This window comes from Phocoena phocoena, chromosome 8, assembly GCF_963924675.1.
Source record: "Phocoena phocoena chromosome 8, mPhoPho1.1, whole genome shotgun sequence".
NCBI classification, from domain to species: domain Eukaryota; kingdom Metazoa; phylum Chordata; class Mammalia; order Artiodactyla; family Phocoenidae; genus Phocoena; species Phocoena phocoena.
This window is the reverse complement of record NC_089226.1, coordinates 54,863,514-55,151,871: the sequence shown is the minus strand read 5'-3', so window position 1 is coordinate 55,151,871 and position 288,358 is coordinate 54,863,514. Positions and strand designations below refer to the sequence as shown.

The 288,358-nt window shown below is 38.3% G+C and overlaps 4 protein-coding genes and 3 non-coding genes across 11 annotated transcripts; 3 read left to right on the top strand and 4 right to left on the bottom strand.

The window, feature by feature from the left end:
* The first annotated feature begins 33,912 nt into the window (after positions 1 to 33,912).
* On the top strand, positions 33,913 to 45,966 carry AQP11 (aquaporin 11). Of its 2 annotated transcripts, XM_065882162.1 has the most exons (3): positions 33,913 to 34,844; positions 42,198 to 42,314; positions 45,620 to 45,966. In XM_065882162.1, exons 1-3 carry the CDS (start codon positions 34,226 to 34,228, stop codon positions 45,697 to 45,699), a joined length of 816 nt encoding a protein of 271 aa, XP_065738234.1. In that variant the 5' UTR covers positions 33,913 to 34,225; the 3' UTR covers positions 45,700 to 45,966. The 2 variants fall into 2 exon arrangements, with proteins under 2 accessions (XP_065738234.1, XP_065738235.1); XM_065882163.1 differs by lacking the exon at positions 42,198 to 42,314 and having other exon boundaries at positions 34,226 to 34,844; positions 45,620 to 45,705.
* Positions 45,967 to 55,716: 9,750 nt separating this feature from the next.
* Positions 55,717 to 75,452, bottom strand: CLNS1A (chloride nucleotide-sensitive channel 1A). 4 transcript variants are annotated; one of them, XM_065882185.1, is made up of 7 exons: positions 75,246 to 75,452; positions 69,744 to 69,880; positions 65,328 to 65,429; positions 64,565 to 64,672; positions 62,631 to 62,804; positions 58,920 to 59,009; positions 55,717 to 56,487 (listed from the first exon to the last, which is right to left on the bottom strand). In XM_065882185.1, exons 1-6 carry the CDS (start codon positions 75,368 to 75,370, stop codon positions 58,942 to 58,944), a joined length of 714 nt encoding a protein of 237 aa, XP_065738257.1. In that variant the 5' UTR covers positions 75,371 to 75,452; the 3' UTR covers positions 55,717 to 56,487; positions 58,920 to 58,941. The 4 variants fall into 4 exon arrangements, with proteins under 4 accessions (XP_065738257.1, XP_065738259.1, XP_065738258.1 ...); XM_065882187.1 differs by lacking the exons at positions 55,717 to 56,487; positions 62,631 to 62,804 and having other exon boundaries at positions 58,942 to 59,009; positions 75,246 to 75,370; XM_065882186.1 differs by lacking the exons at positions 55,717 to 56,487; positions 65,328 to 65,429 and having other exon boundaries at positions 58,942 to 59,009; positions 75,246 to 75,370.
* Positions 66,672 to 66,798, bottom strand: LOC136127670 (small nucleolar RNA SNORA23). The gene has a single exon (XR_010656130.1). It is a non-coding gene; the product is annotated as a small nucleolar RNA SNORA23 (small nucleolar RNA).
* Positions 75,453 to 89,546: 14,094 nt separating the features above from the next.
* On the bottom strand, positions 89,547 to 254,873 carry RSF1 (remodeling and spacing factor 1). Its single transcript, XM_065881801.1, has 16 exons — positions 254,678 to 254,873; positions 210,210 to 210,301; positions 158,622 to 158,714; positions 157,075 to 157,280; positions 137,045 to 137,199; positions 118,724 to 120,489; positions 116,774 to 116,980; positions 112,293 to 112,397; positions 110,744 to 110,823; positions 105,975 to 106,029; positions 104,683 to 104,792; positions 98,492 to 98,559; positions 96,871 to 97,078; positions 94,984 to 95,204; positions 92,518 to 92,706; positions 89,547 to 90,411 (listed from the first exon to the last, which is right to left on the bottom strand). The coding sequence occupies exons 1-16, from the start codon at positions 254,862 to 254,864 to the stop codon at positions 89,843 to 89,845; spliced, it is 4,311 nt and encodes a 1,436-aa protein (XP_065737873.1). The 5' UTR covers positions 254,865 to 254,873; the 3' UTR covers positions 89,547 to 89,842.
* Positions 92,810 to 92,882, bottom strand: TRNAG-UCC (transfer RNA glycine (anticodon UCC)). The gene has a single exon. It is a non-coding gene; the product is annotated as a tRNA-Gly (tRNA).
* Positions 254,874 to 255,362: 489 nt separating the features above from the next.
* Positions 255,363 to 284,215, top strand: AAMDC (adipogenesis associated Mth938 domain containing). Its single transcript, XM_065881456.1, has 5 exons — positions 255,363 to 255,398; positions 263,256 to 263,322; positions 263,841 to 263,990; positions 282,129 to 282,224; positions 284,044 to 284,215. The coding sequence occupies exons 3-5, from the start codon at positions 263,859 to 263,861 to the stop codon at positions 284,182 to 284,184; spliced, it is 369 nt and encodes a 122-aa protein (XP_065737528.1). The 5' UTR covers positions 255,363 to 255,398; positions 263,256 to 263,322; positions 263,841 to 263,858; the 3' UTR covers positions 284,185 to 284,215.
* On the top strand, positions 257,618 to 257,724 carry LOC136127705 (U6 spliceosomal RNA). The gene has a single exon (XR_010656160.1). It is a non-coding gene; the product is annotated as a U6 spliceosomal RNA (small nuclear RNA).
* Positions 284,216 to 288,358: the final 4,143 nt, after the last annotated feature.

Sequence of the window (288,358 nt, the reverse complement as noted above, 5' to 3'; positions counted from 1 at the left end):
ATCTTTAAGTTTATTACTGGGTATTTTGATTTTATTTTATTACTTTTATTTATTTATTTTTTTTCAGTACGCGGGCCTCTCACTGCCGTGGCCTCTCCCGTTGCGGAGCACAGGCTCCGGACGCACAGGCTCAGCAGCCATGGCTCACGGGCCCAGCTGCTCCGCGGCATGTGGGATCCTCCCAGACTGGGGCACGAACCCACATCCCCTGCATCGGCAGGTGGACTCTCAACCACTGTGCCACCAGGGAAGCCCTGATTTTATTTTTGATTGCCATGATATGGACTCTTTTTTTCCATTATCTTAACTAACTGTTGTTGATACATAAGGAAACTATTAATTTTTAAATATTTCTGTCATAATTGCCAATCTTTCTGAACTCTCCCACTAGTTCTAATAGTTTTTTAAGCAACCTTATAATCTTTAAATAATGATAATTTTGTCTCTTCCTGTCAGATATTTATACCTCCTTCACTTCTTTTTCTCATTATTGCATTGATTAGCACTTCTAGGAAAATTTTAAATAATAGTAATGACACTCAAATTATTAACTTTAATGAAAATGATTCTAATGTTTAACTGCTAAATAGAATACTGGCTGTTGGTTTGAGATCAATATTCATTAACATATTAATTAAGATTTGCTTAAATCAAAAATATATGGTGATATTTATCAAAATATTTTGGCATTCTGTTAAAATGATCATATGATTTTTTCTCCCACATACTGCAGAACAACTAAGCCCATGTGCCGCAACTACTGAGCCTGCACTCTAGAGCCTACGAGCCACAACTACTGAGCCCATGTGCCACAACTACTGAAGCCCACGTGCCTAGAGCCCTTGCTCTGCAACATGAGACGTCACCTCAATGAGAAGCCCGCACACCGCAATGAAGAAAAGCCCACACTCAACACAACGAGAGAAAGCCTGTGCACAGCAACAAAGACCCAATGCAGCCAAAAATAAATATCTAAATAAACTTATTTTAAAAAATATTAAAGTGCTGATTATTTCTGGGGGGGTAGATACAAATTTAGGAAGGTAAAAGTGAAGAAGAAGCTAGTCAACCAATGCAGCCAAAAATAAATAAATAAATAAATTTATTTTTTATAAAAAGATTAAAGTGCTGATTATTTTGGGGGGGATAGATACAAATTTAGGAAGGTAAAAGTGAAGAAGAGGCTAGTCAACCAATGCATGTCCTAAGTGTCCATCGACAGATGAATGGATAAAGAACATGTGGCACATACATACAATGGAATATTACTCGGCCATTAAAAGAAACGAAATTGAGTTATTTGTAGTGAGGTGGATGGACCTAGAGTCTGTCATACAGAGTGAAGTAAGTCAGAAAGACAAAAACAAATACTGTATGCTAACACATATATATAGAATGTAAAAAAAAACAATGGTTCTGACAAACCTAGGGGCAGGACAGGAATAAAGATGCAGATGGACACTTAGGTTGCTTCCATATCCTGGATATTGTAAATAGTGCTGCAATGAACATTGTGGTACATGACTCTGTGAATTATGGTTTTCTCACAGTATATGTCCAGTAGTGGGATTGCTGGGTCCTATGGTAGTTCTATTTTTAGTTTTTTAAGGAAGCTCCATACCGTTCTCCATAGTGGCTGTATCAATTTACATTCCCACCAACAGTGCAAGAGGGTTCCCTTCTCTCCACACCCTCTCCAGCATTTATTGTCTGTAGATTTTTCGATGATGGCCATTCTGACCGGTGTGAGGTGATATCTCATTGTAGTTTTGATTTGCATTTCTCTAATGATTAGTGATGTTGAGCATCCTTTCATGTATTTGTTGGCAATCTGTACATCTTCTTTGGAGAAATGTCTATTTAGGTCTTCTGCCCATTTTTGGATTGGGTTGTGTTTCCTTAATTTCTCTTTCAGATTGTTCATCATTAGTATAGGAATGCAAGAGATTTCCGTGCATTAATTTTGTACACTGCTACTTTACCAAATTCACTGATTAGCTCTAGTAGTTTTCTGGTAGCATCTTTAGGATTCTCTATGTATAGTATCATGTCATCTGCAAACAGTGACAGTTTTACTTCTCTTCTGATTTGGATTCCTTTAATTTCTTTTTCTTCTCTGATTGCTGTGGCTAAAACTTCCAAAACTATGTTGAATAATAATGGTGAGAGTGGGCACCATGTCTTGTTCCTGATCTTAGAGGAAATGGTTTCAGTTTTTCACCATTGAGACTGTTGTTGGCTGTGGGTTTGTCATATATGGCCTTAATTATGTTGAGGTAGGTTCCCTCTGTGCCTACTTTCTGGAGAGTTTTTATCATAAATGGGTGTTGAATTTCATCAAAAGTTTTTCAGCATCTATTGAGATGATCATATGGGTTTTATCCTTTAATTTGTTAATATGGTGTATCACATTGATTGATTTGCATATGTTGAAGAATCCTTGCATTCCTGGGATAAACGCCACTTGATCATGGTTTATGATCCTTTTCATGTGCTGTTGGATTCTGTTTACTCGTATTTTGTTGAGGATTTTTGTATCTCTGTTCATCAGTGATATTGGCCTGTAGTTTTCTTTCTTTGTGACATCTTTGTCTGGTTTTGGTATCAGGGTGATGGTGGCCTTGTAGAATGAGTTTAGGAGTGTTCCTCCTTCTGCTATATTTTGGAAGAGTTTGAGAAAGATGGTTGTTAGTTCTTCTCTAAATGTTTCATGGAATTCGCCTGTGAAGCCATCTGGTCCTGGGCTTTTGTTTGTTGGAAAATTTTCAATCACATTTTCAATTTCAGTGCTTGTAATTGGTCTGTTTATATATTCTATTTCTTCCTGGTTCCTGGTTCAGTCTTGGAAGGTTGTGTTTTTCTAAGAATTTGTCCATTTCTTCCAGGTTGTCCATTTTATTGGCATATAGTTGCTTGTAGTAATCTCTCATGATCCTTTGTATTTCTGCAGTGTCAGTTGCTACTTCTTTTTCATTTCTAATTTGGTTGATTTGAGTTTTCTCCCTGTTTTATTGGATGAGTCTGGCTAATGGTTTATCAATTTTGTTTGCCTTCTCAAAGAACCAGCTTTTAGGGCTTGCCTGGTGGCGCAGTGGTTGAGAGTCTGCCTGTCAATGCAGGGGACATGGGTTAGTGCCCTGGTCCAGGAAGATCCCACATGCTGCAGAGCAGCTAGGTCTGTGAGCCATGGCTGCTGGGCCTGCACGTCTGGAGCCTGTGCTCCACAGCAGGAGATGCCACAACCGTGAGAGGCCTGTGTACCGCCAAAAAAAAAAAAGAACCAGCTTTTAGATTTTTTGATCTTTGCTATTGTTTCCTTCATTTCTTTTTCATTTATTTCTGATCTGATCTTTATGATTTCTTTCCTTCTGCTAACGTTGGGGTTTTTTTGTTCTTCTTTCTCTAAATGCTTTAGGTGTAAGGTTAGGTTGTTTATTTGAGATGTTTCTTCTTTCTTGAGGTAGGACTGTATTGCTATAAACTTCCCTCTTAGAACTGCTTTTGCTGCATCCAATAGGTTTTGGGTCATCGTGTTTTCATTGTCATTTGTTTCTAGGTTTTTGTTTTTTTTTTGCGGTACGCGGGCCTCTCACCACTACGGCTCCTCCCGTTGCGGAGCACAGGCTCCAGACGCGCAGGCCCAGCAGCCATGGTTCATGGGCCCAGCAGCTCCGCAGCACATGGGATTCTCCCGGACCAGGGCACGAACCCATGTCCCCTGCATCGGCAGGCGGACTCTCAACCACTGCGCAACCAGGGAAGCCCTGTTTCTAGGTATTTTTTGAATTCCTCTTTGATTTCTTCAGTGATCACTTGGTTATTTAGTAGTGTATTCTTTAGCCTCCATGTGTTTCTATTTTTTACAGTTTTTTCTCCTGGAATTGATATCTAGTCTCATAGCGTTGTGGTCAGAAAAGATACTTGATACGATTTCAATTTTCTTAAATTTACCAAGGCTTGATTTGTGACCCGATATGATCTATCTGGGAGAATGTTCCATGAGCACTTGAGAAGAAAGTGTATTCTGTTCTTTTGGGATGTAATGCCCATTAATATCAATTAAGTCCATCTTGTTTAACATGTCATTTAAAGCTTGTGTTTCCTTATTTCATTTTGGTTGATCTGTCCATTGGTGAAAGTGGGGTGTTAAAGTCCCCTAGTATGATTGTGTTATTGTCGATTTCCCCTTTTATGGCTGTTAGCATTTGCCTTATGTATTGAGGTGCTCCTATGTTGGATACATAAATATTTACAACTGTTATATCTTCTTCTTGGATTGCTCCCTTGATCATTATGTAGTGTCCTTCTTTGTCTCTTGTAATAGTCTCTATTTTAAAGTCTATTTTGTCTGATATGAGTATTGCTACTCCAGCTTTCTTTTGATTTCCATTTGCATGGAATATCCTTTTCCATCCCCTCGCTTTCAGTCTGTATGTGTCCCTAGGTCTGAAGTAGGTCTCTTGTAGACAGCGTATATATGGGTCTTGTTTTTGTATCCATTCAGCCAGTCTACCTCTTTTGGTTGGAGCATTTAATCCATTTACATTTAAGGTAATTATCAATAATGTATGTCCCTATTACCATTTTCTTAATTGTTTTGGGCTTGTTATTGTAGGTCTTTTCCTTCTCTTGTGTTTCCTGCCTAGAGAAGTTCCTTTAGCATTTGTTTTAAAGCTGGTTTGGTAGTGCTGAATTCTCTTAGCTTTTGCTTCTCTGTAAAGGTTTTAATTTCTGTGTCGAATCTGAATGAGATCCGTGCTGAGTAGAGTAATCTTGGTTGTAGGTTTTTCCCTTCCATCACTTTAAATATATCATGCCACTCCCTTCTGGCTTGCAGATTTTCTGCTGAAAGATCCGCTGTTAATCTTATAGGGATTCTCTTGTATGTTATTTTTTGCTTTTCCCTTGCTGCTTTTAATATTTTTTCTTTGCATTTAATTTTTGATATCTTGATTAATATGTGTCTTGGCATGTTTCTCCTTGGATGTATCCTGTATGGGACTCTCTGTGCTTCCTGGACTTGATTGACTATTTGCTTTCCCATATTAGGGAAGTTTTCAACTATAATCTTTTCAAATATTTTCTCAGACCCTTTCTTTTTCTCTTCTTCTTCTGGGACCCCTATAATTCGAACATTGGTGCGTTTAATGTTGCCCCAGAAGTCTCTGAGACTGTCCTCAATTCTTTTCATTCTTTTTTCTTTATTCTGCTCTGCGGTAGTTATTTCCACTATCTTATCTTCCAGGTCAGTTATCTATTCTTCTGCCTCAGATATTCTGTTGATTCCTTCCAGCGAATTTTTAATTTCATTTATTGTGTTGTTCATCATTGTTTGTTTGCTCTTTCGTCCTTCTAGGTCCTTGTTAAACATTTCTTGTATTTTCTCCATTTATTTCCAAGATTTTGTATCATCTTTACTATCATTACTCTGAGTTCTTTTTCAGGTAGACTGCCTATTTCCTCTTCATTTGTTTGGTTTGGTGGGTTTTTGCCTTGCTCCTTCAACTGCTGTGTGTTTCTCTGTCTTCTCGTTTTGCTTAACTTACTGTGTTTGGTTTTCCTTTTCACAGGCTGCAAGTTCATTGTTCCCGTTGTTTTTGTGTCTGCCCCCAGTGGGTGAGGTTTGTTCAGTGGCTTGTGTAGGCTTCTGTTGGAGGGGACTGGTGCCTGTGTTCTGGTGGGTGGGGCTGGATATTGTCTTTCTGGTGGGCAGAGCCATGTCTGGTGGTGTGTTTTGGGGTGTCTGTGAACTTATTATGATTTTAGGCAGCCTCTCTGCTAATGGGTGGAGTGTGTTCCTGTCTTGCTAGTTGTTTGGCATGTGCTATCCAGCAGTGGAGCTTGCTGACCATTGGGTGGAGCTGGGTCTTAGCGTTAAGACAGAGATCTCTGGGAGAGCTCTTGCCAATTGATATTACGTGGGGCTGGGAGGTCTCTGGTGGACCAGTATCCTGAGCTCGGCTCTCCCACCTCAGAGGCTCAGGCCTGACACCAAGCTAGAGCACCAAAACCCTTTCAGCCATACAGCTCAGAAGAAAATTGAGAAAAAAGAAAGAAAAAAAACTTTTTTAATAATAAGCACAAAAACATATAATAAAAGAAAAAAGAGCAATGAAACCAATAAAGAAATCCACCAATGATAAGAAGTGCTAAAAACTATACTAAGATAAACATAAAAATCAGAAACATGTCAGTTGCAGACAGCAAACCCCAAGTCTACAGTTGCTCCCAAAGTCCACCACCTCAATTTTGGGATGATTTGTTTTCTATTCAGGTATTCCACAGATTCAGGGTACATCAAATTGATTGTGGGGATTTAATCCGCTGCTCCCGAGGCTGCTGGGAGAAATTTCCCTTTCTCTTCTATGTTCGCACAGCTCCTGGGGTTCAGCTTTGGTTTAGGTCCCACCTCTGTGTGTTGGTTGCCCTCAGGCATCTGTTCCCACCCAGACAGGACGGGGTTAAAGCAGTAGCTGATTAGGGGGCTCTTGCTCATTCAGGCCTGGGGGAGGGAGGGGTACAGAAGTTATAATTGGAATGCAGGGTGAGCCTGCAGCAGCAGAGGCCAGCGTGGCATTGCAACAGCCTGAGGCGCACCGTGTGTTCTCCCAAGGAACTTGTCTCTGGATCACGGAACCCTGGCAGTGGCAGGCTGCACAGGCTCCCAGGGGGGTGTGGATAGTGACCTGTGTTTGCACACAGGATTCTTGGTGGCTGCAGCAGCAGCGTTAGCATTTCATGCCCATCTCTGTGGTCCAAGCCGATAGCTGCACTTGTGCCCATCTCTGGAGCTCGTTTAGGCGGTGCTCTGCCTTCTTCTGCAAAGTCTGAGGTCTTCTGCCACCGTTCAGTAGGTGTTCTGTATGAGTTGTTCCACATGTAGATGTATTTTTGACGTATTTGTGGAGAGGAAGGTGATCTCCACGTCTTACTCCTCCGCTATATTGAAGGTCCCCCCTACTTTATTTTCTTGAAAATTGTCTTTGATATTATCATAGCAATTTATCAATTAAAGTAAATATAGTACAGAACTAATTCTAGAGGAAAAACAAACTGATGAATACCCAAATTACTGCTATTGACTTTCATATGCTTTGTCATGTGTCCAAATTTATGATGGAAAAGCATTGACAGGAAATTTGACTTCTATAGAAAATAACAACAAAGAAATCACCCTATGAACTTAAAATTTAGAATACAGCAGAGGGAATTCCCTGGCAGTCCAGTGTTTAGGACTTCGTGTTTTCACTGCCAAGGGTGTGGGTTCAATCCCTGGCCGGGGAACTAAGATCCCACAAGCCATGCAGTGCAGCCAAAAATAAAATAAAATGAAAGTAAAAATACAACAGAGAAAATGAGGGGTTTTGGTTAGAAAGCTTGAAAAGAAGCGTAATTTAAAGCAGTATTCATTCCAGACACAGTACATGAAGAGACCATGACGTCCCTTCAGCTGTCCTAGGGATTTTCATGTGATGACCACAGCATGATGGGGAGGTCTGTAACCAGAGTCCAGCTCCACTGCTTACTGGTTATGTGTCCTTGGTCAACTTATTTAGGCTCTCTAAGTCTTAGCTTCTTTCTTTTTAAAATGGAGATGTAGATAACACACATCATGAGATGGTGGTAAGACTTAAACGATATATGGCAAGTAAAGCAAGCACCTAACACCTTGCCTGGTAGGCAGTCAATGTTCAGTATGTGCTCATTCCCTTATCTCTCCATTCCCTTCCCAGAAATCCGCCATATAAAAGTGGATCTAACAAATAGAACTACCATATGACCCAGCAATCCCACTACTGGGCATATACCCTGAGAAAACCATAATTCAAAAAGAGTCATGTACCAAAATGTTCATTGCGGCTCTATTTACAATAGCCCGGAGATGCAAACAACCTAAGTGTCCATCATCAGATGAATGGATAAAGAAGATGTGGCACATATATACAATGGAATATTACTCAGCCATAAACAATAAACAAAATTGAGCTATTTGTAATGAAGTGGATAGACCTAGAGTCTGTCATACAGAGTGAAGTAAGTCAGAAAGAGAAAAACAAATACCATATGCTAACACATATATATGGAATTTAAGAAATAAAATGTCATGAAGAACCTAGGGGTAAGACAGGAATAAAGACACAGACCTACTAGAGAATGGACTTGAGGATATGGGGAGGGGGAAGGGTAAGCTGTGACAAAGAGAGAGAGAGTCATGGACATATATACACTACCAAACGTAAGGTAGATAGCTAGCGCTAAGCAGCCGCATAGCACAGGGGGATCAGCTCGGTGCTTTGTGACCGCCTGGAGGGGTGGGATAGGGAGGGTGGGAGGGAGGGAGATGCAAGAGGGAAGAGATATGGGAACATATGTATATGAATAACTGATTCACTTTGTTATAAAGCAGAAACTACCACACCATTGTAAAGAAATTATACTCCAATAATGATGTAAAAAAAAAAAATTAAAAAATATTAACAATGCAAAAAAAAAAAAAAGTGGATCTCCCTTTGACTAAGTTAATCATCAGGTCATTAATACAGTAATACCATTTGCCACTTATTGTCTGCTTACTAGGAAACTCAGTGCCTGGCACATGGTAGGCTCCCAGTAAAGATATGCTTAGTGGTTGGATAGTTGGATAAATGGATGGATGGAGGGATGGTTGGCTTAATTTCCATCTTGAGATTCCTAGAGGAAGAGATACTGTGTTTGTTCTATATATTACTAAAGAATACAATTGGGACCAGAAAACACAGTGGCAGTCCGTATTAATTTTTTTTTTTTTTTTTTTTTTTTTTGCGGCACGCGGGCCTCTCACTGCTGTGGCCTCTCCCGCTGTGGAGCACAGGCTCCGGACGCGCAGGCTCAGCGGCCATGGCTCACGGGCCCAGCCACTCCACGGCATGTGGGATCCTCCCGGACCGGGGCACGAACCCACGTCCCCTGCATCGGCAGGCGGACTCTCAACCACTGCGCCACCAGGGAAGCCCCCTATTAATTTTTTGAGCAGAAAAATTGGGCTTGGCTAAGCAACAATCTGGCTATTGGACAGGAGCCCTTGGGAAGAACAGAAGTGAAAAGGAGGCTTCTCTGAGCAAGACACATACTCTCCAGGTCTTTGGACTCTGCTGTAAAGAGTCACCCTCTTCATCCCTGGGTCTGAGAGGACAGCAGTCTGCCAGAGGTGTGTTGCTTCCTTCCTTCCTTCCCTGGTGTTCTGAGGGTCAACAATGCTTAGGTCATAAGGGAGGGGCTGATGGGCAGGATAGCCCAGAGCAGTGGGGCTCCCACTGATCCCACCAACATCCTTGAGTAATGAATCTTGTGTCGAAGGCCTGACTCAGCCACACCAGGCCTCTCACATGCCCAGGCCCAGATGCAGTGCATGTGTTGTTTTCACTTAGTTGCCTTGTAGTGAAAGCTAGAAGGAGGCAGAGTTTCACAAAATCAAGAAAAGCATTCTAACAAAGCTGTCCAAACATTGAAGAGGCTGCCTCAGAAACAGTGGGTTCCTCATCACCAGACCCTGGTCTGGAAGGAATGTTGCTATGGTTGTTGTTATGTTGGAGAGGGAATTCTAGCTTTAGGTTGATGACTGAGATGAGAAAAAGTCCTTCTAGCCTGAGATTTTGATTTCATTTGAGACACTCTATCAAAACTAGGCTTTCTACTGACACCTAGAGGCTTACTTATAAATATTATTACAAATCTGAGCCCGAGGAAAGCTCTATTCCTTCTTAGTTCAAATTTTCAACTCCATTTGGGCCTATAGGCTCTCCCCATCTTCAGATATTCCCAGGGGAGGAGTCTCAGAAAAAACTAAGTATTATGATCTTGCAATAGCACCATATCTTGACACAGCTACAGGACCAGGACAGAAACATAGTCAGAGGAAGGTCCTTGTCCTTCCCAGCCTCAAGGAGAAGGAAACAGGTCATATACATGACAAAATAAGTTACCACGTGAGGTGGACTCACCCAAACAGCTAATGTGGGTGATCAGTGCCATGAAAATTGAGTAAATAAAAAGATGGGGTGGAAGGGCTTTCAGGGAGGGTTTGAAACTAGAGCTGGTTCTAATGGAGAAATAACTCAGGAAGGTAAGGCAGGGTGGGAACAGATGGCAGTGAGTGTAGCTCAAGAGCCTGGGCTTTGGAGTCCAACTGAACTTTGTTAAATTCTTGCTTCTCCAGGACTTCCCTGGTGGTCCAGTGGTTACGACTTCGCCTTCTAATGTAGGGGGTGCAGGTTCGACCCCTGGTCGTGGAGCTAAGATCCCACATACCTCACAGCCAAAACACCAAACATAAAACAGAAGCAATTATGTAACAAATTCCATAAAGACTTTAAAAATGGTCCACATCAAAAAATCTTAAAAAAAAAATTCTTGCTTCTCCTCATTAGCCAGTATTGCAACTAGTCTCTTAGAGTCTCTGACATCAGGTTCCTCCTCTAACAATGGGGATACTCATGCTTTCCCTGAAAGCTTGATGTATGGATTAGAGGTAACACATGTAATTTGGTTTGCTCAGTTTGGGCACATAATAAGCACTCCAATGGCAGCTTGTACTGCTGTGGATTTGACACAGGGATGGACCTGGTATGTTCAGGGAGTATAACATGAGACAATTTGACTGGGACAGAGTGTTTGTGTAGAAGCATAAGAAGTGAGCCTGAGGCACATTATGTGCTAGACAGAACCCAGGACTAGGAGTCAGGAGACCTCAGTTTGAGTTCTTGATCTCATTTCACCAGACAAGTCACTCTCACTTTCTCTGAGCCTCTCTTTCCCATCTGTAAAGTGAGATATTAGTCTAGAGAAGTATTTATCTCCCTAGTTACATATTAGAATCATCTAGAATGCTTATAAAAATTCCAATGACCATGCTGTACCCCAGACCAGCTAAGTCAGAACTTCTGGGGCTGGGACTCCAGACAGCAGACTTTAAAAAAAGAAAAAACAACAGCTTTATTGAAGTATAATTGATATGCCAAAAAAAGTACATATTTAATGTATTCAATTTGATGAGTTTGGACATAGGCACACACCATGATATCACCACCACAATAGAGGTAATAAACATGTCCATGACCTCCAAAAGTTTCCTTGTGTCCCATTATTTTGTGTGTGTGTGGTAAGAATGCTTAACATGCGATCTACCCTCTTAACATTTTTAAATGCGCAACACTGTGCTGTTAACTGTGGGTACTACCTTGCACAATAGGTCACTAGAATTTATTCATCTAGCATAACTGAAACTTTTACTCATTGAACAACTCCTAATTTTCCCCTTCTCCCAGCCCCTGGCAACCACCATTCTATTCACTGCTTCTATGAGTTTGACTATTCTAGATACCTCATATAAGGGGGAATCATACCGTATTTGTCCTTATAACGCTGGTTTATTTCACTTAGAATAATGTCCTCCAGGTTCATCCATGTTGTCATAAATGGTAGGCTTTCCATCTTTTTTAACGCTGAATAATACTCCATTCTATGTATACGCCGCATTTTCATTGTCCATTCACCTGCTGATGAACATTTGGGCTGTTTTCATATCTTAGCTACTGTAAATAATGCTTCAACGAACATGAGAGGGCTAACATCTCCTCAACACCTTGATTTTAATTCTTCTGGATACATATCCAGAAGTGGAATTGCTGGATAATATGGTAGTTTTATTTTTAATTTTTTGAGGAATCTCCAAACTACTTTCCATAGTAACTGAATCATTTAAATTCCCAGCAACAGTGTACAAGGGTTTTGGTTTCTCCACATCCTCACGAACACTAATCTTTTGGGTTTTTGTTTTCTTTTTTTAAGTTTTTGGCCATACCATGTGGCATGTGGAATCTTAGTTCCCCAACCAGGAATCAAACCCACATCCCCTGCATTGGAAGTGCAGAGTCTCAACCACTGGACGGCCAGGGAAGTCCCGTAATCTTTTGTTTGTTTGGTTTTCAATAGCCATCTTAACAGGTGTGAGGTGGTATCTCATTGTGGTTTTGACTTGCATTTCCCTGATGGTTAGTGATGCTGAGCAGCTTTTCATATACCTGGTGGCCATATATATATCTTCTTTGGAGAAATATGTTTTTAAAGTCTTGTCCCATTTTTCAATCAGGTTATTTGTTTTTCTGCTACCAAGTTGTAGGAGTTTCTTGTGCATTTGGGATATTAATCCCTTATCAGATAAATGGCTTGCAAATATTTTCACATTCCATAGATTGCCTTTTCACTCTTGATATTGTTCCCTTTACCTTAAAGAAGTTTTTAAATTTGATGCAGTCCCTACTTTCTCACCCTATGCACAAAAATAATTCAAAATGGATTAAAGACATAAATGTAAGACCTGAAACCATAAAACTTCTAGAAGAAAACATAGGAGGTATGCTCTGTGACATCAGTCTTAGTAATATCTTTTTGGATATGTCTCTTTAGGTAAAGGAAACAAAAAATAAACAAATGTGAATACGTCAAACTGAAAAGCTTTTGCGCAACAAAGGAAACTATAAACAAAACAAAAAGCAGCCTACTGAATGGGAGAAGATATTTGCAAATGATTTATCTGATAAGGGGTTAATATCCAAAATATGCAAACAACTCACACAACTCAATATCTAAGAAACAAACAACCTGCTTAAAAAATGGGCAGAGAACTTGAATAGGAATTTTTCCAAAGAAGACATGAGGATGGCCAACAGGCACATTAAAACATCACAAATCATCAGGGAATTGCAAATCAAAACCACACCTGTCAGAATGGCAATATCTGTTATCAAAAAGACAACAAATAATAAGTGTTGGTGAGGATGTGGAAAAAAGGGAACACTTGTGCACTGTTGATGGGAATGTAACTTGGTACAGCCTCTATGGGAAACATTATGGAGGTTCCTCAAAAAATTAAAAATAGAAGTACCATATTATCCAGCAATTCCACTTCTGGGTGTATATCTGAAGAAAATGAAAACACTAATCTGAAAAGATATATGCTCCCATATGTTCACTGCAGCATTATTTACAATAGCCAAGATATGGAAGCAAACCTAAGTGCCCATCAGTAGATGAACGGATAAAGATACAGTGGAATATTACTCAGCCATAAAAAAGAATGAAATCTTACCATCTGTGACAACATGGATGGACCTAGAGGCTAAGTGAAATAAGTCAGAGAAAGACAAATATTGGACTTCCCTTGTGGTGCAGTGGTTAAGAATCCGCCTGCCAATGCAGTGAACATGGGTTCAATCCCTGGTCCAGGAAGATCTGACATGACGCAGAGCAACTAAGCCCATGTGCCACAACTACTAAGCCTGCCCTCTAGAGCCCATAAGCCACAGCTACTGAGCCTGCGTGCTGCAACTACTGAAGCCCACGCGCCTAGAGCCCATGTTCTGCAACGAGAAGCGACCACAATGAGAAGCCCACGCACCACAACAAAGAGTAGCCCCCGCTCGCTGCAACTAGAGAAAGCCTACGTGCAGCAATGAAGACCCAATGCAGCCAAAAATAATTTTTTAAAAAATTTTCAAAAAAGAAAGACAAATACTCTATGATTTCACTTATATGTGGAATCTAAAAAACTAAACAAACAGAACAAAACAGAAACATACTAATAGATACAGAGGACAAACAGGTGGTTGCCAGAGGGGAGAGGAGAGGGAGAGGAGAGAAATAGGTGAGGGAGATTAAGAGGTACAGCTTCCAGTTACAAAATAAATTAGTCAGAGGTATGAAATGTAAAGCCTGGGGAATATAGTCAATAATTATGTAATATCTTTGAATGGTGACAGATCATAACTAGACTCCTTGGTGATTGTTTTAAAATGGAGAGAGGGAGTTCGCTCGTGGTGCAGTGGTTAAGAATCTGCCTGCCAATGCAGGGGACACGGTTTCAATCCCTGGTCCGCGAAGATCCCACATGTCACAGGGCAACTAAGCCTGTGCACCTCAACTACTGAGTCTGTGCTCTAGAGTCCGTGAGCCACAACTACTGAAGCCCGCATGCCCTAGAGCCCATGTGCTGCAACTACTGAAGCCCACGTGCCTAGAACCCCTGCCCCACAACAAGAGAAGCCACCGCAATAATAAGGTCGCTCACTGCAACGAAGAGTAGCCCTCGTTCGCTGCAACTAAAGAAAGCCTGCACACAGCAACGAAGACCCAACGCAGGCAATAGGTAAGTAAGTAAATAAAGAAATTAATTAATTAATTAAATTGATAGAAATATTGAATCACTATATTGTATGCCAGGAACTAACATAGTGTTGTAGTTCAATTATACTTCAAAAGCAAACAAACTTATAGAAAAAGAGATTAGATTTGTGGTAACCAGAAGTGGCGGTTGGGGAGAGAGGACTTGGATGAAGGTAGTCAAAAGGACCAAACTTCCAGTTATAAGATAAATATGTACCAGGGATATAATGTGCAACATGATAAATATAATTAACACTGCTGTATGTTATGTATGAAAGTTGTTAAGAGAGTAAATCCTAAGAGTTCTCATCACAAAGAAAAAATATTTTTCTCTTTTTCTTTTATTTTGTATCTATATGAGATGATGGATGTTCACTAAACTCACTGTGGTAATCATTTCATGATGTATGTAAATCATATCATTATGCCATACACCTTAAACTTATACAGTGATGTAAGTCCATTATATCTCAATAAAACAGGAAGAAAATAAAAAGAAATTGAAGACAACAAGCAAATGGAAAGATATACTGTGCTCACAGATTGGAAGAATTAATATTGTTAAAATTGCCATACTCCCCCAAACAATCCACAGGTTCAATGCAATCCATATCAAAATACCAATAACATTTTTCACAGAACTAGAACAAATAGTTCTAAAATTTGTATGGAAACAAAAAAGACTATGAATAGCTAAAACAATCTTGAGAAAAAAGAACAAAGCTGGAGGTGTCACACGTCCTGATTTCAAACTATACTACAAAGCTACAGTAATCAAAACAGTATGGTACTGGCACAAAAACACCTAGATCAATGGAACAGAAGAGAGAGCCCAGAAGTAAACCCACACTTATATAGGCAATTGATCTACAACAAAGGAGGCAAGAATATACAATGGGGAAAAGACAGCCTCTTCAATAAATGGTATTCAGAAAACAGCTATCTGCAAAAGAATCAAATTGTGCTACTTTCTCACACCATATACGAAAATAAACTCAAAATGGATTAGAAACCGAAAATGTAAGAGCTGAAGCCATAAAACTCCTAGAAGAAAACAGGCAGCACGATCTTTGATATTGATCTTAGAAATATTTTTTTAGATATGTCTCCTCATGGAAGGGAAATAAGAGAAAAAATTAATAAATAGGACTACATTAAAATCTTTTCACAGCAAAGGAAACTATCAGTAAAACCAAAGGCAGACTACTGAATAGAAGAAGATATTTGCAAATGATACATCTGATAAGTGGTTAATATCCAAAATACACAAATAACTCATATAACTCAACATTAAAAAAAACCAAAAACCTGGGCTTCCCTGGTGGCGCAGTGGTTGAGAGCCCTAGCCCGGGAAGATCCCACATGCCGCGGAGCGGCTGGGCCCATGAGCCATGGCTGCTGAGCCTGCGCGTCCGGAGCCTGTGCTCTGCAACAGGAGAGGCCACAACAGTGAGAGGCCCACGTAACAAAAAAAAAAAAAAACCTGATTTTAAAAATGGGTAGAGGACCTGAACAGACATATTACCAAAGAAGACATACAAATGGCCAACAGGTAAAACGATACTCAACATCACAAATCATCAGGGAAATACAAATCAAAACCACAGTGAGGGACTTCCCTGGTGGTCCAGTGGTAAAGAATCCGCCTTACAATGCAGGGGACACGGGTTCGATCCCTGGTCAGGGAACGAAGATCCCACATGCTGCAGGGCAACTAAGCCCAAGCGCCACAACTACTGAGCTCGCAAGCCTCAACTAGAGAGCCCGCCTGCTGCAAACTACAGAGCCCATGCACCCAGGAGCCTGTGCTCCACAATTAGAGAGAAGCCTGCGTGCTGCAAAGAAGAGCCTGCGCACCACAGTGAAAAGATCCCTCATGCCTCAACAAAGATCCTAAGTGCTACAACTAAGACCCAATACAGCCAAAAATAATTAAAAAGAAAGAAAACACACACAATGAAATATCACCTCACACCTGTCAGAATGGCAATATCTGTTATCAAAGAGACAACAAATAAGTGCTAGTGAGGATGTGAAGAAAAGGGAACCCTGTGCACTGCTGGTGGGAATGTAAACTGGTGTACCCACTATGCAAAACAGTATGGAGGTTCCTCAAAAAATTGAAAATAGAACTATGATAAAATCCAGCAATCCCATTTCTGGGTATTTATCCAAAGAATATGAAAACACTAATTTGAAAAGATATATGTACTCGTATGTTCATTGCTGCACTATTTACAAAAGCCAAGTATGAAAGCAAACTGAGTGCCTGATGATGGATGGATGGATGAATAAAGAAGATGTGGAATATATATACAATGGGATACTACTCAGCCATTAAAAAGAGCAATCTTACCATATGGGACAACTTGGATGGATCTAGAGGGTATTATGCTAAGTGAAATAAGTCAGACAAAGACAAATACTGTATGATTTTATTTGTATGTGGAATCTAAAAACCAAAACAAATGAACAAACATAACAAAACAGAAACAGACTCATAGATACAAAGAAACAGGCAGTTGCCAGAGGGGAGGGAGGTGGGGAGATGTGTGAAAGACGTGAAGGAGATTAAGAGGTACAAACTTCCAGTTACAAAAAGAATGAGTCACAGGGATGAAATGTACAGTGTGGGGAATATGATTGATAATTAGGTGATATCTTTGTATGGTGAGAGATTGTAACTACACTTATTGTGGTGATCATTTTGTAATGTATAGAAATAGCAAATCACTACATGTGTGCCAGGAACTAACATAGCGGTGTAGGTCAATTACACTTCAAAAGCAAACAAACCAACTCTTAGAAAAAGAGATCAGATTTGTGGTTACCAGAGGTGGGGATGTGAGGAGGGGGAACTAGATGAAAGTGGTCAAAAGGTACAAGCTTCCAGTTATAGATAATTACTAGATATGTAATGTACAACACGATTAATATAACGAACACTGCTGTACATTATGTATGAAAGTTGTTAAGAGAGTAAATCCTAAGACTTGTTGTAACCAAGCAGGACCCTATGGAGCCTTGCTGGGGGCCGAGCCCTCCCCCATATCCTCTGCTTTAGCTCCTCTCCGAAGTACCTAGATAACAGTATCTGATGCATGTTTCCTGAGTTGTTTCACAGATGTGAAAACCCCCCACCAAATGGAAGGTGTTAACTACTTGATGACCATGAGCACATAGTCCTCAGGCCTAAGGATTGATAATGTTAACCCCTGTGCCACCACCCTGTTACCTCACCATCACCCAATCAGAATTGTGCAGGAGCTGATCACATACTCTAGGACACCCTTCCCTCATCTTGCCCTTAAAAATGCTTCGCTGAAACCCTTCAGGGAGTTTGGGGGGGTTTTTTGTTTTGTTTTGTTTTCTTTGCGGTACGCGGGCCTCTCACTGCTGTGGCCTCTCCCCCTGCGGAGCACGGGCTCCAGACGCGCAGGCCCAGAGACCACGGCCCACGGGCCCAGCCGCTCCGCAGCACGTGGGATCCTCCCAGACCGGCACGAACCCGCGTCCCCCGCATTGGCAGGCGGACTCCCAACCACTGCGCCACCAGGGAAGCCCGAGTTTGGGGTTTTTTGAGCTCAAGCCACCTGTTCTCCTTGTATTGGCACCTTTACAATAAAGCTGCAGTTTCCTTCACCACAACCCGGTGTCAACAGATTGGAGATTGGCTTTACTGCACATGCGTGAGCAGACCCGAGTTTGGCTCGGTAGCATTCTCAGCATAAGGGAAAAAAACTTTTTTTTCTTTTATTTTGTATTCCTATGAGATGATGGATACTCACTAAATTTATTGTGGCAATCATTTCATGATGTATGGAAGTCAAATCATTATGCTGTACACCTTAAACTTATACAGTGCTATATGTCAATTATATCCCAATAAAACTAGAAGAAAAAAATATTTTTAAAAATTATGTGCTATCATAGATAAATGTATTATAGCTATTAGCTATGATTGTATTAGGGTAATGCTAGTTCTGCAATAGGTAGGTAGCTAGCTAGCTAGCTAGATATTATATAATTGCTACTATTTATTGGCTACCATTTATTTAATGGCTACTATTAAAGTCAGGCACTTTACCAAGAGCTCTTTATGTGGTATTTAATATTCACAATGAACTTAAGAGGTAGGGAATTTAGATGAAGAAATTGCACAATACCGTGTAGCTAAAGGTAGGAGATAGCATTTTAACACAGATCTCTCTGACGTCCCAGTGGAAACTTGACCACTACATTCTACCATGTCGCATAACCCCACACATCATTGGAAATGGTTTCTTTTATCCTGCTCACTTGGAGGCAAATGTCAAGATCCCAATGCCTATCGATGGATGTATTTCTGGGAACTTAGGAACTTTTAGACTATTTCTCGACAAGTATTTCTGGTTAAGATAGGTCAGTTTCTAAATATCATCTATAAGTGATATATTACTTTTTATTCAATATTTTTATACTGATACAGTTGGCCACAGGAGCAGGAGAGGCCCCCAAACCAACGAGTAAAACGCTGACACCTTGTGGCCTTTTTTATAAGGCCAGGTGTGCAGTCCGACACTGAGGATTGATTGCCCAGGACAAAATTCTAACCATGCCGGCCACTTTGCCATCCTTCTGCTGTCTTCCTACCTGTGACATCATTTTGTTTCTCCAAATATAATATTAGGAATGAATCAACAGAGCAACATAAGAAAATAATAAGAACTGAAGACAAAATAATAAAGTTATCCTCTCCTACTATTTACTAGTAGCGTATCACCTTTATCAAGTTACTCAACTTTTCTGGGCTTGAAATTTTCTTATCTGCAAGATGGGGACAATAACACTCATCTTGTAGTACTGCTTTAAAACAAAATTAAAATATAAATGTAAAGATCCTGGCAAATTGTGGCCATGTGACAAATATTAGTTCCTTACTCCCTCCCCCTCTTTCTTAATCCTTCTTCCTTTCCTTGATTTCTAAGCTCTTCCCACTTAAGATATCCTAGTCTTCTGTTTTCTATTCACTTTCCTAAGTATTTTCTCCATTGTTCTTTCTGTTTCTGACTCCACCCTATCCCCACCCCCTCACACACACAGAACAGTGTCCATCAGTTAACCATTACTAGGGTAAGGTCTGGCTCGGTAAGCCTCTCTATATTATCCAGCTAATCATCCCAAAACATCCCCCACTGGATTTCACTGAGCAGTTTTCCCATTACTAACAGCATTTTATGATCCTGAGTCTGGTACCCTCAGATTCTGCTTGTCCCTTACCTCTGACTCTTTCAATCCAACCCTGGGAGACCTGACACACACATCTCAACTCCCTCCTGACCTCACTCAGGCCGCACTCCCTCTCTCATTACTCACTCTGCTCTGCTCACTGGCCTCCTTCCATTTGCTGCTCCATTTGGCTGAAAGGCTGTCCTGGATATTCACATGGTTTAATCCCCCACTTCTATAAATTCTTGCTCAAATATCACCTTATCAGAGACAACTTCCTTGACATTCTGTATAACTATATAAAATAGCACAAACACACAAAACCCCAGTTTCCATCCCCTTTACCCTACTTAGTTTTATAGTACCTCTTACCACCCATAATATGGGTACTGCACTAGAGCAAAGGTAAATGAGTTGGTAGCTCCTTTAAAGCGTTCTTCTGTGGGAGGCCAAGGTTCACTTTGTGGGGCATTGGGTCCTCACTAGTGGATTATTCCTGGAAACATTAATTATTACATATGTTAGCTGATGATAACACATGTAAGATAAAGCTATAGAAACTCACTTTTCATTCTTGCTGCTGCCACTCCTAAGCACTTAGTCTACCTTCCCCTCCATATATCTTGGAATGTCTGCTTCTTCAGACATTCCAAGATATGAATTTATCTTGGCATCTATCATTTAGGGTGGGAATTCTAAACCCAGAATTCATGAAAGGGCTTCAAAGGATCCATGAACAACTTGAAATTATTGCTAAGTTTTGGGGATGTATTTGTTTTCTGGGGCAAGACTGACACGATTCAAGGGGTCTATGACTCCCTCAAAAAGAAAAAGATTAAAAATCATAGTCTTAGAAATGACAGCACAATATTCCCCTAACTTACTATGCATAATATTTAATCATTCTGTAGTATTATCCTCTTTCTCAATAGCCAAACACCAAGAGTAATGGGATAGTATCTACTCATTGCTAGCAGACTGGCTGGCACCTAACTGATTCTCAATAAATACTTATTGAATGAATGAAGACTCCATGGTGGTAAGAGCCTATTAATTAGTCATTCTGTCCATAATCTTCATTGAGCAAGACTTGTTCTGGGGTAGGGGGTGTCTTGATAGATCCAGTTAGATTATTCACCATCTACAGATAAGGGAAGAATTAATCCTACTGAAAAACACAAATCTCACTTTTAACAGGGAAGAGCCAGTCACAATGCACACTGTAAGAGAAGTTGATTGAAGATGAAATAGCTAGTTGAACCTCAGAAAGGGAACAGTGAATGGGAAGTTAGGTGGAGTGAAATTCAGAAAGAGGTAGCTCCCATAACCAGAATGCAAAGAGTTTATAATCCTGGCAAGGATCAGGCTTGTCCAGTTAAATCCAATACTAGAAATTTAGGCATATGTTCAAACCACCCGTCCCATCATTAGAGACAAAAGGAAGTTGAAAAACCAGTTGGTTGAGGTTTATATTTCTAATAGATTAAGTATAATAAAAGGAATTTCTGGTATCTGTGTATTATGTTAGTTTTTAAGCTTTATATAAAAAAATACACTGTTTGACTCAGGTCATTAAGTTGCATTTACTGTGTGTGTGTGTATTTTATAGATTTTTATATTTTGCATTTTATATTGAACAGCTTTTAAAGAGATTTATAGATAGCAATAAGTACCCTTATTTTGTAGACCCCCTGTTTTTCAGGCAACAGCATCCTTCACAGTAAATAAAGGGCTGCAACAACAGCTACAAAACAGTGGTTCTTTGGCTCTGCTTCCATTCATTCTGCAGGAAAGCCAAACTTCCTTATTTTCGCTCAAATTGTTCTGTGAAGCCCCAAGGTCACCTGCAGAGCTCCTGTCTTCACCATTTTTTTCCCAACTTGCTCTAGCTCTTGCTCTCTGCAGAAACTCCACTGTTTCTATTGAGGCTCAAAGGGCCGATGGACCTCTGGTACCTGCCCACATGTGCCTGCCCCAAGGCTATTAAGGTCCTACTTGAGGCCTTTTCTTTCTAAACCGTTGCTGAGGACTTCACCTTCTCTTAACATTGCCAAAACCACCAGCGCCAACTCCAAGCTCTGCTGAAACTTCCTGGTGTTCCAATACCACTTAAAAAAATTAAGAGCAACTTCTATTTTGTGTGTATATTATTATTTTTAATAAACTTTTTACTTAAAACACAGACTTTAAAAAACAAAAAAAGTTACAGAAAAATTACAAATACAGTACAGAGAGTTCCTGTATACCCTATACCCAATTTTCTCTATTATTAACATCTTACATTAATATGGAACATCTGTCATAATTAATGAACCAATATTAATGTTATTATTAGCTAAATCCATATTTTACTCATATTTCATTAATTTTTACCTGATGTCCTTTAGCTGTCCCAGGATCCCTTCCAAAATACATTACATTTAGTCATCATATCTCCTTAGGCTCCTCTTGGCTATGACAGTTTCTCAGACTCCCCTTCTTTTTTACAACCTTGACAGTTTTGAGGAACACTGGTCAAGTATTTTGCAGAATATCCCTCAACTGGAATTTGTCTTATGTTTTTCTCATGATTAGATTGGGGTTATATGTTTTGGGAAGGAAGCCACAGAAGTAGAGTGCCATTCTCATTACCTCGTATCAACGGTACATACTATCAACATGACATCACTGTTGAGGTTAACCTTGATCATCTGGCTGAGGTAGTGTTTGTCAGGTTTCTCCACTGCAAAGTTACTCTTTTCAGTCTTCCCCTCTCCCCCTCTTCCAGGCTAGTCTCTTTGAAAGGAAGTCAATATGCACAACCCACACTTAACCAGTGAGGAGCTATGCCCAGGCTCAGAGTATCTACATAAATTATTTGGAATTCTTCTACACTGGAGATTTTTATATTCCCTTCCATTTATTTATTTATTCAATTATTTATGTATAACAGTATGGCTTTGTGGATAATTAATGTATACTTTGGGTATAATCCAATACTACTTTATTTATTGTATTGCTTAAATGGTTACTTTGGTCAGCTCTTTCAGTTGGCTACCATGTCCCTTTGACATAGCTCCATCTTTTTTTTTAGAACTTTTACTTTCTGGCACTAAAAGGTGTTCTGGCATTACAGATGCTCCTGTATATTCCCTGCCCCAGTCCTTGAATCTGCCATTTCTCCAAGGAGCCCTGGTTCCTTTTATGGGAGAATGGTATTAGAAACCAAGATCTGGCCAGTAGGTGCACTCATTGCTATTGGGGTATTCTTCCTTCTAGGCCCTCCCAGCAGACAACGTAAGGAAATGTATGTGTGTGTGCTAACCCATATATATATACACACATAACTATAAATATTTCTGTATGTAACATCTGTATCTATATTAAGCTACACGAGTTCATACTGATATCTCCAACTGTAATTCATTACCATACGGAGCTTTCTAGCCTCTTCCCCTGGATTATCTGTAAACTCCCGCTCCAACAGTGGGAAACCTGGCTCCCACAATCTGCCATCCATTCACTTGGTTCTGCAGCTCCAGTGAATACAGGTGCTGCATTCAGATTTATTAACTTGTGCCCCATGGGGGTACATAACGTTTTCCACTAGAGTACAGTGCTGATGCATAGTCCCCTCGGCATTTAAGTTTAGACTCCACTCATTTCCAAAGTTACTTGGGTCAGTACCTTTTCTCCCACCCCTGTCAGTGAGACTGTTTCATAGATTGATTGAATGACTTATTTTAAATAAATTTATTGATTTATTTTTGGCTGCGTTGGGTCTTTGTTGCTGTGTGTGAGCTTTCTCTAGTTGTGGCGAGCAGGGGCTACTCTTCGTTGTGGTGCGTGAGCTTCTTATTGCAGTGGCTTCTCTTGTTGCGGAGCATGGGCTCTAGGTACACGGGCTTCACTTGTTGTGGTGCGTGGGCTCAGCAGTTGTGGCTCATGAGCTCTAGAGCTCAGGCTCAGTAGTTGTGGCGCATGGGCTTAGCTGCTCCGCAGCTTGTGGGATCTTCCTGGACCAAGGCTCAAACCCATGTCCCCTGCATTGGCAGGTGGATTCTTAACCACTGCGCCACCAGGGAAGTCTCATGTTTCATAGATTGATAATATAGTTAGATTATTTTGTCCCATCCTTTATTCCATCTTGGGATCCTCCAATCTCCTAAATTATTTAAAAATTTTGCATATATTAAGGTTCTATGGGTATATGCATGGTATCATATATCCATCATTACGGTATTATACAAAATGGTTTCACCACTGTAAAATATCCTCTGTGCTTTACCTATTCAATCCTCCTCCCCAGTGAATCCCTACTGATCTCTGCTAATGTATTTTATGGCTCTATAGTTTTGCCTTATGTAGAATGTTCTATTAATAGAATCATATAGTTTGTAGCCTTTCAGACCTGATTCTTTCATTTAGCAATATACATTCAAGATTCATCCATGTTTTTGCTTAGCTTGATAGCTTATTTCTTTAAAAAATTTATTTGTTTTAATTGTAGTAAAATACACATAACATAAAATTTACCATCTTAACTATTTTTAAGTACACTTAGTGGTATTAAATATATTCATATCGTTGTGCAATTCATCATCCATCTCCAGAACTCTTATTATCTTGCAAAACTAAAACTCTATGCCCATTAAATAATAACTCCCCATTCCTCCTTCCCCAGTCCTTGGCAACCACCATTCTGCTTTCTGTCTCTATGAATTTGACTACTCTAGGTCCCTCATATAAGTAGAATCTTACAGTATTTGTCTTTTTGTGACTAACGTATTCCACTTAACATAACGTCCTCAAGGTTCATCCAATTTGTAGTATATGTCAGAAGTCCCTCCCTTTTTAAGGCTGAATAATATTCCATTGTATGTTTATACCACATTTTGCTTATCCATTCATCTGTCAATGGACATTTTGACAGATGACACAAAAGTGTCAATGGACACTTCTTCTCAGTGAATAGTATTCCACTGAATGGATGTTTCCCTTTAGTTTGAATTTTTTTTTTCAATTGCAGCCCTTTTACCTTATGACAGAAGCATGAATCCATGGAGGCTGAGCTGGAGGCTGATCTAAATGACAGAGACCATGATGCTTTCACCATTTCTTCTCCTTTCTGACAGTGGCTCACATCCTTGAACCAGGCTTGGGGACTCAGCTCTCTCTTAGCATGGCTTCTTTCCTAAGGTACTATAGGAGCTATATAGAAATAGAGTCCTGAAGTCCTGCTCCACCAGTCCTCCAGCAATGCTTGAATCCTAAGGAGATATAGCATAGGCTCCAGCTGGGACCCCTGATGGAGAAAATGGAAGCACAAAGCAGTAGTCATTCCTTAGTGGCTGTTATAGACCAAATTGTGTTCCCTCCCCACAAATTCATATGTTGAAGCCCTAACCCACAGTGTGACTATATTTGGAGATAGGACCTTTACGGAGGTAGTGAAGGTTAAATGAGGTCAAAAGGCTGGACCTCTAATCTGATAGGACTGCTGTCCTTTTAGGAAGAGCAGAAGACGCCAAAGATCTCTCTCTTTCTGTGAGAACACAGAGGAAAGCCACGTGAGGACAGAGTGAGAAGGCCACCGTCTACAAGCCAGGAAGAGAGATCTCACCAGAAACTAAGTCTGGCACCACAGTCTTGGACTTTCAGTTTCCAGAATTGTAAGAAAATAGACATCAGTTGTTTACACTACCCTGTCTATGGTATTTTGTAATGTCAGTCTTAGCGGATTTATACAGTGGCAGAACTGCACCTAGTACTCAACCCGATTCCAATTTCAGAGTTCTTTCCATTCAGAAACATTGTGGGTTTTTTTTCTTTTCTTTTTTGATTTCTATCATTTATTTTTTTTTTAAAAAAGGCATATATGCAGAACCAGTGTTTCTCAGACAGATTGCAGTGACTGTGCTCGTGCTATCTCCTAATCCCTTTCATATCCTCTAGGATGATCAGAGAATCAGTCCATAGGTGTCCTCAGACTATAGATGTCAGTTCCCAACATTGAAGATAGGTTGTACAACATCAACATTAACAAGCCCTGATCTTCTGCTGCCATGATGGACGGAGATGAAAAGATTTCCCTGCTCCCAGTCTCTATTTTACTGAAAATAGGGAAGCTAATTTTATTTTTTAAATCTGAGGCTGTCTCATTTTTTCCTCAGATATCTGTTTTATTTTCACTGAAATTCACAAAAACAAAGTTCTAAAATAATTCCACATCAACAACAAAATTCATATTTATTAATTATTGGAGATTGTCATATTGAATTCTAAGAAGTTACAGAAACATTGCTTTTCTTTTCTTCTATTAGAGAAATATGAAAATAGAGATACTCACCTCTCCCACCCCCATGATACCAGATCACAGGACCTGAGCACTTCAGCTGTTTATAAGTTATCAATACTTTTTTGTTCAAATAAATGTAAAGTTTGATGAACCTTCCCTCCACACAATGGGAAAAGAGCAACTTTACAGTATAGAAACCTGGCAGACAATACCTTCATCAGGAGCTCAAAAGTAATTAACATCAGTAATAGGACAAACTGAAATCATGTCATCTGATAGGATACAATGTGAAGAGCATCCCATCATTTCTGTGGTATTCCTGTCAAAGATACATAACCTGAAACTAACATCTAGGCAACATCAGACAAACCCAAATTCAGAGAGGTGCTACAAAATAACTGACCTGTAATCCTCAAAACTGTCAAGGTCTGCAAGTCAAGGAGGGACTGAGGAACTTTTCCAGACTGAAGGAGATTAATGAGACATAATGAGTAAATGCAATGCATGATTCTGAACTGAATCCTTTTACTATAAAGGACAGTGCTGGGACTATTGGCCAAACTTGAATGGAGTCTGAGGGATAGATGGTAGAAATGTAAACAATGTTAATTTTCTGATTTAGTTGATCTTATTGCGGTTACATAGGAGTATGCTGTTTGAGGAAATAAACATTAAAATATTTAGGTTAATGGGACATCATAATAATATCAGCAACTTGCTTTCAAATGGTTCAGGAAAAAACAGTTCTTTGTATATACTTGCAACTTTTCTGTAAGCTTGATATAGTTACAAAATAGTTTTTTTAATGTAATGACTCAGATCTCTTCCCTAACATTCAGAGTTTTAAAGTTTCTGTCCCTGATAACATCAAGCCGAAGGAATTGCCTTTACAATCTCTTAAACATCCCATCTCCCTCTCTGTTTACAGATGCCACTGTAACGTAATTCTAAATTTTGGTGAGGTTTTCTCCCACCTTCATTTCTCTTTATCTTATGTGAGGCCTCAGTGCAAAATTCATCATTATATAACTTTCATCTGCTTGAACTCCATTTTTATATATTAGCCTTTATTAAGCACTAACTATGTGCTGGCCATGTACTAAGTACTTTTTAGTACTTAACCAGTATAGCATTATCTCATTTAACCTTGATGTCTTGCTACTTCCCTCTTCACACCCCAGCCTAGAGTACCCTGACCACCCTGGGCTTTCTCTCTGGGATTTTACAAACTGCACTGGCTCTGTCTCTCTTTCCTTTCTCTTGACCTTTTAGCTCCTACTTATCCTAAAGGGATCAGCTAGAATGACTCTTTTTCCAAGGAGCCTTCCCTTAAGTCTGAGTAGGAGGCCCTTCCCTGTGCTCCTACAGAGTAATGTCCTCTTTTAACCACAGTAGTTTTACACTATATTTTAGTTTTTCTTCTCTCTTTTGTTCCCTCTTGTAAGGTAGGTAAAATCAAGGACTACATCTTCACTGATATTTCACCAAAGCTAACAGGGTATGTTACACTGAGTAGGTCCTCAAAAAAAAAACATTTATTGAGTGAATAACTGTAAGCAAGGGAGGCTAGATGACTGGTCTCTATTGAGAGTCACCTTGATGAATCCACCATAGTCTAGGGTTATTTCTCAGTGTTGCAGGTCTGAAAACACAAGTGGATCAGTATCCAGAGTTGAGCTCTCTCTTCTCCTAAAGTTAAACTTTATCACACTAACAAAATCCAATAAAGGCCTAAAGGAATCAATAAAAAGGGGCTCTCACTGACCTAACATAGAAATAATAAATAGCATATCAGAAATAATAATGATTAAATGTATTGAAACATATCAAATATATAAAAATCCATGAGTTCATCATGGTAACAAGGTAATTAGTCATAATTAAAGGCTGCTGGGGCACTAACTCATTCTGAATATTAATAAAGGATATCGATTAAATCCTGGATTTCCTTTACAAACTGAATTTTAGAGTGACCAAATTGTTACTAAGGGAAAATTCTTCTTTATAGAAGAAATTCAGCTGATAAAGGAAAAGGAATGAGGGATTCAGAAAATCACCAATTTTCAACCCTTAATAAGTCAATAGAGCTATGAAAATAATGCATACTAAAAAGTGGAAGACTGATGATATATATATATATATATATATATAATATTTTTTTCTTTTTTCTTTTTTTTTGCGGTACGCGGACCTCTCACTGTTGTGGCCTCTCCCGTTGCAGAGCACAGGCTCCGGACGCGCAGGCTCAGTGGCCATGGCTCACGGGCCCAGCCGCTCCGCAGCATATGGGATCTTCCCGGACCGGGGCACGAACCCGCGTCCCCTGCATCGGCAGGCGGACTCTCAACCACTGCGCCACCAGGGAAGCCCTGATGGTATATTTATAAACCACTTGATCAATCTTAGTATTACCAAAAGTAGAACTATACATTATATGCCTTAAGTACACAGTGACACTTATGAAGTATTTTGCCTTAAAAAAAATAGAAAAGAAAGAAACTAAACTTAATTAAACATTTAAATGTAGCTACCAGTTTGAAGGAAATGCAAGGGATAGAGGAAAAAGTTAAATGACACCATGTAGAAGCAGTCAGCCAAATCCAGAATGTGGGACATTTTACAGAACAAATGACTTGGTTTCTCCAATAAATCAACAACATAGACTAAAGAAAACTAAGAGGCGCAATAATTTTTAAAGAATGGATTTTGTTTGGATCTTAAACCAAAAGACATGTTTTTAGTCAATTGGAAAAATGTGAATTTGGACTGGGTATTAAATGATATTTAGAAAGTATCGTTAATTTGTTACATGTGACAGTAACATAGTGTTTACATTTTAAAAAAAATATCTTTATCAATTAGGGATGCAGCCTAAAGTATATATGTGTAAAATGACATTTCAGTCAGGTTTCTAGCAGAAAACAGTAGCAAGCAAATCAGGTAATTTAAAGAGAATTTAATAAAAAGGATCCTTTTCAAAGATGCAGGAAGACTGTAGGGAAACTAGAAGGGATATCCCAGTACCCCTGGACTAGTAATAACAACTGTTAACACCCCTAGGCCTAAGGGTGAGGAAAGGGTGTGGTTATCAGAACCCAGAGACAGAGAAGCCTTGTGACAAGAAGTTGTGACATTTGGTTGAAGGATACACCTGGCTGCTACAAACCCTCAGAAAGGGAGCCAGAAGAATAGTACCTCAAGGTATTAAGCTCCTGGTGATACTATCCATTAGCAGAACCCAACTAGATGCTATTGGGTAAGGAAGTCCTTATGCTATTGGGTAATGCAGTCCTTATCTGCATTCTATACAGATAAGCCTCAAGGGAATCAGAGCAGGGATGAGAGGCAGAGAAAGAGTGGACTGGGAGGGGGACACAAGAGATACCTAGGAAAAATGACAAGATGTACAGAATTTGCTTTAAAATACTCCAGCCTCCTCCCCACCAAAACTGAATAAATGAAACAAAATTGGCAAAGTATCGATAATCATTGAATAGTATATATAGTGAAAACTATATAGGAATTCACTATATATTCCCTCTGTTTTGTATGTTAGAAAATTCTCATAATTAGAAGTTAAAAAAATGATTTAGTCCCTTAAGCATGAACTATCATTTAATTATTTAACGTAAATCATATTCTTTCCTGATAGTTGAAATTCTTGTATCCTCTCTCCAAGGCTTCTTTTTCGTGGTATTAAGAAGCATGGGCCAATGTTCATTGCAGCACTATTCACAATAGCCAGGTCATGGAAGCAACCTAAATGCCCATCGACAGATGAATGGATAAAGAAGATGTGGTATACATATATACAATGGAATATTACTCAGCCATAAAAAGAAACGAAATTAGGTCATTTGTAGAGACATGGATGGACCTAGAAACTGTCATACAGAGTGACGTAAGTCAGAAAGAGAAAAACAAATACCATATGGTAACATATATATGTGGAATCTAGAAAAAATGGTACAGATGAACCGGTTTGCAAGGCAGAAATAGAGACACAGATGTAGAGAACAAACGTATGGACACCAAGGGGGAAGTGGTGGGGTGGTGGTGGTGGTGTGATGAATTGGGAGATTGGGATTGACATGTCTACACTAATATGTATGAAATAGATGACTAATAAGAACCTGCTGTATAAAAAAATTAAATAAAGTTCAGAAAAAAAGAAGCATGGGAAGTCAAATTAGTACATAACATGAAATCAGAGCAAAAGGAAAAAGACAATCTAGAGGGCTTTTTCAAACAAGCCAACTTCTGTAAAAATCTGATCTTATCCATTTTATGTTGATTCAATGAGTCCAAATTTAAAGCATTGGTGATGCCTTAAAATAATTTTAATTTATCTGCACTCTTCTTCTTCCACCATATTAAATGATATCTTCTCTATTTTTTTTTTTTTTTTTTTTGCGGTACGTGGGCCTCTCACTGTTGTGGCCTCTTCCGTTGCGGAGCATAGGCTCCGGACGTGCAGGCTCAGCGGCCACAGCTCACAGGCCCAGCCGCTCCGCGGCATGTGGGATTTTCCCGGACCGGGGCACGAACCCGTGTCCCCTGCATCGGCAGGCGGACTCTCAACCACTGCGCCGCCAGGGAAGCCCTCTTCTCTATTTTTTTTTTTTAAATCCTCTCTTGACCCATGTAAAGCAAGGCTAATAATATCCAATGTTTGGCACAAAGTAGTGCTCAATAAATATGACATATTATTATAAGATTGTGTTATTGAGGCAGACTGTGTCTTATTAATGCCTGTGGCTCAACAAATATTTTTTTTAACTGAAATTAGAATTAACAGGAAGATAGGGAATTCCTTGGCAGTCCAGTGGTTAGGACATGGTGCTTTCACTGATGGGCCCAGATTCAATCCTTGGTTGGGGAACTAAGATCCCAAGCAAGCAGCATGGCACAGCCAAAAAGATAAGGGAGGAAGGGAGGGAGGGAGGGAGGAAAGTAATAAAGGAAGGAAGGAAGGAAACATATTACTGAGATAGAAGCAAAAAGTTCTCACAAAAATTTAACTGATTATATGTGACAGAGCACTAGATAAGTATCTTCCATTTTAGGATCCACTGATTGCTATGGACCTCTTTAAAGTTATAGTTTGGGTTTCCTCTCCACATAGGAAGCAGTGTATATAATAATAAGACATAACTGTTTCATATTATATTTAAATAATTCATGGCAAAGATTATAGAGACAGTCGCATTATAAATTTAGGACTTCATTTCTAAGAATCACCACTCAAAATAACTGATAATTTGTGATGGTTACACAACTCTGTGAATATAATAAAACCACTAAATGGTACACTTTAAAAGGGTGAATTTTATGGTATGTGAATTACATCTCAATAAACATTTGTAATAACTCTTTGCAAAGCACTTCATCTGTATTCTCATTCGATCTTCACAACAAAACCCTAAATTAGTTATTTACCATAATATTATGATGAGGAAACTGAAGCTCAGAGAAGTTTAATGATTTAACAATTTCCTCAAGATCTCACAGTAAGCATAGCGTAAGATGCAAACCCTCATTTTCAAATGCTAAATCCAGTGCTTTCACCAAACCTAGTATTATGTACTTCCTGCCTCACAGAAACAGGATATCTCTGTAATGCACAGAAGCAAAGTGGTTAAAATGGGGCCAACATTGCTGAGGAAGCCAGACTCTTCTAATCTTCCAACCTATGGAAGAGTCGTTCTTCCTCATGAAGACACTGGTCTTAGAACTGGAATTTTGAGATCTGGGTTTGCAAGACGCAGCTCTGTCACCCATACCAACAAACATTTATGTTGAAGGAAATGGGGTGGATTAATTAGTGATTTCTTGTTTCTGAAAACAGAGATTCATGTGATGTGAAATAATCACAAGTAACTAATTGGGTTTTTTTGGCCTTGTTCTTTAATTGCAAGAACTACCAAAATCCTTTTAATGACAATGTATATTATAATGTTATTAAAATTCTAATCGAAGTCCAAAAGGCTAGTTTTCTACATGGCTTGTGCTAGTAAAAGTGAATTATCAGCAGAGCAGTAAACAAAATATATTCACATTAACGAAAACTCACGTGACTTCTAGTAAAGGGGAGCGACAAAAGCGTTACACTCACAGGATTGATTTAAAAGCAACCTCTTTCAACAGCGGTGAGCAAACAATAGTTTTAATTTACTCAATTCTTTCCTGGTCAGGCACCAACACAGGAAAGAAGAAAGGACTTCATCTTTCTACATAGTTTGTGTGTTTTCTGAAAAAATTTATATTTTTTAATTCAGAGAATACCTACTGGCACCACAGAAAACTTGGGAGTTACGAAGAGAACTTTCATTAGTTATTAGACGGCTTCCCTGGTGGCGCAGTGGTTGAGAGTCCGCCTGCCGATGCAGGGGACACGGGTTCGTGCCCCGGTCCGGGAAGATCCCACATGCCGCGGAGCGGTTGGGCACATGAGCCATGGCCGCTGAGCCTGCGCGTCGGGAGCCTGTGCTCCGCAACGGGAGAGGCCACAACAGTGAGAAGCCCGCGTAACCGCAAAAAAAAAAAAAAAAAAAACGCTCTTTCATTAGTTATTAGAGGACAAATTGAGACTGGGAAGGAAAGCTGAGGAGAATTAGCAAGAATGACAGGGACGGAGTAAAGGGACAAAGTAGGTAATTAAATAGTTAATCCCACTAAGGGGACTGTAAGTAAAGAAAAAATATGGGAGACCTCTATAAGTTAATGATCACTCAAGAAAGCAGGTCTGCTTAACCACGAAACCAAGCAGGCTTGCATAGCAACCGAAGCAGGAGACATGACCCAAAACAATAAAACAATGGTGGCATGAGACTCACATCCTGCCCAGTGAACTCAGTAAGTTAATGACCCCTAGGACATACTCTCTGCACACATAAAAAACAATACTTTATGGAAAAGTGACATTTCAAAGTGAAAGACCCTCACTGTACTGAGACCTGAAATAATTTTTCCATAGTGCCATGACAGTCCTGGCTTGACCATGTAGGGACAAGAAAACTCCCCTGCCCAACCTGCAGGAGGAGCTGATGATGGAAGCTTGACGTCTACTGAAGAATGAGGAAGAAGGCGGTTTTCTCCCCCCCTCCCCACTTTTCCTTTGATTATAAAACTGTAGCCCACTAAGTTCTCAGGGCACAGCATCCTCTCGCCTGCCCACTTGTAAGCCTCACAAACATCCTATTCTAATAAATCACTTCTTATCTACCACTTCGCCTCTGGCTGAATTCTTTCCGTGCCGAGACATAAAGGATCCGAGCTCCTTGGAGCCCCCCAGAGATGCCACCTAGTGGTGTCAAGAACACCTTCCAAGCGCTCTATCACTTGAAGCTCGGGCTAATTATTCCTCTCATTTTGGCTCTTCTCTCACTTCTCTCCAGCCCTCAGAAATGTGGACTTGTGTTTCAGCAGAGCCCAGGGGAGGCAGAACTGAGGCTGGAGAGTGCTAAGGAATTTGCACCCCTCTCCCCCAACTAAACCATGACACCCATTCCATTGGCAGAAAATCACGACAGGTGCAAGGTCTGAGGAATCTCAGACATTCCCTCCCAGCTGCACCCACAAAGGGCCGCCCAAGGTGGGCGAGCTGTTGGGAGTGGGGGGCGGTGGCAAGACGTGCTCTTTCAACTTCAGCCTAGCACTTCTTGAACACTTCCTGTCTGCCAGGCTCTGTGCTACTTGCCTTCCATGCTTTTTTAAAACAAATCGATGAGGTGGGTCGTCTGACCCACAACTCTACGAGGTAAACGTCACAGGCAGGTGAAAAAAACTAAGGCTCAAGGAGACCCAGTTGCCTGCCCTTCTTCACACAGGTCAAGCCCTGGTTCGCTCTGAAATCTACTCCCCGCAAACCACCACCCAGCCCCACCCCCGACCTTCGCGCTGCACCTCCGTCACTTCCCGTCTTCTCAGTCGCCCCATAAATTAAAAACGAGGTGGTTGGCCGAGATGAGCTTTAGCGGTCTTTCCAGCTTGCCGGCTTTACAGTTTTAGGAGCGGGGAAGGAAAACCCCTCAAGGTTCCCACGTCAAAGCACCTGTCCAAGCGCAAGGGGCGCGCGCCCTCCCGCTTAGCACCGGGAGAAGCGCGCCCGGCGTCGCCAGGGGTCCGGCGGCCCCAAGCCTAGCCTCTCGCAAAGGCGCGCGGGCCGCCGCGCGCATGCGCAATGGCCTCCGGACGCGCGCCTTCCCTCCACTCCCTGCCCCACCCGCGCCTGCTTCCAGTCCCAGAGGGAAGCGGCGAGGGCGTGTGCTTGTCCGGCTCCTGCTGACCTTTGGCCCCTCAGCCAGTGCCCTCGCAGAGCTGTCCTCGTCGCCCCTCCTCCCCGGCTCTGGTAACAACACCCTAGCTCAGAGCCGGGGAGGGGAGGAGCCTTTCGCGTAGCGCCCCCGGTGCCTCCAGTAAGCCTAGAGTCGGCCCGCCCCGAGGGGCGTGAGGGGGCGGGGCTGAGGACTTAGGACTCCGGCCCATAGACCGCCTCCTGCCGAGCCAGAGCAGGCGTCCCAGTCTGGTGTTGAGAGAGCCATGACGGCGCTGCGGGGGCTCTGGCCCGAGATGCAGGACACCTGTATCTCGCTGGGGCTGATGCTGTCGATCGTGCTGTTCATGGGGCTGGCCCGCGTGGTCACCCGGCAGCAGCTGAACAGGCCCACTGCCCACGCCTTCGTCTTGGAGTTTCTGGCCACGTTCCAGCTCTGCTTCTGCACCCATGAGCTGCAACTGCTGAGCGAGCAGGAACCCCTGCACCCCACCTGGCCGCTGACGCTAACCTACTTCTTCTCGTTGGTGCATGGCCTGACTCTGGTGGGCACCTCAAGCAACCCGTGCGGCGTGATGATGCAGATGATGCTGGGGGGAATGTCCGCTGAGACGGGTGCGATGAGGCTGTTAGCTCAGCTGATTGGTGCCCTGTGCAGCAGATACTGCATGGGCGCCCTGTGGAGCCTGGGACTGACCAAGTATCACGTCAGCGAGAGGAGCTTCGCTTGCAGGAATCCCATCCAAGTGGACTTGCCCAAAGCGGTCATCATAGAGGCCGTCTCCTCCTTTATCTTCCACAGCGCTTTGCTGCACTTCCAGGAGGTCCGAACCAAGCTTCGTATCCACCTGCTGTCAGCACTCATCACCTTTTTGGTCTATGCAGGTTTGTTATTCCCACAAAACACTTGGCATGTCCGGAGCTTCTATGACTTGAGGCTCTAAGTTCTTTGCCAAGATACATTTTAAACCATTATGCCTCTGTGAAGTCAATATTGGTATCTCCGTAATTCTAATCATTTTGCAGCTCATTCTTTACCGATAGGGTCGAAATATTGATCCTCCATTCAGTGTTTTGTTTTTTTTTTAACACCCAGAGAAAGCCACTTCTGTGCTGAAACTGAGATCGTGTGAGATATTGCCAAGGGTTCAAATATCCTACAAAGGGATTGTTGTAATGGTAGAAAGGAAAGATAACATCAGCTACCTCTTGCCAACTTGGTATAGATCCTTTCTGAGACTCTCACTGAAACATGATCCTGGGTGTCAAAAGTTCCTTCCAATTTAAAGCACAAGCTACCTGATTGGTTAGTAGTAAGAGTGGGAAGTAGAAATTCTGTAGTTCTATTTCTTAGTTCTTTTTCTACAAAATTACTTAAAATCATTTATCTCCTTAATAATTCATCTTGAGTTATAAGTGAATTTTTAATGGCCTATCAAGAAAGATGTGTTTTAAAATCAAAACGTGCTTGAAATCAAAGACGCTTTTTAAAAACTAATAATTCTTGAGAATCTGCTGATTTCTCGTAAACCATTTGTTCACCTTGACAGATCTCAGATTTAGTGGATAATCTGAATATTCCAAATGGGACAAGAAAATCCAAAAAACAAAAGTTTGATGATGAAGTGTGTTATTTTAAATGATCACAACAAAATATTTCATTAGGACTATATCTGAATTCTAAGATGTTTTGGAGGCAGGAATCTAATAAAAGGAATTAGTAGTAAGAGTCAGTCTTCTGCCCACTGAAAGGGAAACTATGAGTAGACGCAAACCTCAAGATAAGGAATTTTAAACATATGCTTGACTTCCTAGGTAGAAATGAAAGAATTTCCAATCCATTTCAACTTCTTTAGATCTAGTACCATTTTTTTTGTAGAGGCAGATGGAAATAAATGGTATAGGAGAGAAGGAAGGATTTATGCATATTTGAGGGGTTGGTGAGTAGTTGCTTATTAAAGTTTTAGGTTTGGGCCAAAGCAGAAACATCCCTTGAAAAAAGTTATGCCACAATTTAGCTCTGTACTTATATAATTAGAAGTGGTAAACATTTAAAAGATGTTTTAAGTTAATAAAATGTTATACACAGTTCCTCTTCCCTCTCTTGATTATCTTTAAATTGGTATTCTTCCTATTTTTGTACTTTTAATACATATTTATGATTTCATAATAATACTGTATATATTAGCCAATACCTATTTTATAAGTGACACAGATTTTGAGAGAAGAAAAACAAGATAATAATTGAAGTTATACATAAATATAAGGAGAGTTATTAGAAAGAACCCATAAAATAACAATTTAAGGTGTTCAAAAACACTGCTCTTTTTCTTCCCCTCACACTATTGACATCGACATTGCTGAAATGAAGACACTAATTGGTAGAGGAGGAGGAGAGAGTGAAGGGATCACTACAGCAGTGGTTCTCAACATTCTCTCTGCGTTACAGTCACCTAGGGAGTGTTTTAAACATACCCATATCTGGGTGCCAAGATTAAGATTTAATTGCTGTGGGAAGGGGCCTAGGCAATAGTAGATTTAAAATTTTCCCAGGTGATCCCAATATGAACCACTGCTCCAGTCTAGACTTTGCTGGCCATTTCAGTAGCCACTACTCACATATGGTTATTTAGGTATAAATCAACTAAAATTAAATATTTACTTCTTCAGTTGCTATAGCCACATTTCAAGTACTCAATAGCCATATGTGGCTAGTGGGTACAATATTGGGCAGTGCTGGAGGCTGTTGGCAGGGACAGAACCTAACAATTATTTAGCACTGTTACAGAAATTGATACCCTATTACGATCTTCCTTTTCTGCCAATATAAGGGAGATAAGAATATTCATTGGGCAACATGCCAAGCATGTAGGAAATTTATATGAGTTATCCTAGTTAATCCTTACAGCAACCCACTGATGAATACATTATTCCCATTTTTATGTAAGTGAGGCTCAGAAAAGTGAAATGACCTGTCCAAGGTCACACAGCTAGAATGTGCTGGAACCATGGTTTAAACTGACACTAAAGCTTATACTCATTTCATTATCAGCATTTCTACAGCATATTCCTCAAAAGTAACAAAAATATATACATACAATTGAATATTGTTCAGCCATGAAAAGGAATGAAGTTCTGATACATACTACGATAGGAATGAACCTTGAAAACATTATGCTAAGCAAAATAAGCCAGACACAAAGGGACAAATGTTATATGACTCCACTTATATGAAATATTCAGAATAGGCAAATTCATAGTCAGAAAGTAGAATAGAGGTTACCATGGGCTGGGTAGCAGGGAGGAATAGGGACTTTTTGTTTAATGGGTACAGAGTTTCTGTTTGGGGTGATGGAAAAGTTTTGGAAATAGTGGTGATGATTGAACCTTGTGACTGTAATTAATGCCATGAATATACACTTTTAAATGGTTAAAATGGCATATTTTATGTTATGTATATTTTAGCATAACTTAAAATAATTTAAGTTACAAAAGGATTCTGTTGCCAAGTAAATTTGGCAAACACTGGATTAAACAGATTTTCTAATTTAAGACTTCACAGAGCCTTTACTATGCTACTGTTTATTGTGAAACTCCAACAAGAGAAGCATGTGGAACACAGTTTTTCAAACTTACGGAATCCTTTTGTCTAGGAGTGTGTAGCAGAAGAGAACATACTTTGGGAAGTGCTGCGCGAAGCCGTGTCACTCCCCATTTTTTCTATGGATATAAGTCATAACTTTAGATCAGTTATTCTAAATAGAGTGAACTGTTTGGGGACTAGCTGAGTGTGTGTCTTACCAGGCAGAGGTGAGGCTTTTGTAGGAAGGAGTTAAGAATGGATAGGGAAGGAAAGTCAGGGGAAGCATCTGCTAAATCAGGCATGGTTACAAGTTACTTTGATATGTCTTTCTCTCTTTTTTTTTTTTTAAACTTCTAAGATACTATTAGTACTGGTTTGGCTAAGTTGCATGCTGGGATATTTCTTTAATCACTTGCATTTTGAGGACCCTAATACAGGTCACATCAAAAGAACTGATAATTTAAGATTACAGAACATAACTGTCCAGCAGCATGGCCACAGGCTCCTTGGATGGCCAATGATCAAGCATCTCATTGTGTATTTATTGATTTAGCACCCTGCACTTTGATGTGCAGATGGAGGCCACTGATGTCATTACCACTTATCATGTATTTATTGACTTCCCAAATAAAGTAAAAAAAACTGTGATTTATTAACATATTAAAGCTATAAAACTATTAATGGAAATTTCAAGCAAATCTTCCTTAATTTAGGTTTTGGGAGAATTTGGTTCAATGACCAGGGTAAGAGAGAACTGCATTCATTTTTAAATTAATTACATATTGGGAAAAAAATCTGTTATTTTACATATCCAAATAGGCTGTCTTTATTACTGTACCCTGTTCATTTCCTTTGTAGAATTTTTAAATTATATACTTGTTTTCTGATGTAATGCCTGTCTTCCTCCACCAGACAGTAAGCTTTATGAGTAGAGAGACTAAAATTGTTTTATTCATTATAAGTTATAACTAGGACTTAGCATGGTGTCGCCTGTTACAAATAAATACTCATTATTTTTAGAATGAGTGAATGAATGAATTAGCAAATACTCTATTCATTTAAAAATAGAAAGAAGTAATACATATCTGGGTATTCCATATTTTATGTCTAAGAGCTTTCAAAATAAGCCTAATATATTGTTTGAAGTAACTGCATTTTTACTTCATTTCATTACTCCATTCAGGAGGTTTTTGTATCCTTCTAAGTCACGAAGAATTTGGGTAAGATTATTTGTCAAAGGAGAAGGGAACTAAGTCCTTTACATATGTTTATTTTTAATCAATAACCATATGAAACAGGTGCCAATTTACAAATGAAAAACAGCTTCAAACGAAGGTCCAAAACTTTTTTTTTTATCATGCCAGTATAATATAGTGGTTAAACACACAGCCTTGGAGTTGGACTGTGTCCATAGGAGAGATAATTTAGGTCTCAGTTTCCTCATCTTTAAAATGGAGAATAACACTACCTATCTCTTCAGACTATGATGAAGAATAATGTATTCCAAGTTCTTCCCAAAGTAACTGGCACAAATGTTCTGGTCACTGGAAAGGCCTAGCTTCCATTATAAATTAGTTAATTGACATTCTAGCTTTTACACGAGTCTTACATGATTTTAACTAGTGTCATTCTGTCACAGAGAATTTGATTCCCTTTAGGAGTACTGAGAAACATTAGTGCCTATAATTATCAGATTTGGGACTCAGTCTTTGTGGTAATTTCACCAAGGTCATACTGTCTTCTAAAACTCTTGGCAGTCAGCCAGCTGGATCTCCCTGTTGATACCTCTTCTTCAACATGTTATGGCTTCTCCCCTCCAGACATCAATAAATAGTAACTCATTTTTCAAAGCCATTTTCTGTAAGTTCTGTGCCTGATGGATGATTCTTACTTTTTAAATAATTCACATTTAATTACACAATACATGAATGTGTTATTTTTGTAAAAAATGGAAATATTACCAATGAGACTTTTTATTGCCATCCTTCATGCCTGTCCCCTCTCCTTCCCTGCCTACTCTTCTCACCAGTGTAGTCCTCTGTGTGTGCATATGTGTCCTTCCAAATTCTTATGTGCATTTATTATACGTATAGATAGGACCCTATAGAAACTATTATATGTGTTCATGTTAACATGAAAGGTATCATACTTTACTTTCTGCAGTTTGCTTTTTTTAGTGGTGTGGTTCAATGTTATCTTGGAGATCTATATTAGTAAAGAGATTTCACTTATTTCAGTACTGAGTGGTATTCCAAATTAATAACAAAGTTGTATATTTAGCTACCTTCTTCTGAATGGACATTTAGGTTTTTCCCAGTTCATTGCTACTATAAATAAACAACCTTATGTGTGTCTACTAGTATACAAGTACCAGTAGTTCTCTAGGACAGTGGTTTTCAATGCGACAGTTTTGCCCCCCGCCCCCCCCAGGGGACTTTTGGCAATGTCTGGAGACATTTGTGGTTGTTACAAGGTGGGAGATGGATGTGCAACTGGCATCTAGTGGGTGAAGGCTAGGAATGCTGCTAAAAATCCTACAATGCAAAGGACAACTCCCAACAAAGAATTACCCAGTCTAAAACATCAAAGCCAATGCCACATTTTGGGCCTTTTGTTGACACAATGGATTTCTGAATCAGTTAACTTATCCTTAAAATAACAGTAATTTATTATTTTTCATGACTTTGTGGATTAGATAGGAAATTCCTGAGATCATATAGCTGGACAGTTAGTATGTCTGAAAGAGCCAAGGTGCTTCACTCGTCCAGCAGTTGGTACCAACAGCAATCTAAGATGCCTCAGTTTTCTTCCCTGTGGCCTCTCATCCTCCAGCTCACTTACATGGTCAGGACATTGTTCCAAGAGAGTAAAAAGTGGAAACCGACGATGGCTTTATTGAGACCTGAACCTAGAATTCACTCAGTGTTGCTTCTCACATTCAGAATTCACATAGCATCACTTCTGCTGCATTCTATTTGTCATTGCAAGTTGCAAAGCCAATCCATATCCAAGACAGGAGAATAGACTGTACCTCTGGGTAGGAGGAGCAGCTTCTACCAAGTCACACTGAGCAGAATTGGTGATGTAAGGGTTAGAAGATAAGTGTGAAGTAGTTGGAGTTTTAGAATGGTATAAAACTGACTGACAGTGTTCTCAGACCTAATGGAGATACCAAAGACCTAATGGGAAAACTGACGCAAACTAATTATGAGGGCAATGATTCAGTCTATTTTTATTGATAAATGCCGAAAAAAAATCACAGGTCACTTATATTATCACCGCACATATTACATTATATTTTATTAAAAAGATCTGTGTGAATCCTTATATTTTTATCCATGGTGTCCAGAGCATAAGAACTCAATAATTTTTTGTGGAATTAAGCTGAAATGACCACATGCCAACCAAACAATTCTGTTGGCCCTTGGCAATTGCAGGTTTAACATTCCAAGATTTGACTATTCAAGAGTGGTCCTGAAGGTCCATGATGTGATGTCATTTATAATTGCTGAGGCATAAATATGAATCATGCTGTGAGGCTGGTATGCTAAAAAGGACTCTTAGCCATGGAGTGAACTCAGTTCAGTGTCAACATCTTTACCTCCACACAGCTTCAATGTTTTCAGCCTATCAGGAGTGAAATCTCATTAGTGAAATCTTATGAAAGGGTCTCTTAATTTCCAATTTTACTTCACTGCATTTTATAAAGACAATTAACATGCTATAGTGGCATATGTCCACGTAAAATTTGTGAAGATCTCCGGATCCGTAGCTGTGGCTGAGTCGGAGGCAGACAAGTGTGCCCAAGCTTCCACATGGAACCACCACCAGAAATGTCTCTATCTCAGGGGTACAATTAGAATATGTTTTGAAAAGCTGAGCCACAGTTCAGGTGAGTACCACTGGACAGGCAGTCCAACCTCTTTTGCCTTTCCTTACTTGCTGTGTAGCCAGAACTATAAGCTCCTGGGCCCCATCTCAGAGAGAGACCCTGTGCAGAGCTGGACCATGAATCCTGAAAAGTAGTCAACAGTTAGAATTTGTGCTTATCTTTCACGACTACTCACTTTTTTTTATTTTTAAAAATTTTGTAACCACTTTATTGAGATATAATTCACACACTACTCAGTCACTTCTTCAGGGCTCTGCTGCCAAGTAAAAATGGAGTCAATGATAATGCTGTGGTCCATTTTTTGTTTTCAAAGCAAAGGTACTTCTGCTCAAGAGGATCTTGGGGTATTGTACCCATTTAAAATGTTTAAATGTACTTTCGTCTTATCTTTATTATTATTCACTCATTTAAGTTGATGAATGTTAAGAAGGGCAGCCAAATCTCCTGTTTTATAAAACTGTAGGAACAATAACAGAGCAGGTTAACTTTCAATGTGCATTTTATAATATACTATAGGAAAAGCATTGGATTAAAATTCTTAATGTCCTTTGTCCCCCCACCCCCACTTTTTTGCACCTGGCATATTATAATCTATAATCTATTTTTATCCTCTATGCCAGGTGATTCTGCAAAGGAAGATTACAGAATAAGAATACTTAAATACCTAAAATGAAATAGTTACATTTAGTAATCCCTGTATTTCTAGTTGCAAGAAAATGTAAGATATATGGTTTGGTATCATTCTGTTTAAAATGTATTACAGGAGGAAGTCTAACAGGAGCTGTATTTAATCCAGCTTTGGCACTTTCACTACATTTCAAGTGTTTTGATGAAGCATTCCTTCAATTTTTTATAGTATATTGGCTGGCTCCTTCTTTAGGTAAGCATATTTTTATTTAATATAATTAAAAGATTAGAATATTTTAAATATGATATGGAATGTCACTGTAACATGTCAATTTCCAAAGCCAGAGTAGGGACAGAAAAGAAAAAAGGTAGGAAATGTTATGCCTGAAGTAACATTTTATTTTGTGCAGTATCCTTTAAAACTGTTTTTATCTTCAAAGAAACAAATTACCTAGTTAAGGGTAGTCAGTTTGAGGTCTGATACCCCTTTAAGAAGCCCTCAGATATGAGGGCAAAAAAATGAGGAGTAATTACTTCCTTTAAAAACAATCTTTTTTTTTTGGCTAAAGGAATTTGTTTTTTTCAAGTTTGTGAGCGCCAAATAAAATACTATTTAGTTCATTTGACTCATTTTACAGAAGGGCATCTCATGAAACAATGCAGAACTATAATAAATGTAGTTTTAAAATTTTCCACAAGTTGCATTCCTGTTATCTCTATCTGGATCAGATATGTAAAACTCCTCTTTTCAGGTAGGTCAAATAACATAAAAAAGTTATAAAATAACTGTAATCGTGATATGCATTTCCTTATGTAAGTTATCAGCATTTCTTGATTTTGTTTAGTCATCTGTTTTAAGCCTGACTATAATTCATAACTATAAATGAATATGAGGATAGCTGGCCTTCTGTTAGTTCATCCTTCTTTTTATCCGGTTTGCATTTTGTTTCTTGTTGCTCATTTCTTTAAAAAAAAAAGGGGGTGGGGAGGAGGGTACTTATAGGAGAGAACACAGGCATAACAGGTTTGAATAGCCATCATACTTCACTCCTTCCATTCCTTCCATTCGTTTCATTTAGGAATTTTCCTCACATTTAGTATCTATTATGCTCAGCAATATCTATAGGCCTAAACATGAAGAATATCAGAGAAAACCTGTATTTTAAAATGCTAATAATGGTAGCTTTTTCTCATCTATTGATTACTAGTATTTTCCAGTAAGTTCTTTAAATTTTCTCTGCTCTTAATTTTTAAGAAGTAAAAAAGGTCACTGAAGTTCATGAAGTTAAAAATATCACTAATTGGACTGGTCTACTGAAGTTTTTATATGGAAAAATTCTCTTAATATGTCTTATTTGAAATGAACATATATTATTAACATTATATATTTGTTAATGTGCTCCAACTACAATTTTAACAGTAGGCCCATGATACTAAGGAATTATGTCATTCACTACTTGAAAAAAAACTAAAAAGTAGGCCTTTCCAAAAGAATTTTAAAAGAAAAAAGAAACAGAAGTCATTGCCATTCTCTGTAAAAAGACCATGACTTTTTTTTCATTAAACACATTTTCTAGCCTAAATCACTTGATAACTTTTTCCTGGAAGAACATACTGGAAAAAAGTCTCATGACAGAAAGGAGAAATCACTTCTGCCCCTTTAGCAAATATACAGACCAGACAGTAGTAGGGTAGGGAAAACAGTATATTCTCTTCATGACAGTGTGGGGCAAACAGGAAGAGAACATTACTTGTTGCCGTTACCAAAACATTTTAAAGAACCACTTATCCAAAAAACAATCCAAATATGTAAATGAAAAACAAATATACTTTTATTTCTTTACTTCCTATCCAAGGGATCTTTTAAAAATGGGATTGGGATCAAACTTTTCTGCAATTATGTATGGCCCTAATTAGCCTGTTGAAAATATACATTCAAAGATTCTTCCTTTGTTAACCTAAGGATCTCCTAGCTTTTTCTAAACAGACCCAAATAAAATTTCTGTTCTAGTTTTTCATTTAAAGAGCCATGTTCCTATACTGCTTTCAGAAGTTTGTGAATGAGAAACAATATAGAAATAATTCGATAGATGTGGATAAAAGACGTGACTAAATGACAGTTTTTAGAATACTGAATTCTGGCTTGCCACTGACTTTTGTCATACACTGAAATTACATTCCCATTGGGAAAAGAAATGGCCTCAAATGAAATAAGGTCACTATTAAACTCAAGAAGGATAAGAAAAATAAATTTTATTTTTACAAGAGTCATTCAAAGAGCTAAGTAAGAGATGAGGAGTCAAAGCAAACAAACACTAGGCAGTGCCACAGAGTGCGACAGAGGAGAGTAATTGCGAGATACCTATCTTCTTTCCCTTCTTGACCAAGCAGGGAGCAAACTATTCTTGGAAGACATGGTCCTTGTTCTTTCTTGTTTCTCTTCATAGCAGAGATAATTATAATTCCTTTAATGGGCCCTGCCATCTTCCCCAATTAATGTTAGAAATGTGACTATAAGAATGTATATAGAATTAATTCTCTAGCTTACACATTTCATATAATAAAAATCTGCAAATTCTATTTGCTTCTATGAAACTGCAACTCCATTTTTAGAAAGTTTTAAATGTAATGTCTTATTTTCTAGCTGACTTTATAAAGAAAATGTCAAATTTTGTGGATTTATTAACAGACTGTTTCTGACTTTTAAAAAAATCTAAAGCCTTTGTTTGCAAATCAGATTCATCTTTCAAAAATATGTTAAGCTATCCAAATGCTAGTCAAACCTTAAGGTTTCCTCTTGTTAGCAAACAGGAGTAAACTATCAAATCTGCATGTGACAAAAACACATTCTTAATCTAAGTTTAAACTGATTTAGAGCTTTAAGCCTACATACCTTCAGATAAAAACATTAACCACTGCAGACTTCTCTGTTAGACAGTGATTTGAGTCCTGTGCCTAAATCTCCTCTGTCCCTATTTCCCACTGAAAAATTTTAAATCTTAAAAAATGTTTTTTAAAAAAATCACAGTTTACATATATATACATATATATATATATGCTAGTTTAGATTTATCTGGCATGACCTCAAAAATGAAGATTTGCTAATATGTGATTTTTTTAAAAACATATTTAAGATTTAAAACGTCAACTGAAGTTTTCTTTCAGATACTCTGCTTATTAATACAGCTCTAAAAGCTATTAATCGTTGAGACTAAAATGGAGACACAAGTCCAGAGTTTCTCACTCAGCAAGTCAGTAATGAAGCCAGAACTAGAACTCCAGATCTATTTTATTTATCCTTTGAATTCATTGTTTAGATCCTACTGGTTTTTCCAAGTACATACTGTTTTTAAGGATTCATCGTTGAAGAAAAATAATGTGAGAATATTATATTTTAAAATACCTACATGTTTCATGTAGAACTGATGTAGCTAATTCTCTTAAACATAGCTCTACAAATCTCTAGGTATGTAACTGTATATAATCTTAAATTATAACCACTGAATGATTATTAACTTCCTTAGGGATTGTTTTGTTTTTACTGTACTTTTCTTTCAGGTATATTGCTGATGATTTTGATGTTCAGTTTTTTCCTTCCATGGCTGTATAACAACCACACAATTAATAAAAAGGAGTAACTATTCTAAAAGACTCAGACTAAGTTTCAGGACAGTCAAGATGGATGTGATAAAGATTTTATCACCTAATATTCACACACTGGCTGCACTGGAGTCGTCAATGTTATCTTCCTTTGAAGAAACTGCCTTAGAGTTTTCATCACTGGGACTTAAAAAAAATTACTGTGAAAATGAGGTATCCTGTGTTTTTCAGTTAAGACTTGTTCTTTTAAGCGTGTATTAAATGCTGCTAGAAAAGACTCTTTAAATATAAATCTCAAGTGATAATTGTTAATTTTGATGAAAAAGAAATTGAGTACAGGGTGAGAAGGGAAGGGAAGGTGATGGTAGGACCAAGAAAGAGTACGTGTATCATGTGTCACCTGAATGAACAAGATTTTTAACCAAAGTTCAAACAGTCATGCTTACAAAACTGGAGAGAGGATACTTTTCAGCCACTACCTCACACAGTGATACCATCAGCAGTGTCATCTTTCAATAGGAAAGTTGCTTTTGGAAGTAGATTATATACCTACTCATACTCAAGGGGGTTCCTGAATTTTAAATATATTCTAATCTAAAATATTTTCTCTAAATAGACAATCTCACTAGCTTTAGGCAAACTGTCATTCTTTAGTAGAATAAAGCACTCATACGAGGTGTAAGCTTTTCACATTCTCATCGGACTAAACAGCTACCTTATGAAGTAGGCAGGGCATGTATTTTTAATCTCCAGTTTACAGATAAGGAAACGAAGTCTAGAAGGGGGTTTACTGCTTTGCCCAAGGTCAAATACAGCCAAATACCATCTTTAAACTTCTACTTCAATACAAAAAAATATTCTCCGTCATCATTAAGACTAAAGGAAAATTGAAGATTTTAAAGAAACATTAAATACTTTATAATGTTACAATCTGTTTAGGAATTAACAGCGGTTTTTTTTTAGGCTTAAAGAACCTTCAAGTTTTCCTCTATTAGAAGCTTTCTTTTATTGTATGTCTACTTTTTATTAAAAGTTCAGATGATAAAAGTATGTTTCTCTTCAAAGGAATTCCATTATCAGAGTTAAAACTGAAAGCAAAAAAAAAAGCGGGGTGGGGGGGCGAAATAAGATCTGTTTGAGTAATAATCAATTAAGCAACTGATAAACTGCCAGGTGATCTAAGTGCTGCTTGGTGATCAGCCTGTGATAGTCACTCCCTTTACACCTGCAGACTGAACCAGACTGCTGCAGGCTACCCAACAAGGCAGCCAGTTTGACGGGCATGGACTTTTGACTCTTGAACTTAGGAATACATACCGTAGTATTTTCTATTTTAAAAAGCAGAGTTCATAAAATTGCAACAATGGCTAAATGCAGTCTCTGACTTGTTTTATTTGGCCTGCACAGTATTTAAAACAAAATAACAAGCTAGTTATTTTAAGCTTTTAAACCACACAAAAATCCATAATTCTAGCTTCTCTTGAAAAAAATCAAAAGATCAGTCAATATTAGGCCTGACTTCTGCTATTACAAGCACACAAAATGACTGGTCCCTTTAAAATAGTCCCTTTGCCACTCCCTATGTCTCTTCCAAACATGAAGCTGAATTTCACTTATTATTTCATGGCTGTTTTTCTTATAGGAATTTTTTTTTATTCATGTCTCTTTATCATGAGACTGTGGTTTAAGAAAATTGAGTATTAATTTGTGAAAATGCCCAGCCCTCTAAAATGCACTTGTCAGAATTAGAGGTTGTGACTTCTGATGACACGGCTTCCCCTGCGGTCCTCTCAAATGGTAGCTTAGCTGTTTTCTCTATCACACCCCTTGATACCACTGGGCCTGGAGATGGAACAGGTCCCTTTCTCCTCATCTATTCTCTGCTCCCCCCATTAAAAACATGTAATCAGACCATGCCACCTTCTACCTGGGTACTTCTTATTGCAGTTATCTACTGTACAGTCCCCTCAATTCCCTCTTGATCCTTTAGGAATTTAGTTCCTGTCTCACTCTCACTCTCCACAACACTACTCCAGCTGTATTTGTTGGTGATTTCAATACTTACAAAGACGATCCTTCCAATATCTTGGCCTCCCAGTTCATTGGCTGAACTTGAAAGGCTCTTCAATAATTTTTCCCTTCTCTTCTGCCTCAACTACAACTTTGGTCATACCTTGAGCTTGTCATTACCAATAACTCAAACTCTTCTCTGATCTCAAATACCTCATTCCCCAACCACTAACCCCTCTCTCCAGCTCACTCGCCCTACTATCTCATCTCCAATGATCCTCTGAACCCCCACGGGGAACTTCTGTCCACCGATACCACCACGTTTTCACATCTTTCTCCCCTCTCAATTACTCTCGTCTCCTTCAGCAGCTTAAATTACACTCTTGCATAGAATCTTAACTCCCTTGTTCCTTTATCTCATCATACTCACATGGCTTAACCACAATTTGATTAAATCCAACTGTCTGCTTATTCCATGCCTGCACCCAAACATGAAATAGAAGAAAAACTGGAGATAGCAGTAGGACAGTTCTTTCAAAGACTTTTGCTGTAAGCAAAGAACATGTGGAGGAAATTGGGTCAAGAAAGAATTTCCTTTTTTCAGGTGGGAAAGACATCAGCATGTTTACATGCTGAGGGGAATGATGCAGTAGAGAAAATAATGATGTAGGAAAGGGAGGGGAGATTTCCCAGGTCCATAGTTTTTAATTGGCTAGCAAAGATGGAAGCAAGTGCACAACTGAAGGGGCTGGCCTTAGCTAGAAGCACAGACAGATCATTCATAGTAACAGGAGAAAAGGTAAGAATATATGGGCACAAGAAGAGTTGGTTAAGCAGATGTGATGGTGGGAGTCTGAAGAAGTTCTTCAGTTTTCTTCTTCCCATTTTTTCTTGAAGCATTCTAGTCAGCCCTTCAACTCTACCATTCCACTGAAATTCCTGCCAAGGCCATCAATGACTTCCATGCTGTTAAATCAAGTTCTCATACTTCTTACCTATCAGCAGCATTTGATACAATTTATTGCTTTCTCCTCCTGAATCACTTCACTTCCAGAAAATTACTGCCTTCTCAGTTTATTCTTCCTCCTTTCCCCAAACTAAATGATAGAGTTTCCCAGGGCTCAGTCCTCTGAGCTCTTTTCTACTTATACTTACTCCCTTGGTAATTTTATCCAGTCTTGTGGCTTTATGGCAACTATATCCTAGTAACTGCCAAATTTCTGTCTCCAGCTTGTACAACTGTCCTGAACTCCAGACTCATATCCATCCGTAAATGTAACTCTATACTTGGTTGTCTAACATATAACTCAAGTTAATACATGCAGCTCTAGTTAATTCAAACTGCATAGTTTATCCATTCTATTGATGGTATTTGTACTTACTCACTATTAAATCAATGCATGTGATAAACATTCTTGTGCATGTCTTCTTGTGTACATGTGTTTTTCTAGGGTAGTAGGCTTTCATACTTTTCATTATGGCCTACTAGCATAGTTTGGTCAAGCCTCCATCTACTTACTCCTGTCCAGATTATTCCAATAACTTCCTGTTTCTATTACCAGAGTGATCCTATTAAAACAATCAAATCATGCAACAGCTCTCTATTTCAGACTTAAAGGCATATATTCTTCGATTTAACTATTACAAAACTGTACACAACTGTTGGTGCAAAATATTAATGTGTTGGGAAAAACTGCACATGAACCAGTGTGATTTCTGGGTTATACGGACATCACTGCCCTACTGAGCAATCATTTGTGAGCTAGTTCACATTATTTAAAAACACACTGTAGCAAAACTGTATTAGAATGCTAGGGCTAGAATAACCACACTTCAAAGCATCCTACATAAGGAATAATTCCTAGCTTCTAAAAGCACACAGGATTCCACAACTTCCTGCTTTTAAAAGACACTGTAAACAAAATGAAAAGACAAGTCACAGACTAGGAGACTGGAATCTAGAATATATAAAGGACAGATCAGTAAGAAAATAATAACTTAAAACTGGGCAAAAAATACGGAAAAGTCAAATATACAAAGCAGGAAGGTGTTCAATCTCACTAATAATCAGGAACATGGAAATTACAATCCTGATGAAATTCTACTTCCAAATTCATCAGGTTGGCAGAAATTCAGGAGTCTGGAAATATCAAAAATTGATGCGGATATAGAGAAGCATTATTCCCTAATGGTGGAACTGTAAATAGCTACAATCGTTTTGGAGAACAGTTTAGCAAAATCTAGCAAACTTTAAGATTTACATAAGTGGGGCTTCCCTGGTGGCACAGTGGGTTAAGAATCCGCCTGCCAATGCAGGGGACATGGGTTAGAGCCCTGGTCCAGAAGGACCCCACATGCCACGGAGCAACTAAGCCCGTGCACCATAACTACTGAGCCTGTGAGCCACAACTACTGAGTTCATGTGCCACAACTACTGAAGCCCGCGCGCCTAGAGCCTGTACTCCACAACAAGAGAAGCCACCGCAAAGAGAAGCCTGTGCACCGCAACAAAGAATAGCCTCTGCTTGCCACAAGCAAAGAAAGCCTGCACGCAGCAAGAAAGTACCTAATACAGCCAAAATAAATAAATAATTAAAATTTTAAATCTTAAAAAAAGTAAACAAAGTGCTTAAGTAGGAAAAGCAGCGGAAAGATTCAATTAATAAAAGTTAAAAAAAAACATGCAACCCAATACTATATAGTGTTTATAGCATACATATACATTTAGCAAAAATACAAACACATACATAGTTATGATCAATACCAAATCTGGGATGGTGGTTACTTCTGAAGAGGAGGAAGGGGACTGGGATCTGGGGAATACAAAGGGAGCTTCAACTGTATTTGTACAATTTTATTTCTTAGCTGCATGTGAGTATATGGGTATGTGTTACATTAGTATTTTTTTTTTAACTGAAGTATAGTTGAGTTACAATATTACATTATTTTCAAATGTATAGCATAGTGACTCAGTATTTTTGCGGATTTTACTCCATTATAAGTTATTACAAGATAATGACTATAATTTCCTGTGCTACACAATATTTCCTTGTTGCCCGTTTACTTTTTACATAATAGTTTGCATCTGTTAATCTCATATCCCTAATTTGTCCCTCCCTTACTTCTCCCTCCCCTTTGGTAACCACAAGTTTGTTTTCTATATCTGTGAGTCTGTTTCTGTTTCGCATATACATTCATTTGTATTATTTTTAGATTCCACATATAAGCGATATCATATAGTATGTCTTTTTCTGACTTATTCCACTAAGCATAATATTCTCTAGGTTAATCTTTTTAATATGCCCAAAATATTTCAGAACACAAATTATTTATAAAGTTAGGTAACGATAACCAACTTTTCCTTTACCTGCAGAGTTTTGCATTTAAACAATGAATGATAATTGTAAATTTTTTAATTCTTTGAAACTCCAAACTATGATATATAGCCCAGATCCCTATTCCTCAGATAAAAATTACGACCATGCAGATGTGTTAGTTTTCTAGTACCACCATAACAAAGTACCATAAACTAGGTCGTTTAGAATTACAGAAATTTATTCTCAGTTCTGGAGGTCAGAAGTCCAAGCAAGGTGTCAGCAGAGCCATGATCCCTCTTAAAGGCACTAGGGAAGCATCTGTTCCAGACCTCTCTCCTAGCTTCTGGTAGCCTCAGGCATTCCTCTGCTTGTACATGCATCACTACAACCCCCCATCTTCACATGGCTTTCCCTCTGCCATGTCTGTCTCTGTGTCCAAATTCTCCCTTCTGATAAGGACACCAGTAAATACTATATTAGGGCCCATACTAGTGACTTCAATTTAACTTGATCACCTCCGTAAAGACCCTATGTCCAAATAAAGTCACATTCTGAGATGCTTGAGGTCACGACTTCAACATATCGTTTTGAGGGCACACAATTCAACCCATGAACGCGGAAAAAAAACTCGTCTCCCTCCTACCCCAGTCCCCTACTTCTCCCCCAAACAACTTTCTTATGCATCATGTATATGCACATGATACGTATAATCCCCATTGTAACCTCCAGCCCCTTTTCTTCTATACAAATATCTCTGTGTCTTGTTTTTTAATCTAATGTATCTTGGAGCTTATTCATTATTGGTACATAGTATCTAAACTTTTTTTTTTTAACATCTTTATTGGAGTATAATTTCTTTACAATGGTGTGAGTTTCTGCTTTATAACAAAGTGAATCAGTTATACATATGTTCCCATATCTCTTCCCTCTAACCAATTCTTTTTAAGGGATACAGTTTTCCACTGTACAGAGGTACTGTAAATAATTGACCCAGGCTTAACTATAGACATTGAGGTTGTTTTCAGTCTTTTACAAATAAAGTTGCAATTAATATCCTTGCGCTTATGACTTTTCCTAATGTGCAAATTTACCTTTTAGATAAATTCCTTTAAGTGAAGTCTCTGGGTCTCTCATGTGCATTTTAAGCTTTGACAAATATCAATAGTACGTCCCTCAGTTTCTATAAAAACCTTTCTTAACTTTAATTATATACAACCCCAATTTATAGTTTTTGTTGTTGTTGTTTCTGTTTGTTTGTTTTTTAAGGTTTGGGGATGCAGTAGACAGCTGTAAATTTTGCAAGCCAGCATCCAAGCATCCTTTCTATTTGGGATAATCCACCACTGTGAGAATCTGGGCAGGGGCAGTGCCCTTCCACTACAGAAGCTAAAAGGGCCAGATAGTCCTGTCTTCTGGCAACACACACAGTGCCAACCAGGACCCTGTGGTGACTCAAAGACACAGAAGCAATTCAATCAGTCTAACACCCAGAGGAATCACAACATCTTATGTAAACCAATCCTAGTTCCTAACCTTTCTCTAAGCCTGGTTTATTTCAGCTCTCATGTCCATTTTGTGAGCTACCAGATAGCCTTTTGTTTGCTTTTTTTTTTTTCCTGCTTAAATTAGCCAGATTTGGATATTTACAACCAGAATTTAGGCTGATAATTTTGGTCATACTTTTATGAACATAAATTGCTACACTACTCTCATATTTGCATTACACGCTGTGAAGGCTTAGACTGCTATATTTTGGGGTAATACATATTTGCTTTTCTTCATAATTCTGTCAGCTGTTTACTGCTGCTATTAATATGCCTGAGGCAACCACCCCTTTTCTCCTTTTCTAGCCTGTTACATACCTAGAAACTAGATGAGCAAGTCCATTGGACCTTGTAGAGCAAGGGTAGAGACCTGCAGTGAAGGCCTGAAGGTCCTTCGAGAAAAATGCATAATTTTATCACATCTGTTTTAATTGCTCAGTGGAAGTTTAAGTATCAGGCATCTCAGATGTATTCTAAGAGCTGAGTTAACATTACATTTGTAGCTGCTTCTTTCTGTTATAGAAAGAATTAACTACTATTGGTAATAATTAACATTTATTGCATCATCTTCTAGACAGTTGTTAGTGATTCATACAATCTTCAAAATAATCCAAAAATAAAATCCTAAGAAGAATTCGCCTGTATACACTTTTATTTATTAGCCTTCTCATCCAAGTTATGTATTTCTATTTTATCTTCTTAAAATGGTGCTAAAAACAACAATTCTAAGTTCACTGCTCTCCCCAAAGTTGTCCTGATTTCTCATCTGAAGTTATTAAGTCCCTGACATTAGATATTGATTTTATTTACGTAGATAAGAGCAGACAAAGCGAGACGCTAGTGAAAGTATTTTTCAATTGCAGCTTCTTTGTCAAGGGATGGCAATAATTCTATCAGAATCCTCATAAGAGATTTTCTCAGATTTTAATTACTATCTACTAGCCACAGAAGATGGGTACCAGATGAAGATTCACCCATTCTAGAAATACTTTAAAAATATGATTTGTATGACAATTAACTATATAGTGATTCTATCTGAAATCCTGCAGATAAATAAAATTTTATCTAAAATTTCTCTGAACAATGAGTAATCACACTTGTCTTCTAAAAATAAAGGGCTATATACTATGATCATCTGTGCATAATCCCTCATCTTTAACAATACCGGCAAGATCCCAACAAGATCTCAAAATACACAATCAACATTTAAACAAGCCTATCTGAAAAGTATCAATATCTGACGAAGTGACCTGAGGGAGGCAGAAATCCACTGGGATATTTTAATGAATACATTTTTAAACAATAGAACCTAGATCAGACAACCACTAACCCTAGCTATGGGGCGAGAATGTCTATGTCTTTTCTTAAAATTTCCTCTACACCAAGAAGCAGTTCCAGCAACCCTAAAATTAAGTTCAAATAGAATCAAGAAATGTTGGCTTGCTGATCATTATGAATTTTATTTTTAAAAAGTGTGACCTGATCTTTTCTTCTTTCTCTTATTTTCTCAAAGCTATGGGTACACCTGCCTACTATTACAGAATGTTACAGTTGACTCTTTTAAAGTCATTTAGACTTTGAAAGTCTAGTCCTCTCATTTTACAAAGATGAGGAAGTAGGTCCAGAGAGGTTAAATATCTTGTCTGCCAAGTCAGAACTAGATGCTTGGTCTCCTGCATCTTAGCTGACGGCATTATCCACAATACCAGGCTGACCGCAGCAGTGCCTACAGGAAACACAGTGCACAGAATCTCAACATTTTGTTGATATGTTATCAAAGAGCACCTTATGTTTCACTAAAAGTCATGATTACAAGCATGTAAACATGACTTTTAAAAGGAATTCAAATAGAATTGCTAAGATTAGCCCATAAGAATACCCAGACTGCTTACTGAAGAATGGATAAACGTCTAGCATAGAATTATGAGTGCTGCTGAGATTGGTAGCAGAGAAATTTGGGAACTTCCTGTGCTGTCTATTGAAATTTTAACACTGAAAACCCTGCAGTAAAAAGAAAATGTGCTTCCTTTCAGCTGCTGGTAGATGGTAAGGCTGAATGGTATTTGGGAGCACAGGCTTAAAAATCACAGCTCCCTACCTATGTGACCTCAAGCGTTACTTTACCTCTCCCTGTATAACTCAGTTTCCTCATCTCTAAAGTGGGATCATAAAGGCACCTATACCTCATAAGGTGGTTAAGAATATTATATGCATAATGCATGTAAAGAACCTAGAACAGTACAGACAAGGTCTCAGTAAATTTCAGTTCCCATTTCCAAGCGGCCTTTATCTTTGCTTGTTGTAACAAATTCAGTATTTATGAGAGTCTGGTCAGGAAAAAGAATATTCGTTTTTTTCAGTCTACCATGCAAGATGAGGGAAACCAAGAAAAAGTGCTGAAAAGAACACTGCGCTTAGTGGTGACACACTAGTCACTAATTAGGCAAGTAACTGTGAATAGCTTTCCTAACCTATTTTTAAGGTCATGAAGTCCGAGTATAGGGGCTTCCCTGGTGGCGCAGTGGTTGAGAGTCCACCTGCCGATGCAGGGGACACGGGTTCGTGCCCCAGTCCGGGAAGATCCCACATGCCGCGGAGCGGCTGGGCCCGTGAGCCATGGCCGCTGGGCCTGTGCGTCCGGAGTCTGTGCTCCGCAACGGGAGAGGCCACAACAGTGAGAGGCCTGCGTACCGCAAAAAAAAAAAAAAAAAAAAAAAAGTCCAAGTATAAACCTGTAATTACAAATCAGTCTGATAACTACCCAGGTGTCTGTGAAAACAGAAAATTGAGAGTTGAAAAGTATGCCCTGAGAAATTACTCCTGATTCAAGTGGAAGCAGAAATCCCTTTGAAATGTGTTATGACCTTGTCCTACTAAACATCTGCCTGAAGCTCTAACTATACATTTTCTTATTTATTTCATGTTCATGTTCTCAACAAAAGTCAAACAAAAATAAGACCAACAAGATTCTCAGTTTTTGCCAACACTAATTTTTTAAGAAATGTTTCTCATTAATGGTTTTAGGCAAGAATGAAAATGGGAGGGAAGTCCAAAAGGGAGGGGATATCTGTATGTGTATGTATGGCCGATTCATTCTGTTATGCAGTGGAGGCTAACACAACATTGTAAAGCAACCATACTCCAATAAAAATGAATTTAAAAAAAAAGGATAAGAGCACAATAATATAGAAAACCTAGATTTATTTGTTAAGCTATTACAAAGACAAAACAATTATCTGAAGTACTTTGAGAACTTCACCCCAATTTCACTTGTTCTTTTACAGAAACTGACCTAAGAGGTTGGGAATGAAAGGATATAACCTAAGAGGTTATAAGAGAACAGACTGGTGAAACATGGTGAAAGGAGCAAAGGCTAGGCAAAAGCACTTGTGTTAGTGGTAGTATGGGTGGCTGAGCTGTTTCTGAAGAGGCTCCCTAGAGTTAATTAATCTGGGTTCCCAATTAGTAAAAAGAAAAAGACCTTTAACCCTGTGGAGACTGTGCATAGGCCAGGATTTATCTGAGATCTCTGTTTTTCTTTTTTTAAGGAGTAAGGGTATTCTTAGGCCCTAAGGTGTATATCTTGTATTCAGCCCCTCTCTTTCCCATGCAGTCTACCTACACCTTCAAGTGCCAGTGCATTTCCACCATGTAGTGCTGCTAGGTTATGAGGATGCATATAGTGAAGGCAGGAATTATAAGCCTACAGAGGGTACACCTAGACACAAAGTTTTGGAGTAAATGATAAACTACAAATACCCTCTTGGTTAAGTTAATTCACCTTTGTTAATAAAGGTCATAGTTTCTTGTGCTGGCGACAACTTGTTGTCTCAGTATAATCTGTCTCAAGAAAGAACTGGTTCAGGTAAGTTTTGGAGAAGGAAAAAGACTTTCATCAATACCCACTCCACAGTGGAAGAGGCACCAAGTTCTCTCCTAAGGTTATGAGCAGAATCTGAAAAACAAAAGGTTTACAGTGTTTATAATAATAATAACTAATTTATTAAATGCCTAGTCAAGAGTGCCAGGGACTTAGATATATTATATCTCAGTCTTTGCAACAATCCTGCCAGGTATTTACTATCATCCTCATTTTTTGGAAGAGGTAACTGAGAATTAAAGAAGTTATACGCCTGTCCAAAGGCACACAGCTGGTACGTGGTAGAGTTGTGATTCCACTATTCATGTGCCTTCCCCTCCACCCTATCTCATGCATTGAGAGGTCCTAGCTCCATTATCTTGAAATTTTTAATAGTTGCATACACACTCTAATTATTCCTTGTTCACTCCTCAAAAGCAAATGTTATTTTAAATGATTAAAAATTTACAGACATTGTTTGGAATTGAGGTCAATTATCCAGATGAAGAACTTATATAAACTTTATGAATAAAGTATCTCTCTGCTCCAGCTGTAGCACAAAATGAACGGAAAACAAATCATCAGCTCATTAGAAAGTTTGGGCTATTTTACAGTTATTTCACCATAAAATTGCATTACAAAGAATCCTAAGAATTCTCGCCAGGAAAATGCTGTAACGTCCCATTTGTGTAACCATTAGTGACATACCGAATAAGTTTCTCAATCTTATTAGTAGAGCAGTTGGTGTTCTCTGAATAGTCTGTTTTCAAGAAGAAATACGTTAAAGCCAGATCAAAAAATCTGTTTTCCAGTTTCAATAAAAGTTACTGAAAAAATCCACACGCTATAAAGAATGTAATAAATAAGAATCTGAGAAATAGGGAAGAAGACTTATATTGGTACTAGAAGATTTCCCATGAAGCAGAATAGTGAAATACTGACATCTGGAACTGTGAGATCTGAAAATTAACGTTAACAGAGCTTCAGCAACGTGAACACATAATTTTAGCTAACTGCAGAAGAGACATTGCTGATTTTAGACTATATGGCTACCAATGACAGAAGTAAATGTTGTGGAAATAAATATTTAAAGAAAGAGATATTAAATCACAGAACTCAAGATTATTTTCTAATAGTTCCACTGGCATCTAAGAGGAAGGCAGAGTTCCATTATCACAATTCATGGTTACTATAAGAAGCGATGTTATATTCACAGTGGCAATAATCTGGAAGGTAAATGGAACTTGAAAAACAAGGGATCTTACAACCTAATTGGATGACTGACAATGGTATAAAACTCAAGCCAAAAAGACATAAATCTTGCCACGTTATTACTATATGCTTTAATAAAACAAAGGACCTGGGTATAAGTACTCAAAGAATGGAAAACAGCTAGTATTCAAGAAAATGCTATAAGGTCAGCAGTAGAAGGACGCTGTAAAGGGGATAGTGGAACAACAATTTAACAATGTAAAAATCTTAACAGCTTTTTTTTTTTTTTTTGGCCACGCTGTACAGCTTGTGGGATCTTAGTTCCCGGACCAGGGATCAAACCCAGGCCCTCAGCAGTGAAAACACAGAGTCCCAACTGCTGGACTGCCAGGGTATTCCTGATCTTAAGAGTTTTTAAAGGAAGGACTGCTAATTACTAATCCTAGCTCAGTATGATATAAACTAGCTACATGACCTTCAGCTAGTATTTAACATACAGTTGAGATGCTCAAACTGACAAAGGACAATTTATTTCTCAGAGCAGCATGTAACAAGTAAACAGTCAGGAACAAACTTCAGGCAAAGCTCATGAGAATGTGTCAGAGGAGAGAAAATTGGCAGTGAACTCATGTCCATCAAGAAAAGCAGGAATGAAGCAACTTGGGAAGTGACAGCTTTGGGGCAACTGTACGTGGACTTGATATGGTTTGGCAAATCAGCCTTTAACACTGAAGTGCCCAGGACCTTGGTCCTCCATTATATTCAAAACGAGGGAAACTGATACAAGATTATGATTCAAGGCTTTAAACTCAGATTGGAATGACTTCTACTTCCTCCCTCAAATGAAAAGTAGTGAGTTGCAGCAAATCTCTGCTTTGTGTTTTTTGATGAGTATGTTAAGGTTTCAAACATCACAAGTGGGAAAAGGTGACTGAGCAGAGCAGGACATGACCTCAGGCTCTGCTGTTCCCACCTGAGCCAACCAGGGAGATCTCTGTTTCTGAACAAAGGGTAATGTCCTTCTCCTGATTCACTGAAGATGGGTATGTCTTATTCTTCCACGTACTCTCAATGCCTAGCATAGTGCTTAGCACGTAATAAGTGCTCAATAAATGTTAACCTGAACATCACCATGTTGGCAGATCTTGATTTCTTAGGGAAAAAACCTACACGATTTTAAATAATTTCAAAAATGAATAACTAACATTTTTCCACAACTGCTAATTTTATGGAGTTCTCCTCAATTATGAAAATAAAAATCAATTATTTCACATGATTTTCATGTTCAGTGACAAGGGAGAAAATAAACTACTCACCCTAAAGCAGCATCAATCATTTTCAGTGATCAACATCTGCATCCTCAAACTGTCCAGCAACTGTTGGTGTAGCATCTACCTCCATCCCATCTGAAGAAAAAATTAACCACTGAGCAACAGTCTACTAAGCACTTCAGATAGGTAAAGATTCAGCTCATAGTTAGACCAGAAGGAAGCTAGTGCCCCCTGCTTGTAGGAGTTGCAGTTTCTTTCTCTTTTGAAAATTAAAAGTACCAAGGAACAAACTGAGAAAGAAAAATGCCACCTGTGGATTTAGGCCAAGTTAAAATTAGTCTATATATTTAACATTTACTTCGCAATTCTCAACCTGAACACTGAAAGAACACTAGGTAGGGACTTTCAAATGCAGTAAGCATCCATTGTTCTCTCTTCACAGAACAGTGCTAGGTGTTTACTGTGTGACTTTTTTTTATGATATGAAGTCCTATCTTCATAAGCTTACAACATAATTCAGGAGAGAAGACTAAATAAGTAGAGCGAGGTTCTTACTTATCTCTTTTTCTTACCTCATTGAAAAAAAATGGAGGGGGGAGGACAAGAAAAAAAAAGGCCCTCTGGAAAGAGTTGCCTAAAGCTGCTTTCTCCACTTCCTCACTTCCCACTCACCCCTCAACTCTTTAGCCCACTACAAACTGGCTTCTGCCTGCAGCCCACTGGCACACCACCACCTTGATATCCAGCAGGGCATGCAAAAACAACACTTATCTAAAATTAACTCATGGGCTTCCCTGGTGGCGCAGTGGTTGAGAGTCCGCCTGCCGATACAGGGGACACGGGTTCGTGCCCCGGTCCGGGAAGATCCCACATGCCGCGGAGCGGCTGGGCCCGTGAGCCATGGCCGCTGAGCCTGCGCGTCCGGAGCCTGTGCTCCGCAACGGGAGAGGCCACAACAGTGAGAGGTCCGCGTAACGCAAAAAAAAAAAAAAAAATTAACGCATCATCTTTCCACGTAGAAAATGCTTCTCTCTCCAAAGAGTTTTGCAAAAGGATACCTTTTACCTGCCTAACCCAGAAACCCCTACCATGTCTCTAACTTCTGTTGCTTCTCTCTCTTAAATATCTCTCAAATCTGTTGTCTTTTGACAAGCACTGCCACTCCGTAATTTAGGTCACTATCTCTTATCTAATTTAAATCATAAAGTACTTAACAGGGTTTCTCTTCTTTCCTCTAGTATTTCCCTCTGCAATTAATTTTTTGTTATCATAGCCAGAGTCATCTTCTGAAATATTAATCAAACTAAAATTCTTCAATGGTTTCCCAATGACCTACGCGTAAGTTGAAATTCGTTAACACAGCTTTGAAGTTCCTTTAATATACAGCCCAGTTCACTACTCCACTTTATCTGTTGCTATAATAACTACCCTTCACACTCAGGGTTCCAGACATATGAACTTTCAGTTCCCCAAAGCTAAATGGTCTCTTGGACCTTTGCACATGACTGATCCTTTTACCTGCCTCTCTCCCCAAACTGTATGCAATCCCTCTTCACTTGGTTCATTTTTATTCATCTTTAGATTCTGGCTTAAATGTCACTTACTCCCTGAAGTTTGACTCTCTCCCTGACTATCCAAGCTGAGTGACAGGCCCAGTCTCTGATTCCACACTTCCTCAAGTCTCGCCTATATCTCAATGCTGTATCACAATGTACTATAACTACCTAATTAGTTAATTTATTTTTCTCTCCACTAGATTGTCATTGACAGATATAACCGCATCTCTCTTGAGCACTCCCGTATTCTCTGTACCTGGCACTGTAGCTCAACAAACACCTCTTACATAAATAAACACACAAAGCACTGAAATGCCAGCAGTAGAAATTTCACCATGTATATATCTAAACATCACGTTGTACACCTTGAATATATACAATTTTTATTTTAAAAATAAATTAAAAAAAAGAAAATGCACAGGTTAAATAAACAAATAAATGGCAAAAGAGTGATATGGGTACCCAGGACTTTAGAAGATAGAGAATGGTACAGGCTGAAGAAGTTTTATATATAGGCAAGTCTCCATACGCTAATGAGGCTTAGGAATACAAGTCCAAAAATCTCCCTTTAGCAACAAGTGTTTGTGACCTTAAAATCACTTGCTACAAAGCATCAAATAAGGAATTTTACAATTAAAAACAACAAAGAATCTTCAGTGATGAAAGATTTTTCAATGTCCAAGGGTACTCTTCAGTTAATCATTATAATAAAACAATATCTTGAATTCTTTCAGCTAAGAGTTTGGCAGAGCACTAGAAATCACCTGAGCCGTCTCACCCTAAAGCCTGTGTTAGAGGCTCACCACCTAGGGCTTAAAATGGAGAGGAGACATAAGGAAAAACAGTGTGACCCAAAGCCTAAGTTTTTCCAAATTAAATATCCCAGAACTTCAGGACCCCCAGGTCAGAATGCTATGTGCATGGAGATACTGATCACAACATTATGAGAGAAACTTAAATGTACCAATAAAAGAAAAACTATGGTAACCCTCTTTAAGAACATTCTCCATCACTAAAATTAGAAGTATTAAGATTCTGCAGCAACATAAAATACTGAACTGAATACATATAAGATGTAAGAAATGCTCACAACAGTGCCTGGCATATTGTTTTTGCATATTAGTGCATTTAATCCTCTTACCACTTACTAGCTATTTGCCCTCAATCAAGTTATGTGACCTTTCTGTGCCTCAGTTTCTTCATCTGTAAAATGGGGATCATAACAGCATCTACCAGAGGGTTCTTGGAAGGATTCAATGAGCAAATACATATAATGTGCTTAAATCAGGACCTGGCAAATAAGAGCACTATCTAAACATTTTATTGAGGGTAGTAAGAACAAGACTGGAGACAAGTGGGGCGGAGACACAGCTGTCTCTTCAGAGTCAGAGAGAAGAGTTTGAACTTCATATGGTGAGTATCAGACAATCACTGAGGGGACATCCTTATACAGGAAGGACACAGTGTTCTCAGAAGATTAATATGGCACAGTGAGCTGGAGGAAGGAATGACTGAGGCAAAAAATTTACTATTGTAAATCCAGTGTGAGAAGAAAAGGGGCTAGGTTTGAAGGATAGCAGTAATTATAGCAAAGAGATCTGAAAAGTCATTTAAAGGAAAAATCCATAGAATTCAGTATGGGACTGGATAAGGGAAAAAATGGTAAAGGCTGAGTCAAAAGAAATACATAAAGATTCTAACTGAAATAGGACACTTAGAAAAGGGAACCAGTCTAATAGGTAAAATATTTACAAAGCGGCTTACAAATATGAGACAAATGAAACAGTTAAAGCCACTTGTGTAAGGTTCAAATGTCTGTCACTAAAAGAAATCCCAAGTTTCTTGAATGCTGTCTAGCCCTCTTAACCAACTGACTAGTTTTGCCCATAATCATGCAGGGATTCATTTAAAAAATTAAAATGGCAGCATCAGTGTGTGTCTGCACATACACTTACATAGCAAGCAAACAAAAAGACTGGAAAGATATGCAGCAGGAAAGTAACAGATGTCTCTCAATTAGAATTCTACTTGATTTTTCATTTCTTCTTTGCCTGTGCCCATTAAAAATTTTTTGACTATGAACATAGACTGTCTTTGTAGTTAGGGAAAAAAGTTAAAAAAAAATTTTACATAGAATTCCCATTCTATGTAATTCTACGTTTGTTTCCTACGCTATAAAGAGTTAATTCTGTGTACTCACCTTCATAATCTCTTACTGAATCTTCTGTCCGGACTCCAGCCATGTTATACTGGCTGCTCACAGACTGAGAAAGCATTCCTTCTAATCTCTCCAGTGTGGCTTGGCCTTCTGCTGTTAAATGGGATAATCCTTCTTCATAGGTATAAAATGTAGGGATGTCCCCCTGCCCTTGTTCTAAATAAATAAAAAGCTTTTAAGCTACTAAAAAACAATTAGAAAAAAAAAAGATAATCAATAATGCACTTACTGAAGGTAAGCTAAAATGATAAAAGGCTTCCAGGAAAACACTCAACATTCATTTAACATACATATATCAGCCATCTGTTGAAGACAGAGATACAAAGAAAATGTCTCTACTCTCTAGGATGAGGAGGGATTCCAAGACACAACAAGCCAGTAAACAGCAATTCCCAAAGAATCAAATGTCCAGAGACTAGAAGGAAAAGAGGGTGTTCTTAAAGTTAGAGAGTCTTGTATTATCCCAAGGTGGGAATTTTACACGTAAGTGTTTTTTACTGATTAAAATACATGCTCCTTTTAAAATATCAGAAATTCTGAGGACTTCCATGGTGGTCCAGTGGTTAAGAATCCATCTTGCAATGCAGAGGACGCTGGTTCGATCCCTGGTCGGGGAACTAAGATCCCATATACCGCGGGGTAACTAAGTCCATGCACTGCAACTACTGAGCCTGCACCCCACAACTAGAGAGCCCGCATGCCTCAACTAGAGAGCTCGTGCACTGCAACTAATGAGCCAGTGCACTCTGGAGCCCGTGTGCCACAACAAGAGAGAAGCCCATGCGCCACAACTAAAGAAAAGCCCACACACCACAACGAAGAGCCTGCACACCACAACTAAGACCCAACGCAGCCAAAAATTTATTAATTAATTAATTTTAAAAAAATCAGAAATTCTGGAAAGTACAGGATTAAAAAAATTAAACTGGGACTTCCCTGGTGGCGCAGTGGTTAAGAATCTGCCTGCTAATGCAGGGGACACGGGTTTGAGCCCTGGTCCGGGAAGATCCCACATGCCGCAGAGCAACTAAGCCTGTGTGCCACAACTACTGAGCCTGTGCTCTAGAGCCCAAGAGCCACAACTACCGAGCCCGCATGCCTAGAGCCGGTGCTCCGCAACAGGAGAAGCCACTGCAATAAGCCCGCGCACCCCAATGAAGACTAGCCCCCACTCGCCGCAACTAGAGAAAGCCCACGTGCAGCAACGAAGACCCGATGCAGCCAAAATAAATAAATTTATTTAAAAAAAAATTTTAATTACCCCCAAATCCCAGCAAAGATGAGAATGTATTTAGATATATAAAGGGAAATCCCAGAAATGAGTGTTCTCAGGCCAGGAAGTGGTACATATGAAGGAAAAGGCTTTAGAGAGCCAAACTTGTATACATGAGACCAGTGGGAAAAAGAAAAGAGAACAGCAGGCACTTCAAGTAACAAGACTCTACACCAAGCTAGTGACTGCACTATGCTCTGGGGAGGTAAAGGGAGATATTCTTAGATCAATCAAGTATGGTTGTTGGAAAAAGAAATTACTTTGGCAATGACATGTTAGATGGAATATGTTAAAGATGTAGATGATACAGGTTCCAAGCAATGGAGAGAGAGGGTTTGTTTTCTGAGAGCAACTTCATCAACTTAAAAGACTCTCCTGACTACCCACTATCCTATCATTTTCCTTCCTTCCATTTATCTCTATCCACTTTCTCCCGAGTAATCTCTATTTTTTGTTCTCAAGCCTTGGAAGCCCACGAAATTTTCTAATTTGCCTGAGACATGAATTGTGCCATTCGCTTTTATTAAAAAACCAAGCTAGACGGATACTTGAGGTATAAAGAACTATAATCCCATATCCTATACAAATAGATGCTTAAAATGAAACACATATACAAACACTTTAAAAAATCCACTTCACTAACCATGAGCTTCCACATCATATTCTTCTCCATCGTAATCATCTGAATCTTCATCCTCAGGATCTGGATGCAAAGCCTGGCATTCACACATTGCAGTGAACATGGCCTCCACTGAACAAGTAAATTAAAAATTCCTAATTAATTTTTTTCTGACCAATGTACAATAAAAATTTAATAAAATAACCATCAGGGCAAATAAATTTAATGAGTAGACAAGAGGTATACTAGGGTCACAACATTTACAAAACCTACCATATTCCAAGGAGAATCAATCTTGAAAAGTGCTTGATAGCAATGGACATGCCACAAAATAATAAGAGTTCATTTCGAAACATTATCGACATCCCTTCATGCCTGGCTGGATTTTTCTAAAAGTAAGTGTCAGTGTCCTGGTCAGACCACTGGCCTCAGGGTGAAGCCCCTCAGCTGGCAGGGCTCTTTCCAGCTATCCTGGCATCTTCCACTCTGGAAATGCCATGAGTCCTCCGTCCTCTATCAAGTGAGATTCACAGTCAACAGCATCAAGTCCATAAAAATAACATATTCCTCCACTCACAAAACATACCAGGCAACACGGCATCTACTGTACTATCACTTCATTCACAATCTTTATATTAATAGTTATCTGGTCCTCAATGATATTACAGATGCTAAAATGAAGAAAAAGCAACAGAACAGAGGTAATGAGGGTGAAGGTAAGTGTGTGAGGGGAGGGATGAGGGAATGCTTCGTACTTAAAGGGAAAAGAACTCCACAGAATACTCACAGGCTGATCTGTCACTAGGCACAAACCTAAATTCAGCAATAGGTTCAATATCATCATCACTGTCTTCCTCTTCTTCATCAGCAACAGATTCTTTTGATTCTTCTAGAAAGGGAATAAAAAAATAGCTTTTTAATGATGTTGTTTATTTGTTTTCAAAAATAGAAGCCTAAAAGAATTTCTTAAAGGATGCTTACTGATATATCTAAATCCTGCAATTTTTTACTTCAAATTATAAGAACATTGTTATTTTAGAGCTAAAAAAGACTGGATAGTCTCTCTGGTCTAGTCACACTGTACTCTGAGTCCTAGGGATTCCAAGCCCCAACGTCATGGTGGGGGTGAGGAAACCTGTACAGTCAGGCCTCTATCAAGTAGAGTTCCATTGTCATGTCTGTTTCTTTCACCTTGAAACAAGGGGTTCAGCAGCAGTTTGTAAACCACTGATGTGATTCATCACCAACAATTTACAGATGAGAAAACTAAGGCCCATGAAAGTTAGCTGACCCAAAAGATAAATTAACAAAGTCTGTTGGCAAGAAAAAAATACAAATGTTCAATAAAGAGAACTAGCACATGCTGCTGGTGGAAGTAGAAATTGCTAAAACCATTCCAGACATGCGTTTATCCTACTACCCAGAAATTCCTCATTTAAGTACATATTATGTACACAAGGAGTTTGTATGTGAATGTTTACTGAACTACTATATGTACTATAGAAAACATAAAAAATGTGAATTAAAAAAAGGAAATAGATGTATTGTAACCTGGCCATACTATGTTTGAGAGATAGCAGCTGAAAATGAATAAATGTGATTTATATGTACCAAAATGAAGAGATTTTAAAATATAAGTGAGTGAAAGAGCTCATTGCAGAATATATATAATACCACTTACATTAAAATTTTAAACACAAAAGAGAACCATTATAGTGCTTATGGGTATATACATATTCAGTAAAAATCTAAAAGCATAGACAAGAAGGACACACACCATCTTTAAGGTGAACTCTGGAGACAGAGTTAGGAACGAAATGGGGAGGGATACAAAAAAGATTTCCGTAGTATTAATATAGTCTTATTTCTTTTAGACTAGAGTAATTATGAAAAATGTTAGAATTTACACTGGACATTAAAAAATGGAAATTTTTTATTATTCTGTACTTTTCAATGTTTGAATTACTTCATAATAATAATTTTTTTTAAATGGTCAATAAAACACTTAAAAAGACCCCAAAACCACCAAAACATGTTCAACCAATCATCTTAAAAATGTAACTTTTGGGGCTTCCCTGGTGGCGCAGTGGTTAGGAGTCCGCCTAACGATGCAGGGGACATGGGTTCGTGCCCCAGTCCGGGAAGATCCCACGTGTGTGTGTGTGTGTGTGTGTGTGTGTGTGTGTGTGTGTGTGTATATATATATACACACACACACACACACACACACATAGATATATACACACACACATATATATATATATATATAAAAAACTTTTGTTTAGCATATTACAGTTACCATTTTGAAAAAATGTTAATTCTCCATATAGATGAAGATAAGGTAGAGAGGTATTGAAAGTATAAACTTTCTGGAAAGCAACTTGACAATATATGTTAAGAGCTTTAAAAATATTTACCTTTAATGTAGCAATTCTACTCATAGGAATCAATAATAAGGGGGTATCCACTAAATTTTTTTTACCTTTTATAAGTCATACAAGTTCACTGCAGAATAATGAAAAAATACAGATAAGCAAAAAAGGAAAAAAATTTCAGTGGCCACTGTTAGCAGTTTTAAATAGCAGATTTAATAGGATGTTTTCTGTCCTGTTTCTAATGTTATTAAATTGTCAAATATAATAGAGGTGTCTTCTGTAAAAAGTAAAATACAAAAATATTGGAGAGTTCCAAACAATTCTAAGTAGTTGAATACATTATGGTACTACCAAACTTTTTCAATGCATTTAAAAAACCAGAATAGTATCATACTGTAATTATTATTCTATAACTGAATGGATATCACTTTTCAAATTATAAAAGTAACTCAGACCCAGCAATCCCACTCCTGGGCATATACCCAGAGAAAGCTGTAACACAAAGAGATACATGCACCCCAGTGTTCACTGCAGCACTATTTACAATAGCCAGGACACAGAAGCAACCTAAATGTCTATTGACAGAGGAATGGATAAAGAAGATGTGGTACATATATACAATGGAATATTACTCAGCCATAAAAAGGAACAAAATAGTGCCATTTGCAGAGACATGGATAGACCGAGAGACTGTCATACAGAGTGAAATAAGTCAGAAAGAGAAAAACAAATATCGTATAATATCACTTGTATGTGGAATCTAGAAAAATGGTACAGATGAACTTATTTGCAAAGCAGAAATAGAGACAGATGTAAAGAACAAACTTACAGATACCAAGGGCGGAGGGGGAGTAGGATGAACTGGGAGATTGGGATTGACATATATATACACTACTATATACAAAATAGATAACTAATGAGAACCTACTGTATAGCACAGGGAACTGTACCCAGTGCTCTGTGGTGACCTAAATGGGAAGGAAAACTAAAAAAGAGGGGATATTATGTATACATATAACTGATTCACTTTGCTGTTACAGCAGAAACTAACACAACATTTTAAAGCAACTATACTCCAATAAAAATTTTAAAAAAAAGTAATTCATGCTGGTATAAATATAAGTAAAAGAGTCAAGACGGATTCAAAGGAAAAAGTCCCTACCCTCTAGTCCTCTCCCTAGAAATAACTACTACTAATTAACACCTTCTTTTATCTGCAGGAACCTATCTTAAGGCAGTAAACAGAAATGTAATATAGCATTTTTACAATTAGGAAAAGAAAATACTACCATGACAAACACTCATCATCTCATGCTAGATCATAGTAGTGTGTGCCATACTCTGTCTCCTTAAAACTTTCTAAATTTTCAAAAATGGGAATGTATTTTTAGTCATTTTAAAAATAATCTAATGTTCTCAACAATAAGCTGATGGTCCACTTTAGAGGTTAATGGAGGTAAGCCAAAGAGAAAAAAAAAGTCTGGATCAGGACCAGAGGAACAAACGCTGGGAAAATAGGATCCACACCTGTATAACAATATAAATGTTCATCTTATATCTGAAACCCTATTAAAATCTCAAATTGAAGGAGCAATAGCTCAATAGGCAAATTCATGGGATTGTCTCTTATGTGCTATTTCAAAGAAAAGCAACCCACTATTTTAAAAGAAAAAGTTTACTAAAGATGTGACAATTGTCTTTTCAACCCCTAAGTTCATTTCTACAGAAGATGAACATATTAAACTAACACAATATACTATATAAACTTCTTATTTAGTTATACTTACAAAAGTCAAGCACAAGATTCTATTTCGTGCCTAACCTGTTTCTCATTCAGAATTCTTACAACTTATTGTGGACAGCCTAAAAAAATGGATTTTTAAAATCTTTCTTGCTTCTTCTTTCATCAACTACACTAGATTTTTATGAATCTTTGTATTTTATCCAAGACTTGGGAATCCTGTACCCTAGGGTTTCTCAACCTTGGCACTACTGACATTAGGACTGGTTAATTCTTTGTTGTGGGAGCCTGTCCTATGCACTGTAGGATGCTTAGTACCATTCCTGGCCTCTAACTAGATGCCAGTAGCACTCCTCTCCACCTCTAGTCATGACAATCAAAATGTCATTGCCAAATATGGGGGGAGGGCAACATGTCCACCACTGAGAACCATTTCTGTAACAAAACAAAACAAAACATGTTCTATCCTAAACTCTTAGAAGCAAAGTACACTGATCCAAGCCTCTAAGGGTGCCAAATATAAATGTCTTTACAAAGAGAAAGAATAAACACTTAAACTCAAGAGGAAAAACTAGAAATACAAACGCACAATAGCTAAATAATTCTAAGTGCAAGTATATGGAAACTACAAGGCAGTGCCCATGGGCTTCCCTGGTGGCACAGTGGATAAGAATCTGCCTGCCAACGCAGGGGACATGGGTACGATCCCTGGTCCGGGAAGATCCACATGCCGCGGAACAACTAAGCCCGTGTGCCACAAATACTGGGCCTGCGCACCTAGAGCCCGTGCTCCGCAACAAGAGAAGCCACTGCAATGAGAAGCCCACGCACCACAGCAAAGAGTAGGCCCCGCTAGCCGCAACTAGAGGAAGCCCATGTGCAGCAACAAAGGCCCAACACAGTCAAAAATAAATAAATAAATATTTTTTTAAAAAGGCCAAACTATTTTACTGTGCTGAAATTTTGCTTAAGAAAGCATTATCCAAAATAAGTCAATTGATTATTACATTGATTATGACCAGAGACTGCTTTTTGAAATATAATATACTACCAAAGGAAGCTCAAGGTTAAATAATACCATACATACCTCCAAATTTGGCATTCACCATAACATACAAATGCTCTCGTGGATAGGCATTTAGGTCCCTGGACACCGCATGCAAACTAATGGTGGGGTATTCCAGTGAGAATCCTAATCCAGAGCCATCTAACCAAGACAGGCGGCTGAAAAACATGTTTTAAGTAGATTATTTTCAGAACTTAAATCCTAATTTAATGTCCTAACGTTTATAAAAGTTCAGCTTGGACACTTTTATACATGTGAATAAATTCAAGCATACTGTTTAGAAATATTCCTAAAATAAGAAAACTCAACAGCAGGAACTGAATTTCTTTAAGACCAATTCTGTTATTTTCCTCTATTCAAACAGATTTGAAATGCAGTTTTTCTTAAGTCACAGAAAAGTGACTGTGTGTTTCTATGCCTTTTTATGCTTGTTCGTATTTGGAATGTCTTCAGGCACCTTTTTTGCTTTGGCAAATCCTCTTCATCTGAGTAAGTGTCAGCCTCTCCAAGAGCCCTCCCTACAATTATTCCAGTCCATAATGATCTCTTCTTTTTCTAAACTGTACTTATGCTCAGTAATATACTATTGAGCACCTAACTCCGTGGTAAAGAATCTTATATGTACCCTGACAGAACGTGAGCTACTCGACAAAACTTGTCATATTCCTTTATTTAACATTCTTCAAAACCACTACCATAGTGCTTAGCATGTAAGTATGCAATAAATACCTAGGAATCACTAATTTCTTCACTAATCCTACATTAAATGATATACACATGAAATGGCTGTAATCATACCACAAGCTGGAAAATAATCATCACATTGAAAGGCAGACTTTATGAAGCCTTTCATTTATTCTGCAGCTTTAACAGAAAGCCACAAATAAGCAACATCTAGTCTTCCCTCAAAAGTGGTCTAATGCAAATATTTTATTGGTATAACAAAGGAAATATATCAAGAAAATCTGTACGTTGAGTTTTGAGCAAGGACTGGCTAATTTTTTGGTAATACTTCACCACTTAGCAGGAAAAAAAGTAGGAAAAAGATGCTTAAGAAACCACAAAAAAATGTTAATGCAACATAGTGGTTGCACAGGGCTGGAGGAAAATAGAAAGTGACTGCTAATGGGTGTCAGTTTTTGCAGGGGGAATGAAAATATTCTAAAATTGATTGTGTTGGAAATTCCCTGGTGGTCCTGTGGTTAGGACTCGTCACTTTCACTGCCAGGGCCCGGTTCAACCCCTGGTTGGGGAACTAAGATCCCACAAGCTGCGTGGCGTTGCCAAAAAAAATTAATTAATTAAAAATTAAAAATAAATAAAATTGTGTTGATGACTGCACAACTCTGTAAATAGATTAAAAAACATTTAATTGTATACTTCAAATACATGGATTGCATGCTATATAAATTATCTCAATGAAGCTTTTCTTTTAAAAAGAGGTTAACGCAATAAAACCCCCATATCTTTCTATTTTCTATACAACTCTAACAAGCCTGGTGGTCTTATTTCTAATGAAGCAAAAACAAATACAATAGTAGAACCTAGGACTCCCTTGTGCAGGAACAATGACAGTACAGCAGTTTGAGAGCATCCACATCCGATGTTAGGCAAGGTTGAACTTTATACCTTAGTCCCTAAAGGAAATCAACGTCTAATAGCACAAGTGTGTAACACTTGACCCTCACTTATCAAAAGCAAAGGCAGAATTAGATTGTGGTAAAATTGTACAACTCTGTAAATACACTAAAACATAAGGAACTGTACACTAAAAAAAGGAAAAGCGAAAAAATATGCACTGTCATTTAGAAAGACCTCCATTCGACATGCTTATTAAAAAAAGAGAAAAAGAAAACCTGGGAAGCTTAAAGTGATAAATCTTAAGATGCTTAAAGTGGTAAAAGCTCTACAAATGATTTTCCAGAATGACTCATCCCACTGGGTCCAAAGAAATAGATTTTATTATTGTAATTGGATTGTGTGTGTTCTACGGGCCTTTCCTCCACTGCTTTCCTCTTAATGTGGAGAAGAAATAGTGCTCATGTATCACAGAAATATTGCCAGTCCCTTACTAAAACTGTATTACTTTAAGCAAATAAACTCCTTTTTCTCAGCTCAATAACCCCCTGGCATTAGCACAAGTCAGAAAGGAGTATTCCAAATTTCGGTGTCCAAAATGATTTGAAATACCAAAGCCACAAAACTTTCTTTAGTGACTCAATTAGGAGATGGAAAAACTGAAATACAAGCATAGATTCAGTGCCTATAAATTATGGCTTTCACTTTAAAAAGCACATAATAATTACTCTGTAGTTCCTTACTGCAGGCAGAACACAAATGCTACCTCACCACAGCATTTCCTATGGAACTCTCATAATCTTATACAGGAACATGGATTATGTACTATACAGAAGAAAGTTTCAGTTAAAAGCAACGCTCACTCTGATTACTAAGTTTTCATTTTTATTTATTCTCTTTTCATATATTCTAGAAGAAAATCCCTCAAAACCAAAATATCTAACTATACCTAGTCCCAAAGAAACCACGAGTCACATAAGGGAAAATCAAGAATTAGGAAGCCAGTACTGGTGGCACAGTGGTTGAGAGTCCGCCTGCCGATACAGGGGACACAGGTTCGTGCCCCGGTCCGGGAAGAGCCCACATGCCGCGGAGCGGCTGGGCCCGTGAGCCATGGCCGCTGAGCCTGCGCGTCCGGAGCCTGTGCTCCGCAACGGGAGCAACGGGAGAGGCCACAACAGTGAGAGGCCTGCGTACCGCCAAAAAAAAAAAAAAAAAAAAAAAAGAATTAGGAAGCCAGTAAAGGTGCAGAGGAATATTTTGCTAACCTCCAATGCTTTTGCAGAAGAATATCACTGTACTTTATTCCTGGCATGGGGAGAAAAACAGGACAGAAAGGTAAGAGAGGTCTTGAATTTGGGCTGGCTTAATTATTTGGTTTTAAATTAATTTTGGAATAAGATATAAAAAGAGCATAATTTATAAGTTTAAGATACCTATTTTTAATTTAAATATTTTATTTCACTTGTTTCAAATGATCTATTTTGAATGATTCATGCCTCTGTTCCCTTATTTGGAAAAAAGTCAACTTTCTATGAAAACTAAGCTTTGAAAATAAGCCCAAGAGTTCTAAATCTCTCAATACACATCTGAAAAACTACCTAAAACCAAATCAGACCCTGTTCCTCTTTGCCTAAAATCCTAAAATAGTTTCCCCAAAACCTTTGGGCTATAAGCTAAGCTCATAAACATGACTCCCTCCTTCTCCAGCTTTATTATGTTTCCACTCTTTCTCCCTAGGTCCATCAGATGAAGAACTGCTGAACTGTGTGTGTGCATGTGTGCACACAGATGTATACCCTGGCACACACAATACTGTTTCTCACCATTGCCTCTGAACATCCTGTTTCTTCTAATTAGAATGTTTCCTCCTAGCCCCACCTCATTCCCCTGACTGTTAATCCTCATTTGTCACATCCTCTAGGAAGCCTTCCCAGTTTGTTGAGATCTTGAGTCTATCAAGAATTGGAAATGCTAGGTGGGAAAGAACAAAAAGGGAAAGAGACCAAGGAGGTAACGCTAACAATCAGTAGAGGGATGAACAACAGTGTCCAAGGTACTGGTAATATTCTATTCTTAACCTGGAGGTGTTATGCAGGTGTTAGTTTAATTATAATTCCTTAAACCATATATTTATAATTTATATTCTTTTTGTATGCATATTTTATAAAAATAGTTTCTTAAAGAAAAAGATTTGTTAGTGAAAGGTTGAAATAAGTAAATTTTTTAAACAGATAAGAGCTAAAAAGGAGTTTGTACTTCCTCAGTGTGATAACTGTATTGTGGTTATACAAGAGAATGTTCTTATACTTAGATTTTTGCTCAAGTATTTACATGTGAAGTGATGACGTGTGTGCAACTCTCAAAAAGCTCAGAAAAAAAAGAGAAAGAGGTAAATGTGGCAAAATGTTAACAACTGATGGATCTTTGCAAAGGAGCCATGGGTATTAATTAACAACGCTTGCAACTTTTCTTTAGGTTTGAAAATTTTCCAAATGGAAAGACAAGTATAGGACCTTCCCATAACAGGATTTATATCCTAGAAGAGCGAATACACAGAGAAGCCATAGAGAAAAAGGGGATTGAGTAGGGGCTAGGAACATATCTGTGTTCCACTTTCCACCCTGTAAAAGAAACTGCTCTTCCAAGATCACTGAAAGTCTCCTTGTCAATACCCAATAGGTGCTTTTCAGATATGATTTTATTTGACTGCTCCTCTCACTTTTCTCAAGTCTATTCTTCTATAACCTACCTCTTAGTGTAGATGTGTCCCCAGGGTTCTACCCTTGGTCCTCTTCTCTTCTTGGGTATCTAATCTATCCATCTTTAACACCACTCTCCCAAGAAACATGCTCATATGTGCAACTAATCCACACATATACAGACCAAACTCATTCCCCAAACTTGCTTTCCCTCCCATCCATATTTCCTATCTCAGTGACTGGCCAAAAGCGTAAGCTTTGCTCAGTGACTAGATTTCCTTCTAAACCAAGGGTTCTTTACATCTTTTTGTGCCCTCTGTGGTAGTCAGAATTTTGGGCCCCATGACTCCAATTTCCCCTGGTGTCAAACCTGTGAATGTGTTATGTTACAAGGCAAAAGGGACTTTGTGTATGTAATTCAGGTTACTAATCAGTTGACAATAAAATAGAGAGATTATCCTGGATTATCTGTGTGGGTCCAATATAATCATGTGACCTCTTAGAAGCAGAGAATTTTCTCTGGATGTAGACAAAACTGATGCAGAAGTCAGAGAGATGTGAAGGACAGAAGGATTCAATGTGTCACTGTTGGCCTGAAGATGAATGGAACCGTGTATCATGGAAATGGGAACCTCTATTCTACAATCTCAACATTTAAGACAAGTCTATCTAACTGTGAAAGTACAAAGTGCCCCAGGTACCCAAATAAAAGAGCAATTCCTTCTAGGAATGAAAATGAGAGTCAGGTCCCTCTGGATATAACCCCAACCTGCGTGGCGTTTAAGGTGTTCCTCTCCCCACCCATACCTACAGAAGAAAACCTACACGCCTTAACCAAATTTTAAAAATACTGCACAATCTGCTCTAAACCTACATATCCTGCTCAGGGTAACACCTCCCGCTCCTGTTCATCGAGAAGGCAGGCACACTGATGACTCTAACTCAGGGCCTGGAAACTCAAAACCTTAAAATGAGACCTTGAATAAAGAGCAACACCCCACCAGACCTCCGGTAAACAGGCGGGTAAAAAGCATAATGAATGAGGAGAAAAAAGGCTCCGAACAAACGACACTGGAACAGTCAAATCTTACCCCCAGCAGAGGCACCCCCAAGGGAACGCGGAGCACGCGCTCCCCCGCCCCGCAGCCCCAGAGGTCTTGATGTCGCCCCGCTCCTCCGCACCGCCCGCGCCCTGGGGGAAGGAGGTGCGCAGGAAGCCAGCACTCGGGACCAGAGACCCTACCTCTCAGCGATATAAAGCGTGCCGGTGCCGAAGCTTTTCCCGTTTAGCACGGCCTCAGTATCTGGCTGCTGCTGCCGGAGCCCCTCAGCCGACCCAGGCGGCGGGAAACTTTTGAGAAAGCTCATTGCAACAAGGAGCGCAGAGAAACGAGTCAGCAGCGAACTAAAGAACAGCACTCTAGCCTCGCCGCGTCCCGCCCCGGAAGCGGTAGCAATTACTCAGGAAGAGCAAAGTCTTTGCCCCGGAAATTCCAGCGCCATCTACCATAGAAATGAGACGTTCTAGGACAAACTCTCGGAGGCCTGAGAGGACCGAGTTTGTCACGTGACTCCTTTTCCTCTCTCCCTCCCATTTCTGAGGCTTCAGGCTTGTAATAACGGACTCTTCTCTCTCCGACCTCCTACCTCAGGGTCTTCACAGCAACCCTGTGAGAGAGGAAGCACCACAAATAATAAATTACTTTTTCTGCAGAAGGGGAAACGGGACCGTGAGACAGGGAGTCCTTGCCTGAGGTTGCCTAGGAAGTAGAGAGACCACACTGATTTACAGGTCGGAGGTCTCCTAACTGGGTTCTACCCTTCTCACCTGCGCCCGCCTCATCTAGGCCTGTTCACGTCTCAACAGCCACGCCCCAGACAATAGTCTAGGTCCTAAGGCCGGCCTAGTGCACGAGCCACATATCCCCTGGTCTCAGACGGGCAAACGAGCGCAAAGAGGTAATTAATTCTAGGTGAAGAGCTAGTTATGTCAGTAAGCAGATGGGGCGCTGAAGGGAAAAGAATTAATCCACTAGATTTGGAATTTTTTGCTTTATTTCTTCGTTAGGCGCCGAAGAGCAAAGTAATAAGAGCAATAAAAACTTCTAAAATAATCTTAATAGTAGCTAATGGTAACTGGGTGTTATGTGTCAGGCACTGTTCTAAGCACTTTACCCTTATTATTTCTTCATTTCCTCTTAGTGACAGCGATGTGGCAAAGATGGAGTTGAAAGAAGGCGAACTAGTGGAAAGTATGTACCAGGAATAGATAGATCTGAGATCCTGAGGCTTCCTTACTGACATGCGGACACATGGTGGCTGTCAGCTAGGCCCTCTGTGGGAACTATCAGCTGAAACACATTTACAAAGCCTCTCCCTGTGGCCTGAGCTTCCTCACAGCACAGCAGCTGGGTTTCGAAGTTGAGTATCCCAAGAAATAGACTGATAGAAGCTGCATGGCCTCTTCTCACTTAGCCTTGGAAGTTACAGAGTGTAACCACAGGTAGGATATGCTGGATTTTTCATCTTTTTTTTTTTTTAATGAGCTCTGTAGTACTATATATGACTTGAAATGCTTGCATCCCTGTCTAAACATCTTGACTGCAGGTTTGGGACAGACTTTGAGGCAGAGGCACCCAACCGAACTGTGCCCAGATTAATGACCAACAGAAACTGTGAGATAATAGCTGCTGGGTTTTTGTTTGGTTTGGTTTGGTTTTTTATTGACCGCACCACGTGGCATTTGGAATCTTAGTTCCCTGACCAGGGATCTAACACGAGCCACCTGCAGTGGAAGTACAGCTTCTTAACCACTGGGCCATCAGAGAAGTCCCAAATAGCTGTTGTTTTAAGTTACTGAGTTTTGGGGTAAACACAGCAACAGATAATTAATACACTAACTATAGAGAAGAGAAAGAGAAAGAACCTTGAACAGTATTAGCCACTGTGCTGCTCCTTAAACACTTGACTTGGCAAGCTTATCCATGCCCATTATTTGAATTACCCTGTGTGACTGATTCCCAAATCTATATCTCCATCCCAGAATTGTCTCATGAACTACAGACATTTACACCCTACAGCCTACTAGACGTCTCCACTTGGAAGTTCCACGGGCACCTGTCATTCAACTTATCAAAAACTGAACTTATAAAGTATGGACTTTGGGTGATGATGTGTCAATGTAGGTTCATCAGTTGTAACAAATGTACCACTCTGGTAGAGGATGTAGATAATGGGGGAGGCTATCATGAGTGGGAGGGAGGTATATGGGAATCTCTGTACCATCCCCTCAAACTTGTCGTGAACCTACAACTGCTCTAAAAGAATAAAGTCTTAATGAAAAATGTTGCATTTACGGGAGTTCCCTGGTAGCCTAGTGGTTAGTATTCTGGGCTTTCACTGCTGTGGCCCGGGTTCAATCCCTGGTTGGGTTACTAATATTCTGCAAGCAAAAAAAGAAAAAAGTTGAATTTACAATCTTCTCAATTCTGTTATTTCTTCAATGTCCTGTTTTATGAAAAAATACCACCTTCCATTTAGTTGCTCAGGTTAGAAACCTCGGACTCAGCCTTATTTCCTTCCTCTCTTTCACTCTTCATATCCAGTAATAATAACAATTATTATTATTATTTTAACAAGAAAATAGCAACTAACACTTACGGAGGGCTATGTGCTAGGTACTAACTGTTTTAGGCACTTAGTATGTATCAACTCATTTAATCTTCACAGCAACCCTAGGAAATAAATGCTGTCATTATTCCTATTTTACAAATAAGAAAACAAGTAAGAAGGTTGAAGTAACTTGTCCAAGGTCCATAGCCACCAAGTGGCAGAATATGATTTAGAACCTAAGCTGCTGGGCAGCACAGCGTACACCCTTCAACCACTACATTCTAATGCCTCCAATCAACCAAGTCCTGTCATTTCTTAACTCCTATCTCATGACCTGACCCCTCACTCTTCCTCCAGCCCACTTCAAGCCATGTCACCTCTTAAGTAAACTGTTGTAAGAGCCTCCAGATTGGCCTTCATTCAGTGAACCCAGAGGCCCCATAGTCTTTGGGATAAGAGATACAGGAAGGATTATAATCTTGTGTGGTAAGTGTGGTATTGAAGTCTGCACAGACCCAAGTGCCATGGGATTGCTCTGAATGAGAATCCAGAGAGAACTTCATGGAGACCTGGGACTTGAGAGTGAGGAGTTCAAAGACAGAGAAAGAAAAGAAGGAGTGGAGGTGATTCCACTCAATGGTACAAAAGAGGCATGAGATGCTTGAGAACTGCAAGAATTTGTGTGTGGCACATGCTGGGGCTAGAAAGTAGGCAGGGACAATCTGGGAAGGGCTATGTACAGCAGGCCCTTGGCATTCATAGATAGCCTGCCACAAATTATCCCTCAAATCTGTAACAAGTTCTAAGACAGATGGTGAGGTGATAAATGAGCCCAGGTGACATATCTTAGTGTATAGTATTAACATTTTAACTGTATTAAGTCTTCCAATCCATGACATGGGATGTCTTACCATTTATCTGTGTCTTCTTTAATTACTTTCAGCAACATTTTGTAGTTTTCAGTGTACAAGTCTTTCACTTCTTTGGTTAAGTTTATTCCTAAGTAAAAGATTATTTGTATTTCTATACATTAGCCATGAACGACCTAAAAATAAAATTAAGAAAAACAATTCTATTTATAATACCATCAAAATGAATAAAATACATAGGAATATATTTAACAAAAGAAAACTACAAAACTTTCTTGAAAATTAAGGAAGACCTAAAATAAAAGGAAAGACATCTCATGTTCATTTATTAAAAGATTTACTATTGTTAAGAAACCAATATTCCCTTAAATGATCTGCAGATTAAATGTAAGTCCTATCAAAATTCCAATTGCCTTTTTGACAGAAATTGATACACTGAACCTAAAATTCATATGAAAATTCAAGGTACCTAGAACAGTCAAAATAATCTTAAAAAAAAAAAGCCAAGTTGGAGGACTCACTTCCTGATGTCAAAACTTATTGCAAAGCTACAGTAATCAAAACTGTGTAGTAGTGGCATAAGTGGAATCAAATTGAGAGTCCAGAAGTAAACTCATACATTTTTGGTCAATTAAGTTTTGACAAGGATTCCAAGATAATTCAATGGGGGAAATGACAGTCTTTTCAATAAATGGTGCTGGTACAACTGGATAGCCACATGCAAATAAATGAATTTTGATCTTTACCTCACACCATATACAAAAATAACTCAGAATGAATCAAAGATCTAAACATAAACTTATAAAACTATTACAAATATATAACATAAATCTTTGTAACATTGCATTAGGCAATGGTTTCTGAGGTAAAACATCTAAAGCACAAGCAAAGAAAACACCCAGAAAAAAATTGGATGTCATCAAAATGAAAAACCTTTGTGCATCAAAGGACAACATCAAGAAAGTAAAAATCTAACCTGCAGGGGCTTCCCTGGTGGCGCAGTGGTTGGGAGTCCGCCTGCCTATGCAGGGGACGCGGGTTCGTGCCCCAGTCTGGGAGGATCCCACATGCCACGGAGCGGCTGGGCCCGTGAGCCATGGCCGCTAAGCCTGTGCGTCCGGAGCCTGTGCTCCGCGGTGGGAGAGGCCAAGAGGCCCACGTACCGCAAGAAAAAAAGGGGAAAAAAAAAAAAAAAAAAAACCTGCAGAATCGGAGAAAATATTTGCAAATCATATATTTGGTAGGGGTGTGGTATCCAGAATATATAAAGGACACTCAACAATTTAAAAGACAGGTAACCCAATTTAAAAATGGACAAAGGATTTAAATAGATGTTTCTGAAAAGAAGATTTACAACTGGCCAGTAAGCACACGAAAAGATGTTCAACATCGTTAATCATCAGGGAAATGCATATCGAAACCACACTGAGAAACCACTTGATATCCACTAGGAGAGCTATAACAAAAAAAGACTGACAATAAGTGTTACTGATGTGGAGAAATAGGAACCTTCGTGCATTGCTAGTGGGAATGTAAAAAGATGCAGATGCTGTGTACGAGAGTTTAGCAGTTCCTTAGAACTTGAAACAAAGAGTTACCATATAATCTAGTAATTCCATTCCTAGCTATGTACTTAACAGAATTGAAAACATATGTCCACACAAAAACTTGTACACAAATGTTTATTATTCATAATAGCCCAAGAGTAGAAACAATCCAGTATCTCTCCACTGATGAATGGATATACATGATTTGGTATATCCATAGAATAGAATATTATTCATCCATGAAAAGGAATGAAGTGCTGATTCATGCTAAAATATAGGTGAAATCATGAAAACATGCTAAATAAAAGAAGTTAGACACAAAAGGCCACATATTGTATAATTCCATTTATATCAAATGTCCAGAATAGGCAAATCCTTACAGACAGAAAGTAGATTACTGGTTGCCAGGGACTCGGGGGGGAGGGATGGTGAGTGACTGCTAATGATATGGGGTTATTTTGGGGCGTGACAACAACCTTGTGAATATAGTAAAGACCACTGAATTGTACACTTTAAAATGGTGAACTTTATGGCATGTGAATTATATCTCAATTTTAAAAACTAAGAAGAAAGATTTAAAAATAAAATTGACAAGAACATTTATTTTGGAAACCATTGCATAAGCACATCCAGACTATTAAAAGTGGCTGTGTCATGGAGAGGACAGTCATCCTGAAGGCTGCTTCCTAGCCTTCTCTCCCCTTCCAATGTGCCTTCTCTGGTTGTGGGTCCCTGCCTTTCATCCTTGCCTCTTTGGCACTGTCCTGACTCTGCGTGTAGTACCTCCCAGTAAAATTTCAGCCTTGCCTTCTCAATCAGTCTGAATCTGAAGCCAACTTTCTGATTTTCTAGAATTGAGTCAGCTTGCTTCTCTTTGATGTTGGTAAGCCCTACTTAACCTCAAAATTCATCCTTAAAAAAAAAAAAAGATGCAATTACTGGCATCCCACTAGCAAGCAATAATGCCAAAGAGAAAAGAAAATGGACATTTCAAAAAGAAAAACATGAAACAAGTGCAGGGAAAAGGGAGGACCCTCCCCCATATTGTAAATTTCAGCTTTCTATAACAATTGTTCCTCATGATGGAGTTCAGGTATGTTCTTGAGAAGCCTGCTACGGTCCTAGAGTTTCTCTTCGGAATTTCTGACATTTCAGTGAGAGTTTTCAAATATAGTTTAACATTTCTATAACCTATTTATTTTAAAGACTGGTAGTCAAGTAGGAAACAGATTGGATGGGAGACAGGATGACACTTGTTTTCCATGATAAGGGAGAGTTTTGTATCGAGAAAGTGAATATAGAGGGATGGAGGTCAGAGAGAAATCAATGAGATGGGAAGACCCAGAGCAGGCAAGAGGGAAGGGGCCAGATCAAGGACACAGGCAGAGGGGATGTGGCAAAAACAGAGGTGACATCTGTTCCTTGGAGACTGGAGAGAAGGACAGGTGCTCGAGTGTGGATAAAGTGGCTCTGAAATGGGCAAAGAGGAACAATAAGGAAGCTATCTATACGTGACCTATACCATGAACTAGTAAGTTCCTAGTTGACTTTGCTTTGGGGATGACTTTATGTGTAAAACTAATGTTGCAAATATGAATTCACATTTCCTTAGAGGGTTTTTTTTTTCATTTTAGACTTTTAGGACCTTAAAGAACTTATGTGAAGTGATTGAAGAATCAAAATGACACATAAGCATTCATCTCACCCAACATTTAATTTAGTTTCACTAGAAAGTTTTCATTACTTTTTATAATTCTACCGCTACTAAATGATCACAGTATACTAGACCAATTCTCAGTTTTTAAAAGAAAAGAACTCTTTTACATTCTCTGGTCTCATAACCTGAAAGGGATGTGGGTCGACAGTCATGTTCTGGACCCCACTGTCAGCTCCAGAAAAGAGCTCTCTCAAGGCTGCCACAGCGCTGTCACCCTTAGCCTCCAACACAGCATCTCACTCGTATTTGACCAATTCAGTTTAAGTGAACATTTCAAATAAATCACTAAGAAGCACTGTAGCTGGTCATTTCTTGCCAGCATAGATCAGCTTTCACTCCACTAAGTGAAATTCTGATCCAAAAAGTTCTTTACCTAAATAGTTTATCAATATTTTAAATCAGAATTGCAAATAATGAACTCCACTAGCTTGTTGGGGAAAAAAAATGAGTTCGTTGTGCATCCTACTGTATTCCAAGAGTAAGGAAAATCTATCAAGTCAACATTTGTAGATGAGAATTATACTCAGGATTGGAAGGGCCCCTTAAATGTCTAACCCCTTTTTATTTATTTTTATTTTTTTAACCCATTTTTAAATGTGTTGATCTATTACAGTCCTGCCAAATGGCAGTTCAACCTAAACCCAGACATCCCCTATTGGTGACAGTTCACATCCAAGTTATTAGAGAACTCCGTAAAAAAGAATTTCCATAGAATAAATGGAAAGCTTTTGCCTATGGCTTCTGCCCTCTGGCCTAGTTCTGTGGCTCCCACAGGGCCACACAGAACAAGTCCAAGGCCTCTTTAATGTGTCCGTTCTCCAGAGGCTAAAGATAGAAATCAAGAAAGCTTTCTAATATCTATAATTCACATCCTTGGCAAATAGCCTTAAACATTATTTGGGGGAAATTGATGCACTTGCAAATTTACTTTCTAGATAGTAAGGGAACAATTCATCTATTCCTGAGGTGATAAAAATTTTCAACCTTCATCAACTGTTATTGAAAATTCTTAACTTTCTATGTGCTACAAAGTTTAAAATAAACTAAGTTTGCAAACACATCATGCTAAATACATCAAATTATTTAATTTTTTTATTATCACAATTGACATATATTACGTGAAAGAAATGACAGAAGTATTATAATAAAACATTTTGAAAGAAAATTTACACAATTAGGCCAATAGCCATCAAATAGCTTTGGGCCTATCTTAAAACACCAAGAGTTTTGATCAGACTATAGTGAGACACTGAACATTTCATTAACAAAAATATTGGCATGAGCCACAATGTATTCTGGTTGTCACTAACAAGGAATATTGTATTTAAACAACTGTGCACTGCAATTCTAACACACTAGGTGTTCATACACTGCAGTTAACCCCTGAAGCTTTAAGCTACCAGGAATTCCTATATTTTCTATGCACAAAATTTACTTTGTGCATTATTGGAATCACATTTCCAGTTTTCAAATCTCTTCCCCCCCCCCGATACATGCAGTATGTCATACGTGGCAGAGAGCATGCCAGCTTCTCCTGTTTAACTAATAGCACATTCCTTATTACCTCAAGAGTTTTATGCTAATCTTGGAGTTTCTGCTTTAGCTCTCATCTCCTAGAAACAAAATAAAGCATTCTGAGAACCTATTCCAGGAATAATTTTTTATGCATAGGAAAATAAATCATTTCATATAAGCATGTCTGAAAATCCAAGAGGCATTCTGATTAAACACTCCCTGGATCCTAGCTACTACTTTAAAATTAAAATGAAAATCTAACATAAACCATCTACAAATTCTTATCTGGAATTTGTATTCTTTGCCTGGAAATAAATGATTCCCAGGCTTCATTTCTGAATGGATGAGGAGAGCAAAGAAACTGACATCCTACATTAACTGACAATAGATACAGGTAACTTAGGTAGAAGTTTATGGATTTAATTCTTTACAAGAATACACTTGCGCTACAAAGGTGAGAAATTAGAATGGTAAATTATCATATGGCAAAAAGTAATGGCACTTAAACAAAGGTGTCAATATAACTTATGGTAAAATGTGCCACATAAGGCTGCTAGAATCAGCAGATTTACAAGATTTCAAAATACTTTTTATCAAGTAAGAAGGGAACTGGAATTTGAACCTGATATTCCTTCCTGCCATGCCTCCAGCAGACAAATATTCCTGTGGAATTAAGTCTACTGAATTGAGTCTACAAGAACCAAATCAAACAATTCTAGTTTCTCCTTCTTTTACAGATTGAAAAGAAACCAAGCTCTGTTCCACTCCCAACCCCCCCATCCCAGCACAGGACACATCCTTTCAAGGTGTATACAAAACCTCCTGGCATGTTTGGGCAAGCTATAATTCAGATACCATTATCAAGACTCTACTGTGATACGAGAACAAAACATCAGACCAACATTGAGAACACCCTAGTTAGGCATCACGAAAATCACGCACTTAAAGAATATGCTGCTAACTGCCAAATTTGGGCCATTATAGCTGTTCTTAAATTGAAATTTTACACTAATATAAACTAGATCTGTGTATATATGTCTACATGTGTGTATATGTGTGTGTGTGTAATTTTCATGCAATGATCTTAAAGCTTTGGAGACAGGGTTATTAGCCTAATTTCAAGGCTTGTCCATATAGCAGTACTGATGTGCACCAACTCTGCTAAAGGGCAGGATAATGAAAAAGACCATGGCACAAATTTTTAAACAACTTTAGGTTTAATTACATAATGCACCTGTAGATGTTCTAGCATAAACACAATTGTAAAAATCTACATCCTATTTTAGGGTATTTTTCCACCTCCCCTCCCTTAAAAGCTGTACATTTATAAAAAAATGTGACTCTCAAGCAAAATAAACTTTTTTTTTTTTTTTTTGCAACATACAAAATAAGTTAAATGATTCAGAAGGTCTTGAGCCATTAAGTTTCCCAATGATTGTGTTCTGGGCCATTCCTAAGCATGACATGCAGCTAGCTCCTGGCCTAAGAACAGAACTCAATAAATACATGTCAAACAAAATCCCAAACACTTGAATTAGATTTCTTTAGAAACTGATGAAAGTCAAGAAAATATATAGTTAGGGTTAACAATTCCATTCTTAACTTACATCATCCAGTGGCAAAATGAACAAGGCAGGTCACTCAGTCCCTAGTGCATTTTCTAGCTTGTACCGGTTTGGCAAAAAACACAAATGTAGTTCCTTTAAAAATGTTTTTTCTCATTCAAAATGTCTAAGGAGCTTAATTAATAAATTTCTACTTGTCCAATAATTTGTTATGCCCTCTCATATAACTTATGCATAGGATAGACATCTTAGTTATTAAAATAAAAATCTTTAACTGAAATCACTACAATGTGTCAGAATTGGGTTTGCAGCATTTCCCAGAGCAAGATGGTATAAACATAAAATGAAAAAGAATTGAGCTTACATGACAAAAATGAAAAAATTCACTAATGGAATCATATCCTAATCAATTTCCGAGAGGGTTTATATGAATTTTTAAAAAGTGTCGAGTGTACCATCTAGAGTAGCTATATACCAAGAGCACTACATTTTTGCTTATTAATGACTGCTTGCTTGCTGGAGAATGACAATCTTCAATATATGTTACATAGTTACTTAGCAATTCTTGGCACTCAAAATGTTAATGATAATTTAAGAGTGAAATATTTTGAAAACAAATTATTAAGTATACACATAACAAAAGAACTCAGTTTAAATACATTGATAGCAAAGGGTCTTGTCTTTCAGGACTGGTATAAAAACAATGAAGTAAATCAGCAGTTAGCTTGCCACTTCCAAGGTAGGTTTACAGGTACAAACTGGGAATGGTGGGTAAAATAGGAATGGAATTTATTCTAAGAAAGTTTAATAACAGATATTAAGCAGAGGACTAGGTAGATACAGAAGGTATGCAGTCTTGGCATTCTTGCTTCTTGGGAGAACCAGGATGTTAAAACAAGAAGAGGAACTTCACTATTTTTCTCTAGGCTTTGTGTAATTAAATGATGTTCATAATTTCACATCAGTTACAATTATGTCTTATTTTTTATAGTGTCAAATAATTTCAAAGGTTCACTTTTATTTCTTCTAACATCTAAGATATGTATATACATATTAATTTATATATATATATACACACATACATATATATGTTTATTCCATTTAAAAAAAGATCTGGGTCTTTGAATACTTGTCCTATCACTGTGAGGCAATGCCATGAATCAGGGACCTGTTTGTTCCACTGTGTTGGTGAAGGGCAGTTCACAATTTTTCCTGAATATTAAACTTGTAAATTCATTAGGTTCCTTTCAATTCACAAACATAAGCTAAAAAGGCATTCCTTGTGACAGAGGAAATTCCATCAGTCCCACTTAAAAATAGCTAACATTTCCCCACCTTTTAAACTCTAAATAACAGTAAAACACCTACATTTTTCTTAATATATGTTCTTTGCCCAAATGCATATTATGGGATGGGTTCTATCAACCAAAAAGTAAAAACTGGAGTTTGTAATGTCCTGTTAATTTATTTAAAAATCTTTTTTTCAACAACTTCTTTAGCATTTGAAGTCCTTGATTCTTTGGTAGATCATTTAAAAAAATTATCAGTAGACATGAATTTATTCTAAATGAAACTCCTTTTAATTCTCGGAATCTGCAACCTTGACCAACTGGAAAAAGATGTGCCAAGGAAACCTGACCTCAATAAATCAGGTATATTCTTGAGAACGTCGCTGCCATCATTCTCTAGTAATGTGCCAACAACAGAAAATGTTTACACGAAACACTATTTCATCAGCACAAGTCTACAAAACCAAAACATGTTATTTTCAGTCTCAGTTCTTTTCACATATTTTAATTCAAAGTTTCTGCTTTGTGAAAATTTGTCTAGTTTTCAAACCTTTACAGAAACTGCAAACTAAATATTCTGAGTACTAAACTACATCTCCCCTTAATATATTTGCTATAGACTGTGGAGTTTGATACTGGGAGTCCAATTTGTATTTCCAAAAAGGGGGTTTAAAGTATTAAAGGACTCTATTACATGGCAGCTATTGGGAGCCTAAATCCATGGTTAGTACTCTAATTACAAGGATCCAAAATGTTCTAAACTCTAGATGAATTGCTGCTTTCCTATACTCTGTCCAGTTCCTAATGACTGAATTATGTCTTTGGAAATAGAAAATTCACTTTTTCCTACATTTTGTTCTTTTTTAACTTCTTCAAAGCATGTTCAGAGTTAGTATTTCAGCAACCACAGACTCTTTGAGGGACTGAATCTAAACACCAAGCAGCAGAATTGTTTTTGAACTGTTCAACGTTTAATCAGCCATAACTAACCTACCTGCATGATAGCAATTTGTAACTATCAGGTGCTTAGACTGCACTCTTTGTAGATGAAGCATAGTTAACTGGTTTAATCAGAATGTGAAGGGAATTCAAAGGGAAACACTATCAAGTTCACAAACACTGAATTCAAGTTTGGTAAATAACAGGCAGCAAAAATGGTATCAATGTCAGTGGGACATTTGCTAAATAGAATACTCAGTCCTTACTAAGATAAAAATTACCTTTTGCTCTCTATAGCAGAAGAGTAAAAAGAACTCCTTATTTCACATTAGGCATCCTGTAAAATAAATAATCTACCCATTTAATACTTCTTCTTGAAATTTGCTTAACTGAAGAAAACTAATAGGCTGAAGCAGAAGCTGGTGTGTCCAGAGGTAGAGAGAGGGTACATGGGAGTTTCTGCACCTTAGTGGCTTTACCCGGCGGGACTAAAATGGTCGCGGGAGACTGGGGGCAGGATAGGCCACCTGCTCATTCTAACCACTTACCTTGCATTAATAGGAATCCTTCTATTGCCTGCCTGTTTTAGATAGTTAAAAAGGCCAACATTCTTAACTGACTTTCAAATAAATGAAACAAACCTAGCCAGAAAGCAGGCTTGGTAAGTGAATGTGGCTCCTTACGTAGCCCTACTCACTGTGAATGTAAGCCCTTCCCTCCCTTCTGGTGGAACACTGTCTCAAAATAAAAACCACAACTTGCTTGGAACCACATGCTATTGGTGCATCCTATTTTCAGGCTGCTTTCATTCTTTTATTTTTTATACAGATACATATACACTGCTAGAATCAAAGCAAAAATATCAATGGGTAGGTACTACAGAACTAAAGTGAAACAAAACAAAAAAACCCAAGAACCAACAAGTGAAAAACAACAGCTATAAACTTTCAAGGCCAAAAGATAAGATTTAAGGGCAACACCTGTGGAGAGAGGAAAAGGAGTATAAAGTTTCTAGAGAGGTATTTATAATGCAAGTCTAATGCCAGCTTTTTAATAATAAAAAAGAGAAGTGCTTTACTACACACTGACTAGCACATATAATGCTTAATTTGGAAAGAAAAATTAATGAAGTTCCTTGGGCCAGCAGCAGATATGGTGTGTCCATTGCCGGCAACAGACACAGCACTGGAACAGAAAACCCAATCCCAGGGCAAAAGTATTCACAGAAGTAATGGCTGAAGGTTTCAGAATATGACAGGCAAGGTTTAATCACAAGTGCTACACTTTGTACAATGTTATTTATGGCTCTGCCTGAAATTTTACAGCTGTAACAGAAACTAAGACAAGTTCATATTTTAGTGTCAATTACATGTTAGATAGTTAGTTAGTTACAAACCCCTTTTTCTTGAAACAAAGGGCTTTATCTTTCTTTAAAGTGTTGAGATGTTTGAAAAGGATGTCATACCTATTAAGTACATTGGCGGTTTTCAATTAATTCTGTATTGGTCGTGTGACTATTAATGAATTTTAATAGAAGTCTAATGGCCAAAGGCCAAAACTACATTCAAACCCTGCTAATATATCCAGGCAGATAGGAAATTCCAACACACACACACACACACACACACACACACACACACACACACACACACACACACATATACACACACACACACTAAAACTCAAACTAAAAACCTCCCAAAGGAACTGCTTTGTTTGTAGACTTCAATTTGAAGTAGATACTAAGGGCAAGAATAGACCAGTTAAAATTCACCTGAAAATCCTTTCCCCTTCTACAAATGTGCTAAAATACTGCGGTCAGCTTAGCATCCATCTGTTCATGTATGTTATGTATAGATGTACTTGTTTTAAAATGATATTTCAGATATTTAAATATTAAGTGGCCAGAAGACAAGAGTTACACTATCTGCAAAGTTTACAGTCCCCTCGGTCCTTATGAAAGACCACACTCATTTCACTAATAATTCTCCATGACAGCATATTAAAGGCCACCTCATCACCACTGCATAAAGCTGGTTTAAAAATTTTTTTACTAGCACAATCTGGTTGTCAAAGCTTCATTATACATTTTACTGTACAAATGCTTTTCAGATGGTTTTTTTTTTTAAACAACAAACTCTGCTATAAGAGAAACTTAGGTTAGAGTTTTTTACGATGGTACTTTTTCAGTCTCTTTATTAAGTGTGGTTATCTCCAATAGTAAACAAGCTGATTTCATGAATGCTGTTACTAAATGACTTATGTATGATGTTATCTACAATTCTCAAACTGCAATAATACAGACTTGAACTTTTAAGCAGTTTGTTAATCATCATCTATGCCATGAATGTTTAAATATAATATATATTTAATATGAAAAAGCTAAAGCACAAGTGCTTTCTCCCACCCCTAATTCTGTTTTTGGGCCCTCACAGATTCGGAATGCATTCTTATCCACCCTTTTCACAAAGTCAGGAGAGCTCAGGAAATATAAAGTCAAAAATATACAAATCTTTGTTGTTACAATAAGATTTTTTTCCCATGACTGAAATTACCAAGGACCATGAACTTGGAAAAAGAAAATCAAAAGGAATTTACAGCAATTATTTATCTTCAAAGTTCAAAACTGGTCACTTCACAGAAAGACTTCAAGGTCTGTTGAAATTTTTCTTCTAAAAAGTCATTCTGTAGTGGAGTTTTCTAGGAAAAATAAAACAGCTTTTAATAACTGGCCCGCTGGTGTGAGAGCTACCGTGGAATAAATTAGCACAAAAATGGAAAAAAGTCTTATAACTGTTCACTGTTACAGACATAATCAACAAGGTCAGTCACTCTCAAAAGCTCATCTTCCTCCTCTTCTGGTGCCCCTGCCTCCTGCCCACCACTTGTCCCATTGGGGGCCAGGCTTGCACTGGTTGTGCTGTTGTCCTTGGGGGTCTGAGGCTTCTCAGTTGGCTTGCCAATTAAGTTCTCAATGGCTTTGCCAGGACTCTGTCCATTGGTGGAAGGTAAGTCCACTAAGCTATAGTCCAAAGGGCTCCCCACCTTGCCTACATTTTCAAAGTCCTCTTCCTCATCACTGTCTATCCGATAGGGCTTTTTGGTGCTCTCTTGTTCTGAGGGCAGAACCCTGGGCTGGCTGTCATGGGCAGGCTGATCTGCATCTCCATGAGCATTGTCACAACTCTCCTCTTCGTCTGTCTCGATCCGGTGTAGCCGTTTTCGGGATGGTTTACCTTCCTCTTCCTCCTCATCTGCTTCTGAATACTCATCTGTGCTTCGACCCCGCTTTCGAACTGACCGCTTTGATTCTTTAGCTAGCTCATCATCTTCAGAATTCTTGGATATATAGCTCTCTAGAATAAACAGCACATTTAAGCCATTGGCACAGTTAACCATTAACAGAGCTAAGTAATTCTCCTTTAACAGATTTAAGTAATTCTCCTTTTCCTCCCCATATTCATCCCATGTCCTGCTTTCAGACTTGCTTGTACATAACTACTTCCCTTCAATAACTGGCCTTATTTCTCTCTCCTCTCAGTCCCACAACAATGCCCAATGTGATTCACAGTATACTTTGCCTGTGATTTTAGGAAAGAGCAGAATCCTTAAATTAAATGAAGATAGGCTGGTCACAAACTAAGCAACTCCTTCCCACTAGCCCTCAAATTAGGGAGTCATGTAAACATACTGATAAGGAAAGAAACTAAGCACCCAATTCAGGACATCTGAAATACTGCGCTAACTCTTATTTCATGTTATTCAATGTCCTTGGTGGTCCTTAAACGTCTTCTCTTGTTTATACTTGACTCACCTGGTCTCATCGCTTTGCATACCATCCATATGCCAATGACTCTCACATTTGTTTTAGGCAACCAATCCATAGGTTCCAGACTCATGTATCAAACTGCCTGCTCAACATCTATGCCTGGATTTCTAAACAGGCAGAACCAAGCTCCTAAACTTCTTCCTCAAACCTGCGCCATTCTGGTCTCCACCATCTTAGTTATTGGCAACTCTATTCTTCCAATCGCTCAGTCATCCGTGATTCCTTTCTTTCTCCCATCTAACCCAGTAGTAAATCCTATGGGTCTACTTTCAAAGTATATCCATAATTTGACTGCTTGTCACCCCTTTACTGCTACTGCTCTAGTCTCACCCACCATTATCATCGCCTGGCCTATTTCAATGGCCTCCCAACTAGATTCCTAGATTTCCTCCCTGTCCCCTTCAATGTACTCATAATACAGATACCATAGCAAATTAAAATGTAAGTCAGATCATATCACTCCTCTGCTCAAAATCCTCCAATTATTTCTCATCTCACACAGAATAAATTCCAAAGTCTATACAATGGTTTGCTGTACCATCTAATATGGTATCCACTAAACACATGTGGGTATCAACATTTTTTTCAGGTCTTTACTCAAATGTTGTCTTCTGAGTGAGGCATTCCTTTGGTACCCTATCTGAAATTTCACCTACGCTCCTTTTCTCCTTTACTTTTCTCCATAGCATTTATCTCCACCTAATATATCATATATTCTGCTTATTTATCATGTTTATTGTCTCTCTTCCCCCAACTAAAGTAAGAGTTACATGACAGAGTTATATGTTTTTGGTTATTCTTTTCACTCTTCTATTCCCAGTGCCGAGGGCAGTGACTAGTTCAGTAAGTATTTATTTTTAATAGTTGAATTAATGAATTTATATCTGTCTTTAATGACACATGAAGATAAATATACATTCACCCAGATGTTTACTTCCCTCCTTTAATCTCCCATATCCAAACATTTTTTTCCCATGCTCTCCTGGCTTGGGCTCAAACTTAAATGACAAGGATCTATGAAAGCAAATAATCTTCAAAACAGACCATAAACAATGGAGAATTAAATATATAAAAAAGAAGTGGGGGAAGGTAAGGGTTAGACTCATTTAAAATGAACTTGGGAAGAACTCTGGAATAACTACAAAGACTAAACAGATATCACAAGTTCATATTTTAGATCTTTTCCTGTACTTCTGGTATGGGACACAGCTAAAGCTATTAAGAAATAAAAGTTTACCAACTAAAGCTCACTGTTATGGTGGAGAGAGACAGTAGGCACCCTTGGTTTGGAACTGTTCAGGTATTCAGGACATAGAAGGTTATTTCAAAATGAGGGCCATAAATAATAAGGGAGCAGAAGAAATCTTGTTCAGATCATAATTTTCTGATACTCTTCTAGTTTCAATGAAGAATTTAATTATTACAATGAAGACCTTAAAAGTTAGTATCTTATCAAGTATCAGTTATTTAAACTATAAGTTGACCAGGCATAAAATAATGGGCTTTGTCTCAAAGATATTACGGGTTATATTAAATTTCTAAGAAATGGTACAGAATCATCGTCCTGAGTTCACTTTATAATTTGTACTGCTGCCTTGTCCAAACTTCTGTCAACTGGAGAGCTATTCCTTACCTTCACTCTCTGAGCTGGAAAGCCTACGCTTGTGAACTCGTCTGATTTCTTTACCACGTCGTAAACTCTTCTGGGAACCATCACTTTCTGAATCTTCTTTGTAGTTAATTTGTCTTTTCTGGTTCCTCCTTGACCGCCTTCGACGAGTTTCTACAAAATCATCACTAAAACCATCACTAAAATCACTTTCTGTTAAAAAAAAAAAAAGAGAGAGAGAAAGGAAAAAGAAATCAAGCACATTTTTAAAAAAAAATTTATTTCTGGCCGTGCCATGCAGCACGTGGGATCTTAATTCCCTGCCCAGGGATTGAACCTGGGACTGCTGCATTGGAAGTGCAGAGCCTTAACCACTGGACCAGCAGGGAAGTCCCATCAAGTACAAATTTTAATTCCACTAAATAGAAAAGTAGTTAGCTTAGGTTATAAAAATATAAAGCTATTAGGCAGAGTTCAGTCATAACTTTTAAATGAACAGTAACTTTCATGTCTCTCATTTTCTTCTTAATAATATGAGTACATCTGGGGGGGCTTTAATGCCAAACCTCACAAACGTATCCTATTAGCAGTCAATCCTCAAGATTAAAAAATGTTTTACAGGGAATTCCCTGGCGGTTCAGTGGTTAGGACTCCGCACTCTCACTGCCAAGGGCCTGGGTTCAATCCCTGGTGGCGGAACTGAGATCCTGCGTGCGGCCAAAACAAAACAAAACAAAACAAAACAACCCTTTTTACATAATCCTTATCTCATACAACCTAGAGCTACCCAGTGAGCTGCATGGCTGCCACAACTGCTCTTCTTGGTGGATAGTTACTATTTTGCCTCATGATAATCTGCTGTTTCTATATATATGTAGCTGTATATGGTTATAGTCATAGCTTCACAATGTGCTGCAGAGGTTAAACTTTCTAACCACAAAAAACTGATGAGCCTGTTTCAAATAAGTACAGAACTGGAGTTATATTTTTGCCTTTTTTCCATGCGGAATTAAAATCTGCTAAATACAGCTCATGGGACTACTTTAACTTTCAAAGCACTGCTAAATAGCACTATTCTTGTCATGTCACCTCTGATCAATAAACCAAAGTCACACTATGGCATTGTGTCAGAGCAGTTTTTCAGGAATGCTAACAAATTCCACTGAATCATCATACCTAGCTTTGTTTTCTAATGGATTTCAAATATTTCAAAACAGCTAGCCAGTAGTTTAAAGAGGTCCCCACTGGCCAAATCTAGGGCAAAGTGTATCAAAATAGTGATGGTAACATATCATATCCACCGACTGAAATAAGAATCTGTAAGTCCACACTGATACAAAGAAATAAATATATAGGGGAGAAGAGAAAGCTCTTCCTTACAGAACACCAAGTATTAAATATAAAAGGAAGGAAGGAGTTAGAAAACTCATGAATAAATGCTAAAGCTAGTGGGTGAAACATCTGATAAGGAACAGGATATTTACAGTCTCAGAATATCTTCCTATGAATTATTTATTAATTACAAAGGGAAAATAATAGAGAGACCTGGAGGACATACATTAACTCTGTGATATTCTTGCCAAAAATGTATAACTAGAATCTAATCACAAGGATACAAAAACCCAAATGAGGTATGTTTTACAAAATAACTAGTGTGTATTTTTCAAAAATGCTACAGTCAACAAAGTTTGAGGAATATTACAGATTAAAGGAGACTAAAGAGACATGAATAAATGCAATATGTAATCCTGAACTATATACTTGACCAGGAAAAGATGTTTATATAAAGGACAATATTGGGACACCTGATAAAATTTGAATGTATACTGTTGATTAGATAATAGTATTTTATCAGTAAAATTCCTGATTCTGATATTGTACTGTAGTTATGTAGAACTCCACAAGCCTGGCCCAAGTTGGAGATAACCGTGTCTCCTGTCTGTGGCACTTCCTCAGTAAGACGACAGCTACCTATCTGCCAATCCCATAAAGCACTCCTATCTGTTCTTTTACCTGCTGTGCCTCTCACTATTTATTTAGTTAATAGAGATAAGCATAAGCTATAATAACATCAACCACTGATAATTTATAAAAACAATCATAATCACCGATCATGATCTAAATGTTAGAGATAATTGGTGATCTTTCTCTAATAGCGAGACATCTGAGAAAAATGTTCTCAGATTATTAAGAATGATTCCCAAGAAACACTATGAAGGTAAAGTCTAGGCATGGAAACACTTGGCACCAAAAGGATTCAACACAATCCTAAATGAGTCTGGCATGAAGTTAACATATCCATCTGTATCTATCTTCTCAGATGTGCTTTATGTGAAAGATTTAATTAGTGGTGAATCATAAGAATAGAACTCAAAGTTTCATCAGAAAGCTTATATTACAATTGAATGGAATTTTATTTTAAGAAATCTTAATTCCAGAAGTCATAAGAATTTACTGACTTGGTGAGATGTGGATACAAATTATTTTTACCAGAGTCTCTACTATTCTCCTCAGATTCCTCCTCTTCATCATCATCGGAGTACTTTTTCTTTGGAGTCTTTCTCCGCAAACGCCTGCTTTGCCTCATTGGCCGGGAGGGATGTCGCCTTAGTCTTCGGCTACAGAAATCAGTGTCGCTGTCATCATTAGATGGTGGGTCTTCTTCACTTTCATCTGGGTTCTCATCAGATACTACAAACTCATCTTGAGATCTGTCCAAGAGAAACCAAATGAATTATGATGGTACACTTAAAACCGTGAACCCGTTTTTGAGTTCTGAGTTCAAATTCTAACAAGTCCAGTGAATTATTAAGTAACGTTTAATGTAAAATATCCAGTTAACTGTATCAGTTTCCCTGTTTATAAAATGAAGAGATGTTTTGCCCCCTCTCCTTTTTTTTGAAGGAGTTATGAACATGAATGGATGCTGATTTTTGTACGTAAATTGCTTTGGCCTTTTGGGAAGTCCTCCACATACCTCAAATTCAACATGCCCAAAAGTGACCTCATTATTTCCTAACCTACTCCTCTCTTCTGTTCCCTAGCCTGGTATTTGGTACTGTCACCCATCCAGTAATTCAAAGCAGAAACATGGTATTTATCCTAATTTCTTTCTCCCTTTTCATTTCTCACATCTAATCAATGACTAATTCCTCCCAAGTCTATCTCATAAAGATAATATCTCAAACCTGATACCTCTTCTCAGTTCAGGCTCTCATATCCCATCTAAACTACTACAGCAATTCCCCAAAGTCTCTTTAATCTCTACACTCATTTCCCCTCAGTAAATCCTCCGAACAAATGCCAGGATGAATCTTTCTAAAACATAAACCTCATATTAATCTGGTATTTAAAACCATTCAGTGGGTTTTCATCATCTTCAGGAAAGAGTCCAAATTCTTATGCATGACAAACAAAATACTCCATCATCTGGTTCCTTTTTATGTCTTGGCCACATTTCCAGCAGGGCACTTTCTGCTGCTTCCTCAATTCTTCTTATCCTGACACACCAGCAGTTTCCTAAATATTCTATGACGTTTTATGCCTGGCTGCCCTGGACAGGATTTCTCTGCTTAGAATACTTTCTTTCCTTCACTGCTTCTAATCTCAAATTCATCAATCTGCCCAATTCATTCTTAACATTTCAGATAAAGCTTTATTTCTACTCTGAGGCTTTCCTTGACCTCCCTGGATTGATCTGGCCCTTCTCTGTACCCTGACTTATGTTTTAGTAGCAATCATGCAGAATGACTTTTTTGTGGTTTATATGTTTGTTTCCTCCACTAAACAATGAGAGGAGAAACTCTGTGGTATTCTTTCCATACCTGTTCTGCAGGGAAGCCTTTCCTGATCTTCTATACTGAATTACTTGCCCCAACCCAAACCCCTATGGGTCACCAGAGAATAGTTTCTAAATACTCATACCTGTCCACTTCTCACATTTGACTGGGAACCTCTCATGGTCATGGTGGCAGAAGGTGGCACAGAGGTACACCACAAATGAATGCTAACTGCTGTTCATGAAATTTAAATACAATGTTGAATATTAAACCAACAAGCATAGGGACTTCCCTTCCCTGGTCCAGTGGTTAAGACTTGGCACACCCAATGCAGGGGGCCCAGGTTCGATCCCTAGTTGGGGAACTAAGATCCCACATGCTGCATCGTGTGGGCCACCCCCAAAAAACAAACCCATAAAACTTCGTTTTAATCTAGAAAGAACCAAAATCACCATCGCTGAATTTGTTTAAAGTATCCTGAAAACAGATTGTCTATGTGCATGAAGAACAAAAGCTCCATCAGAGCAGGGCCGAGCTTATCTGGTAGGCCTGTTCAAGCCTGGACGTAGAGAATGGGATCTACTGACAGACCACGCACCCATCACTGATCTTGAATTCATCCTCACTCTCTTCTTCATCCAGGTTGCTGTCACTGTCCAGATCATTTAGTCGCCGGCGTTTCTTCCGGCGAGCAGCAGCTGCCCTCTGGGGTCGTTTATTTTCTTTTCTTTCTTCATCCAAAATAGTAGAGATATCTTTGCCACGGTGGCCAGTGATAGTGGAGATATCTTTTCCTCGGCCAACTCCTGAGTCCAGGGGGAAGGGTGTAGGGCAGGTGAGGGGAAGACAGGGAGGGAGAGAGAAAGACAAGTATATGTTTATTAAAAGCTTCCCTTTAATATCTACAGATTGTCCTTAGCAGATTTTCATTCGATTTCTTTATTTTCTTCCTACAGATATGCAATTTTCTCACAACTTTAGCTGACAGAGCTCTCTTTTGTTTATCCTACTAAATAGAAGTTTACTATGTAGAGAACTTGCTTCTTCAAAAATTTTGGTATGATTCACCCTTTTAAAGTGTATAATTCATAGGTTTTTAGTATAGTCACAAAGTTGTGCAACCATCACCACTAATTCCACAGCATTTTTATCACCCCAAAAAGAAACCTCATACCTATCAGCAGTCACTCAAGAATCTCTTCTTGGGGCTTACCTGGTGGTGCAGTGGTTGAGAATCTGTCTGCTAATGCAGGGGACACGGGTTCGAGCCCTGGTCTGGGAAGATCCCACATGCCACAGAGCAACTAGGTCCGTGAGCCACAACTACGGAGCCTGTGCGTCTGGAGCCTGTGCTCCGCAACAAGAGAGGCCGCAATAGTGAGAGGCCCGCGCACCGCAATGAAGAGTGGCCCCCCTTGCCACAACTAGAGAAAGCCCTCGCACAGAAATGAAGACCCAACACAGCAAAAAGTAAAAAATAAATTAAAAAAAAAAAAAAGAATCTCTTCTTGAAAGCTGTCTTTTGGATGTGGCTGTAGAAAGAGGCCAATCCATTTAAAAATTTTTTTTTTAAACTGTGTTTGCAGGGCAGAGAAAGTGACAATTTAGCAGCAAAGATATACATAAGGCACACATGTCTGGAAAAGCTAGTGACTTCTTCAGTTTTACTACAAACAGCCTACTTATTATTAATCCTTTCTAGAGCTTTCATAATAACACTGGAGCACTGGTGATTTCCTACATAGCTCTTTAATTAAATTATCTTCAAATTCTTCTATTTTAATGTCACCCATTAAAGACTATGAAATTAATAAATTGATTTTTAATTTAAAGCAATCATTTAGATTCTGATTATCCATAATTTTTGTGACTTTGTAGCAGCAGTGATCTAAAAATGGAAAGACAACTGCAAAGTTTTCTGTTTGGAAGCAGAAGAAAATTTTTTAATCTAGGGAAGAACATTTAACCTAGGGAGGAACATTTATGTTTCATATCAGATTACAAAATACTACTACTTTTAACATAATTAGAAGCTCTGAGTCTATACATTGACACCGTGTCCAGAGATTATTTTCAGTCTCAGACAGTTAACATCAGTAGTGATCGTGATACATACTGAGGAGAATAAGAAAATATGCTTGCTCACTGCTTCTAATCAGGGCATTTTAGTTAACATATTTGCCGAGTTAGATGAAAAAGAGAGAATGATAAACACATACCTCCTCCATCAGCCTCTTTAATATCATCTTCTATAGCTTCATCAATTGCTTCATCAAACTCATCAAATCTAAAATACATACAACAATCACATTACAGCCTGTCCTGGCATATGGGTGAGGAAAATTGCCTCTGAAGTGAAAAAGGGCTGAATGTGAAACTGCTCTCTGCTACTTTGGGGCTGTGGGACTTCGATTAGACCACCTCGGTCCTGTTAACCTCAATTTCTTTGGTAAAACAGAGTTTTGTAAATCAGTATCTAATTCTAAGTTGTTTTTCATTTTCAAAGATCACCTACACCAGGCAGCAACAAATATTTTTGTAATGGGCTTTGTAGACTGTACAATCTCTGTCGTAACTACTCAACTCTGCCATTGTAGTGCAAAATCAGCCACAGACAATATAAGTGAATGAAAAGTAGCTGTGTTCCAATATAACTTTATTTATAGACACTGTGATTTGAATTTCATGTAATTTTCAAATAATTTTATCCTTCTGGTTCTTTTTTCAACCATTTATAAATGTAAAAACCACTCCTAGGTCACGTACTATACACAAACTGGCAGTGAGCTGGATTGGCCCACAGGCCAACCCGATTATACAAATCATATGACAAGGTAAACTGAACAAAATTCGTGTTCCAGAAATAATACTAAGTGTGAGAAGTATACAACTGTTGTTATTAAAGATTATATTATTATTATTACTGAAATTCATATACAGATGGTCAGAATTTTAAAACTAGGTAAACATACTTTATCTCACAAGGGCTATTTCCTCCAACTTAAAGCAAAAAACCAAGACTAGATGATTCCTAAGATTTATTCACATACAAAATTCCTTTCACTTTACAACTGAGGTGACCAAAAGAAAAAGTGACTTGAAGATCATGTAAATATGGTAATTACTAGCCACATGTGGCTATTTATATTTAAAATAATTAAACTACAAAATGCTGTTCCTCACTAGCCATATTTCAAGTGCTCAACAGTGACATATGACTACTGATTGCCATACTGGACAGCAAAGTAACAGAACATTTCCATAACCACGGTAAATTGGACAGCATTGGATTAAAGTTACACAGTGATTAACAACAGAGTTAAGACCAATAGCCAGGACTTCCCTGGTGGCGCAGTGGTTAAGAATCCGCCTGCCAACGCAGGGGACACGGGTTTGATCCCTGGTCCAGGAAGACCCCATATGCTGCAAAACAACTAAGCCCGTGTGCCACAACTACTGAGCCTGTGCTCTGGAGCCCGCGAGCCACAACTACTGAGCCCGTGCACCACAACTACTGAAGCCCGCGAGCCTAGAGCCCGTGCTCCGCAACAAGAGAAACCACCGCAATGAGAAGCCCGCACACTGCAACGAAGACCCAACGCAGCCAAAAAGAGAAAAAGAATAAAATCAAAAATCCTTAAAAAAAAAACAATGACTAATAGCCAAATATTTTGCCTTTTGAGTTGAGAAACTCATTACAGCTATAGATTTCCTCTCTAGGAAAATATATACCTACACAAACATAACATTTTACGTATAATTTCAGAGGATTCACAAGTTTCAGGTTAAGAACTCTTCTTCTACATATTTTTACATGCAACAGTTTACTTCCAATTTTTTCATGATTATAAACAATGCTATGAAAAACATTCTTATAGATATAGCTTAGCTTTTCCTTAAGATAAATTCTGAGAAAGTAAAAATCTGTGTATCTATTCATCAGGCTAGAATAACAGATTAAGATACAGCCAGATATAAAGTTAATGGAAAACAGGATTTCTCCGAAGGACAAGATGCAGCTGTAAAGTGCCATAACAATCTGTTTCTTTGAGCCACTACTACTTTCTTACTGAGACACTCTGTTTTCTAAATTCAGAGACCATCAGAATCCTTGGACAAAGGAAATTACAGCAGTAAGAATGAAACACCCACCCCTGCCTAGAGGATCTAAGTCAGTTTTAACACAAATAAGCAGCCTTGATTTACATTCCAGATTCAGAGTTTGGATAAGGGGTTGGACACAACACTCCACACTCTATCTTCATTGTTTTCAAGTAAATAGGACCCTGTGTCTACCATGCCGTACACATATGATACTGACCCTTTCACAGTCCTGCTTTGCTTTGAGCCTTACTCTTCATTTAAATTTCATCTAAACTCTACCATTCCTCAGTATCTTTTCATAACTCTATCTTTTCTTTTGTTTGGTGAGATGCCCCTTGGTTCCACTATGAGATTTTGTTGGATTATAGGTTTGTTCCTGGTATTCTTGCTACAAATAAAATTGTTGGCTTAAAGGCATACAAATTGTTCTTCAAGGGTTGTAGCAATTTAAAATACAACCATGAAGTGAATTTTACCGTTAAGATTTTTTTGCTAATACGGAAAAACAAAATTATTTTGTTCCTTAATTTTAATTTGAATACCCAGTAAAGCCAATATTATTTTCATGTTTACTGGTCATTTTTACTTTTTCATTCGCAAGTACTGGTTTGTGTCCTTTCCCCATTTTATTAGCCAGTATATTCATCTTTCCTTACAGATCTGTAAGAGCTTTTTATGTATTAAAGATTTTAACATCTTTGTCATATGTTGCAGTTATTGCTATCCAAAGTGTATTCCTCACCCCCCCTTTTTTTTGGGCCACGCCGTGGCATGCGGGATCTTAGTTCCCCAACCAGGGATCAAACCAATGCTCCCTGCAGTGGAAGTGCTGAGTCTAAACCACTGGACCACCAGGGAAGTCCCCAAAGTGTATTTCCCCTTTAAGCTTTGCTTATTTTTTCAAGTTTTGAGACAGGAAAACTGACATTTTGTCCTGCTATCATTACAAATATGTGCCCATCCCATCCCCAGTCAGCATCCTCTCAAATAAACAAACACAAATCATGCTGTCTAGTTCTAATCTTCAAAATACATGGAAACTTAATTTTTCTTAAGGAACTGATTTCCTAACAAAAATGGCTTTTTATCCTTGACTTCAGAAATGTTAATGTCTGAAGTATGCAACAGTCTTTGCAGATACCATGTGGAAAAACTATTTCCACTATGAAAAAAACTATATACTCACTGTTATTTTAAAAACTCATAAGCCATTCCTTTTGAATTTTAACTCCTTTACAAAATTTCTTTGCAAGCAAACATTTTCTTTTGTAAGTGCTTTTTGTCTGAGTCTTTCTTAATTTTATATAATCAAATTTCCTTTTCACTATTTTTTCTGTGTTTGGTGTTATACTTAAAAAGTTGCTCCTTACATAAGAATATGTATCTTCCTTACCTCCTTTTGGGAACTAGGCAGGGTATAAATAAATGAATCACACAATACATATTATGATAAAAAACACAGTTTATATTACTGTTATATAATTTTAAGCTGAAGGGATCAGCTGGGTTAGTTCACCATCATAGGTATGTCAACCAAGACCCAGGGAAATGGACCAACCACTCAAAGATACATGGCTAATTAGTGGCGTGGTGAGGGCTATAATCTGAAGTCTTCTGGCCCCCAATCCAATGCTCCTTCCAGTCAACTTTGACATCATCCTCTGTTAGGAGCTATAAGAATCCGATAAACAATTATTAAATGATAGTAGTGATGAAATTTTTTTTTGGGGGGGAGCGTTTCTTTTCTGTGTTGATATATAAGTGCTTTAGATTTTATCCTCACAACAGTCCCATTGCAACCCATGTACAAAGTAAATTCTAGGTGTATTTATTAGAGCTTGAATATGACAAATAAAACTTAAAAAAAATATATTAGGGGCTTCCCTGGTGGCGCAGTGGTTGAGAGTCCGCCTGCCGATGCAGGGGACACGGGTTCGTGCCCTGGTCCGGGAAGATCCCATATGCCGCGGAGCGGCTGGGCCCGTAAAGCCATGGCCACTGAGCCTGCGCATTGGGAGCCTGTGCTCTGCAATGGGAGAGGCCACAGCAGTGAGAGGCCCACATACCGCAAAAAAAAAAAAAGAAAAAGAAAAAGAAAAAATTACTAAGAAGCAGAAGGAAAAAAGAAAAACTGAGAAGAAACATACAAATGCCCAACAAGCACATGAAAAGATGCTCAACATCACCAACCATCAAGGAAATGCAAATCAAAATCATGAGACATCACCTCACATCTGCTAGGATGGCCGCCATGAAAAAAACAAAAGCAGACAAGTGTTGGCAAGGGCGTGGAGAACCCAGAAACTCTGTACACTGCTGGTGGGAATGGAAAATGGTGCAGCTACCATGGAAAACAGCATGGCGGTTCCTCAAAAAAAACAAAAACAGAACTACCATATGATCCAGCAATCCCACTTCTGGGTATATACCCAAGATGAAATGCTAATAAAACAAATTTCTTCTCCCATTGAAAACCACAATTACATCAGGATTGAAAGACAATACAGTTCCCCTATGATGCTTGTTCTGATAATGTAAATTTGTTCCAACATAACTGATATATTAGGAAATAATTCAAGCATACATGTATTTCATACTTGCTTATATATAATTTTCCTTGTGAGAAACACTAGGTAAATGTAGAAAACTGCACCAGCTGTGGAGGAATACACAAAACAAACACGTGCACACACCTTACAAATATTTACCAGCTACCCAAGCTCATCATGTGTGTTATAAGCTAGAGCCATCTGCATCTGGTATTACAACTTTCTGGCTGATTTCAAATAACTCTCCTTCTACCACTACACAACAATTTACAAACTGCAACTCTCCTCACAATCACTTCACAGACAAGCTTCAGGTCTTTTTTCAACATAAAATGTCATATTTATTGTAGTACTTGTTATTTCTTAACCACTTAAGATGTGTCAAATGGTACTCCCATTGTTATCTTTTTTTTTAATGTGTCACTAATGAAGTTTTTGAGTGTGTGACCCTAACTCCATATTTCCCATAATCCCTATAGTTTTTGTGCAATTTTGCACACAATGGCAATTTTTAGGAATGCATTTGTTGTGTTTTAGTAGAATTGACTTTAACACTTGCACTTTCCATTAGTAGGTTTTGACTTCACTAGTTTTAATGATTTTATTAAAAAACAGTACTTTTTCAAAGTTTTTTTTTAAGGAATAAGATGGACACCATTCCCCTAAATATTAAGGATTTTACTCTTACTGATCCTACTGCATTTTATTTTATTTATAACGGTTTATAGAAAAACCCAAACAAACTTTTCGGCCAACCCAAAATAAAGTTTTAACAATAACAACAGAAACTACACAAGGGGAACTCTTTCATGATCACTGACAAAAGTTTATAAACAGGAAACAAGCTTGAAGTTCTATAAAATCAACTCTGTTTTCCATCTCCAGTTATTCAAGTTAAAAGACTGTTTTGGTGTTGTTTAACAATGGTCTAAAATAATTAAAATATCATTTATTTATTATTTGAGTGAGACAGGGTGGTTTCGTGGAAAGAACACTAGACGAACAAACAATTAGGAGATAATGTTTTAGTCTAGGTTTAGCTACTAACAGAGTGACTATGGAAAAATCTCTCTCTGATATTTCTGGTGGCAGATGGTAAACCAGACTATATTTATTGAGTCTCTCAATAGGCACTGATGGAGCACTATGCTAGCTGTAAAGAACAGAGGGATGCATAACACGGACATGGCACTTACCTTCATGTTAACAGTATAGTGTGGGAGAGCAATATTAATCAAAAAATTAAAATCATGATTGTTACAAATATAGAAGTACTTTCAAGAAAAATAACTGGATGCTATGAGGGCATATAATAGAGGGGTTTGATTAAGAGAGGATTGTTAACAAGGTAAAAAACAGGAGGGAAATTCAAGTAAACAGTCTACACAAAGGGACCGAAAGAAGACAGTGTGGCTAACCTGAGAGAGTAAGGGAAAATGTGGATGAGGTGGAGCTGAAAGGCTAAGTGCAGGGCAGGCTGTGCAGTGCCTGTGGGCCTTGTTAAAGGCATCGGTTCTTATCCCCAGAGCTACAGAAATTGGACAAAGTATGTTAAACAGAAGAGGATAACACGAGCAAATTACATTTGGAAGAGATGATGTTGGCTGCTCTAAAATTCTATGATTCTAAAGACGGTAAGTAAGAAATATATATATAATTTCTAATCATCACTGTCATTGTAATGGGAAAAGCATATACTTTGGGGTCAGGTTGTTTCAAAAACATTTTCCACTCCTTCATTCTCACAGATTTCATACCTATAACTTATACATTTCCGTGTTCTTGTTGACCTCCTTTCAAGCAAGTTTGCTTTGGATTTTTTGGAATCTTTTTTCTTTTCTTCATGATCTTCAGAAAAATCTGGCTCCTGATTTAAAAATATGATAATAAGTATATAGGTTATTAATCACAACAGAACAAAGTTCCTTGGAATTAATAGCTTTCTAATGTCCATCTAGGCAGCACATGTGAAAGGTTTAAAAAAAGTGAAATGATTCCCATAAAACTGAATAAACATGGCAACACTACGTACAGAGATTAAAAAGAATATTGGTGATCAAAGGATGAAAACACTTCTGTATTAAACTTATGCTTTTGTGAGTTTATAATTACCTCTTTTAAAACAATCATGATGAAGTCTATCCACCGATAATGAAACTTAACACATATAAATCAAAAGATATGCTGAATAAATGAAATAATGGGTTTAGAAGAAGAAAGGGGCAAGGTGCTCCAGAAAAATAACTAACCAAGACAGGTTATTTCAGTGTGTGATTTAATTAAGCCTGAATGAAAGTGCATATGAAACTAAGAAAATTTCTTCATTTCAAATGAATATCATGTTACATATACTTTCACTCATGAGATAGCTTTCTCAATTATAAATTAGATTAATAACTGCAAAACAATGGTATCCCTTCAAAGAAACTGAACTGTAAGAACACAAATTGAAGTTTCTGATAACCCCCAAAGCAGGGAATTAAAAACCAAATCTCCCTGAACTATTTTTTAGTCACTTCACATAAATAGCACATAAAGAAGCTAAAAACGAATTACCCAATTTACGGTACAAAAAAAAAAAAAATAGAACATAAACTCCGTGGGGTGAGCTTTAAACTTGGTTTGGATGTGATATTACATTTTGGGGCTATCTGCATATACATAATTTTAACCATGAGGGAAATGGGTGATTTCTTTTTTTTTTTTTTGTGGTATGCGGGCCTCTCACTGTTGTAGCCTCTCCCGTTGCGGAGCACAGGCTCCGGACGCGCAGGCTCAGCAGCCATGGCTCACGGGCCCAGCTGCTCCACGGCATGTGGGATCTTCCCGGACCGGGGCATGAACCCGCGTCCCCTGCATCAGCAGGCGGACTCTCAACCACTGCGCCACCAGGGAAGCCCTGGGTGATTTCTTTAAGGTGCTAAATTTTCATTTTTAATAAAATAGGTATACTATATATTTAAAACCACTCATATTACATAAAGTGAGTTAAATTTTAGAACAATTTTGGCAGTCTCCTCTTTAAAAATACTATAAACCAGAAACTTACTTGTGGAGGAATGATGTTTTCAATACTGATACCCACATACACCAAGCGTTCTTTCCTTTAAGTAAAAAACAAAAAAGCACACAAAGTGAGATTTGCTAAAAATAAAATTGTTATGAAAACATTACTAACACAGATAATACTAAAATTATGATTCATGGTAACAGCAGAAGCTAGGTCACAGACATGTTAGTTATTATCCATGAAACTTATAATATTGGTATCTGTGGCAGGCACAAAACTTCCTAAAGGTATGAAAACTTAGCTTTAGAAGTGACTTATGCCAGGTAAAATAAAACCTGTAAGTGAAACAGACAATGAAATCTGATGAAAAGAGTCATGCTTGTGACTCACTGATGAAGTGATTAGATGGAACACCAACTCTGGACAAACTGGATCTTTGTTATGCTGGAAGTTCTCAGTAATATCGTATGTGAATGATTCTAAGACCATCCACTTCTTGTTTGCAGAGAAGAAAACCAGCAATACAGCCATATGTCTCTGCACTCTAGGATGCTTACAACAAAGATATCTTCAGAGCCAGTTAAGACTTCTCCAGAAAATGTGGATTTATGGACACTAATGACATAAAGTTTCATTTCAAAGAAATCTTTGTTGATTTTAATTCAACAAATTTTACACAACGAATTGCTATACAGAACAGAAGCTTTCTCTGGTTCTCCCAAAGTTAATTCAAATACACCAAGAACAGCTGAGCTTTTACATATGTGCCAGTGTATGTTCAACTAAACAGAAATAGTAACCACTCTTCCTCCCTTTATTTGTGATGTCCCATATAGGACATTAATGATCCAGTTGTGTGGGTCCTTTAGTACACAGCCTTTACTGCCCCATAAACCCTGGGTTAACAAGAATTTTATAGTCTTTTTAAGAGATGGGTTATGAAGCTATTAAATAAAACTGGCATGTAAGAAAATAAAGTTATTTTAATCAAAACTTAAAAAAAAATTAGTACAGTTAATGAACTAAAAACTAGCAAAGGAAGAACAGTACTAGCTGAAATTAATAGGAAAGGCTACGTGGATAATTCAAAACTTCAGCTCTCTGTTATTAAATATGTCTGACATGTCCCTCTTTACATTAACCAAGTTTATTGTGGTATCAGTTTCCTCAAAAGCTCTATTTTCACTTGACCATTATTTCTCTTCTCAACTCAATGGAAAAAACACTTAGTCGTGTTCCATGTTAGGTCTTGACTTGTGTCAGGCTTGGAAATCCAAAGGTAAGTGAGACATAGTTCTTGCCCTCACAATTATTTAACAACTAACTGTAGTCCATTACGAGCAGGTATAATGGAAATGAGAAAAAGGAATGGATTTTCTCTGAAGAGCTGAGAAACTGGGGAAGGCTTTAAGTAGGTGGTAACATCTGAGGAAGATCTTGAAGGCAGGTATGATTCTCATCAAGGCATTCTCTTGCTCAGTAATCTCATGGAAAGTCACATCTTCCATTCTATCTCACCACCTAGTTCAATGATCATATTGGGCCCAGACCTTATTATTACCAATAACCACACCCTTTCTAAAATTTCAATTTCAAGGAACCTGTTCTCTGACTTCTACTGACTCACTTTCCAGCTCACTCCCTCTGTTACACTGATTTCAACCATTCCCTGACTCCAGTGGGACCTCTATCCATTGACCCTACCCTTTTTTCACTGTCCGGCACTCCCTTTGTGTCCTTACTTTCCCCCTTACCTGGCTTAGACTCCATGGTCCATCATTACAAATACTCCTTTGCATACACTCTCAAATTCCTTGTCTCTTTCTCTCCTTCCCTCTGTTATATTACCTGGAAAATTCCAACCCTGATTAAATCCAACTCTCTGCTAGCAAAGCACTAGTAACAGTACTTTGGAAGTACATAGCTATTTTGAATTCCCAATAATTTCTGGCACGAAGTCCAGGAAGGGACATTTACATATCAGCTGAATGGACTTCTGAAACATGAGATTTCACAGAGCATCACAGCTCCAGCTCTATAGACAGTTGCTGGCTAGTTACTAATTACTCACTGACACATCCTTCTTTTCCACCATACCGTAGAGCCACATATCATACACCTCATGTTGATTACATTGCCCAGCATAAAGCAGGTGCTCAATAAATGTTCATTAAATGTTGACTAAAAGAACAAACAAGGGGAAAGATGCTCTAGCGCTATGACATAGACAGTAAGCAAGGCTCTAAGTTGTTAGGATGAATGCTAGAGAAATTATTTCACAGATTTGAAACAGGATGAATAAAAATGCTCACTTTTAAAAAGAGATGAAGTCACCTGTATTTACCGTTAATATATTATTTACTTTAGAAACATACATATTTTGCTATTTAGAACTCCTAATATATACATATATTAGGAGTTATAAATAATGAAAGCTTTGTTAATCAGATTTTTGGGGGAATTCACAAACAACAGTAACAGTTAACTTGCCTTGTTAGAATGGTCTCGTATAGGATTTAGTGTGATGTAAAGGCACAATAACAGATGTCCTCTTAAAGGATGACATTTAAGTAAAGAGGATTACCAAGGATAGAAGAGAAAGTAGATGAACTAGTAAATGGGAGACCAATAATATAAACAAATGTGGCACATTTTAACATAAATTTCTAAAACTGAAAGTATTTCTTAACTGCAGCAGCATATTCTAAAGTGTGTGAGGGAAGAGTAAAATATACGTTCACCAATCTTTCCACATAGAAAATGTACAAGCATCACAGGCCTCCAAAGAATAAACGGATATAATGTGAGTATGAGACAAACTCTTAGTGGTTTACATTCTTGGCTTTTAGAGAGAATCTACTTTCTTCCAAGTCCTTAAAGGGTGAGCCTATTAGCCATCTACACTGCTAAGTCAGATCAGCTTCAGAACATGAACTCATTTCTCAGAAGGGCAAGCAGATTGCAGGAAGACCGAGTCTAATTTTTAATTATGATTTAATTTGAAGCATCCTTAGTTAGATCTTTTCCAGTGTCAAAAATTACGACAGGAGCAGTTCGTACATCAAAATAGTCCTAATAACTATATACAGGACTGTCAGTTCCTAAATATAAAGGTATTTAGACAACCAATTAAAAAAAAAGTACTACTTTTATCTCCTAGTGAACTTCAGAGATAAACTTTGCCTTTAAACTAAGCAGCATACATCATGAACCAGAGAGAGCTCAAGGTGAGCAGTAAAGAGGAAAAAGGATCTAGAAGTTGAACTCATTTTTAAGGTTCAACTTGGCACAAAGTGTGTGGACTATGGAATAAGCAGACTGTCTCAACGCAAACTAAAGTTTTGAGGGGAATACTATGTGACAGAAGGTAAAAGTTAAAGTAGCAGCAAATGAAGGAGCCATCAGGAGACACTGCTTAGATTTTTCTCAGATGGGCATCAAGTCCTACTGATTAATCCTCTGAAAATTCTCTTCAACCTCTCTACTGTATTATCATGATGACTGCTCTAGTTCAGGCCTCACTGGCTCTCACAGACTTTATTCCAACAGCCTCAACTCTAATTCCTTCTTCTTACTGTTACCAGGGCATTTTTTCTGAAATAAAATTCTGATTATGCACATCCCTCCTTTGATGGCTCCCCCATGCCTCTAGAGAATAATTCAAATTTCCTAGCCAGTTATGCAAAGCTGTTCATAATTTGGCCTCAGTTTCCTTTATAGCTTCATCCCCCACCACTCTTTTACACTCTCTCTGCTTGTACTGTGCTCTTTGCCTGAAATATCCTTTCTCTGCATGTCCACCTATATAACCCCTAGTTATCTTCCAAGGACTTCCCTGATAACCCCAACTCCTAGGAGAACTAAAGTGCTCCTCCACAATGTTCTAGTATTGCTCTAAATATACCTCGATTTGTCTACTTTACTGAATCACTGGTTCATACATCTGCATCCTCTGGCAGAAGGTGAGCTCCAGGTAAGCAAGAGCTTTGTCTTAATTCATCTTTTCTCTTCAGTTTGGAACACAGCAGGAATGAAGGAATGTTTAGCAATAGACTAATCAACAAAGGTACATATAAATATAAATAAATACAAACTTACTGTCTTGATTTTGAGCCCCCTTTAAAGATTAAGCTCAACTCCAATCTTACCTCCTCCAAGAAGCCTTCTTCAACTGCTTTAGACCACACTGCAGTGGCATATTGAAAAGGGAGGCATTGCTTACAGTCAGTAGGACACATTTCAGCATTTAAATGCTCTTTATTTCACCAGTGTTAATTCTGCCCACCCAAAGAGATGACATGGGTAACTAAACTGTAGACCAGTTCTTACAGTTTTCTTGTACTCCCTACATACTTAGCTACATATACTCCACAATACTTGGGTCAATACTTATTCAGAGTAGGTTCTGATATACATTTTAGATCAGGGATTGGCAAACTTTTCCTGTAAAAGGACAGATAATAAATTAGGTTTGGGTAACAAGGTCCCTGTTGCAACTACTCAACTCCGCTGCTGTAGTGCAAAAGTAGTCACAGGCAACATATAAACAAATGAGCATGGCTATGTTCCAATAAAACTTTATTTATGGACAATGAAATCAGAATATACAATTTTCATGTGCCATGACATATGATTTTTGGTTTTTTTCTAATCATTTAAAAAAGAAACAACCATTCTTAGCCGGGCCATATTTGGCCCACAGGTCAGAGTGTGCCAAACCCTGCTTTAGACAGACACATTAGTCTATACTGGAAGACAATTCTGAGGTCAAATTCCCAAGTAAAACATTAACACACATATCACAATACCTGCGTTCAGCACGCTCCTTCTTCTTTAAGGCAACATCCAAATCCTGCAATTGTTCCTCTAATTTTTCACACAGTAGTTTCTGAAAAAATAAAACAGATGAGTGTCATTTTACACACCTTTCCACAATCATTTGTCTCTTGCCTATTAGCTACAGATACCATGCTATTGAGAGCTGATAAGGGGCCACGTAGCGAACACTGAAATGTTCCTTATATTTAATTAAATAAAGACATGCTGCTTCAGTTCATCCACTGAACTGAAGATGAGCAGGGTATCTTTAAAGTAACACACATGTTAAAGAAACTTATAGCTTTGCTGAGAAACATGTTCAATGCCTATCTTGCTAGCAGTAATCAATGTTTAAAATAGCATTTGGTTCACTGTATATACATGACAGTGATTAAAAATTTTTTTAAATCCTAAGACATTTTTAAGGAAGAAGGTTTATGTACAATAAAAATACAATGGTGGCAATCACTATTTTTTAAAAAAGAGAATGGAAAAAAATTTACAAAACCATGCCACATGGTTACTGGGTCAAAACACAGCTGAAGAATGTAATTGCTAAAGTGATGCTAAGCCAAAAAAATTCCACTTTACTAAGAAATGCAATAAAGGCCATCTTTTTTTTTTTATGGCTGCACTGTGCGGCTTGCGGCATCTTAGTTCCCCAACCAGGGATCGAACCCATGCTCCCTGCAGTGGAAGTGCGGAGTCCTAACCACTGGACTGCCAGGGAAGTCCCAACACCATCATTTTTAAAGTAAAATGAGACTGGGCTTGTGAGAGAAAAGACCTCTTGGATGCAAAAAAAATATCCTGCTCTTCAGTTTTAAAAGGAATCCACCTGAATCGAGATACGAGAGAAACAGAATCCATGTTTCTATTCATAGTAATATTATAATGGTGCATAATTCATAATACCATCTATAAGACTGACAAAAAGAAGGTAGGCAGAAATGAAAGAGAGAATGAAACAAAGGGATAAACAAAAGGAAGAAACTTACTTCTTCCCTTGTATATTATCTTAATTTGGGGGGTTTTTGTGCCTTTAACGAATGTGAGAAAAAAATAAACCAGAGATTATAATTTTACAAAACCCAGAGGTCTTCTAAGAATTGCTTTGGAAAAAAAATAAAGGGAAGAACTAAAAGATACTAATAAAAGGTAGTTGTTTTTTGGGGTTTTTTTTGCGGTACGTGGGCCTCTCACTGTTGTGGCCTCTTCTGTTGCGGAGCACAGGCTCCGGATGCACAGGCTCAGCGGCCATGGCTCACGGGCCCAGCCGCTCTGCGGCATGTGGGATCTTCCCAGACTGGGGCATGAACCCGTGTCCCCTGCATCGGCAGGCAGACTCTCAACCACTGCGCCACCAGGGAAGCCCTAAAAGGTAGTTTTTATCAATAGTCTCTAGTTTCACAGAAATTTAAACAAGAGATGAACAATATCTACAAATTGAAGATTAAAATGTTTAGTGGCTGTCAAGAAATATTAATTTAAACATAAAATCAAAGACTGGAAAAACAAAACTGTGCTGGGTCATCATACATGTTGGCAAGGGGGGCAGAACCATTCTCCATCTGGGATGATCATGAGAGGAGGGCGAAGGCAGGCAGTGTGGTATCCACTGTCACAAGAGTCGCACAGGAGAATCTGAAATAAACCACAGATTAATTGTCAACCTAACTATGACTAATATTCAATGACTCAAGTTAAATAAGGACATTCTATATTTCTTAGCATAAAACTAAGTAATATACTATACTATACTCTTTATCTGCATATAGCATAATAATAAAAAAGCTCTGATAATTAGGATCCTAACACGTCTTTTTTTTTCGGGGGGGGCCTCACTGCACAGCTTGTGGGATGTTAGTTCCCTGACCAGGGATTGAACCTGAGCCCTTGGCAGTGAGAGTGTGGAGTCCTAACCACTGGACCGCCAGGAAACTCCCCTCTAAGATATAATTTTTTTTATTTTATTTTTTTTTCTAATATAATTTTTTTAAAAAAAATTTAGAACCAAAAAAAAAAAATGTTAAGCTAATAAATTAAGTGAAAAATAACAAGTCTTTTCTGAACTAGAGTTAAAATCCTTTTTTTGTACGCCATGAGGAATATAATACATTCTTTATAACAGAGTTTTATAGCTGAAGTACCATAAACTTCCCTACCACACACAGGATTTTTAAAATACAAATAATATCCACTGTAAATAGCATTTCAATTACCTATCTGTAAGAAACATTCATGGCTCCTTTTATCATGTAAATTCAAACATGAGAGGAATGGAACTACACTAAGGACAATTATGTTCAATAAAAAAGCTACGAATAATTAATCTTAAGCTGATTATTTTTTGCTATTCGAGTTTCAGATGACCAGTTCTCTAAAACTTAAAATGGTACACACTCATGAACTTAAAAAAATCATTTATTTTAAAATAATTTTAGATTTATGGAAGAGTTGCCAAGATAGGACACTAACGTTAATATCTTACATAACCATGGTACATTTACCAAAACTTAAGAAATTAACATCAGTATAAAACTATTAACTAAACAACAGACGTTATTCGGACTTCACCAGTTTTTCCACTATTGTCCTTTTTTTGATTCTAGGATCCAACCCAGGATATTACACTGCATTTCATCATCTCTTCTTAATTTCCTCTGATCTGTAACAGTATCTTGGTCTTTCTTTGCTTTCCATGACTTTGACAGTTTTGCAGAGTACTACTCAGATATTATGCAGACTGCCCTCAGTTTGGGTTTGTCTGATGTCTTCTCATGATTAGACTGAAGTTATGGGTTTTGGAGAATACCATAGAGGTGAAATGCCCTGCTCACTACATCATATCTGGGGGTACATGATAGTGTAACAATTTGATAACTTACTGTTCAAATTGTACAATATGACTTATTACTAGTGATATTAACTTTGATCACTTGGTTATAGTAGTGTCTGTTGTTTTTCATCACTGTAAAGTTACTTTTCACTTTCTATACTCTATTCTCATTAAAAGTGATAACTCCAGCCCATACTCACGGGGAAGGGAATTAAGCTCCACTTTCTGAAGAGAGGAGTATCAAAGAATTTGTAGAGATAAGTTAAAATCACCACAGTAATTAATAAATAATTGGGGGGAAGATATGTTGAAGTTATGCTACACCCTGGTTTTCCTTACAGCTTCACCCACTAGTTTTAGGACTCATCAGTGGATCTTGCTGCAATAATTATTACTGGGAATTCCCTGGTGGTCCAGTGGTTAGGACTCTGCGCTTCCACTGCCTGGGACCTGGGTTCGATCCCTGGTCTGGGAACTAAGATCCCACAAGCAAAACAAAACAAAACAATTATTACTGTGGTGTTCTAATGGTGATTTTCTGTTTTCCTCATGCCCTCAACATTTGCTATTTGGAATTCTTCTGTAAAAAAAAAAAAATGTCCCTCCCCCATTACCCCATTTTTTTGTTTATTCAATTATTTATTTTTATCGGAATGAACTAATGAATATTATTTTATTCCTTGGGTTATAATCTAAAACAATTATTTAATTTATTGTTCAAATTGTTCTAGCCATTGATATAGTAGGAGTTTTCAAGTTGGCCCCTGTGTCCTTAGGACTCATTTGCATGCTTTTATTTTTTTTTAAAGCACTTCCTTACTTTCTGGTAATACAGGATACTCTAGGCACATCTTATATTTTCCTTGCCCAAGCCTTAGAATCAGCCATTTTCCCCAGAAACACTGGTTCCTTTATTGGAGAATGGTATTTAGAAATCGAGATCTGGGTGCTGAGTGCTCACTGCTCCTGGGTATCCCTGATTCTAAGTTCTCACAGAGGACAGAGCTAGGAAATACATGTATGTATAGTACCCCATGTATATACATATATCTATATTAAAATAAGTATGAGTTCATACTAATAACTCACCATCTAATCCAGCACCACAGGGTTCATTCTAGCCTTCAGCCTTATTTGTAACGCCTTTAACAGTGAGAAAGCTGGCTCCCATTATCTACACTTTATTTATTTGTATATAGTTTCATTTGTATATAGTTATATATAGTTTCTGAATTGCTAACATGTACCATGGGGAGGGTTTAGAGTGGGGGATGGAATGTGCACACATTTTAAAAGTGGAAAACTCCCTTCTCCATTTGCTACCAATAGCCAGAATTCAATTTAAGTTATATTAACATTATACTTCAGTTATGTGATTGATTGCTTACATAGGCATATGTGGACTAACCTGGGCACCTGATTCTATTTATCACATCATTTCTATGTTAAAACATAATCTAAATTTCAAATAACAAAGTTAAAAATAAACTTTTAGAATTCAGTTTATTTCTAAAATGATGATTGTCTCTATTCTTCAAGAAAGGTAAAAACCCATTAAAATAAATACTACTACGTGAGATTTCCAAGCTTCAGGCAATGATCCACTTATTTTCACTAAAACATCTGAAAAACCCGATCGAGTTCTATACTCATCTATGAATTTATTGCTTTTCTGCTGTAAGCTCAAAGAGAACAAGGACCACATCTAATTCACCATCATTTCCCTACCACTTAACACACAACAGCTGCCTAATATTTTTATTTGAGGATTATCCTTAAATATATAGCATAAGAAATCCACCATATTTGGGATCTTCAGTTTCCAATGTCTTTCTCTTTGGCACAATAACCAGCAATGGGATTTTCAGAGCAGTTATTAAGATAACCAAATAAAAATCCTATGTGTGTTCCAAGAAGGGTACAACTTTCTCCATCTCCTGGATGTCATTTCTGCTCACCTCATTTTACTTTTCACTTCTTCACACCCCTTTGTCATTGACGTCTATTGCTGCCCCAGTCAAAATGCATTCTCTCAGTGTAAAAAAATATTAGGAAATGGTAGGGAAAGAACACAAATATTGGTTTTTACTTGATTTAGGGGCAGAAAAGACCACTATCTCAATCTTCTCTTTGCCCTTCTCCACACGAAAGTCTTTACCTAACTTTTATAGTTTGATGATCATAAAAATGCTTAGAAGGGTCTTCTCAGTGTACTTTTGACAACTGTTCTTCTCAGAGCTAAAGTTATTCTCTGGGTCTAAGTTACATCTTTTACTTGAACCCTCTGCAACTACTGGGATTTGATGAACTTCACTGATTTGGTTTCCAGATACGATTTTCACATGTAGGAAGAAAACAGCTTTACCCCAGCACACAACAGATTATCAGGAACTGTGCTTGGCAACTTTACATAACTTATTTCTGCTCCCATACAACTCAACCTATGTGGAAGTTTCTTTCTTTATGTCTCTTTCTGCTTAATAGGTGGACCTTGCTTTTAAAGTCAAATCTATTCAAAAGAACAGAACGGTTGCATAGAATTGAGCATAACAAGAGTGTTTCCTCAATAGGTTCTTTAGAAAGCACTTATGAACTGCAAAAATACATATATAGGTTAGGAACTGGTTTTCCTGATTTAGGCAGTCTTTGAAGAACTTACTTCCTAAATAAGGAAGTCCCATGTAAATCTGTCACTATTTTTCTGAATATATCTAGTCTATAATTATCCTCTTAAAATTTTTTTTACAACTGTCCACTTTCTAAAGTTTAAAGCCCTACTAGGTTACTACTTGACTTACATGTTTTTACAGAAAGGCAACAGGCCCTTCAGGTCTTACTTATTTAAAGCTGCCACTTCAGAAATATCATTATAAAGTGACTTAAAGGAAAAGAAGAAAACTTTAAAGGAAAAAAACAGAATAGAAATATTTGAATACACTAATTGATCTGTGAGAAGAGATTAGAAGTGCATGCTTAAGTAGAGGAAATATCAATATAAAGCCAGGTAAGAATGAAAGCAAGATCCTAATCCTCCCTAGAGTTGGGTTATTATCTGAGAAACAGAAATAAAGGCTATTTTGCACACACAAAACTGAAATCATGATCAAAGCCAGAAGTTAGGCTGCTTCACACCACAGCATGCCAATCATCTGAATACTGTCCATTTAGATCAGGTACATACTAGTTCAGGATGGTTTGGAAGGCCACATTTTTTGCATGGTTCATCATCATCTGCTAGGATGGCGTCTTCACTTTCCTTTTCTTCCTCCTCTTCCGAAGCTGCAGATGATTTTTCACTGTCAGACCCTTCACTTTCATCATTGCTGGAATATTTCCACCTGCCACGTGTTCGAGAACCAGTCCATCGAACTTTGCCTTTGGGTTTTACCTTGTATAAAATAAAACATTAGGATAATCTGATGTAATAAGAATGTTAAAAAAACACACTTCTGATTACATGTGCATTGTAGAATATTTAGTGAATACACAAAGAAGAAAAGAAAAATTATTGTGGCTTCATCCACAGATATACCTACTATTAAAGTTGGGTATATATTTCCATTAATTTTTTCTACTCTTTGGAAGGGAGAATTATAATGAACATTCTGTCTCATAACTATTTTCCCTAGTTATAAAATAGTCTCCTAACATCATGTGTGTGTGTGTATATATATGTATAAGCCATCACATAGCTATATTTATCTAATCCACTACTAGACAGACATTTAGGTAGTTTTCCATTTTTCACTTTCATAAACAGTGTATCCTTGCAAATACAAACTTTTACACACACTTCTGTGGTTAAGATAAATTCCTCAAAGAGGATTCTGGGTCAAAGATCATGCACTTTTCAAAGGCTCTATAATAGAGCGATGACTATATTGTTACATAAAAAATTTAATTCCCGTATTAGTGATGAATTTAAAAAATTTAATAGGTCAAAAATGCATACAAAAATCCTGACAAACTTAAAAAATATTATTCAGAGAATAACTTTATAATGTTGGGAACTGCTTTTTATTGGCTGGCTTCACAATATTTTAAGTCATATTTCTGTTCACTCCTACACTTTAAGTCCCCACCAAAGACCAAAATAATTCTAACAACAAAAGGGGAAATTTTTTTTAAGTAAAAATTTAAAAATTTAGTATTTCAGGAGACAAAGGATCACTTGCAATTAAGAACAATCTGACCACTTAAATACATCAAAAACAAAAGTAGCACTTTTAATTACAACAAACTCCCATAGACTAGCCAAAGACTTGTACTAGATTTTGCTTAAAATAAGAAGGTCATAGAAAAAAAAAATTCTGGCTCTATGACTAATGATTAAAATGGGGACACAGAGGCACCCTCAAACACTGGCAATGAGAAGGTACATTAACTGGGCCTTTTTTGGAGGGCAATATAGAGAAAGCCATCAGAACTTAAAACACATATGCCCCTTGACCCAGCAATTCCAATTCTAGGGGTCTATTCTAAAGAAATACTCACTCATGTCCAAAAGGATCTTCAATGCAGCACTGCCTGTAATAGTGAAAAATTGGAAACGACCTAAATGTCAATCAAGCAGGGAGTGGTTAAATAAACTGAGGTACACCCACACTATGGAATACTACGTGGCTGCCAATAACCAAAAAGTAGACTATGTCTGCTGATATGTAGAGTTCAGACACACACTGTTAAGTGAAAAGCTCATAGAAAAATAATTTGATTCGATCCATTTTTTAAAAGAATGGGAAGTATTTACGAACATGGACATGAATATATGGAAAAAGGACTGCAAAGAGATGAAGCCCAAACTGTTAATAGTGTTTCTAAGGAATTTTCATTTTTCAATCATACAGGTTAGGTATTACTTGGATAGTTTACAATACAGAGAATATATTTCTATATTGCCTATAATAGAGAAAAAGTTTAAAAGATGACAAGATTATACAGTCTGAAATTTAATGTCTGGAGATAACTACTAAGAAAAAACATCTCAGATATAGGAAGAGAGGCTTTTTTGTGGTGGTTGTTCTTTTAGTTATCTTTGAATGAGCTAATTTAGCCAAAAGCAAACAGCTACAAACACTCAGAGCCAAGTATTTCTAAGAAAAATTAAAACTCAGAGTAGAAGAAATTTTACCTTGGTTACTTTAGAATTTGTATCCTTCTCTGTTTTTTTCAAATTTTCTTTTTTCTCAGTTTTTTGCAAAGCTGCTGACTCTTCTTCCACTTCATCTTCTCCTTCCCCTCTTTTTTTATCAGCTTTCTGATCTCTGATTTCAGCTACTTTTGCTGTGGGTCTAGATATTCTTGGAGACCTCCTTAAAGTACGACCCACATTTGTTTTCTCTTCTTCCTTTTCTGTCTTCTCTTGCTTGGTTTCTGGCTCTAGAATTTTGGGAGGAGAATCTGGCTTCTTCTTCCGACTGGATATCCTAATTGTTAATTTGATACCCTCTTTCTGCCTTTCAGAGGTTATTTCTGTGTTCTCTGAGGCAGTGGTTTCTTCTTCAGGAATCAACTTATATTTAAATTTGCTTTTTTGCATAGAACCCTTTGTCTCAGAAGGATCACCTGTGCCAGAGGTCTGGGCATTGTCCAGATCATCCACTTCTACCTTTGTGGATTCAGCATCCACTTTTAAAATTTCTGCGTCTATTTTCTCCAAAGACTGACCTTCAGTGGAACTGCTATTCTGACACTCTACCACTTCTTTTTCTGAGGCTAGTTTCTCACAGTGGACAGTCACGTTAGACGATGGAGAAGTTTCAGCTGTCTCAGGAAACCCTGCGTTTACTGATTCTACAGTACTCTTTGGAACCTCCTCTGGTATCGGACTCAATCTTTGTGTGTCTTTATCAAGAAAAGTCTTTTTGGACTTCTCTAACTTTTCAAGACATTCTAGGACTGGTAGGCGCTTATCCTTCTTACTTTTGGGAGACCTCTCTTCAATTCTCATGCTACAGGATTCAGCGGTACATAAAGCAGTTTTTAAAGAGAGATCCTTTGCTATTTCAGAAGTCTCAAGAGGAATTTCCATTTCTGGAGGACCAGTTTCCTCTATGTGCCCTTTGTGACTCTGTGTCTCTAAGGCTGATATTGAACTATCTGCATCTTTCCCTAAAGTGACCACTTCTTTCTCAAGATCACCTATTTTCATACTCGTTATGACAGAATTTAAAGACTCTGCTCCATTTCCCTCCATGATGACACTTCTGTCCTTAGAGGGGCTACAGCTATCTTCCTTTGTATCATAAAACTTCATCTCCATCTGTTCTGTCTTAAAATTTGGAGTTACCCTTTCATCACTAACTTCTCCATTTACCAGCTGTTTCCCTTCATGACCAAAAGTAGTGATTGTAGAGATCCTTTTACAAGTCTCTTCCTCTTGTTTTATTTCATCTTTCAAAAACTCTTTTGTTGGAGTAACTGATTTACACAAAGGTCCTTTGATTGGACTGTCAAAATCATCACTCAGTTTAATTTCTCGTTTTTTTAGTGGTATCTTGGCCTGCTGGTCATTTTTAAGTTTCTCGGTTTCTTCAGTAGACTTCTCAGTGATTTCTTGAGAAGATTTAACATTGCCAGCAAAATCTAGCCTCTCAGGCTCTGGCTTCTCCATGCTACCTTTGATATCTCTAGGATCTGCTCTACATTCCTTCACTTCGACTTTTACGGGTTTGACATTTTCCTTGAAGGAATCACTTTCTTCTTTGATAATCTTTTTTTCTTCGCTTTCTGGCAAAGGTTTTTCTAGCTTCACTATGACAGGCAGTTTTACAAGTTCCTTTTCATCTTCTTTTTCTATTTTCACAGTAGCCTCTTCTAGAGCATTGGGTGTGGAACAGTTTTCTGAATCTACTCGCTGCTCTTCACTTTTCATCTTTTCACTTTCCTTCCGTTGCTCTAAAAATCAGAAAACGTTCACATGAATCTAAGCATTCGAGATTATAAAATATATAAGGCAAAACATAAAATATATTTCCATTCGAAGTTTCTCTCTTAAAAGAGGTGGCTTCTGTCACTGGACATCTGACAATAAAAAATAAAATCACACAGTAAAGAAAATTACCAAACTCTGAAGTACAACTTCTAGATATTAAAAAAAACTATTATTTAGAAAAACTCAGGTTTCTGCTTTATACTTTTAGCTTCAATGTTCTCAATGAAATGTAAATATTTATGCATCTCAAATAATTTATTCAAGCTCCAGTGATGGCTCAAAAATATGAAACTAAGAATATATCATAAAACATTTCCAAAAGACCATATTTGTTTTAAAACCTGACAACTGTTCTTCTTTGCAAGTCACTGAGCACTTCATTTAACTTCATTTAACTGAGGTAACATGAGCAAGGCAGTGGGAAAATGTTTTATGTTTTATCAGGTTATAAAAGTAACAATTCTGTACAGAAAATGAAAAACAGAGAAACAAAAAACATGCCCATAATCCAAATACTCAGAGGCAATCACTATTAATATTGTATTTTAGGTTACTTCCTTCTAGTCTTATATATTTTTGAGAACACCGGGATCATGCTGCCCCATTTTTCTCACTGAAACATTAGCATTTTCTTATGATACTAAATGCCTTTACAGAAATTGGACTTAATTATGTAACATCCCTCAATATGGTTATATTACAGTTTACTTTATCAAATGCCATTACTGAACATTTCAGAAGTTAGTATTTTATAAGGAAACTGTGTTTATCTGTCAACTCCTCTTTTTACCTTATCGGCTATATATTTCCAACTTTCATGGAGTATCTAATAGTGCAAATTTAAATATAACAAAAGTATGGGGCTTCCCTGGTGACGCAGTGGTTAAGAATCTGCCTGCCAATTCAGGGGACACAGGTTCGAGCCCTGGTCCGGGAAGATCCTACATGCCATGGAGCAACTAAGCCCGTGCACCACAACTACTGAGCCTGTGCTCTACAGCCCGCGTGCCACAACTACTAAAGCCAGTGCGCCTAGAGCCTGAGCTCCACAACGAGAGAGGCCACTGCAATGAGAAGCCCACACACTGCAATGAAGAGTAGCTCCCGCGCACCACAACTAAAAGAAAGCCCGCGCTCAGCAACGAGGACCCGACGCAGCCAATAATAAAATAAATAAATTTATTAAAAATAAATAAATAAATATAACAAGAGTCATGTTTAGTAACTATCATAAATCTTTGAATGGAATTACAGAGAATGCATATACACTTTAAACTTGTGCTCAGGGAATCTGAGCAGTGTTTTCAGAATTCTTTAACTACTAATTTTACCTAAATTTTCCTCACCCTATCCTTGCAACTGAAAAACCTCACTTCTTAATGAAGTTTTACCAAGATAGGAATTAAAAACTTTTTTATGAACAGATTCTTGCCAAGTTGATACACCAGAGTTTCAACGTTTTCGTGGGAATAAAATGTAATAGACAGAAGTGAGATGAAGTAGGACATATTCTTTAAACTGAGAATTCAACATTTCTTTTAAAAAGTTAAGTACTTTTTTTTTAAGTTAAGTACTTTTATTACAAACCACCATTTCTTTTATGTTCAATCATACTGCAAATAAAAAATTCAAGAACCACTGATAACTACCGAGAACCTGATATTAGAGTATTGTGCCTCCCTCTTTAACTGTCATATACTTATTTAACATATGCATGTCACTAAGAAAATTAAAGACATGGCAGAAATTACATAGTTTGAATGTCTTCCCTTTCCCATTGATTAAGTAGGTTTAGTAAATTCCTATTCATTGAAATTGGTTAATGTATCAGGAAGTCTAATTAAATAAATATCTTGGTTAACAATTAAAATACAGATTACCATCTTTATAAATAACTTTAGCCTAATACAAAGAGTATACTAAACACAATTTCATAGTTTTTCTATATATTTTGGTTCAAAAAGCAACTCAGGGGCTTCCCTGGTGGTGCAGTGGTTGAGAGTCCGCCTGCCGATGCAGGGGACACGGGTTCGTGCCCCGGTCGAGGAAGATCCCACATGCTGCGGAGCAGCTAGGCTCGTGAGCCATGGCCGCTAAGCCTGCGCATCCGGAGCCTGTGCTCCACAATGGGAGAGGCCCGCGTACCGCCAAAAAAAAAAGCAACCCAGGATTCTCACTGTGACATCCACCCAAGCTAAAATGACACATTGCTTTTCAGGTGGTGAATGAATAAGTCCTTTAAACTGATTTTGATTTGAGTAACAACGTGGCAAAATAAAATGAAGAGTAACATTAGTTTCAAGACTCCTAGGTTCAGTAATCCTAATTCAGCTAGTGGTGTATCTTTAGATATGTCACAAACTCTCTGATCCTCATTTCTTCATGTATATATAAATAAAGCAGCTGGACTAAGTGACCTCAACAATTATTCTTCACTGGCTTATATTTCTCTTAACCCCAAAATATTCAATATTTTTTTTGGCTTAGCTCTTATAAGAGAAAAACATAACAACAATTATATCTCTAGCTCCTGTAGATCACATGGATGTATCCCTAAAACCGAAGACACAAAAACCATGACATGAAATGAAATTTTAAGCACAATCATAATTGGTAAAAAGGTCATTCAGTTATACAAGCATTTCTAACAAGTTCTGTCAAAAGGAAACTAACTATAAAGGAAGATGCAAATAAGTTTAAGAGACATGAAATTTGAAGTAACAAGATTCAAGGAAAAATTCACCTCTAAAATCACAATGCAACAGCAACATTGCTTGACAAACTTAAGGTGATTCAAGACAAGTGTTACTTACTGTGGGTTTTTAAAGCATATTTACTCAACAATTATCTATTAATCACCTATTATGGGCTTTCCCACCCATCCCAATCACTATGTAATGAAACACTGAATGTCTATGTAAGTTAACACTGAAGGACATTGCTAGTTACCTATCCAGTATCAATCTCCTCTTCTTTCTTACTACTACAACTCTAATTTTGTTCAAGAAAGTACTTGCCTCTTCAGATACCTTATAGCTAAGGGTCATGTGAACCAATTCTGGCCAATGAGATGCATGAGGAAATCTGGGTGAGACTTACAAAGTTCAGTTGACCTATGCCTTCTGCCTCTTCCCCTGCTTTTTTTTTTTTTTTTTTTTGTGGTACACGGGCCCCTCACTGTTGTGGCCTCTCCCGTTGCGGAGCACAGGCTCTGGACGTGCAGGCTCAGCGGCCATGGCTCACGGGCCTAGCCGCTCCACGGCATGTGGGATCTTCCCAGACCGGGGCACGAACCCGTGTCCCCTGCATCGGCAGGTGGACTCTCAACCACTGCGCCACCAGGGAAGCCCTCCCCTGCTTTTTGTCCAGAGCCTGCACACAATATCTGGAGAGGGAACAATCAAAGCCACATGCTAAGGATGGCAGATTAGGAAGGGTACTTGACGGCTTCATGGAGCTGCTGAACCAGACCTGACCTGCTTACCACATGACTTTTTATTACAAGAAAAAAATTTAACTCACACTTGTCAGAATGGCCATCATCAAAAAGAACACAAACAAATGCTGGTGAGGATGTGAAGAAAAGGGAACCCTCATACACTGCTGGTGGGAAAGTAAACTGGTGCAACCACTGTGCAAAACAGGATGGAGGTTTCTCAAAAAACTAAAAGTAGAAATACCATATGACTCAGCAGTTCCACTCCTGGGTATATATATCTAAAAGAAACAACAACACTAATCTGAAAAGGTACATGCACCCAATGTCCACAGCAGCATTATTTACAATTGCCACGGTATGGAAGTAACGTAATTGTCCATGAACAGATGAATGGATAAAGAAGACGTGGTAGATACATGCAATGGAATACTACTCAGCCATAAAAAAGAATGAAAGCTTGCCATTTGCAGCAACACAGATGGACTTGGAGGGCATTATGCTAAGTGAAATAAGTCAGACAGAGAAAGACAAATACTGTATGATATCACATATATGTGGAATCTAAAAAATAAACATATAGCATTATTGATATATATCAATAAATTTAAAAATCTTTTATTTTATGTTGGAATATAGTTGATTTACAATGTTGTGTTAGATTCAATGTACAGCAAAGTGGTTCAGTAATACATACACATATATCTATTCTTTTCCAGATTTTTTTCCCATTTAGGTTATTTTAGAATATTGAGATCCATGTGCTATACAGTAGATCCCTACTGATTATCTATTTTATATATAGTAGTGTGTATATGTTAATCCCAAACTCCTAATTTATTCCCCTCCCCCACCTTTCCCCTCTGGTAACCAGAAGTTTGTTTGTGAGTCTGTTTCTGTTTTTTAAATAAGTTCATTTGTATCACTTTTTTTTTTTTTTTTGGTGTTACACGGGCCTCTCACTGTCGTGGCCTCTCCCATTGTGGAGCACAGTCTCCAGACGTGCAGGTTCAGTGACCATGGCTCACGGGCCCAGCTGCTCCGTGGCATGTGGAATCTTCCCGGACTGGGGCACGAACCCGTGTCCCCTGCATCGGCAGGTGGATTCTCAACCACTGCGCCACCAGGGAAGCCCTCACTTTTTTTTAGATTCCACATATCAGTGATATCATATGATATTTGATCTTTCACTGTCCAACTTACTTCACTTAGTATGATAATCTTTAGGTCCATCCATGTTGCTGCAAATGGCATTATTTCATTCTTTTTGTGGCTGAATAATATTCCATTATATATATATATATATATATATATATATATATATATATATATATATATATATATCACATCTTCTTTATCCATTCATCTGTTGACGGACATTTAGGTTGCTTCCACGTCCTGGCTATTGTAAATAATGCTGCTATGAACACTGGGGGGCATGTATCTTTTTGAATTACGGTTTTCTCCTAATTTATGCCCAGGAGTGGGACTGCTGGATCATATGGTAGCCCTATTTTTACTTTTTTAAAGGAAACTCCATACTGTTCTCCCTAGTGGCTGTACCAATTCACATCCCCACCAACAGTGCAGAAGGGTTCCCTTCTCTCCACACCCTCTCCAGTATTTACTGTTTGTAGACTTTTTGATGATGGCCATTCTGACTGTGTGCGGTGATACCTCATTGTAGTTTTGTGTTTCTCTAACACTTAGCGGTGTTAACCATCTTTTCATGTGCCTCTTGGCCATCTGTATGTCTTCTTTAGAGAAATGTCCCTTTAGATCTTCTGCCCATTTTCTGATTGGGTTATTTGTTGTTTGTTTTTTTTGATATTGAGCTGCATGAGCTACTTGTATATTTGGAGATTAATCCCTTGTTGGCTGCATCATTTGCAAATATTTTTTCCCATTCTGTGGGTTGTCTTTCCGTATTGTTTATGGTTTCCTTTGCTGTGCAAAATCTTTTAAGTTTAATTAGGTCCCATTTGTTTATTTTTGTTTTTGTTTTGGCCACACCCATGGCATGTGGGACCTTAATTCCCTGACCAGGGATCGAATCCATACCCCCTGCAGTGGAAGCAGAGTCTTAAGCATTAGACTGCCAGGGAAGTCCCTGTTTTTATTTTTGTTACTCTAGGAGGTGGATCCAAAAATATACTGCTGGATTTATGTCAAAGAGTGCTCTGCCTATGTTTTCCTCCAACAGTTATATAGTTTCCGGTCTTACACTTAGGTCTTCAATCCATTTTGAGTTTATTTTTGTGTATGGTGTTACAGAATGTTCTAACTTCATTCTTTTACATGTAGCTGTCCAGCTTTCCCAGCACCACTTGTTGAAGAGACTGTCTTTCTCCATGGTATATTCTTGCCTTCCTTGTGGTAGATTAATTGGCCATAGGTGCGTGGGCTTATTTCTGGGCTTTCTATCCTGTTCCATTGATCTGTATTTCTGTTTTTGTGCCAGTACTATACTGTTTTGCTGACTGCAGCTTTATAGTATAGTCTGAAGTCAGGGAGCCTGATTCCTCCAGCTCCATTTTTCTTTCTCAAGATTGCTTTGGCTATTCGGGTCTTTTGTGTTTCCATACAAATTTAAAAACTTTTTAGTTCTAGTTCTGTTAAAAATGCCATTGGTAATTTGATAGAGATTACACTGAATCTGTAGATTGCCTTGGGTAGTACAGTCATTTTGAGAAAATTGATTCTTTCAATCCAGGAATATGGCATATCTTTCCATCTGTTTTGCATCATCTTCGATTTCTTTCATCAGTGTCTTACCATTTTCAGAGTACAGGTCTTTTGCCTCCTTAGGTAGGTTTATTCCTATGTATTTTATTCTTTTTGATGTGATGGTAAACGGGATTGTTTCCTTAAATTCTCTTTCTGATCTTTCATTGTTAGTGTACAGAAATGCAACAGTTTTATGTGTATTCATTAATGAGCTCTAGTAGTTTTCTGGGCTCAAAATATTGAAATCATCATATGATATTACCAACATGCATTTAATGGACAAATAATAGGAGCTGCCTTCACTAAAACATCAGTACTATCATTTTATTGCATGTTAAAGGGATACGAACTGGTGCCAATCCTTTTGTAACTTATTTAAAAATTGATGACATCAACATGGTTGATATCTGCCAAAAAGGTATCAAGAAGTTGCTTATAATTAAGTATAACAAAATAAAGCCACAGGGCACTTCCCTGGTACTCCAGTGGTTAAGACTCCACGTTCCCAATGCAGGGGGCCTGGGTTCAGTCCCTGGTCAGGGAATTAGATCCCACATGCCACAACTAACGATCCCACATGCCACAACAAAGATCCCACGTGCCTCAACTAAAAGATCCTGCATGCCGCAACTAAAAAAAAAAAGATCCCACATGCTGCAATGAAGACCCCACGTGCCACAACTAAGACCCAGCGCAGCCAAATAAATAAATAAATAAAAATTTAAAAAGTAAAGCCACCCACAGAAAACAAATGAACCACTTAATAAATTATTAGAAGGCAAACAGGAAATAGAACCCTCTCAGCACCCGAAAAGCCACACACAAGCCTTTTCCCAATAGTAATTCCCTCTTTAACAAGTATAACTATTACCTTGACTTTTATATTAATCACTTCCTTATTTTGCTTTATAGTTTAGTTTTACCTTTTATTTTCTCTTTTAGGTCTCTTTAACCTACTATTGTTCCTCCATCCTTTATTTTTTTTGCAATTTATTTGAGTCACCAAATCAAGTAATTTGATGGTGACTCAATTCTATAATTTCTGGATTTTGCTGACTGCATTCCCATATTCCTCTGTCCTTTTTTCCCCTGTAAATCGTCACTTTAATCTATAGTCTGCATCAGATTCAGGTTCAATTTCTGTGGCAAAACTACTTCAGTGGTGGTATGTTCTTTATCAAGAGGCATTAATGTGTGATCATCTCTTTTTGTGATGTTAAGAGATGTTGGGCTTCCCTGGTGGCGCAGTGGTTGAGAGTCCGCCTGCCGATGCAGGGGACACGGGTTCGTGCCCCGGTCTGGGAAGATCCCACATGCCGCGGAGCGGCTGGGCCCGTGAGCCATGGCCGCTGAGCCTGCGCGTCCGGAGCCTGTCCTCCGCAACGGGAGAGGCCACAACAGTGAGAGGCCCGCGTAATGCATAAAAAAAAAAAAAAAAAAAAAAAGAGATGTTAATGCTGAGTATCTAAAACCTTTTCTTATTAGGGATTACAAAATGATATTCCCATCTGTCAATCTTCCATCTGTGATTATAAACCCTATAAAAATAAACTTTACTAATTTATTATTTTGTTATACAGTGGTACAGTTAATACTGGAAAGTCAGGATTAAAGTTAAATTCTTTTTATTTATTTAACAATTTTCAAAATAATAATTTGGTCTCCACTGGCATCCTCCAAAGGTAACCAGTTTTTCTATTAGTATTATGATGAAGTCATGGATTTAAGACATATTCAATGTGTTTTAATCCACTACGGTTATTATCCTTGTGATGCTTAAATTGTCCCATCTTAGACAATGGAAACCTTTTTAAGTTGGCTCTTGAGTCTTTCTGAAATGACTTTGATACAGTCCACACTACTTGGAATGACAGGACGTTTCTTGGCTCATTATGCCCCAGAACTGGAATCAGCCACTTTTCCAAGATGCCTTGGTTTACTTTAATGGGAAACTGTATTTCAAGACCACGATCTGGGTGCTAAAGGATGCTCACTGCTACTGGGTTGGCCATTGTTTTTAAGTCTTTTCAGTGGACAGAGCTAGAAAATAATAAAATTAACCCATGAGTTCATAATGATAGTTGTTTTCCTTAACTTTTCTGTCTTACATCTTATTTCTTTTTCCCACACTGAGAATCTTGGTTTTCAAGGACACCACAGATGATATAATTAGAATATCAGTTACTTTTTCCTCATATTATGCACGTTTCAGAATAACAATGACACCAGCATCACCAAAGTGATTTAATGAAAGGTTCACAAGTTTTTGCATGTACTCTTCCCATTCTTTCTCCGTTTTGTCTTACTATAGCTCCACTGTGAAAACACACAGCCATTAAAGACTACATGTTCTCTATATCTGTCATTTAGATTTAGTTACATGTAACTACCAAGTTAATGCTCACCCAACATTCTTTTTTAAATATTTATTTTGAAATAATTTTAGACATATAGATGTGTTACAAAAATAGTTCAAGTACATCGTCACCCTGTTTCCCCTAAGTTAACAACTTACATACTCACAGCACAATTATCAAAACCAGGAAATTAACATTAGTAAAATACTATTAAACATAAACGGATTTTATTTAAATTTTGCCTTTTCCCCCAACCCCCCACCAGATCCTTTCTGTTTAAGGATCCATGTCTCATTTTGTTCTTGTGTTTCCTTAGTCTCCTCCAATCTGTGACCATTCCTCATTCTTTCCTTGTCTTTTCTGACCTTGACAGTTATTTTGGAGAATACCTCTCAATTTGGTCTTGTTTGATGTTTTCTCAAGATTAGATTAAGATATACATTTTTGATGAAAATTTCACAAAAGAAATGTTGTGCATTATATCAGAGGCTACATGATGATATACATACCTTGACCATTCAGTTACGGTGGTGTTGGCTGCTCTTTCCACTGGAAAGTTAACCATTTCCCCCTTTGTAACAGGTAAATGTCTTGGAGAGATACTTTGAGATTATGCTAATATCCTGTTTCTCCACAAATTTGCACCCACTAATTTTAGTGTCTGTTAGAGATCTTGCCTGCAACAATTACTACTGCAGTATTTCCCTAATGGTAAATTTGTATTATTCTCATTCCTTCTACACTGCAGGGAAATGTAGTCCCTGCAGTGCAAAAGGAATTAATTGACATTCACCTGCAGGGAAGACCTGTCCCTTCACCTCCATTTATTTATTTATTCAATTAGGTACTTATATAAGTAGGAACTTATAAATATTTCTTTTATTCTAAGATTTAAAATCTATCATCATATAAATTTGTTGCTAAAACAGTTCTGCTCTCACCACTGAGAGCTCCTTCCAGTTGGCACCATGTACTACTGAGTGCCTAAATTATTTTTTGAATATGTCCTTAATTTCTGTCATTCTAAGATATTCTAGGCTTATCCTGTATTTTCCCTGCCCATCTCCTGAATCAATCTTGTCTTTAAGGGGCACTAGTTCCTTTTAATGGAAAACAATATTTTGAAATAAAAATCTAGAAGCTAACGGTGCTTATTGCTACTGGGGTATCATTGTTCTTAGATTCCTCTCATGAACAGAGGTAAGAAATACATGTATGTATATTAAACCGTACAAATGAATATATTTATTTCTATATCACCCACCATTGAGGTTTTGTTAGTCTTTTTGGCTATCTGAAGCTCATTCACTTAGAAGATCCCTATAAAAAGACTCATGGGAAATTAGGTCTTCGATAGCACTTTACCTGCAGCCTCTATGTAAAAGTCAGTTTGGCTAGACATAAAATCTCTGGTTCACATTTTTCCTCCTTAAATATGTTATGGCATTTTCTCCTGGCATAAGTCATTGCTTTCAAATATAGTGATGGCAGTCTTATATTCTTTCCCCTATAAGTTACCTGGTCTTTTTGTCAGGATTGCCAAAGTACTTTCTTCAAAGCCCAATAATTTTACTAGAATATGTCTTGATGTTGGTTGTTCTGGGTTGATTTTCCAAGGTACACAGTGTCTCTTAAATATGTAGTCTCATATCCTTTTTTTATTTTAAGAAGTTTTGTTAAGCATAGTCTTTAGCATTTTTGCCTGTTCCCTTGCTTTGGTTTTCTATTTTACGGGCCTCTGTTGGATTTTCATTACGTATCTTCAAATCCTTATCTCTTTCTCTCGAATCTTTATCTCTTTATTCATTTGTTTTTGTTTTTAACTTTTTAAAAAAACACACACCTTTCCATCTGCTATTTATTAAGGGCACTAATTCTTGTGTTTGCTGACTGAGATGTTATTTATAGATTTTTGAAAAATCATAACTCTACCACCTATTAAGTTTTCATATGTTTAGTAAGAATGTCTTTTGGGTAAGCTTTCATTCTCTGCAGTGATGTTATTCTACTTCTTATTCTCTTTTGTTATTATAATTCTGTGGGATTTGACCTGGATCTTTTTAAATTTTTTAGTTGCTCATTTTTATGGCAAGTAGACAGTTTTTCTAATTTCACAGCTATAGAGCTCTGCATTTTTTATATTAAAAATTAAAGTGATTTATTTTATGAGGTCACCTACCTCTAGCCTTCTCTCATACTTTTATTTGCACCTTCTTTTTTGCTTGTTTCCATTGTCCTTATTGTACTTAATTTAGACCCTATTCCCAGCAGATTGCACAAAGCTCTGTGTGGAGTTTAGTCCTGGAAGGGAGCTTTGGCTGGAGAAGTTTGAGAAGTCATAAGGCCTAGAGTACCCGAGTCCCTTTAAGATCTTAATTTCACATACTGTTTATAGTTTTTTATTTTTGCCATGAATATGTTCCTTTTATAGGGGAATCTGTAGAGAGTCAAAAACCATGCCACTGACATTTTCCAAAAATTATGAATGATAACTTAAATTATCACCTTCTGATTCTAGGCACAACAAACTCGATCAGAAAAGAAAACTTCAACAGTTTCTCTAATCATGAAACGTTTCTTTTTCTTTTCTTCTTCTTCCCTTCTCTCCCTTCCTTCCTTCATAGAGTGGAATGAAGAGCTAGTATAATACTAAAAACTAAATAATGATGGTATTAAATCACAAAAATTGTATGAATATCCTGAACATAGATGCCCTGTATACAAAACTATTCTTTAAAGTTCTATCAGGCGGGGCTTCGCTGGTGGCGCAGTGGTTGAGAGTCTGCCTGCTAATGCAGAGGACACAGGTTTGAGCCCTGGTCTGGGAGGATCCCACATGCCGCGGAGCAACTGGGCCCGTGAGCCACAACTACTGAGCCTGCGCTCTAGAGCCTGTGCTCCGCAACAAGAGAGGCCGCGATAGTGAGAGGCCTGCGCACCGTGACGAAGGGTGGCCCCTGCTTGCCACAAATAGAGAAAGCCCTCGCACAGAAACAAAGACCCAACATAGCAAAAATAAATAAATAAATTTATAAACTCCTACCCCCAACATCTTGAAAAAAAAAAAAAGTGTTGTGAATATCATAAACAAATTTATTAAAAAAATAAAATTCTATCAGGCATTTTAAAATTGATAGAATTTTAAAGAATGGTTTTGTATATATAGGGCATCTACATGCAGGATATTCACATAATTTTTGTAACTGAAGGTCATCATTAAGTTTTCAGTACTGTACTAGTAAACTTTGGTTTACTAGTTTGGTTTACAGTAATTTATCCTGTAGCTATTCTCTCCACTCTGTCAATATTACTTCAGGAAGGCAAAGTAAACAATATTAATTATTCTCCTTAAGACTGAATTCAGGGCTTCCCTGGTGGCGCAGTGGTTAAGGATCTGCCTGCCAATGCAGGGGACCCAGGTTCGAGCCCTGGTCCAGGAAGATCCCACATGCTGCGGAGCAACTGAGGCCACGTGCCTAGAGCCCGTGCTCCGTAACAAGACAAGCCACCACAATCAGAAGCCCGTGCACTGCAACAAAGAGTAGCCCCAGCTTGCCACAACTAAAGCAAGCTCACACACAACAAGGAAGACCCAATGCAGCCAAAAATAAATAAATATATTTTTTAAAAAAAAGACTGAATTCAGAAAACCTATTTTGGAATGCAGGCCATAACATCCATTTCTAGATACCAAATGTAGTACAGGAAAGTGCACCAGATTATCCCTTAACTGCTACATTTCCTATTGAACCAATTTCACAAAAAATGAATAAATCAACTCATAAATTGCAATATCAAAAATGTTTCCATTATATCACCAACCAATAAATTGGAGTCTTTGGGAAATATTAATTGATAAGGTAAAGATCCTTCCCTGAATGATATTAAAAGTTTTAATCCCTCCCCCCACCAAAGCTTCTTAGCATCACACCATGACTAGGCCATCTATGTTCCATGGGCTAAGAAAAGCTTTTCTCCTTCTCCTGAGAACTTGACTGTTGGTTAAGTTCTGCTCCTCTTATAAACCAAAAACTGGAATGTCAACTCAATCACTAGGCCACAGAGCTCATGTTATCAATAACATCTTACTGACAAACTAAATCTGGATTGAGAAAAAAAAAAAAAGTAAGGCACTGAGAACAGTGTTAGCACATTGTGATGATATACGTGTCAGCTATTTTATCCACTACAACGCAAGCTTCACAAAAGCAAGGATTTTAGTCTGCCTTATTTACTAAATCCCCATGCCTAAAATCATGTCTGGCACATAGTAGGTGCACAATAAGTATCTGTCGAATGAATAAGAATTATTTTGCTGTTAGAATAAGAGAAACAGAAGAGACACTATCTAAGAGAAAGAAAAAAACCAGAGAACTAAATGTCTTGCTCCTCCCCTCCTTTGCTTTTCCAAGAGATGTCCTGCCCTACAGACTTTCTTTTAATTGTACTGAGAGTCAGAACATCAGCATTCACTGAGAAATATTTTCAGAAACAGCTGTATGAAAGCCTTTGTTGTCCAGTTGGCCCTCTGCATCCTCAGATAGAAAATATTCAGAAAAAAAAATCCAGAAAGTCCCAAAAAGCGAAATTTGAATTTGCCATACACAGGCAACTATTCACATAGCATTTACATTGTATTAGGTATTATAAGTAATCTATGGATGATTTAAATGAAGTACACGGGAGCATGTGCATAGGTGGTATGCAAATACTATTCTATTTTATATAAGGGACTTGAGCCTTCTTGGATTTTGGTATCGGCAGAGGTTCTGGGAGCAATCCCCAGAGAGACCAAGGGATGACCATATTTGTTTTCAAGGTTAGGAGAAGACTGCCTATTTATAACCTTGATACTCAAACTGTGGTCCTCTGACCAGCAGCATCAACTTGGCCTCTGTAAAAATGGTGTATCAGGTAAATCACTAGGTAAACATCATGCATATTAAAATTTGAGAAGTACAGTTCTAGATCACTCTAGTTAAGGGCATAGGCTTTACAAGAATCAGAGTTCAAATCTAGACTCTGACACATTATTATCTATATGACTTGGGCAAGCTTATAACCTTCTAAATTCCTTCATCTGTAAAACTGAAATAATAATAGTAGTACCTCAAAGAGCTGCTAATCCTTTTATTAAGAGGATTAAATAAAAATGCACATGAAGCATTTGGTAGGCTGCAAAAAAGCAGGACAGGCCCAATAAATGTTAGTTGGTGTTATTGTTGAAATTCCCCCCAACATAAGGCCCCCAACAGTGAAATTTTAGAATTAAATACAAGAAAGAGCTTTACTTTATTGATGAAATAGTTTGTTTTTCTTTCTAATTTAAACTATACAACGACCCCCCCCCCTTCAAAATCAGTGTAAAATTTAAGTTCACTTAATAGGAATAATTGCCTCTTAAATTTCTATTGCCTTGACCTCTTTGGTCTTGATTTAAATACATTGGAGAAGAAGCAAACACAGGAATGAATGACCAAATGAATATTAAGTCTAAACTCAGAACTAATCCTTAGGGATGCTACTAAAAAAATCTGGAAAATTCAATAACATTATATAGTAAACTTGAAAATTGCTAAGAAAGTAAATCTTAATGGTTCTCATCACAAGAAAAAGTTTTTTGTAACTTTGTATGGAGACAGATAATTACTAAATTTATTGTGGTGATCATTTCACAAGGCATACAATGTCAAATCATTATGTTGTACCCCTGAAATGAATAATAATGTTATATGTCAATTATACTTCAATTTAAACATCTTAAAATTCAATAGTGGGTTTAGAGTACTTTAAAATTAAGTTTTACTGATGTAGGCTACAAACTGAATTTTAAGATATAGAAAAGAATTTTTCAAATCAGAAATATGGCTTCTGGGCTTCCCTGGTGGCACAGTGGTTGAGAGTCCGCCTGCCGACGCAGAGGACGCGGGTTCGTGCCCCGGTCCGGGAAGATCCCACATGCCGCGGAGCGGCTGGGCCCGTGAGCCATGGCCGCTGAGCCTGCGCGTCCGGAGCCTGTGCTCCGCAACTGGAGAGGCCACAACAGTGAGACGCCCGCGTACCGCAAAAAAAAAAAAAAAAAGAAATATGGCTTCTGAGTAAGACCACCAAAGATATTTGAAATCATATAAACGCTGGTCAAAGGAGGACAGTAAACAGGATTTTTGCTAAAAGCAATGCTTAATATGTACGAACATTATAGCCTACATTAAAAGGCATAATTACTTGTTTTTATACAATGCTTGCAGCTAGGGGATGACTTTATGGTTAATTCCCTCAAAGCAGCGAATAAGGTAAAAACATATTGCTTTCAGATTCTAATCAAAACAGTAAAGGAAAACTAACAGTAGAGGAAGAAAGCATAATAAGGAGAGCAAATTCTCTCCCCTGTCATTAAAAGGTATGTTATCAACAAAAAGTATTAACTAAAATGATGTTAGACAAAATTTCAGTTGGTTTCTCTGCTTCTAGAAAAGTTAGGACTTGGTTCTGTCCTTCTGAAGAGGTTACGATTTGATCTGCTCAGTTAAGCATATTAGGAAACTCAATCAGGAAATCAAGTTTAATAATTATAATTCTTGGAGACTTAAGGATTTGCTAAGGGCAACCCAAAACAAAACAAAGAAAACCAATCCACACCACACATACACAAACAATTAAAGAATTGGCAAAGAACTTGAATAGATATTTTTCCAGAGAAGATATACAAATGGCTAAGTACATGAAAAGGTGTTCAACATCATTATAGTCATTATGAAACGGCAAATCAAAACCACAGATACGGCTTCCCTGGTGATGCAGTGGTTGAGAGTCCGCCTGCCGATGCAGGGGATATGGGTTTGTGCCCCGGTCTGGGAAGATCCCACATGCCGCGGAACGGCTGGGCCCGTAAGCCATGGCCGCTGACCCTGCATGTTCGGAGCCTGTGCTCCGTGAGGAGAGAGGCCACAGCAGTGAGAGGCCCGCGTACCGCAAAAAAAACACCACAGATACCACGTCACATCCATTAGAATGGCTATTATTTTAAAACAAAGAAAAGAAAACAAAGTGACAAGTGATGTGTACCTTGTGAAAAAATTGGAACCCTTATGCATTATTGGTAGGAATGTAAAATGGTGCAGTGGCTGTAGAAAATGGTATGGCAGAGCCTCAAAAAATTAAAAACAGAACTATCATCAGATCCAGTAATTCTACTTCAGGTATATACCCAAAAGAAGTGAAAGCAGATATCTACTTTCATAGCAGCATTATTCTCAACAGAAAAACGGTAGAAGAAACCCAAGCATCCAGTGACAGATGAATACATAAAATGTGGTAGATACACACAATGGAATATTAGCCTTAAAAAGGAAAAATTCTGATACTTGGACAATATGGATGAACACTGAAGACATTAAGCTCAATGAAAATGAGACAGTCACAAATGGACAAATACTACCATGATTTCTCTGAAATAAGGTTCCTAGAGTTAATCAAATTCATAGAGAAAGAAAGTAGAATGATGGATGCCTGGGGCTGAGGGGAGGAGGAAAGGGGAATTAGTGTTTAATGAGTACACAGTTTCAGCTGGGGAAGGTAAGTCTGGAGATGAATGGTGGTGACAATTGCACAACACAAATGAACTTAATGCCATAGAACTGTACACTTAAAAATGGTTAAAATGTTAAAATTTTGTTACGTATATTTTATCACAATAATTTTTAAAAAGTTCACTAATATCTTGTACTCTTAAATTAGTAACAGATATTATGTTTTGATGATATGAACATTTTTTATTTAAATTTTTAAAATGTTCAATATAAAAGACCAAAGTCCTCAATGGTTTTTTGCCGCTGCTTCTTTTTTTTTTTTCCATTAAATAAAAGGAAAATATACCTCCTTTTACAGGAAGGGTTAAAAATTTTCAAATTGAGGGAATTTCAATTTATATAGCTGGGAAGAGGAGTAGAAAAGAGAAGAAATTACAAAACAAAGCAAAACAAAACACACAAAAAAAACCTTGTTTAGGTGTTTCTTCCTCCTTTTTAGTCTCCTCATCCTCTAAGCTGGGACTTTCCCGGGAAGAGTTGTCCTGTTGGCTAGAGTTTTTCAATAGTACAGGATCAATTTGTGCTTTCAGGAGCGCAAGAGTCTCAGCCAACTCGTTTCGATTTCTAAAAAAGTGGAAAAAAAAAAAAAGACAGCATAAAAATCCTTCTTGTTTTCTAAGACCTGTGTTGCCAGGGGTTGGGGGGGAGGGTCGGAGAATTGGGAGCCTGGGGTTAGCAGATGCAAACTACTATATAAAAGATGGATAAACAACAAGGTCCTACTGTATAGCACACGGGACTATATTTAATATCCTGTGATAAACCATAATGGAAAAGAATATGAAAAAGAATATGTATAATGGAGTCACCTTGCTGTACAGCAGAAATTAACACAACACTGCAAATCAACTATACTTCAATAAAATTTAAAAAATCTTTCTTCTGTTCTAAAGAGATTTCAGAATATATCTATTAGAAATTAAAATTGAAAAAAGAAAAACATATTAAGAACATCAAAAAACACTAGTACAGGGCTTCCCTGGTGGCACAGTGGTTCAGAGTCCACCTGCCGATGCAGGGGACACGGGTTCGTGCCCCGGTCCGGGAAGATCCCACATGCTGCGGAGCAGCTAGGCCCGTGAGCCATGGCCGCTGAGCCTGTGCGTCCGGAGCCAGTGTTCTGCAACGGGAGAGGCCACAACAGTGAGAGGCCCGCATACCACACAAAAAAAAGAAAACAAAAAAAAACACTAGTACAGCTAACCCTACTTAACCTTAAATTTTAAAATTAAGTATTAGGAATGAATACATATTAAAATAAACTCTTCCCCAAAGAGGAATCTTAAGACTATTCTATTGATTTGAATGGCAATGCAAATCTCTTTGGTTAAAAAGAACAACAGGAACAAAAATTAAACAAAAAGCTAAGTTGGATAATTTTTTTTAAATACTATGCAATGTCTAGGGAGTACAAAATCAATGGAAAACTTGCTTGAAGAAGAATTTTTTTTAAACTAAATGATTCAAGTTTTTGATTCATATGGGAATAAGAACTCTTTTCCACCTACAGAGAGAATAATATTTGAAACTGCTAAGGAAGTCTACTAACACAGTTCAAAAACCCAAAATTTTAAGTTATGGATGCTGCTTTGTCAATTAGAGTTTACAACTACAGGAAGGGAATTCATTTTGAATAAAAATTACAAGAAAATCCCAAATAAATAAGATACCAATCCACAAATTATCTGTTTTTTCTACCAAATCCGCAGGTGTAGTATGGTCAATTTTAATACAAACAAGAAAACTAATTTAAATATTTTCCTGCTCAGATAAACAGGGTGTAACAGTGAAAATAAAAAGGAAACCCTGGACTAAGAGTTGAGAAACTTAGTTCTAGATCTGCTACTAAGTTAATTAAACAGCACCATGATCTTCCCATCTGTGTCATCAAAGCACTGTGCATGCACCTCTAATTCTATGTAGTTAGTATTAAGATGAAACTACTTGTTTTCTTATCTGTCATGCCACATATGTCCTCTATCCTCTGTTTCCACCTCTGTGCTAGCTGCCTTATGAAGTAGGCTCTAAAAAAATGTTTAATGAATGAATAGAATCCCTGTTCCTAAACTAAATGGCGATGTACCCCTGGACAGGTCATATATCTTCATTAGCCCCGAGTTTCCTTATCTATAAAAGACTAGATTCTCTCAAGTATTATTAAATTGGCTTCCAAAGAAAGTAATAAAATTGCCAGCGATTGACATCTTTCAGAAATTAAAATGACAACCATTTTGTCATTGTGTATGACAATGAACACAGGTTTATACGTATTAAAAATATTGTGCATGGAAATGAATACATGTTTATATATAACTATCACATTAGCATATACAATAAAATGAATAGTTTTAGGATTTTAATTACCTAATAGTAGAAGGTCAGATTAGATGTACTTTCAAGATCATGTCTGGTACTACATCCACTTTACAAAAAAGGAAAATTAAAACCGAGATATGTTAAATAAATTTATTTTTGGCTAAGTTTCTATCTCTCAATTTCAGTAGACCAACCTGATTCTAACCTAAGCCTCTATCCACTTAATGCTATTACTATGATATTTCACTGAGAATTCTATTTGTTATTTTTTGAGGTCATGCTGGGAACTGCATGACCTCAACCCATTTGTTATTTTTTGTGGTCATGCTGGGAACTGAAAAAAATATTGAAGTATTTCACTATACCAATTTTTAAAAGCTGAACATTACAAGAGTGCCAATATTGCTAGAAAATCCATGTCAATTACTTCCACTACTCTAAGCAACAAAAAAATTTAGCAGAAAAATTAATTAAGAACTCCCCTAAAGCCTTTTAACCTGACTACAGTATTAAAATGCAAACCTAAAATAGCCATTATATGAAAACAGAAAACTACCCATCTGGATTTCTCCTGTTTCGCTCTTACAGTTATATTTAGTATGCTAAGTAATTTTTTAAAAACCCTAAATTAGAACTAGAGGGTATTTTAATAAATATACATATATTAAAATTATATCCAAATTTCTTACAGGACCTTTTATTTTTAGTACGATTTTTAAAGGTTACTTTCCATTTACAGTTATTACAAAATATTGGCTATACTCCCCATGTTGTACAATACATTCTTGAGTCTATCTTACACCCAACAGTCTGTACCTCCCCCTCCCACTGGTAAACACTAGTTTGTTCTCTATATCTGTGAGTCTGCCTATATTTTGTTTTATTCACTAGTTTGTTGAATTTTTTAGATTCCACATGTTAGTGATATCATAAAGTATTTGTATTTCTCTGTCTGACTTATTTCACTTAGCGTAATGCCCTCCAAGTTCATCCATGTTACTGCAAATGGCAAAATTTCTTTCAAGACTGAGTAGTATTCCATTGTGTGTATATGTGTATGTGTATATAAATATATGTAAACCACAACAGATTCATGTATGTTAACTTTGTTTCCTGCAACTTTTCCAAATTCACTGCTGAACTCCAGTAGTTTTCTGGTAGCGTCTTTAGGATTTTCTATGTACAGCACCATGTCATCTGCAAACAGTGGCAGTTTAAGGCAGTTTCCTCCTTTCCAACTTGTATTTTTTAATTTCTTTTTCTTCTCTGATTGCTGTGGCTAGGAATTCCAAAATTATGTTGAATAAAAGTGGTGAGAGTGGGGATCTTTGTCTTGTTCCCAATCTTAGAGGAAATACTTACAGCTTTTCACCATAGAGTATGATGTTAGCTGTGCGTATGTCATATACAGCCTTTATTATGTTGAGGTACGTTCCTTCTATGCCCACTTTCTGGAGTGTTTTTATCATAAGTGGACGTTGAATTTTATCAAAAGCTTTCTGCATCTATTGAGATGATTATATGGTTTTCATTCTTCAATTTGTTAATATGGTATATCACGCTGATTTGCAGATATTGAGAAATCCTTGCATCCCTGAGATCAATCCCATTTGATCACAGTGTATGATCCTTTTAACGTTCTGAGTTTTTTTTTTTTTGGCTGCGCCACATGGCATATGAAATCTTATTAGTTCCCTGACCAGGGATCGAACCTGCACCCCCAGCAGTGTAAGTATGGAGTCTTAACCACTGGGCCAGAGAAGTCCCCTTTTAATGTATTACTGGATTTGTTTTGCTAGTATTTGGTTGAGGATTTTTGCATCTTTGTTCATCAGTGATATTGGCCTGTAATTTTCTTTTTTTATGATATCTTTGTCTGGTTTTCATATCAGCGTGATGTTGGCCTCATAGAATGAGTGTGGAAGTGTTCCTTCCTCTGCAATGTTTTGGAATAGTTTCAGATGGACAGGTGTTAACACTTCTCTAAAGGTTTGGTAAAATTCATAACTGACTCACTTTGCTGTACAGCAGAAATTAACACAACACTGTAAATCAACTATACTCCAATAAAAAAATTAATTAAAACCAAAAAACAAAAAGGGGGGGGGAGGATTTGTAGAATTCTCCTGTGAAGCCATCTGGTCCTCTACAGGACCTTTTATTTTTTTTAATAAATTTGTGGGGTTAAAAACATATATTTATTTATTTGGTTGTGTCGGGTCTTAGTTGCAGCAGTCAGGCTCCTTAGTTGTGGCATGTGGACTCTTAGTTGCGGCATGCATGTGGGATCTAATTCCCAGACCAGGGATTGAACCCGGGCCCCCTGCATTGGGAGCATGGAGTCTTAACCACTGTGCCACCAGGGAGGTCCCTACAGGACCTTTTAAAATAGACTGTGGATTCTAACAACAGTTCAGTTGTTTTGCCCTCCCTCTCTCCATTGTTTTCTTTTCTTTAAAACATTTCTTCACTGAAGCATATTAAATCAGATATATTCCTCCAAAATGCCATGTTCTCTTATGATCTCAGGTGTTTACATTTCTGTTCTCTTCAGCCCAAAGTGCATTTCAGACTAACTCCAATCATTATTTCAAAGACAAACACAGAATGGATAAATGTGGTATATCCATACAAGGGGGAATATTATTTAGCCATAAAAAGGAATGGAGTACCGATTCTTACTACATAGATGAACCTTGAAAATATTATGCTATCTGAAAGAAGCCAGACACGAAGGCCACATATTGTATGATTCTATGTATATACAGTGTCTAGAAAGGCAACTTAGGGAAACAGCAAGTAGACTGGCAGCTGCCATGGGCTGGGGAAAGGGAAAATGGTGAGTAAATGCTAATGCACAGGGTATGGGGTTTCTTTGTGGGGTGAGGAAAATGCCCTGGAGTTAGATAGTGGTGATAGCTTCACAACTTTGAGAATATACTAAAAATCACTAAATTGTATTTTTTTAAAGTGATGGTGACTTGGACAAGAATGTAGTTATGAAAGGAATGAAGAACATTTAAACACTGGATCCATTTTGCATAGAGAGCTGACTGGATTTGCTGCAAGAATGGATGGGAAGTGAGAGAAAAAGAAAAGTTAATGATGTGCCTCCCAAGTTTTGGATCCAAGTAAACATGGATGTTCTTAACTGTGATGGGAGAAACATATTGAAGTGGAAAGGCTGGAAGCTCAAGTTATGGGCAGATTGACTGATGTTGACTTAATGGATTCTTAACTATCTGTACCTAAAGTTAATCTAGACTTGAGTGAAGTAGAACATATCATCCTAATTGTATAATATATATATATATGATTGGAATATAAAATTATATATTCCTATCAAATAATGTGGAATATGATTTTTCTTAGTCTAAGGGATGTTCAGAGTTAGAATTAGTGGTAGGGATAAACCGTTCAGAAGCAATTGACCTGACAGCCCAATTCAATTAAAAAAAAACAAAAACAAAAGGGCTTCCCTGGTGGCGCAGTGGTTGAGAGTCCGCCTGCCGATGCAGGGGACACGGGTTCGTGCCCCGGTCCGGGAGGATCCCACGTGCCGCAGAGGGGCTGGGCCCGTGAGCCATGTCCGCTGAGCCTGCGTGTCCGGAGCCTGTGCTCCGCAACGGGACAGGCCACAACAGCGAGAGGCCGCGTACCACAAAAAAAAAAGACAAAACAAAAACACAGCCAAGCATAGGTATCATCTTCTGCCAAGTATGGGTTAGGAATCTGGTTCCTCCATAGCACACTGGAGTGATCTCCATCACAGATCACATTTATGACACTATATTACCATTTACTATTTCCCTGTATCTCCCACAATATGCAGAGCTTAGGAATGGCATCATGTCTTTGTACCTCCAGAGCACAGGACAGTTAATTATACAGCAAGTCTTTAGCAAACACCTGTAATATATGATTCCAAGGTTTACCAATAATTTTCCATCTTTTTCATGCAAGTCCAAATTACTGAGTAGACAAAAAGGAGGATAACTGTGTATGACAGTATTCCTTAAGGGAGCCAAGAAACTGAAGGAAGGTATTAATGAGTGATATCAAAGAAGTTAACATTAGTGAGCGATCACTATGCTCCAGGAATTACTCCAGAAGCATTACATGAATTAATTCATATAATTCCAATACAATCTGATTAAACAGGTACTATTTTTACCCCCATTTTATAAGGCTAGGAAAGTGAGAACATGCAGAAAGGTACAGTAATTTGCTTATGGTCACAGTTAGTACATACTAAAGGCAGAACTGAATTATAGACAGTCTGACTTCAGAGACCATCTTTTTAATCACTGTGCTATATTAGCAGCATGTCTTGACAGATTTTCTAATTATGGGTTCATGAAAACTCGGTATACTATTTAGAAATCAGCTCTTTGAAAATGATTGTCAAACCACTGTCAATACTTAAAATATTTTTGAGGTATAATTGACATCCATTGAAATGAACAGACCTTAGGTGTTCAGTTAATCAGTTTTGACACATGCATACATCTGTGTAATCCACACATCTATCAAGATAAGGAATATTACACATCACCCCAGAAAATTCCCCCCTGCCCTGTCCTCCTACTCAATCCCTCTCCTCCACCAAAAGCAAAAATGAATTACAGTTTTGAACACTGTAACCATAGATCAGTTTAGTTAATTCCAGAACTTAAATGGAATAAAACAGTATGTACTTTTTGGCTTCTCACATATGATAATGCCTTTGAGACAAATCCACAGAGTTGCATGCATTATAGGTCATTTCTTTTTATTGCCTAGTAATAATCCATATATGGGGACCATTATGAACAAAGATGCTATGAACATTATTATACAAGGTTTTTTGTAAACATTTGGTTTCATTTCTCTAAGATAAATACCTAAGAGTGAAATCACTGGGTTATAGGGTAACAGTTTGTTTAACATTCGAACAAATGGCCGAAGTGTAAGTGGTTATACCATTTTACATTCCCACCAGCAAGGTGTTTAAGAGCTCCAGTTGGTCCACATACTTGCTAACATTTGGTACTGTAAGTCATTTTCATTTTAGTCATTCCAGTGGACATAAAATAGTATCTCATTATGGTTTAAATTGGGAATTCTCTGATGAATAATGATATCAAACACTTTTTCATGTGAATATGGGCCATATGTATATATTCTTTACAAAGAAACTGTTCAACAGTCTGCATAAAACTTTATCTTTCTTAGCAGACCTAGTATAAAAGCACTTTCAGCAGTCGCTTTCTGATTTTGAAGAATCACCTAATGAAGTCTGGTCTAAGATGTGCTAAAATTCTCTGATAATTAATAACCAATAACTACCACTTCATGGTATTCATATATTTTGCTCATCTTTTACATTCCTAAAGAAAATTGCTTGACATATCCCCTAGCATAATATCACTTATAGCATGTTATTTCGTCATAGAAAATATTTTTCTGTACTTTATCCTCTTTCATTAAGGACTAAAGTAGTGATGAAATAACTGTAACAAATACTATTTTTTCACAGCAATTATTTTTTGAACATTAGTTGAAATGAGTGGGACACTGGCTAGAGCTCAAACATTTTTGTTTTTGAAACATAATACTTGGTTACGCCATACATAACTGCCGGTTTGATAGGTTAAAATGTTCAATGTCGGTTCAATGAAACTTAACGATTTTTACTATTTTGTAAGTAACTTACTAAATCTAATTGTTCAAACTTAAAATACAATTATATTTCAGTTAACCACTTCCTATCTATCCATCTCATATATATTTATATTATAAATTTTACACACACAGGAATGGAAATTGCAGAAGTATTAAAACTATGATGTTATAGCATTAAATTTTTAAAAAACTTAAGAATTTTTTTTTTTTTTTGCAGTACACGGGCCTCTCACTGTTGTGTCCTCTCCCGTTGTGGAGCACAGGCTCCGGACATGCAGTCTCAGCAGCCATGGCTCACAGGCCCAGCCACTCCGCGGCATGTGGGATCTTCCCGGACCGGGGCACGAACCCGTGTCCCCTGCATCAGCAGGTGGACTCTCAACCACTGTGCCACCAGGGAAGCCCAAGAACTTAATTTTTTAAGAGCAGATTTAGGGTCTAAGCAAAATTGAGAAGGTACAGAGATTTCACATGTATTCCATGCCAATGCACAGCTTCCTCCGTTCTTAAGATTATGTTTATTACAACTGATGAATCTATCCTGACACATAACTACCACCCAGAGTCCATAGTTCACGTTACGGTTACCCTTAGTGTGGTACATTCTACGGGTCTGCACATATATATACCAACACTCATCCATCATTATAATAGTATCAGACAGAGTAGTTTTACTGCCTGAAAATTCTCTGTGCTTCACCGATTCACCCCTCATTCCTCTCTAAACCCTGACAACCACTGTTCTTTTTACTTTCTCCATAGTTTTATGTCTTCCAGAACGTCATATAGTTGAAATCATACAGTTAATTTCAGACTGCCTTCTTTCTTTTATTAATATGATTTAACCTCCGTGTCTGTTCATGGCTTGACAGCTCATTTGTTTTGTTTTAGACAATATACCATCATCTGGATACACCTCAGTTTATCCATTTACCTACTGAAGGATATTCTTAGTTGCTCTCAAGTTTTGCCAAGTTATGAGTAAAGCTGCTACAAACATTCATGTGCAGGTTTTTGTATAGACATAAGTCTTCAACTTCTTTGGGCAAATACCGAGGAAGATGATTGCTGGATCATATGGTAATGTTTAATTTTGTAAGAAGCCAGCAAACTGTCTTCCAAAGTGGCTGTGCCATTTTGCATTCCCATCAGCGATGAATCAAAGTTCCTATTGCTCCATATTCTCACCAGCATTTGGTGTTATCAGTGTTCTTGATTCTGGCCACTGTAATAGGTGTCTAGTAATACCTCACTGTTGTCTTAATTTACATTTCCCTGATGAAATAGGACATGGTGCATCTTTTCCTGTGATGATTTGCCATCTGTCTGATAAGGTCTTTGGCCCATTATAAACCAGGTTGTTTGTTTTCTTACTGTTGGACTTGAAGAGTTTTTTGTATATTTTGAATAACAGTCCTCTATCAGATATGTCTTTTGTAAATTATTGTCTGCCATTCTGTGGCTTATATTTGCATTATGTTGACACTGTCTTTCACAGAGCAGAAATTTTTTAATTTTAATGAAGTCCAGAATATCAATTCTTTCTTTCATGGATTGCACCTTTGGTATTGCATCAAAAAAGTTATCATCAAACCTGAGGTAATCTAGATTGTCTTCTATGTTACCTTCTTGGAGTTTTATAGTTTTGCATTTTACATGTTGGTCTGTGATTCATTTTGAGTTAATTTTTGTAAACGTTGTAAAGCTCTGTGTCTAGATTCAATTTTTTGCATTTGAATGTCCAGTTATGCCAGCACCACTTGTAAAGACTATCTTTTCTCCACTGTATTGCCTTTGCTCCTTTGTCAAATGTAAGTTAACTATATTTATGTGTGTCTATTTCAGTGCTCTTTATTCTGTCCCACTGATCTACTTGTCTATTCTCTTGCCAATACCACACTCTCTTCATTATGATAGTTTTATAGTAAGTCATGGACTCAGGTACTGTCAGTACTTCAACTTTGTTCTTCTACAACACTGTGTATTCTAGGTCTTTTGTCTATAAGTTTTAGAGTCAGTTTGTTGATATCCACAAATAAGTTGCTGGGATTTTGATTGGGATTGCGGTGAAATCTACAGATTAAGTTGGGAAGAGGTAACATCTTGACAATATTAAGTGTTCTTGTCCCTGAACATGTAATAGCTCTCCATTTATTGATTCTTCTTTGATTTCTTTGATTAGAATTTTGTTTTCCTCGTATACACTTTTTCATATTTCGTTAGATTTATACCTAGGTGTTTTAGGGGAGCTAATGTAAAGGTACTATGTTTTTAAATTCAGATTCTACACATTCACTGATGGTATATAAGAAAGTGATTGACATTTGTGTATTAACATTTTATCCTGCAACACTGCTATAATCACGAATTAGTTCCAGGAGATTTTTTGGTCGATTCTTTCAGATTTTCTACATAGAAAATGATGTCATTGGCAAAAAACGATAGTTTTATTTCTCCCTTCTTAATCTGTGTATCTCTTATTTCCTTTTCTTATCTTACTGCATTAATTAGAACTTCCAGTATGATGCTGCAAACGAACGAAGAGAGCAGATACCCTTGCCTTGTTCCTGATCTTAGTGGGAAAAACTTCATTAAATAGATGTTATGTGTAGGTTTTTGTAGCTTTTTTAAAAAATAATTTTAAATTAAATATTCAGCTAACAAATCTATTAGATGCCCCTTAACTTTTGTTGAAAGCCAAGTACTGGAAATCCTCCAATTCTGATTAGGATTTATTCTCTGCCTCCATAGCAAATCAGTTTGTTTGTTTTTTGGGTTTTTTTTGGCCGCGTCACATGGCTCGTGGGATGTTAGTTCCCCATCCAGGGATGGAACCCGGGGCCCCAGCAGTGGAACTGCAGAGTCCTAACCACTGGAACGCCAGGGAATTCCCAATATATATATTTTTTAATCAAGGAAGTTTCCATCTCTTCCTACTTTACTGAGAGTTTTAATCATGAAAGGGTGTTGAATTTTATCAAATGATTTTTATGTATGTATTGACATGATCATGTGATATTTTCTTCTTTAACCTGGTGATGTGTGAAAACTGGTTTTCAAATATTGAACCAGCCTTGTATACCTGGGATAAATCCCACTTGGTCATGGTGTATTATACTTTTTATGCATTGTTGGTTTTAATTTGCTAATATTTTTTGAAAATTTTCATCTTTATGTTCATGAGAGATACTAGTCTATAATTTTCTTTTTTTATATCTTTGTCTGGTTTGCGTATTAAGGTAATGCTGGCCTCACATAATTAGTTAGGAATTATTCTCTCTCCTTCTATCATCTGAAAAAGACTGAAGAAAATCGGTATAATTTCTTCCATAAATGTTTGGTAGAATTCACTACTGAACCCATCTGAGCCTGGTGTTCCATTTTAGAAGGTTAATTACTGATCCAATTTCTTTAATAGAGACTTGTGCATATTACCTATTCTTCTGTTGTGAGATTTAGCACATTGTCCTTTTCAATTAATTGGTCCATTTCATCTAGGTTATCAGATCTGTGGGAATCCAGTTATTCACAGCATCAGCATTCCTTTATTATCCTTTTAATGTCCATGGGATATACAGTGATGTCCTCTTTTTCATTTCTTTTTTTTTTTGCGGTACGCGGGCCCCCCACTGCCGCAGCCTCTCCTGTTGCGGAGCACAGGCCCCGGACGCGCAGGCCCAGAGGCCATGGCCCATGGGGCCAGCCACTCCACGGCACGCGGGATCCTCCCGGACCGGGGCACGAACCCACGTCCCCTGCATCGGCAGGCGGACTCCCAACCACTGCGCCACCAGGGAAGCCCTCTCTTCATAAAGCCTTCACAAAAATGAGAGACCTATATGGATAAAACGGTTCACTACATTTGTCCAAAATAGTACTAGTATGTCAAGTTAAAGCTAACTGAAATACCGTCGTGTCACAGGACACATTGAGAATCTATCAGAACAATGGTATTTCCCCGGAAAATACACATATTAATTACAACTAAGAGCTACTACTTAAAATATAAAGGATTCCAAAGGTGCATGAAGCTCATCTAGAGATGTCAGAGCTGTACTATTCACTACCATATTCCCCATTGCTCAACACAGAGCCAGTTACACAAGTAGGCATGTGATAGAAATCTATTAGTTTAATGAAATAAAGGAACATAAGTGTGACAATCAGGTGTTTAGAATTTGGCTTTAATTACCTGAAATCAGAGTCAAAAACCCAATGTTTTATTAATGACCCCAAATATTACTGCATATTTGTGAAGAGTTGCCTGGCAAATTTGCCCTTTTTTCTTCCTGCTGATAAATATTTCTTTTATAAAGAAACTAAGTTTCAATCTCTGGGAATAGAAGTTGTAAGAAAAGACAATAGTTTAACTGGGAGAAAAGGAACAAATTTTTATCAAGCATGTACTATGGCCCTAGTATGATTTCTCTTATAGTTCTCAGAACAACTTAACAAGGAAGTATTATCATTTTCATTTTAAAGAGGATCAGAGAAATTAAGTAAGCTGCCTACAGATGATAAGCAAAGGAACCCAGATTCAAACAGTTATTAACTATAAAATCAATGCTCTTTCTCTCACATCATGCACTGGGGTATAATCTACTTAAAACAGTGTAAACCAGAAGTTGTTTTAAGCGTGTATGACTGATTAATGATAACCATAATTTTTCTCTGCCATATGTTCTTCATCTACAAAGTAGAAGACAATATGTCTTTAACAACTATGCAAGTTTGATATAGGAATTAGAAGTGGTGGTAAAACATAACGAACAGAACCTCATTTAATGTATGTATTCATAAGGAAAGATGGTGAGTATATTTTATTTCAGGAACATTTTGTTGATATTAATTTAGTAAATTAACTACATGGAAAACCATATTATAATATGAGGAAAGGATGCTTATAAAACAATCCCCCAACAGCTCATTTAATGTTTATCCTTAGGGCATGCAAGTTGAGCCTCCCTGACCCAAACAACTATTATGAATTTCTACGAATTATCTCTTCGAAACATTAATAAATGACCACTGACAAAAAATTGCTAAATCTCAGCAAAAACAAAGATGAGTTACAGTTAAAGGAGTTTTTCATAAGCCAGTGGATATATATCTATTACTTATCCCTACTGTAGTTATAAATCCCGATATTTTCAAACTTAATATAAATTGTGAGAATTAAAAGAATAAATTCTAAATAATTAATTACCAAAAACAGAAAATTGGACACACAAAGATTCTGAATAACAGTCCCAGTCACTTATCAATTTAAAAGAAAGTTTTATTTTAAGGTTTTACATTAAATGTTTCCGTTCAAATATATTTGTCAATACAAATATAAGAAATCAAGGTTTTTCGAAAAAGATTAGGGGAAACGGTCCAAGATGTTGGACCACCAGAGACCTCCTGGCCCCATGTAATATTAATCAGTGAGAGCTCTCCCAGAGATCTCCATCTCAACACTAAGACTGAGCTCCACCCAACGGCCAGCAGGCTCCAGTGCTAGATGCCCCATGCCGAACAACTAACAAGACAGGAATACAACCCCACACATTAACAGAGAGGCTGCCTAAAGTCATGCTAAGTTCACAGACACCCCAAAATACACCAGCAGATATAAGGCTCTTCCCACCAGAGGAACAAGATCCAGCCTCATCTACCAGAACACAGGCACCAGTCCCTGTGCAAGAAAGCCTACACAAGCCACTGAACCAATCTAACCCACTGGGGGCAGACACGAGAAATAAGAGGAACTATGAACCTGCAGCCTGTGATAAGTAGACCCCAAACACAGTAAGTTTAAAAAAAATGAGAGGGCAGAGAAAACATATGCAGCAGATGAAGGAGCAAGGTTAAAAACCCACCAGACCAAAGAAATGAAGAGAAAATAGGCAGTCTACCTGAAAAAGGATTCAGAGTAATGAGTAAAGATGATCCAAAATCTCAGGAAGAGAATGGAGAAAATGCAAGAAACATTTAACAAGGATCTAGAAGAACTAAAGAGAAAACAAACAGTGATAAACAACACAATAAATGAAATTACAAATACTCTAAAGAAATCAACAGCAGAATAACTGAAGCAGAAGAACAGATAAATGACCTGGAAGACAGAATAGTGAAAATAACTACCGCAGAGCAGAATAAAGAAAAAAGAATGAAAAGAATTGAGGACAGTCTCAGAGACTTCTGGGACAATATTAAATGTACTTACATTCAAATGATAGGGGTCCCAGAAGAAGAAGAGAAAAAGAAAGGGTAAGAGAAAATATTTGAAGAGATTATAGTCAAAAACTAGTCAATCAAGTCCAGGAAGGTCCAGGAAGTGCAGAGTCCCATTCAGGATAAACCCTAGGATAAACATGCCAAGAAACACATTAATCAAACTATCAAAAATTTAAAAAAAAAAAAAAATTTAAAGTAGCAAGGGAAAAGCAACAAAAACCTACAAGGGAATTCCCATAAGGTTAACAGCTGATCTTTCAGCAGAAACTCTGCAAGCCAGAAGGGAGTGGCAGGATATATTTAAAGTGATGAAAGGGAAAAACCTACAACCAAGATTAGTCTACACAGCAAGGATCTCATTCAGATTCAACAGAGAAATTAAAACCTTTAGAGACAAGCAAAACTTAAGAGAATTCAGCACCACCAAACTTTACAACAAATGCTAAAGGAACTTTTCTAGACAGGAAACACAAGAGAAGGAAAAGACCTACAAAAACAAACCCAAAACGATTAAAATGGTAATGGAAACATACATATCGATAATTACCTTAAATGTAAATGGATTAAATGCTCCAACCAAAAGACATACAATGGCTGGATGGATACAAAAACAAGACCCGTATATATGCTATCTACAAGAGACCCATTTCAGACCTAGGGACACATACAGACTGAAAGTGAGGGGATAGAAAAAGATATTCCATGCAAACGGAAATCAAAAGAAAGGTGGAGTAGCTATTCTCATATCAGACAAAATAGACTTTAAAATAAAGACTATTAGAAGAGACAAAGAAGGACACTACATATGATCAAGGGATCAATCCAAGAAGATAAAACAACTGTAAATATTTATGCACCCAACATAGGAGCACCTCAATACATAAGGCAAATGCTAACAGCCATAAAAGGGGAAATTGACAGTAACACAATCATAGTAGGGGACTTTAACACCCCACTTTCACCAATGGACAGATCATCCAAAATGAAAATAAATAAGGAAACACAAGCTTTAATATCAGTTAAGTCCGTCTTTATCAGTTAAAGACGGACTTAACTGATATTTATAGGACATTCCATCCAAATACAACAGAATACACTACCTTCTCAAGTGCACACGGATCATTCTCCAAGATAGATCATATCTTGGGTCACAAATTAAGCCTCAGTAAATTTAAGAAAATTGAAATCATATCAAGCATCTTTTTCAACAAATATGTTATGAGACGAGATATCAAATACAGAAAAAAAAAACTGTAAAAAATACAAACACACGGAGGCTAAAGAATACACTACGAAATAACCAAGAGATCACAGAAGAAATACAAGAGGAAATCAAAAACTACATAGAAATAAATGACAATGAAAATACGACAACCCAAAACCTATGGGATGCGGCAAAAGCAGTTCTAAGAGGGAAGTTTATAGCAATACAATGCTACCTCAAGAAACAAGAAACATCTCAAATAAACAACCTAAACTTACACCTAAAGCAATTAGAGAAAGAAGAACAAAAAACTCCCAAAGTTAGCAGAAGAAATCATAAAGGTCAGATCAGAAATAAATAAAAAAGAAATGAAGGAAACAATAGCAAAGATCAATAAAACTAAAACCTACTTCTTTGAGAAGATAAACAAAATTGATAAACCATTAGCCAGACTCATCAAGACAGAAAGGGAGAAGACTCAAATCAACAGAATTAGAAATGAAAATGGAGAAGTAACAACTGACACTGCAGAAATACAAAGCATCATGAGAGGCTACTACAAGCAACACAATGCCAATAAAATGGACAACCTCAAAAAAATGGACAAATGCTTAGAAAAGTACAACCTACCAAGAATGAACCAGGAAGAAATAGAAAATATGAACAGACCAATCACAAGCACTGAAGTTGAAAGTGACTAAAAATCTTCCAACAAACAAAAGCCCAGAACCAGATGGCTTCACAGGCGAATTCTATCAAACATTTAGAGAAGAGCTAATACCTATCCTTCTCAAATACTTCCAAAATACAGCAAAGGGAGGAACATTCCCAAACTCATTCTACGAGGCCACCATCACCCTGATACCAAAACCAGACAAAGATGTCACAAGAAAAGGAAACTACAGGCCAATATCACTGATGAACACAGACGCAGAAATCCTCAACAAAATATTAGCAAACAGAATCCAACAGCACATTAAAAGGATGGAACAAGAAGATCAAGTGGGGTTTATCCCAGGAATGCAAGGATTCTTCAGTATATGCAAATCAATCAATGGGATACACCTTATTAACAAATTGAAGGAGAAAAACCATATAATAATCTCAATAGATGCAGAAAAAGCTTTTGACAAAATTCAACACCCATTTATGATAAAAACTCTCCAGAAAGTACGCATAGAGGGAACCTACCTCAACATAATAAAGACCATATATGACAAACCCACAGCCAACATCGTACTCAATGGTGAAAAACTGAAACCATTTCCTCTAAGATCAGGAACAAGACAAGGTTGTCCACTCTCACCACTACTATTCAACATAGTTTTGGAAGTTTTAGCAATGGCAATCAGAGAAGAAAAAGAAATAAAAGGAATCCAAATCGGAAAAGAAGAAGTAAAGCTGTCACTGTTTGCAGATGACATGATATTAAACATAGAGAATCTTAAAGACTCTACCAGAAAACTACTAGAGCTAATCAATGAATTTGGTAAAGTAGCAGGGTACAAAACTAATGCACAGAAATCTCTTGCATTCCTATACACTAACAATGAAAAATCTGAAAGAGAAATTAAGGCAACGCTCCCATTTACCACTGCAACAAAAAGAATAAAATACCTAGGAATAAATCTACCCAAGAAGACAAAAGACCTGTATGCAGAAAACTTTAAGGCACTGATGAAAGAAACTGAAGACAATACAAACAGATGGAGAGATATACCATGTTCTTGGATTGGAAGAATCAACACTGTGAAAATGACTATACTACCCAAAGCAATGTACAGAATCAATGCAATCCCTATCAAACTACCAATGGCATTTTTCACAGAAGTAGAACAAAAAATCTTAAAATTTGTATGGAGACACAAAAGACCCTGAATAGCCAAAGCAATCTTGAGAAAGAAAAATGGAGTTGGAGGAATCAGACACCCTGACTTCAGACTATACTACAAAGCTACAGTAATCAAGACAGTATGGTACTGGCACAAAAACAGAAATATAGATCAATGGAACAGGATAGAAAGCCCAGAGATAAGCCCACATATATATGGTCACCTTATCTTTGACAAAGGAGGCAAGAATATCCAATGGAGAAGAGACAGCCTCTTCAAAAAGTGGTGCTGGGAAAACTGGACAGCTACATGTAAAAGAATGAAATTAGAACTCTACCTAACACCATACACAAAAATAAACTCAAAATGGATTAAAGACTTAAATGTAAGGCCAGATAGTATAAAACTCTTAGACGAAAACATAGGCAGACCACTCTATGACATAAATCACAGCAAGATCCTTTTTGACCCACGTCCTAAAGTATCGGAAATAAAAACAAAAATAAACAAACGGGACCTAATGAAACTTAAAAGCTTTTGCACAGCAAAGGAAACCATAAACAAGACCAAAAGACAGTCCTCAGAATGGGAGAAAATATTTGCAAACGAAGCAAGTGATAAAGGATTAATCTCCAAAATACACAAGCAGCTCATGCAGCTCAATATCAAAATCAAACAACCTGGGCTTCCCTGGTGGCGCAGTGGTTGAGAGTCCACCTGCCGATGCAGGGGACATGTGTTCGTGCCTCGGTCAGGGAAGATTCCACATGCTGCGGAGCCACTGGGCCCGTGAGCCATGGCCGCTGAGCCTGCGCTCCACAACGGGAGAGGTCACAACAGTGAGAGGCCCGCGTACCCAAAAATCAATCAATCAATCAATCAACCCAATCCAAAAACGGGCAGAAGACCGAAATAGACATTTCTCCAAAGAAGATATATAGACTGCCCACAAACAAATGAAAGTATGCTCAACATCAGGAATCATTAAAGAAATAGAAATCAAAACCACAATGAGGGGCTTCCCTGGGGGCGCAGTGGTTGAGAGTCTGCCTGCCAATGCAGGGGACATGGGTTCGAGCCCTGGTCTGGGAAGATCCCACATGCCACGGAGCAACTAGGCCCGTGAGCCACAACTACTGAGCCTGCACGTCTGGAGCCTGTGCTCTGCAACAGGAGAGGCCGCGATAGTGAGAGGCCTGCACACCGTGATGAAGGGGTGGCCCCACTTGCCGCAACTAGAGAAAGCCCTCGCGCAGAAATGAAGACCCAACACAGCCAAAAATAAATAAATAAATAAAAAGCTGAGCTGACGTCCTTCTTCACTTAAAAAAAAAAAAAAAAACCACAATGAGGTATCACCTCACACTGGTCAGAATGGCCATCATGAAAAAATGTACAAACAATAAATGCTGGAGAGGGTGTGGAGAAAAGAGAACCTTCCTGTGCTGTTGGTGGGAATGTGAATTGATACAGCCACTATGGAGAACTGTATGGCGGTTCCTTAAAAAACTACAAATAGAACTACCATATGACCCAGCAATCCCCCTACTGGGCATATACCCTGAGAAAACCATAATTCAAAAAGAGTCATGTACCACAATGTTCATTTCAGCACTATTTACAATAACAGGACATGGAAGCAACCTAAGTGTCCATCAACAGATGAATGGATAAAGAAGATGTGGCATATATATACGTTGGAATATTACTCAGCCATAAGAAGACACAAAACTGAGTTATTTTTAGTGAGGTGGATGGACCTAGAACCTATCATACAGAGTGAAGTAAGTCAGAAAGAGAAAAACAAATACTATATGCTAACACATATATATGGAATCTTAAAAAAAAAGGTTTCTGAAGAACCCAGGGGCAGGACAGGAATAAAGACACAGACGTAGAGAATGGACTTGAGGACGTGGGGCAGGGAGGGGAAGCTGGGACGAGGTGAGAGAGTAGCACTGACATATATATACTACCAAATGTAAAACAGATAGCTAGTGGGAAGCAGCTGTATAGCACAGGGAGATCAGGTCGGTGCTTTGTGACTACCTAGAAGGGTGGGATTGGGAGGATGGGAGGGAAACGCAAGAGGGAGGGCATATGGGGATATATGTGTACATATAGCTGATTCACTTTGTTATACAGCAGAAACTAACACAACATTGTAAAGCAATTATACTCCAACAAAGATGTAAAAGAAAAAAAGTTAATTAAGAATAGAGGGACTTCCCTGGTGGCACAGTGGTTAAGAATCCACCTGCCAATGCAGGGGACATGGGTTTGATCCCTGGTCTGGGAGGATCCCACATGCCACAGAGCAACTAAGGCTTTGCGCCACAACTACTGAGCCTGTGCTCTAGAGCCCGCGAGCCACAACTACAGAAGCCTGCGCGCCCAGAGCCTGTGCTCTGCAGCAAGAGAAGCCACCGCAATGAGAAGCCCACGTGCTACAACAAAGAGTAGCCCCTGCTAGCCACAACAAGAGAAAGCCTGCGTGCAGCAATTAAGACCCAACACAGCCAAAAATAAATAAGTAAAATAAATAAATAAACGAAAGAAATTAAGAATAGAAAAAAAAAAAGATCAGGGCAAAAAAACTAGAATGTTCCTCAGATTTCTTCAGACCTCAGTAAAGAAATGTATGCACAGGAAAAACTGAAAATATAGTTAAGTGTCAGATGAATTAGCCACATTAATGAGTAATAAACAAATAATGCCTAATAGAAAACTGTATAGCTAAATAAAAATCAAATAATGTTTTTCTGGGAATTTCCTGGCAGTCCAATGGTTAGGACGCTGGGCTTTCATTGCCAAGGGCATGGGCTTGATCCCTGGTCCGGGAACTAAGATCCCGAAGCTGTGCACCACAGCCAAAAAATATATATATATAATGTTTTTCTTACATTTCTTTCCAACGATGAGTTTCTGTGTGCATATTACCTATGCATCATTATTTTTCAGATTCCAGCTTTCCAAAGTACAAGGTATTTGTCCTGATATGGACCACACTGCTAAACATATTTATTTGACAAATAATTGAGCACCTGCTATGGGTATTATGCTGGGCACTAGGCTAGGTCCTGGAAATTCCCAATCCCATAAAGAGAAAAGGATCACCCAGCTTTAGAGATTATATTCCAATAGAGAAGAGATCAAAGTAAGAAACATGCAAATAAACATTAAAAAAATTCCAATAAAAGATACCTGACGATGCATTTCCATGAAGAGCCATCTTGATCATCTTGTTCTTCTATATACATTCTGACATTGTGATCTTGATCCAACTGGTACCAGTACATGAGGCCATCTTTGTCACGGCCAATTGGCTGGAGACGCATGGTATCGGCATCCTCCTCATTGATAATATTCTTGAATTTGAGATTGTCATCAAACTGACACTCACAGAGGTACTGGAAAATAGTCATGACATGGTTTAAAATACCCCATAAATGTTTCTCCATGAAAATAAATGTGATATGTTCAACCAAGGAACAGATTTGGGGATAGGAGAAAGAATACTTTTAGTTTTATCCATCTTTCACTTTCCTCTCTCCCCTTTTGTACACTTATTTTACAGTAACCAACTTTAAAACATAAATTTCTAAGTTAACATTTAATTTTTGTATTACAGAAATTTATAGGTTTAACCCAACCAATGACACAAAAGTGAAGTTATATTTTAAAGCAATGAGTCTGTTTGTACTAAAGTTTCCCAAATTTGTTCATGGTATAAAATTTTCAATCACTCCTTCTCTCTTAAAGCTTTTAGATGAACTTCATTCTTGAAATGGCTATCTGTTTTTGAAAGCTTGAGACATATACAGTTTTTAAGGAAGGCAGTCTTATTGATAACTTACTCTGTGGAATTCTCTTTAAAAAAAAAAAAGACATCACCAAATTGGAAGAACTGATTTTTAATTAAAATTTTTGTGTATGATTAGTGTATAAAGTCAGATTTCTTCCCTGAACCTATATGCCCAGGCAAATAATACATGACGTCCCTATCATAGCCTCTTTGCCTTTGCCTGTGGTGTCTAGGCCCATAGACTCTCTTCTATAAAGGTAGTTTTCCCCTTCATTATGCTGACCACATTGCTAATAATTAGGGCCAACACATTGAAGCAAGCAAGGAGAAAAAGGGGAACTCAAAATTGAAAATAAATCTATACTTTGAGAAGACCTATTTTAATTAAGTAGGTTTGGTTATGTGAGACTTTTATTAAGTACACACTGGCATGCCCCATGTCATCTGGAAAACTAATGATCAAATTACTAATTTAGTAAATCAGTAAAAGATTAACCACAGTTTACCGTATTTGTTAACAATGACTGTGAAGGCTGCAAATAATGCATAAAATTAATGTGGGGTTTACCCATTCTACTATTGTCCCTACAAGCAGAGATCATAAACCTAGATATACTTGTATATTGAAAAATAACCCCAAACAGTAATTTAAAGAACAGTTTTATCACCAAACAATAAACAAGAAAAAGAAAAATCTATTGTCCTTTTCCGCTAATAGTGAAAATGTCTACTTGGGGACTTCCCTGGTGGTCTAGTGGTTAAGACTCGGTGCTTCCACTGCAGGGGGTGCAGGTTCGATCCCTGGTCGGGGAACTAAGATCCCACATGCTGCAGGCGTAAGCCCCCCACCAAAAGTCTACTTTCTAGTTATTTCCCAATTCATCCAGAAGGAGTCAAAAGTGAATTTTTTAATTAAAATAACTGTAACAAATAATAAATTTATTACCTTTAAGAGTGCTAACTTGCATTCAACACTCATTTCAAGATAGCCTTTCTTCTCCATCTCCCATGCCCAGGTGCTGTTAAACTCTTGACATATCTGTCAGAGAAAGTTAAAGTCTTAATACATAAAAGCAATTTAAATTTACATTGGTAGTTTTGTTGTACAATTATGTTAACAGTTTTGTTAATATATAAAGGAAAAAGTTTATACCAAACACAACTGAATCCAATCCCACCCTGAAATGCCTATTACTTAAATATACCAGAAATGTTTATTACTGTCTGATGATTGAATTTAAGGTAAGCAGTGATCCCTGCAGCTTTCTCCTCTGCTCTCAAGAATTTTATATACACTTTTGTGGCACATTTTCCCAAATGCAAGTAATTATCTGATTCCACCTCTCCAAACAGCCTAGAAGTTCCTCGACGGCAAGGACAATAGTTTATTCATCTCTATGCCTACAATAGAAGCAAGCTAAAAAAACCATGCCAAACTGTAGGCACATTTTTATTCAAGTAACTCTCCAACTCAAAATCCTCCTAATTATGGGTAAAGACTCCACTGCTTGGCATTTGAGACCTTCTATAATGTGGCATTAACTTAAATTTCTAGGCTTCTCTTCTCATACAAACATTGCAAGCAAACCAGAGACACTTTAAAAGGATGAGTAAAGAAGATTTGGATAACCATTCCACTTATCAGGCGATGCACCATGGGCTTTATGACCTCTGTGAGCCAGTTTCCTCAGCAATAAAAGGGGAGCAGTAATAATACTGACCTTAAAGGTTGTGAAATAGGTATAAAAAATGATAAAAAGTACCTAGAAACTTCATGCTCTTTTTCCAATCCAAGGAACAAAGAGTATAATGAAGCCCAAGGGAGAAGAACCAATACAAGGCACAAAATTATCTGGGAGCTTGGGCAATTAGCTAGAAACACTGGCAGGAGAAAAACAAACAGGCAAGTGAAACTGCTTTATATAACCACCTCAACCTAGGAATAAGACCAGGCTGGCCCTACTGGGAGGGCTACCCTTTTCCTCTCCTGTACCGGTGTCGTCATTTTTTTTTTTTTACCAAGTTAGGACAGAATGCAGTATGGCAAGGAGCTATATCATGGGGGATCTTCAAAGGCGAAAAGGAAGAATGAGCTCTCCATTCTCTGGAATATCATACTTCCTCTGAATGATAGAACTACATTTTGTAGAGGAAAAAAATTGAGATATACAGAATAAGGGAAATTTCTGGAATATTATACACAGAAGACCTCAAATGATTATATCAAAACCTAAAGGTCAACATGTGAATAGACACTTTGCCAAAGAATATATATAAATGGTCAATAAGCACAGGAAAAGATAGTCAATGTCCTTAGTCATTAGGGAAATGCAAATCAAAACCACAATGAAATACTACTTCATACCTGTTAGGATAGCTGTAATCAAAAAGAAGGATAGGGGCTTCCCTGGTGGCGCAGTGGTTGAAAAACCACCTGCCAATGCAGGGGACATGGGTCCGAGCCTTGGTCCGGGAAGATCCTACACGTTGTGGAGCAACTAAGCCTGTGCACCACAACTACAGAGCTTGCGCTCTAGAGCCCACAAGCTACGACTACTGAGCCCACGCACCACAACTACTGAAGGCTGCGCGCCTGGAGCCCATGCTCTTCAATAAGAGAAGCCACTGCAATGAGACGCCTGCGCACCGCAACGAAGAGTAGCCCCTGCTTGCCGCCAGCTAGAGAAAGCTCACACAGCAACGGAGACCCAATGCAGTCAAAAATAAATAAATTTTTTTAAAAAAGGATAATAGCAAATGATGGGAATGTAAAATGGTGCAGCCGCTTTGTAAAAAAAAAGTTTAACAATTCCTCAAAATGTTAACACTGAGTTACCACATGACTTAGCAATTCCACTCCTCGGTATGTACTCCCAAAAAATGAAAACATATACTGTACAAATGTTCATCACAGTATAATAGCCAAAAGGTGGGAACAACCCAAATTTCCATCAACTGCTGAATGAATAAAATAATACATGGAATATAAATACAATGGGATTTTATGCATCCATGAAAAGGAATGAAGTAGTGATATATTGTACAGCACGGATGAACATCAAAACACGATGCTAGGGCTTCCCTGGTGGCGCAGTGGTTGAGAGTCCGCCTGCCGATGCAGGGGACACGGGTTCATGCCCCAGTCTGGGAAGATCCCACATGCCGCGGAGCGGCTGGGCCCGTGAGCCATGGCTGCTGAGCCTGAGCGTCCGGAGCCTGTGCTTCGCAATGGGAGAGGCCGCAACAGTGAGAGGCCCACGTACCGCAAAAAACAAAACAAAACCCAAAAAACCACGATGCTATGTGAAAGAAACCAGACATAAGAGGTCACAAATTTATGGAAGTTTGTATATGGAATTTCCACAGAAGTCAAATCCATATAGACAAAATTTGTTAGCAGTTGCTAGTGGGTAAGCAGAGGGAGGAACAGACAGTGGTGGCTATGGGCAGATTTCGTTTCAGAGTAACAAAAATGCTCTATAATTATGATAGTGTTCTACAGTTAAGATAGCGCACATCCTTGTGAATATGCTTAAAAACACTGAATTGCATATTTTTAAAGAGTGAATCTCACGGTATGTGAATAATAGCTCAATTTAAAAAAATCAGACAGAGGGACAGCCAACAACACAGAGCCAAGCTTATGATTTGGATGAAGCATTTCTTGAGTGCTCTACTGTATACCATACCCCTAGAAGAAGATGTAGGCTAAAGCTGAGTGTGGGGAAGTTCAGTTTCACCAAAGGGGCTGAGAATGACACAGATCCAAAGCATGGCCAACAGCTCACAGCGTCAGACACCAAATATAGCTGAACAACTGTTGATTATCATTTACTGTGTGAAAGGGGAGGAAAGAGAAAGAGAGGTAGATATAGAGATAATTAAGATATAAGCGTCTGCTTCCTCACTACTTAGCTTCAATTTACTGACCTTCATTTACAATGCTTAGGGTGTAAAACCTCTGTTGTGCTGATATTCAGAGATAAACATGCTATTCATTTTCTGTTTCTTTAAGGGCAATGTAGACATACTACTGTGCCATTTGAGGTACTCCCAGCCCACCAAAGGCACATTAATTAGATTTGCCCAAGTAGCCCTAACCTGTTGTTACCACGAAGTAAATACTGCAAATAAAACCTGCAAATAAAAAAGGTACTCTAAATGACACTTAAATAATTCTTATGCAGGACTATATAATCTCACCAAGAGTCAGCAAACTTTTTCTAAGGGACAAACAGGAAATAATTTAGGCTTTGTGACCATATGGCCTCTTTTTCAACTATTCAACTCTGCTGTTATAGTGCAAAAGCAGTCACAGAAAATACATAAACAAGTAAGCTTCACTGTATTACAATACCACTTTATAAGGAAATTTGAATTTCATATAATTTTCATATGTCAACCATTCTCCCAACCATTTAAATATATAAAACCATTCTTAGTTTTCAAGCCATACATAAACAAGCAGCAGGCCAGATTTGACCCAGGGGCCACAGTCTGCCTAGAGAACCAGAAATTAGCTTTGTTTATCAGAGACTGTCTAGACAGTTATTCTTGGGACCTTAAAGCAAGGGGATCCCTAGTAGATTGGTAATTCACATTAACTCCCCACGTTCCAACTTGATTCTAACCAAGCAGCCTTGTATCAATATATAATTATAATTTGGTTTTGCATGCAATTCCTCTTTAGAGAATGTTCCAATATCCAAAACATTCATATTTATCACCATAAGTTATAATTCCATAATACTGGTTTTAAGTTTGACTCTCTCTAAATGTAGTTAATGAGCGGTCACATCTTGTTGCTACCCCCTGTATGGTGCCTAAGGAACAGTCTTTCTAATACACACACAAAATCAAATGTCCCGGGCCTGCAAGGCTGAATGCCATTCAGCCTGGGAGACCTCTTGGCTGGCTGCCTGCTATCACTCCAAAACTCCCTGTGTCTGTTCTTCTTAACTTCTTCTACACAGAGAAAAACAAGGTTGAGGATGGAAAATAAAGGGGAGGGGGCGTGGGGGGGCATTTAAAAGTTCACATCAGCTCAATATTTATAAGAAAGGTAGTTTCACATGCCTACACAGCAAATACACAGGATTTATCTCAGTGAGATCATTAACATATTAATCTTAGATTCATATACACAATGGAAGTACCAGTAACTCTTCTCTTTTTGGCAGTTCGAAAGATAAGGCATTAAAAAGGAGGAGGGGTACAGAAAAACTGCAAAAACTCTCAGCATGAATACCCAAACACCTGCACTGAGAGAGCAGACCAAACTCTAGCATGGCTTCTATCAGCTTAAGGACACTTCCCTAGCACAACCCTGCTCCTCCCTCACTGCTGTCTAGAAAACTCAAGGTTGCCAAAAGAATTTATTGTTTGTTCTAGCCAATACCTGATCTAGGTCCCTCACCTCCTTTTTTTCTTTTTGGCATGCTGCGCAGCTTGCAGGATCTTAATTCCCCGACCAGGAATCGAACCTGGGCCACCGCAGTGAAAGCGCCAAGTACTAACAACGAGACTGCCAGGCAATTCCCCAATTAATTTTAAAAATAAACTTAAAATTGTAAATCTTTCCTCTGTCCCTCTGAGATGTGTATGTATCTCCTACAAGACAGGGTGTCCTCAAGGACCTGAAAGCCATTCCTTTTGTATGTAATCATCAGACTCTGTGGGAAGGTAGAAGTCTAGTAACTTGCATAGTTAGCAGGCACAAAAGACCTAATAAAGCTAACTTTGACCAACTCTCATACCAGGAGTTTGTGATTTTTGAATTTCCCTAACCCTGCTTGACCCCTTTACTCCCTCATTACCATCTCCCCAACTCCCTCATTCTCCCTTTAAAACACCAGCCACTTCTGGGCAAACTGAAATTAAGCTCAAGCTCCATCTACTACTGTAACGAGTAGGACCCCATCGGGGCCTTCCCAGGACAGCCCTTTCCCCCATATCCTCTGCTTTAGTTCCTCTCTGAAGTACCTAGGTAACAGTATTTGATGCACATTTCCTGAGTTGTGAAAACCCCCCACCAAATGGAAGATGTTAACTACTTGATGACCATGAGCACATAGGCCCAGGCCTCCTGGAGCCTAAGGACTGATAATGTTAACCCCTGTGACTCCACCGTTCCCTCACCACCAGCCAGTCAGAGAATTGTGCATGAGCTGATCACATACCCTGAGAACCCTACCCCCAACCTGGCTTTTAAAAATGCTTTGCTGAAACCCTTCAGGGAGCTCTGGGCTTTTTAGGGCTTGAGCCACCTGTCTACTTGCGTGGCCCTGCAATAAACCTTTCTCTGCTCCAAACTCCGATGTCTCGGTGTGTTTGACCTCACTATGCGTCGGGCACATGAACTTGCATTAACACTACCACCGTAGTTATTGAATAAAATCAGTCATTACAGCCTTTAACTAGTGTCTGCCATTGTTTACCTTTGATGGGGGAGTCCCTGAATATCATTCAGATGAAAACCTTTATTTTAACTGAGAGACATGAAATTTAAAGAGATTCATTTATCCAGCGATTCCACAAATATTTATTGAGTACTTGTTCTATGGCAGGAACTAGTCTAGGACCTGGAATACCAGTGTAAAGAAAACAACCAACCTGCCACCATGGAGCTTATATTCTAGGAGGCAGTCAAATAGGTGAACATAAGAAAATATCAAGTAGAGACAAAGGCTATGTTGAAAATAAAATAGAATACTGTGAAAGAGGAAATTCTGAGTGCTACTCTGCCTTGGGTGCTCAGGGGAGGCCTCATTTTAAAAAGTTGACATTTGACACAAAAAGTTGAGACATGACTGATAAAACAGAAATCAGCCACATGAAGACCTGGCATAGGAATATTCCAGATAGAAGAAACAGCAAGCACAAAGCCTTAAGGTTTGGCATATTATAAAACCACAGAACAAGATCAGTTTAAGTGAAGTAGAATAAGAGGGAGAGCAGCAAAAGATAAAGCTGAAGAGGTAACCAAAGGCCAAATTTATGTAGGCCAGGGTATGAAATTAAAATCTAATTTCAAATGTGATGGATTTTTTACAATTTTTTGTGTGGGGGTAGGGGTAGGGGGGAGAGCATAGCTCATACAGAATATTGTGTTAAATGGTGGAGAGGTTGTGTTGAAAAGGGAACACTCCTACACTGCTGGTGGGAATGTAAACTGGTGCAGCCACTACGGAAAACAGTACGGAGGTTCCTAAAAAACTAAAAAGAGTTGCCATATGATCCAGCAATCCCACTCCTGGGCATATATCCAGAGGAAATTCTAATTCAAAGATACATGCACGCCTAATGTTCACAGGAGCACTATTTACAACAGCCAAGACATGGAAGCAACCTAAACGTCCATCAGATGACAGATGAACAGATAAAGAAGATGTGGCATATATATACAATTAAATACCACTCAGTCATCAAAAAGAATGAAATAATGCCATTTTGCAGCAACATGGACAGACCCAGAGATTATCCTACTAAGTGAAATTAGAAAGAGAAAGACAAATACCATAAGATATATCACTTATATGTGGAATCTAAAATATGACACAAATGAACTTATCTATGAAACAGAAAGAGACTCACAGACATAGAAAACAAACTTATGGTTACCAAAGGGGATAGCGGGAGGGATAAATTAGGAGTCTGGTATTAGCAGATACAAACAACTATATATAAAATAGATAAACAACAAGGTCCTACTGTATAGCATAGGGAACTGTATTCAATACCCTGTAATAAACCATATGGAAAAGAAGATGAAGACCATATATATATATATATATATATATATATATATGAATCTCTTTGCTGTACACCAGAAGCTAATACAACACTGTAAATCAACTATACTTCAATTAAAAAATTTTAAAATATTGTGTTAGTTTCAGGCATATGCCCAGGAATGGGATTGCTGGATCATATGGTAGCTCTATTTTTAGGTTTTTTGTTTGTTTGTTTTTGTTTTTTGCTGTACGCGGGCCTCTCACTGTTGTGGCCTCTCCCGTTGCGGAGCACAGGCTCCAGACGCGCAGGCCCAGCGGCCATGGCTCACGGGCCCAGCCGCTCTGCGGCATGTGGGATCCTCCCGGACCGGGGCACGAACCCGTGTCCCCTGCATCGGTAGGCGGACTCTCAACCACTGCGCCACCAGGGAAGCCCCATATACAGTCTTTACTTAAACCTTTTCAAATCTGAGTCAAGAAGAATTTTTTGGCTGAGCTCTGAGAAGTCATCTTTGTATCCCTAGCTTGTGACAAAGTATGAGACACACAGCAGGTACAAAACAAATATCTGATGAATACATGAAAGACATAGAAAAACAATGTTTTTACCTTAATTTAAAATACTATTATTTTAAGATAACCACCAATAACTTCTATAGGCAACACAACACATCTCAGAGAACATTATAAATTCTTACCAGGATAATAATAATAGCTAACATTTATTGTGTGCTTACCATGTGACAATACTATTCCAATTGCTTTAAAATATTAACTCAGTCAATTCTCACAAGCCTTAGATGGGTGTACTGTTATCCTTAGGAGGTTCTGTGCTTCAGCCAAGAAATAGGAATTAGTATCTCTAGTAATTTATGGTGAAATTAGTAATACATTTAAGACACCAATTAGGTCAGTTATCACCAACCAAGCTATGGAAAAAAGCTAGACTGAGAATTAGAAATCATTCAGCTCCTTTATTATACTCAAATTACACCTCACCAAGTCCCCCTGATCTAATACTTAAATATGTCCGACTATTTTGTATATAATATTCTTTCCAGAGGACTAAATGAAACATTTACTGAGCACATTTAGTATTTGGAGGGCAAAGATAAATTAACAGACAGTCTCTGCTCTAAGAAGTTCAGAATTCAGAGAGCGAGATGGTCATGAAAACAAATAATTATAGAGGCAGAAAGCAGTCAGAGTCATCTACAAACTGAGTAACTGATGTATCTATGAACTACTATGAAAATACAGAGGAGAGAAACCCTTATACAGCCAATGGATGAAGGGCGATCAAAGAAGTTTTATTCAAGTGGTGACATTTATGCTAGGACCTAAAGGATGAATGAGGTTTTACCAGAAAAAGAGGTAAATAAAGAGTATTTCAAGAAAAACAGAACAGATTATGAAAACCAATGGGGATATGAATATTTTGGTATGTTCTGTCAATGTGAAGGCGAATAGAGGAGCTCTTCATGCTGAGCCCTTAGAATCCTAGATCATGAGTGTTGGGGGGTGGGGGTGGGTAGAGACAAGGCCATGAAAGTAGGTCATGGCTCATAAATATGAGGACTCAACAAGCATTTGGAAGTACTGATGAAAAACAGTTCTATTGCACTGCGCAAGACAGACAGGAGTATAGATTCCGAGGTCAAAGAGACCCACTAAAGCCCGTTTTGCAATAATTCACGGGAAAGGTGATGAAGCTGCAGCTAAGCCTGGCAGAGGATACTCAAGAGAAGGAAGATTCAGATTGTTAGTACACGTATCTTACAAAGCAACAACAAGCTTTATGCCTAGTATATTACCAAGCAAATGTTTTACTATTTACAGTAGAACTTTCACAAACATTATTTCATTTGGGGTGGATGTTCTGTAAAACTACAAGATTTTTGAAAGCAAAAACAAAGTCTGATTCATCTTTCTATTTCCTACAGTATCTCCCAAGTTCAGGGCCTTGCTAATAGTGGACACTCAGTATTTACTGTATCAATGTTCTCTGATATAACTACAGAGTCAACTTACTATTACGACGGGCTATCTGGGAACACTGCCTATAAGAATGTATATTAAGAGTTATACAGAATGGGTGTTTCTTTAATTCCTTAAAAATATACAGGAAATAAAAGACTGTCACTTATTTCAAGTTGGAAAGTGTCGAACCACCATGGAGAAGATAACTGTTTTGCCTGTTTGGGGGCTGGAGAGGGTGGGTGGGCGTTACTGTTATACTTACTTCAGTGCTGACTGTATGCAGGTAAATGGACAAGGTCTGTCATCTGTTTAGGGACCTGTTTTGTATTCTCCCAACCCTACACCCATTTTTCTTTGCTTTGCTTTCTTTTTTTTTTGCGGTACGCGGGCGTCTCACTGCTGTGGCCTCTCCCGTTGCGGAGCACAGGCTCCGGACGTGCAGGCTCAGTGGCCACGGCTCACAGGCCCAGCCGCTCCGTGGCATGTGGGATCCTCCCGGACCGGGGCACAAACCTGTGTCCCCTGCAACGGCAGGCACACCCTCAACCACTGCGCCACCAGGGAATCCCCCTCTTTTTTTTTTTTAAGATGTTGGGGGTAGGCGTTTTTATCAATTAATTTATTTATTTTTGGTGTGTTGGGTCTTCGTTTCTGTGCGAGGGCTTTCTCTAGTTGCGGCAAGCAGGGGCCACTCTTCATCGCGGTGCGCGGGCCTCTCAGTATCGGCCTCTCTTGTTGCGGAGCGCAGGCTCAGTAGCTGTGGCTCACGGGCCTAGTTGCTCCGCGGCATGTGGGATCCTCCCAGGCCAGGGCTCGAACCCGTGTCCCCTGCATTAGCAGGCAGATTCTCAACCGCTGCGCCACCAGGGAAGCCCCTCTTTTCTTTTTTGAATATACTTTTTTTGTTTTTAAACCAAGGTTGTAGAATTCCAATTTTTTTTTCAACCTTGGAACCTTAAGTAGAATGCCCTCAAACGGACGGATTTTAGTCCGTAGAGAGTCAGCGTGTGTGTTGCTGCTTATTTAAATACAGTTCAGGTGGGGCCCCAAGAGTGCCAAGGTCCTCCCTCTGCTTTCCAGATGCACTTCTTCTTCTAAAACCAGGAGAGGTGAGCACCTAAGCAGGGAATCGCAGGTTACTTAATTTAGTTCACCGGTGCCTACTCTGAAGTGCTGGGTGTCCGTTCTTGAAGAAACAAACTCACCGGAAGGGCGTGTTTCCTTATTATATACTAATAACTTCTAATATTAATTTGTACCAGAAGTTCCTTGACTGTGACTTATGCCAAGTAATTATGAAGATTTTTTCCCCCCTGAGTATTGCATGAAGGCTACCAAGTTGGAACAGGCAACTCCTGGATGTGAAAGCTTTAATTTATCTACGTCATTCATGTGTTATTTTTGTAGCTATAATCTCTATTTTCTTATTTGATGACCGCTGAAGTGTTCCTAGGCCCTGTCGTAAACCTAAGAGTTGATGTATTGGTGCGAGCAGCTGGAAGTTCAAGATGTTGTTGTGATTCTTTTTTTCTTAATCCCCCTTTCGTACATGTGATATTAAGCAGACGATGAAGCGTCACTCTTGAGGATTTTAACAAGGAAGGAGAAAGAAAGACCCACATTTCTGGGGGAAGTCTTTGCCCCTCTATGTGGAAAAGTGGATTGAGACTGTTCTCAAGTCTGTCTCTTGGTAACTGCACCTGACTTTAGGATCCAAAAAAAATTTTTTTTTGTTTTGCCAAGTTGTGCCTTTCCTTCTGGAATTGTAAGTGAACACAATAATAGTACCTATTTACACTGTAAAGTGGATATTGTTACAGAAAACACACCAGAGGCTTTCTCAGTTGTTAAGCTAACAATGCCTTGTGAATGTATGATCTACGGAGAAACCCCTGTAGTTTTTACCTGCTGATGCCGTCTGTCGGAGAATAAATTTTGGATGGTTCTTTTTTTCACCAAAAAAAAAAAAAAAAAATATATATATATATATATATATATATATATATACAGGAACTATTTCGATGGCAAGATTTCTCTAACAACATGGTTTTGAAAATCAAAGAACACAAAAACCCCAACAACTGACAAGAGCATAGGTATGTATCAGTTAATTAGTTCATTCCACAAAAAGGATAAACAGTCCATTATTAGGACTTTATTGTATGCCAGACACTGTGCTTGACATCAGGATAAGTAAGACACTACATCTCCTGCTAAAGGAACTCTTAGTGGGACAGGCAGCTGGAATCTGTTAACCTACAAATTTGGCACATTTACACATGTCAAAAATTTGAGAAGCTACTCTCAAAAGTAGTCTATTCTGAAGTCTTAGTTAAGGAAAAGGTACCTTGCAAGTATCTGACAAAAATCCAGCAAGAAAAATAAAATCTCTACCATAGCTATTTTGTATCATAGGTAAGAGTAACCATATACCTAAAATAGGCCTAAATGGAAAATGTGATTGGTAAGTACCTCTTTCCAAAAGATCTACTTTATATCAATAATCTAAATAGAAAGGGAAATAAGGCTTTAGTATAAAATAGATTGAGATTCAAATCCAGGCTCTCTCTAACAGCAGTGTGATCTTGTCTAAGTCAATCACCTTTCTGAATTTCAGGATCTTCACCTGTAAAATGGAGGTTTTGTTGCTAATAAAGGAGATGAGATTAGGAAGATCAGATACTCACAGTGCCACAGCTACTTATATAAATGCAAACCTGAAAATGGATCCAGAAAAACACCACAAGAACCAACTGGAACATAGCAGAAAATACACAGAGAATTAAGAGCTGGTAGGAAGTATATTGGTATTCTTCAAACTGTACATAAACATTGTTTCATGACACTTTTGTTTCAGATATATTAAAAAAACATGTCATATTTAAACAAAATTATTGGTGACTGATTTAATTCCCTACTTTTATTTTCTGGGTAATTAACCCTATATTATACTGAATGGCTTGCCTTGTTATACTCTGTATCCAATATGATAGTGAATATATGTTGAAGCTAAGATCACTGCCAGATCTAGAGAAAATTCCCTAAATGCTGCCTTTTTAAATACTGTGAAATATATACGAATTTAGTATACAGAGATATAATGTTTACATATAAATAAACATAAAATTTGCCATTTTAACCATTAAGTGTATAATTCAGTGGCATTTATCAGTCACATTCACAATGCTGTATAACCATTAACACTTTTTATTTCCAAAAGTTTTTTTTTATTATCCAGACAGAAACTTTTTTTTTTTTTTTGGACATGCCATGTGGCTTGTGGGATGCTAGTTCCCCGAACAGGGATTGAACCCCAGCCCTCAGCAGGGGAAGCGCAGGGTCCTAACCACTGGACCTCCAGGGAATTCCTTCCAAACAGAAACTCTTTACACTTTAAGCAATAACTCCCCATTCTGCTCCCACCCTGCAGCACCTGGTAATCTCTAATCTACTTTGTCTCTATGAATTTGCCTATTCTAGATAGTTCTTATAAGTGGAATCATCCAATATTTGTCCTTTTGTGCCTGGCTTCTTTTACTTAGCGTAATGTTTTCGAGGATTGCCCATGTGGTAGCACATATAAGAACTTCATTCCTTTTCAGGGATGAAAAATATTGCATTGTATGAATACACCACATTTTGTTTATCCATTCATCTGTTGATGGACACTTGGGTAGTTTCAACCTTTTGGCTATTATGAATTACGCTACAATAAACACTGGCATACAAGTATCTGTTTGAGTCTCTGTTTTCAATTCTTTTGCGTATGCAGCTAGGAGTAGAACTGATAGGTCCCACGGCAATTCTACGCTTAGCTTTTTGAGGATGTGCCAAACTGTTTTCCACAACAGCTGCACCATTTTGCATTCCCATCAGAGTTTCAATACCTCCACAATCTCACCAATACTTATTTTCCATTTTTAAAAAACAGTCATCCTATTAAGTATAAAGTAATATCTCATTGTGTTTTTGATTTGCATTTCCCCAGTGACTAAAGATGTTGAGCATCTTTTCATGTGCAAACTATTAATCTTTGTATATCTTTAGAGAAATGTCTACTTAAAAATTTTGCTCCTTTTTAAACTTGGGTTGGTCTTTTTGTTGTTGAGTTTTAGGAGTTCCTTATATAGTCTAGATATTAAGTTCTTATCAGTCATACGATTTGCAAATATTTTCTCCCATTTTATACGTTGTCTTTTCACTTTCTTCATAACGTTATTTGATGCACAAAAGTTTTTAATTTTGATAAAGTCCAATTTATCTATTGTTTTTCTGGTTGCTCACATGCTTTTGGTGTCAGATCTAAGACTCTACTGCCAAGGCCAAGGTCATGAAGATTTATCCCTATATTTTATTCTAAGAGGTTTATGGTTCTAGCTCTTTTAATTAGGCTGTTATTCCATTTTGAGTTAATTTTTGCATATGGTATGAGGTAGGGTATCTACTGCATTTTGCAAGTTGTTAAATCTCAAGAAATACATATTTCATACTACAAGCAACAATCAAAAGAAGTTCTAAAAATACTACAATAAATTCTCAATACATCTTATATACTCCATCCTCTCATTTTCAGCTCAGACAAGAATCAAGACACATACACATCGGGCTTCCCTGGTGGCACAGTGGTTGAGAATCTGTCTGCCAATGCAGAGGACATGGGTTCGAGCCCCGCTCTGGGAAAATCCCACATGCTGTGGAGCAGCTAAGCCCGTGCGCCACAACTACTGAGCCTGCGCTCTAGAGCCCACAAGCCACAACTACTGAAGCCCGCGCACCTAGAGTCCATGCTCCGCAACAAGAGAAGCCACCGCAATGAGAAGCCCATGCACTGCAACGAAGAGTAGCCCCCGCTCACCACAACTAGAGAAAGCCCGTGCGCAGCATGAAGACCCAGTGCAGCCAAAAATGAACAAATAAATAAATAAATAAAAGACACATACATATTATCATATTTTTCAATGGGTTCCTAAAGCTTCTTATACATAGGAAATTTTAGGAGATTTTATTTTTACTTCCCAGGTTTATCTGCTTAGTAGCTAAAGCAATGAGATATAACTTTAAATTGGTATTTTTATGTAACTTCTTTCGAAACACACTAATACTACAATTATAGGTATGTTTACTAAATAAACAAATGTGGTTATGAAGGAGCAGTACTCCTGAGTATATAATTGAGAGGTTATGACCAATACAAGTGTGCACACTTGAAAAAAAATCTCTGGAGGGGAAAAGCAGGTTTCTTAAGTCAACTACAAGGGCACTCTTGCCACAGGTCTTCCCAGCCATAATTAAGGCACTGATCCCTTCTGACTGGAAAAGCCTGCAGGTATATTATCAACATAAAACATTCACTGGAGCACCTGAAGTTCACTAGAAAACTAAAGAAAATGCAACCAAACATTTCTAAATCCACAAGTATAAATAATTTGGCCCAAGTTGCTAACAACTTCCAAAGGAATGTCAGCCACAGGAAAAAAAAAGTAAAACTGCCATTGTTTCCCTGATAATTTATTATTAATATTTAAACAACATTTGCTGAGTTCCAACTATTTGACAAGACTATGCTGAAAAGTATTCACATATACTTTCATGAGAAAACAGAGCAAAGAAGTAACTAAACGTATGCACCTAGTAACTAGCAGAGTTCAGGTTTTTCCCCATTAGAAATCCAGTGCTCTTTGTACACCACCGCATGCAATTCATTTATGAGGGTAAATTATGGCTGCTTACACATTACCAGAGTAAATGGTACTCTTTAAGGAACATTTTGCAAAGTTAAAAAGTATGTGAAAATGCTTTCCAATAAATAAAGCATTAAGTATTCATTCTGTGGCAACAAACTTATGTTCAACCCTTGCTTCATCATCTACTATCCATGTGACCTCGGGAGTTATTTATTCTCCATGATCTGGGTTGTACTATGAATTAAATGATAATGTACTTAAAATAGCATAGGATCTAGTATATAGTAAGTTCTCAAATATTAGCTCTTATCATTATTATTAAAATAAAAGCTTTGGAGAATTGAAACCCTCATAAATTGCTGATGGGAATGTAAAATAGTATAGCAACTATGGAAAACAGTTTGGCAGTTCCTCAAAAAAATACCATATGACCCAGTAATTATACTCGTAGGTACATACAGAAATGAAAATACATGGCCACACAAACACTTGTATACCAACATTCATAGCGACATTACTCCTAACAGCCAAAAAGTGAAAAAGTCCAAATGATCATCAATTGATGATGAATAAATAAAATGTGGTATAAACCAAACAACGGAATAGTGTTTGGCAATAAAAAGGAATGGAATACTGATATATACTATAATATGAATAAACCTTGAAATCATTATGCTAAGTGAAAGAAGACACAAAAGGCCACTTATTTTATGATTCCATCTATAAGAAATGTCCATAATAGACAAATCCATAAAGACAGAAAGCAGAATGGGGGCTGCCAGGGGATTTGAGCAGGAAGGGGTTTGAACGGAACAGATTGCTAACGGGTACAGTTTCTTCTTGGGGTGACGGAAACGTTTTGGAATTAGATAGTGGTTATGGTTGTACAACACAGTGACTATAGTAAAACTCAATGAATATACTAAAAATCAATGAATATATTTTAATATGGCAAATTTTATACTGTATTATTTTATGTTGTATGAATTATATTTCAAATAAAATAAAACACAAATTAATATTAACAAGGCAAATAAAAATGAAAGATAACCACCTTAGTTTACTTTTGAAAACAGTATTTATGGCAGTACAGAAATAACTAACCCTTGTCAAAATATATCCAAATTAGCAAATGACAAAAGATGACCCCTATGACTTGCTAACATGACAAGCTTCCTAAGGAGTAAAGGAGTAAAGGCAATGGGCTTTACTGAAACTGTCATTTAGGTTAAAGGCATCTATTGCCCAATTTATTCACTTTCCAAAGAGTTCTAAACCTGTTACTAGAAACCAAAGGACACAGATGATCTCTTATCTTCCCTTTACTTTTGAGGGACAAATGAGGTCATTTTCTGTTAAGTGGTGGATAGACACCCCAGAAGAGACACATTAGGTTATTTTCTACTGAAGGTCATTATCCCTCAAGTATTGAGCACCAGCACATACTCTTTGCTTATTCTAATTAGCATATATTTTTAAATATTTTAACATTTCTTAAAATCAAGAGCCTTTTAAAATCCATGGTAACGTTCAATGTGACAGTATTTCTTTTATCATTGAAAAACTGTCTCTAAATCACTGGTTGTGTGGCATGCACTGAAGAAATCACAAAATTTAAGAAAAATAGCAATAATAAATTACCATCTGTCTCTTAGAAATAATTCTGAGGCTAAAGGAAATCCACTCCTTTAAAGGATAATTTATTAAAAATTAGCTTTCCCATTACTTTTTAGGGCCTCTTTATTGCTGTTTTTGGGCAGGAGGCAGGGCAGCAGGAAAGCAGAGGCACAGATAATGAATTTGTCTGTTTATTGCCATGGTGGTATTCATTATCCATGGCTAAGGTGTCTGAAATTGCTCACATGGTATCTAAAGTCATTAACAACCACAGGAAATAGAGGAGTTTCATGGAGGCATAAGAGTTCACTGGCAGAGAAATTTCTTTGTGACTCACCAAAAGGAATCTGAAGCTCAACAAGGCCAAGGCCTATCCAATGAAGCAAGACGTTAACGCGTCGTCGCAGAACTGCTATTTTAAATTTCTACTCACTGGGTTTCTTTTAGGAGGGTAACTCCACCTTAAAAGTAAAAAGTCACCAGCTAGATTTTCAGGTTCCTTTACATTCTGGATGAAATTGGGAAATATATGTTAGCAAGCTCAGGATATAGCACAACAATGAATGCCGTTCTTGAGGTGAGCTGCTAGACACCTCTCTCTTTGCCTCTCTATCAGTTACAAAGACTTATTGACTCTACCTTCCAAAAAGCTCTCACATAAACACTTTTCTTTCCATACTTACTGCCAAAACCTTAATCCAGGCCTCTTCATTGTTCGGCTGGATTATTACAGTAACTTTCTTTCACGTGAACCCTAGGCCTCCACTCACTGCCTTCTCTCTAGGTACTTTATATTATAGTGAAGCCAAGCTATTAGTAATTTCCTAACAAGCTTCTGCTCATTCTACAGGTCTCAGTTCAACTGTTTTAGGGAGACACAAACAAGACAAGACAAACAGATGCCAATGCTGACGATCTGTGGTGGCAGTGTAGTCTGCTAAATCTAGACTGGGCAGGAAAAGCTTAGATTGGTAACATCTGCTATGAGCCAAGGAACAAGGCCTAGCAGATGTCAGATATTTGCTCTGGATTTAAACAGAATTTTATATTAATTATGTTCCACTGACTTCAAAAGGAAAAGAAAAAGCTCTCCATAATACATATGCACAATGGTACCACTAGGAAAAAGATAAAAGGTCAAGAGGCATGTTAACTGGGAAGGTAAAAATTCCACTAGAAAACTAATGTAACCAACTAATACAACTAAGAAGTATATACAGAGTTAAGCTTATTAGCAGCCAAATGAAAGAAAACTGAAAATGTTTAAGTGATTAATTCATCTAATATTGATGCATAAAAGATGCAAAAAGCATTCAAGATGCTTAGAATTTACAACAAAGACAAATATGAGGGGCAATACTAGCGGTGTTTTAAAGCACTGGATTCACAAAGTCCTGGGTTTCAGTGCTGGTTCTGCCATTTCTAGCAATGAGAGACTGGTCCAGTTATTTAGTTTCTTAAAATCAATTTCCTTGTGCATAAAATGAGGATAATATTTACTTCAAGAGAGAGCTATATAAGGAAAATATTAAACACAGTGCCTGGTACATAGTGAACATGCAATATAAAAAACATACAGTCGGGCTTCCCTGGTGGCGCAGTGGTTGGGAGTCCGCCTGCCGATGCAGGGGACACGGGTTTGTGCCCCGGTCTGGGAAGATCCCACATGCCGCGGAGCGGCTGTGCCCATGAGCCATGGCCACTGAGCCTGCGCGTCCAGAGCCTGTTGCTCCGCAACGGGAGACGCCACAGCGGTGAGAGGCCGGCGTACCGCAAAAAACAAACAAACAAACAAAAACATACAGTAGCTTCTAAAATGGAGTTACACGTAAATCCATGGAGGAACATCTTCCTGAGAGAAGAAAGGTCTCAAGAAGAACGTAATTCTTGAGGTGAAAGCTAAAAGATAAATGTTTGCCAGGAAAGCAAGTTGGTGGGAAGGCATTCTAGGCAGAAGATACATACAGTACACGCAAAAACTCTGAAGAATGAAAAAGATAGTATTTTCTGTGAATGACTCAGAATGTGAGTCAAGTAGCAGCGTACACAGGAGTGAATATCATTAGATGTGGCTAAATCATTAAGAGCTTTGAATGCTAAGACATAGTTTAGATTTTTAAAAGAAAGAGAATCACTAAGTAACTCTGTAAGTGATATAACAGTTACTTTTAAACCTTTGTGTTTAATGACAGAATCATGGCTTGGGCTCACCAAGTTGGTGGTGACGTGAATACACCATGGATTCAGTATGTATAAAAGGATTGAGGAATAACAGAATTTAGCTTTTGATATATGTTGAGTTTGATTTGCTTACATCAAACCAGTTTACTAAGCAGTCAGTTGGATATAAATGTAGACGTTTGTAATCCGGTATAAGGGATATATGTATACATATAGCTGATTCACTTTGTTATACAGCAGACACTAACACAACATTGTAAAGCAATTATACTCCAGTAAAGACGTTAAAAAAAGAAAAGATGTTAAAAAAAGAAGAGCCTGAGCTAGAGCTAGAGCTTTGGGAGTCACCGTCTGTAAAACTTTTTCTAGTAATAAACTCTCAAGGAAATTTACTGCTTAGACTCCATACAAATACATTTGTTCAATAATTCAACATGCTTAGAGCTGGGTAAATTGTGGTCCAAAAGGTAGACATAGTTCCAATCTGCTTACGAACCAGCAGACAACTAATATGAGAGATAATAAAAACAGGCAAAAGCAGTTCTGCAGCAGGTACAGATGCATTCTTTGCTCATCCTTGTCCTTTTTATCTGTCCAACACCAAGTGGCTTTCTGGTATTCTAATTTCATAAACGACAGAACTAAGAGAAATAGGTGGTTAATGTGTTTTCTAGACCAGGTGTCCAACTTTTTCGATAAATGGCCAATAGTAAGAATTTTAGGCTTTGTTGACCATACAGTCCATTAAACAGACCACTGAACTTGGTACTTGAGCATGAAAGCAGCTGTAGATCATCGGTAAACAAACAGATGCAGCTGTGTTCAAATACTACTTTTTCACAAAACCAGGCAGCTAGCTGGATTTGGCTACAGTGCGCCAACTCCTCCTCTAGACTATCAATAGCTTCCTTAACAATGCAGAAAGAATGCCTAAAGAAAAAAATTCCTGATATAGCTTTTGGCCACAATAAAACTTGTACTTTGATTTTTAAATTATATTTTTAGAAAAGCTATAATGTAACATAACTTTTCATAAAAAATGTTTATTGTCAAGTATTTATCAATTATACCCAGTATCCATACTATTATAAGGTTTCACATAAAATGTTCACTCCTGGTGTTTGGAGAAGAAAATAATATACGCAAATAATTATAATGTTCCTTTTTAAAAACAACTTAAGGGGACTTCCCTGGTGGTCCAGTGGGTAAGAATCCACGCTCCCAATGCAGGGGGCCAGGGTTCAATCCCTGGTTGGGGAACTAGATCCTGCATGCATGCCACAACTAAGAAGTCCACATGTTGCAACTAAAAGAAAAGTCCCGCATGCCGCAACAAAGATCCTGCATGCCGCAACTAAGACCCAGCACACCCAAAATAAATAAATATTAAAACAAAAACAAAAAACAACCTAAGGATTTCTTTCTTTTTGCCCATAAAGAGAACTTTATTGTTTTTAAGGCTATAAAGTCAGAAAGATCTGGGTTGGTAACTTGGCTTTGTGTCCTTTGCAAAGTTATTTATAATCATTATTCGTTCATTCATTCAACAAATAATAATTAAGCACCTATGTGTCAAGCACTGTGCTAGGCATACCAAGGGTCAGCAAACTTTTTCTGTAAAGGGCCTGATAGTAAATATTGATATTTAGGCTTTGCTGGCCAAGAGGCTAAATCAAGGATCTTATACAGGCACCTATGTAACAGAGAAAACATTTCCACAATATGTTTTTTTTAATTGTATTTTATTTATTTATACAGCAGGTTCTTATTAGTTATCCATTTTATACATATTACACAATATGTTGTTTTGTTTTTTTAATCTCCAACTTTTTATTGGTTTTGCTCCATACCACTGATGCAGCTATATACTGGTGATTTTTGAATGTCCAGATTAAGAGGGAAAAATGTGTTTGAGGGGTATTCCACCCATGGGCTCCCCACTGTACTCTGAATCTTACCAAAGTCTGCTGGGGAAGCTGCGCATGTCTTTAGTCTTGCTAGGTCACGTCTAGAACCTTAAGGCCTGAGAGCACAGGCTAGAGGATTCAACCCTGCAGGCAGGAGGCCACGAGGAGAAGCAGCTATTCAACGGAAGCAGATTTGCTTCCTGACAGTCAGTGAGGACTCACAGTGTCCTTGGCCATGCCTCGTGCCAGCTCCTGAACTGTTTCTTCTCTGCCTTGATTGAAGTTCCAGCTCGTTTTACAGCCTGGCTGCTACTTCGAACCCTACCCAGGCGTTATGTCATAGCTGGAGTACTGTTCTTGGGAGGAGGTGTGCTTCTCTTAATTCAAGGTACCTTAGCTGGGTGGTTCTGGCTCACGGTTTCTCATGAGGTTGCAGTCAAGCTATTGGCTAGGGCTGCAGTGATCTAAAGACAACTGATACGGAAGTTGCCGCTCACAAGCTCACTCACATCAGGTCAGAGTGCCTCAGTTCCTCATTGGCTGTTGGCAGGCGTCTTCATTCTTTGCCATCACCTGGGACACTCAAAGGGCTGCTTACAACATGGCAGGCAGCTTGCTGAGCCTAGCTTCCAGCTTGCCCGGGTTCCGTGCTGGGCCAGCGAGCTTGGCCTCAGACGCTGCCAAGGTCACGAGCCTTGCGGCCTTCCTCAGCCCAGCCAGGGCTCCTTCAGATGTAAACTCAAGGATGGGCCCACCAAGGCCCGCCGAGGCCCGCCGAGGCCGACTCCGCCCAGGAGCTGCCTCCACAATATTTTTGATGAAATTTCAAATATAATAACCACATGTGAAATGTGATATGCTATGTAGTATATCATATACATTATATGTTATGTGTAATATATAATAATTAAGTACAATTTTTTTGTAATACAGGTGTATTAATGATAAGAAAAGAACTATTTGGGGGACAGATAATAGTTCACTTAATTGGAATTAAAGCAAGTACTCCCTCTTTCAATGAACTGATTTCAAATGTTCTTTGCAAAAAAGTATTCTTGGCTCACAAGCCTTATAAAAATAGGCAGGGGGCCATAATATGAGGACTTTTGATATACAGAGAAGTGAATAAGGCACACAGGGTCTAGCTCTCGTGAATTCTGGTGAGGGACAGAGATTTTTAGAAAGGCAATTACAGCTTCCTAATCTGTAAAATGGGGATATCAATATATGGATCTACTCTGCAGGGTCTGGGTAATAATTTGCATATGCATATAGAAGGTACTTTCTCCTCCCTTTTTTATAAAGGACTGTATTTAAGGGTATTAAAATGTAAAGACTAAAGTGACCTAGACAGCCAACCAACAGATACAAATTTGATTCCCTAGTCATTCGGGAAAGGACATTTCCATGCTGAGCATATCTTGATTTGTCTTCCTGTTTCATTTAAAGCCATCTATTTTTACCTTCAGAATTTAGTAACAAGCTACCATTCCAGTAAATACTTTAAGAGTTTTTGTGGTGTGGTACCTTCTATTAACTAAATTACCTTAATATTAGCTTTTATATATCTTAAAAATTAGGTAAGAATGTAAGCTTCAATAGTACCTTCAATATTATATTATCTTCAATAATAGTTTTCTTCTTGAAGCCAATATGTGAAGATGATAGTTTTGAGTGCATTTCATACATTACTTCATTAAATTCTCACAATTCTGCAAGATAAACTGTTAGTTTCTCCATTTAATAAGACTGCATTTTCCCAGTTTTACAGATCAGTCAGCTTGGGTTCAGACAAGTGACAAAGTTTCCTGACATCAACAGTGCTGAGAAGCCAAGAATGGAGCCCAGATTTTCTAACATCAAAACTCTGTAACTCTTTCCAGCTAACCTATTGGGTTGGCCAAAAAGTTCAGTCAGGTTTTTCCGTAAGATGCTACGGAAAAACCCGAATGAACTTTCTGTCCAACCCAATACCTCATTTAGTACCAAAAAGTAAATTTGTTTCATGTTTGGCATCAGGTTAGATTTGGAGTAAATAATTAAATGCACTAATCTGAGAATTTCATGTTCTATTTCTGGCTTTTACAGGAAAAGAGCACATTTTTGATGAAAATGAAAGATGTAAAAATATTTTTGCAAGGAATTCTTTTAAACTTCCAATCATATGTGAGTTTTCTCATCAAATTATAAATCCTTCATTCATACAATAAATCTGTATTAGTTTTCTACTGCTGCATAATAAAATGCCACAAATTTAACATTTTAAAACAACACCTATTTATTATCTCACAATTTCTATGGGTTAGAAGTCCTGTGTAGTCCGGTTTGATGGGTTCTCTGCTTCGTCTCATGAAGCTGATATCAAGGTGTTAGCAGGGCTGCGCTCCTTCTGGGGGCTCTGGGCAAAAAAACCCACTCAAGCTCATTCAGATTGTTGGCAGAATTCACTTCCTTCTCATGCTTTCCACATAACCCTCCACCTTCAAGCTGGCAGAAGTATGCTGAGTCCTCACACTGCATTTATCTTTGACTTCTGTCTACCTCTTCTGCTTGTAACAGCTCATGTAATTTACATTGGGCCCATTTGAATAATTCAGGAAAATCACCCTATCTTAAGGTCAACTGATTAATAAATATAATTATATCCATGAAGCCCCCTTTGCCAAATAACATATTAAAGAATGTAACATCAAGGAACAAAGGCCATAAGGGTCCAACTTTTGTCTACCATACAACTCATATCAGCTGTTCTAAATGCCTTTCATAAAAAAACCACTGAGTGACCATTTCTCGAAGTATGCTTTCATGTCGAACACTTCCTATCTCGCAACTTTGGTCTATTTATATCTTTCACATTATTTTCCTAAGCATTGCTCTTTAGAAAGAAGGAAAGCAATCAATGATTATTCATTTTTTATGAGTCAGTCTTTACTACAAACACTGAAAAGATGAGAAAATTTTGAGTATATCTGCATACCCACAGATGACTTTATTCCTGATACCACACCACACTTCTGCTTGGCACTTTATGCATTTGTATATCTGTTATTTTCTTCCTTCACTGAACTCCAGACTCAAGAACATCAGTGTCTTATATATCCCCTGTAATACGCTACTGAGTCCCTAACAGAGTAGGCCATCAAAAACTATTTACTGATTAGGTGGGTGAAAATCTACTAGCTTTAGTAGCTGTGGTTTCTTAGCTAACCACATTTATGGTTAGAAGCCACATTTAAATGACTAATTTTAAGGAATCTTCCAGCTTTTCTACTAGATGATTCTGTCTTGTGTACTACTCATGAAATGTTCAGGGGTCAAAGAGAAGAGCCAGCAAAACAAAATAAGAAACCACACAACCAGAGGAAGAAATCAAGAAAAGCTGAGAGAGATTAAAAAAGGTTCAAATGTGGAAGGCTGATAAAGTATTTACTTTAGAAGAACTAAAGAATGTCCACTGGATTTGATAACACAGCAAGGCTCATTTTGACAAGACTTGGTTTTGGTGGCGTGGTGGAGTCAGACCAGATGGGGAAGATTCAGTAGAACTGAAATACTGAATACAGCACATGTGGGCAATTCTTTTTTCTTTTTAAAATCTTTTTTAGATTCTATACATTTTTTAACTGATAGAAGGGCCTTTATTTCGTTTTTATTTATTTACTTTTGGCTGTGTTGGGTCCTTGTTGCTGCACACGGGCTTCCTCTAGCTGTGGCAAGCCGGGGCTAATCTTTGTTGAGGTGTGCGGGCTTCTCACTGTGGTGGCTTCTCTTGTTGTGGAGCACAGTCTCTATCTAGGTGCACAGGCTTCAGTAGTTGTGTCACGCGGGCTTAGTTGCTCCGTGGCATGTGGGATCTTCCTGGACCAAGGCTTGAACCCATGTCCCCGGCACTGGCAGGCAGATTCTTAACCACTGCGCCCCCAGGGAAGTCCCTGTGGGCAATTCTTAAGAAGCTTGACTATAATAATACAATGAAGTTATAAATTCAGGATTACTATTTTTAAACAAAATGTTACTCAAAAGTTTCCAAATGGACATTCTATAAATTTTAACAGAATAGCATTTTATTTCAAAGAAGAGCATGGAAGTAGCTGTTATTATTACAACAATCATGATGGAGTGGAATTTCACATTATGTTAGAAGTTATCCCATTAATAGGGACAAGAGAAAAATTACCACGTGGTTTCTCCTTCTAACATTTTTATTTTGGAGGTAACCACTTACCAAAAACTATGCAATAATGTGAGTAAATGGGATAATTTTTCTTGCCAACAGAGTTTTAACATACATTGAAAATAAAACAAAATCTTTTGTTTACCTGAGAAATTCAAGCAAATTACTGGTGAAACTCTCAATTTGCATTTCCATGAAGTTTACTTTTCCAAGTACTTGCACACCTATGATTACTACATGATGATTCCCAATATTGAGATTTGGGGCATTCTTTTTTCTCAGTATTATTTTATGTTCTACTTGGAAGTGCCGAGTCACAGAAATGTGAAACTTATTTATCTAGCAGAGCTAACTCTTTGATTTCTTTTTTTTAATTGAAGTACAGTAGATTTCCGATGCTATGTTTTAGTTTCTGGTGTAGAGCAAAGGGGTTGAGCTACACACACACATTTTTTAAATTAATTAATTAATTTTTGGCTGCACTGGGTCTTCATTGTTGTGCACTAGTTTTCTCTAGTTGCGTCGAGTGGGGACTACTCTTCTTTGCAGTGTGTGGGCTTCTCACTGTGGTGGCTTCCTTTGTTGCGGAGCACAGGCTCTAGGCGTGTGGGCTTCAGTAGTTGAGGCATGTGGGCTCAGCAGTTGTGGCTCACAGGCTCTAGAATGCAGGCTCAGTAGTTGTGGCGCATGGGCTTAGTTGCTCCACGGCATGTGGGATCTTCTCCGACCAGGGCTCAAACCCATGTTCCCTGCATTGGCAGGCGGGTTCTCAACCACCGTGCCACCAGAGAAGTCCCACATATTCTTTTCTATTATGATTATAGGATACTGAATATAGTTCCCTGTGCTATACAATAGGACCTTGTTGTATATCCAGTAGTATCTGCTAATCCCAAACTCCTAATTTATCACTCCTCCCCCCATCCCCGGTTACCCCCTTTGGTAACCATAAGTTTGTTTCCTGTGTCTGTGAGTTTCTTTCTGTTTCATAGATAAGTTCATTTGTGTCATATTTTAGATTCCACATATAAGTGATACCATACGGTATTTGTCTTTCTCTTTCTGATTTACTTCACTTATCTCTGGGTCCACCCTTGTTGCTTCAAATGGCATCATTTCATTCTTCTTTATGGCTGAGTGCTATTCCATTGTATATATATATGCCACATGTTCTTTATCCATTCCTCTGTTGATGGACATTTAGGTTGCTTCCATGTCTTGGCTATTGTAAATAGTGCTGCTATGAACACTGGGGTGCATATATCTTTTAGAATTAGAGTTTTCTCTGGATATATGCCCAGGAGTAGGATTGATGGCTCATAAGGCAACTCTATTTTTAGTTTTTTTAGAAACCTCAATACTCTTTTCCATAGTAGATGCATCAATTTACATTCCCACCAATGGTGAAGGAGGGCTCCCTTTTCTTCACACCCTCTCCAGCATTTGTTATTTGTAAACTTTTAAAATATGGCTATTCTGGCCAGTGTGAGGTGATACCTCACTACAGTTTTAACTTGAATTTCTCTAATAATTAGCAATGTTGAGTACCTTTTCATGTGCCTGTTGGCCATCTGTATGTCTAGGTTTTGGGGTTTTTAAAAATATTTATTTATTTGGCTGCATCTGGGTTTAGTTGTGGCACACGGGCTCTTCACTGCGGCACGTGGGATTCTCTCTAGTTGTGGCGCACAAGCTCTAGAGCAGACAGGCTCAGCAGTTGGGCTCGCAGGCTTAGTTGCCCCGCAGCATGTGGGATCTTAGCTCCCCAACCAGGGATCAAACCCACATCCCCTGCATTGGAAGGTGCAATCTTAACCACTGGACCACCAGGGAAGTCTCTGTATGTCTTCTTTGGAGAAATGTCTGTTTAGGTTTTCTGCCCACTTTTTCACTGGGTTGCTTGTTTGTTATTGAGTCGTATGAGCTGTTTGTATATTTTGGAAATTAAGCCCGAGTTGGTCATGTCGTTTGCAAGCATTTTCTCCTAGGCCATAGGTTGCTTTTGGTTTTGTCCATAGTTTCTGTTGCTGCACAAAAGCTTATAGGTTTGATTAGGTCCCATTTGTGTATTTTTCTTTTATTTCTATTGCCTTGGGAGACTGACCTTAGAAAACATGGGTACTACTTATGTCAGAGAATGTTTTGTGTATGATCTCTTCCAGTAGTTTTATGATGTCATGTCTTATATTTAAGTCTTTAAGCCATGTTGAGTTTATTTTTGTTTATGGTGTGAGGGTGCGATCTAACTTCACTGATTTAAGTGTGGCTGTCCAGCCTTCTCAACACCACTTACCGAAGAGACTGTCTTTTCTCCATTGTATATTCTTGCCTACTATGTCGAAAATTTATTTACCACAGGTGTGTTGGTTTCTTTCTGGGCTCTCTATTCTGTCCAATGATCCATATGTCTGTTCTTGTACCAATACCACGCTGTTTTGATTGTTGTAGCTTTCTAGTATTGTCTGAAATCTAGGAGAGTTATGCCTCCAGCTTTGTTCTTTTTCCTCAGGATTGCTCTGGCAATTCTGGGTCTTTTATGGTTCTGTGTAAACTTTAGGATTATTTGTTCTAGTTCTGTGAAAAATGTCATGGGTAGTTTGATAGGGATCACATTAAATCTGTACACTGCTTAGGGCAGTATGGCCATTTAAAAAGTAATAATTCATCCAATCTAATAGCATTGGAAATCTTTCCATTTCTTTGAATCATCTTCAATTTCCTTTATCAATTTTTTTTTTTTTTTGCAGTACACGGGCCTCTCACTTTTGTGGCCTCTCCCGTTGCAGAGCACAGGCTCCGGACGCGCAGGCTCAGCAGCCATGGCTCACGGGCTCAGCTGCTCCACGGCATGTGAGATCTTCCTGGACCGGGGCATGAACCCATGTCCCCTGCATCGACAGGCAGACTCTCAACCACTGCGCCACCAGGGATGCCCTTTATCAATGTTTTATACTTCTCAGCATATAAGTCTTTCACGTCCTTGCTAAGGTTTATTCCTAAGTTTTTATTTTTGATGCAATTTTAAAAGGGATTTTCTTTAAACTTTCTCTTTCTGATATTTCATTGTTAGTGTAAAGAAATGCAACAGATTTCTGTATGTCAATCTTGTATCCTGCTACCTTGCTAAATTCGTTAATCAATTCTAGTAATTTTTGTGTGGAGTCTTTAGGATTTCCTATATATACTATCATGTCATCTGCATATAATTACAATTTTACATCTTCTCTTATAATTTGGATACCTTTTATTTCTTTTTCTTGTCTGACTGCTGTGGTTAGGACTTCCAATACTATGTTGAATAGAAGTGGTGAGAGTGAGCATCTGTCTCTTATTCCACATTTAGTGGGAAGGCTTTCAGCTTTTCACCACTGAGCATTATGTTGGCCGTGGGTTTGTCATAAACAGCTTTTCTTTTTAATTAAAAAAAAATTTTTTTTTAATCTATATTTGGCTGCGTTGGGTCTTCGTTGATGCACGCAGACTTTCTCTAGTTGCAGTGAGCAGGGGCTACTCTTCATTTTAGTGCACAGGCTTCTCACTGCAGTGGCTTCTCTTGTTGTGGAGCATGGGCCCTAGGGTGCACAGGCTTTAGTAGTTGTGGTGCACGGGCTCTAGAGCACAGGCTCAGTAGTTGTGGCACATGGGCTTAGCTGCTCCAAGGCATGTGGGATCCTCCCAGACCAGGGATTGAACCATCTCCCCTGCATTGGCAGGCAGACTCTTAACCAGAGTGCCACCAGGGAAGTCCTCAACAGCTTTTAGTATGTTGAGATATGTTCTCTCTCTGCTACTTTGGTAAGAGTTTTTATCATGAATGGATGTTGAATTTTATAAAATGCTTTTTCTGCATCTATTGAGATGATCATGTGGTTTTTGTGTTTTCTTTTTTTAAAAAAAAAAGTTTTTAGTGTACGTATTTATTTCCTGCATCAGGTCTTAATTGCAGCACGCAGGATCTTTCATTGTGGTGAGCAGGCTTCTCTCTAGTTGTGGCTCACGGTATTCAGAGCAAGCAGGCTCATTAGTTGCGGTGCACACTTTCTAGTTGTGACACATGGGCGCCAGAGTACATGTGTTCTGTAGTTGTGGCATGCAGGCTCAGTAGTTGTGGTGCACGGACTTAGTTGCCCCATTGGCATGTGGGATCTTACTTCCACAACAAGGTATCGAACTAGAGTCCCCTGCATTGCAAGATGGATTCTCAACCACTGGACTACAGGAAGTTGTGGTATTTGTCTTTTCTTTTGATGATGTGGTATATCACATTAATTTGCATATATTGAACCAACCTTGTGACCCTTGGATGAATCCAACTTGATCGTGGTGTATGATCTTTTTTTATGTGTTGTTGGATTTGGTTTACTAATATCTTGTTGAGAATTTCTGCATCTACATTCATCAAAGATATTGGCCTGTTTCTTTGCTGGTATTATCTGTCTGGTTTTGGTATCAGGGTGATGGTGGCTTCACAGAATGATTTTAGGTGTTTTCCCTTCTCTTCAATCTTTTGGAAGAGTTTGGGAAGGATCAGTACAAGTTCTTTGTATGTTTGGTAGAATTCCCCAGTGAAGCCATCTGGTCCTGAACTTCTGTTTGCAGGGCTGCTTTTTTTTTTTTTTTTTTTTTTTAACAGATTCTATTTCACTTCTACTGATCAGTCTATTCAAATTGTCTATTTCATGTTAATTCAGTTTTGGTGGGCCATATGTTTCTAGAAACTTGTCTGTTTTTTCTAGGTTGTGCAATTTGCTGGCATATAATTATTCATAGTATTCTCTTACAGTTTTTGTATTTCTGCTGTATCGGTTGTTAATTCTCCTCTTTCACTTCTTATTTTATTTGCTTCCTCTCTCTGTTCGTCTTAGCCTGGCCAGAGGGCTGTCAATTTTGTTTACCTTTTCAAAGAACCAGCTTTTGGCTTAATTGATTTTTCTACTGTTTTTTAAATCTCTATGTTATTTATTTCCTATCTGATCTTTATTGTTTCCTTCTTTCTGCTGACTTTAGGTTTTGTTTGTTCTTCTTTTTCTAATTCTTTTAGGTGGTAGGTGAGGTTGTATATATGAGATTTTTCTTGTTTTTTGAGGAAGGCCTGTATTGCTATTAACTTCCCTCTAAGAACTGCTTTTGCTACATCCCATAGATTTTGTATGGTTGTGTTTTCTTTTCATTATCATCTGTCTCGAGGTATTTTTTAATTTCCTGTTTGATTTCATCGTTGACCCACTGGATTTTAGTAACATGTTGTTTAGTCTCCTCGTAATCATTTTTTTCTCGTTTCTCTTTCTGTGATTGATTTCTAGTTTCATGCCATTGAAAAGATGCTCAAAATAACTTCTATCCTCTTAACACATTATTGACTGGGGGATTTTTGCAGAAACTATCGCTTGTGGCCAGCAATCTGTTATGTAAGTGAATACTGAAATACCACATCTGAGTAGATATCAACAACTTTTTTTGCACTTAATGTATTTATTTGAAACTTTGTATATGTTGTAGTAAAGCATTCTAATATTTTGTTAGAGTGTGACAGGCAGTATAGCAGGCACCTCTGTGCAGGGGAACAGAACATCTACTGCAAATATACCATGTATCACTGTGCTTTCCCCTGGAAGAGCAGGCTTTACACTTCCAGCAAGTAGTTTTTTTTTTAATCCTGTAGGTATTATTTTCTCTAGAATATGGACTTTTAATTTACCTGATAGTCCACAAGGTGGATCTTTGTGGGGGCTCTTTTAGAAACGCTACAAGAAGGACCAGGTGTAGGACTAACACTACATTCACCAGAAAAGTCAGTTACCCATTCTCTAGCAATTGCTAACAAAAATTGCTTGTAAGTCATTTTATTCTGTGCATTAAGGCTGCAATAAATTTTAAACTCATTGAATGAACCACAACTATTCAAAGAGAAACCCACTTTCTTATACCATTTTTGAGTTTTCCAGAGGATACTGAAGTTTTCCAGATATTGATTGGATCAATTAACTCCTTTAATATATTTATTATACTCTAATATACAAGTGGGCTTAGTTATCTGATGGCCAGTCCTCCTGTCTTCCTTTCCTGTAGATGCTGTGGAGGCATCATGAATAGTTGGCACCATGCAGACTAGCCTCTTGTCTTTCCATATGAGAAGACTCACTTCTCCTTCCATAAGAATGTCATTTCTCCCCTCTGTAGATTTTTATATTTCTCCTTTAATTGGTTTGGTAGACCACAATTCTCTCTTACAGTCCCACAAACTCTGGTTTTATTTTTCAACAAAGTTTCAGATGTGGACACACTGTTGTAATAATTGTCTTGGTAAATATGGTGCCATGAACCAAGATAAGGTTGTAGGACCAATAATATTGTTTCTTGCAGTTTCTTTCCTTCACCTGTATAAATCACAAGGTTGCATATATATGTCCAGTTTCACTTTCACTAACCATCATGACCAAAATTCCATATTTTGTAAGTTTGCCAGGATTATATGTTTTGAATCTGAGTTGTCCTATTCACTTACATGTTTTGAATCTGAGTCGTCCTCTGAGTTCATGAGGCAATGAACTCAGATTCACTGCCTCATCAAGTGATAGCTCTTGTTTGGGTATATAGATTGATTCAAATTTTTGGGAAAAATATTCCAAAAGAGGTTTAACTTTTGAAATTCTGCCTGCAGGAAGTGGAGTTTCCAAGTTATCATTCAAGTGAAGAAATGTCATTATTTGTTCGAACCTTCTTCTCATCAAAATCTTTGGGAAGATAGGTGTTTCAAGTAAGGGATCAGTCAACCAATATTCTTTCCAGTGTGACTTTCTTATTTGTCCCATCAAAATTATTAATCCAGGCTTCTCTGGTGGTGCAGTGGTTGAGAGTCCACCTGCCGATGCAGGGGACACGAGTTCGTGCCCTGGTCCGGGAAGATCCCACATGCCGCAGAGCAGCTGGGCCCATGACCGGTGGCCGCTAAGCCTGCACGTCCGGAGCCTGTGCTCCGCAATGGGAGAGGCCACAGCGGTGAGAGGCCCGTGTACCGCAAAAAAAAAAAAAAAAAATTAATCCAAGAAACTTCTTCATGCCACTATTAGTTACATCAGTCCATTTTAAAACCTTATCATACTTTTTATATAATTTTTCATTCTGTTGGTGATACAAGTTTGACTGAGAAGCGACCAACTTGAAAAAGTCGTTACCAAAAATTATTTCTGTTATATCACAAACTTTGCAGGTTATTACATTCAATAGTTACACCTGACACACCTGTAAAGCCTTCTAATTTTCGTGAAATGCTGTCTTCAATCTACTCTTCTGTAGCAGCAAAGGAACGTTCTCTAGCACCGTGAGCTTCGTTTTCACTTTCCTTATCAGAATCAATCACTAAGGCTTTGTCTTTCTGTTGGTCTAATAGTTAGATCGACTACTGAATTGAAGTCGACTATTGATTGACTATTGATCGACTGAATCAGAACTATATTCTGAAGAATTACCATCTTCTGAGACACTAGTATACATGTCACTCAGACAATCACAGAAAGTATTTGCATAAAATTCACTGAAAAATTCTTCTTCACTTAAATTTTGCGATGCATCGTTTTTTGAAAATTTTATGGCAATAAACTTGCGTTTATAATATACACAAGGTTGGACCAAAAACCTAACGGAACAAAATGTTTATGATAATGACAATGATAAGTTGTATAATGAATACTTGATCAATTTTAAGCTCCAACAACTTCACATGGTGATGTTAATTGTACCACTCTGTAGAACGATATTGATACATCTCTGGTCAATAACGTTCAGGTAACAAAAGATGTATTAATACATCTCCAGTCAATCATGTGTTAAAATCCTGAGGCTTGTTTTGTGTCCTAGCTTGTGGTCAATCCTAGGGAATGTTCCATGTGCACTTGAAAAGATTTTTTGGATGTAATGTCCTAAAATTAACAACTAAGTCGAACTATTCTATTGTATCATTTAGGATTTATGTTGCCTTATTGATTTTCTGTCTGGAAGATCTGTCCATCGATGTAAGTGGGGTGTTAAACTCTACTATTATTGTATTCCCACCAATTTCTCCCTGTATGTCTGTATTGATTCACAGGTGCTTGTGTGCCCCCAGAGGTTGTAGAGGCAGAGTCGTGCCTGCCGTGAGCACATCGAGGATGAGGCAGGCCCACCCTCCCTTAAAGGGCTCATGTTACCAATGGGGGCTTCAATGGCAGACCTTGGCTCCTTCCTGTGCAAACCCCCAGCTGTGGCTCAGACCACACTCCATTCCCTTCAGGCTGTTTCTGTACAGCCAACCCCAAGCCTCTCCCTGTGTGTCTGTCCTCTGAAGCCCAAATTTCAGCCCCCAGACCCCATGCACACCGGCAGACATGTGTCTCAAGCTGGGGAGTGCAGCGAGATGCCCAGGATCCTCTGTGCAGGTCTCTCTCCGTTCTGCCTGCCACAAGCTAGCTGCTGCACCCTCCTCTGAGCCTCTGACGCTCCCTTTCTGTCCTGGCTGACCTCCACGCTGGTGAACGGACTTCTTAGGGTGAGGAAACCTTTTCTTTCTCACCGCACCCTCCCAGGGGTGCATGTCCTGTGTCAATGCCCTTTTTTTTCCTTTTGTCCTACCTGTTACATGGTGATCTTTCTTGCCATTTTGGGTTTATGAGATCTTCTGCCAGCCTTCAGTAGGTATTCTGTGAGAATTGTTCCACATAATGATTATTTCTGATGTATTTGTGGGAAGAGGTGGGCTCCACATCCTTCTCTTCCACCATCTTAATCCAGTCCTGAACTCTCTGATTCTTAATTCAACACTTTTAAACTTTAGTCTAGAAATCACAACAACCAGACTCTACAATAATTTACTGAAGCATACCGTACTGAAATCAAAATTTCAATGACCCTCAAGTCAATGGGAATTCCTGACTGTCTGCATCATTTAAGATTCTACGAATCTAAACTACTAAGAAATTAAGAGAGATATAGAATCCCAGGAAAGACAGTTTATAGGGATGAATCTCCATTTCACAAAATAAATAGGCTCCTGAAAAGTTGTACATGAATGCAATAAATTCTTATGTTGAAGGACCTACATAATGTATGAGTAGTTTTCAACCCCACTTCCCTTTTTATTAATCAGCATAATCACTTTCTTCCAACAAAATATTTCATTAGTTTTTATGAACCGAATTGTGTCCCCTCAAAATTAATATGTTGAAGCCCTAACCCACAATGTGTCTGTATATGGAGGTAAGGGCTTTAAGGACATAATTAAAGCTAAAGGAGACCTTAAGAGCAGGGCCACCCTAATCCTACAGGACTGGTGTCTGTGAGACCAGAGATTCCACCTCCCTGAGCACACCCACAGGAAAGGCCATTTGAGGAAACAGCAAGAAGGCCTACTACAAGGTAGGAAGAGAGTGCTTACTAGGAGCCAAATTTGCCAGCACTTCGCTCTTAGACTTCCAGCCGCCAGAACTGTGGATACATTTTAAGCTACCCACTCTGTGGTATTTTGTTATAGTAGCCCTAGTGGACTAACACTCGGGCCCAGAAGCAATTCTGGGGAAACCCTATGGCTTTATGAAAAACAAGCTGAAAACTGCTGTGCTAAAAGGAAGTTCTCAATCTAATTAATGTTTTATGTGCACAGAACACAAAATTCTCGAAGAAAACTAAGATTAAAAGCATATCTATACCTGTTCTGTAATCTCAAAACATGGCCTATTTATACATTAAAACTAATTTTTAAAAGTTAAATCATTGCAACTACAATAAAACTCCAAGTCGACAAATATATCAACGGCTAAGTAGATGAGGGTACTTGATTATCAGTAACAGAGATGTTTGTCATTTTGTCTGTAAAAGCTAATTGCTTAGTGTTGTAAAATAAAACTGCTTAGTGTTGTAAAATAAAACTAACAGACTTTTAGGCAAAATGTACAAAAGTGCTCTACGAGTTAACAGACTATATGTATGTTCACTAATATAATTAAAAGTTGGAATATTTGCCAAAAAACAATGATAAAGTGGGGACAGATTTCACATTTCATGAGAAGTACTATCTAATTCAAGTTAGTAAAAATGTGAAAGGACTAGTAAAACAGAAAAGCATTAATTCTGAGTGGCAGAAATATGGGCATTATATTATCCTTAGTTTTAATCTATGCATTCTACATTTTTTAATATTAAAAATAAAAAGAGGCTGTGGGAAACCTGTTTCTAACCTCATTTCATGGGAATACCACAAGGTCCTCCAAACTGAGGAAATCCAAGAGCAATTTCTGACTCTCAAATGAATACAAGTTAGTACTCAGACCTATGTGAGACATAATTATACGCAGCGTAATGTCTCTCAACCTTAGCTTTTCTAAGCTAGACCTTAGGGCTACCTAAATTAGGAACAATGGGATTCTTTAAGACAAATGTGTTAAAGTTTTGCTGGCATCAAAGAAAGCTAAAAGTATAAAATACCCTTAGGGGGGCAGAGTGAAGATGGTGTACTACGAGGACATGGAATTCACGCCTCCTCACAACCAGGGCACGTACCAGGCACCGGCAGGGAACCATGGACATCTAAGGGGACGGGAGGAACCCCCAGCGACTGGGTAGGACGTGGGGCATAGGGGGAGTGAAGGGGGAGGAGAAGTGGAGGTGGGAGAGGACTGGCGCCCCGAGGGGGTCGCTGGGGGAGGGGAAGGGATCCCACGCACGAAGGGGGAAATTGGGGGACCACTGGGAGGGCAGAGGATAAAAAGGGAGTGTGGCCAGGTTTCCCCTGCCCACTTGGACCCCCAGGAACCTGTTGCGATCCTGGGCCTGATCCTCTGCCCACCTAGGCCCCCTCCAGCAGAGAGGGTCCTGAGAGAGCGGGAGGGAGGGAAGGGGGAGCAAAAGTAAAGGACGGACTTTGGGACCAGCATCCCTGAAGGGTGGCTGGGGGAGGGAAGGAGTTCCTACACCCAGCGGGACCCACCCATGGTTAGGGATCCAGTTGCCACAGGGGAGATCCTGGGGGAGATGGTGGGGAAGGGGCACGAAGGAAGGGTAAGGAATGGGGTCAGTGCTTTCCCATCCACTTAGGCACTGGGGAGCCTGCTGGACTCCCAGGCCTCATCCTCTGACCTCGGAGCCTCCCTCCTGAAACATAGATCCCAAGCCTCGCTCCTACACCCCTACCCAGGGCCCTCCCTCTACACTCGGAGACCGCATCCAACACGCTGGGACTAAACCCCACCCACACACACTCACTCAGGGCCCTAACTCCAAACTCCAGAACCGCACACTCGAGAGGCCTTCCTTTCAACCGGCTGCCTCTCCCCTTCCGCACAGGTCCTAGGCAGAGGCCCTGCCCCACGCTCAAATGTCACGCCACCAACTGCCTAGGTCCTGCCCCAGCCTAAACCACGCCTCTGCCTAAGTTCCACCCCCTGCCTAAACTCCGCCCCCAGAGCCAAAGCTCTTTTCCTTTTAGATTGGGGTTCTGTTTTACCTTGTTGATTCACGGTTGTTGATTCATTTATATTTTTATTTTTCCTAATAAATCTCTTACTTTTGCAATTTTATTTTATTCTTTAGACTTCGTTAGTGATCTCTCCTTTTGGCTTGTTTCCCCACCCACCCACCCTTTCTTTTCTTTTTTCTGTCGTAGTTTTATTTTACCTTGTTGAGACTGTTTCAACCACAGTTTTAGTTTTCCTAATATATTTTTTTATCTTTCTAATTTTATTTTGTTTTTTATTCTTTGATATTGTGCTGCTTTTCTTTCTTCCTTTTTTTTTTTTTTTTTTACCGCACCATGAAGCTTGAAGGATCTTGGTACCCAGTCCAGAGGTCGGGCCCAAACTCCTGTGGTGAGAGCTCCGAATCCAAGCAGCTGCACTAACAGAGAACCTCAGACCCCAGGGAATAGTAATTGGAGTGAGGCCTCCAGGAAGTCCTCATCTCAGCACCAAGAACCAGCTCTATCCAACTGCCTGCAAACTCCAGTGCTGCAAGTCTCAGGCCAAACAACCAATAAGACAGGAATACAGCACAACCCATCAAAAATAAAATAAAATAAAATGACAAAAAAATATGTTGCAGACGAAGCAGCAAGGTAAAAACCTACAAGACCAAATAAATGAAGATGAAACAGGCAACCGACCCCAAAAGAATTCAGAGTAATGATAGTAAAGAGGATCCAAAATCTTGGAAACAGAATGCAGAAAATAAAAGAAACATTTAACAAGGATCTAGAAGAACTAAAGAGCAAACAAACAGTGATGTACCACACAATTACTGAAATTAAAAATACTCTAGAAGAAATCAACAACAGAATAACTGAAGCAGAAGAACAGTAAGTGAGCTGGAAGACAAAATGGTAGAAATAACTGCCAGGGAGCAGAATAAAGAAAAAACAATGAGGATTTGCCTCAAGATGCCGAAGGAGAAGGACGTGTGCTCACTCCCTCTTGTAAGGGCACCAGAATCACAACGAACTGCTGAACAATCATCGACAGGAAGACACTGGAACTCACCAGAAAAGATACCCCACATCCAAAGACAAAGGAGATGCTGCAATGAGACGGGTGAAGGGGCGCAATCACAATAAAATCCAATCCCATAACTGCCGGGTGGGTGACTCACAAACTGGAGAACACTTACACCACAGAAGTCCACCCACTGGAGTGAAGGTTCTGAGCCCCACGTCAGGCTTCCCAACCTGGGGGTCCGGCAACGGGAGGAGGAATTCCTAGAGAATCAGACTTTGAAGGCTACTGGAATTTGATTGCAGGTCTTCGAAAGGACTGGGGGAAAAAGTGACTCCACTCTTGGAGGGCACACACAAACTGGTGTGCACATCAGGACCCAGGGGAAGGAGCAGTGACCCCACAGGAGACTGAACCAGACCTACCTCCTAGTAGTGGAGGGTCTCCTGCAGAGGCGGGGTGTGGCTGTGTCTCACCGAGAGGACAAGGACACTGGCAGCACAAGTTCTGGAAAGTACTCCTTGGCATGAGCCCTCCCAGAGTCCGCGTTTAGCCCCACCAAAGAGCCCAGGTAGGCTCCAGGATCGGGTTGCCTCAGGCCAAACAAACAACAGGGAGGAAACCCAGCCCTACCCATCAGCAGTCAAGCAGATTAAAGTTTTACTGAGCTCTGTCCACCAGAGCAACAAACAGCTCTACCCACCACCAGACCCTCCCATCAGGAAACTTGCACAAGCCTCTTAGATAGCCTCATCCACCAGAGGGCAGACGGCAGAAGCAAGAACTACAATCCTGCAGCCTGTGGAACAAAAATCATGTTCACAGAAAGTTAGAAAAGATGGAAAGGCAGACAGCTATGTACCAGATGAAGGAACAAGATAAAACCCCAGAAAAACAATTAAATGAAGTAGAGATAGGCAACCTTCCAGAAAAAGAATTCAGAATAATGATAGTGAAGTTGATCCAGGACCTCGGAAAAAGAATGGAGGCAAAGATCAAGAAGATGCAAGATATGTTTAACAAAGACCCAGAAGAATTAAAGAACAAACAAACAGAGAGGAACAATACAATAACTGAAATGAAAACTACACTAGACGGAATCAATAGCAGAATAACTGAGACAGAAGAACAGATAAGTGACCTGGAAGACAGAATGGTGGAATTCACTGCTGAGGAACAGAATAAAGAAAAAAGAATGAAAAGAAATGAAGACAGCCTAAGAGACATCTGGGACATTACACGCAACAACATTTGCATTATAGGGGTCCCAGAAGGAGAAGAGAGAAAGGACTCGAGAAAATATTTGAAGAGATTATGGTCGAAAACTTCCTAACATGGGAAAGGAAATAGCCACCCAAGTCCAGGAAGCGCAGAGAAGTCCCATACAGGATAAACACAAGGAGAAACATGCCGAGACACATAGTAATCAAACTGGCAAAAATTAAAGACAAAGAAAAATTATTGAAAGCAGCAAAGAAAAAAAGACAAATAACATACAAGAAAACTCCCATAAGGTTAACCGGTGATTTCTCAGCAGAAACTCTACAAGCCAGAAGGGAGTGGCAGGACATACTTAAAGTGATGAAAGGGAAGAACCTACGGCCAAGAGTACTCTACCCGGCAAGGATCTCATTCAGTTTCGATGGAGAAATCAAAAGCTTTACAGACAAGCAAAAGCTAAGAATTCAGGACCACCAAACCAGGTCTGCAACAAATGCTAAAGGAACTTCTCTAAGTGGGAAACACAAGAAAAGAAAAGGACCTACAAAAAACAAAAAAAACCCACAACAATTAAGAAAATGGTAATAGGAACATACATGTCGGTAATTATCTTAAACGTGAATGGATTAAATGTTCCAACCAAAAGACACAGGCTCGCTGAATCGATACAAAAACAAGACCCATATAAACGCTGTCTACAAGACACCCACTTATGACCTAGGGACACATACAGACTGAAAGTGGGGAATGGAATAAGATACTCCATGCAAATGAAAATCAAAAGAAAGCTGGAGTAGCAATACTCATATCAGATAAAATAGACTTTAAAATAAAGAATGTTACAAGAGACAAGAAAGGACACTACATAATGATCAAGGGATGAATCCAAGACGAAGATATAACAATTACAGATATATATGCACCCAACATAGGAGTATCTCAATACATAAGGCAACTGCTAACAGCTATAAAAGAGGAAATCAAGAGTAACACAATAATAGTGGGGGACTTTAACATGGCACTTACACCAATGGACAGATCATCCAAAATGAAAATAAATAAGGAAACAGAAGCTTTAAATGACACCACAGACCAGATAGATTTTTAATTGATCTTTATAGGACATTCCATCCAAAAACAGCAGATTACACTTTGTTCTCAAGTGCTCACGGAACATTCTCCAGGATAGATCACAAATTGGGTCACAAATCAAGCCTCAGTAAATTTAAGAAAACTGCAATCATATCAAGCATCTTTTCTGACCACTACGCTACAAGATAAGAAATAAATTACAGGGAAGAAAACGTAATAAACACAAACACATACAGGCTAAACAACACATTACTAAATAACCAAAAGATCACTGAAAAAAATCAAAGAGGAAATCAAACAACACCTAGAGCCAAATGACAATGAAAACACGATGATCCAAAACCTACGGGATGAAGCAAAAGCAGTTCTAAGAGGGAAGTTTATAGCTATACAAGCCTACCTCAAGAAACAAGAAAAATCTCAATAAACAATCTAACCTTACACCTAAAGGAACTAGAGAAAGAACAAACAAAACCCAAAGTTAGCAGAAGGAAAGAAATCATAAAGATCAGATCAGAAATAAATAAAAAAGAAATGAAGGAAACGATAGCAAAGGGCAATAAAACTAAAAGATGGTTCTTTGAGAAGATAAACAAAATTGATAAATCATTAGCCACACTCATTAAGAAAAAGAGGGAGAAGACTGAAATCAATAGAATTAGAAATGAAAAAGGTGAAGTAACAACTGACACTGCAGAAATACAAAGGATCATGAGAGACTACTAGAAGCAATTATATGCCAATAACAAGGACAACCTGGAAGAAATGGACAAATTCTTAGAAAAGCACAAGCTTCCAAGACAGAACCAGGAAGAAATAGGACATATAAACAGATAAATCAGAAGCACTGAAATTGAAACTGAGATTCAAATTCTTCCAACAAACAAAAGCCCAGGACCAGATGGCTTCACATGCAAATTCTATCAAACATTTAGAGAAGAGCTAACACGTATACTTCTCAAACTCTTCCAAAATATAGCAGAGGGAGGAACACTCCCAAACTCATTCTATGAGGCCATGATCACCCTGATAATAAAAGCAGAAAAAGATACTCAAAAAAAAGAAAATTACAGACCAATATAACTGATGAATATAGATGCAAAAATCCTCAACAAAATACTAGCAAACAGAATCCATCAACACATTATAAGGATCATACACCACAATCAAGTGGTGTTTTTCCCAGGAAGGCAAGGATTCTTCAGTATATGCAAATCAGTCAATGTGATACACCATATTAACAAATCGAAGGAGAAAAAGCATATGAGCATCTCAATAGATGCAGATAAAGCTTCTCACAAAATTCAACACCCATTTATGATAAAAACCCTCCAGAAAGTGGGCATAGAGGGAATCTACCTCAACATAATAAAGGCCATATATGACAAACCCACAGCAAACATCGTTCTCAATGGTGAAAAACTGAAAGCGTTTCGTCTAAGATCAAGAACAAGACAGGGTGCCCACTCTTACCACTATTAGTCAACACAGTTTTGGAAGTTATAGCCATGGCAATCAGAGAAGAAAAAGAAATAAAAGGAATCCAAATCAGAAAAGAAGAAGTCAAACTGTCACTGTTTGCAGATGACCTGATATTATACATAAAGAATCCTAAAGATGCTACCAGAAAACTACTACAGCTAATCAATGAAGCTGGTAAAGTAGGAGGATACAAAAGTAATGCACAGAAATCTCTTGCATTGCTATACACTAACAATGATAAATCTGAAAGAGAAATTAAGGCAACGCTCTCATGTACCACTGCAACCAAAAGAATAAAATACCTAGGAATAAACCTACCTAAGGAAACAAAAGACTTGTATGCAGAAATCTATAAGACACTGATGAAAGAAATTAAAGACGACACAAGCAGATGGAGAGATATACCATGTTCTTGGATTGGAAGAATCAACATTGTGAAAATGACTATACTACCGAAAGCAATCTACAGAGTCAATGCAATCCTTATCAAACTACCAATGGCATTTTTCACAGAACTAGAAGAAAAAACGGCACAATTTCTGTGGAAACACAAAAGACCCTGAATAGCCAAAGCAGTCTTGAGGGTAAAAAACGGAGCTGGAGGAATCAGACTCCCTGACTTAAGACTATACTAGAAAGCTACAGTAATCAAGACAATATGGTACTGGCACAAACAGAAATATAGATCAATGGAATAGGACAGAAAGCCCAGAGATAAACCCATGCACATATGGTCACCTTATCTTTGATAAAGGAGGCAAGAGTATACAATGCAGAAAAGACAGCCTCTTCCATAAGTGATGCTGGGAAACTGGACAGCTACATGTAAAAGAATGAAATTAGAACACTTCCTAACATCATACACAAAAATAAACTCCAAATGGATTAAGGACCTAAATGTAAGGCCAGACACTATAAAATTCTTAGAGAAAAACATAGGCAGACCACTCTATGACATAAATCACAGCAAGATCCTTTTTGACCCACCTCCTAGAGAAATGGAGATAAAAACAAAAATAAACAAATGGGACCTAATGAAACTTAAAAGCTTTTGTACAGCATAGGAAATCATAAACAAGACAAAAAGACAACCCTCAGAATGGGAGAAAATATTTGCAAACAAAGCAAGTGACAAAGGATTAATCTCCAAAATATACAAGCAGCTAATGCAGCTCAATATCAAAAAAACAAACAACCCAATCCAAAAATGGGCTGAAGAGGTAAACAGACATTTTACCAAAGAAGATATACAGATTGCCAACAAACACATGAAAAGATGCTCAACATTACCAATCATTAGAGAAATGCAAATCAAAACTACAATGAGATATCATATCACACGGGTCAGAATGGCCATCATCAAAAAATCTACAAACAATACATGCTGGAGAGGGTGTAGAGAAAAGGGAACCCTCCTGTACTGTTGGTGGGAATGTAAATTGGTACAGCCACTATGGAGAACAGTATGGAGGTTCCTTAAAAAACTAAAAATAGAACTACCATATGACCCAGCAATCCTACTCCTGGGCATATACCCTGAGAAAACCATAACGCAAAGAGTCATGTACCACAATGTTCACTGCAGCTCTATTTACAGTAACAGGACACGGAAACAGCCTAAGTGTGCATCGAGAGATGAATGGATAAAGATGTGGCACATATATACAATGGAATATTACTCAGCCATAAAAAGACACGAAACTGAGTTATTTGTAGTGAGGTGGATGGATCTAGAGTCTGTCATACAGAGTGAAGTAAGTCAGAAAGAGAAAAACAAATACCGTATGGTAACACATATATATGGAGTCTAAAAAAAATGGTTCTGATGAACCTAGGGGCACGACAGGAATAAAGACACAGACGTAGAGAATGGACCTGAGGACACGTGGAGGGGGAAGGGTAGGCTGGGATGAAGTGAGAGAGTGGCGTGGACATATATACACTACCAAACGTAAAATAGATAGCTAGTGGGAAGCAGCCACATAGCACAGGGAGATCAGCTGGGTGCTTTGCGACCACCTAGAGTAGTGGGAAAGAGAGGGTGGGAGGGAGACGCAAGAGGGAGGGGATATGGGGATATACGTATGCATATAGCTGATTCACTTTGTTATACATCAGAAACTAATGCAACACTGTAAAGCAATTTTACTTCAATAAAGATTCTAAAAAAAAAAGTACTCTTAGAAGAACTAAAATCATAGGCGCTAAAAATTGGTATCTCATAATAGTATCCTTTTAACATGCTTGAGTACCTACAATTAGCAAGGCATAATATTAGATGAAAACACTGAAAAATATGCATACTTCCCTGATTTCAAAGAACTTGCACTTTGATGTGTGTGGGGGGTGTGGAGCGGAAGCAGGGGAACAGGAGAGCAGACAGAGACACACACACAGACATACATACACAAACACACTCATGTGGCTGGCTTCTGCTAGGACAGTGTTCGTTCATTTATCCAATTACTGATTCAACAAATATTGACTGAGCAATCGCTATGTGTTAGGCACTGGTTCAGGTGCTAAGAATATAATAGAGATTGACAAAAATCCTTGCCCTCACTGAGATTTGGTTTTTGTGGAAGAGACAGACTTAAATAATAAACTTGGGATTTTTCGTTCTATGAATGAAATAAAACAAGGTGATAAGATGAGATTGAAGGGCAAGACCTACTTTAGTTATACACAAAAAAGCAAGGAGCAAGAAACAGCATGACCATTCTGGAAACCAAAAGTATTTCTTCATGGCAGAACTACTGTACTGTATGTACTACCACACAGTACATACTGATGTGGTAAAGAGAACAGCAAGAAAAGAATCCAGAGAAAAGAATAGCAAGGCTCATCACATAAAAAACTTTGTTCCCATGTTAAAAAATTTATTTTCCATTCAGAAGACAACAAGGAGTCATAATTAAGGGCGTAAAACAGAAGAGAAAGATCATTCAGATTTTCGCTCTACCATTTTCACTGTGGTAACTGCAATAGATATGGAAACCAATCTGGAGGTTCCCACATTAATCCAGGTGAGAGAAAATGACTGCAAGCAGGGTAGAAACAAAGAGGGTTGAGTATACTGAGTTGAGAGAGATTTAGAAGGCTAAATCAAACAGGGCTTGGTTGATATGAAGTCCAGAGTGACCAGCAGCTCTGAATATATAATAGTACCATTTACCAAGTCAAGGAACAATAAACTCTAGACTATTAAAAAAAACACTATAAAAGTAGCAGATCTATCCAAGTTCTGGTTCTCTTTTACTAACTTGGATACATGGCCAAGAATAAGTATCTCCCTTTGGTTCTTAATATCTTCATCTGTTAAATGAACAGTTCAGAGAGAGCGGCCAAGATTTAGTTTGGGAAATGATAAAGGAATCAAGGATGATACTTATATTTCTGGTTTGAGAAAGTATGTGGTATTGATGCTACTTAACCAAGGGTATCAGTCAGGATAGTAGGGTTATGCTGCAGTAACAAAGGACTCCCAAATCTCAATGAGTTACAGCAATGGCTGGCAAACTCTGGCCCACAGACTGTTTGTTTTTGTAGACAAAGTTTTACTGGAACACAGCCATATTCATTTATTTAGAAATTGTAGTTGTGAAAGAAAATATAAGGACCACAAGCCTAAAATATTTACTATCTTACCCCTTAAGAAATAGTTTGCTGAACACCTAGGTTTATAGCAACAAAGTTTATTTATTCCTGGGCTACACTGTATCTTGATAACAGGTTGGTAGTGGCTCTGCTGCCCATTATCTTCACCCCCAAAATGAGCAGCATTTATCTAGAAAATTATCAGTCATCATAGCAAAGGTAATAAAACACATGAAGAATATACATTGCCCTTAAAGCTTTTTCCAGAAAGTGTAACTATACCACTTTTCCTTCATTTCACCGACCAAAGCCTAATCACATGACCATGCCTGAACTTACCAGCAGGGGGATGTATAGTCCTCCCAAAGGGAAGGGAACCAAATATTGTGCAGTTGTCCCACATAAATCTGGCCACCCTGTTCCATTTTCCTGAGTTTGTGGCCACTAAAGAAGACCTGACATTTTCTAACCTCTTTTACGAATAGGTATAACCATGTGACTGTGTTGTTTCTAATGGAATAACAGAAGTAACATATGCAACTTCTGCTTTGCTTATTAAAAGAAAACTGCATGCCCTGAACTTTCTTTCTTTCTCCTTTCTGAGGCTGAAGTACATTGTACAACACAGGAAAGCAAAATGTCCTAGGGTACAACAGTGAAATAAAAGAAACCTGGGTCTCTGAATAACCTCATGGAACACAACTGTCTCAAGAGTCTAGACCAGTTATTGTTATAACAGAGAGAAATAAACTTATTGCTTTTCTCCCCCGCTTTCTGGCTGCGCTGTAGGGCATGCAGGATCTTAGTTCCCCGACCACGGATCAAACCTGTGCCTCCTGCATTGGGAGCTAAGAGTCTTAACCACTGGACCCCAGGGAAGTCCCAAGCTATTGCTTATTTAAGCAATTATATTTTGGAATCATTTTGTTACAGAAGTTTAGTCTCTACACTGACACAGATTCACTTTATTTTTTGAGTAAAGATGTTCACTATGTTATTGAGTATACTGGCCTTGGAACTAAGAAGATTCAGGATGAAAATATGACTCACTGGCATATGGGGTTTAAAGCCATGGGAATAAATAAGATAATCCAAGGAGAGTATATGAAATGAGACTAGAGGAGGGTCTAAAACAAAACTCTGTAGTACAAAAACCTTCAGGAGCTTAGATAAAAAGAAAGATCTGGCAAAGGAGACTACTAGGGATAGAAAGAAATCCAGGAAAGTACTGTAGGAAAGAAGGCAAAAGAAGAATGTTTGAAGGAAAGAACATGTAGAGAAACTGGGAAGATATGTAATAAATAGTGTCACTTGAATTTAGTAATAAGCGACACTATTCAAACGCTTGAACTGAAAAAGAAATTTTATTGGAATGGAATTATGCAGAGGAGGAAATTTTCAATGGACTAAGGAGTAAATGGGAGGTAAAGAAAGAGACTAGCAAATAAAGAAAATTATTTCAAGAGGTTTGTAAGATAGATAGCTTCTACGTGGCCCATAATGATCTTCACCTCCTGGTATTCATTCCCCTTATGTCATTCCCTCCCTTGTTCCTTCACCCTACCCGCTTTGGTTATGAGCCAAATCTAGTGATTTCATTCTAACAAATAAAATATGGCAAAGGTGATAGTACGTCATTTCCAAGATCTGGCTACAAAAAGACCATGAGTTCCATCTCAGGCACTCTCTCTCACTCACTGGCTCTGTTGCAATATTTTAAGCTGCCTTATGAAAAAGCCATGACAAGGAATCCAATCCTGTCAACAGCTATGTGACTGAGCTTGCAAGTGGATCCTCTTCCAGTTGAGCCTTCAGAGAAAACTGCAAGGCAAGCTGACAGCTTGACTACATACAGCCTAATGACAGACATTGAGCCAGATTCCTAACACAAAAAAATTATGAGATAATAAATGTTTGATGTTCATTGTTTTAAGCTGCTCAGTTTGGGGATAAGTTGTCATGAAAGCAATAAATAACTAATACAAAGGGGAAGAAGAGCAGATGGGTGGCAGCTGAAGGGAAATAAAGAGTTAATGGAGAGTTTATAGTTCTTTACTAAAATAGTAGAGACTTTAGCATATCAAAAAAGGATAAGGGAAAAATACACATTTATACATAAGAGTGTATTTACAGGGCAGTGAAAGTCTTAAAAAACAGGGAAAAAAGGACTGTAAATATACATATGAAGTTAGCAAATCTCTATAAATATCTAAGTAGAAAAATTATTTTTTAATATTGAAGAAGGATATAATATATGTTAAGTAAGGGCAAAAAAAGTCTCAACAAAACTAGAGGGATCAAAATCAAACAAAGTATGTTCTCCTACACAATGGAATGAAATTAGAAATCAAAAACAGGAAAAAATTGGGGAAATTCACAAACATGTGGAAACAACACACTACTAAATAACCAACGGGTCAAAAAAGAAATCACAAGGGAAAAGAGAAAATACTTAGAAATGAATGAAAACAAAAGAGAACATACTAATTTATTAAATGTAACTAAGCAGGGATTAGATGCAATAGCTGAAAATGCCTATATTGAAAAAGAGGAATACCTCAAATTAATAACCTAAACTTCCATGTTAGAAAAGAAGAGTAGGGACTTCCCTGGTGGCACAGTGGTTAAGAATCCACCTGCCAATGCTACAGACACAGGTTACAGCCCTGGTCCGGGAAGATCCCATGCCGCAGAGCAACTAAGCTGGTGCGCCACAACTACTGAGCCAGCACTCTAGAGCCTGCGCTCTAGAGCTCGCACTCTAGAGCCCACAAGCCACAACTACTGAAGCCTACGCGCCTAGAGCCCCATGCTCTGCAACAAGAGAAGCCACCGCAATGAGCAGCCCAACGCACCACAACGAAGAGTAGCCCCTATTCACTGCAACTACAGAAAGCCTGCACGCAGCAACAAAGGCCCAACGTGTCCAAAAATAAATAAATTAAAAAAAAGAAAAACAGAAATTCAATTAAACCAAAAGTTGGTCCTTAAAAAGATAAAATTTTACAAACCTCTAACTAGACTGGCCAGGAAAAAAGAGAACACTAAATCAGTAAAATGAGGAAAGAAAGAAGGAACATTACTACAGACTTTGCAGAAGTAAAAAGAATTATAAGTGAATACTATGAACAACTGTATGCCAATAAATTAGATAAGCTAATAAAATGGACAATTTCCTAGAAAGGCACAAACTACTGAACTTGACACAAGAAGAAATACAAAGCTGAATAAATCAATGACAATTAAAGAGACTGAATAAACAAACAAAAATTTTCAACAAAGAAAAGCCCAAGTGCACCTGGCTTCCCTGCTAAATTCTAATAAATACCTCACAAACACTTGCAAAAAAACAAAAGCAGAGGAAACACTTCTCAATTCAACATAAGAGGCCAGCATTACCGAGATAGCAAAACCAGACAAAGACACCTCAAGAAAAAAAAAAAAAATACGGATATCCCTTATGAACATAGGCACAAAAGTCCTCAAAAATAAATTAACAAACCAAATCTAGCAACAGATAAAAATGATTACGGACCATGACCAAGTGGGATTGGTTACAGGATTGCAAGGTTTCAACATATGAAAATTAATCAATGTAATATACCACATTAATAGAATAAAGGACAAAATTTGTGTGGTTAACTCAATAGATGCAGAAAAAACATCTGACAAAATCCAACAGCTTTCATGATAAAAACACTAAACAAATTAGGAAAAGAAGAGAATTCCCTCAACCTGATAAAGGACATCAATGAAAAACCCTCAAATAACACCATACTAAAAGCTGAAAGGCTGAAAACTTTCCCCCTAGGATCAGGAACATGACAAGGATGTCTGCTCTCACCATTTCTATTCAACCGTGTACCAGAGGTTCCAGCAAAGCAATTATGCAAGAAAAAGAAATAAAGCGTATCCAGATTGAAACGGGGGAAGTAAACCTATCTATGTTTGCAGATGACATAATCTTGTATATAGAAAATCTTAAGAATTCACAAAAAACGCTATTTGAGCTAATAATGAGTTTGGCAAAGTTGCAACATACAAGATCAACATACAATCATTAGTCATATTTCTACACAATAGCAGTGAATGATATGAAAATGAAATTAAGAAAATTCCATTTACAATACCCTCAAAAACAGCAAAATGCTAAGGAATAAATTGAACAAAAGTATAAGACTGGAGTCAGAAAACTGCAAAACATTTTTGAAAGGAATTAAAGACCTACATATTTTGAAAGACATCCTATTTTCATGGATCAGAAAACTTACTACTGTCAAGAAGCCAATACTCCCCAAATTTATCTATAGATTATATACAATCCCTATGCAAATCCTAACTGGCATTTTTGCAGATACTGATAAGCTGATCCTCAAACTCATAAGGAAATGAAAGTGATGCAGAACAGCCAAAACAATTTTGGAAAAGATGAACAATTGCAAAATTTACCACAAAGTTGCAGTAATCAAGACTATATGGTACCAGCATAAATAACAACATGTAAGTCAACAGAATGAAAACTTCAGAAATAAACTCTCACATTTATGGTCAATTGACTTTCTACAAGGATGTCAAGGCAATCCAGTGAGGGAAAGAATGTTTTTTACAAATGGTAATGGAACAAATGGATATCTATGTGCAAAGAATATAGTTGGGCTCCTATCTGAGAGAATATTCAAAAATTAAATGGGTTATAGATCTAAATTTAAGAACTAAAACTACAAACTCTTAAAACAAAATATAGAATTAAATCTTCATGACCTGGCTTGGGCAACGGTTTCTTATATATGACACCAAAGCACTAGCCACATTAGAAAAATATTGGACTTAATCAAAATGAAAACTTCCATGCATCAAAAGATATTACACAGAAACTGAAAAGACAACACACATAATGGGAGAAAATATTTGCAAACCATATATCTGGTAAGGGTCTAGTATGCAGAATATATTAAAAAAAACTTTAAAAACTCAAAAACAAGAAGACAACCAATTAAAAAATGGACAAGGATGTGAAAAGACATTTTTCCAAAGAAGATACACACAAAGTCCAACAAGCCCATGAAAAGAAGGTTCAACATCCTTTAATCATAAGGAAAATGTAAATCAAAACCATAATGAGATAGTACTTCATCCCCACTGGGAGGGCTAAAATCAATCAGTCAATAATAAGTGTAGGTAAGGTGGGATGTGGAAAAGTTGGAACCCTCATAGGTTCCTAGGGAAAAACGTTAGAGCTGTTTTGGAAACAGTCTGGCAGTTCCTCAAAAAGTTAAACAAAGAATTACCATATAACCCAGCAATTCTACCCTAGATATATACTCAAAAAATTGAATCACCTGTCTACCCAAAAATCTGTACACAAATGTTCATAGCAGTACTATTTATAATAGCCAAAAGGTAGAAACAAGGCAAATATCATAAACTGATAAGCAGATAAAATGTAATATTATCCACACAATGGAATATTATTCAAGCATAAAAACGAACAAAGTTCTGGTACATGCTACAACACAGATGAACCTTGAAAACATTTTGCTAAGTGAAAGAAGCCAGACACAAAGGCTACTACAAATTCTGATTCCATTTATATGAAACCTCCATAATAGGCAAATTCATAGACTCAGAAAACAGATCAGTGGTTGCTAAAGGGTATGAGGTTTCTTCTGGGGCGATGAAGATGTTCTGGTTTGGATACTGGTGATGGTTGCACAACCTTGTGAATATACTAAAAACACTGAATTGTACACTTTCAAAGGGCAAATTTTATGTTATGTGAATGTATCTCAATTCAAAAAAATTGAGCTAGAACCTGCAGTTATGACCATAAAACTAAAGGGGTTTATAAAATCATCTTGTCCCAATTATCACATTTTATGAAGAAACTGAGATACAAGGGGGCAAAAGGAGATTATCCGTGGACCCAAATTTTGTTAACAGTAGAGTTGAGATTAGTATACAAGATATTTCTACCTCAGTTCTCAGAACATATACAAAACAAACCAACCCACTTTAATAAACAGATTTACAAACAACTACACCCTTTAAAATGTTATGTTAAAAACTACTGTCCTGAAATTCTAGCACCTCTTTTTAAGGTCCAGACCTAGATTGTTAATAAATATTTTGTTAAAGGCAAAGCAGCAACTTCACTGGTATCCACCCCCTGCCCCACTGGTATGTTTAAAAGGACTTTGAACAGTTAAAACTTTGCTCATTTATTATCCACAGTTTAATATAGTTCAGAGATTTAATTAAATATAAATCAAGGCTTTTAGAAAATCACACAGCATCAAATTTTTGAAATGCTGAGCCAACTTTCCAGGGTTTCAAACTTATGCAAAAATATTGAAATATATCTCATCTCATATTGGGCTTTTCAAAAGTTAAGACACTCCTACCACTTGCTGAGCGTTCAGGTCTATGCCTCCTCTCCCTGAACCTTGGGAGAACTGGGGTTGCTTCAACGAACAGAGTACAGTGAAAGTGACCTTTTCCAAATTCCCAACCCAGAGAGTCACTGAGCTGATTAAAATGATTATTGTTTTATGTCACTTAATTTAGAGTGGTGTGTTACACAGCAAAGATAACTGAAACAGCACATGTGATTTTTTATGATAAGAACAAGCAACTCCTGTTCCCTGATGGTTCCTCTTTTCATAGCACTCTACAATCATATGCACACGCCTGCAAAAGCAGGTATGAAAATACATGTATACATAAACATACATTTTTAAAAAGACGATAAGAAAATTACAGGTTTTCAATCGCCTAAAAATGCAACCTAATATTCTAGTATGTTAGAGTTCAAAATATCACCCCCCACCCCTCACAAAATTGTGTGGATCTCAAAAGTCTGGATGCAATTCCATCCAGACAATTTTCCCTGAATGGTCATGCCCTTAATAGGGTTTATCCTAAAGCAATCATTTTCTGATTACCCAGGTTGTTCTCATTAAGGATAGGTTTGGCCTATTGTTAACTTGGAAGCCTTCCATACTGACCTAAAGGTCTTTGGACATTTTACTTTTTAAGTAAAAGACAAATTTTGGCTCTGTCTACACATACTATGTGATCTCAAAGAAAAATGACAACTTTGTCGGGCCTTATCTATAGCTTAATTGAGTTGATCAGGACAATTTTAAGAAATCATGAAAGAAACTGAGAGAAAACATGGAAAGTCCTGAGCACAGTGTTTGACACAAAAGATAACACCTCTGAAATCTAACTTTGGGACTCTAGACTATTGCTTAGTAGCTGCAAAGAAGAATCACATACTTGTAGTAATCATATAGATTTCTGAGTCATATTTTGCAACTTTTAGGAGACCATTTTAAAAATCAGAGCATATTATGAAACATAACATCGATTTATGCTAGATAGAATATAGAGAAGGTGATTTACAAATATTTACCTTGATCAAATATTTTTCCCATCTATCTGCTGTAACAGATTTGCCAATCTTCCTCATCAACTTCAAATGGAGCTCCACCAATTCTTTAGGTACTTAAAAGGAAGAAAAAATACTGTTAGCCAGCAAAATAAAACATTTGTAAACATTTAGGATCATAAAAAAAGAACTTTCTTCAATGCTGAATACTTTTTCAAAATAGATGTTGATTTAGTTATCTTTTAGAACTCTGAATCAGAAAAGACTAAACTAGGGCAAGAAATAACTGAAAACTACTTTTTTAAACATGAACAAGAATATTCATGTTTTCTTTCAAAACATCAACAATTAAGAGTGAACTCTAATGTAAACTGCAGACTTTTGGGTGATAATAATGTGTCAATGTAGGTTCATCAATTTCAACAAATGTACCATAGTAGTGTGGGATGTGGACAGTGAGAGAGGTTGTACATGTGCGGAGGAAGAGGGTATATGTGAACTCTCTCTACTTCGTGCTCCATTTTTTTTATGAATCTAAAACTGCTCTAAAAAATAAAGTCTATAAAAAATACCATAAAGTAAAATCACTTAACTATACAACTAAAATTTCTACTGTGTTTCTCATACCTCATATTTGGTTTCTTGACTGAGATTGCAGACCAAGACACAGATTCACAGAATCAGAAAGGAATCAACGACTATAAATTCCAAATTGACAGATATCTCAGAAATAGAGTCTAATTGGTTTTCAAGCTGTTGAAGAAAACTACTCTTCTGATCCATCCCTTATCTAATGTGGTAAACTCCTCTATAGCATCCCTATAAATCTCTGCTTGACAAACTACAGGGACAGAAAATTTACTTAACCTTCCAAAATTCTAATTACTAGAAAGTTACCCTTACACAAAGTAAAAAATCTGCCTCCCTACACCTTCCTCCCGTTTCTTGCTCTTATTCTCTAGTTTCAAAGAAAATACTTTCAATTCCTCTTTTATTGGAAACTTCAAATATTTGAACACAGCTGTATCTTCCCTCAAGTTTTCTCTTCCAACTGTAAACAACCAGAGTTCCTCCAAATATCCCCTGGGCATCATCTGATTATATGGTATAACTGTATTAATTAGACCTGAGGGAAATAAAGGACACACACATTTAGCATTTCCCAAATACCAAATACTGCTAGTAACCTAAGAGAAATTACATTTATACTATCTAAAAAGTTTCCCTAATCAAATACATTAGGGAAATATATATTTATTTTTACCACAGAACTTCCCGAAGCCTTAATTGATTAGTCTTATATAAATAGTCTTATATCCCTATCTTGGATATAATCTGCAGCATTCCCTAATATATTTGATCATGGAATCTTTTTCTGTGAAACACACAATACCTTGTAGTATACAAGTGCTCTGAAGTACAGGTTGGGAAGTGATGGACTAATTTTTTTCATTCATTCTTTCAGATTCTTTACGCTCCAGTAAAGCCACTTCTAACTTGAAATGACCCTGAAGCATAAAAACATTTCACTATTCAACAAATTTCTGTGGGTCCACTATTAGTAAGCAAGAAATAGTCTCTACCTTTAATGAGCCTACTTAAGGGAGTCTTCTCTGGGGCGGGGGCGGGGGGGAGGTAAATGGTGGGTGAGCTGGAGGTAAAGGAAAGAAGCAGGGGAGGGATGATTACTGATGAGTAAACAGACAATCAAACTAAGCCAAGACCAGAATACACGGGATTGAGGGTGAAGTGGAGAAAAGGGGGAAAGGACACTGCTTATGAAAGTAACAGCAGATACAAAAGGCTGAAAAACAAAGTGAGCATGGAAGTGGAAGCACTCAGAAAAGGGGTATCATCAAGAATCTTATAAGAACAGGCTACAAAGTTTACATTTTATTAAAAAGTTTAAGCGAGAGTGCTCTATAATTTAGAAAGATCTCAAAAACTGAACTGTGGGAAAACAGATAGCTTTTATTTGCTTATTTGTTTTAGGAGGTGGTGTGCAGGGTAGAGACGATATAAATTCAGGAAAATATCAATCCAGAAAGATGGGAGTAACCTGAAGGCAGAGGTGGTACCAAGAGAAGTGGGGAGATTTGAGATATGTTTAGGAAACAAATAATAAAACTTAGGGACTGGCTGACTGAGCAAAGGGAAAGCATCAAGAAAAACTGAGGCACTGACTTAGGCAACTGAGTAGATGCCAATGACAATACATCAGGAAGAAAAAGACCTGGGCTCAATCCTCAACTCTACTACTTAAGACAAGGAGACCATGATTCTGGTCAAGTTCTTTAAACAATGACTCTCAAATTCCTCGTCTGTAATAAAGGGTTGAACTGGCTATCTTACAGTTTTAAAAACAGGAAACATTATACAGGGCTTCCCCGGTGGCACAGTGGTTAAGAATCCACCTGCCAATGCAGGGCACACGGGTTCGAGCCCTGGTCCGGGAAGATCCCACATGCCGTAGAGCAACTAAGCCCATGCACCACAACTACTGACCCTATGCTCTAGAGCCCACAAGCCACAACTACTGAGCCCACATGCTACAACTACTGAAGCCCGCGTGCCTAGAGCCCCTGCTCCACAACAAGAAAAGCCACCGCAATGAGAACCCTGCACACCACAACGAAGAGTAGCCCCTGCTCGCCACAACTAGAGAAAGCCCGCGCGCAGCAACAAAGACCCAATGCAGCCAAAAATACATAAATTAATAATAATTAAAAAAAGAAAACATTATACAAAGCTAAAATACCTTTATTTTCACTTCTGTCATGACATTTGGGGAACCAAGGTCAGTTTCAATTTCTCCTTTTTCCTTTTCCCCAAACGTAGTAGTCTTAATGATTCTACCTTTCTACATCTCAAACCTGCTCCCTATCTTCCCCAATTTCTCTATATCATTGCACCTTCTCACTTCAGAAAAACAGGTATGGATACTCTCCTGTAACCAAACCAATCTTTAAAAAAAAAAATACTGCTTTCATGTCACTTCCCAGTTCATAAATATCTTTGATGGCTCCTAAATACTTATATAAACTCATCTAGGTTTCTTACCCTAGCCAAAGAGTCCCAATATTCAATTTCAACCTAACTCTCCAATCCTTCCCTCTTACTTCTGCACTGAAATGCTTGATTCAAGTCATTCTGGCCTGTTCACTATCCACTAAGCATACCCAGTCTACAACCTATCTGGGCTTTTATTTGAGCGCTCCAGTTTACTGTTTTCTGCCACTTGAATCATATTCATCTTTTTTGTTTGTTTGTTTTGTTTTGTTTTTTCAGTATGTGGGCCTCTCACTGTTGTGGCCTCTCCCGTTGCTCCGGATGCGCAGGCTCAGCGGCCATGGCTCATGGGCCCAGCCACTCCGCGGCATGTGGGACCTTCCCGGACCGGGGCACGAACCCGTGTCCGCTTCATCGCCAGGCGGACTCTCAACCACTGCGCCACCAGGGAAGCCCCATATTCATCTTTTAATGCTGGGTCAATAAAAGCCCTAAAAGTCTCTGAGATACCTTTCCAATGATTCCAGCAACATCTTTTTCCTTGGAATGCCCACAGTATTCATATTATCTATATCACTCATTTATCAGGTAAAAGCTCTGCACCTGTGTTTTATGCATATCCTCCACATCACAGACAAATGAAATCACAAAAAGTTTTGATGCAATTGGTACTATTTTTAAAAATCCAAGAGGACAAAAGTAAATATATGCAAAAAATGTTTTTCATCCCACTTCGCAAATATAGTCATTCTTGATTTAGGCATGTAGAAGTAGATTTCCTTATTAGAGCATTGGCTGTTACACAGTACTATCCAATAGAAATATAAAATGAGCCACATAATTTCAAATTTTCTATTAGTTCATTCATAAAAGTAAAAAAAAGGTCAAAATTAATTTTAACAATTTATGTTATGTAGCACTATATATCTCAATGTTATTTCAACATACTATCAGCATTTAAAATTTCAGACTTTTACTTGACATTTTACTTATTTTTTAAATTTATAACTCAATTAAAATTATACATCATTGACATATGACAGTATTACTTTCAGATGTACAGCATAATGATTTAATATTTGTATACACTGCAAAATGATCACCACAATAAGTCTAGTTACACCCACCACCATACATAGTTACAAATTGTTTTCCTTATGAGAACTTTTAAGCTCTCCTTGCTTAGGAACTTTCAAATATGCAGTACACTATTACTTTTTTTCTTTTTTTTTTAGTACACTATTATTAACTGTAGTCACCATTCTGTATATTACCTCCCCATGACTTATTTATTTTATAACTGAAAGTTTGTACCTTTTGACCGTCTTCATCCATTGTACACTTTTGGGGTGATACCTAGTATTCAAAACATATCATTTTACCCTTACAGCATATCTCAATTCACCCTAGCCATATTTCAACTGCTCAAGGGCCACATATGGCTACTGGCTACTGTACTGGATCACACAGAGCTAGCACATTTAAAACTAAAATTTAGAACTCACAATTTACTAACAATTTACTTATTTTATTTTTTTTTTTGGTGATACAACTGACATATAACACTATATTTAGTTTCAGGTGTACAACATAATGACTTGATATTTGTAAATACTGCAAAATGATCGCCACAATATGTCTAGTTAACATCCAATTTACTTATTTTTTTTGTTACAAATAGAACTGACAGGCTAATAACCTTATGGACACTTGTAGCTCTTAATATTTTGCCAGTCAATAAGAAGCAGACAAAAATTTCAATAGAAAAGTTAAATTGAAAATATTATAATTCCCATACTTTGCATTCTCTAAACAGTGCAGTCTATATCTGCACTTTTCAAAACAGCAGCCATTAGCTACATGTGACTATTTAGCACTTGATATGTGCTAATAAAACTAAGGAACTAGACTTTTAATTTTACTAATTTTTAATTAACTTAAATAGCCACATGTGGTAAATGGCTAGGGTTTGGGGCAGTGCAGCTATAAAATATCAATCATATTTTTTAAACACATGATCATTTTCTATAACACGCACTGACGATCTATAAATTCACTTATTTATCACCTGGAACATTTCCTAAATAATTTCATTTCAAGAACATTAGGTAATTATTAACTTCCTTCTAAGAATTATCTATTAACCAATTTCATGTCATTCTGAAAAATACAGGTTTTGTCCCAATTGAACCAAGATCTCTACCTTTTCACATGACAGATTTGATATATAACCTTTAACAGACACGTTTCTTTCACAAGGCCTCAAGAAGGTGAAAGGTTCTGAAGCAGAAGAAAAGGTCAGGTGCTGTGTGAATTCATGAAGGGCCTGCCAAAATGATGCAGGTATGAAACAGCAGTAAGTGGTTAGGATCCCAGAATGTATTACTGATCCAATCACCCAAAGATGTTCTATAGTTTTACATTTTTCTAAGCATCTTTCCAACACCAAGCCTTAAGAATGCTGCTGCTTCTGAAATTCTAGTTTTATTATATACAATTCTCTTTTTAATGGTAGAAATTTACAGCTGGTCATAATAACTAAATTACATAATTCCTCTCATTTCTCAATGAAGTCTTTTACTTAAACTTCCTCTATGGTTGTAAGCAGCGATACACTTAGAGTCACAAAACAGTTGATTTTATGTAGGCCACTGATAAAAGAACACTGATTTCAGATACAGGGATTTAAGTATAAGCTTACAAAAAGATTTTACTTACTGCCAGTTTCTACAAACTCTGTTGGGGGAGCACAGTTTTAACCATAATGACACTGGTCCCACAGACCACTTGATCCTTGAAGTAACTATTATGTTTTTATATACCTTATCTGCAAAAAGTTCATTTAATCAATCATCTTAAAGTTTTCAGAAAAGCAAGAAAAAAAAAAGCCTCAAGACTATGAACTAAAACTTTGGTCATTATCTGAAAAGCTACAGTTTATAGATGCGAGATGCCAGGTAAGTGTAATATAAATCACTAAGCTCAGCTTTCCATTATTACCATAATGGAAAAAAAAAATCCAAGAATAGTTGTTATGTAAGCAGGCAAACCAAGGGGTTTCTAATGCTCCATTTAGGTTTTGGGTTTCATTTAGAATCATACTGCTGTTCCCATATAGGTAAAGAAACACACCAAACATGGCTCAGATTATTTCAGAACCAAAGCCGTGGAAACATCTCTGCTACAAAGAAAGTAATCAGTATACTACTATAAACATCAGTATGGCTGGAGGCTCAAATAACCAGCATTCAGTACCTCTTCCTGAAGGAGAAGGTAGATGTTTATGGGGAGGAAAGACCTCTAGGTAAGATGATGTGAGCCACCCTCACATCAGTCAGTCTTTAAAGGGTTACTCTTTCCTTATATGTACTTGAAAAACAGCATCCTGGCAGAGGGAATCCCAGGTACTTGAGGCAATGGCTTCCAATAACATACGCCTCCAACTCTAATCAGATAATTATATTTCCCTTCTCTCTTTTCTCTCTACTCAATTTAATAATCATGGGAGGGGTGGGGGGATGGGTAGGGAAGGAAGGAAAGAGAGACCCAAAACAAATTTTAAAAGAAAGAAATAATGATATCATGGTATTTAAGGAAGAGGAGGGATTTTTTTCCCTCAACATCTTTTCCTCCAATAATTTTAAATCTAGTGAAAGGTTGAAAGACTAGTACACCCTTCACCTAAATGCACCAATTGCTAACATTTTAGGTAAACATTTTTACACAGGATAAAACCATCAGCGAAAGGCTGTCTAATAAAAAAAAGAATGAAAAGCAGCAGCCAACCAAGCCAAGGAAGGGAAGAACATGCCAGGCACAAGGAAATGCCTGTAGAGAAGACCTGAGGCAGATAAAAGCTTCCAGTGTGGCAGGAAAGAGAAAATGGTAAAAGATGCCACTGAAGAAGTAAGCAAAGGTCATATCTTATAAAGCCTTGAGGTCCATGTAAAGAGTTTTGATTATATTTTGAGTGTAATGAGAAATCAAGGGAGGAATTTAGGAAAGTTTCCTGATCTAAGTTTTGAAAAGATCATTCTTTGTCTAGGCTCTGCTTCATAATAACCTAAGCAGCAGAGGACAGATGGAGTTACAGGTGAAACAAAATTACAAAATTTCACTGAATCTAGGTGATGAGCATGTGAAACTGCATTATACAGCTTTCTAATTTTGTATAAGTGGGGAATACAACTAGACTAACTAGGAGGCTAGTGCCATACTTCAGGCAAGAGATAATGATGGCTTGGACTAAGGTGGTAGCAGTGGAGATTTAGAGAAGTACCCTCAAGGAAAACTGCAAAATCTAGGAAATTTCAAAATTTCTAAAGTATTTTCTAACAAGCACCTTCACCAATCTCAATCTGAGAAAGTAACTACTATATATCTGTCTTCTATGTGATTCCTATTGATTTGTTCATTTTTAAAAGCAGAAACCACAACTTTTCGTTTGATTAGTCATGATTTAGAAAGGCAACATATACACATAGACATTTAATAATAAAGTTAAATAAATTTATGTGTACCATGTCTTATTTCTCATACTCTTCATCATTTCAAATGTTCATACTGCACTTAAAAGCCTGCACTTAATATTTCAACTAAGTATTCTTTTTTTTTTTTTTTGCGGTACAGGGGCCTCTTACTGTTGTGGTCTCTCCCGTTGCGGAGCACAGGCTCTGAACGTGCAGGCTCAGCGGCCATGGCTCACGGGCCCAGCTGCTCTGCGGCATGTGGGATCCTCCCAGACCGGGGCACGAACCCGTGTCCCCTGCATGGGCAGGTGGACTCTCAACCACTGCGCCACCAGGGAAGCCCAACTAAGTATTCTTTAAAACTGCATTACATGTATATTATGAAAAGCACTAGAAAGAGTCAAGAGAAAGAGGTGCAAACCTCAATTTTCTCATCCATAAATGGAGTTGTACCAGATGATCTAAAGTCTTCCAGCTCTAATATTCAATGTCCAAGTCTAAGTATTGAGGCAGGTATTTATTTGCCTTAGAATTGCCTTCGACAGAAGTCGAAGTCGTCATAGGATTTAGCATTTTTGAACTGAAAGCACACTCTCTGATAAACTAGAAAACTTAGCAGCTAAGATGTGATGTCAATTGCTCAAGGTCGAAGAGAGCCCAAGCAAGATCCCAGACCTCTGGCCTTCCAATCCAAGGCTCTTCCTAATGTTTCTTAAAGTACCAAATGGATGGAGGAATAGTTCAGAAGACCTGACTTATGAATCAAGCCACCCTTTCGGCATAGCTCAGTATCTGGGTTTTTATCTTTTACCTTGGGTTGTTCCTGCCTATGCACTCTGAGGCATTAACCACTTCTAAAATGTAATCCAGCTTTCTGTAACAACAGAAAGACTACTACTCCTCCTCCCAATCCATTCTTTCTTTTTTCAACAGCTTTATTGAAAAGTAATTTACATACCATACACTTCATCCTTTTAAAGTACACAAATCAATGGGTTTTGGTATGTTTTATGATTAATGTTTAAACTGTGGTAAAATACAAATAACATAAAATTTGTCATCTTAACCATTTTAAGTGTAAAATTCAGTGGCATTAATAACATTCACAAAGTTGTGCAACCATGACTGCTGTTGCTGTTTTCCTATCTGTTTCCATAGTTAAAAGTTTTGAAACAGTCACTTCACTTCCAAATTGCTTTCTGGAAAATTTACAATTATAAAAATAAAGTCCACTACAGTATATATTCTCCGTGGGAGCAATACTGCACCCAAGAGGGCAAAAACTGATCCTTGAGGAGGGCAAAAAATCTCAGATATGGTTTACAGTTCTCAGCAACTTAACCCTACCTGACAAAATCTTACCCCTTAGTATTTAAATTCTCTTGCTAGAGAGAAATTAATTTTAAATTAAAGTTTTCTCTTTAGGAGTGTGATCATGGGAAAAAGAAAAAAAAAAGGTTGAGAAACACTGTGCTTTAGAATTCAAAAGCAAACACTGTTACTCAAAATGTAAAGCACCATCTTTAGACAATGCTCAACCTGCGAAAGAGGCTGTATCCACTGAAACCAAAGCCAAGCTGCAAACTGCCTTGCTACCCCACAAGAACTGATTTTATCCATGATGTTAAACACAATAATGGGAAAAATTATGTTACAATTTTAATATTTAAATAAAGCAGAAAACCAAGCATGCTAGCTAAAAAATTGTTTTAAATTTATCCCCAATACTGATAATTAAGAGAGAGTAAGAACTAAGTATAAAACAGGAAAAGAGAAAGAAAATAAAGGTAGGCTCTTTGACATCATATAGTCTTAACTACCTTTACAGTCTCACTTTGTAATTACCTATCATCTATCTCCTCTTCTTCCTCTCTGCCACCCTTAGATGTAAGCTCCAAGGTAAGGGTCAGATCTATCTGCCTTTTTCATTGTTGTATTCCCTCCACCAAGCACAGTTCCTGGCTCATTCAACTATTTGATGAACTAGAATGGGACAAGAAAATAAAGGAGAAGGAAAGCAACAGGGAGAGATGGAGTGAGGAAATTTTAAAAGTTCTCAGACAGCTAGAAAAAAAGAAAGTTCCTTTAGGTGTGAAAGAAAAATTATCTGAAAAGTATGTAGGAAAGTGATGAGGGAGATGAGATGAAAAAGATGGCAAAAGTGGCTTTAGAATTTCAGTTCACTGTGTGAGCCATCTGGTGACAGCACTAACCCAAAACAACTTATTGGCAGGGTTTTATTTCCCCTTTTCTCTCCCTTTTGAGGAAAGGGATGGAAGATGTGAATGCTCCCATGGACATTTGTATACAGGAGTCAATAATGAAGTCCACAAGTTTAATTAAATAAATACCTATATAGTGATTTCCTAACACCAGGCCTCTATAAAGTGCTAGATTTCTATCCCCATCATGTATGTTCTGTAGTATTTAAAAACTTAAAAGCACACTAAAAGATGCCTTTATGATTCAATACCACGATTTTAGGTGTTAGGAAATCAGTTTGATGTTTCTTTTAAAGACCATTCTGCACATCTATGAACTTAAATTAAAAGAACTATATCTCTTGGGACTTCCCTGGTGGCGTAGTGGTTAAGGATCCGCCTGCCAATGCAGGGGACACAGTTTCAAGCCCTGGTCCGGGAAGATTCCACATACTGCGGAGCAACTAAAGCACGTGTGCCACAACTACTGAGCCCACGAGCCACAACTACTGAGCCTGCGTGCCCTAGAGCCCGTGCTCCACAACGAGAAGCCACCACAATGAGAAGCCCACACACCACAACGAAGAGTAGCCCCTGCTCACTGCAACTAGAGAAGGCCCATGTGCAGCAAGGAAGACCCAATGCAGCCAAAAACAAAATAAATAAGATAAATAAATTGAAAAAAATAACTATTTCTTTATGAAATTTATGTCATCTTTATTCCTTGCTAACAAGTGATCATACTTTTCTTTCAATCAACATTCATTTGACAAGCAGAGATAACAATATAAGTAACATACCATGTCATCTTACAGTTTCCTAAAATCTTGGCAGAAAGCATAACAAATGAATTCACTGTAACTTCTACAGTTATTTCAATAAATGAGAAAATGTACATAAAAACACTTTATAAACCATAAAGCAATAAACAAACCAAAGTTACTGTTATTCACCACCAGATGGTGATCATGTCTTATTTAAAGCAAATGCTGACACCTTATTCAGGGGCCAGTCAACTGACTATTAAAAATTATTAATAAGCAAACAAGGTTGTCTGAATAAAATACTGGTGATTTAAGTATGTTCAATTGAAACATCAGCAAAACAATAAAAAACAGGTTCTGCCTGAAGATTTCTAAAGGAGCTGATCTGTTCTTAATTAACATTTGATACAATTTAAAGAAAAAGACAACAGGGCATGTTTTCTGGCAGTCTTATATGGGTTATTTAACCATTCATACCACCTTGATCCACCCTAACGTGTTATTTTAAAGCAAATTCCAGATATCATGATTTCATCCACAAATATTTCACTGTGTATCTCTAAGGGATAAGGACTCTTTAAAAATAAGCATAATAATATTATTACCACCTAAAAACTAGTAATTCTTTAATGTCACAGAATTTCCAGTCAATTAAACAATTTTAAAACATTTTCAATTAACCAAGAAATAAAACTGTATTTTTTTGTTACCTCTGTAGCAGATGCTGGCAGCACCTCACCTTTATCCCCTCAGCACTTATGATTCCAGTACAGGCCAACCTGCAAGCATGTGCAAGTCTTCACATGAGGGTTTTTTTCTGACTACAGGGCAGGGGAGTTAAGCATTCCTGAGGGCATCCCTAAACCAGTAACTGAAAGAGTTCCTTAACCCCTTTGCTGGGATGAACCTGAGATATAATCTACACTGTCTTTCAGCTCAACAGAGGATTTAGTCCCAGTAGCCTATAAAATAACATACTTGAAAACACATCCCATATTGGCTTTTTTTTCCCCTTTCCAGTATCACTTCCCCTGCCCTTGTCAGTGTTTCCTGGCATCAGTTTCCAAATAAACTATTTGCACTCACATTTCTGTCTCAGGGTCTACTGCCTGGGGAATCCAACGTAAGACAACCTCTTAATTTTGAATGAAAGCTATGGACGTCCTAAGAAAAGGTAAACATAAAAATTTCTGTAAATATGTTCAAAGAATTTGGAGACAATCCAAAAGACATACAAATATCCCAGTTTAAAGAACCCTTTCTCCTACAGGTTCAGAATAGTCAAGATCTTAACGTGTTCCACTGAGATTGTTCAGTTATGTTGAAAAACTAACATCCCCACCGCTTACTCTTCATTGTTGGCAAAGAAGCATCATTATCTCAATCCTCAGTTCTTACGTGCGTAAGAATCTAACTGAAAGTACACCAACTGCAGGCTTACGTGCTACACTTTAAAGAAAAAAAAATGTTCCTAGAAGGAATGGTTTACTAAGACTGGGTCCCTTGAAAAGCCACAAAATGTGATATTTATGAGTATTTTCATTTATATATGACTTTTTTTTAATATATATGACTTTCAATGGATATTTTTTTTAAACTGCTGCTGGCCTCAAACAACGATTCAAGTAAGAGTAAAGGACTTGTGAAGATTTCTTTTGAAAAATCAACTTGGGGTGGGGGGTACTTCCCTGGTGGTCCAGTGGATAAAAATCGGCACTCCCAATGTAGGGGGCCCAGGTTCGATCCCTGGTCAGGGAACTAGATCCCACATGTATGTCGCAACTAAGAGTCTGCATGCTGCAGCTAAGAAGTCCACAGGCTGCAACTAAGAAGCCTGAATACTACAACTAAGAGCCTGCATGCTGCAACTAAACAGGCCACAAGGAAGATCCCACGTGCCACAACTAAGACCTGGTACAGCCTAAATAAATAAATAAATATTAAAAAAAAAAGAAAGAAAGAAACCAAAAGAAAAATCAACTTGGGGCGGTCATACTAATAGTATGATAAAGCCCCCTCTAGCTAACACACACTCCTCCTCTACCCTTCTGAAAAAAGTTCTATGCACTCAGTTTCCATTTTCTCACCTGTCCCATTTGCTCCAAACCCACCACAATCTGACTTCCATTAGTTAAATTAAATGGATGCTTTAGTCTTTGCCTTAATTTGGCAGCATATGACAGCAGTGATCACAACTTCATTTTTGAAACTTGGCCATCCTGTGACACCACTTTTTTGATTTCTCCTCTTATTTCTTTGCTCTGTTTTGGATTCATTTGCAGGCCCACTTCTGCCCTTTCCTTGAAAGCTGGTTCTATTTTAGAACTTCATTTCTTTTGTTCCTAAGATATCTCATCCATCCCTTCACTTCAACTTAAATATGTTGTCTCACTCTACTGGTTATGGATATGTTCAAGTAATAGAAAACCTTACCAGAGTGGCTTCACAAATATAATGGGTTACTTTTTCTCATACAGACTTCTCTAGAAGTTCAGACTAATGAGTTGCTAGTTTTGGTCTAATGGCTCAACAAATCCACCATATTCAACTTCATGGAATACCCAAACATTCCATGCTGTTTCTAGTCTTTGTACCTTAGCATGTGCAGCTCCCTCTATCATCAACCCACCTCTATTCATCCTCAGAGTTGTTTGGTTGTCACTCCTTAGGAAATCATTCTTTTATCCATTCTTTGATTATTCTTTTATCTTATCAGGATTAAGTGCCCCTGCTGGATATTCCAAAATGATTTTGCTTATACATCTCACTGTATCATAAATGCCTGTCTGATCACCTCTATCCCACATTAAATAGGCCTTTATCTTCAGCACCTAGGACAGTGCCTAGTGCATACCATACATTCAATAAGCACTTATTGAATGAATAGATGATGTGGCCTTTAAAAAAATCTATTTTATTAGAGAAATGCTAATCAAAAACTACAATGAGGTACCACCTCACACCAGTCAGAATGGTCATCATTAAAAAGTCTACAAATAATAAATGCTGGAGAGGGTGTGGGGAAAAGGGAACCCTCCTACACTGTTGGTGGGAATGTTAATTGGTATAGCCACTGTGGAAAACAGTACGGAGGTTCTTCAAAAAACTAAAAATAGAGTTAGTATATGATCCAGCAATCCCATTCCTGGGCATATACCCAGGCAAAACTATAATTCAAAAAGGTATATGCACCCCAATGTTCACAGTAGCACTATTTATTGATACAATAACCAAGACGTAGAAACAACCTAACTGTCCATTGACAGATGAATAAAGATGTACTACATATATACAATGGAATACTACTCAGCCGTAAAAAAGAATGAAATAATGCCATTTGCAGCAACATGAGTAGACCTAGAGATTATCATACTAAGTGAAGTAAGTCAGAAAGAAAAAAACAAATACCATATTATAACACTTATATGTGGAATCTAAAATATGACACAAATGAACTTACCTATGAAAGAGAAACAGACTCACTGACATAGAGAACAGACTTGTGGTTGCCAAGCAGAGGGTGGGGGAGGGATGGATTGGGAGTTTGGGATTAGCAGATACAAACTATTATATATGGAATGGATAAACAACAAGGTCCTACTGAACAGCACAGGGGAACTACATTCAATATCCTCTGATAAACCATAAAGAAAAATAACATGGAAAAGAATGTAAAATAAAAATTTTAAGTAATTTATTCACAAACATGAACTCATAACCCAAGCAACTGGTTGATTAGCAAATGAATAAACAATAATATACGTTTCTTGCTCATACTTAAAGAAGTAGACAGAGAAACAGATAAATTTCTAAAACCTTTAACAGAAACATGTAAAATACACTATCCATCTTGGCAATGTGCATTTATACCAAGCAATCAACTATACCCACGCTTATCAATTTACAAATTGCCAACCATAAACTTGCCTTTGTGAATGATTAAGTTTCCTAATGTGACGAGAAGAAACTAAGATAAGCAAAAAACAAACAAAAAAACAACAAAGAAGAAACCAGAAGAGACTATGACTAAACAAATGGTTGCCTTGTGACCCTCTTCCTAGACAGTGACCCCCTTTTAACCTGAGGCAACCACTGATCCACTTTCTGTCACTAAGATCTGTCTTTTCTAGCATTTCACATAAATGGAATCATATAGTATGTACTCATTTTGTCTGGCTTTTTTAGCTCAGCATAATGTTTTTGACATTCACTCACGTTCTGCATATATTAGCAGTCCGCTCCTTTTTTACTATAAATAGTATCCTATTATATGAATATATTTGTTCATCCAATCATCTGATGAACATTCAGGTTATTTCCAGTTTGGGGCTATTACAAGTAAAGCTGCTATGAACATTTGTGTACAAGTCTCTGTGTGGACATACATTTTTATTTCTCTTGGGTAGATAGTAGTGGAATCTGATAGGCTGTATAGTATATGTAGGTTTAACTTAATAAGAAACTCCCAAACATTTCGCCAAAGTGGTTGCACTATTTAATCTTCCCACCATTATTGTATAAGAGTTCCAGCTGATACACATCCTCACTAACATCTGAGGTATAGTGGGTCATTTCAAAAGAATGTATCTTCTGCCATGTTGGGTAGTGTTCTAGAAATGTCAGTAACATCCAGTCTGTTGATAACATTGTTCATGTCCTATATTCTGACTGATTTTCTATCTAGTTGCACTATCAATTACTAGGAGGAGTGCTGAAATTTCCAATTATAACTTTAGATTGTGTGTGTATCTTTCAGTTCTGTCAATTTTTGCTTCACATATTTTAAAGCTGTTACTGGGGGAAAAGACACTGTCAGAATCATCACATCTCCCTGATAAATTAACTCCTGTAGCATTGTTCTGAAGTTTCCATTTTCTGATATTAGTATAGCTATTCCAGCTTTCTTATGATTCGTTTTGCACAGTAGAGCATTTTCTATCCTTTTATTTTTCACCTATAACTGTCTAATTAAAGTGGATTTTTGTAGCATATAGTTGGGTCTTGCTTTTTTTATCCAGTCTGACAATCTCTTTTATTTAACTTTAACTAAAATACCACAGGTGGCTAGTGTACAGCCTGTGAATTAAGAATGGTTTTACATTTTCTAAAGGTTGGGGGTTAAAAAAATAAATAAATAAAAGGAAAAACAGTATTTTGCAACACATGACAATTACATAAAACTCAAATTTTAGTGTCTATATAAAAAAAGTTTTAGTGGAGCACAGCCATACTTATAAATTTATGTAATATCTATGGTTACTTTCATTCATGCTACACTGGCAGAACTGAACAGTTTCAAGAGACACTGTACTGATCACAAAGTCTAAAATATTCTTAATATCTGGCTTTTAAAAGAAACTTGCCAAACCCTGATTAAATCCATTTATATTTAATGCAACTATTGATATAACTGGATTTAAATCTACAATCTTACCATTTATATTCTGTATATTCCACCATTTCTTTGCTCCTTTCTTCCATCTTTTCCTGTTTTCTTTTGGATTAACTGGGCACACTCTAGCATCTCATTTTATATCTACTATTGGCTAACTAGGCATACTTCTTTATTTTAATATTCAGTGGTTGCTCCAGGTTTTACAATATACATCTTTAACTCTATACAGTGTACCATCAATGATATTCTCTCACTTCACAAAAATGTGAACACTTGTTACCCTTACAACACCGTAGTACTTCTATTTCCCTGTCATCCTTAATACTATGGATGTCATACATTTTACTTCTACATATGTTTAAAACTTATCATAAATTATGATTTTTGCTTTAAACAGCCCATTATCTTTTAAGATGTTTAAAATTAGGGAAAATGTATTTTATATTCAAACATATTTATCATTTCTTGCACTCATCATCTCTTTGTCTAGATCCAAGCTTTCATCTGATCCATTTTCCTTCCATCTAAGATGTTTCTTATTGTATATTTCAACTAGCTAGTAATAAATTCTCTGGTTTTATTTCTATGAAACAGTTTCTATTTCACCCTTGTTTTCAAAAGATATTTTCCTGGGGCTTCCCTGGTGGCGCAGTGGTTGCAGGTCTGCCTGCCGATGCAGGGGACGCGGGTTCGTGCCCCGGTCCGGGAGGATCCCACATGCCGCGGAGCGGCTGGGCCCGTGAGCCATGACCGCTGAGCCTGTGCTCCGCAATGGGAGAGGCCACGACAGTGAGAGGCCCGCATACCGCAAAAAATAAATAAATAAATAAACTTTGTAAAAAAAAAAAAAAGATATTTTCCTGAATATATAACTATATATTGACAATTTTTTTTTTTTTTTTTTCTTTTCCCGGTACGCAGGCCTCTCACTGTTGTGGCCTCTCCCGTTGCGGAGCACAGACTCCGGACGCGCAGGCTCAGCGGCCATGGCTCACGGGCCCAGCCGCTCCGCGGCACGTGGGATCTTCCCGGATCGGGGCACGAACCCGTGTCCCTTCCATTGGCAGGCAGACTCTCAACCACTGCGCCACCAGGGAAGCCTGACAATTTTTTTTTTTTTATTCAGTACTTTAAAAATGTTTCATCATCTCTTAGTTTGCAAACTTTCTGACAAGAAATGCTCATTGTTTCTCTGTGCATAATGTCTTTTTCCTTGGCTGCCTTCAAAATACTCTATTTTATCACTGGTTTTTAGGAACTGGTTATATCATGGTATTTTTGTGTGGGTCTGCCCTGCTTTGGGTTTGTTGAGATTACTGGACCTTGTGAGTTCAGAATTTTCATCAAATTTGGAAAATTTTGACCCATTACTTCTTACAATATTTTTGGTTCCATCCTTCTTCTTGGATGTCAAATACACTTTGTTGAGCCAACTTGGTATTGTCCCACAGACCAATGAGCCATTGACTAGTTTCAGTTCTATTTCTCCGCTTCACTTTAAGTTTAAATCTACTGCTGTTTCTTCAAGCTTACTGGTCTGCTCTTCTGCACTGTCCAATCTGCTGTTAAATCTGTTCAGTTAACTTTTTATTTCAGATACCCCTTTTGTTCAGCCCTAGAAGTTCCATTTGGTTCTTGTTTATATCTTCCATTTCTCTAGCCATTACGTTCATATTTTTCTTTAAATACACTTATTAATTATAACAGCTATTTTTAAAATAAATTTATTTATTTATTTTTGGCTGTGCTGGGTCTTTGTTGCTGCACGCGGGCCTCTCACTGCAGTGGCTTCTCTTGTTGTGGAGCATGGGCTCTAGGCACGTGGGCTTCAGTAGTTGTGGCTCGTGGGCTCAGTAGTCATGGCTCGTGAGCTCTAAAGCACAGGCTCAGTAGTTGTGGCACATGGGCTTAGCTGCTCCATGGCTTGTGGGATCTTCCCAGACCAGGGCTCGAGCCTGTGTCCCCTGCATTGGCAGGCAGATTCTTAACCACTGTGCCACCAGGGAAGTCCCTATAATAGTTATTTTTAACATCCCTGTCTGCTAGCTCCATCACCTCTGTCATTTCTAATCTGTTTCTTTGGGTTGATTTTTCTGCTGGTTATAGGTTACCCTGGACGTGCTTCTTGCAATGTCTAGTGATTTCTGCTTAGATGCTGGAAAATATCAAAGTCACACTACTGTTTTTGAGTATTTGCAATCACTCCACAGAGAGCTGGGATTTGTTTTGGCAGGCATTTATTTACAGATCCATTTATCCCTCTGAGGACTTTTCTGTCTTTACTACATGACAAATCCAGTGGGGTCTCCACTGAATGCCTTGGGTGCTCCAAAAGACCCTTCACTCTGGTCAGAATTAAATGTCTCCTGCATAAATTCGGTAAATGTTCTGCTAGTAATTCCCTGGATGTTCACTGCCTAGCCTTATAGCGTTTTACTTTATGCATTCATATCCTAGTATTCAGCAAAGATTCAACGTGGCCCCTATAAACATTTCTGGAGTTCTTTTGTTTGCATAGTTCCTATCTTTTCAGAAACTGGCCGTGCAACTTCTAGCTGCCTAAGTCTCTCCAAAAGCCAATCTGTGTCTCCTCAACTGAGTGAGGCTTGCAGCCTCATTAGGCTCCCTCTCCCTGCGTCTTCAATCCCAAATTTGCTTCCAGAGAGGAAGCCATGGCAGTTGCAGAGCTCATATTCCTATTTCCCCTCTCTCGGGGACCACAGTCCTACTCTGCCCTATCTAATAAGAGACGGTTCATATATTTTGGTCCAGTTTACTATTTGCGACAAGTGGGTAAAGACTCCTTATTGCTCCATCATGGCCAAAGATGAAATTCCTCATTTTTTAAAACAAAATGAAAGATGTATCTGAGCAGATTATACAAATTTAAAGAAGAATGAATTATAAATGAATCTATTTTTCACATGTCAAGTACCTAAAAAGAAACAATAGGGATATGAGATACTGGTTTCTAACATTTCCAAAAAAAGAAAAAGGGAATATTGGATCCTTAAAACTTTAGACGTGTCTCCATTATGAAGAGGCTCACAAATTAATAACTTGCCCAGCTCACGCAAATATCAAGTGGCAAGGCTAAGATTCTAACCCAGCTAACACTAAACACCATGTTTTCACTCTACACCACATTGCGTCCCATTATTTCTCAACACAAATACTACATTTTAAGAAATCTGGTTTGCCAAACTGAATTTATTAAAATCCCTGTGTTTTACTTAGCATAAGTTACTATTAACTATCAGTAATAATATCTGATCAATGTGGGGGAAAGATATTACCACAGGGAGTTGAGAATATTTCATATAAAAGCAATGATCAGACTTCCCTGGTGGCACAGTGGTTAAGAATCCGTCTACCAACGCAGCGGACACAGGTTCGGGTCCTGGTCCAGGAAGATCCCACATGCTGCAGAGCAACTAAGCCTGTGCTCCACAACTACTGAGCCTGCACTCTAGAGCCCACGAACCACAACTACTGAGTCTGCATGCCACAACTACTGAAGCTCGTGCGCCACAGCTACTGAAGCCCGTGCGCCTAGAGCCCATGCTCCGCAACAAAGAGAAGGCACCGCAATGAGAAGCCCGCGCACTGTAACGAAGAGTAGACCCCACTAACTAGAGAAAAGCCTGCGCCGCGCGGCAATGAAGACCCAATGCAGCCATAAATAAGTAAATATATAAATAAGCAATGATACAAATGACTGAATTTAAAAAAATATTATAAAATAATGAAACACTGTATAGCATAGGGAACTCTACTCAATACCCTGTAATGGCCTATAGGGGAAAAGAATGTCAAAACAGAAAAAAAATAGGAGTGGATATATACATAACTGATTCACTTTGCTGTATACTTGAAACTAACACAACATTGTAAACCAACTATACTCCAATAAAAATATTTTTTAAAAAAGAAACAAAAAAAAAAAAAAAAGAAACAAGTAAAGGGCTTCCCTGGTGGTGCAGTGGTTGAGAGTCCACCTGCCGATGCAGGGGACACGGGTTCGTGCCCCGGTCTGGGAAGATCCCACATGCCGCGGAGCGGCTGGGCCCATGAGCCATGGCTGCTGAGCCTGTGCGTCCGGAGCCTGTGCTCTACAATGGGAGAGGCCACAGCAGTGAGAGGCCCGCATACCGCAAAAAAAAAAAAAAAAAAAAAAAAAAAAAAAAAAGAAACAAGTAAAAATAAAACAAAAAATGAAAAAGAAAGAAAAACAGCAATGATACAATGTCATTTTTAGCCTATGTGGCATTTGGACAAACAGATATGTATTTTTTTTAATCTAAAATTGGCATTTAAAAATACCTTAAATGATTTGTGGACCTTTGGTTATGATTCACTCAAGCTAGTAAATCCCTAAGGAACACATATATTTCCTATTTCATAGGTGGACATTATGTTCATTATCCAATGTTGGAGACCCCCTAAAATGTAAATTCCTTTAAAATATTATCCATAAGACCCAGAAAAGGGGTTAACATACAGTAGACACTCAATGCACACTTGGGGAATAAAAGGCCCCCATATTTCCATTCTCAAAATGATGGAGGTACATTACACCAAGAAGGTGGGCTGTCCCTCTTCCACAAATCCCTTAAAATGACAGTAAAAAACAAAGAAAAACAAAGAGATAGAGAGAAAAAAAGTAATAGGCTTGTGGTTCCAATAAATATGAAGTAACAGAAACTGTATTTACCTTATGCCTAAAACAACTAAACAACAGAACAAAATATATGAAACACTGGTACTCGAGACATTACATAAGAGGTGACAAAAGACAATAAACAATGATACATGAAAGATTAGAAACAAAGATGATAAACACTAAACTGCTCCAGTGTATTACTTGGGTAAGGAGGCAAAGAGGGAGGACCCGGTCAAAACCTGGCAATTTCCCTCTGTCAAAGAGGTGAAGCTGGGAGTCAAAAAGGCAAATTAGAGATATGAACTAGCGTTCATCGAGTAGAGTGACAAAGAGGTGAGAGGTGCAGAGACCACTCTGGAAATCCACAAACAGTCCCTTCTGAGTCTTCAACAAAATACTAATCAGTGTATGTATGTGAGGAAACTACCCAAGGTCAAGGAAAGAAGCATTAAAAGGAACAGAGGAAACAATGCCCAACACCCATACAAGTCTTATGAGCAAGTTCTATTCCCCAACAGCCAAAATGGAAAAAGGTCATATTTCAAATAGCATTGGCTGGAACAGAGGTCAGCAAATTACATCCCACAGATCAATCTGCTCCTCCTCCTGTTTTTGTACAGCCCAAGAACTAAGGATGGTTTTTACATTATTAAACAACTGAAAAATAGTCAAATGGTAACATTCTGTGACAACTGAAAACTACATGAAATTCAAATTACAGTGTCCAAGAATAAAGTTCACAATATGCTCATTCATTTAAATACTCTCTATGGCTGCTTCCACACTATAACAGAAGGGATAGGTAGCTGAGAAAGAGACTGAGTAGCCCACAAAGCCTAAGATATTTACTGACTCTTTACAGAAAAATGAGTCTTGTGTCAGTTGGAAGAAAACTAATCCTAGAATAAACACATATCCCATCCCACCTAACAAAGCTTAGAGGGAAGATATTAAATAATCAGTTCCCAAGTAACTGAATCACATCCCAGAGTTTAAGAATACTATAGGTGTACAAAAATATCTGGCATTTAGTGTAGTTAAAATTAACAATGTTGGGGCTTCCCTGGTGGCGCGGTGGTTGTGCGTCCGCCTGCCGATGCAGGGGGCGTGGGTTCGTGCCCCGGTCCGGGAGGATCCCACATGCCGCGGAGCGGCTGGGCCCGTGAGCCATGGCCGCTGAGCCTGCGCGTCCGGAGCCTGTGCTCCGCAATGGGAGAGGCCACAACAGTGAGAGGCCCGCGTACGGCAAAAAAAAAAAAAAAAAAAAAAAAATTAACAATGTCTAGTATCAAATCAAAAATTACCAGACACAAAAAAGAAAGCAGAAAAATTAAGCACATAATGAGAAGGAAAAACCAATTGGATCTGACTCAGAAGTGACCAAATAATAGAATAAAAAGGGACAGGAGAACTTATGATTATAAATTACTATAATACATGTGATTAAAAAGCCAGAGGAAGAACTGAACATGTTAAGTGAAGACATGGATAATATAAAAAAAGACATAAATGAAAATTCCAGAAAGGAAAACTACAGTGTCTGATGTTAAAAATACACCAAATAGCATAGAGGCTAGACTGGCTATCCCTACTACCCACCCTCCCATTAGTGAACTTAAAAACACAGCAATAAAAAACAAACAAAATGATGGTGAAAAAGGACTGAAAAAAGATTCAAAGAGAATCAATAAACTGTGAGGCAATTTCAAGTGGTCAAACACACATAATTGGGAGTCCCAAAAAACAGAAATAAAATTATTTGAGGAAATGATGGTGAAAAAGAAAAATTATGAAAATACATGTAAGTGTTGTGGCATGCAGCTGAACAAGTACTTATAGAGAACTTTATAGAACTAAAAATCATTAGTGTGTGTGTAAAACCAAACAAACAAACAAAACAGAAACAAATTCATAGATACAGAGAACAAATTGGTGGTTACCAGAGAGGAGGGGAATAGTGGGATTAGCAAACAGGCGAATAGGTGAAGAGAATTAAGAAGCACAAACTTCTAGTTATAAAATATATAAGTCATGGGGATGTAAGATTCAGAATATAGAACATAGGCAATATTGTAATAACTTTAAATGGTGACAGGTGGTAACTAGACTTATTGTAGTGATCATCTCATAATGATATAAATATCTAATCACTATGTTGCACACCTGAAACTAAGGTAACATTGTATGTCAATTATACTTCAACTAAAATTTTAAAAAAAGAGCAAACGAAAGAGGCCAGGTTCAAGATGATGATGTAAAAAGATCCTGAATTCACCTTCTCCCATGGAAACAACAAATCCACAACCACATATGGAATAATTCCCTCTGAAAGGGACCTGAAAACTGGATGAAAAGAGTCTCCACAACAAAGGCTAAAAGGACAGCACTGAGATGGGTAGAAGAAACAGAGAAACGGTGACACTAAAGGAAAAACCACACCCCAGCCACAATCCACAACTGGGAAGGATCACAAAGGTATGGTTATTTTCCCTGAAGAGCGAGGGATTTGAGTTCCACATTGGGCATCCCAACTCTTAAATCCTGAATAGAAGAGCTCCCAGGACACCTGGCTTTAAAAACCAACAAGGAATAGGTCCAGGAAAACTACAGTACAGGGAACAAAAAACTTGCTCTTAAGGGGACTGCACACAGACTCAGTCAACTGAAAAACCAGTGCATAAACATGAGCTTGAAAAGTACCTGGACCAGAGGGGAAGGGGACCCACTCACTAATTTTAAAGCATCTACCTGAGAGGGAGGAACCACTTGGGATGCTTCCTAGGGACTGAGACAGTGGCGGGAGCCATTTTGGAGATCTCCATCTAACCTGTTAGTGCCAGTGGGCATGGCCCACCAAGAGCCTCACCCGCCTCTTGTGCCTTCTTCAGGCCTGAAACCCAGCTAGATGAAAACCCCTCCTACCAGCACCCAGCAGCCAGTCCCCACAGCCATTCTCAGGACCAATGCACCAAAGCAGCAGCTGAAACTCTGACTCAATGGGAGGGTGCAAGCAGCCCACATAGGGGTACCCACTGAGTGCTGGGATCTGAAGGCCAGGCAGGACTGCACTTCTGAGCCCTATAAAATATCTCCTACATAAGGCCACTCCTTCAAGACTAGATATATAGAAACAAACAAAGAGAATCAGAGAAGACAGAGGAATTTGTTCCAATCACAAGACCAAATCAAATCTCAGAAAAAGAACTAAACAAAATAAAGATAAGCAATCCACCCAATAAAGAGTTCAAAGTAATACTCACAAAGGTACTCACTGAACTTGGGAGAAGAACGTATGAACAAGTGAGAACTTCAACAAAGAGAAAGAAAATGTAAGAAAGTACCAAACAAACTTTTTGAAAAAACTTATAACTGAACAAAATAAATAAATACCCTAGAGAGGTTCAACAGCAGACAGGATAGGTAGAAGAACGAATCAGCAAGCAAAAAGAAAAATGATGGAATTCACCCAGACAGAGCAGAAAATGAAAAGAAAAGAAAAGAAAAAATTTTTAATGTAAATTGGTGTAGCCACTATGGAAAACAGTATGGATTTCCTCAAAAAATTAAGAATAGAATGCCACATGACCCAGCTATTCTACTCCTGGGTATTTTTCTGAAGAACATGAAAACATGGATAAGGAAAGATATATGCACCCCTATGTCCACTGCAGCATTATTTACAACAGCCAAGATATGGAAACAACCTAAGTGTCCACCAATGGATGAATGGATAAAGAAGACATGGTATGTGTACACACGCACACGCACACACATGCACACGCACACACACACACACACACACACACAAATGGAATACTACTAAGCCATAAAAAAGGAAATATTGCCATTTGTTACAACATGCATGGAACTTGAGGGTATTTCGCTAGGTGAAATAAGTCAGACAGAGAAACACAAATACTGTATGATTTTACTCATATGTGGAATCTAAAATAGGACAAAATAAAATCCAACAAACAAATGCACAGATACAGAGAACAGAACAGTGGTTACCAGAGGGAAAGGTGATTGTGGGGATGGGCAAAATGGGTGAAGAGAGTTAACTGTATGGTGATAGATGGTAAATAGACTTGAGGTGGTGATACTCTGTATTGTACACAAATGTTAAACTACAATGCTGTATACTTGAAAGTTATATAATAAAAAAATGAGAGAAAAAAATAAATCAAAGCCCTATTTTAAAAAAGAGAGAAAGGGTTTACCTGGTGGCACAGTGGTTGGGAATCCGCCTGCCAATGCAGGGGACCCGGGTTCGAGCCCCGGTCCAGGAAGATCCCACATGCCACGGAGCAACTAAGTCCGTGTGTCACAACTACTGAGCCTGCGAGCCACAAGTACTGAAGCCCACACGCCTAGAGCCCATGCTCCTCAACAAGAGAAGCCACGGCAACGAGAAGCCCATGCACCGCAATGAAGAGTAGCCCCCGCTCACCACAACTAGAGAAAGCCCGCACACAGCAACGAAGACCCAATGCAGCCAAAAATAAATAACTTAAAAAAAAAAGACGAAGCAGCAGAAGAAAGGAAATAATAAGCAGCAGAAATCAATGAAACCAAAAGCTGGTTCTTTGAGAAAAATTAAAATAATTGATAAACCTCTTGGGACTTCTCTGGTGGTCCAGTGGTTAATACTCTGAGGTCCCAATGCAGGGGGCCTGGGTTCAATCCCTAGTCAGGGAACTAGATTCCCACATGCCGCAACTAAGATCCTGCATGCCGCAACTAAAGATCCCACATCCTGCAACGAAGATCCCGCATGCCACAACTAAGACCCTGCGTAGCCAAATAAATATTAAAAAATTTAAAACTAAAAAAATAATTGATAAATCTCTATCCAGACTGAGCCAAGAGGGAAAAGGAAACACAAATGGGAAAAGGAAACACAAATTAACAGTATCAGGAATGAGACGCATTACAGACACGAAAAACATAAGAATACTATGAGCAAATGTATGCTGATAAATTTTGTAACTTCAGGAAAATGGAAAAATTCTTTTGAAGAAACAAATTACCAAGGCTCATCCAAACAGAAACAGATAACATGAATAATCCCATATCTAGTAAAGAAACTGAATCTGTAGTTTAAAGCCTTCCCATAAAGAAAACTCCAGACCTAGATGGTTTCATTGGTAAATTAAGCCACAGATTTAAAGAATACCAATTCTATACAAATAGTTCCAGAAAACGGAAAAGGAGGAAATACTTTCCAATTTCTTCCATGAGGCCAGTATTACCCTGATATCAAAATCAGAAAAACACATCAAAAGAAAGAAAATTACAGACTAATACTGCTCATGAACATAGATGTAAAATTTCTTAACACAATTTTAGCAAACATATAAAAAGGGTAATTGATAATGACTATCTTAGTCTGCTCCGACTGCCAAAACAAAATACCATACAGACTGTGTAGTTTAAACAACAGAAATATATTTTCTCACTGGTCTTGAACCTGGAAGTCCAAAGCAAGGGAGCCAGCATGGTCAGGTTCTGGTGAGAGTTCTCTTCCTGAAGACAACCAACTTCTCAATGAATCCTCACATGGCAAAGAGAAAGAGAGGAATCTCTCTTCTTTGTAAGAGGTCACAGTCCTATTAGGGCCCTACTCTTGTGACTACACTTAACCTTAGTTATCTCCTAAGACCCTACCCCAGACACAGTCTCATTGGGGGTTATGGCTTCATCATATAAACTTGGGGGAGACACAATTCAGCCCATACCAATGACTTAAAAATGGGGTTTATCCCCAAAAATGCAAGATTAGTTTAAAAAAGTCCATCAATATAATTCACATGAACAAACTTAAATGAAAAAACATAATCATCTCAGTATATGCAAAAAAAAAAAAAAATTGACAAAATCCAACATCCAGTCCTGATAAAGCAATCTAGAAATAAAAGGGAACTTTCTCGGGCTTCCCTGGTGGCGCAGTGGTTGAGAGTCCGCCTGCTGATGCAGGGGACACGGGTTCGTGCCCCGGTCCGGGAGGATCCCACATGCCGCGGAGCGGCTGGGCCCGTGAGCCATGGCCGCTGGGCCTGCGCGTCTGGAGCCTGTGCTCCGCAGTGGGAGAGGCCACAACAGTGAGAGGCCCGCGTACCGCAAAAAAAAAAAAAAAAAAAAAAGGGAACTTTCTCAACCTGAAGAAGGGCATAGTGAAAAATCTGCTAACATACTTAAGGGGGAAAGACTGAGTGCTTTCCCCCTAAGATCAGGATGAAGGCAAGAATGTCCATATATAACCACCACTTATATTCACAACTCTACATGTAGTTCTGGGAAGAAAAAGTAATCAAAGACATGTGGGGTGGGATAGGGAGGGTAGGAGGGAGACACAAGAGGGAGGAAATATGGGGATATATGTATACGTAGAGCTGATTCACTTTGTTATAAAGCAGAAACTAACACACCATTGTAAAGCAATTATACTCCAATAAAGATGTTAAAATAAATAAATAAAACAAAAACAAACAAAAAATAAAAGGCATGCAGATGGGAAACAAAGAAGACTTTCTTTACAGATAACAGAATCATGTATAAAGAATTTTTAATCTTTAAAAGCTATTAAAAATGAGTGAGTTTAGTAAGGTTGCAGAATACAAGATCAATATACAAAAAACAACTGAATTTTTATATATCAGCAATGAAAAACTAGTAAATAAAAAATTTAAACAATACCATATAGATTATCATAAAAAAACATAAAATGTATAGGGATAAAAGTGATTTAAGATGTGGAAGACGTGTATAGTGAAAACGAAAAACACAGCTAAGAAAAACTAAATAAAACCTAAATAAATGGAGCAATGTAACATATTCATCTATCAGAAGATTCAGTATCTTTTTATTGAAATATAGTTGATATACAAAATTATATAAATTATAAGTATATAATATTATACAGTGATTCACAAATTTTTAAAGGTTATAGTCCATTTATAGTTATTATAAAATATTTGCTATATTCACTGTGTTATACAATATATCCTTATAGTTTATTTTATACTAATAGTTCGTAGCTCTTAATCCCCTACCTCCTCTTCCTCTGGTAGTCTGTTCTCTGTATCTGTGAGAGAAAACTCACTATCTTAAGGTATCAATTTTTCCCAAATTCATCTGTAGATTCAAGATAATCCCAATAAAAATTCCAGGGAAATTTTTTGCAGAAATTGATAAACTTATATTAAAATTCATATAGAAATTCAAAGGACCTAGAATAGTTAAAACACCTTTGAAAATAATAATAAAGGGAGTTCCCTGGTAGTCCAGTGGTTAAGAATCCGCCTTCCAATGCAGGGGATGTGGGTTCGACCCCTGGTGCCACAGGGCAACTAAGCCTGCGCGCCACAACTAGAGAGCCTGTGTGCCACAACTAGAGAGCCTGTGCGCCACACTAGAGAGAACCCTGCACGTCACAACAGAGAGCCTGTGCACCACAACTAAGACCCAACACAGCCAAAACTAAATAAATAAATATTTTAAAAAAAGAATAATAATAAAGGTGAAGGGCTTAAACTACCTGGCTTCAAGACTCATTACAAAGCTAGAGTTGAGTGAAGGATGAGTGACATTGGCCTGCAGACAAATATATTACAGAAATAGAATATGGGGTCCAGAAATAAACCCATACACATATAGTCGTATAACTAAAAAAATTGGGGGACTTCCCTGGCAGTCCAGGGGCTAAGACTCCATGCTTCCACTGCAGGCAGCGTGGGTCCGATCCCTGGTGGGGGAACTAAAATCCTACATGCCATGTGGTGCAGCCAAAGAAAAAAAAAATTTATTGAAATAAACTTTATATAACATAAAATCCATCATTTAGACCATTTTCATGTGTACTATTCAGTTGTTTTAGTATAGTCACAATATTGTGCATCCATCACTACTATCTAATTACAGATCATCTCCATCAATCCAGAAAGAACCTACGTCCCTTCCAAATCTCCCCCCACCTCAACCCAGGCCAATCACAGATCTATTTTCTGTCTCTATGGATTTACCTAATCTGGAAATTTAATGTAAGTGGAATCAAAATCAATGAAACCAGAAGTTGACTGTTTGAAAGGATGAAGAAAATAGATAAACCTTTAGCTTGATTGATGAAGAAAAAGAGAAAGGACTCAAACTATGAAAACAGGAATGAAAGCAGAGATATTACTAATGACTTTACAGAAATAAAAGGATTGTTAAGACAATACTATGAACAACTGAACATCAACATATCACATAAGCTAGATGAAAAAGACAAATTTCTAGAAACAAACTACCAAAACTTACTCAAGAAGAAATACAAAGTCTGAATACCCATAGGGGATTCAAGTAAAGAGATTCAAGTAAAGTAAAAAAAGTTAGTAATCAAACAACTTCCCACACAAAGAAAAGCCCAGAACTCAATAGCTTCACTGGTGAATTTACCAAACATCTACAGAATTACACCAATCCTTCTCAAACTCCTCCAAAACAAAGAAAAGGAGGGAATACTCCCCAACTCATTCTACGACTCCAGTATTATCCTGACACCAAACCAGAGAAAAAAATCACAAGAATTGCAAAGATGAGTATCCTTTATGAATATGGACACAAAAATTCAACAAAATACAAGCAAACTGAATCCAGCAGCATATTAAACAAATTACATATCATAACCAACTGGGATTTATCCCAGAAATGCAAGGGTTTAGGATAGGGGCTAGTCATGCCAGAAAGACCAATCACATGATTAGACAGTTGGGGCTTTGAGTCATGTGATATCAGCCCCACTTCCATGGAGGGGTAAGGGACTGGAAATGGAGTTCAATCACATGGTCAAATCTCCAATTAAAACTCTGCTACACTGAAGCTCAGTGGCACTTCCTGACTGGTGAATACACTGATGTGCCAGGAGGATGATGCACCCTGATTCCACAGGGAGAGGGCATGAATGCTCTATGCTGGGACCCTCCCAGACCTTGCCCTATGTATCTCTTCATTTGGCTGGTTCTTAATTGTATCCTTTAAAATAAAACCAAAATCACAGGTATAGCAGTTTTCTGGGTCCTGTGAGTCAACCTAGCAAATTTTCAAACCTGAAGCAGGTCATGGGAACCAGCAGCTATCATCTGCAATGGGGGCAATCTTGCTGGTGACCATGCCCTTCAACCTGTGATATCTGACCTAGTTCCAGGTGGTTGGTGTCAGAATTGAACTGTATTGCAGTACAGGCATACCTCGTTTTACTATTTCACTTTATTGCACTTTGCAAATATTGCATTTTTAAAAACATCTTTATTGGAGTATAACTGCTTTACAATGGTGTGTTAGTTTCTGCTTTATAACAAAGTGAATCAGTTATACATATACATACGTCCCCATATCTCTTCCCTCTTGCATCTCCCTCCCTCCCACCCTCCCTATCCTACCCCTATAGGTGGTCACAAAGCACCAAGCTGATCTCCCTGTGCTATGTGGCTGCTTCCCACTAGCTATCTATTTTACGTTTGGTAGTGTACATATGTCCATGCCACTGTCTCACTTATATTGCACTTTTCACAAATTGAAAGTTTGTGGCAAACCTTCATGGAGCAAATCTATTGGCGCCATTATTCCAACAGCATTTACTCATTTACTGCCTCTGTGCCACATTTTGGTAATTCTCACAATATTTCAAACTTTTCATTATTATTATATTTGTTATGGTGATCTTTAACCAGTGATCTTTGACGTTACTATTGTAATTGTTTTGAGACAACATGAAAAGCACCCACATAAGAAGGCAAACATAATCGATTATTGAAATAACAAATAGGGATGCAGAATATTACGTAAACTCAGTTGATAAAGCAGCAGCAGGGTTTGAGAAGATTGACGCCAATTTTGAAAGAAGTTCTACTGTGGGTAAAATGCTATCAAACAGCCTTGCATGGTACAGAGAAATCGTTTGTGAAAGAATCAATCGATGTGGCAAACTTCTTTGCCTTATTTTAAGAAATTGCACAGCCACCCCAACCTTCAGCAACCACCACCCTAATCAGTCAGCAGCCATCAAAATTGAGGCAAAACCCTTCACCAGCAAAAAGATTACAACAGGGACTTCCCTGGCAGTCCAGCGGTTAACACACCGTGCTTCCAAAGCAGGGGATGTGGATTCAATCCCTGGTTGGGGAACTAAGATCCCACATGCTGTGCAGTGCAGCCAAAAACAAAAACAAAAACAAAAAGATTACAACTTGCTGAAGGCTCAGATGGTGGTCAGCATTTTTTAGCAATAGAGTATTTTTTAATTAAGGTATGTACACTGTTTTTTTAAAGATATAATGTTATTGCATGCTTAAGGGACTACAATATGGTGTAAACATAATTTTATACTCACTGGGGAACCAAAAAATTCATGTGACTCACTTTATTGCAGTGGTCTGGAACCCAATCTGTATCTCCAAGGTAAGCCTGTATACCAGCTGGTATCAGAATAAAATCCAACCAAAGATTTTTGTGAAGTTTGACATGCCAATTCTAAAATTCAGATGAGAACGTAAAGGGCTAAAAATAACCAACAGCATTTCCAAAAGAATATGGTGCGAGAACTTGCCTTAGCAGATAAAAGGACTTACTTTAAAGCTATAGCAAGTAAAACCACGTGAAGGATACACCAATGTAACAAATAAAGAGCCTAGAAATAGACCCACGTATATGTGGAAACTGGTATACAAGATGTGGCATTACCAATTAGTGAGGGGAGAAAAAAAAATTACATAATACAAAAATAAATTCCAGGAGGTTTAAGACTACAGTTTGAGAAACAAAACTTTTAGAAGAAAATACAGATGAACACCTTATGCCTCAAAATCATAAAGAGAAGGGTTTCTTAAATGAGATATGAAAAGTATAAATGTAAAAATAAATAATTAACAATTATACTACGCTAAAATTTTAAAGTCTGGATCAACAAGATACTATATAAAAACAGTAAAAAAGATAAACAGTACTAACATAAAAATAAATAAAAATATAAATATGACAAAGGATTGACATCTGAAATACATAAAAAATTGCTACAAATCAATGAAAACAACAAAGAAAATGGAGAAATGCTATAAAAAGGCAATTCACGCAAGAGAAAAGTGAATGGCAAAAAAAACATGAAAAAATGTTCAACCTTATCAGAGCAATAAGAAACTAATTCACAACCACACTATCAAATATTTAAGAAGTCTGACAATGCTATGATTTGATTACCTGGATAAATGGGAACCCTCATACACTATTGGCAATGTATAAATTGCTAAAGCTAATTTGGAAATCAATCCAGCTATAGCAAGGCTAAAAGGAAAACAATGGACCTTCTGTATCCCTGGATGCAGAACCTGCAGATATGGACGGCAGACTGCACTAGGCCATTTAAATAAAAGGACTTGAGCATCCTCGGATTTTGGTATACAAGGGGGTCCTGGAAACAATCCCCCATTGATACCAAGGGATGACTGTATACCCTTTAGCCCAGCAATTCTACCTCTAGGCAAAGCTGCCAGAATATTCATTACAACATTACTCTTAATAGCACAAAAACAAACCTAAATATCCACCAATTAAAAAAAAATTATAGTATTTTCATGTAATAGAAAACCATACAGCAGTTAAAGTAAATAACTAAAACAGTAAGGCATTAACATGGATATGTTTCAAAAATACTGTTGAGAGGCAATAAAGGAAGCTGTAGAGGAATGCATATAGTATTATATTGATTATATATAAAATTTTAAAGCCTATAAATCCAGGGCTTCCCTGGTGGCACAGTAGTTAAGAATCCACCTGGCAATGCAGGGAACACGGGTTCAAGCCCTGGTCTGGGAAGATCCCACATGCCGTGGAGCGACTAAGCCCATGCACCACAACTACTGAGCCTGTGCTCTAGAGCCCACGAGCCACAACTACTGAAACCCAGGTGCCACAACTACTGAAGCCTGTGCACCTAGAGCCTGTGCTCCGCAACAAGCCACCACAATGAGAAGCCTGCACACGGCCACAAATAGTTGCCCTCACTTGCCTCAACTAGAGTAAGACCGTGCGCAACAACAAAGACCCAATGCAGCCAAAAACAAACTTATAAAAAAAAAAGTATAAAAAAAGCATATAAATCCATACAATGTATTATTTATATATACATAAATATATACTCTTAGTATAAAACTGTTCATGGGCACAATAAACTCCAAAATTCAGAACAGTGGTTGCCTATGGGAACAGACAAAAGAGAATCAGAACAGGAGTAATACACAGAGGACTGCAAATAAATTTGTAATTTTATCATCTTAAAAAGTAAAAGTAAGGGAATTCCCTGGCTTTCCAGTGGTCAGGACTCCGCACTTTCAAACACACACACACACACACACACACACACACACACACACACACGGTAAAAGCAAAAGCAAGGAAATTGAAAGAAAAAAGCACATCCTAAAAAATCTCAGAACTCTGGGGATTAAGAAAAAAATCATAAAAATCACGAAGAAAAAGAAACGAAAAGCATCAGACTGACAGATTTCTCAACAGCAACAGTGGATCCTAGAAGACAGAAGAGCAGTATCATCAAAGCTCTGGGGGAAATTATTTGTGAATACTAGAATACTGTATTCAATCTAAATGGGCAGTCAGAACAGAGAACAAAATAAATATATTTTCAGACATGCAACAACTCAAAATTCACCTCTTAGAAATCCTGTTTGAAAAAGAATGTACTACAGCAAAAGAATGAATCTAAAAGGAAAAATGTGGGAATCAAAAACAGTGGTGAGTAAAAAAACTAGTAAAACATACAGTTTAATTTAAATAATTGCTGAGAAACATAAATATAAATGAATTACAAAGACTTCCCTGGTGGCACAGTGGTTAAGAATCTGCCTGCCAATGCAGGGGACAAGCCCTGGTTCGGGAAGATCCCCCATGCCGCGGAGCAACTAAGCCCGTGCACCACAGCTACTGAGCCCCAGAGCTACTGAGCCCGCGCGCCTAGAGCCTATGCTCCGCAACAAGAGAAGCCGCTGCAATGTGAAGCCCGCGTGCCACAACTAGAGAAAGCCCACACGCAACAATGAAGATCCAATGCAGCCAAAAAATTAATTAATTTAAAAAAAAAGAATGACAATATGGAACTAAAATCCCAGCTAATTAAAACATGACAGGTTGGGTGTGGGACAGGATCAGGGAGGAAGCCTGTTAAGATTCTTACATTGCTTGAGTTATTAAAGCAACTTACTGAGGACACAGGGAGGGGGAAAGGTTAGAGAGTAGCACTGACATGTACACTACCAAATGTAAAATAGATAGCTAGTAGGAAGCAGCTGCATAGCACAGGGAGATCAGCTCAGTGCTCTGTGACCACCTAGAGGGGTGGGATAGGGAGTGTGGGAGGGAGACGCAAGAGGGAGGGGATATGGGGATATATGTATGCATATAGCTGATTCACTTTGTTATACAGCAGAAACTAACACAACATTGTAAAGCAATTATACTCCAGTTGAGATGTTAAAAAATAAACTAATTAAATAAAATACAAAAAAGGCAACTTACTGTGCTCTAGTATCACCCTCAGAAAAAAAATGGAAAAAATCTCCCAATATTAATTTCCTTGTAGATACAATTATTTACATTATTGATAATTCTAGCTTAAGAAGTATACATAGTAACATTTTGTCTTTCAAAATGATGGAGCTATCCTTTACTAACTAAATGGCATGAGACAAGCCTTAAACTATAACTCAAGGAACAATACAGGTTTGAGTTACTACATGGTGTCTAATAGCATGTGTAACAGTTGGAGAGTCACTCCTAAAAAGGAATTCAACTCAAAATTTCTGTTAAATAATCTTTCAAGATTAATCAAGAATTACTCATCAACTATCAACACACACAAAGGACATACATTTACTTAAGTATTCTCATCTATATAATGGACTCAATCCACACTACATATTTAACATATCTATTTATTTAGAGTGGCATTTCAATTTATTTGAAGTTCCATCTCTTTATTTGTGGGGAGGGGGAAACAGAATGTCTAACAACTAACAAATCTTTACCCAGCAGAACGTAGCAATCTCTAAAATTACAACAAATTTTTTGCAAATGAAAATGACAAATTATCTCAGTTAAAAAAAGCTTTACTGGGCTTCCCTGGTGGCGCAGTCCACCTGCCGATGCAGGGGACACGGGTTCGTGTCTCCGTCCGGGAAGATCCCACATGCCACGGAGCAGCTGGGCCCGTGAGCCACGGCCGCTGAGCCTGCCAGTCCGGAGCCTGTGCTCCACAACGGGAGAGGCCACAACAGTGAGAGGCCTGCGTACCGTAAAAAAAAAAAATAAGAACTTCAAGTTACCCCTGGTGGAGATGATATAAAACAATTCAGAGAAATTGAGCTGAGAATTTTTTTTTTATTTAAAAAGTAACTAGCAGAGAAGTAATAACGACTTTTCCCTGGATGACTTCAGACAGGTAAAAGAAAAAGTGGATTTTAAAACTATACTCTGAGGATTCCTATAAAAAGTAATAAGCTTAGAAGACAGAGGTTAACACGTATGCTTTGGCATGCACTCAAGACCTGGTACAACCAGGGCTTCCCTGGTGGCGCAGTGGTTAGGAATCCATTTGCCAATGCAGGGGACACAGGTTTATGCCGTGGAACAACTAAGCCCATGTGCCACAACTACTGAGCCTGCAAGCCACAACTACTGAAGCCCGCGCGCCTAGAGCCCATGCTCCACAAGAGAAGCCACCACAATGAGAAGCCCGTGCGCCACAACAAAGGGTAGCCCCCGCTTGCCACAACTAGAGTAAGCCCGTGTGCAGCAATGAAGACCCAACACAGCCAAAATAAATAAATAAATAAATAAATAAATAAATAAATGGGGGGGGAGACCTGGTACAACCATGTAAGCCAAAAACAGAATTGGTAAAGAGTAGCCCCCGCTCGCCGCAACTAGAGAAAGCCCAGGCGCAGCAACAACGACCCAATGCAGCCAAAAATAAATAAATAAATATAGAAAAAATAATAATAGAAAATAAAAGTATACTTCCCATTTAAAAATAATAATAGTAATAATAAAACCCAAGATGGAGAGGACCTGGGAGGAAAGTCGGAAGGAAGGAAGGAGGGAGGGAGGGAGGGAGGGAGGAAAGGAAGAAAGAAAAAGAAAAAAAAAAAACAAGTGGAGAGAGGGGGATTTAGTAGTACAGTGGACCCTTGAACAACAAGGGTTTGAACTGCATAGGTCCACTTACAGACAGATTTTATTCACTACAATACCACACCATCTACAGTTGGTTTAACTATGTGATATGCAATTGGTTGAATCTGCCAACGGGGAACTCCATACACAGACAGCCGGATGGCTGACCGTGAAGTTATATGCGGATTCTCCACCACACTGAGGGTTGGCATCCCTAAATCCCCTGTTGTTCAAGGGTCAACTGTACATATCTGTATAACCAATACCCAAAATGAAAAGGAGAGTTACACCATGACAAATCTCTAGCAAGCAAAGGATAAAAAGAAAAACTAAAAGTACATCAAAATAGCCATCATTACTAATTTGAAATAGGTGACATTTTTTCTTTCAACCAACATTTGGGCATCTACTATACGCTAAGTACTATGCTAGAAACAAAGTGAATAAAGCAAAATGAATTCTTTATGGAGTTAAGTCATTGACATGTTGCCTTTATTTCATGTGCTTTATTTTATTTTATTTTTGCTTTAAAGAAAAAGAATATACTTCTAAGGAGCTTATAACTCATGTGTCCCAATGTGATTTTCTCACATGGTCTGAAGTTCCTCAACCACAAATCTTTTGGAAAGCTAATGCCTAAAGTTTGGTTGCAATTTCCTAGACACACCATATTATTTCACACTTCTGTGCCTTTTCCCATGCTGTTCACTACCTGGAATGCTCTTCCATCTCCTCTTCAATCATCCAAATTTCCATAATAACTACAGTGATGCTATGATATCCCCTGGGAAAAGTTAGGTATTTGCTCTTTTATATTCCCAATGCACCTCCTCTCTTAAAGCAATGAGAAGCCCACACACCGCAATGAAGAGTAGCCCCTGCTCGCCACAACCAGAGAAAGCCCGCATGCAGCAACAAAGACCCAATGCAGCCAAAAATAAATAAATAAATTTTTAAAAATATTTTTTAAAAAAGTTAACTTTAACTAAGATTTAATTCTAAAATGAAGTTTTAGGGCTTCCCTGGTGGTGCAGTGGTTGAGAGTCCGCCTGCCGATGCAGGGGACACGGGTTCCTGCCCCGGTCCAGGAAGATCCCACGTGCCGCGGAGGGGCTGGGCCCGTGAGCCATGGCCACTGGGCCTGCGCATCCAGAGCCTGTGCTCCGCAACGGGAGAGGCCACAACAGTGAGAGGCCCGCGTACCACAATAAATAAATAAATAAATAAAATGAGGTTTTAGAACAGAACATGGCATTATAATAAACCGGGAAAAAACTATTCGTCTCATTAACATTACCCCTGCCCTCAAGGAGATTAAAGTCTCATAGGCTAAACTGTAAGTGCAAAAAGTGTTATAAATATTTATTTATTTATTTTTGGCTGCGTTGGGTCTTCGTTGCTGTGCGCGGGCTTTCTCTAGTTGCAGCAAGCAGGGGCTACTGTTCATTACTGTGAGCAGGCTTCTCATTGAGGAGGCTTGTCTTTGTTGCAGAGCAAGGGCTCTAGGGGTGCGGGCTTCAGTAGTTGTGGCTCAGGGGCTTAGCTACTCCACAGCATGTGGGATCTTCCCAGACCAGGGCTTGCACCCGTGTCCCCTGCACTGACAGGCAGATTCTTAACCACTGTGCCACTAGGGAAGTCTCTGTTATGAGTATTGTGATATAAAATCTACACAGGACACTGTGTGGTAAAATGGCAGAAATGGTTAATTTAACTTGAGAGACAGAGAAAGCAGGAAAAATTTCACATGACCACTTGGTGCTTAAAGAGCAGATTAATGATGGGCAGGAGTACAGTGAGCAGGCCAGGGAAGGAAGGTGGAAAGAGAATATTCAACTCAGGTAGAAGGATGAAGAAAAGGCATAAAGATGTGAAACCACCTTTCATACCTTCAGAGACCTGCAAGCAGTTCAGCTTGACTAAAACATAGTAATGATGATAGAAAAGTGAGGTTGAATATAAAATGGGGTAAAGAAATAGACTCAAGACATGGAATAAAGTATGTGAGAGACTGAGGTCTAAGTTGGCTCCTTGGTTTCTGATCTGGGTGACTTGGGTGGATGGTGGTAATATTCACGGTGAGAGGTAATTCAAGATTAAAAGTAAATAAGGCAGCAACTCAATTTTTCTTTTATAAAGCCTCTTAGAAAACTAGTTTTCTTAATTCTTTTTTTGAGATATAATTGACATATAACATTATATTAGTTTCAGGTGTACGAAATGATTCACTATTTGTATACATTGTGAAATGATCACCACAGTAAGTTAACATCCATCACCACATAACTATAATTTTTTCTTGTGATAAGAACTTTTGAGATTTATTCTCTCCGCAACTTTCAAATACACAATGCAGTATTATTAACTATATTCATCATTATACATTGTATAATTATACATTGTAAAATTAACTGTACATTATATCCCCACGACTTATTTATTTTATAACTGCAAGTCCGTACCTTTTGACCACTTTCACCCATTTCACTTCTTGGTATAAGACTACTCTTAAATAATTTGTTTTTGTGATTACCAAAGAGATACATAATTAGTATTGAAAGGATATGTGAAAAAATATGATACAAAGAAAAAACAACTTATAATCCTACCATCCAGAAAATTATTAAGATAAACTTGTACAAATATAGGGAAAAAAGGCATACAGATAGGATAAATACAAAGCCAAACAAATTATAAAACAAAGTTCACTAAAAATATGTATCATTACAGAGTGTACACTATATTTGCCCATATAATAACATTTTTTTAAAAAATCACTGCTTCATTGTCTATCTTTGCTGCTAAACTATGAGCTCCATAAGGACAAGGATCTTATCTATCTTGCTCACCAATGTATCCCCAGTGTATAGTGTACCTGGCACACATTAGGTAATCAATTAACATTTGTTGAAAGAATCAATCTTTTTTTTTTTTAATGAAGCCCCAGATTACTCTCTCAAGCAATATTTGATACTTCAAAAATTCTAACATAAAAAGAAAACAGAAAACACGCTGATACCCTTTGTAATGGGATCTGCCACACAGTAAAAACAGAAAAACAAAAACACCCAGGCACAGTATATTAAGGCTATATCCATCAGGTAGAGAGCCAAAGAAAATTTCTCAAATCCAGGAACACACAGAAATACCTTTCCTGAATACATGATTCAGGCTAAAATGTACTTTGGGTCTGAATTGTTCTTACTTTCCCACACTATATGAGGTTGTACATCTCACCATAAAGTTGTCATAGACATAATTTTAGTCTATTAACTTATAGACTAGAATTCATAGACTACTAACCCCAGTTGATAAAAAAATCCCAGAGAGGGGACTTCCCTGCTGGTGCAGGGGGTTAAGAATCCGCCTGCCAACGCAGGGGACACGGGTTCGATCCCTGGTCCGGGAGGATCCCACATGCCGTGGAGCAACTAAGCCCGTGCGCCACAACTACTGAGCCTGCACTCTAGAGCCCACGAGCCACAACAACTGAGCCCATGTGCCACAACTACTGAAGCCTGCGTGCCTAGAGCCCGTGCTTCGCAACAAGAGAAGCCACCGCAATGAGAAGGCTGCTCACTGCAACAAAGAGTAGCCCTTGCTCTCCACAACTAGAGAAAGCCCGCGCGCAGCAATGAATACCTAACGCAGCCATAAATAAATAAATAAATTTATATATATAAAAAAAAATCCCAGAGAAAAAAATAAGCATTTGAATGATGATAGTAACTCAAGCTCAGCTTTGTTACTTCTTACTAGATTAGAAAATCCTTAAAAGAAGGGCCCATGTTTAATGTCTTTTTAAAATAATCACCATAGGGAATTCCCCGGTGGTCCAGTGGTTAGGACTCTGCGCTCTCAATGCCAAGGGCCTGGCTTCAGTCCCTGGTCCGGGAACTAAAATCCCACAAGCCGTGTGGCCAAAAAAAAAAAAAAAAAAAAAGGGTATTTTAAAAAATACATAATCACTATAATCTTTACTGCACTTAGAATATAGCAAATATTCAATATACAAATTAAGTAAATGAAGTAGCTAATAAATGCTTACCTTCCTTACTAGCTGAGAATTTAACAACACTGGTAAATTTCAAGGCAAACTCTTTAGTAATTTAAAAAAGAAGAAAGTCAGTTTTCATTAACAGGCCCAATTTTAGCCAGAAAACTCCTGTCCCTATTACCTCCAGTTCTGGGACAATGCCTACAACCTCCCTCCGAACGTCCATAACTTTTGGTTACCTCAACTCTGTGATATACCAAAAATGATGGAAAAGAAATACCTTTCTCTCCTTCCCTCTAATAAATGTCTAAAGAATATTTCTTCTTTCAAAGGTGGAAGAGCCAAAACTAGACATTTTGACCAAACGAGGTTGTGGTTCCAGCAATGCTACCACCAATAGCCTACCACTGTAGATCCATGCAACTCCTGGCACATGTACCTGGTAAGATCTTTTGCTCAAAGCAACAGATGGTGACTCTAGTTATGGTAAAGTCATCTTTCTACTTCATGAATGAACCTAAAAACTGCTGTCACACAATTCGATTATCACCAACAGAAGAGAACATATTAAGATATTAAGTTTCAATCACAAGTCCAGTTAAAAAAATAAGGTATATCCTTTTTTTTTTTTTTTTTTTTGCGGTACGTGGGCCTCTCACTGTTGTGGCTCTCCCATCGCGGAGCACAGGCTCCGACGTGCAGGCTCAGCGGCCATGGCTCACGGGCCTAGCCGCTCCGCGGCATGTGGGATCTTCCCGGACCGGGGCACGAACCCGTGTCCCCTGCATCGGCAGGCGGACTCTCAACCACTGCGCCACCAGGGAAGCCCGGTATATCCTTTTATACTTGACATTTTGACTGCAAGAGTTAAACTTCAATTCATTTAAAAATGTGAAACACAAATCAAAACTAAAATTACACTAAAAATTAAAAAACCAAAACAAACCAAAAAACTAATGATTCAACTTGTTTAATACTATACAGGAACTCAGTCAACCTTATCCATACACACCTTAATAGATTGTCATTAGATACATATAACTTCTCAATCAGTACCCATACAAAGACTATGTTTAAAGAATGAAAAACTATATTTTTCTCTTGAAGAAGAATGCCCTCTGGAGGAGAGGGAAGATACTTGGGAGCCTCGGATGTTGGTAATTCCACAAAGTCAATGTCCACTTTTGTTTACAGTCGTACCTCCTGATCAACCACCTCCCATCAAGAGGAAGCTGGGGAGGTCCATACAGAGCACAGAATTGGGAGGGCTACAGTAGACTGAGGGAGAGGGAATAAAATATACCTTCAGTTGGCACATTCTTTTCCTATTCTAACTAATATCAATAACAAATCTAAGATTCTACCAAAAACTGTATAATCTTGGGCACTGGACAGCTGAATCAATCTCTTGAACCTTAGTTTCTATGCCTGCCAAATAGGAATAATAGTACCAACCTCAGAGAATAGTTGTAAGAAATAAGAAGCTGATGTTTACACATAGTAAATGCTCAGTAAATGGTAGCTTATATCCTTAAAACGAAACAAGTAGTTTATAAAACCAAATTTAATAACTGACACTGTAGGGGATGAAGAGCATTCTAAGCCAAAACCATAATGTCAAATTAAGACTTATAAACAAAAATTTAAGGGAAAGATCATAAAGGGCCTAAACAAGGACAATATAGAGAAATACAGCCTTGTTCAAAGATGTCATAATGTCGATATACCTACAACAATGACTAGGTAAAAAAGAATTTAACTGGCAACTCAGAAGAATATACTTTACAAACCTTTTAAGGAATAATCGCACTAGGAAAAACCAAAAGTTTTATAAAATAGGATTATTGAAATGGCACTAAGAACTGCCTTTTAAAAATACTAAAATGTATATAGAGCAAAACTCCTTTGATTATAACAGACTTTTCCCCAAGAGCACAACAGCTCAACATTACACTGTGCTTATCCTTTCTCACTACAAGCTAAAAATTTAACATTTTCATTCCAAATGTACTTTTGTGTCTTCTACCTCACAAATACCTTTAATAAAATTTGTAATACAAGAATATTTAGGGAATTCCCTGGCGGTCCAGTGGTTAGGACTTGGCACTTTCACTACCAGGGTCCAGGTTCAATCCCTGGTTGGGGAACTAAGATCCAGCAGGCAGTGCGGCATGGCCAAAAAAAAAAAAGAATATTTATAAGTACTTGGTTTATGAAAGGATTTTTGAAACATTTCATTTGGTCCTCAGATATTACCTCTATTTACTCAAGAAACTGAGGTCCATAGAAATTAAGTAATTTGCCCCACAAACTACATATTATTACACTATTCAAGAGGTTGATTCAGCTGTCCAGAGATTATCAGCAAAATATTTAGTTCAACTAAAACCAATGTCTTTTAACTCTTTCTAGTACACCACAACTCCTTCCCCAAGACTCAGTCCAAACCTTCTTAGTGGGAGCAGTATTATCAGCTACTACAAGCAGGTTAACCATCACCAAAGGCCTGAAAATCTTCTCCCTGCACAGTAGCAGCATTTCACCTGCAGAGACTTTTCACTTGCCAAGAATCTTGAACTGCGTAACATTAATTATTATTCTTGGATCACCTTATGACAAGATCTATTATTATAGTTGAAACTATACCAACAGTAATGCATGGCTGAACCCACTGGTATAATCTCTCAACTCGTATTACTTCTCATTTTTTACTTAGCTAGTCGCCCATTGTTCAATCCTAGATAGAAAAGTAACATGAAGTATTAGACTGACTCTGATATTTTTTCTTGCTACTAACAGAAGCCAAATGCAGTGGCCAAAATACTTAAAAGGAATGGAGAAGCAAGCAATCTTATATACCACCCAAAATATAATGCCAGGACAGAAAATTTATGCCTGCATTCCAACTTGGTCCAAATACATTCCAAAAACAATTTACCAGCAATCCCTTTCCTCAAATTCCCACCTTTCTCTCTTATAGATACATTACCATCATTTCCCAAGGTATCCTAAAAGTAACTTATAAGGCACTCTCCTTCATAATGATCATTTCCGTAAAAGAAATGTAAATACAATTTGATAGCCATCAAATTGCAATTGAAATTACTATATTGGGGAGTTTAACTTTTCAAGAAATTCTGCAGAAGTCTTTATATAATATAATCTTTTATTTGCCAGAGTTTATGAATGGTAGAGGAGATCTGGGCAGGTAAGAAGAGATATATGCCTGTACCATAACTGCTGTATTAATTTGAGTCTTTGGTAGCCATAATATAATTTTCTCTATAGGTAATATTTTGAACAACTTCACACTTGGGCTCTTCCTAGCTATGTAAATATATTCTGTTAATAGAAACTTCTTCATTTCCATGGAGAATTAAAGAGCGGCCCTGATTTCTTGTAAAGGAAATAGCTATCTGTTTTGCACAATACCCAGTCCACTGTGGCCACCTAATACGGACAAAAAGGGGGAAAAAAAAAAGACCTATTTGGAAACGTTTCTTCTCCAGCCAAGGGCTGTTCCCAGATAAAGGCAATGCTCAGAGTACAACAAAAAAGCCCTTCTCTGAAAAAAGAAATGTGCCAGAAAGCAGAGGCATGGATCGGGAATAAATAGGGAGGGAGTGCGCTCAATGAGGGCTGGAGGCAGCAGGCGCAGCGCGGAGATGCTCCAGCGAAAAGAACCACCAGCCGCCGCCGCCGCCGCCGCCGCCGCAGCAGCAGGAAGTTTCAATGGGGCCGGGCAGAGCATGCGCCCTGAAGCCGCGCGGTGGCCTTATGTGGAAGGAGCACCACTTGCGAACACCAATAATAGACCGGCGGCACCAGAGAGAGAAACATGAGCAACAAGCACCTTCTTCAACTGTTTCCCCTCCGTCTGAGCCCCTCCTCCACCCTACATACTAACCACCCCACCCTACCCTGCAAATGGGAGGGCGACTTCTTCTTCCCCTAAGCCTTATACCAGGATGAAGGGGGAAGGGACTGGAAAAGTGGGGAGATGCTCTTCTATTATTTGGGGGGAGGTGGGGAGGAGGAAAACTATGGGGGAGGAGAAATTAACCCTCTACCCTCCAAAGTGGAGAAGCTGAACCGACTTCATCCCCCAAAGCGAGAATGGAGGAGGACCCCCTCCTAAGGAGGAGGAGCAAACCTCCGGACTCAGAGGAAGGAGTTTGGGGGGTTAAACCAGCCCTGGAGGGGAAAGGAAAAGAGACCAGAGCCGACTCTCTCGGGGGAGTTCCCACTAGAGGGAGGGAGAGATGAAGTGTCCGCTGCCCCCGCCCACCCAGGTGGAGGGAGAGAAAGGGGCGCCCCGAGAAGATGAGCCCAGCCTCCCCGGAGATGGTAGCGAGGATGGTGGGAGGAGGGGAGGGAGTGAGGGAGGAGTAGAGGAGAAAAGCGCAAAGCTGGCCGGAACCTGCGCTCCCCTTCCCCCGCCACCGAGAGGGAGAAGGATTGGGGGACCCGGTCCCCGCCGCGGGAGAGCAGTCCCAGGGGCGGCCGACCAGCACAATGACCCCTCCCCGCCCCCAGCCCAGACCCAGCCCGCGACGCCCCCACCTCTGCTGGGCGTCGGGCGGAATGGCCCTATGGGGCCTCCGCCCCGCCTCCCCACTGCCCAAGACCCCGGGGGCTGGGAGGAGAAGATCGGTCGGGCTGAACTGCGCCCCAGCGGGAGGACAGAGCCGCGGAGGTCCGGGGTGTCTGTGAAGAGCGGAGAGAAGGAGCATGCCAGGGCCGCTTCCCGCCGGGCGTTCGGGCCCCTAGCTTACCTTCTCCGTTGCCGACGTCCGGCGGCGGAGCTTGCAGCACCCGCTCCAGCTCGGGGAACGGCAACTCAGGCAGGTCGAGCAGCGGCCCGTAGCGCTCCAAGAAGGAGCAGACTACGGCGAAGTTGGGGCAAGAACCCGGGCAGCCCGGAGGAGCCATAGCCACCGCCGCTGCCGCCGCCGCCGCCATTTTGAACTGGAGGATGGAGGAGGAGGCGATAGGGGGGTGGGGGGAGTTGGGGTGCCGAGGAATGGCAGGGCAACCTTACAGACGACAGGAGGCGCTAGCAAGTGGGCGCCCCTGCGGATCCGAGCGTCTCAGGCACGGCGCAGCGATCCCACAATACAACGGCGGCCCGGAGCAGTCGAGAACCGAGTTAGACGTAGGAAAGAGAGGCGCCCCGTGCCTTTCGCCTTCAGCTCTCTTTCCGCCCCCCTCCCTCGCTCCTCCCACTTCGGGTTCGCCACTGCCTCGTGTGACAAGGGGAATGAAAACAAGGGCTGCGGGGCAGGGAGGCGGGCTGGAAGCTGGAGAGGCGGGAGTTTTAGGAACGGTGACCAATAGGCTTGAAGAGGGCGGAGCTTCACTCGATAACAGGCCAAAAGACTGTTTCAGGGCCGCGCGAGTCGTGGGGGGATCGCCTGGCCGGGTCCTCGGGAGCAAAGGTGAGAGGTAAAGCAGGGAGCCGTTCGAGATCGCTGCTCCTTGGAGGGAGGGCGTTGGGTAAGTTTGGGGGGGCACTCGGGACAGAAACTGGGGCACCAGATGGTGGGGGAAGTTGAGGAGAGTGAATAAGAAGCAACAAAAGAGAATAGGGGGGAAAAAAACGATTCAGAGAAAAAGTTGGAGAAGGGAAAGGTGGAGAGGTGCCCTGAATTAGGGGCTGGGATGGAACCTTTGTATGGAGATGTCTCAGTGAAAGTTTGCTGAGGGATATTGCTAAGGTACAAGAACCGCACCTGTGCTGGAAAGCAGTGTCTGAAAACTCTGGGGGACGAGGGCCTGATGGAACGAGGCTCTGCCGGGATCACAGGTCTGCGGAGTTGGGGCCCTGCTAGGAAATCAGGGTCTAAAGGGACCAGGCTCTTCACAGGGACCAAGGTGTGAGAGGACAGGGCCCTGCTGTGGTTGCCAGCGTGTGAGGGGGAGGGGCTTTGTTGAGGCACGAAGATCTGGGGACCAGGCTCTGTAGCGGCCCAAGATCAGAGGGTGGACTAGGACTGCACTGAGGGTGGACATGGTAGGAAACTTTGTGCAAGGGAAAAAAGTTTGTTACAAGACAGGGTTCCGCTTCGTTGGGAGAAGCAATGAGCATTCTCCCACAAAGAATCTCGGAAAAACCATCAGTAATGCAAAGTAGAATGTGCGGCTTGGGATACAATGTGCATTTTGGTTAAGAGCCTGAGCTTTGGAGTTCAGCAAGACTTGATTTCTAAAGGAACCGCCTCAGGACATTGCGGAAGATTTTTTATTTCTTTGAACCTCTGTAAAGTCGGGTGATAATAGTACCTACAACATAGGATTTTACTAGATAATTCACAGTACATTGAGTAGCACAATGCCCTGGCACACTGTAAATACTTTAAAAATATTAGTTGCTACTATTGAACAAATTCCTAAAACTTAGAGTTCAGTTATTTGTAATTGATAGTTTACTACTTTGAGCCAAAAATTTCAGTGCGCATTTAAAATTTATATAGTATCTACTTACTAAAAAGAATTTCAAAATATAATATAAACCATTTAAAATAGGACCATTTATAATTAAAGGAAAATAAAGAAATATATAGGCAAGTAATTATATTGGGAACAGAAAAAATGATTACCACAATTAAAAATTGAATTTTGTTCTGCATTTCTAGGTAAAAAAGGGAAAAACTGTAATGTTCTATATCAGACTAAGAAAGAAAGAATACTCGTTTATCAAGAGAAAAAAATTCTATATTATAAGAGGACTTTATTACCTAGAATACTGATTCTTAATCTCAAATAATATACAAACCCTTTTTGGGACTTCCCCATCAGTCCAATGGTTAAGACTCTGCCTTCCAATGCAGGAGGTGAGGGTTCGATCCCTGGTCAGGGAACTAAGATCCCACATACCAGTGGGGTGCAGCAAAAAACTTTAAAAAAAAAAATTACAAACCTTTTTATTAATTTATTTATTTAAAAATTTTATTTATTTATTTTTGGCTGTGTTGGGTCTTTGTTGCTGTGCGCAGGCTTTCTCTAGTTGTGGCGAGCAGCGGCTACTCTTCGTTGCAGTGCGATTATGGTGGCTTCTCTTTGCTGTGGAGCATGGGCTCTAGGCATGTGGGCTTCAGTAGTTGTGGCACGCAGGCTCAGTAGTTGTGGTGCTGGGGCTTAGTTGCTTCACGGCATGTGGGGTCTTCCCAGACCAGGGCTCGAACCTGTGTCCCCTACTTTGGCAGGTGAATTCTTAACCACTGCACCACCAGGGAAGTCCCTACAAACCCTTTTTAAAGGAAAAAAATGTTGTTTTAAAATTTACAAATACTGGGAGGGGAGGAAATGGGAGATTGGGATTGACACATATACACTATAGATACTATGTATAAAATAGATTACTAACGAGAACATACTGTATAGCACAGGAATTGTACTTAATGCACTGTGGTGACCTAAATGGAAAGGAAATCCAAAAAAGAGGGGATATATGTATATGTATAGCTGATTCATTTTGCTGTACAGTAGAAACTAACACAACATTGTAAAGATATGCCAATAAAAATTAATTTTATAAAAAAGAAAAATAAAATTTACAAATACTCTTGAAAATATCAGTTTAAGAAATACTGATGTAATTAAAGTCTATACAGCAATATGAATGTACTTCATGCCATTGAACTACACACTTAAAAATGGTTAAAATGGTAAGATTTATGTTATGTATGTTGTGCCACAATAGAAAAGTTTAAAAAGTGCTCGTTTCGGCAGCACATATATTAAAATTGGAATGATACAGAGAAGATTAGCATGGCCCCTGCGCAAGGATGACATGCAAATTCATGAAGCATTCCATATTTTTATGGGGATATATGTGTATGTATATCTGATTCACTTTGTTATAAAGCAGAAACTAACACACTATTGTAAAGCAATTATACTCCAATAAAGATATTTTTTTTTAAAAGTTAAAAAAAAAAGAAAGAAAAGTCTCACTTTAGGAAAATGTGATGAATTATCATAGCAAAAGTCTTAATTTAATGTGTAGTAAAATATTTTAAACAACACTGAAATGAAACAGAACTAAACTAAAACATATATTGTATAACGGAATATAGCCAATATTTTACAATATAATGGATGTAAATATAGTATAACCTTTAAAAATTGTGTTTTAAAAGTGTGAATCACTGTGTTGTACACCTGAAACTTATATAATGTTGTTCATCAACTATCCCTCAATTAAAAAAATAAATAAATAAACTGAAATATATTGGTAGAACTCTCAAACTCCCAAGTATATATATCTCTATACCTGGGGCCCCGAAGACCCCAGTTTAAGAAAAATTTGACCCAGAACTTATCAGTTTTGCAAAGATACAAAAATCTTCATAAGATCATAACTTAATTGACCTTAAATGAAAGGCAGGTACACAATATTAAATAAAATCATATCTTTGTGAATGAATTTTGATGGAAAAAAAACCTTCAGACCAAAAGAAAGATTTAGTTATATCGTTTTCTGAACACTACCCCCCTGCCTCTTTCCTTTCTCTCTCTTCGCTTGCAGCTTTTCCAGCACCTCACCTGCTCTCCCATGGGATTGTAAATATAACTTTCTAAAAAAAAAGCTTTATATAATTTTTTTCTTTTCTCAGTGCTGACACTGTTACTCAAAGCGGGGACTGATAAATAAGGTTAGAGTTTCTGCTTTTGTAATCAAGATTGGCATTAGAACAAAGTCCTTGGGCATCAAAAGTTATATCCACCCAAAAGATGAGAGATGTTGTACTACAAAGCAAGGTTTAGGTCATACCTTCACTAAGTCTGTTCTTGGAAAAAAAATAAATGATAAGCACCGTCTCTTCTTGCCTTGGGCTAAGAGAATTTGTGGGTTACAAGAATTTAATCCCAATTTACGTAGTTAAATAATTGCATTATATATATCAGACTAAAAGGTAAAGATAGAAAAAATAAGTAGCTTTAAAAAAAACTGTAATTGATTTATTGCTACTTCCATAAAGAAGCCTTTAAATAAGCATTAAATTACCTACACTCAGTCTTTATTTATGAATAAGAAATTTCTTAAGATAGTTCAAATTTCACATTCTCTTAGGGGAAAAGACAAAATAGTTTTGCATTCAGAATTAGTGACTAGTTTATTCAAAATACCAAAAAGAAACAAAATGCTCATCAGAAGAAGAATGGGTAAATAGTGATATAGTCTTTCAACAGACTACTACTCAGACTGATACACACTTGATATATATTACAACATAGGTGAATCTCAAAAGCATTTTGAGTGAAAGAAGAAAGACACAAAAGAGTAGGTACTGTAAAATTCCATCAATATGAAGGTCTAGCTAATATATGGGAATAGAAATCAAAAGCTTCTTTTGAGCTTGGAAGGGGATTGACTAGAAAGGTGCACAAGGGAAATTTCGAGATACATTCTGTTTCATGACTAGCAAGTTTATACATTTGTGAAAACTCTTGAACTCTAAAGATATTTCTGCATTTAATTGAATGTAATTATGCTTTGATTTTAAAATTTAATGGCTTAGCCTTCAATTTTGTCAAATTACATTGATAACAGTCTGCCTTATAATGGAATAATTTATACATATTTCTGTCTCCCCAACATATTATCTTTGCATTTGTCACACAATTTTTTTTACAGATATTGTAAGCCTGGCAAATGTATATTGAAGTGAACTGGATTCAACTGTGGAGCCAGTTTGGGAATTCCTAATTAGTAATGAGCAAATTTACTTAGGTTTGTTTAAAACTCACTTTTACAAGAAATACTTCTAGAAGTATATGGATATGTTATATGTAGTGAAAAAACTGTTAAATGTCAACAGAAGTAGGAATCTATGGTCTTCAAAATAGTTTCATAGGAAAATATATGAAAATAAAAAGAAGTAATAAACAAGATTTAATCCAGCCATTTTCTGGTTCTTTCTCTTAATGATAACTGAATTCTCTGTTGCAATAGAATTGTATTCATTGAAGAAACACTTTTAGAAGTGCCTTACCATCTTTTTTCTTAAGAGTTATGCATCAGGGCTTCCCTGGTGGTGCAGTGGTTGAGAGTCCGCCTGCCGATGCAAGGGACGCATGTTCGTGCCCCGGTCCGGGAGGATCCCGCATGCCGCGGAGCGGCTGGGCCCGTGAGCCGTGGCCGCTGGGCCTGCGCGTCCGGAGCCTGTGCTCCGCAACGGGAGAAGCCACGACAGTGAGAGGCCTGCGTACCGCAAAAAAAAAAAAAAAAGAGTTATGCATCAGTCTATTCTTATTTCTTAAGAGCTTTCTCTGATGAAATAATTATTTTTACTGAAAGAAAAATTATGTTGCCTTTTTTGTAGAAATGTGTAAGTTGGTCCTAATATTAATATGGAAGTGCAAGGAACCCAGGATATCCTAAACGGTTTTTTAAGTGATGAACAAAGTTGAAGGTCTCACACTTCCTGGTTTCAAAAGTGACTACAAAGCTACAGTAATCAAAACTGTGTAGTACTGCCATAGGATAGCTACTATGGACCAAACTGTGCCTCCCCCAAATTCATATGTTGAAGCCCTAATCCTCAATGGGACTATATTTGGAAATAGAGCCTTTAAGGAGGTAACTAAAGTTAAATGAGGCCGTGAGGATTGGGGCTCTAATGGGACTGGTATCTTTATAAGAAAAGGAAAAGACATCAAGAGTGCTCATGAACAGAGAAAAGGCCATGTGGGGACAAAGCAAGAAAGAATCCATCTGCAAGCCAGGAACAGAGGTCTCACCAGAAACCAGCCCTGCTGGCACTTTGATCTTGGACTTCCAGTCTCCAGACTATGAGAAAATAAATTTCTGTTGTTTAAGCTACCCAGTCTTTGTTATTTTACTATGGAAACTCTAGCAGACTAGTACAGAAGTCTTTCTCAACCCTCATAACAGCTCATTACAATTTCCTTATACCACTTTTCAAAAGTTACCTTGTAATTTTTAAAGGTCACCTTTAAGAAATTGTTAGTAATTTGCATATGTCTTCTCTCCTCTGGTATAATATTAACTTCTCAACAAGAATCATGTTTTATAAATTTGTGTCTTCCTCCCACAGCACCAAAGATAGTGTGTTTATGTCCTCTGTTATATTACACATTTTAAAAATAGGTTAGTAGTTATTAATATTAGGGAGAAATATCACTTTGTTATTGTCTTTATTTGGAGATTAAATACAGTTTAAGGACATGTATATAGGTACCATATTAACAAGGGGTAGACTGATGGTTAATTTTGTGTGTCAGCTTGGCTGGGCTATAGCACTCAGTTATCCAATCAAACACTAGGTGCTGCTATGAAGGTGTTTTGTGGACCTAGTTTACATCTACAATTAATTGACTTTTAAATAAAGAAGATTATCCTCAATACTCTTGGAAGGCCTCATTCAATTAGTTGAAAGGCCGCAAAAGGAAAAGTGAGGTTTCCTTGAGGAAGAAGAAATAACACGTCAATACTGAAATGACAACTCTTGCTTGAGAGCAGCCTGCCAGCCTGCCCTGCACATTTTGCACTAGCCAATCCCCACAATTGCATGAGCCACTTCTGTGAAATAAATCTGTTAATATATATAGTCTACTGGTGCTGTTTCTCTGGAGAAACCTGAATCAAGCACCTTTTAGCTATTGTACTTATCAATGCTAGAATTCCCATTTGATTCTTTTTTGAAATGTCTATCTCTTTATTGAGATTCTATATTCATTGAGTCATTGTCATAATTTTCACACTGAAGTATAGTTTTCTTTAAATATTTATTTATTTATTTTTGGCTGCGTCGGGTCTTAGTTGCAGCACACAGCCTCTGTAGTTGTGGCATGCAGGCTCTGTAGTTGCAGCACACGGGCTTCCTTGCCCTGCGGCATGCGGGATCTTAGTTCCCTGACCAGGGATGGAACCCGCGTCCGCTGCACTGGAAGGTGGATTCTTAACCACTGGACCACCAGGGAAGTCCCTGAGGTATAGTTGATTTACAACATTATATTAGTTTTAGGTATACAACATAGTGATTCAGTATTTTTACAAATTATACTCTACTAAAAGTTACAAGATAATGGCTATAATTTCCTGTGCTATACAATATATCCTTGTTGCGTATCTATTATATAAAGAGCATTTTGTATCTCTTAATCCCATCCCCCTAACTTGCCCGTCCCATTTCATCATAATTTTGATTCTTTATGAATAGTTTCCTTTAGTTCTTTGAACACATTTAGAGTAGCTTCTTTGAAGTCTTCGCTAAATCAAATATATGGGAGTGCTCAGATACTGTTTCAGTTGAGTATGAGTCACATTTTTTTGTTTCTTTGCATGTCTTGTAATTTTTTATTGAAAACTGGGTATTTTAGATAATGTATTATAGAGTCTGGATTTGGATTTTCCCCCTACATTGTTGTTCTTAGTTTATTTGTTTCTGTTTAGTCACTTGCCTAAACTAAATCTGTGGATTCTGTCTCCCATGCAATGTGTGGCCACTGAAATCTGTATTAAGGGCTTTTTTTTTTCTCTTTTTTTTTTTTCGTCCGTGCCACATGGCTTGTGGGAACTCCCCAACCAGGGATTGAACCCTGGTCCCAGAAGTGAAAGTGCCAAGTCCTAATCACTGGACCGTAAGGGAGTTCCCCTTGTTTTTACTTTTAAGCTTGGCTTCCTAGGGGGTCTCCTCTGTGCGTATATGTCTTAGTGTACAGCCAAAGATTGTGTTCAAACACCTCAAGCCAGTAAGACTTAACCCTCTCTACTGATGGATCAGCGTCTGTGCTGGGGAGTACATTCAATGTTCAGATGTTTTCATCTCTTCCCTGGCCCTTACATTCTTCTGAGTCCTTCTGAGCCCCCTCACCTCTTCACTTTGCATGTTCTATAGGCTCCATTGGCCCAGAACATTTCCATGACTTAGGCCTATTCCTGTCTTTGATGCATATGCTCACAGCCTTTGCTCCACTCAGGATAGAGAGCTTATCAAGCACCTCTTGGGAATTCCTTTTAAATCCCTGTCTACTCTGACAATCCATTGCTTGTTCCAAACAGGCTTACAATATTAAGGAAGCAGAGCCACCTGCCATCCATATTTACTTGCCACTGAAATCACCAGGTTAACTGAAAATGCTCTAAATCAAGTGAGCCTCCTCTGCCTTAGCAGCAAGACTGTTGGTTTTCATGCCCTGCCCCAATCAAGTTGAACCTCTGTGCCAACAGAACTGTTGTAGGGGCATGGGAGTAATCCCAGGCAAGAACAACAAAACATCTTACTGTTCTTATCTGAAATTCAGTGGTTTTCATGAATAAGCGTTTTTCAGTTTGCAATATATCTTTAATATTATTTCCAGAGTGCCAAATTTTTATTTTGACAGTTTTGTCCAGCTTTATACCTGCTTTTAGGGAAAGGATTTGTCAACTTCCTCACTCCATCATGCTGAAGTAAATCTCCACCTTTAATTTTATCTCTCAAAAATATCCTGAGGGGCTTCCCTGGTGACGCAGTGGTTGAGAGTCCGCCTGCCGATGCAGGGGACACGGGTTCGTGTCCCGGTCCGGGAGAATCCCACATGCCGCAGAGCAGCTGAGCCTGTGCGTCCGGAGCCTGTGTTCCGCAACGGGAGAGGCCGCGGCGGTGAGAGGCCCGTGTACCACAAAAACAAAAAAAAATCCAGAGAATTCCCTCCAGCGTCTGAGAAGTAATTGTAGTATCTAGTTTCCATGGTTGGATGATTCAGGATCCCAAGAAAAACATTTCACTTGTTAGACCTCTGGAGAAGAAGTGACAACCACATAAATGAGAAAGATGCTTCTTAACTCATAGAGGACCAGGGCTTACTATATTTTGTATACAGCATTATAATTTGAAATACATTCTGTTTATAGTATAGCTCCTGTATTTTGGAGCTGTTTCAACCTTACTTTAAAACTGATTTACTATATTTTTCTTTTAATTTCAGAGTTCAATTAAGTTCCTTATGTCTTCCCCTGAAATTGCTTCCCTCTCATGGGGGCAAATGAAAGTACACGGCTCTACTAAAGTCTATAAGGACTGCAAAGTGTGGCCAGGGGGAAGTCGGGCTTGGGATTGGAGAGAAACAGGAACTGAGGTAAGCTATTAGTGTATGGTTGACACTGCATATGGTTGACACTGCATAAGGTTGACCAAGTGATTTTCAAACTCCTAAGCCATAATGACAAAGTTCCAAGTAAAAAGTAACTATTTCTTTCATTCTCTCTCTCTCTCGATATAATACACATACCATTAAACTCACCATTAGAGTTTTAAAGTATGCAATTCAGTGGATTTTTTGTCATAACCTTGTACAATAGCTACCACTACTAACTCCAGAATATATTTATCACCCCAAAGGAAACCCCATAACCATTAGCAGTCACTACCCATTCTTCCCTCCCTCCAGCTCCTGGCAACTACTACGTTCTGTTGCTATAGATGTGCCTATTCTAGATGTTTCATATAAACAAAATCATTCAGTTCCCTTAAGCACATACCTAGGATTGGAAATTCTGGGTCATACGGTAACTCTATGTTTCACCTTTTGAGGAACTGCCAGACTGTTTTCCAAAGTAACTGCACCATTTTACATTATAGATGTTAGAAATGTATGATGGATCCAATTTTTCTAAATCCTTCCTCGTCAACTTTTATTTGTTTTGCTTTGTTTTTATTATACCACCCTAGTTGATGTGAAATGTTATCTCATTGTGATTTGAAATTTCATTTCCTTTATATTGCAGCTCCTCAAGTATTCTCAGTGTGCCATGACCAAAATAGGGTCTCCATTCCATGAGTGGAGGTTGGATAAAAGAAGGGAACCCCCTACCTCTCCACCACACTCACTTGGGACTAAGCTTCAGCAATAGATAGCTGCAGGCAGTATGAGAAACATTGATGTCCTGATTCTCCCAGGAAGAAAGCCTTACAGCTGGTAGCTGAGAGAAGAAATAGCCCTATGTTCTTGGCTGCAGCAGTCTGGAGTGGAGTCTCACCTCACTGAACTAGGAGGAGGCAGGCAGGCAGCAGCCTTTCTTGAAATATCACAGATTTTCACCTTTCCTACCAAATATTTATATTTTTTCTTGAATACGTATTTCTTAATTTGCTGTTTCCTCTTTGAACCTTTTCCAAAGTCTTGGCATGATTGGGGTTAAAAAAATTTTTTTTTAGGTTATGTTTGTTGGTTTGTTTGTTTTAATAATTTACACTTAGGTGCAAGTAATGGAGCTCTTCATCCAGTAGTGATGGAAGTTGATCCTTCCATTCTGAAGGATAGTTTTGCTGGATATACAATTTGTGATAGACAGTCTTTTTCTTTCAATACTTTGAAAATGTCATCCCACTTTTTTTGGCATTAACTGGTTACTAATGAGAAATCAAATGTTATTAAGATTTCTTTGGATTTGACAAGTCACTTCTCTCTTGCTGCTTTCAAAATTCTCTCTTTATATTTAACTTTTGACAATTTGACTATGATACATCTACATGTGGATCTCTTTGAGTTTATCCTACTTGGAATGTATTGAGCTTCATAGATGTGTAGATTGTGGTTCATCATCAAATTTCAGACATTTTCACCCATTATTTCTTCAAATATTCTTTCTGCCCCTTCTATCTCTTCTCTGTGAAAACTGTTAGGGAGTATGTTGTGTGTTTTGGGGGGTTTTTTTTGGTAGGGGTTTCCAGTGTCCCACAGTTCATTGTTTTCATTCATTTTTCTATCCTTTTTCTCAGATTGGATCATCTCAATTTACCTTTCAGTTTTGCTGATTCTTACCTGCCATTGTACCCCATTAGTGAACTTTTCATTTCAATATTGTACTTTTCAGCTCCAGGATTTCCTTTAAAAAATAATTTCTATCTTTTTATTGTTATTCTCTATTTGGTTAGATACTGTTCTCACACTTTCCTTTAGTTCTTTAGATGTGGTTTCCTGAAACAATGACAGAAGTTTCCCTATATGCCTAAAACCAATAGGTGTTCCACTTTATGGTAAGGGGCTCTGTATGCAATTTGGGGTATGCAATCAACACTTAGCCAGACAGTTTAAAACTCTGCTTGCTCCTTGCTTATGCAGACTCTCAAGGGTACCCAGAATTGTGATCTTAGGGCCTTTTCATGTCATTCCTAAGCATGTGCACAATCCTGGACATGTGTTTGGCCTTTTCAATACCAAGGTTCATACCTGAGCTTTTCAAAGCCCCCATAAACATCTCATTTCTTATTTTTTTCATTTTAGTTTATTGGAACCTCTCATTTGCCCTGTTGTCTACTGCCTCAGGCAGCTGCACTGTTAAACAATTGTCTGTGACTGTTTTTGACAAGCTTCTCTGGGATAAAAGATGGTTTGCACTGGCAAACTCCAAGTCAGATCAAATAAAGAGAGCCTATGAGTGGGGCTTTCCAAGGAACCACCAGACAGGTCAAATAATGACAGTTCTCTGGGAATGGGCATTTGAAGGAGCTTTAATCCATTAGGTGATTGCAAAGCTGGTGGTTTTCACTGTGATTCCAGGTTGTTGCTTTCCAAGGTGACCACAGAAGTGGGGATGGGATGGTGGGGTGTGTTAAAGTCCCCCACTGTTATTGTGTTACTGTCAATTTCTCCTCTTATGTTTGTTAACATTTGCTTTATATATTGAGGGGTTCCTATGTATTTACAATTGTTATATCTTCTTCTTCGATTGATCCTTTGATCATTATGCATATGTCCTTCTTTATCTCTTATAACAATCTTCATTTTAAAGTCTACTTTCTCTGATAAAAATATTGCTACTGTGGCTTTGTTTTGATTTCCATTTGCATGGAATATCTTCTACTGTCCCCTCGCTTTCAGTCTGTATGTGTCTCTAGATCTGAAATGAAGTCTCTTGTAGGCAGCATATATACAGGTCCTGTTTTGTATCTATTCAGCCAGTGTATATCTTTTGGTTTGTGCATTTAGTTTGTTTACATTTAAGGTAATTATCAATAGGTACGTTACTATTGCCATTTTGTTAATTGTTTTGGATTTGTTTATGAGGTCTTTTTTCCCCTTTCTTCTTTTGTTCTCTTCTCTTGTAATTTGATGACTATCTTTTTTTAAATTTATTTATTTATTTATTTTTGGCTGTGTTGGGTCTTTGCTGCTGCGCACAGGCTTTCTCTAGTTTGTGGTGAGCGGGTGCTGTCCTTTGTTGCAGTGCATGGGCTTCTCACTGTGGTGGCTTCTCTTGTGGAGCAGGGGCTCTAGGCACACAGGCTTCAGTAGATGTGGCACGTGGGCTCAGTAGTTGTGGCTCGCAGGCTCTAGAGCGCAGGCTTGGTAGTTGTGGCACATGGGCTTTGTTGCTGTGTGGCATGTGGGATCTTCCCGGACCAGGGCTTGAACCTGTGTCCCCTGCATTGGCAGGTGGATTCTTAACCACTGCACCACCAGGGAAGTCCTTGATGACTATCTTTAGTGTTATGTTTGGATTCCTTTTTCTTTTTTGTGCATATATCTATTAGAGATTTTTGTTTACAGTGAGGCTTTTGTGTAGCAGTCTGTATATATGCTTAAGTTGCTGATCTCTTAATGTCCAATGCATTTTAGATAACCTGCATTTGTACTCTCTTCTCCTCACACTTTTTTTTTTTTTTTGGCCATGCCACACAGCATGTGGGATCTTAGTTCGCTGACTAGGGATTGAACCCACACCCCCAGCAGTGGAAGCACAGAGTCTTAACCACTGGACCACCAGGGAAGCCCCACAATTACTTTTTTTGATATTATATTTTACATCTAATTGTTTTGTGTATCCCTTAACCACTTATTGTGGTTACAAATAATTTCACTACTTTTGTCATTTAACCTCCCTACTAGCTATATGTTTGGATGATTTCCTACCTTTATTGTATGTTTGCCTTTACCAGTGAGCTTTTCCATTTCGTAATTTTCTTGTTCCTAGTTGTGGCCTTTTCTTTTCTGCCTAGAGAAGTTCCTTTAGCATTTGTCGTAAAGCTGGTTTGGTGGTGCTGGATTCTTTTAGCTTTTGCTTGTCTGTAAAGCTTTTGATTTCTCCTTCAAATCTGAACAAGAGCCTTGTTGGGTCGAGTATTATTTGATTGTAGATTTTTCTCTTTCATCACTTTAAGTGTATTGTGCCACTCCCTTCTGGCCTGCAGAGTTTCTGCTGAAAAATCAGCTGATAGCCTTCTGGGAGTTCCTTTGTATGTTATTTGTTGCTTTTCCCTTGTTGTTTTTAATATTCTATCTTTAATTTTTGTCATTTTGATTACAACATGTCTTAGTGTGTTCCTCTATGGGTTAATCCTGTATGGGACTCTGCGCTTCCTAGACTTTGGTGATTATTTCCTTTCTCAGGTTAGGGAAGGTTTCAGCTACTATCTCTCCAAATGTTTTTTCAGGCCCTTTCTCTCTTCTTCTGGGATCCCTATAATGCAAATATTAGTGTATTTGATGTTGTCCCAGAGGTCTCTCAAACTGTCCTCATTTCTTTTCATTTTTTTTTCTTCTTTCTGTTTGGCAGTGGTGATTTCCACTACTCTGTATTCCAGCTCACTGATACATTCATCTGCTTCATTTAATCTACTATTGATTCCTTCTAGTGTGTTTTTCATTTCAGTTATTGTATTTGTCAGTTCTGTTTGGTTGTTCTTTATACTTTCTAATTCCTTGTTAAAAACTTCTAATTTCTCACTCTGTGCATCCATTCTCCTCCTGAGTTCTTTGATCATCTTTACGATCATAACTCTGAACTCTTTCGTGGGTAGATTGCCTATCTCCATGTCACTTAGTTCTTCCTCTGGGGTTTTATCTTGTTCCTTCATCTGAAACATATTCCTCTGTCTCCTCATCTTTTCTAAATTGCTATTTGTATTTTTATGTATATGGTAGGTTAGTTATGTTTCTCCACCTTGGAAAAGTAGTCCTCTGTAGGAGACGTCCTATGTATCCCAGGATTACACTCCCCTCTCGTCACCCAAGGGCCAGGGGCCAGCTGGTCCCAGGGTAGTGTCTAGCCTGCAGCAGGCTGCAGGACTATAGTTTTCTTAGTTCTGATGTCTGCCCACTGGTGGGTTGAGCTGGGTCTTGGCCCTCTGGTGGGCAGGGCTGTGTCTAGAAGCTGTCTAGAGGTGGCTGTGGGCTCAGGAAGTCTTTAGGCAGCCTGTCTGCTGATGGGTGGGGCTATGTTCCCATCCAGTTTGTTATTTGGCCTCAGGCATCCCAGCAGTAAAGCCTACAGCCTGTTCCGTTCTGCCGGGTCTTGATGTGCCAAGGTGTGTCAGCCTCCAGGAGAGCTCATGCAGATGAATACTCCCTGATGTTTCTGCCACCATTGTCTATGTCCCCAGGGTCTCCCCCACCCCAGGAGACCCTCCAAGACCAGCAGGTAAGTCTGGGCCTGTCTTCTGTCAAATTACTGCTTTTACCCTTGGTCCCAGGGTGTATGAGATTTTGTGTATGCCCTTTAAGAGTGAAGTCTCTATTTCCATCAATCCTGAGGAGCTTCTGCGTTCAAGTCCTGCTGGCCTTCAAAGCCAAGTCCTCTTCATGGTGCCAGACCCCTGGGCTGGAAGGCCTTAGTGGGGCTCAGAACTCTCACTCCTGTGCGAGAACCTCGTAATATAATTAATCTCCAGTTTGTGGGTTGCCCACCCGGGGAGTATAGGATTTGATTATATCGTGAGTCCACCCCTCCTACCAGTCTCATTTTGGTGCCTTTGTTTTGAATTGCATGCACTCATTGTTTTGATCCAGACACCTAGTTGTTTGTTAGCTACCAACCTGGATCTTAAAGAAAGGAATATACCTTTCTTTATAAAAAGAAAGGATTGGTAAAAGAAATGAGAGGGCTTTGAGATATAGAAGGGACAGAATGAGAGCAGGCTGAGGAATAAGAAGCTATAATGCTCGTGAACCAAATGACTCCATTGGATTGTTTCATAGAGTAAAGCTAGTGTGGTGTAAGAATAGGCAGTGGTATAGTTGAGGGTGTCGGGTGTCTGCAGAGCTCAGTTTACATTTTATTCAGTAGATTAGACATAGCCACTTCAGATACTTAAACAGAAGATTGATTTGACTGACAAAAATTATCCAGACTATGGGTTTAAGATATATTGGAGTACCAACTTATGAGTGTGCCACACTGGAGAGATTTTTTTCTTCAGAAATAGATTTAACGCTATATATTATATTTTTCCCATATAAGACTACATGAGTTAGTATTACCCTTAACCTCATTCTGTATTTAAGGAAACTTAATAAGCACAGAGTTTAGAGCTAGAAAGCTAGAAAAATGTGAAATCAAATAGTAAATTCAGGTCAGATTCTAACTTTCTTCCCTGTCCCTTTCTACTACATCATGATTCCTCTTGTAAACTTCAACACTAAAGACTACAAAACTGTGAAGTTGCCAGTGATGATAACAGGAAAATAGGAAAAGGTTGCTGTAGGTTTAGTTTTCATCTTGTTAAGTTTCATTTGTCAGTAGAATAAACAAGAGGAGGTGTTCTAGAACTAGTTGGAGAGAGAAGAACTAGGAAAGATGAGAGAAAAGCTGAGCTGTTGACTAGAACTTACCTGTATAGAGGCAAAAGGACATCAAATCAAAGCTATTAAGCCTCAGAGTCCTCATCTATAGAATGGAGATAGTAATATTACCCACCTCACAGAGTTGATCTAAGGGTTACTGTACTGTGCTAGATATGGTGTAGGCACTCAATAAATTAAGCTGTTATTGTTAAGTTAGTAGTAGTGTGGGTGGATATGAAACAGCAAATATGAAAACTATTAAGAAGGTGAGGGGGTTGGATTGGGAGTTTGGGATTAGTAGATGCAAACTGGTATATACAGAATAAATAAACAAGGTACTACTGTGTAGCACAGGGAACTATATTCAGTATCCTGTGATAAACCATAATGGAAAAGAATATGAAAAAGTATGTATATATTTATGTATAATTGAGTCACTTTGCTGTACAGCAATTAACACAACATTGTAATTCAACTGTATTTCAGTAAAAAATTAATTTAAGGGCTTCCCTGGTGGCGCAGTGGTTGGGAGTCTGCCTGCCGATGCAGGGGACATGGGTTCGTGCCCCGGTCCGGGAAGATCCCACATGCCACGGAGCGGCTGGGCCCGTGAGCCATGGCCACTGAGCCTGCATGTCTGGAGCCTGTGCTCCGCAACGGGAGAGGCCACAACAGTGAGAGGCCCATGTACCGCAAAAAAAAAAAAAAAAAAAAAAAAAAAATTAATTTAAGAAAAGAAGGTGAAATTGGCAGGATAAGGCAGTTTATTAGATTTAGCAGGCAAAGGAGAATACTAGCATGGATAAATGGGTACATGGTGGTGCCATTTATTGAGATTGGGTATATGAAGAGGAGGGACAGATGTGTTTGTGTTTGGGGCAGAGGCTGGGTAGAGAAAATGATTAATTCTTTTGGAATATGTTGAGCTTGAACTTACAATAGGGCATCAAGAGATATCTAGTAGATATTTAGATTTATAGGTCCAGGCACTGTCACATTTTAACTAGACACCTTAACCAAGTTATATAGCCTGACTGTGCCTCAGTTTGACCATTTATAAAAGGAGAATAATAATGTCTGTGTGTCATGGCTTCATGTAAGAGTAATAAGTGGGTTGGGAAGAATAAATTTGAAAAATGCATGCCACTTACCATCATGCAAATTCATTCTTTCTCTCACTCAGTATTTCTCAGTGTGATTCATGGATCTCACAGTGCATCAGAATCACCTAGAGCTTTGTTTAAAATGCATGTTCTGTATCTCCTGCACTCTTCCCAACTACTGAATCATAATCTCTTGGGGATGGGACCTGGAAAATATATTTCACGTGGTTGCTTTGAATACTAAATATGTTCCTCTTTGTAAAGCATCTACCACAGTGCCTGTCACATAGTAGACACTTGATCTTTTTAAGTTTTTTCTTTTCTCCCTTAGTTACCTAGCACAACGCCTAGCACATAATACTGCTCTACGGTATGTTTCTCAACTATAGAAATGACTGCATTAATTCTTTTAAAAGTCTTGGACATGAAACACTCTGATTTGTACATCAAATGCTGCTTAATAGGGAATCCTTGAGGGAATTAACTCTCTGAGAGTGTTTAGGGGATTTCTTTTTACTTGAGAGTACTACAGTTGTTTATGCCATGAACTGATGGAGGTATTATCTCTAGTTACTTTTCATGCTCTAAATATATAGTAGTATTGTTCAGCTATTCTTCTTTTTGGCTGCATCATGCAGCTTATAGGATTTTAGGTCCCCAACCAGGGATTGAACCTGTGCCCACAGCAGTGAAAGCATCGAGTCCTAACCACTGGACTGCCCGAGAATTCCCTTGTTCAGCTATTCTTTTTAACGAACTACCCAAAACTTAGTGATTTACAATAATAAGTGTTTATTATCATGCTTATAGGTCTAGCTGGAGCAGCTCTACCCCAGGCTGCAGTTGGCAAGCTGGCTGGGTACTCCATATGTCTCTTATCCATCTTAGACCAGTGAACTAGCCAGGACCTGATCTTCTCATGGTGTTATCTGAAGCTCACAAACACAAGCCCCACTGAGCAAGTATATTTCAAGGCTTTGCTTGCCCCAGGTTCACCAACATAAGTTCCCACATCAGTAGGGCACAGAAGTATATTCTGCCCACAGTAAGAGGGCAAAAAGAGTGAATATTTGCTGAACAGTTATCCAAACTATCAGAATATTCAATCACATGTTGTACATCTGCATATGAGTTGTTCCTTGGGCAACTTAAACCGAACATATCCAAAGTTGATTTCATTTCCTTTTCTCTACCTCCCCACCCCCCACAAATATCCAGGTACTTTCTTGTGTTCTGCGTCTCCATTAATGGAATCACTATCCACCCAGTCACCTAGAAGAGAAACATCAGACAAAAGTTTTATTTCTCCAGTTTTCTCCTCCACCATATCCAACAAAGTACATTTGTTGACTTGGCCAACATAAAGCTAGTCATGTCACTGCTCTGCTTAGAAAATTTCAAAGGCTTTCCATAGACCTCAGAATTAAGCAGAAACTCCTTAGGATAGTGTTCAGGGCCATTTTTTAAAAACAATGATACAGTTCCAAATTTTTCCTTCATTCTCATCCCCTATATTTTATAACACATCTGAAGACCTAGCTATTCCATACCAAATACATATTCCCTTACAAACCTACCATGATCTTTGATTCTCTGTACCTTTGCTAAAACCACTTCCTTTTATTTATTGTTATTTATTTATTTGATCGCGCTGGGTCTTAGTTGTAGCAGGCGGGCTCCTTAGTTGTGGTTCACCAGCTCCTTAGTTGCAGCACGTAGGCTCCTTAGTTGCGGCAGGTGGGCTCCTTAGTCGTGGCATGCGAACTCCTAGTTGCGGCATGCATGTGGGATCTAGTTCCCTGACCAAGGATCGAACCCAGGCCCCCTGCATTGGGAGCACAGAGTCTTATCCACTGTGCCACCAGGGAAGTCCCTAAAACCATTTCATTTACTTGAAATGACCTGCTTCCCTTGGTACCTGTTGGAATCTTATATATTCTTTAATTCCTAGCTTTTGTTTTATCTCCTCTATGAAGCACTTCCTGATGATAATCCTTGTGAGAATGAGCTGCTTACTCCATTCTCAGTATTCCTATAATACTTTGTGCCTCTATTTTAGCACTTAGTGCAGTTCACCTGTATTGTACTGAGTGTGTATTTACGTGTTTCCCTCACTAAGTGGTGAACTCCCTAAGGGCGAGAACTATGCATTTGGCACAGTGCCCATAAAGTATGGGCTCAATAAATGTTGGCTACATTGAATTTTTAATTATAAATGTCATTAAAAAATTTTTTTTATACTTTGTGACATTCCTTCTGAGGTAGGTTAATGTGATTCCTTTTTTATCAGTTTAAGGGTGGGAAGGGGCAGATGATATAGTGATTGCAGGATGGAAATATCAAGAAAATTTACTGTCTTCAACCAGTGTCCTTGAAATAATAATTACTACTACCTACTCCCAAATCTCTACCAATCATTAAACAACTGCTGTGTGCCTGATCAAATATAGCGTTTCCAGGGTCACACCACTAATAATTTTTGGGACCAAGATTTGAACCTGAGTCTTACTATAAAGCCTATACTTTTCTACTATTGCATACTGTGCTCACTCATTTCTATCTTAAAGCAATAACTCTCTTATTGGAGAAGAGTTTTCTATGTGGAAACATGCATAGGTCTTTCATTTATATATCCTTTTGTTAGGCTGAAAGGGGACAAGGAGGAAGATATGACAAAAGTGTAAATTTAAAATAAAGCCAAACCAATTAGCAGGCACCTAAAGAGAACCAAAGGAAATGTGGAAACTTTACCCCACCTATTTAAAAAAATTTTTTTATTGACATATAGTTGATTTTAGTCCCACCTTTTAATTTTAAACATTAAACCTATGAAACAGTTGTATGAATATTACAATAAATAGCCGCACACCCTTTCTCAAAATCTTCAAGTTGTTAATACTTTGCCATGTTGGTGTTTTCTCTCTAAACACACACACACACACACACACACACACACACACACACACACACATTTTTCCCCAATCATTTGAGTGTAAATGGCAGATATTTTAGCATTTCTTTCCTAAGAACATAAACATTCTCCTACATAGCCACAATATCATTCTCACAAATAAGGATATTATCCTTGATACAATATTACTATTTAGTATACAGCCTATCTTCAAATTTCCCCCCAAATGCCCTCTATAACTATTGCCGATTTTGTGGGTTTATTTTTATATATAATACAGGCAATAGGTGTAAAGTATAACATAATTCTCAGAGTCTTGTCCATTTGATCAGACTAAAGGTTCTAGTACTTAGGACACAAAAGGAAAGATAGATGAGCTGAGCTGTCCCTAACCCTTTCTGCTTTTGTGTGTGTTTGGTTTTGCTTGTGTTTTCCCATTTACCTTCTAAACTTGGTTGACCTGAAAAGCCTATGTTGAACCTCTCCCGCCCCTTTTTCTATTTTGAAATATTTTGAACCTATATAACAAATTGGAAAAAAATAATAAACACGTATACCATCAGCCTAGATTTACCAGTTTTTAATATTCTGGCACATTTACCTTTTTATCTTTCGGTGGCTTTCTCTCTCTCTCTCTCTGAATAACTATATTTGCTGAATCATTTGGAAGTAAGTACTGACATCATGATACTTAACTCTAAATACTTCAGCCTGTATCTAATAAAACAAAGGCATTCTGCCTTACATAATCATAATGTTACACTCAAGAAATCCAACATTTATATAATATTAAATAGCATCAACTCCATAGTCAAATTATAACAATTGTTCCAATAAAATAACATCTATTATAGCTGGCTTTCCTTTCCAACCCAAGATCCAGTCAGGTGTCATGCATTGCATTTTGTTGTCGTGTTTCTTTACTCTACCAATAGACAGATTTATTGATTGAAGTATAATTGACCTACAATACTATGCAAGTTTCAGGTGCACAACATAATGATTTCATGTTTCTATACATTACAAAACGATCACCACGATAAGTCTAGTTACCATCTGTTACCATACACTATTATTGACTATATCCCCCATGCTGCATATTTCATCCCTGTGACTCATTTGTTTTTTTTTGTTTTTTAATTAATTTATTTATTTATTTTTGGCTGCATTGGGTCTTTGTTGCTGTGCACGGGCTTTCTCTACTTACTGCGAGCAGGGGCTAGTCTTCGTTGTGGTGTGTGGGCTTCTCATTGTGGTGGCTTCTCTTGTTGTGGAGCTTGGGCTCTAGGCACACAGGCTTCAGTAGTTGTGGCACACGGGCTCAGCAGTTGTGTCTCGTGGGCTTTAGAGTGCAGGCTCAGTAGTTGTGGTGCACAGGCTTAGTTGCTCTGCGGCATGTGGGATCTTCCTGGACCAGGGCTCGAACCCATATCCCCTGCATTGGCAGGCGTATTCTTAACCACTGTGCCACCAGGGAAGCCCGACTCATTTATTTTGTAAGTTTGTACCTCTTAATGTCCCTCACCTATTTCACTCATCTCCCCCACCACCTCCCCTCTGGCAACTATGTGTTTATTCTTTGTATCTATGAGTCTATTTCTGTTTTGTTTTTTAGATTCCACATATAAATGAAATCATACAGTATTTATCTTTCTCTGACTTAATTCACTTAGGATAATACCCTCTAGGTCCATCCATATTGTCACAAATGGCATTATTTAATTCTTTCGTATGGCTGAGCAATATTCCATTGTATATATGAACCACATTTTTAAAAAATTTTGTTTATTATTTATTTTTGGCTGCATTGGGTCTTCGTTGCTGCGCGTGGGCTTTCTCTAGTTGCAGCGAGCAGGGGCTACTCTTTGTTGCAGTGTGCGGACTTCTCATTGCAGTGGCTTCTCTTGTTGCGGAGCACAGGCTCTAGGCACACAGGCTTCAGTAGTTGTGGCGCGTGGGCTCAGTAGTTGTGGCTCGTGGGATCTAGAGTACAGGCTCAGTAGTTGTGGCACACGGGCTTAGTTGCTCCGCAGCATGTGGGATCTTCCTGGACCAGACCTTGAACCCGTGTCCCCTGCATTGGCAGGTGGATTCTTAATCACTGCGCCATCAGGGAAGCCCTGAACTTTTTAAATTAAATTTTATTGGAGTATAGTTGCTTTACAGTGCTGTGTGAGTTTCTTGCTCTACAACAAGGTGAATCAGTCATACATATATATATATATATCCACTCTTTTTTGGATTTCCTTTCCATTTAGGTCACCACAGAGCACTGAGTAGAGTTCCCTTTGCTATACAGTAGGTTCTCATTAGCTATCTATTTTATACATAGTAGTGTATATATGTCAGTCCCAATCTCCCAATTCATCCCACCCTTCTTCCCCCCTTGGCAACCGTAAGTTTGTTCTCTACATCCGTGACTCTATTTCTGCTTTGCAAATAAGTTCATCTCCACCGTTTTTCTAATTTCCACATATAAGTGATATTATACTATATTTATTTTTCTCTTTTTGACTTACTTCACTCTGTATGACAGTCTCTAGGTCCATCCACGTCTCTGCAAATGGCACTATTTTGTTACTTTTTATGGCTAAGTAATATTCCATTGTATATATGTACCACATCTTTTTTATCCATTCCTCTGTTGATGGACATTTAGGTTGCTTCCATGCCCTGGCTATGGTAAATACCGCTGCAGTGAACATCGGGGTGCATGCATCCTTTTGAATTATGGTTTTCTCCAGATACATGCCTAGGAGTGGGATTGCTGGGTCATATGGTAGCTCTATTTTTAGTTTTTTAAGGAACCTCCATACTGTTCTCCATAGGGGCAGTACCAATTTACATTCCCACCAGCAGTGTACAAGGGTCCCCTTTTCTCCACACCCTCTCCAGCATTTTTTGTTTGTAGAATTTTTTTTTTTTTCCCGGTACGTGGGCCTCTCACTGTTGTGGCCTCTCCCGTTGCAGAGCACAGGCTCCAGACGTGCAGGCTCAGCGGCCATGGTTCACGGGCCCAGCCGCTCTGCGGCATGTGGGATCCTCCCAGACTGGCGAACAAACCCGTGTCCCCTGCATTGGCAGGCGGACTCTCAACCACTGCACCACCAGGGAAGCCCTGTTTGTAGAATTTTTGATGATGGCCATTCTGACCGGTGTGTGGTGACACCTCATTGTGGTTTTGATGTGCATTTCTCTAATAATTAGTGATGTTGAGCGTTTTTCATGTGTCTGTAGGCCATCTGTATGTCTTCTTTGGAGAAATGTCTTCGGTCTTCTGTCCATTTTTGGATTGGGTCGTTTGTTTTTTTAATATTGAGCTGCATGAGCTGTTTACATATTTTGGGGATTAAACCTTTGTCCATTGATTCGTTTGCAAATATTTTCTCCCACTCTGAGGGTTGTCTTTTCATCTTGTTTATGGTGTCCTCTGCTGTGCAAAAGCTTTTAAGTTTAATTAGATCCCATTTGTTTATTTTTGTTTTTATTTTCATTACTCTAGGAGGTGAATCAAAAAAGAGCTTGCTGTTATTTATGTCAAAGAGTGGTGTGCCTATGTTTTCCTCTGAGGGTTTTTATAGTGTCCAGTCCTTAATCCATTTTGAGTTTATTTTTGTGTATGGTGTTAGGGAGTGTTCTAATTTCATTTTTTTACATGTAGCTGTCCAGTTTTCCCAGCACCACTTATTGAAGCGACTATCTTTTTTCCATAGTATATTCTTGCCTCCTTTGTCATAGATTAGGTGGCCATAAGTGCGTGTACCACATCTTCTTTATCCATTCATCTCTCTATGGACATTTAGGTTGCTTCCATATCTTGGCTATTCTAGTTTAGTTTTCTGAGAGTTTTCTTTTTTTTTAATCATAAATACATGGTGAACTTCATTAAATGCTTTTTCTGCATCATTTGACACAACTGTGTAATTTTTCTTCTTTACTTTGTGGTGAACTACATTGATTTTTAAAATATTGAACCAACCTTGGATTTGCTAATGTTTTGTTGAGGATTTTCATTAAATGTTTAAAATAGAATTCACCACTGAAATCATATGTGTGTAGAATTTTTTCTGTGGAAGGGTTTTAAATTATAAATTCAATTTCTAACATCTATAGGACTATTCAGATTTTCTGCTTCTTGTATTTTAATAAGTTGTGTCTTTCAAAAAAATCTGTCCATTTCTTCTAAGTTGTCACATTTATTAGTGTAAATTTATTCCCAATTTTTAAAATTATTCTTCTGCTATCTGTATGATCTATAGTAATGTCCCCTTCATTCCTGGTATTTATGAATTGTGTCTTCTCTTTTTTTCCTGATCAGTCTTACAATGGTTTCAATTTTATTAATCTTTTGAAAGAACCAACTTTTGGCCTTGTTGATTTTTCTCTGTCATTTGTTTCCCATTTCATTGATTTACATACATATATTCATTATTATCTGTCTTCTGCTTGCTTTGAATATGATTTGCTTCTGTTCTAGCTTTTTAAGGTGGGGGCTTACACCATTGATTTTAGACAATTATTTTTCTATTTTAAGTATTTAAAGTGATAAATTTGCCTATAAGTATTATATAGCTGTATTCCACAAATTTTGATGTATTTTTCCTTTACCCTTTAGTTCAAAATACTTTGTTGCTCGATTTCCAATTATTTATGGCTTTTCTAAATATCTTATTGTTATCAACAAATCTATTTTGTCAGATATCATATTCTCTGTTATTTCATTTCTTTGAAATTTACTGAGACTTATGTCAGCATAAGGTCTTAGTGACTGTTCCATGTACACTTGAAAAAACAATGTGTATTCTGCAGTTGTTGGGTGTAGTAACCTATAAATGTCTATTAGGTCAAATTAACTGACAGTGTTGCTAAAAGCTCCCATTTCCTTAATTAGACTCTTTGTCTATGTGTTTTATCATTTACTGAGAGAAGGTTGTTAAAATTTCCAACCATAGAGCTGGATGGACCTAGAGTATGTCATGCAGAGTGAAGTCAGAAAGAGGAAAACAAATACCGTATGCTAACACATATATATGGAATCTAAAAAAAACAAAAAAATGGTTCTGAAGAACCTGGGGCAGGACAGGAATAAAGACGCAGACATAGAGAATGGACTTGAGGACGTGGGGAGTGGGAAGGGTAAGCTGGGATGAAGTGAGAGAGTGGCATGGACATATATACACTACCAAATGTGAAACAGATAGCTAGTGGGAAGCAGCCGCATAGCACAGGGAGATGAGCTCGGTGCTTTGTGACCACCTAGATGGGTGGGATAGGAAGGGTGGGAGGCAGATGCAAGAGGGAGGAGATATGGGGATACATGTATATGTATAGCTGATTCACTTTGTTATAAAGCAGAAACTAACACACCATTGTAAAGCAATTATACTCCAATAAAGATGTTAAAAAAAATCCAGCTATAGTGGTTTTGTCTCTTTTCTTAGTTCTGTTATTTTTGGGTTTTTAAAAATATTTATTTATTTATTTATGGCTGTGTTGGGTCTTAGCTGCAGCATGCAGGATCTTTCCTTGCAGCATGTGGGCTTCTCTCTAGTTGTGGCATGTGGGCTCCTCTCTAGTTGTGGCTCCAGAGTGCATGAGCTCTGTAGTTGTGGCACAGGGGCTCTTTAGTTGTGGTACATGGGCTCAGTAGTTGTGGCACGTGGGCTTATTTGCCCTGCCGCATGTGGGATCTCAGTTCCCAGACCAGGGATCAAACCTGCATCCTCTGCATTGGAAGGCGTTTTCTTAGCGGCTGGACCACCAGGGAAGTCCCAGATATGTTATTTTTGTTTTCATATATTTTGTAGCTCTTTCACTAAGAGTGTACAGATTTGGGTTGTTATGTTTTTCTTGATGAATTGGTCATTTAAGTATCATGAGATGAAACTCTTTTATCTGTAGTAATACTTCCTATCTTGATATTAACATAACCACACCCGCTTTCTTAGTGTTTGCATTTTGTATCTTTCTTTATCCTTTTACTTTCAACTTATGCCTTTATATTTCAAGTATATACCTTGTAAGTAGTGTTTAGTTGGGTCTTGCTTTTTAACTCAGTCTTTGCCTTTCATTAAACTATTTAGTCCACTTAAAGTTAATTACTGCTACAGTTATGTTTAAGTGTTAACATATTGCTATTTGTTTTCTGTTTGTCCTCATGTTTTTTATTCCTGCCTTTTTAGAGGGGTTAATCAAGTATTTTTTAATACTTCAGTCTGTCTCCTTTATTGTTTTTTTAGCTCATGTGTGTGTGGGTGACAGGCAATTGCCTTAGGGAAGATTCAGGTTACACCTAAAGTAACAATTATTGTGTGCGTACAGTGGGCCGGGCACTGGGCTTAAGGACAACTCTGTGGTCATTAGGGCTAGTTCTTTCAAGTTTCAACGTTGCTCCCTAGGTTACAGTATTCTAATAAACAAAGGTTAACATGTTTCAGTTCAAATCCCAACTGTGCTACTTAGTAATTGTGTCATCTTGGCTAATGTGTATTTTGTGAGCTTCAGTTTATCTATAAAACAAGGAGAATGGATGCTTTCGTGCTACTATTAATGCAGATCACATGGAATAATTTCTATAGCTGTATTATGAAAATTGCAACTTTAAACATGTAAGATATTATTATTCCAGGATTTAATAAAAATACTCATATTTGTTCTTCTACCTTTTATAACAATTTCAATCCTATCTTCTCTAAACCATCAGCTTTTTAGACTGAAAAACCCTTCTTTCTTTGGTACATTTGTTGTTGTCTTGGTATATTCAGCAGCTCTTTCCCTAAACCATGTCTAACTATGATTAGAATGTACCCCTTCTACAACCACTGCATCAAGGCATACTCCTAGTCATACTTCAAGACGCAATTAAAACAGCATGTCTTCCATGACAATTTTCCACTCTTATTCACTCCCCAGTAGTTGGGCTGGTATTTATTTACCAAACTCTAACTCCTGTATCCCCTTTGCTGATGTGGAAGCAGTTCAGAAGCCACCATCCTTTAACGTCATTAAACACCTTACCTTAAATATCCCTGGGAGAATCTGGGAAGACTTTACAGAGTGATAGGTTTTAAAGCATCAAAGTTTTCCTGGAGTTAAGTGGGAAAGGGGCTCAGAAAAAGGAAACGGTATGGAGCTTTCCAAGTTTTGGCATGGTGTGCAGGTGCTTTCTTCTCCCGCTTCATCTCTTTCCACTCACTTGTCACTTACACTTCAGTCATATGGAACTAATTGTAGTTCACTAGGTTGCTCTTTCCTCTGAGCCTTAGTTCATGCTATTCCCTGTATTTGGTATGCCTTGTTCCCGATTTCCTTTAACCTGGCTAATTCCTGTTTGTCCTTTAGGTCTCAGCTTAAACGTCACATCCTCTGGGGTGTCTTCCCTGACCCCCTGCCCTGACTCCCCAGGTCTGAATTAGGTGCCCTTTCTGTATGTTCTCACTACACCCTGAACATTACTTCTTTGTAGCACTTGTAAAACTACTGAAATTTCTTTGTAGTCTTCTATACTTTTCACTAGACTTAGAGCTCCATAAGGGCAGTACTGTATCTTCTGCTATTCCCAGGGCCCTAGTGAGGCTTGGCCTAGAGTAAACCTCAGTAAACATTTGTTCGGTGAATGAATGACTCTAACAGGAATGCTGACCGCAAAGAAAGATGAAAAGAGCAGGTAGCTGGTATACTTTCTCTTTCCATGTCCAGCATTCTCCTGGTGTGCAGCCTGCAGATGTGGAGGAAGTTGTCGAGAAGGGTGTGCAGATCCTTGTCATTGGCCGAGGGATGAGTGAGGCCTTGAAGGTAGGTATTGGTGAGCACAGCATTCCTGAGGACTTCTGGTAATCTCCTGGATCTTTACCTTAGAGATATGTCCTTCTTGGAAGTTCATCTCTATGTATCATGCACCCTCATTTTGCTGAGCCAGGGGATGGCCCAGGATAAAATAGTGGCTGCGTACTATTCTTCCTCATCAGGGTTGGACTCTCCGGTCTCTAATCATGGGCCTGTGCTGTTTCAACTATTTTTCAGAAATTCCTCAATCCTGGAATTTCTTTTAAGCTCTACAGCTATCAATATTTGGCTCTTTAGATTTTTACAGTACTTTCCATTTTTACAGTACTTTTAATTTTTCTTTTCTTGGGTACATTCAAGTTAAGCCTTTTTCCCCTTTCAGAAAAAGAAAGTTTATTTTTATTGTACTTACAGAAATAGTACATGCTTGTTGTAAAAGAGTCAATGCGGAACTGTAGAATTAAAAAGGTGAAAGATTTCCCTTTCCCAATCGTAACTGCTCCAATGCTCTCTCTATGCATCTACAAATATATACACACTTACACATACTGATATACATGTTTTTACATAAATAGGATCGCTCTATACATATTGTTCTGTAACTTTTTATTCACTTACATTATTGCATTGTGGACAGCCTTTCACATAAGTTTATAGAGATCTACCTCATTCTGTCCTTTATATAGATGTCGTAAAATCCAGTTCCCTACCAATGGAGGTGCCCTTTAGTTATATTTTTTAGTTTAACCTAGTTTTTTCCTCCATTAAAATGATCCCTATCTGTAAGACTACTGTTATTATAAAATTGTTCAGACATATAAAAAAGTAATGTAGGACATTTTAAAAAACATTTCACTCAGAGCTCCTTCTGACAAGGCAGAGTCTAATTAAAATCTATTTAAAATAATATTGAAGGCAAGCCAGAGTTGAGAAAATATCCAATAGCTGCCACTCTTGAGAATCTTTTATATAAATTCATTTACAAATATTTATTCAGCACCTTCTATGGGGCAGACACTATTCTAGGTACCAGGGACAACAAGCTAAACAAGGCAAACAAGGTTCATGGCCCTCATGGATAATAAAAATGTAGACAATTTCAGATCATAGTAAGTGCTGTGAAGAAAATGGTGACTTATGAGGGGCTGCTCTAAATGGGGTGATCAAGAAAGGCCTTTCTGAGAAGACGTTTGAGCTGCAGTGTACATACATTCATAAAATTTCATCCTCACACCAACCCTTTGATTTTAAGTATTATTGTCCCCGTTTTATAGGGGAGGAAATTGCAGTTGAAAGACTTTCAAAGGTCTCTTGGTTAGTACATAGCAAAGTTAGAATTTAGACTCAGGTTGGACTGACTCAAACATTTAACATTTATCTGGATTTGAATCAGTCAGGTTGGACTGACTCAAACATTTAACGTTTTACATACCTTAGCTGAATTCATTCTCATACCAACCCTGTAAGCAGGTATTGTTATCCCTATTTACATACATGGAAACAAAGGCTCAGAGAATTTAATTCACTTACCCAAAGTCACAATGCTAGTAAGGACTTAAATTCAAGACTGACTCCAAAATCCATGCTCTTTCCAGTTTCCATATCACCTGAGCGGTCTGCACATGTTTCATGGTACTTCCGTTAACTTCTTAGAAGGCTTTTTGACTCCTTGGGACTCACTGCCAAATTCTGGGCTGGTGACACGCTGGGTGATTGAGGAGTGATGGTTGTCACTGTCCAGTTCTGTAGAATATACTTGCCTCATAGCAGGAAAAGAAACCCTGGGGGCCTTTCCCCCTGATTTACTCATCTTTTTCCTTCTTCCCAGGTACCCCCATCAACTGTGGAATACCTCAAGAAAAAAGGCATTGATGTGCGGGTCCTCCAGACAGAGAAGGCAGTGAAGGAGTATAATGCCTTGGTTACCCAAGGCATCAGGGTGGGAGGGGTCTTCCATTCTACCTGCTGATGGAGCCTTAAGAGAATAAATCACTAAGCAATGATGCCTGTGACTGTCACTCTTACCTCTGTCCACTCCAGCCCCCCCCCCCACAAGCATTTTTGAACAGCTGCTCGTGCCAGGTCCTGTGCTAGGCTTTGGGGTGCATGGATGACTTAGGGAAGGTCTTTGTCCTGGCGGGTGGGGGCTGAAAATCAGGGGAGGAGACAGAAGTTTACCAAAGTTTAATATTGTGGCAAATGTTAGGCCAGAAGTAAGCGAAAATAAAGGCAAAAATAAAGAAAGCCTTCTGACTTGAAGTTTGGAAGCCAAAGAAAAGTTTCAGTGCATTAAAATCACATTGCGGGCTTCCCTGGTGGCGCAGTGGTTGAGAGTCCGCCTGCCGATGCAGGGGACGCGGGTTCGTGCCCCGGTCCGGGAAGATCCCACGTGCCGCGGAGCGGCTGGGCCCGTGAGCCATGGCCGCTGAGCCTGCGCGTCCGGAGCCTGTGCTCCGCGACGGGAGAGGCCCCAACAGTGAGAGGCCCGCGTACCGCAAAAAAAAAAAAAAAAAAAAAAATCACATTGCAATTGATGCTTTGGAATGTTTAGTCATCAATTCAACCAATTTTTATTAAGTACCTTATATGCCAGGCACTGCTATAGGCTCCAGAGAAACAGCAATAAAAGTCTTGTGCTCATGAAGCTTATATTCTAGTGGGCAAAATAAACAAGTAAACAAATACATAATGTAAGTAGAATGTTATGAAGAAAAATAAAGCAAGATAAGAAAAAGAGTGATAGGGGCTATTTCAGATATGTGGTCAGGGAAAGTGTCTTTGTGCAATGACATATGAGCAGAGCCCTGAATGAACTGAGGCCACACGTCAATAACAGTAAAAGGAGCTATGCCTTGATACTAGGGTTCTAGGCAGGCTGTTCTACTAACTAAACCTGAGCCTTGCCAGACAGTTCTCTCTGCCTCAGATTCCCTCACTATAAAATGATGGGGCTGGACTAAATGCCTTTTAATGGTCCCTACTGGCCTTTGCTCTATTAAATACCAGGTGGCCTTTGTGAAGCCTTAGAATAGACTGGCAGAATTATAATAGTAATCAGCATTACCTTATTTTTCATTTTTCCCCCTCTTTCAAGAGTTATGAGTATCAGCTTTGGTGTCAGATAGCCTTGACTTTGAACTGTGGCTTTCACGGCCACTCACTGGTTGGGCATTTATTTAATCTCTCAGAGTTTCACTGTTCTCATTTGTCAGATAGGGATCATATTAGTACCTGGAGTTATCATAGGTGTTAAGTTGGGTAATTCATAGAAAGTCTTGGCACATTGGCATGTGGTAAGGACTCAGTAAACTGAAACCATTGTCAGTATCTTTCTCCTAATGGGGCTGCTGTGTAAAGCTAACTGGTTTCATTTTATGGTTTTTAATATATCAGTTTATAATTTCACAGATTCATAGAATGTTGGAGCCCAAAGGAATTATCTACTCTATTCTCTCATTTATTCAGTACTTCTCTTTTATATTCATTTACTGAGAGTCTCTTACTAATATTCTTATGACCAATTATTGCTGGATCCTAGGGGTACAGGAAAGATATAGTTCTTGCCCTCAGGAGTTATGTGAGAGAGAAACAAATAAACAAGACAGTAATGATAGGGTGTGCTAACATTATACTAGTTACAAGGTCCAGTGGTGGCACAAAGGGTGGACTAACTTATCCTACCAGAATGGGAGGAAAATTAGGGAAGACGTCACTAAGGACATAACACAAGTCTTAAAGAACAAGAAGAGGTTCATTTATTCACCAAACATTTGGGAACTCTTTATTTATTAGGTATGGTGTCTATCGTGGTCATAACTAAATAAAATTGCTCCACCCCAGCCCCTGTTGAAGCCACAGCCCAGAAAGCTGATTTTTGCTCCACATGATCCTGTTGCCTGACTGGCCCCACTGGGCATCTGACCTCAGGACAGCCAATCCGTAGACTGAACAGCAACTTAAGATGTGGCCTGGCAAGAAAAGATGAGCTAAGCCCATTGGAATGGAAAGTGATCTAATTTCTAAGCTTACCCAGCAAGAAAGTGGCAAAGGCAGGATTAGAACCCAATGCTGTGTCCTGATCTCTTTCTACCACCTTAGGAGGCCCGTGGGAGAGAGATCCTCACAGACCTGAGACTCAGCCTAGAGGTCTGAGAAGGTCTTGCTCAGTGCCCTTTCTACAACCAGCCATTTGTTAGATGACAGGATGTTTCTAGATCTCAGTTCCCTCAGCTCATAAAGCCAGACACTTATATAGCTAGGAAGGATGTTTGATAAAATTTAGACTTTCTCTGGTTGATGCAATAAAAAAATTTTTTTTGTCAAATGTAAGATGAGACAGCTCCAGTGGGTGCTGAATTAGGTGTGGGTGTAATCAATGTTCCTAAGTGAGTTGTCTCTACATTAAACAGAACTTAGTACAAACTTCTTTGAGACAGAAGTACCTGACAGTGAGGTTATTAAACTTTGTATAGAACCTGCTGACAGCCCCTACTTCTGAATCTGTTCTGCATGGTCAGTGCTGGAAATTTGCAGAGCCTGGAGAGAAGCTCTTTTTCCATGACACTATACTTAGTCCCATGTCTTAATCATTAAACCCTTCAATTCAATTTGTAAGTTGCTTGCACAGCCCTCACTCTGCCCACACTTAAATTTCTTCTAGCTTGAGCGGTTCCTAAGACGAGCAGTCTGCCAAGTGCTAGGTGTGTACCTTCTCCATAATTCTGTTTGCTGAGGTCAATCACGTCAAAGCCAAATATAAAGTCCTTTCAGAAACCTGACTCTCAGGGCTGGGTTTTGCAGGCATGTCATGGTACAGCTAACCTTGCTCTGGATTCACGGGCTCATTCCTTCTTTCCTTGCCTGGTATGTGCCGGGAGCTATGCTGGGGATACAACACAGACATTCTTACGGTCTAGCTATTCACAGACTGGTTGGAAGAAACAGACATGTAAATATGCAGTAACGATGCAGAAGTTTCAATCTGGCACAAATCTACCTGGAGACAGGTTTTGTTTGTCTCAGAGTAATTTTAACATTTACTTTATTTAGTTACCAAAATTTTTAACATGGTTATTTTTCACATGAAAATGCAGGTTTCTGACTTCTCTGGAAGAATCAGAAAATCTGACATCACCAGGCCCATACCTATGAACAACTGAGTGGAGCTGAATAACAACTGCCTTCTTCTGACAGAGAATGTGCTGATTCCTCAAGTCTCTGTTATCTTCTTCCAGGTCACTCGACAACCCCCCCCTTTTTTAATTTGTACAAGGATTATTATTTTCCATAATTTTGAAAAATACATTCATGAAAATTACCTAGGATGCATTTATTAGATTGACAAAGCCACCTGACCCCTTTTTTTCCCCTGCCTACCTGCTTCAGGGGTTGGCATTTGTGAACCTGCAATAAATACCACGCTTGAAGAATGTATAGGAGGCTGTGCAACGCACCAAGCCCACAGGAGACACAGATAGGTTGCAGAATGAGGCTCAGTCCTGAAGAATGAAAAGAAAAGAACCATAGGAGACAATCTGAAGAGCACATTCCAGGGCTCAGCAAGTGCAAAGGTGTGAAGCAAGAGAGAGCATGGTAAGTATTGGGAATAACTACAGATAATCCTCTACAGCTGGAGAAGTAGAGAATGTTTGGGACACGGAGTATAAGGCTGGAGAGGACACAAAGGGGCATAAAGAGCCTTCAAGGATAGGAGTTTAGACTTTATCCTGGGGCCAGAAGTGACCCACTTAAAGGGGTTTAAAGCAGGGGAATGGTGTGATCAGATCCGGGTTTTAGAAAGATTACTCTGAGCCTCTGTGAATTAGAGATCTTGATTTTCTGACAAAGACCTGGAAGGGGAGCAATAGAAGATGGCTCCGGTGTGGCACCCTCGATTTAGGAAGTGAATGTCCAAGGCCCAGAGAGACTGGAGTTAGTAGAAGCAAGTCTGGAACCTCAGGCCTCTCAGGTCTAGATGATGGTTTTCATGACAGGGAGTCTGTTGGTTACGGCCTTTTCAGTGGCCAACCACGTACCATCGTGTGGTTGGCCACTGAAAAGGCGTAACAACAGATCCCTGTCATGAAAACCATATTAGACTGAGAGGCCTGGGTTCCAGACTTGCTTCTACTAACCCAGTCTCT

Coding starts and splice junctions, on each gene's coding strand:
- AQP11 (XM_065882162.1), top strand. CDS start 34,226: ATGACGGCGCTGCGGGGGCTCTGGCCCGAGATGCAGGACACCTGTATC. Junction 34,845..42,197: donor CACCTTTTTGGTCTATGCAG/GTTTGTTATTCC, acceptor AATGTATTACAG/GAGGAAGTCTAACAGGAGCT. Junction 42,315..45,619: donor TTGGCTGGCTCCTTCTTTAG/GTAAGCATATTT, acceptor CTTTTCTTTCAG/GTATATTGCTGATGATTTTG.
- CLNS1A (XM_065882185.1), bottom strand. CDS start 75,370: ATGAGCTTTCTCAAAAGTTTCCCGCCGCCTGGGTCGGCTGAGGGGCTC. Junction 69,881..75,245: donor ACGCTTTATATCGCTGAGAG/GTAGGGTCTCTG, acceptor CATGTTTTTCAG/CCGCCTGTCTTGGTTAGATG. Junction 62,805..64,564: donor ATATGATGTGGAAGCTCATG/GTTAGTGAAGTG, acceptor TTATTTATTTAG/AACAAGGGCAGGGGGACATC.
- RSF1 (XM_065881801.1), bottom strand. CDS start 254,864: ATGGCGGCGGCGGCGGCAGCGGCGGTGGCTATGGCTCCTCCGGGCTGC. Junction 95,205..96,870: donor GAATTCAAGATCAGTGATGG/GTGCGTGGTCTG, acceptor TCTCTTGGACAG/ATCTCAAGATGAGTTTGTAG. Junction 90,412..92,517: donor TTCCAGCTCAGAGAGTGAAG/GTAAGGAATAGC, acceptor TGTTTATTCTAG/AGAGCTATATATCCAAGAAT.
- AAMDC (XM_065881456.1), top strand. CDS start 263,859: ATGTCTTCCCCTGAAATTGCTTCCCTCTCATGGGGGCAAATGAAAGTA. Junction 263,991..282,128: donor GGAGAGAAACAGGAACTGAG/GTAAGCTATTAG, acceptor TTCCATGTCCAG/CATTCTCCTGGTGTGCAGCC. Junction 282,225..284,043: donor GGATGAGTGAGGCCTTGAAG/GTAGGTATTGGT, acceptor CCTTCTTCCCAG/GTACCCCCATCAACTGTGGA.